Source organism: Tachypleus tridentatus, chromosome 8 (assembly GCF_004210375.1).
Source record: "Tachypleus tridentatus isolate NWPU-2018 chromosome 8, ASM421037v1, whole genome shotgun sequence".
Taxonomy (NCBI): domain Eukaryota; kingdom Metazoa; phylum Arthropoda; class Merostomata; order Xiphosura; family Limulidae; genus Tachypleus; species Tachypleus tridentatus.
The window spans coordinates 29,595,760-29,839,552 of record NC_134832.1 but is presented as its reverse complement, the minus strand read 5'-3'; the positions used below and the strand labels follow the sequence as shown (position 1 = coordinate 29,839,552).

The following is a 243,793-nucleotide window of genomic DNA, read 5'->3' as shown; positions in this document are numbered from 1 at the left end:
TATTGAAATAGTACAGCAAAAAAAGATGTATAAAAAAGATTTGCTGAAAATGTAAAAATTAATAGTAAGGAGTTATTTAAATACATTAAAAATAAACAAAATATTGGGATGGGGATAGGAATTTTGAAGGATGATGAAGGAAGGCTTGTATCTGATAGTTATATTTGTTTGCTTATTAAAAGTTAAGCACACAGCTACGTAATGGACTATGTATGCTGTGCCCGCCATGGATATCAAAAGCCGGTTTCTAGCATTGTAAGTCAGCATACTAACAGCTGTACTACTGGAGAGCCTGATGATTATGAGAGAGCTTGGTTATTAAATTCTGATTTTCTTTAGTTTTTACAAATGAAGGGCTAATCAGTATTTCTTAACTTGATCTTTTGAGAGGTGGAAATATATATCTATTTGTCTTACATCAGTTATGGGAGGAATTTTGGAAAGTCATTTAACAAAGCTAATAATTTTATTGGATAATCATTATGGTTTCACAGTGGGAAAATATTGCATTACAAATATCCTAAAATAGATTGAAAATGTTACTGCTTATGTAGATAAAGGTATGGGTATGGATTTGGTATATATGAGTTTTCAGAAAGCATTTAGCATCCTCTCACAAAAAAAAATTGTAAAATTATTATCTCCATAGAAGAGTGGTTGCATGGAAGAAAGCAGAAGTTTGCTATAAATTGGATTCAGTGAAACTGAAATAATTTCACACGAATGAAATATCTCAGTGCTAAGTCTTAGAACCTCTGCATTTTTTTATTTATGTGAATGACAAAGATGAATGGATAGGCAACAAGTTATTTAAATTTGCTGCTGATATTAATATACAGAAGTACTTTGATTTTCTGGTATATTAGGCAAATAAATGGCATACGGCTTTTAATCATAATAAATGCAAGCAAATGTATATGGATTATTATAATTTAAAATTATTTCTGTCTCAGTTGTGCTTGTAACTCAAATTGAAAAAAGTGTTATGAAAGAAAGGGATCTTGATGATATGTTTGATCAGTTTCTAAAGCCCTTCAAGCAGTACGCTGTTGCTAGTGGTAAGAAATGTAAAACGTTTGGATTGTATTTCCAAAAAATATTGAATACACGTCTAAAGAGTTTATAATTTACTTTTATAGGTCACTGGTTAGAACACATTTGAATTATTATGCCCAGTTTTGGCTTCCTTGCTTTAGAAAAGACAGAGACAGCGAATTATTGAAAGGGGTTCAGGGAAGGGCGTAGGTTGAAGTTGTCATGCCAAGAGAGGTTAAGATATCTGAAACTGTTTTCTCTTTCAAAAAGAAGAGTTAGAGAGGATCTGATTGCGGTGTTTAAAATTGTTAAAATAACCTATTGCATCATCTTTTTATATTTAATGTGCAAATGGTAGGGATAGAAGAATCAAATATAAAATTTTGCGTGGTAGGAGTAATCTTCAGGAAGGAAAGTGTTACTTTTAGAACAGTATGGTTAGCCTTTGGAACGTGTACGGGTTACCTTCCTCTGTTATGGAAGCAATAAATTTAAGCGACTTTAAGAGAACGCTTGATGACTATACGGGCTGGTTTGAGGTTTTAATTTATCTAAGAATTTTAGTTTAACTGAGAGAATGAGCCAGCCAAGATGGACCAATAAGTCCCATGTTGTCCCTAGATACTATGTTATTTTATATGTAATATGATCTTAACTTTAGTTGTCAGAGGAAGCATTTCGATTATTACATCATCAGTGTTATCAAATCCCTCTAGCAAATAACTGAATTATAACACTGGAAATATAACTTACGAAAATATATTCCAATTGTGTGAATCCCTTTATCACAGTACCATCAAGATATTACGTTACCATACCGTCTTGAACAAGTGATATATAACCAAAAAGTCAAACGAACAATCTGTTTTTTATTTGTTTTTATATCTAAGAGCATCAGCGAAATTAGTAGACTTCTTAAATAAAGTTCCACAACACCTATGCTGCTTCGTCAACACGTCGTTTCCATTTAAGTTGAGGAATGTCATAGGAACTTTTCTCAAGTGGACGTGTTATGTTTTGAATGAATATTTCAGAATGAAGTTGGTTTTCGTCAGCTTTCGCGGGCCACCGGAATTTAGAAGTGAAAATACTGTACAAACCAGCTATGATACAGATAATTATAATGTGGATCTTTAAACCATAGTTCAGTTATATTAGAGATGTAAAAAAAGGAACGGTATATCACACTTTTTTTTGCATACTTTTCATTCTTGCATCGGTACTGATCATTTGGGGTATAAAAACAGTTAATTATGCAAAATAATAGATACATATAAAATGACTTTAAAATAAAAAAGAATTTTGGAAGAAAAAATATGCAGTTTGGTTGCTTTTATCACAAATATCAGGCCTATTGGATTTAATACTAAACCAGTTTTTGCCATTAAAAGTGTAACCTTACAATTAGTATGAATCGTTTTTTGAACCCCGTCTTAAGCAAATATTTTTTGTGCTTAGTAAATGAATTGTTTGTTTGTTTTTTGGAATTTCGCACAAAGCTACTCGAGGGCTATCGGTGCTAGCCGTCCCTAATTTAGCAGTGTAAGACTAGAGGGAAGGCAGCTAGTCATCACCACCCACCGCCAACTCTTGGGCTACTCTTTTACCAACGAATAGTGGGATTGACCGCAACATTATAACGGCCCCACGGTTGGGAGGACGAGCATGTTTGGCATGACGGGGATGCGAACCCGTGACCCTCAGATTACGAGTCGCACGCCTTAACACGGTTGGCCATGCCGGGCCATAGTAAATGAAGAAATGAATATTATAACTCACTTTAATCTAGTAATAATTGATGGTAAATGGTATCTTATTGATTAAGCATGATCTACAGATTAGTAGATTGAGAAATATTAATTACATTGAGACATAACATAAATTTAGGGATAAAAAGGAACTTGTTCGCCAATCCAAGTTATTTTATCTACTATATCAAAGAGTCTGATTATAAAATATTTGTTTATTGGGGGATGGTGTTACATAAAGTAATAATTAATAATTATTTGTATCACATGCAGTTACTGTACAAATCACTAGGCGTCACGCGCGTGTTTAGTTGTTCGAGAATAAAATGGCGTAAAGCTTAATTGCCATATTTTTACCGGCAATTCAATATTTGACTGTGTAGTTAAAGGATAGTCTATAAATCGTAATTACATTTTTGTTACTCCTTGACGAAATTATAGTTAGAATTGTAATTTATTATAAATTTATAAATATTGAAGTATAATATTGTAAACGAGGAAAGTCAAGCCACTTAAGGTATGAATTGTCAAGCCTAACTACGTATTACTATTGTATTATAATGTATTGTAATATATGTATATCATACTTACAGGGCTGTTACTGTAAAAAGCGTCGGCTATTTTCTACGATAACTCAAATATTGAAGTAGGTATTCTTTTTTATCATTTCTTTATATACATTTTTAAAATTTTGTACTTCAACTGTTTATGTTGTAATCGTTATGGTTGTGTCAGATTATTAAACTTTAAAGAATCTCATACTTACTAGTTTAGGATAATTGTAAGCGTAATAATTAATTTTGTGTAAGGTGTACTGATGGTCTTTCAGATATTAATATTGAACATTTTCATTGACGTTGGGTAAACATAGAAAATTCATAAAGCATGAGCCCTTGAAAGCGTAATGAACATTCCATATTTGTGTTTGTGCCAGCTGTCAAGAAAAAACAAAATAGGCTGTGGCTGTGTATAATACATTGTTAACTGTATGTGTATGTTTTTATATATACATATACAAGTTCTTGAATTGTGGTTGGATGCGAGGAGATTGGAAGTTGATTGTTACTTCTGTTTTCAAGGGAGATGATAAAATTTGTCTCAGTAGTTATAGGCCTATTACACTTATACCACTGGTGGATAAAGGTTTTGAAAGTCTTGTCTTGGTAGTTATAGGCCTATCACATATACATCAATGGTGGATAAAGGTTTTGAAAGTATGTTGTATTTTCAGTGTAGATTCACTGGAGAAATGTCTTGCTGTGCTGATGTTTTTACAATTTTTGAAGAGGTTAGTGCTTATGTAGATGCAGAGATTCCAATCATTATGATTTGAGTGTAATCATTACGATTTTGTTGTATACATTATGACTATATGCTCATACAGACAAATATTACGACTTATTGCAACTCCCAAATTATATATTATACACGCCTATACAATAAAGTGATAAATTGTTCTCCCAGGGCATGAAAGGGGTGAAAAGAAAATTTCTAGTGAGATACAAATAAGTTTTGATAATAAATAAAAAACAGTGCAAATGGCTACATGCGATAATCATGTTTGTGCTTGAAATAATAAAAAATATTTGTATCTTCAACGTCTACCAATAGTTTGAGTGTGGTGCTTCTCCATACTAGGTACATGGGGGTATCTATAGTTACGTCATCAGATCTTGTCAGCCAATCAGTGCTAGCGTAGATGAGTATTTCTCGTTTTCTAAGTAGCATAGAAATACCAATGCGATCATTCACAAGATGGAACAAAGTGGCCTTGTTCACCAGATTGTCTTGTTTATGGCAAATCTAAAAGGACTAAAACTGTGAATCAAAAATTTAGGAAAGAGTATAGTGCAAAATATCCAGTCTTTGCATCAAAAGTCAGTGACAGTCATATGTTTTGTACAATTTGTCACATTGATTTTTCTGTGGCACATATCAGGATAAACGATTGTTCCAGACATACAAAATCGGCATCTCACCAACAAAAGGCTGAGAAGACAAAAACGATGCAGATTACGACATTTATGAGTAAGAATTCAGAATATGAAACCATAAATGCAGAAGTGATGTTAACTCAATTCATTATTGCTCATAATTTACCCCTAGCTGTAGCCGATCATGCAGGACATCTATTTAGAAAAATGGTCCCAGACTCTGATATAGCAAAAAAATATGGCTGTGCTAGAACCAAAACTACAGCCATTGTACAAATATTGGGTTGTGAAGATGACAAAATGATTTCAAACATACATACTAACAGTGTTTACAGTTTAGCCAGAGATGGATCCACAGACATGGATGACTCAAAACTGTATCTAGTGGTTGTATGATATCTGTATGGGCTTTGTTTACAATCATTATGCTCAGTCTTTGAAATAGTTGGCATCTCTGCAGATGAGGGTAGGGGTATGGATTTGGTATATATGAATTTTAATAAAGTATTTTATTAGATGCAACATAACAAATTTGTTTGAAAAGTTATATATGTAGGTGTGGGTGATAGGTTAGCCCATTGTATAGAAAAGTAACTGCATGGAAGAAAGTAGAGGGTTATCATAAATGGAGTTCAGTTAAACTGGTATCTCAGGACTTAGTCTTAGGATCTTTGCTATTTTTGATTTACACCAGTGACAAAGATGAATAATCAGTAAATTATTTAAATTTGCTTCTGATATTCAGCATTTGGATGTTGCTGTCTGAATGTGCTGCTATTGATGCTTTATAAAAGGACTTGTATTTTCTGGTGGGTTGGGCAGATAAAAGGTACATGACTTGTAATTGTAATAGATGCAAGGTTATGCATGTGGGTTAAGATAATTTGAGTTATAAGTATAATTGAGATGAGAATAAACTTAACAGGGTTGTGAAAGAAAGTGATTGTGATGGAGATGTTGATCAGTCTAGTAGTAGGTAAAATTAGTGTAGTAGTAGGATTTTAAGTTGTATAAACAGAAATACTGAATGCAAGTAAAAAGAGGTTATAATTTCCATGTATATGTTACATTTTGAGTATTGTTTGTCTTGGGCTCCTTCCATTAGAAAAGACATTAAATTTTTGAAAAGGGTTGAGAAAGGATTTAAGAATGGTGCCAGAGATGGAGGGGTTTGCATAAAAGGAGAGGTTAAGATATCAGAAATAGTCTTCTCTTGAAGAAAGAAGAGCTAGAAGGGGATCTGATTGAGATGATTAAGAGAATTGATACTGTTGATGCATCATCATTCATACATAACACTATGTAACACAAATTTTGTTCCTCGATAGCATGTGTTACTTCTTAATTGATCATGTTGTAAAAGTGCAGAAAATGGCCATTACTCCCTTCAAACTTTGCTTTTGTGATCTGGATAATGAAATTTAGAAATTAACCTATTTTCTGTATAAAAATGGACAAATTTGCATATTTTTATTTATATAAGGTCTGAATAAAACAACATATGAATCACAATTTACATGTATTTATATTAAAGTTTTATGAAAATGAACAAAAATGTTTAGAAGTGAGTAGTTTTTCAAGATTTACGACTGTAATGTAAATCGCTTTCACATATCAGCCCCAAATATATTCTCCCATCATGTTTTTGTTATACACTCCCAGCTCACAAAAGCAAAGTTTGAAGAGAAAAATAGGTCTTTTCCATTTACTTTAGGCATAAGTAATTGGGAAATAACACTTTCTGCCCAAGAACAAGAAAAGTAAAAATTTTGTTACACAGTGTAGTTAACCTTTTTGCAACAGGTCGTGGGTTAAAGACTAAGTCATCACATTTGTTGACTTGATTCTAAATTTTATTGAACTGATATTTTATATATTTATATCAGTAAGTTTGGAATTGATTTGTAGAGTATAACTCAAATTTTAATATTATATGAGTTAATTTCTTAATTTAAAAGTAAATATTAGAAGAACACATCCAAATATAGATTTTAGTGAGTAATGTGGTATGTTGAATGCAGCACTGTTTAAAATTTGATGTCAAAATACAAAGTTTGTACTTTCATACAAATTAAGAACTCAGATTACTAATATTATCAAGCTAGAATATATGATTTTTTTGTTTATTCAACTGTGTGTGTGTGTATATATATATATATATAAAACCTAAAAATATTTTTTGATATCCTGCATGTGCATACTTTTAAAAGGCTTAGCAACTGAGTACAAAAGTCATAGCTAGAAGAGATAATTGTTTGCTCCACTTCTTGATTTATTTTTCTATATTTTAAGAAAAATAAGTTGAATAATCTATTTCTAAATGGTAATCTATATGTATATATATATAATGTGTAATAATTGAAATGTGACCATATGTTACAAAATACTAGGCCACTAAAACAAAGCCAAGATAGAGAAGACTAAAAGTCATTGTTATGTTAGTAGGTATGTAACATGAGTGCATGTGCACTGTGTCAGTGCAGGTTATGTAATGTTAGCTATGTATGACTAGAAGGTCAAATAATAAACTAATAAATATACATGAAAATATATAGCATTATAAGACTCAGGCTACTTAGACTAAACATTTGTATTTTTGTGCTATAATATGTAGTCATTCTAGCAAGAAAGAAGCAGTTTATTTCCTTTTTTTATGATCTTTAAGATAGGTCAAGTGATAGGTGCCACAGTTAGAGTATAAAAAAACATAAAATAGAAAGTCTTACTAAAAACAAATGTTTGAATTGTATTTAGGATGTTTTAGACAATATTTTAGATTTTTGAGACAAATGATAGTTTTTTAATCATAACATTAAATTACTTTGCATTCAGACTAGCAATGAAACAAACTTTATTTTCGCAAACAAATCTTTAGTAAAAGTATTTCATTAAACTAATTTTTTGTATACTAAAGATCTACTACATTTTCTGAAGATATGCATGCTGTATCAAAAGTTATAGAGCAGATGTGTAGATGAATTCATATATGTTATATAGCCCCTCAGTGTGGATTCCTGTTCGTGGTGAGGGGACCTCCTAGGGAAGGTTCTGTAACTGATGCACCAGTGTGTGGTTTGTGTAACATTCAGATCACAATAAGCCACATTTTACTTGTCATCGTTATGATTCCCAACAATAGCACCATATTAAGCATATTTTGTCCCAAGGTTTGTCCATAACTTTAGACAGTGTTATTGGTGATGGTGACACTGTCCACCTTGGTAATTTTTTTAGTTTTTAAAGGCTATTAATCTTTTTAATGCCATTTAAGTTTTTTGATATATACTTTAAATCTTTTTAATGTGACTCCCTTTTAAAAATCACAGTTCATCTAGTTTAATTGAAATTAGAAACTGATCATAACATTAAGTAACTCAAAACCAGGACTGGAAAGGCCAACTTCAGGTGACTGAAGGTGGATTTTATACTTAACTGTTAGTCTTCCTGGTGAGTTATGATTATTAACAGTCACACTAAAGAAAGTCCTTTACAACTTGAATTATTGTAGTTTTTCTCTTGATGTTGTAGACTAGATGTAAACATTGGTGTTGTGCTATTTATTTATTTATTTTTTTAACTTTGTTTTGTTTTACCTTAATTTTCTTTTATGAATTTTACTGAATTTACTTTTACCTTTTTACTGGAAGTTTGGTGCAGGTAGCCTAGCTGCTTTGTGCCATAAAACAAAATCAATCAACCAACCAATCAATATGTTATATAGAGCCTGTAGTGAAAGGGTTAATAAAGACTAGGATACACAGATACAAGTTCTGCAATGTTAAGAATCATTTACAAACTTTACTAACTTGCAAATTATGTCCTTATCAATATCATTAATGTAAATAATAAAAAGAATCAAGAATGGCAGCATCAAGAATGTTATAAAATAGTGCCATTGGTCACCTTCTGGTCTTTCTTTTTGTGGAAACGAATCTAACTATTTGGTCTAATGTATCGACTCCTCCTTTGGTGGAGTTATAGTATGATATTATTTCAGGTTTTCCTGATTCATCATCGATTGAGGGCTCTCTATGCAACGTAGATAAGAATATTCTAGAATGCTCAAGAACATTTATAGAGTGTTCTAGAATGTTCTAGAACACAATATTTCATATCAATATATTATTTGATTGTTTACCAGACATGTAATTGAGTTTTTTAAACGGGGCGCAAAAATGACCCCCAATGTGGAAAACGTGAATTTCGACATTAGACAAGGGGTGTAATACCCCATTTGCATAAAATTCATGTTAAATGTATTAGTATAGTATGTTATTAGTATAGATTAAATTAGGTACAATTTTAGGCCCGAAAGTCACACCTTTGATATTTCTATAACAACTTAAACACAAGTGGGCCCATTTTTGACCCCCACCGTGTGTATGAAGGTTAAATCTACTACCTGGCTTTTTAAAGTTTCTCACACTCTCCTTGTCTTTATAACTTCAAGGAGATATATAAAAAGGATTTGCTTTAATTTGGGAAATAAATAAAATATATTACAATAGAAATCGACCGTTAATCTACCTTATCCGCTCTCTATGTCAGCTTTATGGAGGCCTCCATTGTTACCAAATCACACCTCTCCATACATTAAAGTTAATCCGCAGTAAATCTGTGAAAAAAGTGATAAATAATTAAAGTATTATTTTTAATTTGATAATCTGATATTTTTATGGAATTGTATAAATATTGGCCACAAACCCAAGAGAAATCACTTCAGTTTCTGAATTAATAGTGAGCATATCATATTGAGATGGCGGCTCGCATGTAACACGGGAAGATGAAATTTTACAGGGAAAAGTGAACCATCACAATGCATTGGTCATTTGTGTTAAAGCGGCACTTGTCAATTGTATCTGAATAGTCTATACATTAATATTATAATGATCACGCAATGGCCCGGATGAGGCTCTTTGGCGGAGCTGTTGGCGACTTTGGCTTTTCAGTCACAAAGGTTTAAGCTGCGGTTAAGCAGGTTGACCCCCCAAATACCGCTGCTTAACGGCACTCCACTGTACTGATTTACCTGGTAACCTGACACTGCATGACAACTGTGTCAAGACCAGATAAAATGTAGCCCCAGTAAAGTCCATCAGTTTCAAAAGTTGTATATGTAGATTTGTCTTATTAGGATAAATGAAATTGAAGTTGTCAGTAACCAAATGCTAGTAATGAAGTATGAGCTTACCTATGTCTTATGAAGGTATAAGAGAGACTTTGCAATCATACTGGCTGTAGTCTTGAAATATTGTGGTAGATATGTACCAGTAGTAATCTCTTAACTGTTCTTTGTCATATCATGATGTAATTGTTTATCACCTATACTACTTTTATCAGACTATTGTAGCAAATTAAACTGTGTCAAATTAAGATCTTCCTAGATTTTACTACCAGTGTATCTAGTGTTTTTTTTCTTTCTTAAACTTTCTTTCACAGTCAGTTGTCAGGACAATATATTGTCTTTTAATACCCAATGATGTAAAGCAACTTGTTACCAAGCCAAGATGTAGTCTGTTTATATTACTTTTATTGAAAATGGATAATGTTAGTGGTTGACAGCTTAATATGTTGCATTTTTCCAGAAGCTTTTAAAATACAGTGAGTACATGTACTTTAATGGCAAAAATTTATGATGATAGGTGAGAAACAATAAGAATAATCACTCTGCTTGGCTACAAACTTGTTTTGGAAGATGAAACAGGTGTCAGTGTAGAACCTAGAGTAAACTGTGGGTACATAACAAAGTTTAGAATGTGTAGTACGGCATCAGTAGTATATCAACAGTAAATCTATTCTTTCTTCAGGCAGTTTCCTGAAGTATTCTTGTTATCTGAGCTAAGTAATTATGTTTTTAATGCACCATCATGCCATTTTTTAATATCTTATTTTAAACAAGTCAGTATTTTGGTTGATTATGAGTCATGGTGTAATTTCTTCAATCTCAAATATCACGTCAATTTCTGAGAAGTACAATAGTCATTAGTATACACATCACCTAACTCCTTCTTACCACTTTTAATATTTTGATAACTTGTATCTTGCTGTTATCTTTACTGTTAGTTTTGTGCATAATATATTTTCTATGAGTCCATTTCATTATTATTTTTATTAACCCTAGAATATTAAAGTATATATAAAGTAAAAGAACAAGTTCAACATTTTCACATAACACAAATGTTGCAATATTTTGTTTTTTATTACTGGGGAAAAACTTAAAACATTTGGATAATGATTTGTAGAAGGAATGCTCAACTTCTAATTATTATAAAATGTTTATTATTAGTTATTTTGAAGCAAGATGAAATTCTGACTTTTAGTTTTTCCATCTAACATTTTTTCATAAATATGAGATTTTAATATTGTTTGAATGCTTGTAACGTAGTTTTAATCTCGTACAATTAAAATTTTATTTGATAAGAATAATTTGATGATACAGTACAGATAATATTCATTGACAATAAAAAATTTGTATCCATTCCAATGAATATATATACATCTGAAATACCCATAATAAGTATGTCTAATTGGCTTAACACAGTTTAATTCATGATTTATGAATAGTTCAGAATTAAAGAATTTCACTTTTATGTATTGATGTTGCAGTGATTTACTGCAGTAAACTAAAGCTACATTCATTAGTTTTGTAGTATAATTGAATAATTTTTGTGCTGAATACACTATCTACAGCATTCAATGTATAGCAGATTTTGCTTAAGCCTGATATTTTTGATAAACACCATATGTTTATAGATACAAAATCAATGTATTAGATGCCATGTAATGCTGTGTTGGTCTTAAAATGTATAACACTGCTGTTATGTATATAAATGTGATTAGTAATTAACAATATGCTTTTACATGTTTCTAGGCTGAGGATTAGTATTTTGTGAAAACCAAGATTATGACAACAACAAAAATGAATAGAACATCAACTGAAGCTGAGATTTCTGCTATTGACTCAACAACCAAGCTCACAGAGTTATTGGAGACATGGGAAAAAGGCATTGGAACAGGAATGGATCCTGTTCCTGTTCTTACTGAGTAGGTGAAAAGAGTTAATATTTTTTCAAGTTAGCATTATCAAGCTAGATTTGTAAAATAGAATTTTATTTAAGGAAACTTTTAACATAACTTTTTCTTTTTGTGGTGATAAATGTCAAAAATTGATGATTTGCTATTGTGTAGAAAACTAAGAAATTTTATTGATAAACAAAATTTCCAGAAAACTTTTGAAGACTATTTGGCTTGAAACTGAATGCTCATAATTGATGATAAAATTCTGAATTTTTCTTTTTTATAGAATATCAGAATTAATGGAACGAGAAACAGAAGCATACCTGAAAATGGATCCAGATCCCTTTGATGATCGACATCCAAGTAAGTTTTTATAAGATCTGTAAGTATTTATTTTAAGAATAAGATGGTGTCCTAACACTTCAAAAAAGCTGAGAAATCCACTAAGAGGACATTTTGTGCTTTTGATTGGTTATTCACATCACATACACAAGTATGTGTATATAAAGGGCCATTTCAAAAATTGTAAATGGTAAGCAGGACCATTCTGCTTGATTCAGTGTGAGTGATATTTCAACAAACAGAAATGATAAGTTCTAATTTTATTCTCTAGCTTGTTACTATTGGTAATTTTAGTTGCTAATTCATACAAAACTATATACTTTATATTTTGACATCACAAACATCTAGTTTGAACCAGATACACAAAAATCAATGTGATATACTTTTTTAATAGTTACTTTTTAATTAAGGAATTAAATAATGTATAATACTAAAATTTGAACCATAATCCATAGTTTCATACCAGGCATATTCATATAAATTCATAAAATAGTGATTCAATAAAATTTGACCCATGACCTGTATGGAGAGGGTTGAACTTTATTTTTAAAAAAATAATCTTATTTGTACTTGCTGAAACAAGATTATTTTGTACATCAACAACGTTACTTCCTCAGAATCTAAAATGTGACTGGTAGAAAGTGTGGCATCAATGATGTTGATTTAGGAATAGATAAATACAGCATGAGATTATGATGTGGTGTGATATCCTAAATAGAAAATAGTACTGTGTTTAAAAGTAACTTGTTCCTAGCTGTTATGTGAAAATTTAAATGTTGCAGATAATTATTATAAGTTTTATATCACTTTGTAAAAACTTAACTTCTTTTGCAGAATTTGAAGAATGTATATATATAATCATTCTTTTATTAATAAAAATAACTTGTAGCCACCAACAGATGGCAGCATTGTGTAGCCTCAGTGCTGACAGAAAACTTGCATCACATTAACAATTACATCTAGTGAAATTGCAGGTGATAGTAATAGAGGGAGCACCATTTTGTAACTTCTTAGGCACTAATGATACTTTGACAGCAAAAGCGATCTATGGAAAAAAAAGAAAAAATCAAATGAATTAAAAAAAATTTTGATCTGCCACTTTATTGTATGCTAACAATTAAAGAGCAAATTTACACCAAATTCTTTTTCATATAATCTCAGATTTTAATTGTTGGTATAATGCAAAAATGAGAATGGAATTTTATGCCAAGAAAAAGGTTTTCTTTATGAGATAAAGTGATAAAAAGTGCACAGGTTGCTTTACAAATTGAGGTACCTTGGGTGTACTGCAGTAGAATATAATGTCAAAAACATTTATTTTTGTTAAGTGAGGTATTTTGGCTCTGCAATTTTTCAACGACTTTTAATTTTTTTAATTATCCTCTTCACCTAGTAACTTTTTGGGTGAAATTTTTATTTTCACATGATTTTATCACAGTATACTCTTTATATTGTCTGTTTAAGGATACCCTTCCAAGGCAAAGAGACAATACAAAACAACTTGGAAATTTGTTTAAGGCTGTAAATATGTGTGTGTTAGCCCTGTAGTTGTTTTCTGTGACTGTGTTCCTAACAGTTATATTATGCTATGTAACAAGTTTTGTTCATGGATGGTATGTGTTGTTTCTTAATTGCTTATGTTGTAAAAGTGCAGAAAATAGCGATTATTCCCTTCAAACTTTGCTTTTGTGACCTGGATAATGAATTTAGAAATTAACCTATTTTCTATGTAAAAATGGACAAATTTGCATATTTTCATTTACATAAGGTCTGAATAAAACAACATATGAATCAAAATTTACATGTATTTATACTAAAGTTATACAAAAATGTTTTTTGAGATTTGCGACTGTAATGTAAATCACTTTCAAATATTGTCTCCCATCATGTTTTTTTTATACGCTCCTTGGTAGTGGCAAAGTTTAGTATATCTTGGTAGAAGCATTTGCCTTGCTTCTCTGAGTATGCTCTCATGCTCTCCTTGAATTTATCAAGATGAGCATCAAGGATATGGATTTTCAGGGACATCCTCCAGCTCATTGTATTGTAGTTCTTTACCAGAGCCTCAAGCAGTTCCACATAATTTTTGTCCTTGTGATTGCCCAAGAAGCCCCAAACCACTGTGACAAAGCTGCTCCAAGCTTTTTTATTCCCCTTCCTACTGAGCATCTTGGGGAATTCTGTGCACTCCAGGATTTTCTTTATTTGTGGTTCAGTGAAGACACCAGCTTTGACCTTTGCTTCAAACAGCTTAGGAAGAATTCTCAAAGGTACTTGAAGGCTGCAGACTTCTTATCAAGAGCTGTGACAAATTGTTTCATAAGACCCAATATTATGTGCAATGGTGGGAACAATACCTTCTGGATGTCCACTAGTGGCTCACACTTGACATTGTGCATCCCCACAGAGAACTTGGTCCATTATGGCCAGTGCTTCCTGTTGTAGTGTGCTGTGGTGTCCCTACTGTCCCAAAGGCAAAGGGATAACAGGGAAACTTGATAAAGTCTCCTTGGAGACCCATCAGGAATGGCACCATTTTGAATTATCTGATAACTTCCCAGTCATGCTCGTCATACTTCAAGGCTTCTAGCAAGATCTTGACACTGTTGTATTCCTCTTTAAGGTGCACCGAATGAGCCAGGGTAAGAGACGGATACTTATTCCCATTATGGAGCAGCACAGCTTTGAGGCTTCTGGATGAGCTATCAATGAAGAGGTGCCACTCATTTGGGTTACGGGCAATTCCAATTACCTCAGCACTGAATCTACCTGGAATGTTCTGGAAAATGGATAAATTAAAAAATTTCATTACCTAGGTCACAAAAGCAAAGTTTGAAGAGAAAATAGGTCTTTTCCATTCACTTTAGGCAAAAGCAATTGGGAAATAACACTTTCTGCTTAGGAACAAGAAAAAGTAAAAATTTTGTTACATAGTGTTATCAAATAAAATAATTGTGTTGCATGTGGTTACTATAGTGTGTGCTTCAACATGCAAATTTTTGTAGTTTCAGTAAATGTAGAGGGCCAATGAAAATTTTTTTTAGGTCGAGCTCATCCAGAATGTACCCTTGGATTGCTCCTGAAAGCTCTGCTTAAGAATGATGACTTTATGAATAAGGTGAGTACAAGTACTTGGGATTTCTAATATCAACTATAAAAAAACAAAAAACAAAACAAAAATGTTTTGATTAAAGTGGATTGTTCTCTGTTGACGTGCATAAGCTTCAGGTCATGCATATTTGTTTCCTTTCACTACTTTGAAAAAAAAGCTAAAAATGACATGGTTAATCAACTGAACTGTGAAGGTGAAGATTCATGGTTCATGTCCTCTTACAGCAAAAATATACCCTCCACTTTGAGGCAGTGGGTGATTATAAGAGTGATGGTCAGATCCATATATTTGATTAGAATATCCCAAGGTTGATAGTGAGTGTTGTTAACTAGTTATATCCCATCTATTATATCAGTTCAAAATTCAAGATGGTTAGAGCATATGGCTGTTATATTATATGCAACATTTGAAACAAATAAACCATTTTGAAAATAAAGGCATAAATACATATATTAAGTAATGTATAACTTTATGCTTGCTAATTTAATGCTAATAAACTGGTCTTCTAATGTAATTTATGATCATCTCTTTGGATCTCTTTTTAATCATACAAAAATATGTTGTATAAAATTTTTTAGTTTATTCTTTGTTAATATACATTAATTTTGTGCTTGTACATGACTTTTAGAAAAATAAAGTGATGTTCCTGAGGTACTGATCTCAAGTTTGAATAATACTTTTGTTTATAAATGAATTATCTTGGTGTTTCTCAACCTGTTTATCATCAAGACACTGTTACAAATAGTCTAATATTTCCACAGTACCTCTAACATTTTATGGTCTAGTTAAGTGTTGCAGCTAGGGAGGTCATTAGAGATACACCTCAATAAGATTCTGGATAAAAGTAAATTTAGCAGTCATAATTTTTTGTTACACATAAAACGTTTTAGATATGTGATGTAAGAATTTATTTTTTTACAGTATTTTGCTAAAATTTTGAAGTACCAAGTTGAAAAAAAGCTGTATTAGTCCATGAACATGAATTATGTATAAGATATTTTTTGTTAGATTTTTGATATGTGTATGAGTTTTAAGTGTTGACTAATGTATTTTCAAATGGTATAAAACAAAATTATTGCTTATCATGCTATAGAACTTGGCTTAGAACCTTTTCTCTGTAGACTTTGAACATCACAATATTAGTTGTAGCCAATATCAAAAACAAAAATAATTTGTCTTTTTTTTTTCTTTCTATTTAGTTGGTTAGTAACTACATACTTCACAGAGAAAACAGAGAACTAAATACAGTAGCATGTCGCTTACTGCTTGATATATTACCTGGGCTGGAAACTGCTGTCATTTTTCAAGATACTGTAAGTCACATTTTTTTTAGATAATTATTTTCAATGAATTGCTGAAATAAAATGACTAGGTTTGATATTAGTAATGTTTCTTAATATGTGAATTGTGATTATCAACAGGTTGTTATTCTGTGCAAGCATTTAGTAGCTAGATTAAGATTTAATGGTTTTTATTGTCACACAGAATGTAAATCATAAGTATAGTTGTATAGATGTATGATATATATTCAGATGCAGATGAAACCAGTTAAATCTATTAATGGAAAAGGGTCATTGTTTGCTTCAAAACATACTTAATAAAATAAATTTGATTTTTTTTTTAATTTTATAAAATTTTAAAACAAAAAAATTCCAATTGCCTGGGAAGATCATATTATTTATATAGTGATGCATATTTCTTAATTGTACATATTATTTTTTGTGTGCAGGAAGGTCTTGTGCAGAGGTTGTTTCATTGGGCTGAAAATGCTCCTATTCCTCTCCAGTCTTATGCTACTGGATTACTTGCAGCTTCTATGGAAATCCAGGAAAATGCTGCCAATTTCCGAGAACAGAATTCTCACTTGGTAAGGTTTAAGTATAATTAAAAATAAGATGTAAATATTTTGTCTGTGTGTATGTGTGTGTTTTTTACAGTTTAACACCTCTATCAAAGCACAATCAATAATAAACTGATTATAAAGTGAAAAATTGTTTACAGAGATAATATAGAGAAAGTTTTGTTGTGGTTACTTGTAATATAAAACAAAATATAATATTAACCATATTTGATTACCCAAATGCTTAATGTTTTGTTTTCCATGAGTGGTTGGGAGTTTTATAAAAATGCTTCTGATCTGTTATTGTTTTTGTATTTTTTTAATGAAAATGTAATTCTGCTAATGAAGAAAATTTTGGGTTGAATAATGTACACCATTGAATAAAGATTTATATATTTTTATATTGTGAATAAAATTTATAGACAAGTTAGATACAACAGGTGAGATTACAAAATGGGTGTAAGGCTTAAAATCATCTTGTTAAAAAGGTTCTTGTGTAACATAGTATGCATGTATTCATCAAACTTTACCTTTTTCAGAGTTCTTATGAGCACTACAGTTCTAAGAAAAAAAATTAATAAAAGAAATAATAGGTATATTAAATCATATAGTTTAAAAATGTTATCTATATTAACTTAACAAACAGTTTACCAGTATCCATGGCCTTGGAAAACAAAATAACCTGTGAATATAACTGAAGTGTTTCCTGTTTTGCCAAGTTCTGACCCAGCTTTATCTTAAGGAACTATAAGATTTTTAGAATTGTTATGATAGTTGGTAACATCAAACCAATAACCTGCAACATATCTTTAACAAATAAAATTTGTTCTTTAAAACTTCTACTTTAATAAAGGTTATATTTGGCCAGATTTTTTCCTTGATTATTGTTAATGAATGATGTTTTTTCTCAGAATCAGTGGATTCAGTATCAGAATTTAACATATTTCTTTTAATAACCATAGGAAAATAATAAAATTTTGAATTTGATTGATGTATTTGCTTTATTTTTTTTTGTTTCGTGTTGTATAATGTAACATTGGTCTTTAAGCATTTATTAATCCTCTCACTATGGGCATCCTTTTGTCTGCATGCCATGAGATTTTGCTTACTTTTTGACTATGAACCTGGTGCACAACACCCAGCCCATAACCACTAAAGTAACCATGATACTAGTTGTACTATAGAATTTTATTATGTACATGCATGAAATTTTGCAGGTTATCAGTAAATGTAACAAGGTTTTTGCATAAAATCTATCAAATTTTGAAAAATAAGATTTCTCACTAAAAAGATTTGCCCATGAATTTTCTTTTGGAATGTTGACTATCCAACATAGAAAGTAATTTACTTTAACACTGAAAATACAATGCTTCATCAGAAAATTGTCAATTATTGTTTGCATAATCTCTATGACCTTCTAAGTAACTATCAAACTTTTTTTTATAGAAAAACTATAACTTAACTCAATATAGGTTTGGTCAATTTGACAGACCTCATAACTGCCATAAATATTAAGAAATCTATATTACCCTTTTTTTTTTATACTAGATTGATTGCATATTGTAACAGGAAACCACAGATGTTGTCATTGCTAAATAGCCTAAATTTCATAACAGTGTACATCTATTTATAAATTTGTTTTATTGGCCCTTGAACTATTTCTGACTGATAATATTGCTACATTAGCTGTATAATGTGTGGTGCCTTTGCAGTGCATCTTACCATATCAAACAGCATAAAGCTGGCCTTTACAAAGTACAAATGTCTTAGTACTAGAGCACCAGTATTTTGTAAAATACAATCACATTTCATTTACCATACATTATATATATTGTTACTATCAGGTCATCCCTTAAGTAATGCTCAATTTTAGGTTCAGAAAAAGAGATAGGATTTCAAATGCTTTTAATGCTTAATCAGCAATGTGTGTTCCATTATTATTAATTACTTTGCCAATGATTCACAAGCTTCTGAATGCCACTTTAAAATTCTTGGTGTTTGGAGGAAAAGAATCTAGAGAGGGTGGTTTTGACATCTTCATGTGTTCCAAGCCCTTTTCCATCAAGATAGTTCTGCAAACTTTGGAATAGATGATAATCAGATGGGGCAAGGTCTGGAGAATAAGGAGAATGTGGAAGTTTTTTCCAGGATAATGCACAACCACATACAGTAAGGATCACATCTGCAAATATTGAAGAGCTAGACTTCTGTTGTTAGCAGTTAGAGCACTTGAATGTTCTACTAAAAGAAAAGAAGTCTAATGTAATCATTACATTGAGTGGCAGCAACTCAAAGGAGATCACACCAGCAATATCCAACCAAATGCTTAACAAGATTATCCTTGGGTGGAGGTCTATTTTGGGCTGTGCTTTAGTCAGTTTACTTTTAGTCAGTCTATGGTGCTTAAAATTTGTATAAAATATCCATTTTTCATCTCCAGTCACTAAATTGTCTAAAAAGATGAGCTACATTCATGAGAGTGCAGAGAAATACAAATGTCCACTCTTGCTCTAAGGTTGGCTTCAGTCAAATCATGGGCAACCCATTTTCCAAGTTTTGACACTTTTCCAAGCTGTTGCAGATGATGGTGAATTGTTGAATGGGTTGAATTAAGTTTCTGTGTTAGTTCTTCAATTGTTACAGAACAATCTTTATCAAGTGCAGCAAGCAGCAAGTCATCATTAAACTCAACAGGATGACCTGAACATGATACATCACTTAAGCTGTAATCGCCTGATTTGAACTTCTGAAACCACCTTTAACATTTTTTTTTCATTGAGAGACTCCACACATCTTGAATGTTTCATGTAATTTCTGCTGCACTATTGCCTTGTTTAAACTCATAAAGCATTATATGTCTAATGTGCTCCTCAGACACATCTGTCTTCTTAAGGGTTTTTTGATTAATGATCTGAAAAAGTGGAGTTGGGTTAGTTTCTTTTATTTGTCTGAACATTTTATACATGTCATATTACATATTTTAGTCATTAAAGCCTTCTACAAAAACAGAAATGATGATGCAATTTCTGTATTAAATTTGCAGACGTTACTTAGTGGATGACTTGATATTTATAACAAAATTTTGAACTTCAGTTATTTAGTTATTTTTCTTAAAACATAGAACAGTATTTCAAAAATATATAGGAAATTATGGCCTCTCCTACATACCATTTTATGAGGTTTTGTACATGCAAGTCATAGTTGCTAAATCTCAAAATTGAATATGTAGAGGACATAAAAGAAATAATTTTTGGAGGCTTTATACATGCATTTAAAAATTATATATTACTATATTAATACCACAAAATTACAAAGTAAATTACCAGACCTCCTAAGTATGTTCTGTTTGGGTTTAAAAAAATATCCTTTTTAATCACTATGTATCAGTGAAACCACTCTTCAATTTGCAGTGGTAATAGTGTATTTACTTGCATGTAATACTTTAGGAAGATTGACAGAATTAATAGTTAAAGTGGGTGCTTTTTATTGGTTATAAACATTCTTGAGATAAGTGGGAATATGCAAGATGAAAAAATGGTGGATTCACTGTTGTGGATTTGCTGGATACATATATATCTCAGAAAATATGAATAGTAAGAGGTTTTTATTTTATTTTCTCATTTGCCACTATCAGAATTTCAGTTTTTAATTTGTAAGAAACTATAGACATTGCATTGTGGGTGGCCTATAATGTAATTTCAATTGAAGCAGATAATGACATATTACATGACACAAAAATCAATATTGAATAATTTTTAAAACTATTTGTTAAAATTAAAAACTAAACAATATATAATACTAATATTTTAATTACAAACTACAATTTGATGCTAAACTTATTTACATACATTATATAATGGTTTAATAACATTTTGAATTAGTACAAATGGGATGGCATTCTCTCTAATCCTACTTTTAATGACAAGGTTAGAGTACTGTATTATTGTATATGAATAAAAGTGACATCACAGTGTAGTTAGTAATCTAAATTTTATTATTGTTCTTTTTTAAGTTCTTAGTTTTATGAGGCAATACTAAAATTTTCAATATTCCATACTATGAGAATTATGACATTTCTTCTTTTTAGGTATCCTTTCTTAATATATACTTAGTTATTACCCTTTGCTGAAGTTTAAAGTTTACCAAACAACTCACTGTAATGTTAATTATTGCATCGGCAAAGCATAATTTTCATAGCTTTCAGTATCATTTGGTTACGTAAACTAAAACATCAGACCCCTCTTGCCACACCTGCCTGTTACATCCTCTTTTTCACAAATTCCTTATAATTTTTCTGATGTGTAATACTGTATTATTTATAACCTGTAGAAAGCAAAAGTTTTAATTTGTCAAGTAACGTATCACATCACATTGTTTTCTGTACAGAGAATTGTCTGTTTTGCTTCCAGTTCAAATTATATTCCCACAGGAAACACATTGATGAGCTTAAAATTTTAACTGCTCTTGTTGTATTATTAGAATGCCAGAAAAATTGTTGTAGATATAAGATGTTGTATGCTTTTGTATTCTTATTCTGTCCTTTGTGCATTGTTTAAATAAATAAATAATGTAGTGCAGTCATACTATTACTATGAAAAGGTCGAGTTGTATTTCTTGTTTTTCGTGTGTATTCTGTATTTTCATATTTTTTATGGTGGTAACAAAGTTGGTCAGTGTGACCAAGCTTGTGTAAAGTTAAGGTAGAGTAAATAACAGATGAAATATATAACTTATACTGAAAAGAAAATGGGTGAAATTTATTGAGGATGTTTTAAAGATTATACAAATGAAAGTTGAGAGTTTTCAGGTGAAAAGTATATTTAATTTTTAATCTAAGAATCATTTTGCACTCTGTGCAATCAATATTTTAATTAACCTCACATATTCATGTGAACATTTTTAGTAAAAATAAGTAAAATTCTGGCTTTTTTGTCTACAAAAACTTGGTTACTGTAAGCTTATGAAATTTTGTGAGGATACACAAAAGGTATTAGGAGTTATAGATTAAAAACTATAAAAGTTAATTTGGGGTAAAGATTTAGGTCAAATTGACCAAGCCATTTGTGAGTTAGCTTACTTTTGAAAAATATAATGTTTCAGATAAGCTGATAAATTATTTTTCTTTATCTTAAAAATGTTATTAATGTGACTTTTTGCATATTAAATAGAAATATTTTGTATTAGTATGTTTAATAATTTGGCTCAAGAGTATGAGTGGTTCATCTGTTGGATAAAGTAATAAATCATCCACAATATAAAGTTTACAATAAACTAAAATTAGTAAAGTATACATTTAATGTATTTCTCTGTAACTTCAGTTAAACTGAAAAATCTCTAAAAAACACTGAATATTTGGAAATATGAAACTTTTGGTGGAAGAATAAAAACTTTGAAAATTAGTTTCTTATTGAAAGCATTAATTCTTTTTAAACTTTGGGGAAATGCACAAAAGGTTAGATTATTTTGGATGGACTGTTCTCTCTGATGACCATAATTTATGTGACCACTTGACACTAATTTTTGATTAGTTGTGTATTAATTATTGCTGCTATTAGATACTAATTACAAATTAATTTACATCTATATTTTGGCTACAGTTCTGCAGTCTGTTGTTAAAGCCTTAACAACATTACTCAGTAACCTCTACAAAAAAGGCTTTGAAAATAATGTCCTCTGTACAGTTTAATACCTGAAATCAGTTGAGAACATATTCATAATATAGTCACACACTGATGAGGAGATTTCAGATTCATGAATCATATTAATAGACACATAGTAATACAACTAACAATGGAAATAGAAAAGATGGCAGTCTGCTATTTTTGAATATGATGGTCATGAATAAGTATATTTCAGATATTCTAAGAGTTTGCAGAAAATCCAATATCTTGACTATAGATTAAACCACTCAAAAAAACATAAAGATGGGTATCACAGAATGTCTATTCTGAAGAATGAATAGATATCTTTAATATAGAAGATGCTTAAGAGAAATCAGAAAAAAAACACTAAATTGTTCTTCTTAACAATGTGTATCTTGAATGTTTGATTAAAAAAAAGTTAATGGAAATACAGCTATCAAATGTAAACAGGAAGAAAATAAGTGAAACACAGCCATATATCAATGTGCAAGATGTATTTGTTGAAACATTTAGTCCTCACAAACAGAATAAAGTTGGTGAAGTCTTCAGAAGTCATATCAGAGTATGATAGTAGTTAGTGTATAACAAATCACCAGTGAAGAGTTAAAAAGAAAAAGAAACTTGTAAATATATGGACTCCAATACTTTAGAGAAACAAAATGTCCAGCAAAAGACAGAATTTCAGAGTACAATAGACCTATAAAACTTGTAGATACTGAATTATCTGCAGTAATTTATGTCAGAGAAGAAAATCATGGTTGAAAGGAATAATACTAAAACAATGAGATACAAACCACACACAGTTTTGTGTGATTGCTTGTCAGAGTGTTATCAGTTGTGGGTTCAGGAGGCATATTTTTATCCTTATTTTTCTTTGTGTGTGTGGTTAATATTCTTTTTTTTTTAGTTCAGTTTACCACATAATTGTATACTCTAATAATCTACCATATTAGTTTGGTATTATAGTCTTATATATATTACGTTTCTGAATTCTGTTGGTCTTTTTGTTTTTCCTGTCATTTTAAGATGAAAACCCATAATTAAAATCTGCCTGTTCCTACTGTGTATAGTATTTCTCAGGATTTGTCTTGAGAAAGCAGCAGATTAGATGTAAGATAGATGCCAGTTAACTCTTCTACTACAGGTGGGTTGGTTATACTCAGCCTGTATCCCTGAAAGTAACCATAAAACATTACATTGTAGCTTTTTAAAATGTGCCTGTATTTTCACAAAATTTTGCATATGACCAGTAAAAATAAGTCATTCATACACATACTATTAGATTTTTTAATTAAGTTTTAACATTTTTTAAAATTATTTGCTCATGCATTTTTAAAGTTCAGATGTTGACTATCCAATATGCAAAGTAATTATGATTAAAACTACCTTTATGCATCAGAAAATTGTCAAATTTCATTTGGAAATTTCTATAACCACCTAATGAAATTCAATTAAATACCACATTTTTAAAGAAAATTTATTTTCTCTGTTATTTTCTTATCTCTGTATATGTTTGGCCAAATTGACTGACCTTGTAACCATTGTGAAAAATTGGGAAATGAGATTTGAATTATGCTCTTTTTTCATTTGAGAATTATTACAACTTATAACATGAAACCACAAGTGTTTAGTCTAAATAGCTTAAATCTCATTTTACATCTATATATATTTGTAATTTTAATTGATCTTTCAGTAGTGCCTGACTAACATTACAGAAGTTGTAGTTATGTGGTGTATGCCCATTTATGTTACTGTCTCCAACAGTATAAAGCTGGCATTTACAAAGTGACCTGTCTTGAGTTTGTTCTAGTGGATTAGTATTTTGTAAAGTACAGTCCCATTTCTGTTAAATACATTATACATGTATATATATTATTAGTGTTTAAAAAAAAATTTAATTTTAATATTTTTAAAATGTAAAACAGTAAATAAACAGTTAAACAATTTTCTCTTCAAGTTACAGGCTTTGTACTTGTTTTCTGCATGCTGTAATTTGTTAAACCTAGTGAAATTTTGTATGCAAATGGTGTTAATATACTTTTTTTAGGCTTAATATAAGTATTTTGAAATAAAAATTCATAAATTACTATTTTAGTATCATAGAATTTCACTAATTTATTAAGATTACTAAGTAAACTGTAGTTGGGTCTAAAAATATTTTTTGAGCTCCATTAATGTCTTACTTTACTGTTTGGATTCTATCATGTAAAAAAAAAGAAAGGGTTTCCCATATAAATACTTAGGCTGAGAAAACCACATGGGGAATATTCTGAACTTTTTATTGATCATACACATGTTATTGGGCAAGTAGGTGTAGGTAAGCATTTCTAAAAATAGATTGATTTGCTAAATATAATAATATTTCAGGAAACAGAAAAGACAAGAGATTTTATCTTATCGCTTTTCAGTAGAAGTAATATGAGTTTCTAGTTTATAATAAACTATAGATTTTGTATTTTGACATCACAAACACTTGAACCAAAGCTATATTCAACATACTATGTGACACACACAAGTTGATATTTAGAAATTTTGTTTTAATATTTAATTTTAAATTAAGAACTTAACTAATGTATAATACTAGAATTTTAATTATCTGTAATTTGATAGGTAACTTATTGACATACATTCAGATAGTTCAATAAAATTTTGAATGCAAGTCCACAAACATGATGACGTGGCCTTTTGTTTGTGACAACAGGAAGACTCATTAGACCTGTCTTGGTAGGGTTAATATTTTATGTGTAGTAACAACAGTCTTCAACAGTCATACTGCAAAGTTGGCATAAAAAGCTTAAATCTGGTGACAAACTTCAAAGTATGATGGTAAGAAGAATGTCATAACATATTTTCCTTTATTTTCTATAAATAACTTTAAAGATTAAGATTTTATATTAAAATATGAATGCTGATAAAAAAAACAAAAACAACCTAGAATGTTTAGTGGTATACACTTTACCTTGCATATTTTGAGTTTGAGATTTCAGTTATGACTGAATTTAATGGGTTGCTGTAATGGGTAACCCTGTAAGTCAGATATCTGATGTACTATCATCACTTTCATTTTTGTCCTTATATTTTATCATGATGTTTGTCAAATAGAAACAAAAGAATGAATAATATGTATGTGGTGTTTATGACAATCATTAATAAAATAATAAAAAACATAAAGAAAGTGATGGTGTAGTCTTCATATGCCAGGGTTTTAGTGTTATCCATATATTGGTACCTTATTAGAAAATGCACATTGAACTGAATGTACACTTCTCATTTTTATCTTCCATTCCCCTTCAGTTTTAAGTTATTATTCTTATTATTAATGTTTTAGAATCTGCAATAAATATTATTTTGAGTTGAACATTTACATTTTTATGATGTTTGACTTTATTGAAAGTTTTTTTAATTGTGTAGAAGGAATTTTGAAACAGAAGTTTCACCAGTCACATAGAACAACAGTAAAAGCTTGAACACAAGAGTAGAAGACATGTTTACCCTGAATCTTTATAGTGTAATTTATCTATTTTAAGATGGTTAATAACACAAATACCATATAAAATATAAATGAAAAATATTTTATCATTAACACAAAAAATATTAGTTTAATAAATAAAAAATATTATGCATTATCTTGATTAATCTGGTACAGTCACAATACATAAAGTCAATAGCTTAAGGATTGTCAAATAAAGTAAAAGTAATAACTTTTGCTTAAGTTTCACAAATAATGCAAGAACTTTTTTTTTACAAATGTGTTTCATAAACATGATTTTTCATTCTTTGTGTTGTGGCTCTTGCAGCTCATATTATACACTTTGTTATTCTTGATGACAAGAAACCCACTTGAAATAAAAATGTATTTCAGAATGTGTAGTATAAAAACTACATTGACAAACACAACATCTACATAATTCATAAAATACAGTGCAACAACTGTCACGACTTCTATATTGGAGGAACAAGTAGAAAAATGGAAACTAGAATAAAAAAAAACAAAAACACTTTCACATGTTTCTGAATACTGCATCTCAAATAAACACAACATAACCATAGAAAACCAAAGTTAAACCAATATAAAGAAAGACATTTATATTTATACTAATTAATAATTAACATCCAACTGCAACAATTTTGTACTTGTTTATGCTCTCATCCCTAAGATGTGTCTTGCAACGATCAGTTGCATACTCTCTTTATTAACCTGAAGATGAACTAGGATGGTCAAAATGTTCTCTGATTATCAATAAAAGTATTAATACTGTACCAGCTGTTCTGGGATACACTTGTTATTGTTTTATAGCACACTGCAAGTAAGCTTGTTTAACACCTATCAGAAGAAAAAAAAGATTTGTTTAGTAAGTGAGAAATGCATGTAACATAAGCATTCTGATGATGAAAAGTTATAATAGTGATGCAGTTTTATACATCAGGTTTAATTTGTAAAGCTACTTATAATTTTATGATTTCACCAAATATTATGTAATAATTTTAAACTTCTAAGTATTTTTTTCATTTTTATGTTGATAATGATGATTGGCTTTATTGAATTCATTTATTATTTGTGTCTGTAAGTGGTGGATTCAATAATATTATTTGGATTTATGCACTTGTGGCTATGATAAAAACTGATAAATGTCAGAACCTAACTGTAGATATTTAGGTTGTGATTATTTTAACTTAATTCACTTTTGTGGTAAATAGTTTTAGTGTAGATGAAGTTTTTTTATCATTCTGCCATATTAAATAATTGATAAATGTACTATCTATAATGATAACTGTGAGTAAGTGTAGGTTTATTTTTGGAAATGCCAGGTACCCCTCATGCTTGATCGGCTTCATGAATTAAGTGCTCAACAAAAAAAGAGGAAAGAAATGCAGGTGATTGCTGACAAACCATTTGCTCACTTAAATAAAGAATCCCAGGATGGAAAAGAATTTTCTGCTGCTCAAGAAAAATCTCAAAATTTATCTTCACAAGATATATCATCCAGTAGTAAAAAGGTTGGTTCTGATATGGTGCATTACCTCCAATTGCTGGTATATCTATTCTTGTTCAATGCTGTCTTCTATATATAAAAAGTTTTTTGCATGCTACAATCCTAAAACTTTTGCGTACCCATGATTAACGTGATTCAGCTGTCTTTCTTATAAATCATCATGTGAAAACTTTCCAGAAGTACAAGTGACATGATGCATGTAACTCCCTCTATTTGATTCTACCAAACTGTCACTTCTCAATAAGCAGTTATCGAGTGCAGACTTTTTCACTCCTGTTATTTATGTGCGTTTATTTTGTTTTTATGTGTTTCTTTATTTTTGACTTTTTTTCATTTTCAAATAATGGATGCCAAAGTTTACATTTTACAACTTCTGATATTATTACTGCTACTTCAAATGTCATTATCAGCTTTAGATCTTGACTGAAGATTTTTTGGCTATCACTTATCAGGAGATCATTATGTGATGCATACTTTTTCTCCCAACAATGATCAGATTTCACCTGCACTCTCTGAACCTTTTCAAAATGAGGAGAATTTTAACAATTTCTTTTTCTTTCTTATGACCTGTGCCATGCTTTCCAAAACTTTTCCTTTCTGAGGCACTCCACTATTCCCAGGAGGATTTCTTTGGGGCATACATTTTCTTTCTTCACTCCTGATTGTCACAATTTTCCCTTTTATCCCTATCCCTTTTTTTGGTTTTATTGCTGTTAAGGTATTATTGAAAATGATCCTGTTTTTTCACAGGTTTGTTCACTTTCTCATTATCTTTGTGACTTCCTTTTAAGGTTTCTTTTCTCCATTTTTTTATTTTTGGAGATTTTCCAGAACTTTTAGATTTATATGTGTACTCTGCAATTGGACATGTACCCAACTTTTCTTGGAGTCTCACCTCCATTGTCTATTGGAGGAGATTATTTTGTCAGACATGTGGCCTCCACCTCATATGTTCATCTCCCACTATCTTTGTTGCATAATTGTTTAGTTCTTTGTCAAAGTACAACCTTCCAACTGGTGTGGCTGTGACTAAGTTACTTTTTTTATATAATTTTTTCCTTTAGGGGCATGTCTCATTTAGGATTTAGTTCCCACTCATTGGTGAGTGTTGCCTGTCCAAGTATGCTTCCCATATCTCAAATCCATAATGTATGGCCAAAAACATACTTTGTCTTATAAAATACTATGTTGAGATGGAATTTTCAAAAAGATTGCTAGTAGGTTTATTCTTGTGATATATTTGCTTCATTAATATGCCCATTCTGTACTTCACTAAACCATGGATTTGCATGTTAAAGCAGAAGGGGATAGCTGCCTATTCTTGCTGTCCCTTTGATTGAATAAATTGGGGTTTGCCTGCTTTTCAAAACAGTGTTTTTGTGGTCACTTGCTATGCTGTCTCTGGTGTTGGTGTTCCTCCAGACTTTTCACTTTGTTTTATTCCTCTTCTTCTAATGTAGCATGGAAGTTCTTATTTTCCAGTTCCAAGCCACTGAGATGGAACCATGGAGAGAATTCTCTTAAATGCATTTACTTCCATTCAGTAGAGAGTTAAATGGTGGTGTTCTGTTGGTGGGGATGGTATGAGGTCCTTCGGTTATGTGCTCCACTTCTGCATGATGGATCTTGGAGGTTGATTATATTTGATAGATGTAATCCCTTTTTGTGTGGTGGGACCCAGAGGTTGCTGTTAAGCAGCAGCATTTGTACAGTCCTATCCAGAGGATGATGTTGCCTTGGGGTAGATCTGTCATGTTGAAGCTCACCCCATGATTAGGATCCCTCATCCTACCATCACCTCGATGCAAGTTTCCAATGAGTGGTTTTAGGTTAGAGCTGGACCCATCAGCATAAATTCTCACATGTGTTGGTTGTATTTCCTCTTCTTCACTCAGTTTGCCTTAAGGTCTTCACCTCTGTGCAGTGGATACCAGAGGTTGATGTTCCACCCAGGTTACGTGTGGTTCTGTCTAGAGGGTGCGATTCTTAGACATTTGTAAGAGCCATCTACTTCTGTGTGGTGGTACCTGGAGGATTATATTGTGCTCAAGCTTCTGCTCAGTCATATCCAGAGGATGATGTTGAGTGGGGTGATGGTTCTTACTCTTTCATACCACCTTATAGTGTTTTCACTGCATGAAGCTGAAATTGCACAATGGAGTGCCAGCCTGATTGAGTTTGAATTGGATGTGATCTGCCACATTGGCATATTTTATCCTACTGTCAATTAGATGTTTGGTTCCCAGATGTGTGGTTGGTTGTGAATTTGTGCACATACACCAGTGTTTGCTCCAATTCTACTTAACTTGAGGTGAAGATGATGGATCCTCCTCTTACCAGGGGCTGTAGGCTTTTTTTTCTCGATGCTCTTTGATTTTGGACTGGAGTTGACTGACTATGTATGGTCCATTGCACCGTAGCTTTTCTATATTTGTGGACACATACGTTTTTAGCTTTCCCCACATTCCTGTCTGGAGATAATTCTTCTACAGCCTTTTACAATATTGGAATTTTAGTATACTGTGGTTCGGTTACCAACCCAACTGTGTTTTTTACCTGTTTTGGTTGTGCTGTTTTTACTTTACACCTGTGTATGTGACGTATTTCCACACAGGGTGCAAACTATACCTGTTACAGAAGTGATGCAGTTTCCCAAGTGTATTCCTCTTTTATTGGGGTCACACTCCAAGAATGTTTTTTGGTCACTTTTGAAGGATATTTATTTCTTTTCATTGCATACATCCCTACTCCTATTCAGTGCAGGAGTTAATGGATTGTATATGAAGTTATTAGTTTCTTATACTGAAAATATATTTCTGATAGATTCTTATCTCTTACTCTCTTCTCACCCTTTCTCCCCGTTGAACTCTAATGCTTTCTTTTTTGCCTAATCTCAAAGTGATTGCCTGGTAGAATTGAATAGAGGGACTCACATGTATCAGGAGAGTGTGTTGCAGTCATATTGGTGGAGGATTATTGCATCATAAGTTACGTGAGAGATATGGTTGAACCATATTGATCATGGGTTATGTGAGAATCAAGGCTTGTGCCATGTGAAAACTTATTTTCATAAAGAAGACATCACTGAATGAGAACAGCTGCATATATGAAATAAGGTAAGTATTTGTTAGTTTCAGTGTTGGAAAATAACTATCTGTTTTTAAAATGTAAAATATTATTAACATTTGAGAAGTATAGGTAAAGTTTATGTTAATTCTTTATTAAAAAAGAAACCAGCAGTGCTAATCATGATTCATATGAATATTGAACATGATATGGGCTTTAGTGATATAAAATTTATTTAATCTGTTTGTTTTAATATGAATAATATTAACTCTTGTGTTTATGGCAAATTTGAATTTGATCTGACATTTGAAGTAATTGGAAATATTTTCTATGTTTTTTTTGACAGAATATTGGATTGTCACCCAGCAATTCTACTGTTTCATTGGCTATCAGTGACCAAACAGTTGGGCCTTCAGCATCATTGGGAGAATGTTCTAACAGTAGTTGGGCAGATCTTGAACCTTATATGATAGGTTCCTTTCAGATGTTTCCCTTGACCCTGGAAATGCAGCAGCGATTTATTTTGCAGTACCTCACACCAATAGGGGAATATCAGGATGTAAGTCTGGACTTTAGATTGTTAGACGTTTCTTGTTAGTATGTAAATTCCATGAAAAAACAAGAGCAATCAGAGGAATAGCATACCCTAACCTCACAACTCCTTAGATTGCATGCATTTATATTGCCTAAAAACTTACTTTTGAAAACTCAGAAAATCCCTCTCAGGTCCAGAATGATCCTCGTAATTTTTTGTGTAGCATGATGAGGAGTCTAAACCTTAATGTGCTAATGAAATTTTTACAAATCCAATCACACTTTACAGAGTTATTAACCAAAAACTGTAAAACTGCCTCATCTTCCCATTATAAAAAATGCTTTAAAATAATCCAAATTCCAGTTTTGTATCTCAACCAAATTTGGGGAGGACTGTTCCATGCTAACTTCCTGTCTTGTGTACATCAGTCTGTTTGGGTTTATACACACAGATCCAGTTACATATGCAAGGAGATTTTGCATATCCTTATCTTCATATAGGGTGAAGATAAGCATTGCTAGTTGTTAAGAGACTTTTTCTTTATGTAAGATTAGTATAAAATTATCTGCTCTTCCATAGAAACGTATCAGTGAGTGTGTTGAAAGTTTATTTTAATAATTATTTAGTTGGACAGTGAACTCATAAGAGCTTTGTTTGTTTGGATAATTCGTTAATGCTTAATGGTTTCATTTTTAGCTCTTAAGCTACGTGTTTGAACACAATGCCATGTCTCTTATTCTTCACTACATTAATCTCAAGGAGATCAGTGATGTAAGATTAGCCTTTGAAGCTCTCAAGGTATGTTTCATGTTGTAATATATCAATTTGTTTAGATTTACCTTTGTTGCATTTTCTGGTAATATTAGAATATCATCATCTGCAACTTGTAAAAGCTTTTTATTTTTGTCTAGCCTTTATCTTAATATGCAATTGATAGAAGCTTTTATTAATTTATGTCTAGGAATTTGTTTGTCAAATGTACAAAAATTCTTTGTTTTAATATTTGTTGCAGTTTGCAACATACTGTAACATCTATTACAATTAACAACCACACTGATTTTTTGTAAATACAAGTATATGGTTATTTCAATACTTCTTATAATTCTTAACTAACTATATTTACTATTTTGTTGATATAAAGTATATTTCAGGAGATAATGCTCTCCTACAGTTTTAATATCATAAATAAAATTCAGATTTTTTCATTAGCCTCAGGGTATAAATAGATCAACTTCAGAACTGTTTTGGAGTTGGACACCATGACTCTGGATTTTTTTTTGGGTGTATGGGTGGGGGGTTATTTCACTGTCTGTACTTTAAAATAGTGTTGATTATAAGGGATATAACATGTATACTTATAAATTGTTGTGTGTTAAAAATATCTCATGCTGTGTGAACTTATCTGCAGTACTTAGCAGCATTGCTCTGTCACAAGAAGTTTTCAATAGAATTTATTAATGTGGGAGGCCTTCAGAAGCTGCTCCAGGTTTACCGACCATCTGTCGCTGCCACTGGAGTATCTGTCTGTCTGTATTACTTGGCATACAGTGAAGATGCTATGGAAAGGGTATGTTCATATTTGTGTTAAGTTCTTTCGTAAGATTACTTAATTATAGTTGTTTGCAGCATAGGTCAGAATACATATAATTTGAAATAAAAAGAAAAATAATAATATATGTATGACAATGAAACTTTGTTTTGTAGTTGTATGGAATATACCTAATCCTTAAGATTAATGTTAGAACACTGCATTAAAATTATTCTGTCTGACTGAACTTAAAAGCTTAGCCCATAAACGGACTTTTTAAATGTTTTTAAGTATTTAGTAAAATGTACAAGTCTCCTGTACACAAAAAATGAGTTGAGTTAAAAAGGTATTTGTACTAAAGATATTCTTTAAGTTGATGATACCAGCTTTAAGCAGACTGACAAGTCAGAATGCAAAGTAATGTTCAAGTAAAGAATAAACATATTTTTGGATATTGTGTATATATAATGACTTAGAATCTCCAAATTGCATTTCTGCAGTTTTTTTGCATATCCTTGAATACTACATCTGGTTTTTACTCCACAATGAATTGTTGCTAAATCAGCAATGTAGGATGAAAGGATTGGTTGATAACTGACACGAAGTACATAATACTACAAGCTTCATTCTGTAATAGGTCATGACTTTTACCCCTACCCTTACATAAGCTAAACAAAATGAAATTTCATTGGTATTTTAGAGGTGTTGACTTCATTAATGTAAGAGTCAGCTGTAGCATTCAATAGTGATAAATTAGTATTTTCTAGATTGTATTTCTTCACATAATTCTTTAGTAAAATAACTGGCAATAATGTTTTCTTTATGAACAGAATAAATGCAGAAATTGTCTTTTTTTTTTTTACTTACAAGTTGGTTAAGGAGATTAATCAGGTCTATCAAAGGATTTTTGTTATTACAATGTTATTTGATTACCTACAAATATCTTTTTCCTATGTGCTATAAAAACAAAAGTCATACAGAATAAGCTGCCCATGCCTTGTAAAAGAAATACCAGGAACTCAGTGGGTAATAACTGAAACACTTCATGGATTGTATCATGAAGGTGTGATGAGCCAACAACAGATTGAACTTTTAAGATTAAGGACAGGGTTGGCATGTTAAAAAGGCTTGAGAAGGTTTAGCCTCCTCAAATGGCTGAAGGGAGAGAGCTTATCTCTGACTATTCAAGGGGCAAACCACTTTATTGGGGGAAAACACCAGCTCCCCATGTCTCTCACAGAGCATTATTCTCATCTCAAATATTATACAGTATATGTAAAACAATACACTACCTGAACAAAAGATTTACAAGCTGCCTATTATTAAGAGTTCGAGGTATGGACAGAGCTTGTGTATCAAAATTAAGGATATTTTCATAATGCACAAATTAAATAATCACAAAGAAAAATTACAGTAACAGAAAACAAAAGTCTGAATTTAGAAGACAAAACCAGTGAAAATCAGTTTTGAACTTGATTTATGAAGTTTATTATAAGTCTTCATTTAACTAGTAGTTCCTGAAGTTTCTTGTTGAGCTTTAATTAAGTTTAATTTTTGTCTTAAGTTTCATTATTACCTCCAACACTGAAGGTAAGCAAGGTTATGTTTTCATTCTTGTGTGTGTTTGCAACAAGATTTGTTGAAAACAACTGAATAGATTTGGATGAAAATTGGTATATAGCTGGGCTATGACCTTAGAAGTGATTTGCTTTTGGAGGTGAAAGTTGCAGCATTGTTATATATAAAACTGCTGTCTGTTAACACAGAGACTGATTTTTCAGATTATTTTTGCTCTATTATTCAGTCAAAAATGATCAGATTTTGATGAAACTTGGTGGACACGTAGAATATTATTCCTAATTATTCTGCCAAAATTGGTCCATCTTCATTGATAAAGACAGACATACAGACACAACTTTGTATTTTTCTTAAGGCAAAATATGATAAATGCTGTGTTGCAAAGGTATGAGCTGTACCAAGTAATCTTCTAGTTATTTTATGTAATGCCTTTTGATAATTTTACTTGATAATTGTCATACTTTTTAGGTTATTTTCTAATAGAAATGCTAAAGTTCTTAGGAAAAGTTTCACAGTGGTGAATAAATATTTTCGTTTCACTTAAGCATAAAGCAAACTGAATACTTTCATTAATCATATATATCAATTGTGAAACTATTATCATTCGCGATTTGTGAGGATATGCAGTTGCTGAAAATTGTGATGTGTGTGTTTTGGAAGAAATATTAATTTATTTATTAATTTTAACAGGTATGTCTCTTACCTCAACATATTCTTTCTGAATTAGTCAGGTATGTTGTTGTTTATATGAAAATGCCAAGAATATTGTATTATTCTTTAGTTTATTTTTTTTAACTTATTCTTGAGATGTAAAAGTATTTTGTGATTTTTGTGGATACATGTGTTCCAAGAAATAATTCATAATATTAAATCTATTTATAAATGTTACAGCAGTATATACTGAGTAAAAGGTATGTACTAGGTCTTCAGCATATATTTGGGAGAGAAGTTGGTATAAAGGAAATGACTCTAGACTAGCATTTAATGGCTATTATGACAAAGTTGTTTTCATTGTATATGTGTAATTCATTTTTAACACCTGAATATTTTCATTTGTTATATTGTCAAAAATGAAACTGTTTTTGAAAACTTGACAAATGGATTTATGTTAAGTAAATATTTGATACTGTTGAAAGCTATTCTGGTAAACTGTCAAATTTCGAAATTATTTTATTTGATGAGAATTTCTTTACACATTTGTATGCTTTTATGTTTCTTTCACCATGAAATTTATTGTCTATAATAAATAACATATTTGTTTAACACAGTGTTCCTTGGGACTTAATATTCTTAATATACAATTTATTGTATTGAGTAGTAAATTTTGGGTTTATTGTATCATACAACTTGACTTTCAGATATTCCCTTTGGCTCTTGGAATGTTCCCATGATTCTAGTCGGTACAATGCCACAATGTTCTTCAGTCTTAGCTTTGCATTTCGGGTTATTCTTGATTTATTTGATGCCCAGGATGGTTTAAGGAAACTTTTCAATGTGGTAAGTAGACTTGAGTAACTGCAACAAGTTCAGTAAAATTTTCAATGCGACTTCAAACGTAATTACATGTCATTTGACCCAGTCAATAGGAAAACCCATAGCAATAGGCTAAAAGCAAGATTTTAGAATATATTCTCAGATCCTTATCTTCCAATAAAGTAAAAGTATAATATGTTTAAGCTTGCAAACATTCATCATCACCAACTTATTGATATGTAATGATGAAAGGATCTGTTCACATCATTTTTATCTTGAAAGGTAATATGTAAAATGTAGTTCCTTTATTATAAAAACATTTGTTTGAAATATTTTTAGCTGTTATATATGTTTGGAATGGTTGTCTTGTCAACAGTTTTATGGTTCTTTTTTTCAGTGTACATAAAAGCTACATGTATGTGTAATAATATTAAACTTTTAAGTGCTTCGACCTTTATTTTGAAAATGGAAAGGGAAATAGACACTTGTGCATGTGGGTGTGTGCATTAAATGTGAGAGTAACAAATAATTTCTGACAAGTGAATATTATTCCATTAAACTCATTGCTTTATTATTTTGACCAACTTTCATTATACTAAATAAAGGATTTTTCATTTTGGTGTAACTATAGTTAGCATACACAGTGCTGTAAATCTGGCAATTTTGGTTTTTAAAAAACAATGTTTATATTTTTCTGGATTTTAATTATTAATTCTTGTCTTCCTATGATCTTTTGAAAGTATTATATGAAACTAAGTTTTTATAATTGTTGAGATATGAAATATGTTGTGCGTGCACACACACACACACACACAGGTTCACAGTATTTATGATCTCTTGCATATGGTAAAAATATTTTGTTTTCCAGAAGAAAATTATAGACAAAACAAAATATACTTAGATCAATAGGCAATTACTTCATGCTATTACAGCCAGGATTGTGAGTTAGTGATTGACTAAAAAACACTAAAAATACACACTTGTGTTTAAGTTATAAGTACAAATTACTACTATTTTATTCCAACCTATGATTTTCATCCTAAGAGGTGTCGTACTATGCTAACTAATATTAATGTTCAAGTGATGTATTCTGTCAGTCATTAGCTCCTCCCCTTCAAAACATTAATGTATACTCATAATTAGTTTAGTGCTTTCTCATTAAAATCAGTTTCAATATTTTAGATAATTTTTATAGATGAAAATAACTTGACATAATTTTGTAGCCAAAACATTAGAAAGTCTAGTTGCTGTTCTTTTAACTAAAATTTTGTAAAGATTTAACCATGATATGTTTTTTGTTTTACCAGTAGCTATGAATATTTGAAATACAACTTGTATGTTTCTTTTTAAAAGCTAAAATTAAAATATTGCAGAAGCACCACTCAGTTCATTATATCATTACCTAAGTGGTTTTTATGTGTAAAATCCTTAAAAATGTAATGTAATTTATTAAATTTATTTTAACAAGGCAGTATACTATGTTTTAAAATTAAATTAGTATATTAATTTGTATACTTGTATATTCAGGTATTAATTTGGAATTATCTCTTTTTATATTAACCTGTAAATTTTTTATTGCTTTACAGTGTTAATTAAGTTTTCTTGTACTTAGATGAGCACCTTAGACATATTAGTGGTTGATCCAAATGCTCAACCCCTGCTCAATGATGAACAAGTATTTGCCAGTCGACAGGCTGCAAGACATGTTTGTGTAGCCTTGAAACGTTATTATGAAGCTCACTTAGGTATTGAGGCTGAGCGTCAAAGACGTTCACATTCTCGTAGTGAAGGAGGAACGCTACAACCAACAGTTCCCCCTTACAAGGTAAGTTGGTTTGTTTGTAATTAAGCATAAAGCTACACACTAATCTCTGTCCATCACAGGTATTGAAACCAAATGTCTAGCAGTGTAAATATGTCAAAATAATGTTGGGCCACCATAAAGAGCAATTTACAACTTAAAAAGTTCTGTTGTGATAAAGTATTGTCAATACTTATATCATTAGGTGTTGTAAAATTAAGATAAACTGTTTGTTAAAAATGCACAGTATTTATGCAGGGTGAAAATGGATTGATAAAAATAAGTACTACTGAAACTCAGTTGTCAGATAATTTTGTAAAACTTAGGTTTAAAGTATTTATTCAAACTTTGAAAATATTGTTCTCTTTTCTTGCCTTTAAAATACAGGCAGCAAGATACAGCTCAGAAGCAATTCAAGAAAACATTGATACATTGATGGAGTTGATGCCATTGAGGATGAGATGGCAACCTGTAGATGAACTTCTTAGGTTAGGAGGTGTCCCCCTGTTATTGCAGCTTATTGCAATGTCTTATGAATGGAACTATTCTGGCAGGTTGGGACTATACATGTACTTTTTTATGTGCTTTAGATAATATTTTTATTCATGTATTTATATCTTTAATTACTTTATTGTAAACTACCTTTTTTATATAAACTTTATTAGGTTATTCATAATGTATATTCATAAATAGACATTTTACAGTTTTTCTACATATAGAGGTATGATTATTAGTTCATTATTTCTTTCTGATGAGACATCTTTCACACAGTTTATTGAATATTTAAAGTTTGACTATCTTGTGTTGGGAATCTGGTTGATGTAGTGATTAGCACATCTTTAGATGTAGAAGAAGTGGTTTTTTATCTTGTTTTCATTGTTCATTTTAGAATTCTTCTGTTTTAATGTTTTTGAACAAACACATTTTTTGTAAAAACATTAAATAATTTTTACTTTCAATTTTTTAAAGTGTTTGTTATAAAACGCTTTATTTATGTAGAGCAGAGACGGTTCGTAGTGCTCTAGATGTTCTCACAGTGTGTTCAGTAACCCCAAAAGCACAACTTGCTCTTTGTGAGAGTGTTCACCTTGCAGACAACCAGAATACTGTAGGAATGAGGTAGGTATAAAAGAAGTTCTTAATGTTTTGTCATTTTAGTTTCCATTCTGCTTTTTTTAAACAGGTTCATAAAAGAAAGTTACTATCATTTGCAGCTTAGTATCTTCATGTTATTTTTTTTTCAACAAAATATGTGAGAAACTCCTTGGTAAACAGACTAAGTATGGTGAGAGAGGGAAAGACACCTATATAAATACCAAAAGAAACAGTCATAAAATCACGTGACTATCACAGAATCCAAGACTGTGTGTTGTGCACAAGTAAAATGAGAGAAAATAAATGTTTTCATTATGTTTGAGACCTGAAATTCTATGAAGTTTTTTTTTCTATTACAGACTGATATTGGAAGTATAATAACAAATTTTGTTTTTAACATAGTGGTAATGAAGAAATCTAAACAACCTAAGTATTAACAATTAAAATGTATTAGCATGTTTTATTATTTTGCACTGTTCAAATATTTTAAATTCTGTGTTATTTTTTCTTTCACATATATAAAGATATAAAGAGATATTTCGTAATTAGGTTGATTACAATTATTGTTAGCACTTGTTTTACTTTATTATATTATTTGATAGAAGCATGAATTGAAAAAACATAAAGGAAAAATAATTAATCTGTATACAAGATAAAAACATTAATTTTATTATAATTAAAATTACTTAATCATAGGTATTAATTACTGTATCTCCACTTGAATTCTCTATCAGTGATTTCCATTACAGAAAAAAAACTACACCATTTTGTAACTGTGTTGCACTTATAAATAATTAGTGACAAATTAGGCAGTATGATGAAACAATGTTATTAGTAAATAATGGTATGTAGTGTACAATTTTAGCATTTTGTCTTTCAGTATTGTTCTTGCTTGTGCAAAAGGTGAAAGAATCAGTGACCCTGATGTCCAGCGCTCAGCTTTAAATGTGATAATCAACTGTGTTTGTGGTCCTGTCTCGAGGGTAAGCCATTGTGACAACTCAGAATGCTTTACAGGTGTAAAATATATGGTAGAAAGCAAAAACAAAATGGCAAAACACGAAATTAGAGTTTTTAAGTTAAACAAAAAAATTAAATTACATTATCAAAATCTAAAGAAAGAAGTAATTATAAATGTACATTATTTACAAGGTATGCAGTCTTTAGAAAATGTGATTGTACATTACAAACATTAGTGTTAGTTTGGACAATTAAGACCTCTTAATTTTATATATTTATAAAGAAAATTCATGAGTTAAGTATTTATTACACTTCTTCAAACATTATATGTATTAAATATTGTTTTGTTTGTTTTTAACTTCCCTGCAAATGTTTCAAGTTTAGAGCCTTTAATTTTCTTTTTTTTTAATTGTTTTATAGTTTTTCAATAGTTTTGTATTGAAAAATATTTTTATTGAAATTACATTTGTAACAGAAAATCATCTTGAAATACAAACTTGATTACTATGTTCTTGCAACCAGAAAATGAAAAAAATATTTTTGGCAGGAGGCTTATTTTGTTTTTAAATACATATTAAACCTTTTTCTCTTTTATTTGGAGAGGTGAGGCTAGTGGATTAATGTCAAGTATATTTTTAAAACTAAAATATGTGTTGTAGTATCAACATAAAAGTAGCTACATAGCTACTATTTCAATATTGTTTACTTGAGTTTTTAGTTGTTTCTTGTTATTATGCAACAGCTTGGAGGTACTGTCGGTCGTATAATAGGTGGAAGTACAAAAAAAAAGTCAGCTATGAGAAGCGGGGAAGATCTGCTTAGTAAAATGTGGAACTGTGTACGAGTAAACAATGGAATAATGGTAAGTTTTACTGACGAGATTGAGGGAAAATAATTTAGCTTATTAAGGTACATTATTAAGTTTTGTAAGGTATTCTTGTACTTGACTTTTTTTCTCACTGTACTATTCTTTTCAACCTGATTCCCCATGTTTAACTTGTTTTATTACAATAAAACTGATCCCAGTAAAAAAAAAATCCTATACTTCATTGTAAAAAGTGTGTTGATTAATTGCTAACATAAAGTAACAGATTTTTAATAAAATTTTTTACCTTATGAGTGCAGATAAAGATCAAAGTATGCAAGTGACAACCTTTTATGAAGTACCATTTGATGTCGTAATTATCACTTTTTTAACTTTACCTTACTCTTAGTTTTGAGGCAGTTAACTCTAATGGGTCGGGGGTCAAAGGCCATGTCATCGAGTTGGTTGGCTTGTATTCAAAATTTTATTGAACTATGTTTGAACTAGGTTTGGTGTCGAACTGTATATTACAATTTAAATTTTCATATACATTATTTAACTTCTTGATTTAAAGTAACTGTTTAGAAACACCTAAACATATATTTTTGTGTGTCACATGGTATGTCGAATGCAGCACTGGTTCAGATTAAATGTTTGTGATGTCAAAATACAAAGTCTGTAGTTTTGTATGAACTAGGAACTTGAACCAATACTTAAAAGGTGGGATATAAAATAAAAAAACAGTCTTTTCTATATGATGAAATATCACTAATGTACTAAATCAAATACAGTGGCCCTCCTGCTCACCTCCTTCAAATTTGGAAACAGTCCTTTATATGCATGTGTTTTATATATAATATGTAAATAACTAATGTAAAGCTCATAATGTCCCACAAGTTGTTTTCCTAGCTATTTTCAAATATAATGGTGGTGTCGGTTTCTTTTGAGACAAATCTTCGTGCTGATGAGTATAGCCTGTTCAAAATCTTTTTTTTTTTAGATGCAAATACTGATTAGTTGCTAAACTTCATAAATTATATAATGGAAATTTATGGTGTCAATTTACTCTTTATAACTTTTTGGTTATTCAAATGTGTATATAAAAAAACTTAAAAAATTACTTCTTAAACGTTCTCCAACTGTGAAATTTCTTAAGGCTTAGCAACCTATGACAAGCAGCAACTGAGTACAAAGGTTGTAACAAGAAGTAATTGTTAGCCTTCCATCTTTACTTTTTGTTCTGTGCTTTAATAAAAGTAAGTTTAAAACTTATTTGTACACAGTGATAATGTAGAAATGTATCTAATATACTAAAACTGAAATGTGATTGTATTTTATAAAATATTAGTCCACTAAAACATATCCAAGAAGGTGATTTTGTAAAGACTAAATGTCAGTTTTACATTCTTGGATATGGCAACATGCATGCACATGCACCTTGTCATTGTAACTTCTACCTTAGCCAGCAATGGCTGAAAGATCAATATAATAAAAATAATTATATAAATTTTTAATGGTATGACATTTAAGCAATTCAGATTAAACATTTGTGTTTGTGGGTTATAACCTGTAGTCATTCTAGAAAGAAAAAAGCACAATTTATATTTTCGAATTTTTTATGGTGGTTACAAGACTGGTCAAATCTATCAAACACGTACAGAGATTCAAGTTTAATGGTGAAAATAACAGTTTTTTTCTTAAAAGCACTTGATCATTATGTGGAGGTTATAAGGATTTCACATTTAAAATTTTAAAACTTTGTGATGCATAAAAGCACTTTTTACCTTAAAATGAAAATTACTCTGTATGCTGAATAGTCAACATTCTCAAAGAAAAAAATTTAAGAGAAAATTCTTTAATTAAAATATTTTAATATTTAATATAAAAACCTAGTTTTGTATATAAAAGCCTTGTGTTGTTTACTAATAACCTGCAAATTTTGTATGCATACATTATTAATAGTCAGTATAATTACTCTCATGGATACTTTTGTGGTTATGCGCTGGGTAGATTATACCCAACCTGTTATGAAAGAGTTAATGTTAGAGTAGAGAAAATACCAAATACAGTACATAGGGGTACTGATAATTGTTGTAGGTATGCACATATGAGGTTCTTTAGATTATGATAGTGCAAAATGTAAACTGTATGATGGGAAAAAAAAGTTTCATTTTTTACATGGACACACATTGTACTACAGTTTATTAGATTCTAGTCAGAATGGCTGTGTCAATTGACACATTACTTTTAGTACAGATACTTTATAAACACATCTGGTATTTTGTGTACAACAAACTTGTATTGTTAATTAAAGCTAAAGTCTTGCCACTGTTTGTGAAGATAAAAGTAATACATTTATCAGTATTAATTCTTACATTTCAAGAACATTTGATGTTTGACTAGTACTATGAATTAAATTTAAAACAAAACAAAACAGGCTAACATCAAAATATATTGTATATTCTAAATGTTTTCAGTAGAGGCTAGAAGGTCAGGTTACAGATTACAGACATATATGTGTACTGCAAGCTTAGTTTTTAAGGTTTTAATGACTTAAATTAAAAATTCAATGAAACTACTTTCTTCCCTTAGTATTCCAATAAATACAACATAAAAAAAACATGGCTAATAATCTGTATTTTAGTAACATATAAGTTTTAAGTTCTTAATTTTATAAGACAATACTTCAAAAAAACAACTTCTCCTAGAGTGTGAATTGTGACATTTGTTCTTGAAGTTCCTTACTACCCTTCCAAGAAGTATGAAATTTAACACAAATTTTTGATTATATCTTCATTGGTCAGGCAAAGCACAATTTTCTTAGCCTTCAGCTTTTTATATGATTACAGTGTCATAAAATATACAACCAGACTTCAGTTGTCACACCCACATTTACCATCTCCTATTTCAGAAATTACCAGTAGTTCTCTTGAACATTCAATACTGTATTATTTATAACTGATAGAAAGCTAGAGCTTTCATCCATCAAATGATGTATTCCATTGTGTTGTTTTCTGTAAAGAGGATTGTAAATTTTTTCTTTCAGTTTGAGCTTTATTCCCATGGGAAGCATATTGATGAGATTAGATGAAACTTTACAGCTCTTGTCGCATAGTTACAAAACCAGAATAATTGTTATGGTAATGAGACATTGGCTGCTTTTTGGACATTATTATTCTGTGTTTATTTAATTAAGTAAGAAACTTTAGTGCAGTACTACCATTGAAATGAAAAAAAAAATAGGGTTAATGGTTAATATCAATTGACATGAAAAAAATGAAGAACCAGGTAAGTACTTTTTCTTGTTTTTCAACTATATTCTTTACTTATTTTTATAAAAGTAATTAATGGTAGATTAGGTGAAATAAATAATGTTAATGTAATAAAAAAATTTCACAGGGAATGCTTCCAAGGTGCATGCTTGACAATTAAGTTACAATTTATAATGATGTGAATAGTAGTTACAGTGTTAAAAGATACTTAAGTGTAAACTGATGTATACCAATACAAGTTCAAAGTTATTTACAATAAACAAATAAAAGTAAAATAGTAATTTAGATTTTTTTCATAGTTACAAGCTCAGTCAGATTGACCATCCTTGTATAAAGATAGTGTAGGTAAATAACTGATAAAGTAAAGTTTTACTGAAAAAAAATCTGAAATTTATTTAATATATTTTAGAGATTACACAAATAAAATGTGAAGGTTTTAGAGAAAAAGTATTTTTTAATCCTAAAGTGAAAATCATTTAGCACTTGGACAAGTGTATAGAAATATCTATTTTCATTGACAAATTTTTAGTCAAAAATACTTTATTACAAAGTCTGGTTTTTGTGTAAAATGTTTATTAATAGTCTGCTAGGTTTTGGAAGATACACAAAATGTATTAAAAGTTATAGTATGGAAACTATAAGGAGTACAGACTGAGCTATAAATAAATTTTAAAAATTCCTTTAGGTTTTTTGACTTTCACACTTATTTAGTGAACAGGGTTAAGAGAGTCATAGTTACCTCTAACATCTGTGTGATATGTACAAACAAATTTATTTAAGGGCTAAAAAACCTAAAAAAAATATATATATATATATATATATATATATGGCTTGATTTTCTGAACTTGAGACATTTAGTTCTGTTACCCAAAGATTTATTGTCATTTTCTTATGGAAACAATGTGTGATTGTGCTCTTTGGACTCTTCACCTTTTCTAAGAAGCAGAGTAAACCTGTGATGTATTAAAAGTAATATTATAGTTCAAGCAGATGTTTCTGGGTGTGTGATATCAATATTCAGCAGAAACAGACTTGGTTTAACTTAAACAGAGGTGTATGTAAAAATTACCACAGGACAACCAGTGCAACCATCACATAACAATAAGAACTGTATACAATTATAACAAACATTATTTAGGACTGAAAATAATATATTTTATAATTATGTTTTTTGTATTTGGTAGTGTGGCACATATAGAATTGCTTAAGCAAATCAAAGTGACCTTCCATTTGCCCTTGTTTTTAAATTGTTATATTGTTCATTTTTGTTGTATCCTAGCAAATGAAGATGATTGAGCAGATCATACATTCTTCACATTTTTACATATACAGCAATGCATTAGATAAAAGTATTTTATCTGCTTCAGTATCTCACAGCTTTATAGCTAATTTGTTTGTTTCATTAAAATATATCTTGCATATTCTGTGTTTTAAAACTTGCATTTTTTTTTAACAGATCCTGTTGAATTTACTGACTGTTAAAGCTCCTATCACAGATGCAGATTCAATTCGAACATTAGCTTGTAAAGTGGGTAATTTAAACAGGATTTCTTTTGACACCTAAGCGTATAGTATAAGAATTTTTTTGTACCTACAAAACAGAATATAACTTCTATTTCTAAGTGGTTATACTTGTGATGGAACTCAATATATAATAATTTTGTTATGGCTATAGTTATTTAATAAATTCTAATTTAGGTTATTGCAAATATGATAATTTCACTGAATTTTCATATTTTAATGTACAAAGTATAAAAAAGAAACAAAAATGTGTATCAGTGAATGGTAATGATTTTTTTCTCTTTAATGGTATAAGTGCTTTCATCTATCAAGTTTCAAAAACTGTTTATAAAAGCAGTTATATCATGCTCTTTGAAACTATTATACTCTAACATAAATATTTGCAGGCCCTCTGTGGATTATCTCGCAGTGAAACATTCAAACAAATTATAGGTAAACTTCCACTTCTGACCAGTGGACAGTTACAAGGTAAATATGTGTTTGTCTGTAGTAGTTGAGTATTTATGTTAGAAGATGTTTTTGTTCTACAAATGTATGATATGATTAAAAAGTAAAATATGTGTAAACATTTCTTTCTAAAATTTAAACTAAGGTATGGACAAGATCAATTTGTTATTGGTTGAAAATTTAAATCTCTAGTTCTAAAGAGGAGTAATTTTTCCTACAATTTACAGGGAAGCTTAAAAAGTTTAATGTGTCAAACATTATTTTATTAGTTTAGTATAAATATACTAAATGTAATCAAGAAATGTGTAATAACGAAAAAGAAAAGTTGTAATAAGGATCTTAGTAAAAGTTCTGGCTTGTTTGTTTAAGTGTGGAGAATTAAGTTTTTTTCAGTATTGTATGGAAATCTTTTTGACACACAAAAAAGTGTTAATTGTGCCAGAAGTTAAAAGACTAATAAGATGCATTTAATTTAGTATTGAAGTGACAAATTTTATTCAGAGATTGTTTGACAATAATTTATTATTCCTTACATGACTAATAGCAAAAAAAAACAAAATTTTAGGAAATGCCTTGTGCCTAGTATGCTATCATTATGGCTTTATTTTGGGTTGCATTTTTCTAAGCATGAAAAGAGTGAAATATCAGAAAACAAATAGGATTAAAATGTTGGTACTGAAGAAATACTGTACTGGGCAGTGAGACATAAGATTTAAAATTCTATTTATTACACAATTTTGATTTTTAATTGCATCAAACGAATTAAGAAGAATTCAATAAAAATCGATAGGTAATTTGTTGGAAGACTGAATAGTTGTATGGCCTTTGAAAGATTGTGTTATTCACATGTTCTTAGAAAGGTCATTTTAATTTGTTTTTAGTTTATTGTTTATTTACGAATAGAAACAATCTCATCTGAGCAGTTGTATTGGCCTTGGTTAACTTGATAGTTAAGAACTCTAACCTTCAGCTGCAGGAAAAGTAAATATTTGTATGTAATGTATTTGAAAAAAACAAGAAATGTTTATCACCCATAACCATGGTAATAAGATGTTCAAGATTGGTTACAGCTGACAACACTCAACATTCTGTGCTTGACTAGTCACATTTCATTATGTGATTAAGGTAGGTAATTATGTCCCCAATTATTTTTTATTACTTTTAATCAGTTCCTACTTTTATTGGATCTTATTCATAACTTGGGAATCATGCTACAGTAATTGACTAAGAAGCTGACTGTAATTACAGAAAACAGATGGGAAATGATGGGAAAATATTGCATTTTTCATTCAGCAGAGTAGTTACTCTGAAATTTTAATACTATATAGTAGTAATGAATTAACAGTTTAAAATCATATTGATTTATCTTCTGTATTTGTATCACAGTCTCTAAGCCCTTTCGCAATGATGGATAAGGTCAGTTCAAGTGGTGTCTTAAATGACAATATAATAGTAATGTATAATAAGAAACCCAAAGTGTGAGTGCTTTTGGAAGGTAGACCTTTTTGTAGGAGTGAAAAGTGAAGGATGGTATATGTTCCAAAAGTTCTAAATTTTTTTATTTTGTGATTTTTTCTTTTATTGGTGTGAAGTAAATAACACATTATATTTTAACTGTGGTATTGTGATCTACTTTCCTTCAAAATAACACATTATTTTAACTGTGGTATTGTGATCTACTTTCCTTCAAAATAACACATTATATTTTAACTGTGGTATTGTGATCTACTTTCCTTCAAAATAACACATTATATTTTAACTGTGGTATTGTGATCTACTTTCCTTCAAAATAACACATTATATTTTATCTGTGGTATTATGGTCTGTACTACTTTCCTTCAAAATTTATTAAACCCATAAAATATTAGTAAAATAAGTCTTGATTTTGTTAATGGTCACTTATATAAGAGTGAAACAGCATTTCCAATGTAATAGTTTATTATTATTAATAGTTGCATAGCTAAGTGCTTTTTTTGTGTGAATTGCTGTGGACTTTTTTTTTAAATAAATGTACATGGACTAAATTTTTGAGTTTCAGTAAAAAGTTATTTGAATAAGAAATACGTTTGTTAATAATATGTGAGGTATAACTCTGAATAACCAATTATACAAATCAAACTGTGTAACTTGTGTTTATGTAAAGATAAACTACCATTTACTAACAAAATTAGTTCTTGTCCAATATATATTTGTTAAAGTTAAAGTCATAACCCCATCAACTTGAGTTTAATTTTGCATGACTGATATTCAAAATGAGGAGTTTGGTTATATTTCATAAATTTTGCTGACATTTGTAATAACATTCATGTATTTGGCACAGATGTAATTCAAAAAGTACATATCCAAGTATAAATGGGATAAATAAAGTGTTTTTTATTATTTTGGTTTTTCTTATCTGAAATAGTGTAAATGTAAATAAATGTTTTGTGTTTTTTTTTCCTTGTAGAAATTTTGGGAAGAAAATAATTCATAGTAATCATAATGATAAAACTAAGTTGGTTGTAAATTTATTCTTTGCAGTTTTAATGCGAGAACCTGTGCTTCAAGACAAAAGACAGGAACATGTAAAATTTTGTAAACATTGTGTGGAGCTGATAGAAAGAGTGACAGGAGCTCCACTGACGACTGGGATTGAATCATCCATTGCTAAGATCAACAAAGTAATTATTTCTTTAAAAATACTTTTTGTGTATAATTTAATATTGATCTGTACATAAGGGATGAGAAAAGTATGCTCTGATAAATTCTTTCTGTTGTGAATAAATCAGGGTAAGTATGAATGAGAAAAATTATTTGTTTTGACCAAGGTCAGAAATAGGGTAGGTGAGCAAGATTAATAGCAAAAGTTTTAAACATTATGGACAGCTTGTTGCTATGTCTGAACTGTTATTCTTTATTTTTAAAGAATACTTTGTTTTACTACATTCTGATGAATAATTATTTTCTAAATATATTTTGCAATGTAATTTGTGAACTGTTTACTGCTATTCCCCCTAAACATTATTTATAGTGAAGGATAAGAGCTGGACAATTAATGGTATTTACTGACGGGTGGTCTCATCAGTCAGTTATATTTGATCAGTTGATTTGAGTTAATCTTTTAAACATTAGTTGGATAACACAGTAACCAATTTTGCAGAAAAATTTATAAGAAAGAAGATAGACTTCTACTATAATAATTACAGTATTCAGGGCTTGATTTTTTAAATGTCATTTTTCCATGTCATCCTGTGGACATTCTGAACTGTGTCAGATGATGTATGGAAACCTGTATTAGGTGTTTAAAAAAAACAATAAAAATCATAGATCCCCCCTAAAGATCTAGTTATGACAGTATTGACCTAAACAACTTGATAACTAAAATTATCTTTTTCTCTCCTGTATATTTCTAGAAACTACAATTAATGTTTGTTTTGCAATTTTGCAACTTTATTCAATTAATTTTTGATGCCTTATTACCCAGGAAGTTTTATTACCTTTGCTAATATTATACATAATAATCACCTTAGCCAATCACTTTCAGTGTTTTCATGCTAATCAGTTTTGCTTGCTTGCCAAGTATAGTAAAGTATAGCCTGCAGTAACACTAGATTTGCATCAAAACTATCATATGTACTACTATATCAAAGTCTCCTGCTGGTACAGCAGTAAGGCTATGGATTTGCAATGCTACAATCAGTGTTTTGATTCCCCTTGGTGGACTCAGCAGATAGCCCTTTGCTATAAGAAAACACACACACACTATATCAAAATACATATACAACATTTAAGTGCTGCACCTGTACACACACACACACACACACACACAGCTGATATATGTTATTCATACTCACAGTTTACATTTACCTGGAGATAGGCAAAGCTAGCATTGTTTAATTTATTACTGATGAAAACTTAAATTTGTGGTTGCAGTTTTTACTCTTTTGTTTTGTTTAATTCATGGATTTTTTCCTACTTTTCTCATGATAGCTAGGTCTTTCCATATTTCCTAGACTTGATTACTTGTTTCTGTCTACTGTTAGCCATAGGCCTATACATGCATAATCATATTGGAGGGGAGTGGTGTTTCAACAGTGATGATGAATAATGAAAGTATTGAGCTTGATTCTGCAAAAATCAGTAAAAAGTTGATAGCCATTTTAAGTTCGTTGTCATACTAGAATTAATCTAGCTAAATATTCCCATCATTATTGTTGCCATTTGTTTTTTTTTTGTTTTTTTTAGAATTCATACCTGCTCATGTATGTGCATACAAAAATAATACAATAAAATGTGTGGTAATAGTACTAACAACTTGATTAGTATTAATAATCCAGTAATAAGTAATTACATAGGTAACATTTATCTTACAGTTCTACAGCTGTAGAATGCTTTTATGTCAAATTCTGAAGAACACTATTTACATTGAAACATTAAGATAATTATTAATTATTGTAATATTAGTATTTATGGCAAAAGAAATAATTTTATTTTCCAAATTTTTGGACTTCCCTCTCCAAACAGTATTGTTCAAACAAATATACAGGACATTATCAACTCAGTTTCTTAGGTATTGTTGAATTTGTGACAAAGTAATATTAGTAAAATTGTGAGTATTATCAGTATATTAGTGCATAAATTTATTTTCTAAGTGGGTTCAAGGAGAAAAATATAAATATTTTAAATTATTTTATAATAAATATGGAAAATATTTGCACAAAGTTGAAAATAATGATTTAAATAACATTGTAATATGCACAATGAAAAATAATTTCTAGAATTTACTGTAAGGGAAATAACTGAAATTATTGATTGGATGTTTCATATCTTGCATAGGTTGATTAATGGAGTGGTAGTTATATCTTGCATAGGTTGATTAATGGAGTGGTTGTCATATCACTTTCATTATATAAGACTTGCTACTGTGTGGATCTCTTTACAACTATTGAAGTCCAGATAATTGCATGGAAGGGTGGAAAATGGGAACTATACTTATAATATTTGTTGATTTAGTATAGTAATACCTTAATATCTTGGTATTTATGTCCAGACATCATATTGAAGGCTGGAATGTTGTCTTCCCAATTTATGTAATGTATTCTGTTATTTTTTGTTGATTTTTTTATTTATTTAATGTTCTGTTTTTTGTGATACCTTCCTATATCTGGCTGCAGGAGGCAGAAGGTGGTGAAGATTTGGGATGTTATGGGCTAGAGCACTGACACCTGCTCAATTTTTTCTTGTAAATCATATGAGACCTGTGAAGTAAAATAGAGAAAAAGTAGTGTGTATGAGTCAGAAAATTAGTTACCAAAAGAAAATGCAAAGTTATTCAGTGTGTGTGAGTGATTAGCCTTAATGGTTTATTTTAAAGTGAGTTTTGCAGTTTAATAGAAAAAAAAAAAAGTCTTGTTAGAAGATGTTCTAAAGTAATTGAACCCACCTGTGTAAACTTTGATGAAAAAGAAACATTTATTTAAAGTTTGAGATACAATGGTGGTAGCCTATGAGGTAGCATAAGTGGATTATTCAATGATACTATTGTATCAGATTCTCAGTTAGATTCTGAAGTAATTAAATCAGCCTAAAAGTGAACTTTTGAAAAGAAAATGACAATTATTTAGAGTTTGTGATACATCCATTGTCTAAAGAACTTGTGTACATAGGTTGACATTTTTTTTAATATATTATCTTAAAATAGGTGGAATGTGTTCTGTCCACTTATTTTTGAATATACTGCCAACAAGTCACAAACATGTACCATAGAAGAATCCTTAACTCACTTGTATACTAAAATCCTGACAGCCTTACTTTCACCAATACCTCTTAAAAACAAGGGCACATGATATTATGACTCATCTTATGATTTATACCCCAGTTTTGGGTATCTGTATTGTGTATGTTTGTTTTCTTTTCCTTCTCTCACTCTCATTAACTTATATCTATATATGTATTTACAGTTTATTTACAATAGTTGAATGTTGATTAAACATTTTTTACTGTTAAAACTTCTGTACATTAGAATGATTGCACCAGTTAATGTCATGGCAGTTTTAAAATTTTTTCTGTAAAGGCTGTAAACTATAAAAAAACAAAAAAAAACTGAACTGTGTACGCTTTTCTGTTTGTGCTCAGTTGAACTTCGTACAGAATTTACGAAGCTTGTCCACGAAAAAAAGTTTAGTTACTAAAACAACATTATTAGCCGATTGTTCTTACATTTTCAGCCCAATTTGATGGATTGTACCAAAATTTCTCTTGTACAAAGTACACTTTTTTTATTAAACAAAAAGATGGACAAAAAGGTCACCTTGGATGATTGTTAAAATTGACCTCCGTTTCTTGACCCTCATAAGTTCTAAAGTAACCCAAACAAGTTGAGCAAAGTTGGATTGATGTTAATATATTTTGTAAATGGTTATTTCAATTACATTAATCAAGTGATTTCAAAAGTAGTTTCTTTATTTTTAGTAATATGATTGATATGTAAACAAACATTTTAAATGTCTTACTTAAAATTAAGTACTTATAGTAACTTGTAAACATGCTTTAAAAAAAATGATAAAGTTTGCATCTTAGTTTTTACATTTGTAATATGTATAAAAGTTGCAGTCATCCTAAGGTGTACTATTTAAGACTAATTCTAACAAAGCTCTAAGGTCTAGATACATTGTTAGAGTGTCTGGAAAAAAACCAAGGTGCTGAAAATATATCATGACAGCATTTAAGACTTTCATGTTATTGTGTTACTGAGAAATAATCACTTATTGATTGAGGCTTTAACCAGGCTGCCTTGGACTATAATTATGTTGATTTCAGTAAACCTGAAAAACAAAAGCTTTTATGGTAATTAATAGGCTGGACAGTGAATTGAAAACAGTGGCATCTAATTCTTCATTTTAATAATTAGATAGTATAAAGATGTCTGACTGTTTTCTTTTTTGCTTTTAATTTTTAGAAACTTTGGAATGGGGCCTGTATCCTTCCTGTAGAATCATGCCTACTTGTTCACACTGTTTTTTTTTAAACCAGTAAATTTACACTTTATTTAACATACAAGTAGCCAAAGAGTTGGAAGTTGATACTTCCAAACAGTATGCTTCTTTTAGTCAAGAATTAAAAATTAGTGACAGTGGTAGATGCCTGTGGATAACAAAAACAGGATGAGCAAGTTTCATGGTAATGGAAATCTCCAGTGATCCTTGGATCACAAGAATAACCTGCCTGAAAACTGAAGTTTAAATTATTAAAAAGATAGCAATAAATTATACTATTATAGTGTGTGATATATCTTTATATTCTAAAATGCATATCTGAGAGCTAAGTGATTTATTTTTGGACAACCATGTGAGAAAAATAGGCTTACTAAACACATATCTGAGTGCAAAAGTACTCAAGGCTAAAATAATTGCTAAATTTTCTTGTTTTTATGTGTATTTGTTATTAACTGTTGTATACTTTTCAACCAGGAGAACTAACATATAAAAATTAGAAACTTGCTTGGTTAGATAAGAAATTTGAAAAAAAAAATTAAATAATAGTTTTCCTTGAGGAACAGACACAGGAAGCATAGAGTGATATAACTTTGTAGTTTGTTTACCCTAACTTGTTCTAAACTCTCATCATGTGACTTATTGCTTGGTTATGCTAGTTAGATATGTTTCAAAGAGCAAAAAACAGTAAAATTAAATGAGATGTGAAACTGTTAGGAACCTATAGCTGTTTAGGATAAACAATTGTATATTATAGTCTGCAGTAATTTTAAATAAAGAAATGTATTTTTGATTGTAATTCTTATTTTTCACTTTAGCTAAACTGTTAGGATAGAGAAAATAAGAGATAAAATATAAAGTTACTGAAAAAATGTTCATTTAGGAAGCTCTGATGAAAAAAGTATTTTCATTCTTAGTTCTTAGCTTGAAAATTTCATTTTAAGCAAACTGAATCTGTTTTGGCTTCATCAAATCACAGACAAATTTTTAGTAAGAATATTTTATTAAAAATAAGAGTTTATGTGTATAACAGAGTTGTCACATTTACTAAAACCTTGCTAAATTTTATGCAAATGTACTAAGTACATTCACAGTTATAGTATGTATAGTTTCATGGGTACATTGTGGTTAGAAGGTCAGTCATATTGAATTATAAAGTTATGTTCTGGCTACCATGATGAACTTGTTTTTTGTATTGAAAACAACTGCGAAATCAAAGTATTCTGTTACATATGGTAAAAGTTATAATGGAAATGTATTGACATGCTTAGTGTGAATTACATCCAGCATATTTATTATTATATACAATTAGTAAAGATCTTTAATTTGGTAGTTGTATATCTGTTTTGTTCTCTTTGGAAAAAAAATGAAACTTTATAGTTTATCTTTTCGTCAGTATATAGGTACAATAATTAAATAATTTTTATTAGTTTACACTTGTAGGAATATTAAAAAAAATTTTTTAGCCAGAAATATTTCATGTATGATTTTAATATTGAAGATAATATATTTTAGTTTAGGGCTCTTTTTTTTCTTTGTTACTGTATTGAGATGACAGTTAACATGAGTTACATTTTCTAATTACAGGCTGAAGTAGTTGCTCAGACTCGAATCATATACAATGACAAAGAACTCTTACAATTAATACATCAACACCTGCTCAGTAAAGGTTTGATATTTATATTTTGTTTATCATTGAGTTGTTTCCTTGTACTTCTTAGTTAGTATGTATGAACTTGTTTTCATACATGCATTGTAATTTACACTTTTTGGTGCAGTGTCTTATCTGTCCATGACCAAGTGGTTAAGGCACTCGACTCATAATCTGAGAGTTGTGGGTTCGAATCCTCATCACCCAAACATGCTTGCCCTTTCAGCCATGGGGGTGTTATAATGTGATGGTTAATCCCACTATTCGTTGGTAAAAGAGTTGGTGGTGGGTGGTGATGACTAGTTGCCTTCCCTCTAGTTTCACACTGCTAAATTAGGGACAACTAGTGTAGATAGCCCTCGTGTAGCTTTGCACAAAATTCCAAACAAACCAAACAAGCTTCTTATCTGTTAAGAATTAATTTTTCTAATAATATAGTTATTGATTTTTACAGAAGAATGTACAATGCTGCATGATTTATAAAATAATTTAATCTCATTTATAATTTTTACTTCAAATTATGAAAATATATTTTAATTTGTACCAACCAAAACTTTTTAAATTGATTGTAACGTGCAGTTTATGCAAGAACATAACTAGTATTATTATTGTGAAACACAGAATACTTGTAGATCTCGAAAAAAAAGAAGAGGTAAATTGCAATTAAAGAAACAGTAATTTGAACAATTTTGGAAGATAGATATTTTTTCCTCTAAGCTTACTAAGAAAAGTTTATTTTCTTTAAGTACTTAAATTATCTGGTTTATTGAACTTTGATTTAACTAATAATTCTGTAATTGTTGTTGATCATCTTGCTTGCTTTCACAAATTTATTATTTTTGAGAAGAGAAAATCTTAGAAAAAAGAGTTGTATTTCCTCTTGACCATAAATTATGTCTTTCAGGTAGAACAAAATTTAAAGTAATTTAATGTATAAAGATAGTTTGTGTCAAGATGAATTAATATTTCTTTGAATGTTACTTTTTATGCTTTTGAATTTGTATTGTAGGTCTATAAACTGTTGTGGTATTCTTTAACTTTTTTTTCAAAATTACTTTTATATTTTGAAATTACAATTGCACCAGTTTATGGACACGTAGTCTGATATTTATACAAACTAAATCTTCATATTTGTCAAAACAGAATACTTTTTTAAAAAAAAATAATCTAGAAAATAATCGTAATATAAAAATGGTAACTTATTCTCTAAAAAGACTAAACTATTATATACAATTGCTGCACTAGCAGTGCATAAACAAGGAATATGGTGGTCAAATAGAACAATATATGCTGACAGGGCCAGGAATTACTTTAAAAATAAATATCTCTTTAAATTTATTATTGTTTTTATGTTTAACAGTGATTTCTTGTACTTGCTGTTTATTCACAGGCTTACTTGAATCAGCTGCTGTCCTTCACAAAGAAGCAGGACTCCCTTCTGCCATACCTAGGCCTTTGACAACACCCTCATCTAAAATTATGAATACTCTGCCTACAACTTCCAAACTGGTGAGTAATGGCACAGGCAGAGGCAGTACTCTGTTCTGCCATGCCTGTGTTTGGTTCCATTCCTAATTTAAACTGAACACTTTTTCCTTGTACTTTTTTCATGTTAAAACTAAGTTTTCAAATTGGAAAATGAAAATGGATAGAGGATGCCAATGATTTCTCTTGTGTGAAGTAAAATTAACACTTGAATCTACAGATTTAAAATTTTAGTATGATATCAGTTTTATTATCATCTGTTTTAGAGAGTAACCACCATTCTCACTTAGTGGTTTTTGTTTGTAGAAAAACATTACATTGTAATCAAGTTGAAACATAGGAAAGCAAAATAAAAGTAAGTTAACCCTATATCTATAGGTCAAAGGCTACGTCATCTTGTTTGTTGACTCACATTCAAAATTTTATTCAATTACCATTTTGTGTACTTATGTCATTGTGTTTGGTATCAAACTGTAGATTATAATTCAGAATTTCATTTTATAAATTATTTAATTTCTAACTATTTAAAAAACACACCTAAATGCTATTTTTGTGCATTACATGGTATGTTGAATGCAGTGCTTATCCAAATACAAAGTTTGTAGTTTTGAATGAATTAGGAACTCAAAATATCAGTATTAACAAGCTAGAATATAAAATAAAAACCTTTTATCTTTTATATTTGCTGAGCTAATACTATATTTAATGGCTCAAACACAGTGGCCTCTGCTCACTTCATTGAATTTTTAGAAATGGTCCCTTGTATATATACTAATTTCTATATATGATATATGAATAACCAGTCAGAAGCCTAGAATATCCCATTAGTGATTTTCTTAGAAATTTTCAAATATAATGGAATCCTCTTTTTCAACATGAAACTATATATATGAAACTTAACAGAAATTTTGATTTAATAGTAAAACTAAAATATATATAAAGTTTTTCTTAAGGAACATTTGATAATTATTTGGAGGTTATAAAGATATCACATGTGAAACTTAGATTTTCTCATGCATAAAAACATTTTTAATCTTAAAATAAAAATTACTCTTCATGCTGCATGGTCAACATTCTCAAAGAAAAGCTTTTAAAGAGAAAAATCTTTAATTAAAATATCTTAATACTAAAACTTGATATTTTGTGTATGAGAGCCTTGTAATGTTTACTAACAACTTTGAAAATTTCTTGAAAATACATCTATTGTATAATTACTCATAGATACCTATATGGTTACGAGGTGGGTGAATTTCACCCAACCTGTGATGAAAGGGTGGACCATCTGAATGTGGGTAAATTATAGTGGACTTCAAAACTTTCAAATTTCAAATTTAATTAAATGTTTGTATTATGAATGTGTATCAATAAATTTGGATTAAAACTTAGTTATTAAATTAAATCTTAATATTATATAAAAATTGTAATTTTTTTAATTTCAAAAGACAGTATTTAAGTAAATTGCCAATCTTAACATAATTATGTATTTGAAATAAATAATTATTTTATTTATTACTGTCATTCTTACAAAAAATTAGAATTAAGTTTTACTGTGGGCCAATAGCAAACAAACAAAAAAAAAAGACCAGGTGTAAGCACAAATTTTATTTATTCTTATAAGAATAACAAAAATTAAAAATTAGAAACTTAGTTTAGATAAGAAAACATAACAAAAAAAATTTTCAGTGAGGTCTATTCATATGTTAACATAATTCAATATTGTAATGTCAGTTATATATATTCTTTTTTATAAATAGTTACTTGGATATGATTAAAAGAGCAGTAAGACATCAAAGCTGAATATGAACAAATGTAAACCATTATATGCCTTGTGCTGTTTAGGATAAATACTTATAATTTTTTGATACAATCTGCAATCATTCTAGAAAATAAAAAGGCTGATTTGATTTGGTTTTTTTTTTTTCCTTTAGCAGCTATAAGGTTGGTGAAATGGACTAAGTCTGTGTATTGTTAGGGTAGCACAAATAACAGCTAAAATATAAAACTGTCTAAAAAAATTGACATTCATTTACTAAGTCTTAGATGTTATGCAAATGCAATTTGATAACTTTAAAGTGAGAAGATGTATTTGTAATCCTCACATAGAAATCATCTTGCACTCAGGCTAGTAAGAGTCTGAGTCACATTCCTATTCCATTAATTCACAGAAAAATCTTTTAGTAAAAATATTTTATTTAACTGTCTTGCCACAAGCAGGTCAAAGAGCACATGCCATAACTTTTTAGACAGTTACATTCAGACTTTAATCAAACTACTTTATTATCATGGTGCATGAATAAACTTGACATTGAAACATAACTAAATATCAAAATGTTAATATTAAAAATATTCAAAATCTTCTGTAGTTTGTGAATTTTGACATTTGCTCTCTTGGCCTTTCTTCTTGTTATCTGTCTTCTATCCTCTTTCATTTATTTACCATCTCTTCTTGATGTATGGTGTTTAATGTAAATTACTCATCATAATATTGTTATTACTCAGGCAAAGGATAATTTTTATAGGCTTCAATCTTATTTGGTTACAGAGCCATAAACTAGAAAATTGTGCCCCTCTTATCACATCTTCTCTGCCAGAATTTGTTCTCTCTGATGCTTAATACTGTATTATTTTTAAACAATAGACATACTATATTATGTTGTTTTTTTGTACGGTTAAATGTCTATTTCACTTTCAGTTCAAACTTTATTCCCACGAGAAACACCTTGATGAGATTAGCTGAATTTTTAATGCTGTTATTGCATAGTTAGTAAACCAGAAAAACTATCATAATTATTCCTATGAACATGTGACACCTGTAGTTTACAGAACCTTGTAACCACCATATAGCCATATTGGTATACATACTATAACTTTGAAAATACTTCTTGTACCTTCCCAAAACTTGGCAAGCTTTCAGAACACTCTACAATCTTTCATAAACAAAACCTCAGAATTTTTATTTATTTATTTTTACTAATTTTTTTCTATTTACTTACATGATCTCAGAGTGTTGACTGCTGTGAGTGCAGTTGGATTTCCAATTAAGATTAAGAATACATTTCTTCACCTGAAAGATTTCAAATTTTGTTTACATAATCCATAAAACCCTTGAAATAAATAGTTTTTCTGGAGAAGAAATTGATATTTTTTATTTTCTTTACCATAATTCTATCCCATAATTATCTAAAAAATTCAAAATAAATCCAAATTACCATTTTTCTTTCTAGAATGACTTCAGATTGTAACATGATTCTACCTTTATTTATCTTAAATAACTTTAATGTAGTAATGGTATACTTCTCTTTATACTTAAATTTTCTTGTTTTATTGCTCTTTGAACTATGCCTAAACTAATATTACAGTCATGAAATTGGTAATTACTTGGCAGATGTACAGTTCACATTACTCTATCAAACTAAGTAACTCACTGCTACTCGAAAGTGTACCCTGTTAAAAAATTTGATTCTTGTTTATCTGACCTTATCTAACCCAAAAAGCTTCTAATTTTTACATTTTATTTACTTTTATAATACTAAATACATGAAAACCAAGAAATAAAGTACTTACCTGGTTTTTTGCTGTTGACTGTCAATGACACTTAACCCTACATTTTTATACTAATGGTACTATGCACTAAATATTTTTTACCTATTTAAATAATGCACCAAAGAATACAATATAATAACATGCAACAGACAGGTTATGTTCCATAACCATCACAATTATTCTAGTTGTGGAACAGAACCATTAGAAAGAAATTCAGCTGAACTCAGTGCTGCATCCTTTACCAAGATCTGTGCTTGTTTATGCAACATTAAAGAATACAGTTATTAATTTGTGTAAATAATGAATTGGGAGCAGTCTTTATATTCCACATCTGCACATTCAATATTAAAGATTATAGTTACACAGGTATAAATTATAACCATAAAATAATGCAAGACAAATCAGTATGTTTACACTTTATTCAACACTTAAGTTGCCAGAGAGTTGGCAGATAGCCTCAGTAGCTTTGCAGTAACAAAGACAAGATCTAGCAAATGTAATGGCAGTGGGAATCAAACCTGAGATCCTCAAATCATTTATTATGTAGCTTTGCATTTAACAACCAACAAACTTAATTGTAGTATTTTGATTACTTTGATAATTGGAATAATTGGAAATACTAATTTTGATTGCTTATTATTTTAATCAATTGATAATAATGTTGATTAGCCTTTTAGTTTATGAGACTAATTGGTGTAATTGCTTCCTTTAGTTAATTCTTTAAATTGCTGAGCTTCCTCTGTTTCCAATGGCTCATTTCATTAAGCATATAGATCATCATATTTTTAACTCTCTTTTGCAGAAATTATGAAGTTAAACAATGTTGTTTTTATCTTAATTTTACTTTAATAGTTCTTTAAGAACTGAAACACCAAGTTTTTGAAATTTATTTTTTATTTAAGAAGAAACTGAATTTGAACTTTTTATTGTCAATTGAATTGCTTAATCTGTTAAGTTTCACAATTGTTTTCTTGACACTAAACTTTAATATCTTGCATATTTTATAACTATTTTAACAACTCACAAGACCCATATTACCCATGATAATTAATCAGTTAGTGCGTCTACTGAACAGTCTACAACCGAATCCTTATTGTTGTTAATATTATAAATTTATAAAGACTTAAATGATACCTGTATAAAAAAAATGAATTCAAGATTGTGGGTCTTTTAGTGTAACTTGGCAGCTGTCTAGCTGAGTTGTTAAGCATAGTGCTTAGAGGGTATGATTTTTTGTTTGTTTCAGATGATATCAATAAATAAACCTTGGTCAGCAGTTGGGAAATATTATTTACTGAGACACTATTAAACTGTTTTTAAAAATAATTATAAAATGATGAATGTTCCTCTTTAGCAAGAGTTTTTTTTTCTTCTAGTCCCGTCCAATTACATCAGTCCATGAAACTTTTAACTCTCCGTCAACATGCAGTCCAACACCCCATTTAGGAGCTCACATAGACCGCCCTCCTTTAGGAAGTGGTGTTGCACATAATCATAACTCCATAGTTTCATCACCTATTCAATCTTCCTTGCCACATGCAGGACATTTACGATTCCACCTAGGACCTCATAGAAGTCAAGTAAGTTTCTAAGTTATGTCTTCTACTGTATGCAAGTGAATACTTGTATGAAAACTTTTGACAGAAATATTCTAGTTGGGTAATAACTCTTTTCTGAAGGCTGAAACCTTCCCTGCGGGTTTCAGAATGCGCGTGTTGCTCACCTGCAGAGAGAGATTCAATGCATTCAGTTTTTTGGAGATAGTACACAGGTATGTTAATTTTGACAAAATATCATTATCCAAGAAGTTTTAGCACATTCATGTTCTTCAAGATAAGAGTTCCTGTTGTAATTCAATCACATGGGACAGTACATTCCCATGGGAGAGCCATTGTGAGCTACAGTAGTACAACAAAGATGTGTGCTCAGATCCCATATCTTTGCACAGTTTTTTAAAACTTCACCTTCTGTGGCTGAGGTTTTGTAAAGTTTGCCACTTTCAACACACATTCTAGGACTAGGTTCAGTGGAGAACACAGGAGCTTTGATGCAAGTGCTTCCATGTGGATTATGCAGCGAGTTCACAGTGCATCAAGAGCTTTGTTCCGTATGGGTGCCTGCAATCCTCCATAACAGCTGGACATAAAGCAACTACCATTGGTACAGATGCCAATGCATTTAGTCCAGTCTAAGTTGTTTTTATGCATCAAAGTGTCAAGGATCTCAAACAAGTCAATAAAGGCATCTTTGAAAGCAGTCTTTCTGCAGATTCATCAACTCTAATGTTCCTCATATCCACTGCAGCCGGTAAAAACAGTTCTTCTGTGATGGTGTGAGGATTTTTACATTTCGTGACTCTATGTGCCACCTCGTAGGATGCTAGCAAAGCATTGCTTGGTATTGATGCTTGTTTCAAAAATGTACCTTTTTGTTCTTTCAATTCTTTTATCTTTCTAGTAAAATAATCAAGGGGTTTACTAGTCATCTTACGATGATTGGTCTCTAAGTGACATTTTAGATTACTTGAAAGCATGCACTCTGGAGCCAAAACGTTTAGACATAATGCACACTGTGGACACTTCATGTTTGACATCTTCTGAAGTAAAGCTAAAATTTAAATAACTATCATCATATTTCCATTTTTTCACAACTTTGCCACTGGTTTGTGGTTTGCCATCCTTTTCTTCACTCCCACACTTCTTATTAATGTTCAAGAATCTTTTTATTTTTATGCACAAGGACTAAAAGTCAACAAAATAATTCACTGAACTTCACTAGACCTTGCAGACACTTGATCTCAACACCCTTCAGTTATTTAGACTACTGATGGATCTGGAGAGTCTACAGGTATTTATATACAAAATCTAAAAAAACAAGAAAGTTTGAGAAGTTAGTGGCATAGCCAAATGTACAACTAAACAAAAACATATTTCAAACATTCAAGAATATCGTTGAAAGGAATGTTGCACAACCTGGTGTTAAAACTGTGAACTGTCTTGAACTTGTAGTTTGCACTGTGTCCAACAGGTGTCAGTATTTGTGTTTCTTTCAAATTTCAAATATACACAGCATACTGACATCTGCTGGACACCGCAGTGCACAGTTTAGGAATCACTGCTTTAGACGTATAAATGTACAACACTTTATTATATTAGTCACATGTTTAATGGGACATGTTGGGACATTATAAATAGGTAGCTAATAATACACCTTTTCCATTTCACATAGTCCTTTATTTGTGATATTGGGGATCACTTGTTTGTATAGCATTTTTATTGTCAAAACTGTTATGGGGAATGCAGGATATCCTAGGATACATTACTGAGCCTATTATAGATTTGTTTTTAAATAAAAGTGAAAAGATTATGACTAAATATATATGGATAAATGTGAATACTTGGCTTCTATGGAGCTTTACTGTTTCATGATTTTGTTAATTGTCTGGTTTATGTTACTAACTATTCTGTATTCACAGATGGTATTTCAGACTTTAGGTCAGAAAAGTGAATCAGACTTATTCTGTGGTCAAAGAGGAAAGTGAACACCCACAGTTACTAAATATTCTGTGAATGAAGTATACATCATAATGGTAGTTCTCGAGTATTGCAGAATGATACAGATATAAGACATAGCAATGCATGAACTGTAAAATCTAGAAAAAAATGACAAAATGTTTTGAATTCAGTGACTTCCTAACCTATAGCTGTACTGAGTTTAAATAAGGTAATCAAAATGTATGTTAACTACTTTATCCCAAGATTTTCTATATTTTGGTTATTAAAAAAAAAAAAGCTAGAACTTGAGACCAATATTCTGAGTTTGAACAGTCATGTAGTTTTCAGGTTTTGTCTGTACATAAATTGATGCTTTGTTTCTCCTTAGTGAACAATTTGTCATCCATGTGGAATCAACAAATCCATGTCAAGAGATTTTACTCAAGTTGAATCTGAGGGTCGCGGGTTTGAATCCCTGTCACACCAAACATGCCTGCCGTTTTAGCTGTTGGGAGCATTATAATGTGATGGTCAATCCCACTATTTGTTGGTAAAAGAGTAGCCCAAGAGTTGGCAGTGGGTGGTGATGACTAGCTGCTTTCCCTCTAGTCTTACGCTGCTAGATAAGGGATGGCTAGCACAGATAGCCCTTGTGTAGCATTGCACAAAATTCAAAACAAACAAAACAAAACAAAAGTTGATACCATAGTTATTGCTTGTTTCAGATACAACCTGATAAGTATTCTTGGCAGTGAATAAAACATTTCTGATTGCTGAGTTACATGGGTTTATACTGTTAATGTTGTTGAATTAATCTGCACTATGTTTTAATAACCTCATGGCTTTGTATTAAAACTTTCCATGTAATTTAAATTAATGAAAAGTCTTTCAAACTGTACTACATTTAATTAATATATACAAAGTTTTAGAAATGCTGTTCATAACAGTTACTGTATTATATCTACTGAGCTTCATGGTAATTGATTTTTAATTGTTTAGTTTATCTCTGTTCAGAAGTTATGCAGTGTGGGTGACTTGTGCCAGGTACTATCTGACTTTATAATTTTTGTATCCTAAAACTTTCTTCATAAACTTGTTAACTATATGATTCCTATCATAGTATGTGTTTTACAAAATTTAAATTCTTCAGAAAAGTTTTAAAGGTTTTTTCAGTAATAAATAATTAAATGTACAAATATATAGTATTAGTTCATGTCAGTATCATTCATTCTAGATACATAAATTGTTCAATGATATCCCTTGTAAGATCTTGAAGTCCTGATAAAATGTAACTTTTGCTGAATAGTTATTATTTCTCTAAAACTGTGATGTAACAAGTTTTTATTCATTCTGAATTTTACTTTTATACATAGTCACTGATAATGTAATGATTCTGTACATTGTCCTGTTTCAATGAAGTTACAAATTGTTTCTTGAACAGTGTTAATAGTGAAACTCATTTAATTTGTGAATTATTCTATCCAGTTCGATTAATGGTCAAGTATAATATATATCATATTCAGAACTGGAAATTAACTTGCTAAAAATCTATACATATTAGTATAATATTCATGGTAGTAAACAGGCCTAGCACCATGTCGTAGTATAACTCACATGGACAGTGAACATAGACACAGACAAGTAAAGTTGCCAAATTACTAATTTTTTCTGTTAACCAACAATTTAAAATAACTTTTATGAATTGAAGGATAATTATTAGCTTTGGAACAACATCTTTAGGTAAAAACTAAAAAAAACAAAACTATTCATTAAAATATTACAAATGTAATTTTCGTTAGGTTATATATATCCTTTCTTTTCTTTCAGAGCTCTGCTCCTAAAGCAGTAAAAGTTAGTGCCTTAGAAAAGTCCCAGGTGTCTCATGGTCTATATCATCTCTCTCCTGGTATTAAGAAACAGCCATTTCACAAACAGATTTCTTCGCCAGCAATTCCTCCTAGTTCTTGTTCCTCAATTACTCTAGACTCCATAGTCACTGAATATCTTAGAAAACAGCATTTTCTGTGTAAAAACCCTGTTGTGACATGTCCACCATTTGATCTATTCAGGTATACCTTTTTTAACTTAAAATTGGTTTGTAAGTCAACCAGTTATTTTTATGACAAAAATAATGAGAATAAAATAGTTCAGACTTTTTTTGGTTAAAATTTAATAAGAAGGTATGTTTAATAAATTTTGATATTTTCCTAATTACATTTTTACATTTCTAATTTAGAAAAATATAGAAGTAAAATAAAATTAACATCATTTTTAGTGGAATTCTACATTTTTTAGGATAGAATTAATTAGTTTGTTTTAATCATTGCTATTTGTTTATGTTGATCATTTGTTAGTGGTGTACTTAAAACATGCTTGTTTTAAAATCTAGTAAACACTTTATAAAGTTTTTTTTCAAGTAATTCAATAAATGGGTGTGGTAGTAATCATATGTTTTTGGTTATTTGAATTATTTTAGTTTTTACATTGAGTGCTCTACAAATTTTTTTTTCTATTTTACTCGTGCACAAAAACTAATATTCTTCAGTACATGTTAATCTTTCACTCTCTTAGGCCACATCAGTGTCCAGAACCCCAGTTCAAAAATACTGCTCCAATTAATATAGCTGCTCGATTACAGCGAAAAGAGGTTTGTGTCTCATTGATCAGCCTAAAAAGGATCACAAATCACAGTTTGTACTGATATACATAAGTTTGTTTAAAGTTTATTGTTTATTTGTGTGACCTCATTGTAAATACTGGTGTATCTAGATATATGAAAAGGAGGGGCCAAGTATTAACATCCATATTTGCAGATAATTTATTCTTATAATATTTAAACTTTATTATTTCCTTTACATTGGTTAAATGAATGTTACAGCATGCCACTTTATTGACATTACTCCATTACTGCAAATCCCAACTAGGCTGAAATTGGAATTATGGAAACCACGAAATAGAAGTTTGAGTAAGCAAGATATAAATTGAAGCCTAAGAATATAAAATTGTGAATTTACACAGCAAGGTTAGGAATAAGGAAAAACTGGTGAAAAATAAAAATACAAGCCAATAGGGGGAGCATTATTCTCACCTCCTTGGCTATGCCAGTGTTTGTGAACAATATATTAATATTATAATATAGACATATTGAATCATTTATAAAGGAAAATTTTATGGTATGATACGATGTATGGAAATATCTTGAAACCTGGGTGAGAAGTGTGGTATTAAAAAGAAGAAAAGTTGTTGATGAACTAATCAGTTAGTTAGGTTGTTAGAAAGCCAGCTTAGTGCTCTAAGTTCTTTGGATTTTGTGCCATAAATATGAGTGAAAATTCATCAACTAATGACTTTTTAGTTTCATTTGTGATTTAGATTCAACACTTTGTAAGTTGTAAAACTTTCAGATGACAAAATAAAATGCTTTTCTTTAAGTGTATTGAACATTACACTATTTTTACTGAATTAACAAAAAGAAACCCTTTTCAACTTTGATGTCAGGAGTGGAATTATTTTATTAAAAATAAAGCAGAACCATGGTGATAACATGCTTCTTGTGAGATTGAAAATTTGCTGGAAATGATGAAACAATGGTAGATGAGCAAGCAGAAATAGACAAAGCAAACCCTAAGAGAATGTCTAAAGAAGAAAGGCAAAATTAAAGGAAGAATGTGCATTGAAAATTGACTTAAGCAGAAACATGGATGTGAGGTTACACTAATTTCAAATAACTATACAGTCTGTGACCAGGACATTCCCATGCAGTGTATGACAGATACAGGACCCAGAGGTTTTACTTCAAGTTACAAGACAGACAAAAACATAGGGTAAAGAAAACAGCTGTCCTGAAGTTCACTATTGTGGGATTCAGAAAAATGGACGATCCAAACCAAAGACAATCTTTTATGAGGATGTCAACAAGAGAACAGCAATTGCTTTACCAAGGACTGTGCTAGAGATAAATTATCTTGCTCGAGAGCCCAAGTTCCTGTTGAGACTGTTTTCAGAGTATGAAAATGGATACAGCACCAGTAGATTCACTCGATCATCTAACCAAAGAGAGAACTCTCATTAGTGACAGGTAGTGAAGATAAAAGGCAAGAGGTCGTATTGTTTTTATACCATAACCCATGGAATGGAAAACAACCAAAATAATTTTAGGATAGACACTGTATATCAGTGAAGAAAGAAATACTGCCTTGTTGATCAAATTCATGGTTGTATTCGGAATGTTTTGTATTTTTCAGTATTGATTCAATAATTGTCATTTCAGGTGTATGGTTAACAATGTTAACTGTAAAGAGTGATTTTATTGCTATTTATGGAAACTTAAGTTTAATGTACCATCTTATTTGTGTACAGGACAGGACTACTTAAGGGATTTCAGAATTTGAGGAGAGAGGTTGTGTTGGCAACTGTTTTAACATTTTGTGTGTTACAGTGATGGTATATGATGGCTGGAAATTTACTGAGTGTGTAGATTTAACATGATGTCTGATCTTTTCATAAGACTTGAGTGAAATGAATATTTTATAAAACACTTATATGAGTTGATGATTAATCAGTTATTATATATGTAAAAACGGCTTGTTTGGGTTGAGAAAATATTTTACGTAGAGGAGCGAACAACGTTTCGACCTTCTTCAGTCATCGTCAAGTTCACAAAGAAAGAAAGAGGTAACTGACCGGAAGCTGACCTCATGTTTGAAAGGGGTTATGTAACTAAGTGTCGGAATGTAGAGGGTGGTGTTAGATTTTTGAATATATAAAAGTTTTTCGCTCCTCTATGTAAAATATTTTCTCAACCCAAATGAGCCAATGTGCATATATTTTTCTCTACAAATGAGTTTTCTCGACATCACTAATAATCAGTTATTATGTTAGTTCAGTGATGTAAATGTTTAAAAGTTTGTACCATAGATATAAGAGGAAATATATTTTATTCTAAAGACAGCTGGTAGGGGTATTAAAACTTTAATTCAAATAAATTACAGAGCAATGTTTTGACCATCTTAGGTTATCTTCAGGTTAACAAAAAAAAAAGAGAGAGAGAGGAAGAGGAAATATAAGAATAAATTATTTTACTTTTATTTGTGAGTTAGACCCTATCACTTGGTAAAGCTTTCATTTAAAGAAATGAAATGATTGCATTTTAATAAACAGACTGGGCTTTGCATTATTTTTGCCAAACAAGCAGAATCTGCCAAGTAAAAACATTAGGAAAACAAGGATCCCATTGGCTGATCTTGCATCTCTGGCCTTGATAAAAGAGAATCATCAGTTCACCTTTGTAGCTCTTGTAACTTGGACTCCATCATTGCTGATGGCAGTTTATTCCATAAGTCAGTTACCTTGTTAAAAAAAATAACTGTCATATCTACATGTATATAATTTTCTTAAAACTTATGTTGTTTCATAGTTTTATCATCAGAACATAGCATGAATGAATCAGAGCACTCTATCCTTTTGATCCAAAGAATAATCTTGTAAACATCAATAAGACCATCTCTAACCCCAGATGAAAATTTTCTAGTACTACTGTCAATATCTTTTCTTAGATTATAAGAGTAAAATTGAACAAGTATACCAATTAAGTCCTCACTTGGGAATTGTGTAGAGAATTAATTCTTTCTAATTATAGTATGGTCTGCAAAAACACCCTAAAGCCCTATTAACTTTACACCTAGCAATAGAACATTGCTTTGATGGATTGAGTAACTTATTGCCAAAACCCTTTTTTTCAGTAATGCTTTTTAGTGGATTGTCATCAAATTAATTTTTCATTTTCATTATGACAACTGTTTGTATATGAAGTAATTTTGAATTTTTAAATTATGGATGTTGTTTCTTAAGCATTATTTTCTTTTTAAGGTGATAAAGACAGCAAATTTGTGTAACTTGTTTTATCACTACTGTATGCAGATTTGTTCAATTGGAGAAACCAGTTTTTGCATCTTTTCATTTGTCATTTCAGTTGAAAAACAATTGTTGAGATGGTTAAAATTGAGTTTAAACAGGAATATTAACTTCCATTAACTAATTTGATCTCTATATAATTATTAGTTTTTCATTCCTGGGTATATTTGTGTATATTTTATTTTCATTCTTATGAAGAGAAGTAATAAAACTAGTTACTCATTTCATTTTTAGATTCACCCAAAGTATGGAGGATATGATGGAGTCAGACTAAATCGAAACTTTATCTATAGCAGGTATTGGTTTCATGAAATAGCTTTTGCATGCATTATGTTTCAGAAGTTTATGGTTGCTTTTTTTTTCTGTCTGGTATCTTTATAATAGTTTGATGTGAAGAACATAGTATTGCTTGGAAATATGAATACAGGTCTGCTGGTTTCATAAAACATATTCTGGTAGAATTGCTTATCTAATTCACTCCAAAATTTAACATATTTCTGAGAAAAAAACCTACATTTTGGGTGATTTTTTGTTTTGTTTAAGATGTTTTACAAATCAACCATTGCAGAAGGGAACAAAAACAAGTTTTGTACCTTTTAATTATGTATTGTTAGCTTAGGTCAAAGTTGTAGTCTTGGTGAAATACAATCCTTTAGTATGTTTTAATGTTGGAGATTGTAATGGATAATCATATTTTGTAGATGTGCCTAAAATTATAAAATGTGACTGTTGTGACATTTGTATTTATTTCAAATGGGTAGGAGATTACACTCATTGTGTTTGCACTCACTTTCAAGCCTATGTACATTCAGAATGTGACAAATGTTGATATACTTGTAGACAGGATGCTGAGAGTAGAGTACAAAATTAACTGCATCAGATGGAGTAAGATGGCTGCCAAATCTGTAGAGGGATTCTCATACCTGATAGGCTGTAAGCTTTATAACCTCTGCATTGACATTTATTTGTTGAAAAAGACCTATTCAAACATTGAACAACAAGTAGATGTAGATTAATGGGGTTTTCCTCTATAAAAAACAAACATACGTAGGGCTGTGATACAATCGAAACACATAATCTAATGTCTTCTGGTTTGAGTGTGACATTCTAATACTGTCAATTAAAGGTTGTAGACAGAGTATTGGAGATGCATGTTTCTCTTTTGGGGTGCCTTAGACATGGAAGAGACACATTAGTGAAACTGTTAGTATTGTGGAAGGTGTCAGTGATACTGTGTGTATATTTCGAGTAGTTCTGACTCTGTATAATGTTGTACCATGTATGTTAATGAATTTATATGTAAATACTTATGTGATTTCAAAGTAAAAGTAAATGTTTATTGGTTTTTGTTTGTTTAATAATAATTACTTTTATGCCATGATGTCAATCTAATAGACTACTATGTTAGTATGGTTATTTATACAGTTTGATATATCCATCTTTGACTTTCATTTTATAAGTATTTGTAAGGTGACCTTAGATAAATTCTGCAGTTGCTAATACAGACAGTTTCAGTGAAGTAAGAGGTAGGGTCAGATTCCAACCTTATAGTCACCATTCAATTTCTGTATGTGTTATTACTTACACATTTCTTAAGAACATTGTTTTTTCCTGGCTAGAATAAATAATGTTTTATCCGGTTAATACACTCAAATGAATATTTGTCAGATTGGGATATGGAACAGTTAGGTGTGAGGAAAATGTGGTAAAAATTTTCTAAGGCACTAGATAAACTGCTTCATAGTTATTAGCTTGTTAAAAAGGTTTTATTTTAATTTTAAAGTGCTTTGAATTTTAATTTTAAAATGCATCATATATATATATATATATGTGTGTGTGTATTTTAGTGAAATTAAATAATTACATCCAAATGAGGTCAAATAAGTGAACAAAATCATGAGAAAGGACTGTTAAAAACAGCATATTCCAACCTCTGATTAATTGTACCATAATCGTAAATTGTTAAGCCATAAACAAAGCACAAAATACACTGCATATTTTGTTTAATTTTAATGTGTTTTGTTTATGGCTTAAATATTTATGATTATATGTATATTTGTGTGTGTGTGTAAGTAAAGTGTGTAAATTATAACTGAAAAGTTTATATGAATTTTACATAAAGATGAAGCTACTGTATTGATTTAAAAGGAAATTGATCTTAACTTCCATGGAAACAACAAAAAAATAAGAAAGACTTTTTTCCTGAAATTATGGTACTTGTTACTGAATTTTTCCTTTCTTTCTTTGGATTTAGGTTTAGGCCTGTTCGTGCCTATAGAGATTCAGAAGGGACAAGTTACTTTACATGTTGTGCCTTTTCTGTAAGTTTGTGTGAATTTGAACTTGTATTTTTGATTCTGTAATACATTAACATTTTGTGTCAGAATTTTGTGACTTGTGCATCCTGGCCAGGCATGGGCAGGTGGTTAAGGCACTTGAATCGTAATCCAAGGATCGAGGGTTCAAATCCCCGTTGCACCAAACATGCTTGCCTTTTAAGCTGTGGGGGCATTATAATGTGACAGTCAATCCCGCTATTCGTTGGTAAAAGAGTAGCCCAAGAGTTGATGGTGGGTGGTGATGACTAGCTACCTTCCCTCTAGTCTTACACTGCAAAATTAAGGATGGCTAGTGCAGATAGCTCTCACGTAGCTTTGCACAAAATTCAAAACAAACTAACCAATCAAACTGTTTAGAATCTCTAGATTTTGTCCTTCTGTAACTGGAAAAGAATATTAATTTCGTAAGTAAGACGTTACTTTTTTTTTTTTTTTCAGGCGCTTGCAGTTAATTTACATCCTTGTGCTTGATTGCAAATAAACAAACTTATGAAGAGGATTAATGTGGTTATAGTTTTACATTAATCCTTGCCTTGGGCTAAAGTTTCCCTTAGAACAGTATTCATTCTCTAGAGCTTATGCTCGCATAGTTAACATACCCTCAAACACACGAAATTATAATTACGATTGGCATACATAAACTATAACTTTGAGATGTTTAATTTTGTGTAACAGACACGGTTTCTATCGGTGCGAGTTCGAAAATTGTGCAAAATTCAAAATAAACCAAAACTTGTGTATCCATAGTATGTGTGTTACATGCAGACTTGTAATACATAGGTATAGCATACATAAGAGTGTATGAATAATGATTTATTCTGGTTGTGATAATGATGAATACCTGATGTAAACATTGAAAATTTTAGTGCAAAAATAATTATTCTCTAATTTTTAATAAAGTAAATTCTGGAACTTTTTAAAAAAGTTTTTGTTTCAATGTTAAGGTTTTCATTTGTTGATAATTTATATATAATCAAAGATTTTTTCATTTGTATGTAATCTAGAGAAAATAATAGGTACAGGGTTTTTGTTTAATTATTTGTATGCCCTCATTTTATTAGTTTATTTCAATTAAAATTACTATTTTTATAATCACATTGTTCATCACCACTCAGAAATATCTTTAAATATTGATTTCATTTTATATCTATTTGTATTAATTAAAGTTATTTCATAAAAGTGTAGATCTTAGGGCAATGAATGTGAACAATGTTCTAGATATTGAAAAGAAAGAAAGATATTGTTCTAATGTTTTTTAAAGGGCAATATTTAAATTTCCTTTATCTTTTTTCACTTATGTTAATACTGTATTGTATTCTGTGCATAAACTTTGTGTCAAGATTATTATTTGATTTTTACATATAAATGTTTTTTTTTGCTTTTTTCCCCCTCCATCAGCCTTGTGACCAGTTTTTATTTCTAGGAACATATGCAGGAGAGTTAAAAGTATATAATATACACACTGGAACAGTAAGTTTTATATTCAGGCTATTTTTTTCAGTAACAACAATAAAAGTAATTTACAGAAGTTTTTTTCTAGATCTTCTACCTGAGATACAGATACAGTATTATTCAGATACAGTATTATTTGTTTGAATTTGTCTGTCTGTGAATTAAAATATTAGTTACTGAAGTTAGTGAGAAATGATATATAAATATATATGTAATATTGTTTCATAAATTTAAGTACAATAAGACATAAACAAATATTTTAGACATTATTAGAGAACTTTCATGAAATGTAGGGCAATTATGAGAGATTGTATGGCAAAAATGGAAGAAAATACCTGTTGATAATCTCAAAAAACTGATATCTTCCATACCTGATTGGTATAATAATATAAATAAAGTTAGAGGATATGTAAAAATATTAGTTGTTCAGTTTATTTTCCAAATGGTATGTCTTCAGACTCACAGTGCTAGAAACTGTACAGAGAGCCCATAGTGTATCTTTGTGCTTAAGTAAAAAGAGCAAACAGTAATACTACTGTAAATGTAAACCTAGAGCAACACTTTTCCTTTTCTGCAACCTTTTGTGAAGAGACTTTGATATTATAGGCTTAAACGTTTGACTTGTACTGTATTTATATATTACTTCACAAATACATATTGAAAAAGGCTGGACATTAAATTGGAATGTATGCAAATGTGATTATGACGTTTGTTTACTCAAACACTTTCTTAAACCATCTGTTAGAAGTTTTAAAATGTACATGTTTAGATACATGTGTATTGATGAATGTTGTAACAAACACTGTGTAATTATTATAAATTCCATCCTTTACTTTTATAGACATGTGACAGTCAAATACTGCTCAACTTACTATTAAACCTTTTATGCCATAAACTTTGAAATAGTAGCTGCAACTTGGCAGATGGAAGCAGAGATGCATATGTGTATAAGTGTAAGATTCCAGACCAATGCTTAAAAGTTTTTTATTGGTCAAGAATATTAAAATGTATAACCTAGCACCTATCAGTTGTGACAGGATTAGCACATTGTGTTAAACCAGTTTTTGTGAATACTCTGCCAGTACTTTCTGTTTAAAAATACAAAATTACATCAAAGATAAAATGTATGTTAATATTATGTTTGAAGTCTCAAATATAATTGTTGTGTGTTACATTCTTCATAGGAGGAAGCTACATATATTTGTCACGAGTCAGAAGTTATTCACTGTGAACCATCAAAGGTAAAAGTGTTAAAGAGAATTTCTCTATTTTTTTAATTAGTGCATGCAAATTAATGGAATTTTAGAACAAAAGAAAATTATTTTTTGTTTCAGTCATTTTCATTACTAATGTTATCCTTAGAATGAAAAAGTATTGTTTGAACAATGAGTAAGGAAAAGTCCATAAAACCTAGTACAAATGAAATACTATATAATGCTTAAGCTGGCAAGACATTTAAAATGCTTTATAAAACACCATGCTGGCGAGTATTGTTTGAACTAAAGATTTTGGGTATAACTAACATTTTGTAATGTAAAAATTGATTATATCTTAATTCAGGTAAATTCTTTAAAATTTCACCACAGGCATCTGTGGTTATTTAATTGATGCATATAAAACAAAATTAAAAACCTTGAGCTGAACTAACCTTGTACTTCAATAGTTACGTGTATGGTTGAGAGAACCAGCTCAAGTGTGGTTTTAGTTAAATGCAATAAACTTTTAGCAGCTCTGTTATATTTTAATCATATATGAAAATTGAGGCATTGGAAATACTAATTTTACTTTTCTGTTAATGAGAAGTTAATTCCTGATAAAGCATGTGATTTGCTTCCACATGAAGTCAGTTCTTGCACAGAATTTACCTTTTTACCTTGGAAAGTAATTGTCTTTTGTCTTGGAACTTGTCTGATTTCTGAAAACATATTTGCTGTAAAGACTGAAAGCCAGCCATGTTGTGAGGAAGGTCTGGATACTTAAAATCTTCTTAACTTTTGCTGTTGTTGTCATCATTATCAAATAAAGATGTTTGATTTTCACACATTGCACGTGTAAACTTTAATTTTTCCTTTATTGTGATCTCATGAATTACCTGCTGATTTCAAGTGTTGTAGAATAATGCAAGTGTAGGCCAGTAAACCTGATGAGCTCTGTTGGTGCCTTAAAACAGAGAAATCTTATTTAAAACATAAAAATCTTATATAAAGTATAGATTTACCAAGATATGTAAAATACATTTCAAAGTATAACATACATTTAATACACAGTTCATAACTATATGAAGTCTAGTCTTATTATTTCACTTTATGCTGAGCCACCCATATTGGATTTGTTAAAGGGACACATTAAAAATCTTGTCAGCCATATTATATCATGCTTCCCTTGTTTAAATTACTTCTAATTTATTTTGTAATTATAGCATGTGTTTCACTCATCATTATAAACATATAGTAAATTTTGTTAAACAATAAAGTGGCTAGGAGTAATGTTCAAGACTTCATCAAACTGTTCTTTACAAGATGGTGGTAAGGAGGAGACTGAGAGGTTACTGAGGTGATTAAAAAAGTGTACCAATGCAGCATGTACTGTAAATATTTTGCAACAGTCCAGAATATATTTTTGAAATAATATTTTTTCTGCTTTTGCTGCATAATAATCATTTTAGAAACTTACAAAATGAAAAGTTATCCCTGGAAATAAACTTCAGGTTGTTTCATTCAATATGCTCAGCATTATTACTAAATTTATCTTCAAACAAAATAGCAAAGAGGATTAATGCATTCTTTGGTATATTGGAAATACAAACTTTCTATTCCTGTTCACTCAATTATTAATCAATTCTAAAAAAGACAGTATTTATGCATACTCTGTATTTTAACTAAGTTTTTCTTTGATCAGTAACAACTAGAAATTTTGCTCACCATTACTTTAACATGATGCACACCCACTTACCATCATATTCTGACATTGTGAATTATTAGTCCAAAATTAATACAAAATGTACTGATATTGACTGTATAAAGCTTTGTGAAAAACATTTTTATCTTGTATATTTCCAGTAATATGTGATACAAATTCTTTCTTGGTTCAGAATGTTTGTATAATCATCAAAGTTTTGTATTAACTTTTTTATTCATGGTTGGTTTTTGTATTTTGTTGATACTCAGGATGGAAAACTTCTTTTAACATCATCGTTCTGGCGACCACCTCTTTCTGCTCTTTGGACTTTCACTGACGTCTTTGAAATAAAGTATGTAACGATTCTTATTAACCTGCTAATTATTTGTTTTTGTTTTTATTAACTTGTGATAACAGAATGTAGAGTGTATGGATCAAAAACAGGAAAAATATTGATGTAATTTAGCAAATATTTTTGAAAGAAATTGAAGTTTTATAGGAATAATTATTGTTACCATATTGTAAGTTGCAGGCTCATAATGCCAGAATGTATTGAATTATTTCATATATACCTATTTAATATTGTATAGCAAGTATCTCCAGAAGGCAATGAAATGTTTAGAATCTGTAAAAAAACAAAACAAAAAAAAACTTTAAATTTGCAGATAGGTAGTTTTTATTGAAAACCTTTGCAAAATTTTCTGTACTGCAGTCATGATATTTATCATCATGCAATACAGAATTCTTTTGTAGCATTTCTGATGTGAGGGAGTAATTTAGACATTATTACTGGAACCTATGTGGTAACTCTTTACCATTATATACATAGTGGATATCTTAATATACGTTTTACAGACGAGTATAGAAATTCACATAATTAGCCAAATATAAACTACACAGGCCTATAAATTCAAACTTTATCAAGGGTGCATTAATAATGGATTTTTTGTAATTCAGCTGTGTTGATTTAAAAATCATTTATTTTCTATCATGCAAGAATTTTTTACAAACTGGAAAGAAAAACTTATTTAGGTCAAATTTTCAACAAATTTATCACAAATATAATCAGATGTGTTTGTCATTTACACAACCTTTTATTGTCATAGTGACAAATTAATAATATTGAAAAGAAAAAAATAATGTTGTAAAGTGCATGCACAAACAAATACTATCCAGTAATGACACATCATGTGGCCCATTAATTGTGTATATACTGGTGTTGTGTTTGTTATCGATTCTGGAACAATTGATAAGACTTGCATTGCAATTGGTGTAAAGACGTCTAGCCAGTGGTTAACATTATAAGAATAACAAAACATGACCCAATTTCGATGCAAATGATTCACTTATGTAAAAGTATATATGTTACATATGGCGATTTGTGAAAAATCTGTATATAGTGGAGAAAAAAATGTATATTTTTGAATTAAGGCTACAGGAATTATTATTGAAGTTAAACATTTAGAGAAAATAAAACCATTGTAGGTCAGCATTATTTATATCCATTTCCTCTTTATTTTTGTTTGTGAAACCACAATTAAGTCAACATTTTGTAGAAAAAGAAACCTTTATATTTTGAAGTGGCCCACTGAGCAGCCTGCAGCATTTTTTCTCCAGAAATAACTTAAATTTTTACAACAGACTTGTGCTTTAAAGTAATTATTTTAAAACCTCTTTGCCGTAATAAGGTTGAAAATATCGTCCCAAGCCATCAGCATCTTACTAGACAGAGAACTGATATACAAGATTAAATTATTTTTTTCATAGTGCTTTACTTTATCCATGTTAGAGAGTGAGTGAAAGTGTTGTGGATTTTCTAGACATTCATTTGAGGAAGACTGCTATGTTGAATTCAGTAAACAATCACAAGACAGAATAATTGGTACAAAATATGAAAGAGCAAACGTAAGTAGTTATAGGTTTTTAATGTTTGTAAACTTTATTATATAAAGTGAATTTTTTGGGCAAATACATTTTTTGTATTGTTGTATCAGTGTCAAACTTATTTTTATATTAACAAGGAAATTTGTGTTAAGTGACTATTGTTAAATTGATATTGTTAGGATAAAATAAGCTCAAATGTTTTGAGTAAATTTGGTTGTAAAATTGTTAATAGGATAAAGAATGTTGGTATTTGGGATTTTACTGATTAGAACCTTTTATGTCAATGTTCTGTATCACCTTTTGTCTAAAATTTGATAATAAGAAAAAAAAATATATAGAGAGATGCAAATACCTGTGGTTAAAAAAAAAAATTAAGTGCTTTAGACCTAAGTATTGTGAATGAAATAGTCAAATATTTGCCATTAAAAACAGCCCATCTTTATTTATACAGTAAGTGATCTAGTACTGGGTATTTTGAGCAAAATTTTAAACTCGTTTACTTTCATTCATAATATCTTGATTACTGATATGCATAACAGCATCCATGACAACAAATATAATTGTTCAAAACAGTTGTTGTTTTAAATGTTGTTTAAATGTGATAATGTATTACCATACAGTAATATAAAGGTTTTATTGACCTACAAGATTTCCAGTTCTATGTTGAATGTCATTAGAAAAGTAAATTATTAAAACATTAAAAGTAATGGAATACAATTGTGTTAAAAAAAATCACATGAGGCATATAACATTGCTAATTGCTAATATACATAAAAATATGAAAGGTTTTAGTAACAGTATGAGTGTGAATCTTTGCTTTGTTGGTTTGATAATACATTTTGATGTGTATTCAGTAATAAATCAGGTACAATTTATTTTTCTTCTAATGGCAGTTTGATTCTTGTATTTAATAAGTATTACTTAGTTTTGGTTACAGGATTTTTAGGGCCAGAATATAGTATTTGTCAGAAAAATGCAAGATTTTTATTATTAAAATGGAAGTTTTGAAGTGTACTTGTGGAACTGTATGATAAATTAGCTAATATTTTGTTTGGTAACATAGGGCTATTCAGAATATCCCTTGATGACTTGTTTCATATATTTTCTTCCTTGAATAAGTTCTTACTCTGTCTCAAGAGTTTAGTATGCTAGATGAGTGCTATTTCAATCCAGTACCCCTCGGTGTGGATACCTGTACGTGGTGAGGTGACCTCCCAAGGAAGGTTCTGTTATTTCAGTTTACCTCCTCTAGGATCTAAGCATCCACCCACGTGTTTGCCGTGCATGGTGACCTGGTGACCAAGAATCCTGGTGGTTGAGAGGTCCAACCCTAACACACCACTTTGGCCTTGAATTCCTGTAGACGGGCATCTTTTGGGTGCCCCCCCCCCTTTGGGTCAATCGGCTGGTCAACTTGGGCTAGAGTCAACCAAGTACCAGTGTTGGAAGATCTCAATGGGTGTTGTGGACATTGTGTCTGATGCTGGTGTTTGGGTATAGTGCTCATGAAACCTTGGCGTTGCTGCAATGTCCTTGCATGACATTGTAGTGCATCCCCTTGTGGGGCTCCATGGTGGGTGGGGTCAATGGGTACCGAAATTTTCCTTTTTTCCTATGGATCCTTCTACAAAAAATTTAAATAAAATAGTGAAAAAACAGTCAATAGGTAAACGACCACGTCTCGAAGACTTTGAGCAGCAATCTTCAACATCTGTAACACACATCTCATTTTCTTATATTACATTCTCTTTCAGAAAAATCTTTAGGGCAAATCTCCTCTTTTTTTATTCAGAAGGGACTAGAGGGTCTTGCTGGCTCTCCAAAGTCCGTAAAGGAGCTTTGATCTGGAGACATATTGGTTGAAACATCCACATCCCAACACAGTGAACTCCTCTTGAATTCAAATGCTACCTTGAATTCATCACGAGGAGTTATAGTTGAGAGGGATTTGAAGAACGTCCCCGAGTCAGAGATTCTTGCTGGTTTCTCCACCCAAAGAGTTTCTGCAGTGAGGCGTATCTCCAATCACAAAGATGGAGCTACACTGTTGACAGATATCCTCATTTTGACATTTGCATCACCACGTGCACCTGCCACCATCAAGGCAGGTTATTTAATTTGCAGGGTACAGCCTTACATTCCAAACCCTCTCCGATGTTTCCAATGTCAGTGGTTTGGCCACTCAAAGACATCATGTTGTGGTTCCCTGACATGTGCTCGTTGTGGTGGCAAGGACCACGATGCCTATGAGTGTGACACGGACCCACGTTGTGTAAACTGCAATGGTTCTCACCCTTCCTACTTCCGTTCTTGCCCAAAATGGTTAGAGGAAAGAGAGGTGCAGCGTTTGAAAACGACTCATAACATTACTTATCCTGAGGCTAGAAATTTGATGTCCACCACTTCTACTCAGACATGTGCTGCTGCACTTCGTTCCACAACTCCAGTGGGAATGCAAACAAATCTTTCTGTGCCTCCAAGAGAATCGTTCTCAAGACAAATGAAAAGCCTTTTGACCTCCATTGTTAAAAAGTTGATGAATCAACTTCTACACCCATTCTGTTCCTCCCACACATTCCAACAAACCTCAAGATTCACATCCTTCGGTTTCAAATACAGGCATTTCGTCTGGTACATTTTTTTCTCCCACCCCAAGATACAAAACAATCATTTGTTCGCATCCTCAGTCACTCGAATCCCCTTCCAACAACAAAGACCTGCACAATCAACCCAGGGCAGGATCCATGGAGGTCGATAGACCTCCTCCGAATACGGACAGTAAAGAAAAAAGACGTGGTTGTAAACAGAAGGGTTCTCCAGCCATTTCGCCTACCCATCATTAAAAATGGCCACCTTGATACAATGGAACTGTCAAGGTTTACGTTCTAATCTGAATGATATTAAAACACTGATTGCTTCCTATTATCCTGTATGTCTTTCCTTACAAGAAACATTTCTAAAACCTACTGATAGTCACCATTCGGCAGTTTTCTCTGTACAGAAATGTCAGGCTGTGTGATGGACGAGTACATGGAGGGGTGGCACTATTGGTTGATCAGCATGTGCCCACTCTGTCTTTGTCACTTAGCACACCCTTGGAGGCCATAGCCATCCATATTTCCTTGGGTCATACCATCACTGTTTGTTCTCTCTACCTGTCCCCTGTAGAAACATATGATCAATCAGACCTTGATGCTCTTGTTGAACAGTTGCCGTCTTCCTTTCTAATCCTGGGGGACTTTAATGGACATCATCCCCTCTGGGGAAGTGCTGTTATTGATAGGAGGGGTCACTCTGTAGAGCATATGCTCTCTGATCACAATCTTTCTCTTTTCAATGCTGGTTCTTCCACTTATTTTCACATATCTAGTCAGTCCTTTGCTGCTATTGATCTCTCGGTTTGCTCCCCTTCATTATTCTCCCATTTTTCATGGAGGGTTGACAGTTATCCACTAAGCAGTGATAATTTTTTTATACTTCTGAGAGAGACTGGCCGTGGTCGATGCCACACTACCTGCGTGCCCTGGTGGAAGGTGGATCATGCAGTCTGGTCCACTTTCACTGCTCTCGCAGAACTTGATACTGCCATCGTGAATCAGCCATCAACAGACAACTGTGTGGTAGCAGTAACTGACTGTATTATACAAGCAGCTGCTCAGTGTATTCCTAAAACCTCGACACGTTTTCCACGATATCCTCATCCATGGTGGAATCCTGCTTGCCACTTGGCACAGAAGGCTCAAAAACAGGCCTGGGATACTTTCCGTAGATATCCCACACTTCCGAACCACATCGCTTTTCAATGGGTCCGTGCACATGCTAGGTGGGTAAGACGTCAAAGCCAGAAGGAATCTTGGATTAAGTTCACAACTAGCATATCTTCTACCAACAGTTCCAAGGTCATATGGGACAAGATTTGACAGGTCAGTGGACACTACAATTCTGTCCCCTTTGATCTTACTCTCTGATGGCCAAGAGGTAGCTGATGTTTGGAGCATTGCCGATATTCTAGGTGAAAGCTTTTGCCGGGTATCTAGCACTTCTGCTTGTTCTTCCACCTTCTTGGCCATCAAGACTCGGGCAGAGCATTCACCTCTTTCCTTTCGAACTGACTGTCTCTTTGACTATAATTGTCGCTTTACACTGGTGGAACTGAAAATGGCCCGTCATTGGTCTGGCTCTATGTTGACGACTTTCACATCTTGTGTCAGTCATCAAACATGAGATATATTGAGCGGCAACTACAAACTGCCCTCAGTTGTGTACTGAAGTAGACTACGGGGAACAGCTTTAATTTTTCTCTCTCTAAAACCGTTTGCATGCACTTCTGCTGCCAACGGGGTATTCACCCTGATTCTGAACTCTGTATTGGTGAAGTTTTGCTGCCAGTGATCCCTGAGACCAAGTTCTTGGGGCTTATCTTTGATCGTAAGGTGACCTTTATACCACACTTAAAGCATCTACGGGTCAAATGCACGAGGGCACTGAACATCCTCCGTATACTCTCTACCTCCAGTTGGGGAGCGGATCGATGTTCTATGTTAAAGATATATCGTGCTCTTATTCGATCGAAACTTGATTATGGATCACTGGTCTATGACTCTGCCAGGACCACGGCCTTAAAGAGATGCTGGACCCCATTCATCATCAAGGACTTCGACTCTGCACTGGGGCTTTCCGCACCTCCCCAGTTTAAAGCTTATACTTAGAATCTGATGAACCTTTTCTGCACCTTTGCCGTTTGCAACTGTCTTTACTATATTCATCAAAACTTTGTTCCTTACCAAAGCATCCCACCTGGCGATGCATTTTCCTTCCTCAGTGGGCCATACTTTTTCAGAACAGAAGATCTGCCATTGCTCCTTTTGGCCTTCTCATCCAGGCGCAATTGGATGAATTGGGTCTATCCTTGGATAACATTGCAGTATGCACTGGTCAGCCCATCCCACCATGGCTTATTACAGTCCCCAAATGTGACCTTTCTTTGAGTCATCTGAAAAAGGCAGATACTCCCAATTGAAAGTACTGTCTTTTATTTACTGAACATCTTTCAAACAATCATTGCATTCCAATTTATACAGATGGTTCCAAATCAGGTGACTCTGTGGGCTCTGCCATGGTTTGTTGCAGTTCAGTGGTTGAGCGTAGAATTCTGTGTCCACTGCTGAACTGTATGCCATATCTCTTGCCCTGGATCATATTGAAGCTGAGCAGTACTGCAACTGCACTATTTATACTAACTCGCTTAGTTCTCTACTGGCTCTGGAATCATTTCACGTTGGCTCACACCCTGTTCTCGCTGATATTCAAAATCGATTGGCCCATTTCTTATTAACATTTGCTTCTATCCAGTTTTTCTGGATACCAGGCCATGTTGGTATTCGCGGGAACGAGCTTGCAGACACGGCAGCTAAATCTATTTGCTCTGGCACTATCACCACTGTGCCTATTTCGTACATGGACTATGGTCCTGTATTCAAGGCTCGGCTCCATGCTAGCTGACAGTCCATTTGGAGTGTGCAATGTGACAACAAGCATTTTCAAATAAAACGCTATATTGGGCTTTGGCCGTCTAGCGTCAGTAAGGTTCAGAAGGAGGAAGTTGTTCTAACTAGACTACGCACTGGTCACAGTTTTTTAACTCATCATTTTCTTTTATCTGGAACTGTTCCACCAGTGTGTAGTTTGTGTAACGCTCAAATCACTGTAAGCCACATTTTATTTTCTTGCCATCATTACGACTTTCAACGACGGCACTATTTTAAACATGTTTTGTCCCAGGGTTTGTCCAAAACATTGGACAGTGTTATTAGTGATGGTGACACTGTCCACCTTGATAAAGTTTTTAATTTTTTTAATGGCCATTAATCTTTTTAATCTCATTTAAATGTTGGATATTTATTCATTACACCTTTTTAATTGTGGTTCCCTTTTCAGAGTTTCAATCTCTCTAGTTCAATTTGAAATTGGAAAATGGCCAGAACATTAAATAACTTAACACCAGGGCTGGAAAGGCCAACTTCAGGTGACTAACGTTGCTGTTTGAACTATCCGTTTGAAATACCCGTTAGTCGTCCTGGCAAGTTATTATTACAGTTTTTCTGCATGTCTTTTAACACTTTTATTTACTTTACCTTTTGGTACTGGCCATAATGACACATAACTCAGAACCAGGACTGGAAAGACCAACTTCAGGTGACTGACGGTTGTTCTTGTACTTACCTGTTAGTCTTCCTGGTGGGTTATGATCATTACCATTCTGCTACAGGAAGTCCTTTACAACTTTGTAGACTGGACGTCAACATTGGTTTTATGCCATTTTATGTTTTTAATTGCTGTTTTGTTTTTACCTTCATTTCCTTTTGCGAATTTTACTACATTTAGTTTATTTTTACTTTTTTACCAGACATTTGACTAATTATTATTATGATTTTGCTATATGTCTTTTAAAACTTTTATTATTTTACCTTTTGATAATGGTTGTCATGACACATAACCCAGAACCAGGACTGGAAAGGCCAACTTCAGGTGACTGACGGTAGTTCTTGTACTTACCTGTTAGTCTTCCTAGCGGGTTATGATCATTACCATTATGCTAGAGAAAGTCCTTTACAACTTCTCTTACTCTGCTTTCTCTGTTAACATTGTAGACTAGATGTCAACATTGGTTTTATGCTTTTTCTGTTTTTTAATGATGTTTTGTTTTACATTCATTTCCTTTTATGTATTTTACTACATTTAATTTATTTTTACCGGACGTTTGGCGCAGATAGCCTGGCTGCTTTGTGCCATAAAACACTAAATCAATCAATCAGTCAATCCAGTATGGCTAGACATCAAGCCATATTGCTAATTAGTTGGCTGCTGGCACAAGTAAAGAATATTTGACCATCCTAGAAACACTTAGGTCAACTTCATGATAAGATCTTTCATATATTTCAAAATAAGAATCATATTCTTGTAATTTGCAGATGAGCCAAATGCCTAATTGTAAATGACTTAGTGAAATCATTGCATTAAGCTTAATGTTTTATGGCTTTACATCATTAATACTCTATATAGAAGATACCTATGTTGGGTTAATTCCAAAAATCTCCAAACTTATCTCCACTTTGCTTGCTATTTTTATTGGAGATTGTTATTCACACAAAACCAATGGCTCATCTTGTTTTCTAAATTTCTGATGACAAATAACTTATTCTTGCAAAAGATTAGACCTCAAAAGTTTGGGTGTTGGTAAGGAACAGTTATCAGGCTATGACATACAGGAAATATTTATCATTTAATTTTATCACCATAAATCATACCTTAAAATATTTCAGAGTTACAAAAGTACTCTGAACAGCTTATTATGATACTAATAATAAAGCTCCCCCAATATTAAAGAAAGAAAAAAGACAATTCCAACTATGTAACTGTTTGTTTTTTAGAGATCATGAAAGTAGAATAGTTTAATTACCAACTTGACATTCATATTTGCCCAATATTTATTTTGGTTTTCAGATATATGACTTAGCAACTGGACAGCTTCTTCAGACATTACGAGATCCTGACCTTTCCAACAACTACACCAAAAACAGAGCAACATTTGACCCTACGGATGAATTGGTTCTTTCAGATGGTGTGTTGTGGGACGTAAGAGGCGGCAGTGTGATTCACAAGTTTGACAAATTTAACTCTCATATTAATGGTGTCTTCCATCCTAATGGACTAGAAATTATTTCTAACTCTGAGATTGTATCCTTTTTTGAAAATGTTTTTCTGCTCTTTTTTTTTGTGTTTTGATATTATTTGACACTTTATAGTTTGGTAATTTATTGTAGTTATGAAGTCACGTGTTATCTGAGACGTAATATCTTCTAAATACTGGAAGAATGTTATTAGACATCTTAAAATAGTATAATACAGATATTGAGAATATTTTATATGAAAACAGTTTTGGAGCCTTACTATATTGTTTACAATCCATGTTACCACATCCAGTAATGTTCTGTTTGACAACTGTGCATCTTAACAGTAGCCCTGAAGCTTAAATTCTGTTGAGAAAAATGTCATCATAAGGCTGTCATGACATTTCTCCATAAAAGTATTTCCATAATCTTTAGTTCATCAAACATTTCAAGATAATGTACCCTTCTCCAGGTGGATTCCGTACTTGGTTGGGGGACTTCCCAGAGAAGGTTGTGCACTTTCAGTTTACCTCCTCTGGGATCTAAACATCCACCCACATGTGATAACCTGTGAAATGGAGGAGAGGATCCTGGTGGTTGAAAGGTCCAACTCCAACACACCACTTTGGCCTTGTTCTTGTAGATGAGCAACCATGGGGTGGCCCCATGATCAATTGGCTGGTCCACTTAGGCAAGGGCCAACCAAAGCACCAGTGTTGGACATCCTTAACAGATGTTATGGACATGGTATCTGATGCTGGTGTTTAAGTATAGTGCTCAGGTAACCCTGGCATTGCTGCAGTGTCCTTTTTTGGCATTGTAGTGGACTGCCTTGTCGGGCTCCATAGTGGGTGGGTTAGTGGGCACTGAAATATAGCACCTTTAATGCAGATGCCCTAATTTATGAAAAAATAAATAAAAATGAAAAACAAATTACTGGAAAACAACCACGCATGGAAGACTCTGTACCTCGATTTCTAATTATCCATTCCTTATGCAAGAAATCCTTAGAGCAGATGTTCCCTTTTTCTGTTCAAAAGGGATTGGAGGGGCTTGCTGGCTCATCTGAGTCAGTAAAGAAGTTGTGCTCTGGAGATATTTTAATGGAAACTTCTTCATCACAACATACCAAGCTCCTCTTGAAGGCTATTGTGGATTTACCAATCGAGGTTACACCCTATGTAATTTTGAATTCTTCAAGAGGAGTTATAATTGAGAGGGATTTGAAGGACATTCCTGAGTCAGAGATCTTTGCTGGTTTCTCCAGTCAAGGCGTTTCTGCAGTGTACCAAATATCCACTTGCAAAGACAGAATTAAGTTGCCTGCTAATATTCTGTTATTGATGTTTACATCACCATGTTTTCCTGCCACAGTCAAAGCAGGTTATTTGAACTGTAAGGTACAGCCTTACTCTGTTTCTTGCCTTAAATGAGTGGAGGAGAAAGAGGAGCAAAGCTTGAAGACTGTAAATAATATTTCCTACCCAGAGGCTTGGAAATTATTATCCCTCCCAAATCCATTTCAGACATGCTGCTGCACTTTGTTCCACTGCCACAGTGGGAGTGCAGACAGACCTCTCTGTTCCTCCAGCAGAGTACTTTGTAACACATATGAAGAATCTTTTGTCCTACATGATTAAAAGAGTTGACAAATTTACTTCTACTTCCATCTACAGTTATGACAGAAAGTGTTCGTACCCCTGCGTCTCGAGTATTCTTTTGCTTGTAACTTAAAAAAGTAGTATGATTAGGCTAATAGAAGTATAATATATTATAAATATTATACTAACACACATCTACATAAATTTTTATGTAAATTGAACGACAATTAAACTGTTTATAAACAAATAACCAAACATAGGAGGGGCAGAAAATGTTCATGGGTCTGTAGCCTTTCAGGTGAATTACTTGGCGCAATCTCTCCTCATAGCCCTCCATGATCGTTTCACAGTACTCGACTGGTATTTTCTTCCATTCTTCTTTACAGAAGGCCTCCAACTCTTTGGAAGTTTTTCAGATGACGCTGATGAACCCTGGTCTTCAAACTCATGCCAAACGATTTCAATCGGGTGAATGGCCACTCCAGAGCGCTTATATGGTTCCTCTGCAGAACGCTTATATGGTTCCTCTGCAACCAGAATTGCACATATTTTGATATGTGTTTAGGGTCATTGTCGTGCTGGAAGATCCAACGATGCCCAAGTCGCAAGTTCCAAGCATCATTCTTGATATTAGTGCCTAGGATATCAACGTAGTCTACTATTTCCAAGATTTTGTTGATGCGGTGAAGGCTGCCTTTGCCAGAAGAGGTGAAGGAACCTCATAGCATGATCAAGCCACCTTCGTGTTTAACTGTAGGGATGGTGTTCTTTGGAAGATTTCATTCCCCCTTCTTATGGAAAATATAGCGAACATCATTGTGGCCAAAAAAATCGATTTTAGTCTCTTCTGACCAAAGAATACTCTTCCAATAGGTAAAGGGTTTATCTACATGCTTTCTTGCATACCTCAATCGTGCTTCTAAATGAACAGGCTTTAAATATAGACTTCTACGATGCCGGCATGCTTTAAACCCAGAAGAGTGTAACATGTGCGTAACTGTAGAGGTGCTTACTTGAACCTCAGTATCCCTTACCAGTTCTTGTATGTCTTTACGTGTTAAACGAGGGCTCCTATTAACTTCTCTGAGAACCTTTTTCTTGGTTCTCTCTGGAATTTTGGTGGGGCATCTGGAACGAGGGAGGTTAGCAGTTGATCCTGTAAGCTTAAACTTGGCAATTATGCTTTGAACAGTAGATTTTGGCACATTAAGTTGTGTAGCAATACTGGAAAGAGACACACAAGACTTGTATTTTACAATGATTCGTTTTTTTTAATTCACTGGACAGTTTCCTGTTCGCCATGATGACCAAGCAGATAATGACAGATGCAGTGCTAAATTGCCAGAAGTACATTTTTTGCTGGCTAAATTCCAATAATTATGAACCCAGTGTCTAGTTCTGGAATGGTATAATGTAGTTTATAAGCCAAACTAAACAAATTTTTTATGGGAATATCAGTTTTTTCACATGTTCTGAAATGTACAAACACTTTCTGCTCCTATTTTTGGTTATTTGTTTATAAAAAGTTTATTTGTCTTTTAATTTACATAAAAATTTATGTAGATGTGTACTAGTATAATATTTATAATATATTTTACTTATATTATCCTAATGTTGATACTTTTTAAGTTATGAGCAAAACGCTACTCGGGACGCAGGGGTATGAACACTTTCTGTTGTAACTGTATGTCCCTGCTGCTCCTTCCAGTGACTACCTCATTCCACTTTCTCTGGCTTCTAGTTTGGGTGTTTCTTCAGTTCTCTCCTCTTTTGTAGACCTGAGAAGTAAAACAACCATTCATTTATGTCTTCAGTTGCTCAGAGACCTACTCCACCCAAGGCAGGATCCATGGAGGTTGATAGACCTTCATCCAATAAAGAAAAAAAACATGGCTGAAAACAGAAGGGTCCCCTGCCATGTTCCCATCTATATAAATAAAAGTGGCCATTCTTATCTATTGGAACTGTTAGGGTTTTCATTCAAATATAGATGACATTAAGGATTTGATTGATTCTTACCCTCTTGGGTGTGTCTCCTTATGCGAAACATTTCTGTAACTGCTAGTACAAGTGCCTTTCAGCAATTTTCTTTGTACAGAAATGATAGGTTGTGTGATGGAAGACTGCTTAGTGGGGAGGCACTGCTGGTTCATCAGCATGTACCCACCCTGTCTTTGCCTCTTGGAGGTTATAAACATCTGTGCTTCCTTGGATTGTACCATCACTATTTGCTCTTTCCACCTGACTTCTGAAGTGACCTTGATGCCCTCTTGGAGGAGTTACAATCTCACTTTTTAACCCTGGGGGATTTTAATGGACATAATCCCCTCTGGGATGGGGCTGATATTGATGGGAGGAGTAATTTCATAGAACATACAATCTTGGATCATAACCTGTATCTGTTCAGTACTGGTTATTATACTTTTTTTTGTGCAACTGGTTAGTCTTTTACTGTTATTAATCTCTCTATTTGCATTCCTTCAGTTTTCTCTTACTTTTCTTGAAGGGTTCACAGTAACCTGCAGGGCAGTGATAATTTTTCTATCATTTTGCGAGAGACTGGCCATTGTTGATGCTGCCTGATCCATGTGCTTTCATGGAAGTTGGACCAGGCCAACTGGTTTTCTTTCACTGCTCTGTCAAAACTTGATCTGTAAGCCATTAATAGATGACTGCATGTCAGCAGTGACTGACTGTATTATCTAGGCAGTTGCTCAGTGTATTTCTAAAACCTTGACACATTTCCCACAGTATCCTTGTCTTTTGTGGAATTCTGCCTTCCTGCCAGATGGCAAGGATAGCTTAAATATGGGTTTGAGATACTTTTTGTAGGTATTCCACACATTTATACTGCATTGCATTTCAGCAGGCCCATGCACATACTTGGCAAGTCAGATGTCAAAGCCAGAAGGAATCTTGGATTAAGTATGCCTTTAGCATCTCTTTTAACACCAGTTTCAAAGTCATATAGGATGAGATTCGAAAGGTTAGTGGACAGTATATTTTCACCCACCTTTCAGTCTTGCTCTTTGATGGTCAGGAAGTTGTTGGTGCCCAGAGCATTGCCAATACTCTCAATGAAAGCTTTTGTTGTGCATCTAGCACTTCTATATATATGTAAAAATGCTGATATGGATTGAGAAAATTCTATGTAAAGGAGCGAAGAACATTGTTCACTCCTCTACACACAGAATTTTCTCAACCCATACCAGCCGTTTTTACATATATTTTTTCTCTACAAGTGGGTTTTCTCGTCATCATAGATCTAGCACTTCTGTTTCATCTGCCACCTTCTTAGCCATCAAGACAGAGGCAGAGCTATCACCCCCTGATCAGCCCTATGGCTATTATCACACCTTTATGCTGGTGGAACTCAAGCTTGCTGTTCATCTGTCTGGCATTTCATCTGTCAGATCTGATAATATTCATTATGAGATGCTGCACCACCTCTTTTTCTTCTTCTTTTGCTATTCTTCTGGTTGTTTTTAACCAGAGCTGGTAGGAGGATGTTTTTCCTGTTGCTTGGCACCATGCTATTGTACTCCCTTTTCTGAAGCCTGGGAAGGATCCCAAGATTCCTTCAAACTACCATCCAGTTGCTTTGATGAGCTGTCTCTGTGAGATCTTAGAGAGGATGGTTAATGCTTGCCTTGTTTGGTTCCTTGAGTCAAACAACTTCCTCTCACCCACTCCGTGTGGGTTCTGATGATAGAGCTCCACCATGGATCGCCTGATTCGACTTGAAATATTTTTTTGACCCTGAGAAAGCTTATGGTACAACATGAAGGTTTGGCATCTTGAAAGACCTTTACTCATACGGGTTGTATGACCATTTACCCCTTTATATTAAAACATTTTTTTTAATGAACCGATGATTTTAAGTCTGTGTGTGTTCAACACTTTTCTGCTTATTCCTACAGGAACTTAGAATCTCTCAGGGCTGTGTCTTGAGTGTTACACTTTTCATTATAAAGATTAATGCCATCAGTGGACAATTCTTCCCTACAGTTGCAAATGGTCTCTATGTCAATGACTTCCACATTTCGTGCCATTCATCAAGCATAATGTTTATTGAACGGCAACTAGAGATTGCCTTCAATTGGTTTCTGAAATGGACCATAACAAATGGTTTTACCTTTTCTTGCTCCAAAACTGTTTGCATACACTTTTGCTGCCAATGGGGTATCCACCCAGATTCTAAGCCCCCTCTCAGAGAAATTGTGCTTTCCATGGTCCCTGAGGCAAAATTCTTGAGGCTTATTTTTAACCGTAAGCTGGCCTTTATTTCACTCATCTCTCAGATGTCCTCTCTTTCATCTTTTCAGGAGCAGATTGATGTTTTATGCTAAAAATCTGTCTTGCCCTTATCGATCAGTATTGGACTATGGCTCTGCACAGAGCCCTTCTGCATTTTTTCAGTCCTGAGTTCGTGCACTCAGTCTCATGAACCTCCTTTATACCTTTGCTGTTTGCAACTGTCTTAACTTTATGCCTTAAAACTTCAATCCTTACCACAGCATCACACCTGGGTTGTGTTTTCCTTCCTCAGTGGTCCTTACTTTTTTTCAGAATAGTTGGTCTGCCATTGTTCGTTTTGAGCTTCATATCCAAGTGCAGTTGTATGAATTGGGTCTGCCCTTGGATAACATATCTGTATCCACTGATCAGCCCATCCCATCATGGCTAATTACCATCCCCACCAGATGTGACCTTTTTTTGAGTCATCTGAAGAAAACATATACACTTGATTGGAAGTATCGCCTTCTGTTTGCTGAACAGTTGTGCAAATAAACACTAAACAACCAATCAATAAACCACTTTAGGTTTAACTTTTTAAAAAATTACAAACCCAGCTCTAACATTTAAAAAAAAAAGATAAAAATTTCTTATTTTTGAAAGTTATGCATTAATGTGAAGGATGTTTTTTTTTTCTGGCATAATTGAATAATATGTGATACCAATTTTGTCAGTTTTAAGTGAAAAAAAACAAACTGGCAAGTCTGTGCTAGTAGAAGCAAGGCTGTAAGTGAGTACATACGTATGTGATATATGGAAAGCTACGATAGGGCGTATTACAAATCTTATGATTATTTTATGTACCACTGACATTATTTTCACTTGTGCTACCAGTGGTACATGTAAAACAGTTTGAGAATCCTTTCACTAGTTTATGATGGTGATGGTTTCTCAGCATCTGACTCAAAAGTCCGATTGTACTGAAATTTATAGGTACTGCATCTTGTGACTTGAGTGTTATGTTTTTTTATGAAGTAGCATGAATACCCATTTCATTCTTCGGGTGCTTGATGTATGTGATGGTTGAATGGACATATCATGGAAGCAACTTGTGTATACATAGCTTGTCTTACTCTTGCTGTTGAAGATTCTTCTTGATTATGTTGCATACTATCATATGATATATGTGTACATTTTTTTCTGCTGATCATTGTGGACATATGGATTTTTCACTTGTTATAAGAAGCCACACTTTGCTTAACATGGCTGGGGTATGACTTGTTTACAGGTTTTTTCCTGGATGGTCCTAATAAACAAGGTTGATCCATATTACTTTTTTCCTATTCCATTAAGTATATGAGATATTCCTATCTTTGAAATTCTAATCCCTGATTTTAATACATTATGAACTAAGTGTAAGAATATTTTTTGTTAGAACAGGCTCTTGTCTATCATTACCCAAAACAGTAATTTCCTGATGGCATAACATTATGAACAAATTGCCAAACAATATTAAATTATAGTTTTGATACTTTCTGTACCATCATAACTTAATATGGGATGTGGATGTTGTGTGACTTATTGATTTGTATATTCAAAATTGTTTTAATACAGCAAAGTCAACACTGTTGGACATTTGTTTTATTGTCATTTTCAGACATTTTATTTTTTCATTAAGTAAATCTTAAGAAGTGTAAATATCATATTCTATAGAAAATTGTTTTTTTTAGACTTAAATCCCCTTACTAAATGTGCTTGCTCTTTCAGGTATGAGAGCATTATAATATTATGGTCAATTTCACTATTAATTTGTAAAGAGTAGCTCAAAAGATGGTTGTGGATGGTGTTAACTGGCTTCCTTCCTTCTGGTTTCTTACTTCTAATTTAGAGATGACTTATGCAGATAGCCCTCAAGTAGCTTTTCATTAAATTCAACAAACAAAAGTGAATGAGAAATTTATCTTGTACTTTTGTTCTAAGAATAACATTATTGAAGAATTTAGTTTAAACTTACAGAAGAATCTTAAACTCTTGAATTTCATATCAATAACTGTGATGTTCAATGTTATTTTATGGATTTAAATCATAGAAGTAAATATAGTCAGTGTGCACCTTGTACAATATAAACATCTTAAAAATAGGTCAGAGCACTATTATTATTTTATGTAACCATGAAATTTATAATTCTCTGATTACTTCTGATTTGACATATTTCTAGCAAAATTATGGAAATGGAAAATAATGTTTCATCACCTTCTGTAAAGAGTCAAAGAAAACGTTTGTTTTGAAACTGTGTTTAGACTGTTTGGTCTTTAGGTAGCCTTAATATAGTTTTAACAGGTATTGATTACATCACTTGTAACTTAAATATCTAAGTGATTTGTTTACCAAGAATAAATTATTTATTGACAGGTTTCAGGTTGAATTGTCACAGTGGTTCAGGCCATTTGGAATACTGATATAAAATATTTTAATTGTTTCTGTTTTTTAGAATTAAACTGATTTAGTTAAATGTTAAATAAGTGCACTTTTATTGCTGTTATAGAATACAAATCACTTATTCCATAAGCAGCATTTCCTTGACTTAACTGTCATCCAGTGGGATTTAAGGACATTCCATTTGCTACATACAGTGCCAGCCTTAGACCAGTGTCAAATAACTTTTAACCATACAGGTGATGTAATATATGGAGGTAAGACTTCTACATTCAACATTTGTTTGCCCTGTAAAGCAAATCCAAATTTAGTTGTCTTTGACTTTTCACATGAACAAATGGAACTTTTTGATACCATGATGTTTGTTGGTGATTTTCACTGATCAAGTTTAAGGATAAATTAGGTTATAATTAATCTACAGGCTGCCTGGAAATTAAATAATGAGTCTGGTCTGCTCTTTCCATTTATGTTGATTACAGGAGGGTTAGTGTCTAAAACATACTGATCAAATTTGCTAAAACAATTCTATACCTGGTTGAAATATCATTTATTAATATACTTATAGTAAATAATGTAATTTCTCCCAAAATGACCATGAACAGAATGATTTATATTATTGAATGTTCTAGATGTACATCAATAACCAAATAAGCTTTTTCTTTTAAGGTGACTTGCTTTTCTTTTAGTCTGTTTTTCCATTTGAAATATTTAAATGGAAACACTTACAACATGATGATTTGGTATGACCAGAACTTTGTCATCTTTTTGAGTTGTAATATGTCATTTTTGTTGTTTTTTCATCATTTTTAAAAACAAGGTTAATGTAGTGTGTCATTCTTCAGAAGATGTGTCCTTTCCCCTGTAGTGTTATTGTTGTAGATATTCCTCAATGGTGATGTTTTAAACAGACTTCATATTAGTGTGGCAGTGCATGGATAGTATTAATCACACTAACATCAATTTAAATGTGCATAGGCTTAATAAGATTTAAACAAACATGGCATATGAAGGAACTTGGAGTAGTTAGGGTTCAACTAAACATGACATTAATATGAAGATGCCTGGAATTGGATAGGGTTCAAACAAATGTGTAAGTAATATGAGAATGCCTTGACTAAATAAGGTTTAAACAAATGTGTGAAGATACTTGGGCTGAACAGTGTTTAAACAACACAATGTTAATGTAAAGATGTCTGGACTGGATATGGTTTAAACAAACAGGATATATGAATACCTATACTGATTATGTTTTAAACAAAATGCAACATTAGTATAAAGATGCTTTATTTGGATAAGGATTCAAATAAATGTAATACAAATGTGAGGATTGTTGAAAAGTGAAATAATAAGTCTAGTCAGAATAAGAATATTACTTTAACCCATTGGCTGCCAATTCTCCGTATAGGGTACAGCCTACTTCCAGCAGTTGAATGCGAGTGTACCATACACTGAGTACAACTTGTAAAATTCCATGTGCATTTAAAGTGGCTGCAGTCAATGGGTTAATGCTGTGAAACACAGGATTGAAACGTAGGTTAAGTTAATGTTTGGTTTTTTTTTGTATTTTTTGTCTGTAATAATTGGTAGGTTTTGTATTGAACTATAACTCACTTTAATAACTTGTTTTGAATTTAAAAAACTTTTAGCTTTTTAGTATGTGTATAATGCTATTGAAATTTGTACTTACTGTGAAATGAATTACTTTATTTTACCATGAGCATGCAGTGTTTGTTTTTGTTATTAAATATATCTGTAACTGTTAGCAATTCCGTATATATGTTTCTGTAATTCAAACAACAGCCATGTTAGAAGAAGAATCGGATATTGACGAGGACCAGATGAAAAGCTCTTTTGGTTCATCTTTTCGAACTTTCAATGGAACAGACTACTCAAGTATTGGTATGTAGAGCAAGTTTGTCTAGAATTACAGATCCTGATTTAATGTAAAGGACAAAAATTAAGTTTTTTTAAATCCATATACCATAAGTAGTACTCCAAACATATAATGGCACTGTGTTACTATAATACAATGAAACATGTTTGAAGTTTTAACCCTTTCAATTTGGATCATGGATGAAAGGCCATGCCATCATGTTCGTTGATTTGCATTCAAATTTTTGTTGAACTGCTATTTCAGGAATTTATATGTGGTGGATGAAAAAGTGCTGCCCCTGTTGAAAATGTTGTTAATTTGTAATAGCTTTTATTAGATAATAGAAAAATATGTAAAACTATACATTTTTAGAATGCACTTGACGAGATCAGTTTAAACACAATCTCAAATCTTAATTTTAACATTGGCTTTCATAAATACCTGAACTTTTCATGATTTTAGTAACATTTTGTCATAAATAGTATTGTGCACCTGCTGTAGTTTCTTGGACCTTATTTCAGTTAGTCTATGATTGACTGTTTAGGATGGATTTGTAATATATTTGACTTCACATTAAGAGAGTGTAAGCTTGTTCCATTAGGATAAAGTATTTTGCCACTGAGGGGGTTAACTTAACCACAAAAAAATCAGCATGAACCTATTCAATTTATTTTAAGGAATTCAGTTTAGAGAACGAAAAACAGCTTACAGCTTCAAACCAAAGAGAATACAGAGGGAGTAAACCTAGCATGATGACAAAACCTTAAGACTTTGTGTGTTGAAACAGTCACAGCAAACCTAGCATGATGACAAAACCTTAAGACTTTGTGTGTTGAAACAGTCACAGCAAACCTAGCATGATGACAAAACCTTAATACTTTGTGTGTTGAAACAGTCACAGCAAACCTAGCATGATGACAAAACCTTAATACTTTGTGTGTTGAAACAGTCACAGCAAACCTAGCATGATGACAAAACCTTTAATACTTTGTGTGTTGAAACAGTCACAGCAAACCTAGCATGATGACAAAACCTTTAATACTTTGTGTGTTGAAACAGTCACAGCAAACCTAGCATGATGACAAAACCTTAATACTTTGTAAACAGTCACAGCAAACCTTGATGACAAACAGTCACAGCAAACCTAGCATGATGACAAAACCTTAATACTTTGTGTGTTGAAACAGTCACAGTAAACCTAGCATGATGACAAAACCTTAATACTTTGTGTGTTGAAACAGTCACAGCAAACCTAGCATGATGACAAAACCTTAATACTTTGTGTGTTGAAACAGTCACAGCAAACCTAGCATGATGACAAAACCTTTAATACTTTGTGTGTTGAAACAGTCACAGCAAACCTAGCATGATGACAAAACCTTTAATACTTTGTGTGTTGAAACAGTCACAGCAAACCTAGCATGATGACAAAACCTTAAGACTTTGTGTGCTGAAACAGTCACTGCCATGCTGACAGTGTTTTGTAAACAAACATATCAGATTAGAAGTGAAGTGAAATTTAGTATTATTCATGTCAATTTCACTTTGATTTATGATGTGAAATTGAAACAATAATACTTGATGTATTTATAAAAATAATCATATTGAAGAGGTGCTTTAAATTAAGATCCAAGTGCTTATGTTTTAAGTTACCAACACAAATACATTAATATACTACTTTAGTAAGTTTAATATTATGAAAATCAATATTTGAAGTGTTAAAAAACTGATGGCCTTCATAGAATAGTGTATAGACATTATGTAAACAAATACTGAGCATCACACTGTCATATGTGACAGTGTGTAAAAATATTGGTGTACATTATTATTATTATATGAAAAACACACTGAACATTACACTGTCCAATGGAACAGTAAGTAGAAATATTGGTATGCATTATTATTGTATAAAAGTACACCGAACATTACAATGTTTTGGTTATAGTAAGAAAAATGTCAGGGTGCTCAACTCCAACAGTGCTCTATCAGTAATGTTGAGAAAACCCACTTGTAGAGAAAAATATATATGTAAAAATGGCTTGTTTGGGTTGAGAAAATATTTTACGTAGAGGAGCGAACAACATTTTGACCTTCTTCAGTCATCGTCAGGTTCCCTGGTTACAATCCCAAACAGGAATAACTAAATTCTGAAACAGTACAGAAGATGGAGTAATCAGGGTTAGTCAACCATAAGTGGGGTGGAAACAGAACCTGAGCTGCCAAAGCTAACCACGCAAAACTGAAAACAGGGAAATATGTATCAAGGTTTTCCTTTAATTGAAGAACTCAAAACTCAAGATCTGAAAATAATCTTACAACTTAACCCTGTTCATTGTGGCTGGGACATGTATTTCCCAGTGCTCCCACTTTCCCACACTGCAACTGAGACAAATGTTTCTCATTGTTGATGTTTTTTACATTTTTCTTTGCTGGGTTCAGGTTCATCATCTTGACTGTCATCACTATATGGAGAGCTAACATCCTCTTGTCTTATTGCCTGTTCCTCATTATGTATTTTAACACCATTTGACTCACTTTTACTATCATAAACTGAGTCAAGCACATCAAGCTTATATGCATAGTAATTTGAGTTACTACTTGCTGCTTTAGCAATGAGTCTATGGTTGATATGCAGTTGTCGTGCATCAGGCTTGAGCATATTGTTGGTTACTGAAGGGCTGAGTTGAAAACATTGAGGAACACCATATGTCAGCATTAAATGGAATTGTAATAAATGTGTTCCAGCTTATTTTACTTCTGTATGTCATGAGTGCCAATTTTGAATGGCAATTTTGTTCTAGTTGCAGTGTGAGGTGGGGGGTGATAGAACTGAGAAAGATATATATGAATTTATTCTGCAAAAACATGGATTTTTCATGTGTAGGCTTAACAATACAAAAAGAAAACTCAGAAGTTGGCAAATCAGACATATTGGTTTTCAACAGAGGAGCAATACATTAGATAAACAAACTGGGATATCATTTAGTCTTTAAAAAATGGCTGGTCCTTTGAAAGGTTTGACTTGTAATGTTGGCAAGAAGAAAAAAAGTTCTGAAAGTCATGAAATATCAAAATGTAAATATTATAAAAGAATGGATGTCACAGCAGTTTGTATTTGCCACCCATTGTAATGACAGATTGTATATTTTTGAAATATTAAGTTTTAAACATTCTGTGCAATTATGTGAAATACATAAATTAAGGTTGGTTTTGTAAATATTTGATTGCTAAATTCATGAAACTTTTTTTCTTTCAGCAACAATTGATATCAAAAAGAATATTTTTGATTTGGCAACGGATCAGTCTGATTGTTATCTTGCTGTTGTTGAAGTAAGGAATCGTTTTTATTTACTTATTTTATATGAGCAAATCTTTGTAAACTTAGGTATAGAAAGTAAGTTTATTCATACTATATACCAGTTATAAAAAGAATATCAGTACTATATAACAAAACCAGTAAAAACTTGTGAATTTAGGAAACTTTAGAAAAAGTATTGTTGATAAGATTTTAAAAAGTCATCAGGTATTTCTTTTAAGATTTTTTGACAAGTAAACCCTTGGTGTGAGCTAACACACATGTTTGTACTATAATGCTACTCACGAAACTTACCATTGTCTAACAATAAACAATTTTCTTAAAAACTGTGTATTTTTAACTTTGACATTTGTGCAGCTTTGTCAACATCTTTCAGCAAATTCAGGAAACAACTGTGGTTGGTTATTTAACCCACACATTACAAATTTATGTTGTAAATTTCTTCGGTTTTTAATTTCCATACTTAATAAATATCAGTAAGAAATACTATGATAAAGTTTTGCACAATAGTCGTGCCTGTACATATATTCTTAAACCTAAATTTCAAGGTTCTCTGGACCAGGGGCGTAGATGTTTTACACCCTGTGGGGGGGATGATTTTTGCAACCACTTATGTAGACTCTTCAATTTGCAAATTGGTAATCTCTGATTACGTGAACCTGAAAGCTGTAAACATGCAGTCACAGAGTAATCTTGTTGCCACGATACTTGCATGTATACTTAGGCCTACTGATTGATACTTACGAACTATCACTTAGATCGAAAAGCTTAGAAGCACACCTATATAAAAGATATACATTTCGGCTACTGAAAAAGCCTACATCTAGGCCTAATTATGTAATTCGATTGGTAAGAACATGAGAATCACAAGAACAAAAAGGGGGGATTATACTCCTTCCCCCCCCCCTTCCCCAGGATCTATGCCACTGCTCTGGACACAGCCAAATATGTCCAGTATAACTTATTCTAGCAAAAAGCCTTTTTGTTATTTTCCACATATACTGATTCTCCTTCTGAATTTATGTTCAGGATGTTCTGACATTTTCAAACTATTGTGTCCTTGATTTCTTAACTGATTGTTTTACCATTTTTGTTAGTTCTTAAAGATTAACTTTATTACTTCTGGTTGCATGATTGACTAATTTTAGCAAGTTATTTTCCTTCTTGTTACTCTTAATTGGGTTATTTTAATTAGAGTAAAAGAATTATTTTATATTTTTGTTATTCTTGTAGTTCATTTTATGCATACTTAATTTTTTGTTGTAACATCTTAACATCTTTACAATCCCACTAAACCAGACTGGAAATTAACATGTATTGAGAATCTATCTCAGATTTTAATATAATCATAACTTACTCTATCAGAGCTGTAGGGGCATTATAATGTGATGGTCAGTCATTCTATTTGTTGGTAAAATAGTAGCCCAAGAGTTGGCAGTGAGGGTGGCAAGTACAAATAGCTTTCATGTAGCTTTGTGCAAAATTCAAAAACAAAAAATCTGAACCAACTGGCTTTTATATGATGTGTATGAAATAATTACTTTTAATATATTGAAAAGATCAGAACTATTTCTGAAGTGGTTCAGCTTGATTTTACGATAATAAGTTAGAACAATGTGAAGAAAAGAACAGATATATATATTTTTGGATGCATAATTTCATAAGTTTTTTTATTTTATTTTAAACTAGAATCAACGGGGTAGGGATGACTTCAGTACCTCTGAAAACATTTGCCGTCTCTATGAAGTGGGTAGGCGGCGTGAAGAGGATGATGAGGTAAAGTAGGTTTTTAAGTGTGTTAAACAAGTGCTTGACTTGCATCTAATGAGTGACTACAAAAAGCAACTTCTGTCCTGTATAAATCATTAGAGAAATGAATAATTTAATGTTTGAAAAATTTAATAATATATTACTTAAAGTATTGCATAGTTTCAACTAAATGTAGGAAATCATTAATATATACATACATATTTTGGTAACTTCTTCTATTTTAAAAAGTTCAGAACATTTTTTATATTTCACATGTAAAAAAGTTATTGCATTCAGTCTTGTTTTTCAGCAAGTCAGTGGAGGTTTATGGACTTTCCTGCAGTGGACAAAACACAGATGGCTAATTGTGTAACTTCTTTTGCACTAAAAACAGTAACAACATCATAAGAGACTTGATATGTCATTTATTATATACCTAAAAATCTTTTGAATTTATACAAGAAAAAATTTACTTTCAGAAAGGTGCAACTTTTAGGTCTCTTTTTGCTTAATAGAAAAGTAGCACTATATGATTGTGTGCATGCATGTGCTACAAAAGTAGGTAACGGTTAAATGGTATAAAAATAATCGTATATAAGCGGACATTTTAAATTTGCTTTATATACGTTTTGACATTTTATTTTGTCTACTGAAGTAGTCCAGTAGCAGCTGATTAGTTTTAATTATGAGAACAATGGTTTTTTAACTGTAATTTTACATAGAAGTACTTATTTATATATTTTCAGCTTATGAAATTCAAATAATTTGGTCACAATATTTTCCAGTAAAAAAAGGAAATTCTGTTGATTTTTTTAAACTTTTGTTTAAGAAGTAAGTGTCAATGATTTGAGGAAATTTACACATTTCACTTTCAAAATATGAGCAAAAACCTACAATAGCATAGATATTGCAGTTTGCTCTCCGTACTATGTAACTAAATATATCATTGATATTTTTACTAGTCTAATTGGTTTCTTTGATTAACTTGACTTTTCTTCTTGACCTCACTGTGGCATTTCAATGTACACACTTCACTGAAATAGTACCATGTTATGTTAAAAAATCAAATCCTGAAGCTAATAATGGTTTGGGTGTAATTTACGAGACTTCCACCTAACAGAAATTTTTACTTCATGAAATCCTTTAGCATTTATTCATTAAATTTTTTTCAAAATAAGATGTGGAAGATGTGGAAAAATAATTTTAATTTCCAGATTTTGCACAACAGAGACTAAGAATTTTAACCTCTCCACAACGTTAAAGAAACTTAGATCATGGGGACTGTCTATAAAATAAAATAAAGGCTGTTACACTGTTCTGAAAAAGCAACAACAATAAATGTTAGTATATTATGAGTATATACTAAATACATAAACATGGATGTGTTTTTCCTTATACACAAGTAAAATATTGTAGTAAATATGCCATAGTAGTAATAGTCAACAGCCATCTAATGTTCATACTGATCTGAGCAATAAGGATCAATATGTTAAACAGAGGTGAACATATTTGCAGTGCATTTGATAGATGAAACAATCATTTGTTTGGATTGTAAATAATATATATTTTACTTTTTTCTAAATTAATTTTTCATGCTAGATAAACGTACCAGTTAATTAGCTTCTTTGCAGTGAACAAATCAATATGCTGACAATTCTTTTAGGAAGAAGAGGATGAGGAAGATTCTGATGAACTTGATGAGGATGATAGTGATGATGATGACGATGACGACGACGAGGATGATGATGCTGAAGATGAAGACCTTGAAAATGAAGGTATGTTTAACTAAGTTTAATGCCAGAAACATTCCTTTTAGAAGTCTTAATTCTCAAACATAAAATGGCACTCAATACGAGACAAGGGGATTGTTGTTGATGTAATATAATTCACAACTATATGTAAAGTAACTAAAATGCTCGTGATAGTTAAAGCACAGTTTTGATGACTTTATATATTTATTTATGTATTATTATTAATGGCCATTTTTATTGTTGGTGCAATATGAATGGAAGTGATAATCACTTTCATTTTTAAGTTGTATGAAAATGATATGTCTAACTAGTTATAAAGAGGTGTATTGTATCCTTATCAGATCTTTCCAGATCAGCATATACCAATGACCTCAAATTTCAAACAGTTACTCAAAACTTTTGTATCTCTTTTCTTCCGTTTTGTTGAGTTTTATCATCTCATAAATATTTGAAGAAAAATTTTACCTTGTAATAACTCATCTATTCTTGTGGAAGCAAGATGAAGTGTGTATTTAAAAGAATGATAAGTTATAATAACTGATGGTTTAAATAGTTTAATAAATATATAATTGAACTGAAAGCTTGCAAAAAAGAAAAGGACTTTTAATATTACAGAAGTCTAGAGAAAAGACTTTTTTTTTTTTTACCAATAATACCAAGTTTCAATCTAATGTCTTGATTGATTAAACTTGCAAGTTATTTGTTGAAAAACAACAACCATTAACCTGTGCATTCTCACTGAGGTCAGAAAACTTGTACACCCTTACAAATAAAAACATGTGAATATGTACTGTTTGTGCAAATAGTATTGTATATAGTTGAAAATAATTACGTTCACTATTACATTGAATGAGGGTTAATTTATGTTCACATTTTCTATATGAGGTGACCAAGAACATGGAAATGGTAATAACGAAAGTGATAGAGAAAACAGGGACGATGACGAAATGGCAGTTCTCAGCTTATCGGAAGATGATTCAGATGATAATGATGAAACAGATGTCTTGTTTTCTTTAAGGACAATTTGACCACTGTGTAATAACTATAGTATTGTCTGTGACAGTTTGTACAGCTAAATGTCTTATATAATTATCATTTTATCAGGCAAAATATTAAACAACCATGTTTATAGCACTTGTCTCGTGTGTTTTTGTTCGTTTGTTGATATAGCTTTATATAAAAAAAAAAATTCACAGTGTAAATATCTAATGCATCTGGCTTTATTTTATTCAACTTTTATGTCTTCATTTATTTAGGTTTTATTGTCAGAGATAATGATGATGTATTTTTTTCTATATTTTTGGTGTAAACAAAATCAGAAGGTATATTTGGTTTATAATTTAATCATAAATAATATACACACCCCTCCCCAGTGAAGTACTCATTCGGGTTAATCTTTATGACGTCAAAGGTATATCTGGATCAAAATAAATTCACTTATTACATTATAAACATGGAACCAAAATAAAACAAAGACGTATAGATGAAAACACTTTCTAATAGACCAAATCCGTAACTTGTATTCACAATATGTTATTTTGCATGATTTTGCTCATATTATCCCGGCATGGTCAGGTGGATAAAGCACTCGACTCGTAATCCGAGGGTCACGGGTTCAAATCCCATTCGCACCAAACATGCTTGTCCTTTCAGCAGTGGGGATTTTATAACGTGACGATCAATCCCACTATTCGTTGGTAAAGGAGTAGCCCAAGAGTTGGCAGTGAGTGGTGATGACTAGGTGCCTTCCCTCTAGTCTTACACTGCAAAATTAGGGACGGCTAGCGCAGGTAACCCTCGTGTAACTTTGCGCGAACTTCAAAAAACAAATTAGTTTTCTTAACCTTTGACCCCTTCTCATTTCCACAACTACTTCTCAAATGCTATTACGTAGACCCATTATGTGATAAGGTATTGTATGAAGTTATGTTAAAAAGTTGTTCTAACACTTACGTTTAGGATAACGACACTACAGCATGTTTTGTTTCGGGTGTAATTTGTTTTTTTTTCGTAAGAATAATACCATAAAAGAGCAAAATACTGAATTCGACCAGTAATTTACTTGATAACAGGCAAACATCTGCCATTTTTAGTTGTTATCCTTATTTCCCAACAGATGAGGCCAGTTTGTGTGTGTGTGTATTTCAGTGTTTAAATATTATGTACAGATGTTTACTTGTGGTCACATATCGTGACGAATCTACTCTTTATCTTTTTTGGTATGTATGATTCTGCTTTTTGCAATTTAATAGTAACTATACAAGTTTTAAAATTAAGTATTAATGGTTCTCTCTATGCTTTCCTTATGGCAACGTTACAACTTGAACATGGAGAAATAATCCTTATTCTTTACGACTAAAAACTATGTACAAGAACCCATTTCATTGTGGCTGTTGTGATAGTGGCCATATGTTTGATATGTAAATGTCTAATAGCAGCGGCTGAGTAATTACAATCTAAGCAAATTCCGTAGATATTTCACAACGTGCTGTAAGGTACAAATTCGTACTGACTCCAGACAAGTTAGCTGACGAAGCTATGATGTAGATTTTCATTTTCTATTTCAAGCTGTTTATTTTTAGTCCACTTTTTTTTCCTCCCAAACCTAGAAATGACAGTCAGAAACTTTGGGTTCCTTACAGCCACAACAGCGTGCAGTGACCTGAAGCCATTGATGTTAACCGCCGAAGGTTAGGCGTAGCTTCGCCTCTCGTATTAGATGAGGCTGCTCTAACGTTTTAAACACGCGTGACTTTGTTTGCGTAGTTGTAATTACCATATAATTAAGTTAGTGATTTAAATATTGCTTTTCTCCTATCGAAACAGAAGTTTCTTTTGTTTTGTTTTTGTGCGTTGTAACCACAAAGAAAAACGCATAATAGCAAAAATAATGAATCGTATAATAGAACGTGACAGTATTGATAAGTGGAGAGTAGAAGCCTGTTAAACGATACAAACAATGTTTATACACATTTGTATATATGACTACAGAAAGCACATTAAAAGTGATTCAGCCTGTTAAGCGTGTCTAGATACGATGTGGACTGGCTGGTTCAATGATGTGAGCCCTTTTTCGAAGATGGCTAACCGAGCCGGAATCCTTGCGATAATTCAAATTATTGCCCTTTCAATAAGTGGTGGGTGCGTTGTAAGTTACAATCAATCTTTTAGTGTAGGTGCTGCTGACTGGTTGTCTACCTCTGGTCAGTGGGCCAAAATGACATAAAGCAATAGATATGCACAAAGTGTACTTTAAATACGTATAGTCTAGACGAAAAAAAAAATTGAATTATATTTATTGTTACGGTTTTTATAGGTGGTGTGTTGTTGATTATGGATAATGAATTAATGGTTGATATAATTTACGTACAAAGTTCATTAAATGTAACAATGAAGTTCCTCCGATCGGTCAGCGGTAAGTGAATGGGCGTATAACGCTAAGATCCTGGATTCGAGTCCCTGAATGCAGATAGTCCATTACGTAGAATTGCCCCAAGAAAACATTTTAGGTAGTTCACTAATTTGTTACATTTTAATTCTGATCAAACTAACGTTTGATGAAAAATTACTAATAATTAATTAACAGTTTCTTATAACAACAAAGTCCAACGAACATCGGGAGACGTAAAAGAGATTAATTTACAAGCTAAAACATTTTATTAACCTCTTGTGGGAGCCTAAATGTGAGACACAGAATGTTCGAAAATTAGTAATCTTGACCATCCTTCACCTAAATAGAATCGATGTCACCTGCGGCCGAAAGAATACGCTGGACACACTTCTGAAATGATAGTTTAGTAATTTTTCATCTTTTGTAGCTCTAACTTGGGAATTCAAATTATATCACATATTTTCAGTGGATGTATTCTACTTTACCTCACCAGATTTCTAGGCAATCCATTAACATGATATAAATTCTCGAGTATTTCCATTTGTTTTAATATTCGCACTGAAAGTAGGGAAATTTAATTTGATAGATAAATGTGCGTTCGTTTATTTTTTATTTTTTTCCAAATCTGGTACACTGATAGATTTCTACAAGTGTAGAATTTCGTCTAAATATGACTGGTGTAAGCTATTGGTTTGAAATTCTTACCACGGTTTCACCTAAGAATAAAAATAGACCGTTTTCAGATTTTTGTCATTCGGATTAAAGACGACCGATATAGAGGCAATAGAATTTGTGGATGAAAGGAAATGCAGATACACAGGTATTGGTTAGGCCAAGCAAACCAACTTAGCAGTTTTTTTAGCTCAAGTTTGTAAAGAATCATATGGATGGATGGTTATTATTTATAGCTAACTTTCAAGAACAAATTTTATTAAATTATCATAAAGAGCGTTTAGAATCATGTGATATTAGCTAAAGCAATTAGCGTAAGTAATGATGCTTGACACGGCTATATCGAGTGCGTGAAGAGATAAGAAATTGTTCATCTAAATTCCATAGTGTTACTATAAAGGAAACGATTAACTGTTTTACAGAGGAAAAACTTCCTTATATTTTAAAGAATCTAACTGGTTCTGTAAAGATTTGTTCTGAGTAATAGGGTGGCGATCTTAAAGCTAATGTTGGTTACTTTCTCGCTGTGGTTTGTTGGTGTGTATTCACTAAGCGCCGTAATATCTAATCAGAAACACTGTGTGTGTGTGTGTGTGTGTGTGTGTATATATATATATATATAAAAGTGTGGCCAAAAAAGAATTGAGTGTGCGACTTAAAAGAATGAAATAAAAATCGGCTACCAAACTGGTAGTTATATTTATAGCATTGATAGTACTTTACAGCAAATATTCATTCATGATTTAGCCAGGCCACGTTTTTAATTCAACTTACAGCATGATGGTTGATAAAACAAAATACGCGGCCTTTCAATTTGACCGCGTATTTTGATTTCAATTCATTAAGTCGCACACTCGGTCCTTTTTTTGACCGCACCTTTTTTCAAAACTGAGTGTTTTTTTTATTAGATGTATGTACCATTGAAGTAATTTTAACTGTAAAATTTGTCCACCAACCTCTTTTTTTTTTTTTTTTTTATACGTACTTGAAATGCCTGTCGCAGCTATTTGGCTAAACTTTATTTTGTTAGTCGGCGAATAAAGAAATTGGTTGGTGTTGGTGAAGCCGTGCGATACCATAAAATATTCTTCACACTTTAAGCTGTGAATGCGTTTTAAGAGTGACTGTCAATCCATTAGCGTAGGTGGTGGGGTACTGTCTTTGTTTCAGTTAGTAATTCAAAATTAGGGATAGCGGTAGGTAATCTTTATCTTTTTAGCTAGCTTATTTGTCATAAATACAGAAAGGTATAGAAGATTTATGCAAAATTTGAAGTCGATTCACAGTTTTTAGCGTGCAATAACTTTATTAATAAAAGTAAGAAAAATACTTGCAAAAACGTTTTATTTCACAACTTACACAGATTTTCATCACATTCAAAAGTTTTTAAATATATATCTAAAAAGAACAATCAAATAATTCGTTAATAAACAACAAAATCTCATAAAATACCTCTGGTTTGGAAACTTGTATATATCAGAAAAGTCGACTATCCAACGATTTTTTTCATGCAAAATTCACCTACTCAGATTTTTTTGGATAATTTTTCAAGGACCTTGATTTAACAACAAAAAAGATTTAAATTCATAGCTAATGGTTTTGTCGGTTTGAAAATATTAAGTAAACAAAATAGACAGCACACCATTTGTTCTTCTAAGCTATTCACAACGTTCAGTGCAATCCTTTGACCCAAGAGCATACACATACACACACATGAAAAACGGCGTCATGTAGTGGTCATTATGAGATTTTATGAAGATCATCACAAAGTCTCGGGGCACATAACCATCACAGATAACCAGAAAAAAGCGGTCCAGCCCTCTTAATTCTTGGTTTTTATAGTTAGTGACACCCATGTTCAATCGCAGAAATCGTTGAGGTTTTCCAAGTTCACTTAGCAATGACATTACTTAGTTGTTTAGTTAGTCTTCGAAATCTTCCATTTCTTCTACTAATGAAAACGTAGAATTCGCTAACGAAGATCTTCTAGGAATTTCATCGTAGTCAAGATAATTTGCATCATACAAAAGATTTTGATAACTAGAGCTCATTGTACCGTGGAGGTAAGAGGCATGAATCGAGGATGGTCTATTTCCAAGTAACGATCTCTGCCTCTCAAGAAAGCTAACATTTCCACTTCCTGGAGGATACAACACGCTTGGTTCATAAAGGGAAAATCGACCATGATCTGACCTTTTCCTTCTTACATTTTCAGGTCTTCTTGTTGATATAAAGTCCTTTTTTTCGTCATTAAATACACTATCAATATCATCAGATGACTGCAGCGTCATCGTCCACTGATGTTGAGATAAATAATCTTTCTTCTGGATCCTTCTTGATGGAGTTTGGGGATCTGGTAAATCAGTGTAGTCTTCCAGTCTAGCAGACAATCTTTTTGTTCTTTCTCTGCTATGATCTCGACTAAAGTTATCTTCCCTTTGGAAATTTCTTAAGGATCCTCTTCTAGAAGATGGGAGCCATAAACTATCTGTATCCGAAGTCTCGTCAGTGTAGGACAGACTGCACATACTTCCTGAGAGACCAGCATTTTTTAAATCTTGTAGAATTTCATTACCTCGATAGCTAGATCGACGCCTCCTACTTTGACGGTCATCATTAAATCTGGGGTAAAAGCTCTTTCGTAGTATCCTTTCGCTTACAGACTCTTCTTCTCTTGGAAACTCTTTCTCTTTTTGTTCCACTTGGCAGTCCTCATTTGTGTAAGCTTTATCCATATTCTCTAGGGTGGATGGGCCTTCGGACACATCTGCCTTACCTTTTACCTTCGTTTTTACTGGTATACTAGATTTAGATTTGTTCTGAGAAATATTTTTCTTACATTCATTAACATCATTTTCACTCATACTCTGTTCGTTATTGTTATTAGTGTGGGGGATATTGTTAGTACTAGATTCATTCTTATCTTTCTGAATGCTGTCGAAACTGTTTTGTTTCACCTCTCCTTCGTCACACTTTTCTTCGTATTTGATCCCCTTTTTATTGTCATCATCTTTTCCAGGACAGTGGTCTTGTGTTAGTTCATTGCTTTGAAACTGGCGTTCTTTATCAAGTTCATCACTAAGTGTTCTATTTGTGGTGTTACTGGAATCAACAGGATTCTCTTCGTTAACTGCTAAATAACTTGAGGGCCCCATAGAACACAGTCTTTGTGACATGACGTGGCGATATCCACGATTCATCAGTGCATCGAGCAAAGAACTTTTAGGAGAAGTAGAATTAATTACCGATTCTTTACTCCGTTGATTGTAATTAATCATTGATTCTTCATTACACTGTTTTTTGAATGGCTCTGGCTGCCTGTGAAATTCTGACGTATCACTCTGCATATTTAAATTACTCTTACTAAATGGAAGGTTAATGCGGAACACTGGTCTTCCTTGACTGCTAACTGGGAACATTCTTTTCTTATGGCACCCTTCATTGTATGATACGGCATCTTTGATAACGTTGCCTGAGAGTGACTGTGAACATGGAATACATTGCATCTTTTCCTGGGTTGGATTTTTTTCAAAACTAGGAGAAGTCTCATAATGTCGTTCTGAAGTGTTTTCCAAAACTGGCGAGTTGAAGAATTGCTCGTAATTTCTATAACTATGAGTAAATGGACTGGGTTGGTCGTTAGTTAGTATTCCTTTGTCTACAGGTGTCTTCAGAGGCAGCTGATCCTTTGTTGTGTCTAACATGGAAGATTTGCGTGTCGAATCCATCCCCATTCGATTTCCATGGTAATTATATTCTGTTTTGTGTTGAACAGTTTGTAGAAATGCAGGGTCAGACTGGCACCTGTCTTTGCTGGAAAATAATTTACATTTATCTATTCTACTTGAGTCGGAAATGTAAGCATCTTCTTGTCCTAACTCAGATTTAAGAAGCCATTCTTCCACATTCTGGCGTCTATTTTCCGTTACTTCTCGCGGATAAACTACCTGAGAATTAAGTGTCTGTACTGATCTTTGAACATAACTATCATTTATTATGCTGGTTACTCCTTCACACCGCAAAGTATCCTTAACCGAATTATTTTGTGCTATCCGAGATCCTTTGGGTCTGATAAATCCAGAATAGGATTCTCTTTTACCATTATCATCTTCTGGAATTTTATTTTTATCATTAGAATACACTGAACAAGATTGGGAATCATTGTTAATCGAGCTTTTACTGCTACCATCTTTTCTGTGGATACTATGTTTTGCTGAACTATCTCTATGAAGGCTTTCTGTTGATTTTGAATCTACATGAGAGCGGGTCTGTAAGCGAGGACTGGTCAAATACGATTCCAATCCAGTAATATTACCCATATGAGGAATATTGTCTTGCTTATCATTCTTTCTAGAAGTAACTTTTTCGGGTCTTTCTTGACTAACAGAACGTGTTATTGACAACAGCTTACTTTTGCTCTGTTGATTTGAAGGCATTCTTAACGAATGCTGCCTAATGGGCCTAGAAGTCGGAGTACGGTTTCTAAAGGACTGTAATCTAGCTATCAAATCCTGGTTCACTGTTTGTAGAAACCGCCAAAGACCTTGTGAATCACATGTAACAGTGTCAGTGTCCTCAAAATGAATATCAAAGTAGTCCTCGTTGTCAGATGACTCTTTGTCTGTTGACTGACTACCTAAAGTTTCACCATGAAGCCATTCCTTTGCCCTCTGTTTACGAGTCTTATTCATACGCGCAAAACTGTCTTCCTTTCTGTCCCAAAATGTTTCATATGATTTTTTGAAAAAAGATCCATCCAGAATGTCATTAGAACCAGAGGAACTGTGGCTGTCCGATCTGTGTACATCGCTTGATATGTCTTTGTATTGCACGTGCCGCACTTTTTTAAAATCATCATCGTTTTGATTTGGTTTCTTTGTGATTTTCGTTTTTCTTTCTACTTTAGTCCACGTTCTCCCTCCAGCTGGGGTTGAATATATTTTGCCTGTCTCTGTAACACAAGAACCATCTCTGTTGAAGGTAAACTTTCGGTAGCTGCGTGTTATTTGTGGGTGTGTGTTAGATTCATCTTTCTCACTTCCACTGTTTATCTGAATATTGCTGTTTCCATAACACTGTTTCTCAGAAGCGCCTTCTGGTGACAGTCTCCTAAAATTAAACCTGTTGTTTTCCGTCTCAGTATTCGTATCTGACTCACTACTAGAACTTGTTTGCCTTTCCATTATCGACAATTCTTTGGTGTTCAAATTATTCATTTGTTCATTAGATTCAGTACCAACATTTCCCAACACTTCTTGTTTACTTCCCACGCAAGTTAAGTTAGTGTCATAAACCTTGTGTGACAATTGAGGTGTTATAGGAGTTGAATAAGAAATTGGCTTTGACGAGACTTTTGTCTTATTTTTGAAAAACAGTGCTGTTTCTTCCTGTGAAGTTTCAGAAGTTCTCTTGGTAGATACAGTATATTTGTTTTCAAATGGAACCGATAAGCCACTGTCAGTAACAGAATCCTCATTTTTGGAAATAAAAGTTTCTTTTATATTTATAAAGTCTTCTTTGAAGGGATCTTTTACTAAATGGTTCTCTGCAGTAGGTTGTCTCTTGGTGCTGATTTCAGTTGGAATCTGCAATGAACGATTTATGCTAAGATCAGACCAACTGTTTATTGATTGATCTTTTGTTACATTTTTCATCTTTCTAGATGGTTCTTTCTGTTCAATTACTTGCATATCATCAACGACAGAGCTTTCAGACGATGAATACTGTACATGTTCTTGTCTTTTATGTGTGTTTTTACTTGTTTTCGTGATAGCTTCGATTTTCCCTGATGGTTCTTTTTGTTTAATAAGATGAATAGCATCAGTATCAGAATTCGCAGTCGACGTTTGCTCCTGTTCTTGGCTTTCTTGTGTGTTTTGATCTCCTTTTGTTAGGTTCTCAGTCATTGTAGATGGCTCTTTTTGTTTAATTATTTGTGTGCCATCAATGGAAGAACTTTCAGTCGACAAGAACTGTTCAAGCTCTTGTCTTTCTTGTGTGTTTTGATCTGCTTTTGTTAAGTTCTCTGCCATTTTGCACGATTCTTTTTGTTTAAATAGTTGTATGTCATCAGTGGAAGAACTTTCAGTCAACAAGGATTGCTCAGGTTCTTGTCTTTTCTGTGTGTTCTTACCTCCTTTTGTTAAATCCTCAGCTTTACTGAGTGATTCGTTTTGTTTAATTTCTTGCATATCATGAGTGGTAAAACTTTCAGTCAACAAGGATTGCTCAGGTTCTTGTCTTTCCTGTGTGTTTTTACCTCCCTTTGTTAAATCCTCACCTTTTCTGGGTGGCTCATTTTGTTTAATCACTTGCAAGTCTTCACCAGTAAAACTTTTAGTCAACAATGGTTCCTCAGATTCTTGTCTTTCCTGTGTGTTCTTACCTCCTTTTGTTAAATCCTCAACCTTTCTGGGTGGCTCTTTTTGTTTAACCATTTGCATGCCATCAGTGGTGGAACTTTTAGTTAACAATGGTTCCTCAGGTTTTTTTCTTTCCTTACCTCCTTTTGTTAAATCCTCACCTTTTCTGGGTGGCTCATTTTGTTTAATCACTTGCAAGCCATCACCAGTAGAACTTTTAGTCGACAATGGTTCATCAGGTTTTTGTTTCTCCTGTGTGTTTTTACCTCCTTTTGTTAAATCCTCAGCTTTTCTGAGTGGCTCGTCTTGTTTAATCATTTGTATGCCATCAGTGGTAGAACTGAACAGTGGTTCCTCAGGTTCTTGTCTTTCCTGTAAGTTTTTATCTGCTATTGCTAGATTCTCAGTTTTTCTGGTCAGTTCTTTTTGTTTAGTCACTTTAATGCCAGTAACAACAGGACTTTTAGTCGACAAGGTTTGCTCACGTTCTTGTCTTTCCTGCGTGGTTTTATTTCCTTTTGTCTTTTCTTCTACTTTCAAGTATATTGCTTCATTTTCTTTCTGTTCTAAAACCTCAGAGGACTTAAAATTTTCTATTTTTTTCTTGGTGTCTACTGTTTTCAAGGAATCCGAATTTCCATTTGGAATGTTCTGGTTATTTTCAAATGCCAAACTATTTTGATTTTCAGTTAAATCTGTTGATTTGTGATCATTTTGCATCAACATTTTATTTGGTTCTTTATTTTTCTTGATAGTTTTTATTTTTGTTATAACGCTATTAACTTCATCAGTATTATATGCTATGTTATTTTGACACTGTAGTTCAATTTGACCTCCTTCCATTTGTTCATTTGCTGAAAATGAATATTGCTTCTTCAAAGTAGTGCTTATGTTCATTGTATCACCGTATTGCTTTTCTTCAGCCAATATCTCAGATTTTATTTCTTGTTTTAACGACTCCTCTTTCAAAACTTTATTTTTGGGAACTGTTATGATTTGTTCATCTTTACAAATAGTCGAATTGTGACTTAAGGGCAGAGCATTGTTATTTGTATGTCGCCTACATTTTTTGTCTTCTGGTGACTTGGAATGAGCTTGACTAGAATTCTTATTTTCAGGAGAGCGAGATTTTCGAGTGCAACTTCCCCTCCGAGAAACGCTAACGGGTACAGAAGATGATGGTTTTGAAACTTTACATGAAGACGGTGTTTCTTGAGAAGTAGGTAGTCCTTTTATTACCTTTGAGATTGGGGGTGATGGGCTGTTACCTGATTTTATGGGTGGTAATTGTATCAAATCTGAAGACATGGGGGATTTGATTGGAGAAGGACTTTTCCTTTTTGAGAATTCATCAGCTGAGCCAGTTATTCGTGGCGTACTTGATGGAGACTTGGGTGACGTCTTTACAGGAGTGTTTGATGACTTGGTGAAATTTTCACTAGAAGGAGCAGTTTTTGAAACATTTATTTTTCTTGATATTTTGCTTGTATCGGGTTCATTATCTGGAGAATTCATTTTATTTTCAAAGGCCTTCCTTGCATCAGAAACAGATTTGAGCGAAAATATTTTTCTGACTTCCGTTCCCTGTGGTGATGAACAGGGTTTTGGAGATTCGAAGAAAGTGGGAATTGCAATTTTTCCCGGCTTTCGAACGCCAGATTTGTTTGTTTGAGTAAGATTTGGTTGTCCTATTTCAACAGATGTTTTGCTTTTAGTTGTAGTTTTTTGAACAGATGTTTCAACTTTTTGAACAACTGGTAATTTACTTGGACATTTCTTCTTATTTTGGACATTTTTGTTAGAAGACTTAGCTTTTTCAGTAGAATCATTCGTTCCAGCTGAGGTCTGAATGAGTAAACTGTCTACTTCAACTGTTTCTATGTCTGACGTTTTGCCTTCATGTGAAGTACTTTGGTCAAATGATATGTTTTCGTGTAGTTTATCTTGACAAAATGAGACATTAGGTTCTTTTATTGTCTTATCGTATGACTTGTTATTTAGAAGGTCACCAGTCAGAGTAAGTGACTTATTTTGTTTAGAATTAGGATCAAATTCAGATACCTTATTTTTAAAATTCTGGTCAGATGACCTATCGTCTTGTTCCGTGTTTTGATCTAAAGATTTGGCTTCATTTCGCATAATCTGCCCAAATGTATTGCTTTCCTGTGATACTGTCAGGGATAGAACAGAATGTGCTGTTATCTGGCTGGAAGAAACGTTGTCCTTGTGATTATTGGCTGATTTTCCCACTTTTAAAGTATCTTCAATGGGTAAACTGTTTGTCTGTGGGTTTGTTTTTGAAGAAGAGATATCTTGCTTTGGAACAGTTTTAGTTGGAGAACTATTCATTTTAAAAGTATTTTCAATGGGCAAAGTATTCTCACATAATGGTTTATCAGATGAGATTTCTGTCTGTGCAGTTGAACTATCTTTTCTCTCCTCACTCAAAGAAACGATTTCATCAGGATTAGCAGGAGTGGTAGTGATGAGTACATTATCTGTTGGTACACCCGAAGAAGAAGAGATTCCAATTCTTGACGAATTGCATATTTCTAGTACAGTCTTACAGGAGGCGCTTTCTCCTAAACATCGAGAGACATCTAGTGAACTGTCTTTTTGTGGTGGCATTACTGTATGGAGTTCGTTTTGAAGAACCGTGAAAGAATTAGCACCACTTTGATGTTCTGTAGTAATGGTGGGAGTATTAGGGCTAGTTTCTTCACAGTTACGAGATAGGATTTCTTCTGTTAAAGGATTGTTGTTCTGTTTATTCATAGTTGTTGTTTCTTTGTCACTCGTAACTGTAACGTCCTTTTCTTGGTCAGAAAAAGTTTTAGACTGTGGTTCACTTTTATACTCGTTTTTAATATCTAATAAATAATTATCAAGTTTATCAATACTTTGTTTTTTATCAGCAAGTTTATGATTGGTTTCAGTTTCTCTGATGTATTCGTAATTACCTTTTTGTTGTCGAGACATAACAGGTATTTTCGTCACGTGTTCCTTATATAATGAATCATATTCTTTATTTTCCTCATTATTCACTGGTGTTTTCACAACTTTTTTCTCATTGCCTTCTGAATTCTCTGGTGAAGTATGACTATTTTTACCTGAATCTTCGAGCATGTCTTGCAGTACGTGGTGATGTATCTCAAGGGCACTCTGAGAAATAGTTGGTATATTCAGTTGAGGATCTCCATTGTCAGATTCCTTCCCTTCTGTCTTCACTTCACTCTGTTTACCATGACCTGTAATTACCGGTTTTCTGTTATGAAGTGCTTCTTCTGTTTCAAAGGTACATCCAGAGTTTTGGTCCCCTTGATCGTCAGCTACCACTGTTTTTGGCGATGTTTTGATGGATTCATCTTCCATGTCTGTATGTAAAGAATATGACTTATTACCTTGATTGAAACTGTGCAGTAACAAATTTGACTTTCGAATGTTTGGGGATTCATTAATCATATCAAACGATTTATCCATATTTGTATTGACCAGTTCTTGTGTTACACATTTCGATCCTCCAATATTTGATGTTCCAAAAGGCAGAATATTCTCATCTCCGTTATTAGAGTCGGGTAATTTCGGATACTTTTCAGCACTTGTAATCAGATACTCGGCGGTTTCTCCTTCGACAAAATCAAAGCTATCAGTTGTAGTGTCACCGTCTTCTCCTTCAAATAACTCCTCTGGGATCCCGTTTTCACAAACAGCAGTGAGGCTAGAAGAGTTACGATCATCTGATACAGTAAATTTTGCTGTCCGAATAGGAACAATAGAAAAATCTTCCTTTTGAAAATAATTTAACGTTATGGAAGAAGAAGGCATTAGAGCAAGTAGAAGTTCGAGGCGAACGGGAGTCAGATTAGACAGATCTTCTGCAACCTGAAGCAAAGAATTGTTGTAGCCCAGATTAACCCACCAGTCCATACAGATGTCTACAATGGTGGCTCGTTTAGCAGGACTCACTGTCAACAAGCGTCGAATTAACCCAGATGCCTCTGTCAAGAAACGTCACAAGAAGTTATCTAAAATACGTAAATTAAGCTAAACAGTGCAAATAAATTAAACTTGTAACGTAAAGACAAAATATAGAGCTGCTTAGTCAAGAAAACAGAACAAAATTTCTCATTCGCGATTTTATCAACCTACAAAACAGGATTACATAAATAAAACATATACCAAACTTCAATGCAAAAATACCAAAATAATTAGAATAATTGGCCAATAAAGCAGAACAAATTTTTAAGTCTATTTTGTTGTGATTTTCTCAAATTACAGTATTAATTAAAAAACGAAAGAAATATGATTGCGTTATATATATAAAAAACACACAGCTTACATCAGATTTAATGATTCATATGCTTATTGTTTTAAATACAAAGTTACCTTTACGTAATAACCTTAGATATTAAGGGCTTGATTCAAAGGATTTGTTGATAAAAAGATCAAAAATAAAAAGATATTCTTATTAAAATCCAGCTTCAAGCCAGAAAGATCATTCTTCGCAAAACTAGTCTGAAACTAAAAAACATTTTCCGTATAAATAAGTAAATAATCTGAGAACCAAGAACATTCTTAGTAAACTTATCTTGACACTATAGAACTTTGTGCACAAGGCTGGATTAAAGGTCTACGAGACCTGGAACTGAAGTCTTCACATGGCCCGGCATTGCCAGGTGGTTAAAGCACTCGACTGTAATCCGAGAGTCGTGGGTTCGAGCTGTGCGAGCATTATAATGTGACGATAAGTCCCACTATTCGTTGGTAAAATAGTAGCCCAAGAGTTGGCGATGGGTGGTTAGCTCTACCTCTAGTTTACACTGCTAAATTACGAACGGCTACCGCAGATAGCCTTCGTGTAACTTGACGCGAAATTCAAAACAAACAAACAACAAACAAGTTTTCATCACAGTTAGGCGAGGGTATAGAATTTTCTGAAGGACACACATATAATGAAAATGATAAGAAAAATGAGATTATGAAATTTATATAACGAGTTGTTTTTAAATGTTTATAATATTTGTTTTCTCACATTTTAGAAAATACAAAAACAATGAAAAATGTGTTGCATATTGAGGGCACTTCGCATCGGAAGAGGCGGGTTCGAATCCCCCAAAACCTCACTCCTGTATTTACTACTGACAGAAACATGTTCAAACAGATTTTGTCGTTTTCACGTCACGCGCAGTTCTCAGTCGCTCAATAATATTATATTTGAGGAATCATTTAAAATTGTGTATATGTCTCAGTAACATTTTTCTGTAATAAATCTAGGCCTATCACAGATGGCTAAGATCGCATATTTTTCTTTTTCTTTTTTTCATGCTGAGCCCATTACCGCTGCGGGAATGTGTATATTTTCTAATGCATGTCAATGTTTGTAGCGTTGGGGGCCTGGAGGTGGTTTCATTATCCCCCTCCTCATTCTGGCTTTGGGTACGCAAGGAGATGAGTTTCATACCGAAAAAGTATTTATGATGTTACAAAAAACACGTAGGTTCAAGTAGTCTTGATAGAAATGAAATGTAAACTTATAACCCTAATTTTTTCCAGCGAATGGTTGTACAGGGTTATTGGGTGCCTATTTCATATAAAAAAATTATTTATTAAATACAGTGGTTAACGTTTCGATCTTCACAGGTGGTCATACATATTATAGGTAGTTGGAAAAAGTTCACAAGCAAATTCCAACTTCCAAAATCAACTCGCTATAGAAACGCATGAAAATGGAACAGTAATTCATGAGAATTGTCGGTAGCACCTAAATTACATAAGTGAAAACATTTGCAAAATGGATAGATAAGTATTTTGTGTCTATCAGTAAGTAACTAATTTGAAAAACATACAAAATAAAAACTTTACAACTAAATATTACTATTATTATTACAACCTGAAGAAAGTGTATTTAAGCAAAAAATTAAACTTCGCTCTTATAATTTAGACGTATTGTTTGTTTTGAATTTCGCGCAAAGCTACACGAGGGCTATCTGCGCTAGCCGTCCCTAACTTAGCAGTGTAACACTAGAGGGAAGGCAGCTTGTCATCACCACCCACTGTCAACTCTTGTGCTACTCTTTCACCAACAAATAGTTGGATTGACCGTCACTATATAACGCCCCAAGGTTGAAAGGGCGAGCATGTTTGGTACGACGGGGATTCGAACCCGCGACCCTCCGATTACGAGACGAGCGCCTTAACCACCTGGCCATGCCGGGCTAATTTAGAAGTAGCTATAAATTATGCAGCCTATCAGGAGAAGAAAAAGAAAACTCATAATTTAAATGAAGTCAGCAGTTCATAAGGTCACGGAATATAAACACCACCTTATTAGTCAAGGGGACACAGGAATGAATTAAGGATGACTCGGGTGGCCTTTGGCAGTGGCTCAACCATGGGTCCCCTACTTGCACTGAGATCCTGCAGTACATCTTATTTGTGGGATAAGCGAAAGAACACTATGCACTCATATCATTCGAAAGTTAAATAAAAGGGAGTCCTCAATAACTGCGGCACTTGAAATTATTTTAGGTAGGATTAGAGTAAATTAATCTATAGACATTTTTTGTCTTTATTAACTATATTTTTTGTCCCAGCAATACCAAGCGTGGAACGCGCGTATACCCAATTCGATTTTATTACACATCAGGAACTCTTCCAGGCCACCTTCAGATTGAATTTATTTTAGGCAGGATTAGAGAAAGTTAATCAGTGAGACCTTGAGCGTGGTCAAATACATCAGTCCTGAGTCTAGAACTGTTAATTAGATCTCAAATCGGTCAAGAGATGACGTAGTTATGAGTTACATTTTTTGTACCTGGAAAAAAACAAAAAAAAAACTCGATGCCATTCTATGAGCGGTCATGCCACAGTTAATAGCACAAAATGTTATTTCTGTAGTGGTAAGCCATAGGTCCCATTCGCCCACCTTTTTTCAGCCCTGAATGGATAAAGCAGCATACTTCCCTCAAAGTCCCCCGTTGGGACAGCGATAAGTCTACGGATTTACAATGCTAAAATCAGGGGTTCGATTCCCATCGGTGGACACAGCAGATAGCCCAATATGGCCTTGCTATAAAAAAACACTAACACATAAAAACTTCCCTCAAGAGCATCTACTAAAACAGAAATGGTTCCATTCAGGACTTCTCTGAAGATAACAACAGATCAACAGCGAAATCTTGGGTAAAACTAATTAGTGTGTAGGTATTAGACAGAAAACGTTAATACTTAAACTCAAAGGGCCCTATAAGCTAGTAACCGTGATAAGTGATTACTTACCGGATTTTATTTTGGGTTCGTGGTAATCTCCTTCACAAATCTGACGCACAAGGCGTTTAAAGTTGCCACCATCAAAGGGCATAGCGCCGTATACCAAGGTGTACAGTAGGACACCCAAGCTCCAGCAGTCCACCTTAAAAAACAACAATAAAATTCTGTGTCAAAAGTAAAGATAACATAACTGAAAGTTTCCATACTTTACGTATTGAGCAACTTATGAGATTCTTTTGAAATATTTTCACATCGACAACCTTTTCACATTAGTTAAAATGTTGATGGCTTATTGGTAGGTTCGAGGGCTTTCATCCTTAAAATTCGAATTTGAGCCCTGCTCAAATAAACCGTTATGCAGCTCTGGGTTTAAAAAAATACAAAAGTATGGTTAAGTGTAAGGTCTGCCAGCCAAAACATTAAAATTGTGGTAACTGTCTCGCTTCGACGTAAAAATAAACTAAGAGCTTTCGAAAAGTTGCTTAACACGAGAGGCCTGGCATGGCCTAGCGCGTTAAGGCGTGCGCTTCGTAATCTGAGGGTCGCGGGTTCGCGCCCGAATCGCGCCAAACATGGTCGCCCTCCCAGCCGTGGGGGCGTTATAATGTGACGGTCAATCCCACTTTTCGTTGGTAAAAGAGTAGCTCAAGAGTTGGCGGTGGGTGGTGATGACTAGCTGCCTTCCCTCTAGTCTTACACTGCTAAATTAGGGACGGCTAGCACAGATAGCCCTCGAGTAGCTTTGTGCGAAATTCCAAAACAAACAAACAAAATGCTTAACACGAATATTTTTACAATTATCAAAAACAATTATGGAAAGCAAAACATCGTAACGATCTGATTAAATAAATATATTTTAACTTTGTAAAGTAGCGATGTTTTTTTACCTTTAACCAATAATGTTTTAAAGAATTTCATGCGATCGATAATGTGGATTAATTTAGAGATAACGTTTTTTCGTCACTTGCCGAATAGGAAGATAATGCAGGTTTGTTTTGTTTTTTATGAAAGCTGCTGGACACGAGAGGGAGTGAATGCTACCTAAAATAATGTGTTTAAGGTGGACGATAAATGTCATTGGATGAAACATTTGCTAGATATAAACGATGAGTACAATAAGCTTGAAAATCTTATCAGTTTTAAATTATTGTTGTATATTAATGACATTGGTGATCACACTAAGAACTACTGATTAGAAAGTACAGTGATGATTTTTTGTTTAAACAACAGAATACTGGCGATCACCTTAAACAATTCTGGAACATAAGGGATAGTAGAGATTGTCTTAAACAGCTGTTGATCATTGGAAGTGTGATGGCCAACTTAATCTTGTAACGAATGTTAACAATAGTCTTAAACAGTTCTGGAACGTGGGCGGTACCAGCGTTTGTCTTCAACCAACCTGGTCATTGGAAATTAACATAGCAGTCTTGAATATCAATGCCGATGTTTTAAAGATTTATTGAATACAAGCGAGGGGTGTTAATATTTTTAAATTATTAAATACTGATAGTGTTATTAGATGCTGTTAAAATGTTTAATGATGATGAATGAGAAAGACATTGTAAAGAACAAATCATGATATATAAATATATATACTGTTCTACCAATATCAAAGGCCTGGCATGGCCAAGCGTGTTAAGGTGTACGACTCGTAATCAGAGGATCGCGGGTTCGCATCCCTGTCGCGACAAACATGCTCGCCCTTTCAGCCGTGGGGGCGTTATAATATGACGGTCAATTCCACTATTCGTCGGTAAAAGAGTGGCCCAAGAGTTGACAGTGGGTGGTGATGACTAGCTGCCTTCCCTCTAGTCTTACACTGCTAAATTAGGGACGGCTAGCACAGATAACCCTCGAGGAGCTTTGTGCGAAATTCAAAAACAAACAAACAAATACCAATATCAAGGTGAAAACAAAACTGTTATAAGGTAATGTCAACTAAGCCACAGTTCATGTTTACAGAAATCTGGAATTTGTTTATTTGTTTAGTGAACTGAAATGCAAATAATTATTCATTGATTCATCCCACGCTTCCAGAAGATCCTTAGTAGAGGTGGCATTACATCTGGCATGTTTTAAAATATAAGATCTTGAAGTATGTTTAAAGTTAATATTACACTAACTAAATCATGTTTAAAGCTAGAGTAACATAAGATCCTGAAGCATCCTCAACAGTTTATCGGAAACAACTACTTCTAAGTTATCTTTAGCGCCTGAAATCATTAAGCTGGATGCTCTCAAGAGCATTCTAGGTGAATCACTGAGAAGTCCATCGGTCAACCCCCTCTTCTGCGATGAATGTGCTGATGATAAAGGCGGACGTCATCACTAGCATACGGCAGCACAGAGAGAAGTGGGCTGTAGAATTTAAAATGTAGGGCATTAATAGAGCCATCACGTACAATATAAAGGTCGGTACGTCACCATGTTTCCGCCACCGCTACACGCTTCATGTTCTTTGTGAAATTGGGTTTGGTTATTTTTTATTTTTTTCTAAATGATAATATACTTATCATCTGGCTGTATGGGGAGCCTCAACTCATCTTTAGTCCACTGAACATGTTTCTAGTAACAAAGTTTGAATCCACACTAACGGAACCAAACCAAATATAAATGGAAACTAGTTTCGACATGTCTCATGTCCTCTTCAGACCAATGTTTGTTTGTGGAAGAAACACAAAACGGAAGTTTCAATTCCTTGAATGGTATATGACGTCAGAAAAAGTTTCAATTTAGATGTGTTGAAATTTGGCAACCTTGGATTAACGAACTTTCCAGAATTATTCTTTAGACATAACTTCTAATTCTATGCTTCCAGCTTATTTTATGGTAAAATTCTCTTATGTGTGTGTAGAAAAATAACCGTTTGTCCGACCATTTTTATCATTCATTTTCTGTTCTATTCGTTTTATCAACATAAACCTTTTTCTCAGACTTGACAGAGGACTATATAGAGTGCCGACTTTTTTATGGCAGGAAAGTTTTAATGCTTTTGGGATATTTATGAACAACTCTCAATTTGTTTTTAGTACTTTTGCGCACTGATTGTTTTATAGATGAATTTGTTAAAAGGCACCTTAGTTGACGACTAGTATATTAGTCAGCATGCTTTATGAAGTCTATTTGTAAATATGCGTATAATGAGGGCGTCCTGTTGCGACTGCGAACATTTGATTCAGTCTCATATACTATACCTTACGATTGCAGCTAGCTGAATCGACAAATGGATATCGTCTGGATGGTAGAATGCTCTTGTCTAAATGTTTAAACAAGCATACCGTGGCTTGGAAGCAGTTCCACATTCTGCTAAGTACACAATAAAATACCTGCAACCAACTCGCAACATCCTATAGAGGCTAGCCAGCTTTCAGTTACTCGATGGTTCTCCACATGATTGAAACAACCATATGTTTTCCTTGATGTTTAATTATGGCTCATGACCAACGTGGACCACTTCAAACAGTATGATTCATTTCAAGGTAACGAATGATACAATATTTTGTAAGACAATTATAAAGGGCTCATGCTGAATGACCAGATATTTACATCCCAGATTACCTTACCCTTCATCACATGTCTAGTTTGTAATCAATGAACTGAGAGGGTGATCGAGATTGTGTTGCAGTAATAACGTAGGCGTGTTTTTCCCCTGTCACGCCTACGTTATTACAAATTACGATCATATTTCAATTGTTTTCTGTGATGTAGAAATTCTAATCTGTTTGAAAAATACATTTGGTGACTACCTCTATGAAACCAATAACTATTCTCTAATTTTACCTCTGGACCATGGTACGGAACTCCTTTAACGATTTCTGGCGAAGCATAAAGAGGACTACCACAGAAAGTACTTAATAAACGTCGATCGTTGAAAACGTTCGATAAGCCAAAGTCTCCAATCTGGAAGATAAGGTTTGAATAACACTATCGAAGTTAAAAACAGATAACGTTAAAGTGATTTTGATTGATATAATAAATTCATAAGAAGTAAACACTTTCCTACGGATACACAACCAAAATCGTAAAATAAATTAAAAAGAATTTGAAAGGCTACAAATTTTTTGAGTTACACATAAAAGATAGATACAAAACGAAATGCGATTTGAAGATTCCTCGAAACATTTTTAGACATTCAGACCATTTTTTTTATTTCTTGGCTTATAGATATTTTTATAGAAATTTTGAGTTAGAGGTCAAAAATAAGTTTTTATTTCCAAATATCAGATGCCATTGAAAGAATATTTCTTAGTAACTGGTATAATGCACCACATCATGAGAAAATGTAATATAAAGCCTCTGTGACTAGTGTAGACCAATCTGAACAGTCATAAAGTCAGCTCAGAATCTATCCTTGTTTGGAATACATTAAAGTTCAAAAACTGTTTGTGGACGAGCGAAATTCTTGATCACATTAAGTGAATTGGTTTGAATCTGCGCTGGTCACAGGGGCTTCAAAATAACTTCTCGTGTGGTGCAGTTCTTATGTACATGCAATGATTATGATAATATAGAACTAATTAACGTCAGATTTTCTCTTCTTTTCTTTTCAATTTTATATTAATCTCATTTGAATAATGTTTTACTCTAATTTTAACGGCTTGTTGCATGCCACATTTCATGGAGGAGATTGATTTCGAAGCTACGTCCAATATCACACTTCATCAGCTTAGGTGTCTGTTTATTCTGTATTGACATGAGAGACATTTTTTGTAATCAAACCACCTTGATTTCAAAATGTTGTTTACAACTGAAGCGTATTAAAAATATGTTTCCAAACAAATGTGGATCGTATTATTTTTATGTATGTGTGTGTGTATATATAACTTCATATACATATAAATATGCCCCCCAGTGGCTCAGCGGTTGTCTTTGGACTTACAACGCTAAAAATCGGGTTTCGATACCCGTGATGGGCAGAGCACAGATACTCCGTGGCGTAGCTTTGTGCTTAATTCAAAACAACAACAACATATAAATATATAGGTAGATGGATAAAATTAGATACATATATAGATAGCAAAGTTTTGGCTTTACTGTCTCTAAAACGCACGTCGCCCCAAATATTTACATTAATTTTAATTAAAATCTTTGGCGCTGTACTTGACGAGTCTCTGACGATGTACATACTGGTTTGGTTTATCCTTGACATTCGACTTTATAATATTTTTAATCGAAACGTCCATTTTGACCATAACGCTAAAAAGTTTCTCCAATTGTTTCTTTGTGTTTGCCACGTACGAATAAGCTGTGATTCATAAAATTGTTTTTAAAATACAAAAAAACAAAGAAAAAAGAAAAGACGCCTACATCTTCCAACGTGTTTTTCCAACACGTAATTTAAACGTTTGCAAACTTCTATGCATGGGTAAGTCTCACTGCAGAGATTATTCAGTTTTCACCCTTAAAATATCTGTCTATTAATATCCGTGTGGTTGGGAATGAAATCATCTGAACAAGTTAAGGTTTCCTAAGATGAATAGTACATATGTTTTATTTTATCATGTTCGGCACCATTATAGTCCGCCGATAGCAAATTACAATAAAAGAAATTTCTTTCATGTCAAAAAAATTACGGTTGACGAATCTTCAAGGAAATAAACAAAATGGCCTAATCTCTAATGCAGTTTAAAAAATTTGCATTTTGCCCCCAAATATATATATTTTATGAATAACACTTGAATATTATGCTGTTTAATATTCACGACCGTAAAAGGTTTGTAATATATTTAAAATTCATAAATATGTTAAAACAGTTTTTAAGATATATATGCAGTATTAATATCCATTTGATACATGGACAAAAAACGCGTCTTAATTACATTTAATTCAATAAATTAAACAAGATCTAAATAACACCTTCTTTAAGAAACTATGAATCAGACTTTTGAGCCCACTTCATCTATTCAATCCAGTTACTCCCTCTTACCTCTGTGACCACAAAAATCTATTTCTGATATGTGAAAACGACAGTAGTTTCTAGTTTAAGGTCTAAAAATAAAATCGTTTCTTACTTTCGCGTTTCCTTTCTCGTCCAATAGGATGTTTTCTAGCTTCAGATCTCTGTGACAAATTTTATTCTGAAACAGAAATTAAACAGACAATAATTATGATGTAAATTACTTTTACAAGTTGGTAAGGCATGATTATAATTATACTTGTAAGAAAATGGTGTTAGGCCTAGTATACTTTTAAACACTACGTTCTTATCTTTAAGGATTTAGATTATTTGAAGAATGTATAATAATAATAATAATACTACGTTATTCATTGCCGACGACGCATTTAGCTCCATCCAAAGCTCAACGGGACTGCTGGAATACAAGAAACACAGTAGTGGTCGGAACACCGTATACTTAAGCCATTTGTTACAACAAAAGTTATTATGGTATGAACATATTTCACAAGCTAACGAAGTATGTCATAAGATTCAAGTATCTGTGTGTCACGTGACTCTCCCTAACCGTTGATCGCACCGACTTCTAACTGAATCGTCTCGGTCTCAAGGTTTGTACAGCGTGCATGTTTTCTTATAATAAAGCCACATCGGGCTGAGCTCACCGAGTGGAATCGAACCCCTGATTTTAACGTTGTAAATCTGTAGACTTACCACTGTACTAGCGGAGGGGAGGTTTGTACAGAGATAAACATTTTTACCCAACCCCTTGAAGAATCCTGGTATTTTGCGAAAACACTTTTGTCGGAATTCCCCAAAATCGGGCCTCATATTTGGCATTGATTGTCATTAAAGGAAGTAAATAAATTGGATTACTAATTAACTATCGTAACGTAGTTAAAGAAATTAAATTTTCTATACAACAGCCATGATCATTAAACTGCAATTAAATCTGCATTATAGCGACCGTCTAATGTGGGTCATAGGCCCATGAGTTCGTTAGTATTTATCATAAGACAGTAGTGCTAGGCTTATTATATTCTAAACATTATGTTCTTTATCTAGTTCCTAAAGATAAATAATAAAGTGTTTAGATATATAATAGACCTAACACTAACGTTTTATGATGAGTATTATCACAAATAAATTGCGAGTTTAATATTTGTTGTTTATTCAATTAATTTGTTTGTTTGTTTTTTGCGCAAAGCTACACTAGGGTTATCTGCGCTGGTAGTCCCTAATTTAGCGGTGTAATACCAGAAAAAAGGCAGCTAGTCATCACCATCCATCACCAACTCCGAGGCTACTGTTTTATCAACGAATAGTAGAATTGACCGTCACATTATAACGCCCCCATGACTGAAAGCAAGTTTGGTGTAACGAGGATTACGAGTCGAGCGCCCTAACCACCTGGCCATGCCAAACATACTCAATTAAATAAAACTGTAATGCAAGGTGGAATCAGAGAGTCTGGTAATTTGAATCTGTTGATCAGTCTTTATAACTTAGGTTTGTTTATCACTTTACTTATTATCTTTACAATAAGAGTCACATATAGTTACAATCAACTGATAGACAATGTACTGGTCTTACTAATGCAGAGCAAAAATAGTCTAAAGACCAAATACTTCTATTGTAAAATTAACACAAAGCTGTAACAATCTTTAATATTCTAGTTGTAGGACTAAGAAAAAGCTATATCAATATGTAATATTCTACTTGTAACGTTAAGCTACAATAATCTGTAATATCATAGCTGTAACATGAATAAAAAAGTTATAGCATCAACACAAAGATAAAGAAGTCTTTAATTTCACATTTGTTATATTAAGAGTAAGCTATATAAACCTGTAATATACTTGTAGTATTAATAGAAAGATACAGTAGTTTGTAATATTATATTACAACAAAGCTATAGCGATGTCTAAAAGAATAGTTGTAACAATAAAATAAAATTATAGTACATACTTCATAATATTATATTTTATTTATAACATTAACACACAGCTGTAGCAAAATGTAAAATATCATAGTTTTAAAATTAAAATTAAAATTATAGCACTTTATAGCAGTAGTGAGTTGAGAAAATACATGAAAGTAAAACATATACGTTAAGAGATTATACACAGTACTTACATTCTGAATATAATACATATTATACACAGTACTTACATTTTGAATATAATGCATACCTGTAGTAAGCTGATAAAATACTTAAACAACACAGAGTTACAATGAACTTATGGAATTTGAGACAATAATACACACAGGCAATAAACTGACGTAACATTTACCTTATGATAATAATACACAGCTGTAGTAAACTGACGTAATATTTACCTTATGATAATAATACACAGCTATAGTAAACTGACGTAATATTTACCTTATGACAATAATACACAGCTGTAGTAAACTGACGTAATATTTACCTTATGACAATAATACACAGCTGTAGTAAACTGACGCAGCATTTACCTTATGGCAATAATACACAGCTGTAGTAAATTGAGTGTGTTTTCTTATAGCAAAGCCACATCGGGCTATCTGCTGAGCCCACCGAGGGGAATCGAACCTCTCATTATAGCGTTGTAAATCCGAAGACTTACTGCTGTACTAGCAGAGGGCGTAGTGAATTGAAGTAACATTTACCTTATAACAATAATACATAGCTGTAGTAAACTGATTTAACATTTGCCTTATAACAATAATACACACAGACACTAAAATGGTGTAACATTTACCTTATGACAGTAATACACAGCTGCAGTAATCTGACGGAATAGTCTTCGAGCATCTGTTTCAATAAACACTTTCCTTTCATTAAGAAGATCATAGAGTTCTCCTCCACTAGCATACTGCATAACAAGTACAATCTTTTCCTTGTTCTCGAATACTACAAGGAATTATATTTAAGATGTATTTATATACGTATACAGAGAGAAGAAACATTTAATCTTCAGTATAAAATTCTAGTATATTCTTAGATAATTAACATATATTTGGGAACTCGAACTAAGAAGCAATAACAAAGCAATCAATCAGTACAACTAGAAAACTTAAGTTGTACTTAAGTTTATAATTCATTTCAAGCTATACAAGGTAAAATAGCTAAAGATTGTTTACAAAATTGTACTATAGTATACACAATTTGTTTTCACTATTTCAGAAACTACTTTTTTTTTGCAATTGAAATACATGTCGTAACACTGTGTAGCATTATAACAAACGTAATAAAAATTCAAGAACAAGTTCTGTATTTTCACATACAAATGAAGATATTTTAAAACAGTGGCATAACTAATAAACAAGTTGTTTAAAAACAATGTTTGTGTTTTGATGAGTTCAAGTAGTTGGCTGTTTGTGTACTAATGATATTTCGATCTATTTCAGGAAATATAACATATATGTATGTTATTGAGAAAATCGTAATTGTTTATTATTTATTCTTGTGCATTTTTATATTCTTCATATTTCATGTTTTTATTTTTTTAACGAATGTTATTTGTTAAGCCTAATCACTGACTCATAATGAGTTTGTTACCAAAATGACTGATAAATACTATAAAAGAGATATTTTTGTTAAGAATGTGTTTGTTTGTTTTATTTTGGGCAAGTTTTAACATATTGAGTAAATAGCACGTACATCTGTTGTAAGTTTTAAACGCCATACACGCGTTAACATCACTTGTTTGAGCAGTGGTGTCTAAACTATCAAATTAAAGTATGTTTTACAACGTACCTAAAGAACACGTTTACTTTTTTTTCATAAGAGGTAAAACAGTTTAGTTGTCGCTATGAAAATGAGCAATCGTGTTCGCGTGTCTTACTCACATTAGGTTAGATATTATCTTAAACAGAGATACACAGTACCCGGGTCTAATCTTTTATATATGTAGCGGTGAGTTGCACAAATTCATTGTAATGCGTCAAATTAATTTACATGAGTTTTCAAAATATATTATTTTATATTATCTCGTAGTAATGCTATTTTTTACAAATTTCAGTATCCCAAAATTATCAATTGTAAAAGGGTTTGATCACTTATAAAATAACATCTAAATCAGGAACAAACAAACTGCTATTCATCACAATAACTTCTTCACTCGCAAACTAATGAAATGAATTCAAAATTATTTTAAAGCATCACATGATTCTTGGTTCCTCATCTCTGGTACTTAATTGGCTGCGAAATTAGAAGAAACACAAGAACAATAATTCTTTGTTCTTTAGTCATGAGAAAGATACGATACGATCATCTGATACATTGTCTGAAAACAATAAATTTTCAGCACAGGTACCAAAAGCAATCGAACTTTTTTTTAGAAGTAAAAATGAACCTGTATATAATTTAGTGTATGTTCAAATAACAGGTGTGAGTCTTAAAATTATATTTATGAAAATAGTTTGGGTATTTTTCGTATGTGTGTCTGCATTTAGTTTTAAATGGAAAAGTGCCAGGACATTTTTTGTAACGTGTGGCAGATATTTTAATAGTTATTTCTTGTGTGTCTCCTTTTGGAATATCAGTTCTTCAATGGATTTTTTTGGTGACTTATAGGAGTTATTGTAATAGTAATTTTTGTATATCTACTTCTACAATGTCAGTTTGTGAATAGTGGTTGTAACAACTTGTAGCAGGTATTTTAATAGGAGTTTCTGGTGTGTCTACCTCTAATGTAACTTTTTGAATAACTTGTAGGAGATACCTTGACATTAGTTTATTGCATGTCTTCTATAACATCAGTTTATGAAGAGTAAGTTCTTTAACTTGTAAAATATGTTTAAATAGCAGTTTCTTGTATGCTTACTTAAGAATATTAGATTTTTTGAATGCTGGTTTCTGTAAATTATAGCAGGTATAATTTGTTGTATGTCTGCACTCAGAATATCAGTCTTTGAGTGACGGCTTCTACAACTAGTATCAGATATGATAATGGTTATTTCTTGTGGTTTTGCTCTTTTTTTTAAATTTCACGCAAAGCTACACGAGGGATATCTGTAGGGCTGCCTAGAGGGAAGGCAGCTAGTCATTATCACCAACCGCCAACTTTTGGGCTATTCTTTTACCAACGAATAGCGGGATTGACTGTCACATTATAACGCCCTTACGAAAGGAGGCGAACATGTTTGGAATGACGGAAATTCGAACCCGCGACACTCAACTTATGCGTCAAGCGCCCTAACCACCTGACCATACCCGGCCGTATTTCTTAGTGTATTAGTTTTTGAATAGTGGTTTTCTGCAACTTGTAGCAGATTTTTTAATAGTAGTTTCTTGTGTGTCTACCTATTAGTGTTTGAATGGCGTTTTTTTTTTTTATTTGTAGCACACATTTTAATAGTAATTTCTGTCGACTTTCAGGTCGCTTTAAAAGGTTAGAAGTATGTATACTTTATGATGTGTAACACGTTTAAAACCTGAAAAATGTACAAATGACACTTAACTCCTTCTTTTAAAGTATATTTCGACAGTGCGTTCAACATGTGGAATGCGATTAGGTTGGTTCACAGACAACGCGTTAGGCTCTTCGTCGAGTCCTTGATCGAATTAGTCCTCTCGGATCATCATATAGAAAAGTTTAAAGCTTCCAGCGTTAAAAGTCAAGTCTCTTAAAGCAATGAAGACATATGAACATAGATTTAACCTAAAAATAAAACATGAGTTCACAGTGATAGCCTTACATCTGGCATCACAAGAGTGAGGTACAATTCACGGGAAAACCGGAAGTCAAGCGCTCGTAAAGATTCAGTTGCATCCAGTATGTGAAGCTATTTCAGGATTCTCTCCTTGCACAGGATACTTGTTTTGTTCATCCTTTTTTTTTTAAGTGTTCTATTTGTGACGACATTACAAAGATTGTTTTGTTTCTCTGTAGGCTATCTATCTGAAAGTAAACCCTCAGCTCTAGGGGTTTAAAGAGCTTGAACCAGAAACTTATAAACATCATTCGAAAATACTTTTTAACTTCGAGAGTAGACGTATTTGTTTTTCCTTGAAATGAAATCATAATGATAAGGAGCTATAAAACGTTCCTTAAAATAATTTGAAAAAAACGTGATACCTCAATACTGTACGAAAGGCATGAAAGCATGGACTTCTAAATAGGTTACACTGATCACGTGCTTTCTTTCTATTGTTTTTATGTTTGAGATATTCTTATTTTCTATATACATAATAGTGCATGTAAATGCTATGGAACATGTGTTGTTTCTCCAGTTATGTGTTATTTTGGATGTAAATAACATGTCAATGTAGACGTCAGATGTAATTAAACACAAGATGTACGTCAGAAGATGTGATCCGTATCTTTCGTATGCAATACCTCTGAAGTAATTAACACCTTTTTTTAAAAGAACACGTGGTTTGTGTCTTCTGAAATAAGTGTGATATAAATAACACATAGCTGGAAAAAAGCACACACGTGGTTTTTTGTGTTTTCTGTAAAATTTTCGATATAAATAATGTGTTTTGAGGACAAAGCAAATAATTTTGTGTCTTCTGTGATAACTATGATGTAAATAACATGACTTGAGAAAAGAGCAGGTAGTTCGTAAATATTCTGTAATTACTTTGATGTAAAGAAAATGTGGTTTGGGGACAAAACCAGAGATTTACGTGTTCTGTAATAGTTGAACGTAGACGGCATGTGGCTTGAGGACAAAACATGCGATCTTTATGAAGCGTGCATTATCCCTAATGTAAATAGGCGGTTAAAGTATGGGATTTCTATCTCATATGTGTTCCAAGTTTAATGTAAATAGCTTTTTTACTTGCAACACATGATCGTATATACGTAACGTGTAGCATGTAACCTATTATTGTTTTTAAAATAAACAGTTCGATAGAACATATTTCTCTCTTATGTGTTTTTGAAAATAACCTGTATATAGTATAATTCATATATGGTCTACATTGTCTGAATGATACCACAACAGCAAATAATATAAATAACAAAATACTTTGTTTCTAATTTTATGTTACGTAATTTTGAAATATCACTTAAATTGAGAACAAGATGTGAATAGATGATAGAAATCAATGTCTGTAATTTTTATTGGATACTTCGTAAACATATGTCTTACCCTCGTAGATATGAATGATATGTGGATGTTGAATAGAAGACATAATTTGGATCTCTCGACGGATTCGGATCAGATCCTTTTCACTCTCGATCTTAGACTTTTTAATTGTTTTAATAGCAACCTGTAATATAAATAAACCAAATCAAACAAAAATGTTATGTAAATCAAAGAAATCACTTGTATATTTCCCTCTACTGTACTCTTTTACACGCAACACCGGCATTTTGTGTTTGATGAATTCCAATATTGTAGTTTTTAATGGTACGATATTTTAGAGTGTTAAATTATATATACATATATCAAACCTTGTACACTGAAAAATAAATTACTTTGGTAGGTTATACCATATCGTTAAATAGGAGGACTAATCTAGCAATTATTGCAGCAAACAGAGCAACGTACATACTTAAACAACACTCACTGTTTATTCTAAGCACTAGAACACGCGTATGTCCTGTAATATATTCACTGTTATGTATTGATTTTAATCTCGATGTTTCTTCCAGTTACATATATATTTAGAAATGCATGTAACTTATACTGTTAAATCGGTATTTCGAAATTCATACCTAGTCACTAAAGTTGTAGGAGATCCTCGAGGGTAACAATCAACAATGTATACTTTATGAAAGCACTAGCGCATTTTCAGCATTGTTGGGCCAACTAAAATTTTTAGAAACTTGCCTGAACGCTTATAAACCGACGCACTACAGTTGGTGTATTATAAACCTCGTAAGTTATAACTGTGTTTAACGCTTATTAATCGGGAAACTATGGAAATTTGACCAGAAACGTTTATAGATTTCAAACATTACAAACCGTTTAACTTCAGAAGATTAATTTTGGACGGAGACATTAAATAACTTCGGTTGTGAAAAACTCATGTGTGATTAGTTAAGTTAGCTAGCTCCCCGTTAAGTAAATTGTACCTGTACCAACTTCGATAAGTTATCAAGGAGTTTCCAGATCGGAAAGAAGACTCAGTATTGTTTGTACGTTTGTAAAAGTTTTGTATATAAATCATTGTTTATAATAGCTATTTGTATTAACCGTTATTATGAATTGTATTATTGTTTGTATATTAAGATATATTTGTATTAAGAAAAAAATTGTGTGGAACAATCTTATTGGCAAACACCATAAATTTGATAAATTTCTACATTTAATTAACTTGTAAACTTAAATTATCATTTAACTCGGTTTCAGGCTACTTGAAATCGTAATACGTAATGTGGAAAACTGGAAGATCGCCTGAAATAAATTATAAAACGTAACCGTACGTACACAAAACATGGAAATAAATAAGTATATCAGCAACCTATAGAAAACGATATGAATTTATAATAGATTATGATTTTCTATAGGAAAAAAAATCCTTATAAATTATTTAAAGTAGAACCATTACTACAGTTTTTTGTACTAAATGTTTCTCTTAAGGCTTTCTTTTGCAAATTAAACTAAATTGTAGCCATTTGTGAAATAAGGATAAAAACCTATTGTATAGGTTAATCATTTTCGTAGCAAATGTATCTTTTATTGTTTTTGCTTGGATAAAACCTAGTGTTAAATTATATATTTTAGTACAAATTATATTTTAAGATTTTGACTTATAAATTAATTTGAAATAAAGCCATTGACGCAGAAAAGATAAAACATTGTATAAATAAATCACGTTAGTACTAAATGTGTCTTTCAAGGCTTTCGTTTCCTGTTTAACGAGAACTTTTGCAATAAAGTAGTGTGTGTGTGTTTTTCTTATAGTGAAGCCACACCGGGCTATCTGCTGAGGTTACCGAGGGGAAGCTAACGTTGCAAATCCGTGGACATACCGCTGTACTAGCGGGGAACAATGCAATAAGTAGATCAGATCATGAGAATGAAAAAAAAAAAAATGTTTGTTGACAATACTTGTGATATTAATTTACTATAAAACTTCATAATAAGGTAAATTATATCATGTCTTACTAGTATAATAAAGGCTGAGAAAAGTAGCACTTCAACATTGTTTTTGTGTACTGTAACCTAATTTCCCTGATGGATTATGTTACTAAAGGAAAAGCGTCAGTGTCAGCAGTATATAATAAAGTGTAATTGGACGGTTGTTATACACTCACCCTTTCCACTGGAAATCCATACCGGACCAATAAAGAATGATGTAAGTTTAATTCTTACATACCTTACTTGAGTGTAATATTACATGTTTTACTTACTAATGAATGGAGCTTCCTCAGCTTATGTGTTATACACCAATTACTTGAACACAGTAGGTCTAAATCAAATGATGTGGTTTAAATACTTATCAACCTTATATTTCTAGATGTTATTACATATAATTCGCTAATGTATCAAGATTTTTGAGAAGATTTCACCTCACTGTATGTTTCATGCCCACTCCATATACACACACACAGTTAAGAAAAACAATTTAGAAAATATTAGAGTATTTTATCAGTTTCGAAAGAAACGGAAGTGATACTATTTCATTTACACTAAACGCCATACTCTCTATTACAGGTTAAAACGTAGTATTAAGAGTTGTATTTACACTAACCGAATATACAGTAATACACGTGAAAGTTTTATATATTTATATATATTATACAACATGCAAGTACATCTATAATGCAGTGGTGTTACTCACCAATGTTAGCAAACTGTATTTAATATTATGATAGATTAAATAGCTTATTTTAGATGAAAAAATCGTAGTAATACAATATAGTCAAGATCTGGGTTCGTGAATATTTCACAGAAAAAACTATGAATATCGTGATTTGTGTTCACTCATATATTACGCCCGGAATAGCCAGGTTGTTACGGCGCTCTACTCGTAACCCGAGGGTCATGGTTTCGACTCACCGTGACACCAAATATGTTCGCCCTTTCTAACCCTTAGTTAGAAAAATTAAAACCACAGACTGTTTGATGAGTAAGTGTATTTTCATTTATTCACCCTCTAGTGGCACAACTGCAGGCCTGCAGACTTACAACGCTAGAAACCGTATTTCGATACCTATGCCCCGGCATGGCCAGGTGGTTATGGCGTTGGATTCGTAAAATGAAGGTCACGGGTTCAAATCCCCATCACACCAAACATGCTCGCCCTTTCAACCGTGGGGGCGTTATAATGTGACGGTCAACCCCACTATTCGTTGGTAAAAGAGTAGCCCAATAGTTGGCGGTAAGTGGTGATAACTAGCCGCTTTCCTTCTAGTCTTACACTGCTAAATTAGGGACAGCTAGCACAGATAGCCTTCGTGAAGTTTTGCGCGAAATTCAAAAACAAAACAAACTCATATATTTTGGAAAATGACGATAAACTTTGTTCGTTGTTGTAGAACTGACGATACTGGGCGTAGTATTAACGGACTCTAGTTGTCTGGCACTTTTTCAAAGGTTGACTTATCTCGTTTAAACTCACCAACGTCATTACGTTTAATGTTAACTTTATGTAATTTGTTCGTACGGAAGAAGGCAATAAAACTCAATTGTTAAATATAGTTTAACTAGTTTGTTTGTGCAGACATCAGCAATAAGACATAAAAAACAAAAAATAAATAACTTAGTGACAGTCTTTTGTGTTCCCTAACATAGAATGTCTTTCTGCACGTTTATATATGTTGTTCAGCTCAGCAGAATCGAACTATAGACTCAGCAAATGTATGTAACATGGGCCGTATTAAAAGAAACCAAACTGTGGCGCCTCAGAGCCTGGGGACCTCTGTTGTCTTCACAGAAGGGAATGATTTACGCAACTAAATACATTCCAGACATCAAGATAAAACAATAAAACCACACACGAGCGAAAAACACTATTCCCAATTGTTCACCGTTGTCGTTAGTGGTTATTTTTAGTGTCAATCTGCCAGAGTGAAGTAGAATGCACGTGTACACAAACGTGTTTAAATAGATGCCAATCCTTTCATCACATTCCACAACTGTGTACGTTTCGGTATTTTTCGCTAGTCTAAACCATTCATTACGTTAGGCCCAACCTAAATTTATGAACTTTTCCTTGAATTAAAACGATATAGAAAAATCTAAGGCTTCCCTCACAGTTACCTGCTAACAAATCGGTATATACATATAAGCAGGAATAACACAATAAAAGTTTCTGTTAAAACATAGGCCAATAAAACGTTTCTTGCTTGTTTATTTCTTCTATAAAAGCTCAATTCCAATAACGCAGCAGCCAAGAAGAAAATACAATTTAAAATGATACTTGATGTAAATACGAAACCGTTTTTGGCATTTTTTTTTTGTTTTAAGTGACTTAAAACATCTGTCTCTATCGTTCAGTACAGCAGTAAGTAAAAGGAAGCAAAATAATGTGATTTAATGTTAACAAAATCCGTGTATTTTAACATCTTTAGCAAAATAATACCTATTAAACTTAACCACTACGTAAGATACAACGAGTGGGTAACCAAAATATTAAATGCATAAGCCAATAAAAATGGTTCAATTAAGAAATAATTAGCTTTTTATATTTGACAAAAGCTTTAAGATATAAATTATATTAAATTCATTAATAGTATGCGCGCATTTTGTATTCCAGAAACCGTAAAACATGTTCACAGACCGCTGTATTAACACTTGATTTAACTACCAATACAGTATACGATGCAATTAAGCAACCACGTAAGATTTTAACATTAAATTCACTTCAAATTTTCGAAAGTTTTGTTACAAATTCATTCTAAGTTCAAGCACAAAATAAATAAGGGGAAAAAATACCTATAATTTAGTTTCATGTATTTTTATTTGTATTTCAGATACTTCTCGCAACTAGAATGTTTCAAAACAATGTGAACGACAAAGTACATTTCACTCTTTCAGTCATGATAGAATGTGAAACTCAATGCAATAGTATTTCAGAGTCTCAAGAATAACGATAAATAATCTATAGTATGTATGCATAATTCACTGCAACAATCTTACAATAACCAAATAATTGTAGAATATAGACTCACTGTCGCAGATTCTTACGAAGTCCCAGCAATAACCAACTAACAGTAAAATCCTTACAATATAGAATCCACTGTATAAGAGTCTTCTTAAGTCCCAACAGTTAAAACTCCCGTAAAACGTGGAATACAGTATTTGTATTATAGCAAACCCTCTAAAACCTCAACAATAATCATCGAATTATAAACCCCATAAGAAGTAATTTACAGCATCCTTTACTATAGAAGAAACCCCAAAGTCTCAACAATAATCATTTAGTTATAGGTCCCATAAAACTCGGACTATAACATGTTTTTTGTAAAACCCATAAAGATTAGGCTATAATATACAACGTAATAATGAAGACCACATATTCTCAACAATAACAAAATTTTTATGGAAATGTTATTTTATCGTTAACTATAACACACAGTCCTCTTTTCAACACAAACTACAGTCGTTTAACAGCGAAAGGTTTGTTTGTTTGTTGTTGAATCTCGCGTAAGGCATTACGAGAGCTATCTGCGCTAGCCGTCCCTAATTTAGCAGTATACGACTAGAGGGAAGGCAGTTAGTTATCACCACTCACCGCCAACTCTTGGGCTACTCTTTTACCAATGAATAGTGGTATTAACCGTAACATTAAAACGTCCCCAGAGATGAAAGCGCAAGGACGTTTGGTGTAGCGGGGACTGGAATTCGAGACCCTCAGATTACGAGTTGAGCGCCCTGACCATGTAGTCATGCCAAATGCATACTCTCAGTTTGCTAATTGGTACTTCTTTTGGTAACATAGTACTACATTAGCCTAATTGGAGGATTGGACAAGGAACAAATAACAACAAGGCTTAATTTATTTATGGAATCACGAATTTAAATTTGAATCATAAGAAGAAGCATTCCAAGAAAGAAGTTTATTGGAATTAAAACAACAACCCCAATTCTTTATAAGCAGAAGACTTACTCATACACGTAATTATAATTTAAATATGTAATTATTGTTTTATTTCTGTCGGTAGGATAGTGAATAACTATTGAATCTGCTTGTTGTAATTGATCGGTTAAGTTTGTTTGTTTTTGAATTTTGCACAAAGCTACTCGAGGGCTATCTGTGCTAGCCGTCCCTAATTTAGTAGTGTAAGACTAGAGGGAAGGCAGCTAGTCATCACCACCCACCGCCAACTCTTGGGCTACTCTTTTACCAACGAATAGTGGGATTGACCGTCACATTATAACGCCCCCACGGCTGTAAGGTCGAGCATGTTTGGTACAACGGGGATTCGAACCCGCAACCCTCAGATTACGAGTCGCACGCCTTAACACGCGATCGGTTAATTATGGTTAGTTTTTATGTCTCTAAAAGGTCATTAACATTCTTATTCCTGAAAAGAATACCACAGTATTATTATGACAAGTTCCGTGACTTACAGTTAGAAAAACGAACTTTATGTCTGTCTTCAGGATTTCAGCTGGTCTAATCATGTGTTCTAGAACTTATTATTTTGTTAGTTAACGCTAGGTGGCTTCGTCACAGATTGAAGAAACTTTAAGAACATGGCGCTGCACATGCGCATGAAATTTTTGTCTCCCGTTGAAGTGTTAATAGAAGTAGAAAAATTGCTAGTTTATCCGATTGGAGGAAAACACACAAAAACAACAACAAAAAACAGTATATTTCGATTTTAACTAATAATGAAAAAGTTATCTGTGTCCACCCAGCTCGATTTCCAAAAAATTAGAGAGCAATCTTTGAAACAAGACCACAAGCACTGATGTTGAAAGAGTAGTTCAGATTGCAAGGATAAATAGAAGAAGCATATAACAAGAAAACAAACAACAACAATAAAACTTTAAGAATTATGTAACATACAAGAGAAGAAACGGAACCTGGGTTGCAAAACTGGGAAACGAAGACTTCAACTCTGAAATTTGTATATGCTGTTCTTCCACTCAGATTGTATTTAAGTCTGACATTTGTGCACGACTGTTTCTAGAGGAGGTCAAAGGCCTCTATTGAAGTCAGAGGGCGTAGAAGTGAAATATCAGCAAGACCGCTTACCTTCAGGCACCAAAATAGCAACAAACGCGCAGTTAAACATTAGACTGTTTACTAAGCTGGAGTCGAGACACTAAAGTTTGCTAAATTTTGTTTTAAAAATGGAATCTGTATGTAATAAACATCTCAATGTTTACACACTGGAGCGTGATTGTTTTGGTAATGTATCAATATGGAGTATTAGTTTTTTGTTTGTTTTTTCTCGTAGAAGCTCTTAATGCTATCCGCTAAAAAGATACGAAAATTCGAGCAGCTAGTAATAAAAAACATGACTTATAAGCGTTTAATAATTCCAAGAATAAATGAAAATTTCACCTCCCTATCGATAATGCATATCGACAGTCCGCAAATATGTAGTATACCTTTTCAGAATTACAGTTCACAAGTAAAATAAGTCCACCTACGTTCGCAACAATTTTTTGCTGCAGATAAAGTGGTTCATTGAACTGCTCTGAGAGTTTTGTTTTTTTGTTCAAGTACAAACTTTTAGCTCATAGCTCCGTCATCTCTTGATCGATTTGAGATCTAATTACAGTTTTGGACATAAGAGGTGAACCCCTTCGATTGATGTATTTGACCATGTTCAATGTCTCGTAAATTAATTTACTCTAATTCTGCCTAAATGAATTTCAGTGTAAGGGTAGGCTGGTAGAACTCCTTATGAGTAATAAAATCAAATCAGGTATACATATGTCCCACGCTTAGTATTGCTGACACAAAAATATAGCTAATAAAAAGGATTTGGTTTGTTTGTTTTGAATTTCGCGTAAAGCTACACGAGGGCTATCTCTGCCAGCCATCCCTAATTTAGCAGTGTAAGGCTAGAAGGAAGGCAGCTGGTCATCACCATCCACGGCCAACTCTTGAGCTACTCCTTTACCAACGAATAGTGGGATTGACCCTCTAATTATAACGCTCCCATGGCTGAAAGGGTGAGCATGTTTGGTGTGACAGGAATTCGAACCCGCAACCCTCGGATTACGAGTCGAGTGTCTTAACCACCTGGTTATGCCTGGCCAATAAAAAGGAAAGGTAGATCTCCTAGATTAATTTACTAAATTCCTATCTAAAAGGATTTGAAGTGCCGCGTCTATAGAGGATTACCTCTTGTTTTTTAAAATAATTCTAATTATATAATTTTGTAGTTTTATTTCAGTTGACTACAGTAGTAATGCAATAACGTTTGGCTGTAAAAAGTGTCTCATGATGTAATTACACATCCTATTGTAAAAATATACATATACAAAATTTTGTTTTTTTTACATAAATATATTGAACAATAAATTTATTCCAGAAAAAATATACGCTATTTTAAATCTTTTGATACAAAAAGAATAGATTAAACATAATATTGTTTCTTTGTAGTTATACACAACAATACAAGATGAGCTATCTGTGCTGTACTCACAACTGGCATGGAAGCCCGGTTATAAGCCTTGAATTTTAAAGAAATATAAAGCACCGACTTAGAATTACGGAAGAAAGTTGATACTAGTACATAATTGCAGTGTTCACCTGGTCTTATGAGTTTTGTATGTTTCTATTTTAAAAGCATAGTGTGAAAATAAAATCTTAAGTATCAGTTTTTTAAATACACTTTTTGCGTAACAGTATATCAGTTTACATTATGTTTTGGCCCAGCATGGCCAGGTGGGTTAAGGCGTTCGACTCGAAATCTGAGGGGCGAGGGTTCGAATCCCGGTCGCACCAAACATGCTCGCCCTTTCAGCCGTGGAAGCTTTATAATGTGATGGTCAATCCCACTATTCATTGGTAAAAGAGTAGCCCAAGAGTTGGCGGTGGGTGGTGATGACTAGCTGCCTTCCCTCTAGTCTTACACTGCTAAATTAGGGACGGCTAGCATAGCTATCCTTCGAGAAGCTTTGTGCGAAATTCAAAATAGAAACAAACATTATGTTTTAGAGTGAATTTTTCTGAGATAATGAAAACTACAGTTATAAGTTGCTTAATATAACTTTACAGTTGTATGTGGTAAAATATTGTTAAACTAACCCAAAAAAAGGTTCTACTCGGTTCTTAATAAACCAAAGAGTAAAATATAGATGCATTTACAACTGATTTTAGAAAGCAACTGCTCTAACAACAAAGGTGTGATTAGGATGTCAACAAACACATAAAGTTGAGAATTCACACTTTTAACGAGTGAGTTTAAAACAAATGTCTGTGAAGGTTACATTTTTACAAACAGAATAGAAATTTGTGTACGCAGTATGAAAATATAATGGCAAGAAAAACTGTTTCGAAATTTCGCGTAGAGCTACAGGAGGGATATTAACCATTCCTAATTTAGAAGTGTAACATTTTCTGTCATTACCACCCACTGCTAACCTTTGAGGTACTCTTTTATCAACGAATAATGGGATTGATTGAAATATATAATGCCATCATGGCTGAAGGGAAATGTTTGGTATGACAGGGATTTGAACCCGCGACCTTCAGATGATAACGCGAGCGCCCTAACCACCTAGCCATTCCAGACGGAAAAAAAAAAAGTTGACAAAATCATTTACATTAAGATAGTTTTCTTACAACTATAAAACTTTGTGAATAAGAGGTTTTTAGAAGACAGAAACTATCCAAAATGTACACATATACTATTTAACGTTTCGTAATTTTATTAAGGGTGTAAATCACTTATTCTGCGAATGGTGCGAATTCACACTTCTTGTCAGAATAATTCCTGTATTCAAAAGAATCACTTCTTTTTTCAGAAAGGAAGCATATTAAGTCTTTATTAAATCTATGATAATATTACTAAACACCAAACTTGCAGAATGTTAACAGTAAAATCTCAATAAAATTATTATTAAAGTATTTTATATACTACAGTTGTCCTACCCCTAACATAATTAGTCCTCAAAATACGACTGTCACATACCAGTATGCTTATATAAAAGTTAGGACACCCTATGAAAGCCTGTGCAATTTTGTAACATTTTTGGATATAAAGATATTTAATCTTAATTTTAACAATACTGAGTGATTATAGGAATATAACTGAACACTTAAAACTGAAGAAAAGACTTTTCAAGATCTTCTGTAAATGTAATTCTACAAAAATGCATATTCTAACTGAGGAATAAGTTAGGACACCCTACCCCCTAATAGCTAGTGTTACCCCCTTTGGCTGAAATAACTGCAGTGAGACGCTTCTTGTAGCCATCTACCAGTCTCTGACATAGGTCTGAAGAAAGTTTGTCCCACTCCTCAATGCATAATTCTTTCAGCTGTGAGATGTTTGAGGGGTTTCTTGCATGTACAGCCCGTTGCAAGTCACCCCACAGCATCTCAATCGGATTAAGATCTGAGCTTTGACTCAGTCATTCCAGGACTCTCAATTTCTTAGTTTTCAACCAGTCCTTGGTAGATTTACTGGTATGTTTTCGGTCATTGTCGTGTTGCAGGGTCCAGTTCCTTTTCAGCTTTAATTTTCGTACAGATGGTCTCGCATGATACTCAAGCACCCTCTGATACACAGTATAATACATGGTAGATTCTATGATTGTGAGCTGTCCAGGTCCTGCTGCAGCAAAGCAGCCCAAAGCCATGACACTTCCACCCCCATGCTTCACATTTGGTATGGGGTTCTTTTCCTGAAATGCTGTATTTGGTTTACGTCAAACATGTCCTCTGTTCTGGTGTCCAAATAATTCAATTTTGGACTCATCTGTCCAAAGAACATTATTGCAGAAGTCCTAGTCTTTGTCTACATTCTCTCTGGCAAACTTCAGTCTGTCCTTGATGTTTCTCTCAGAGAGCAAAGGTTTCTTCCTTGCACACCTCCCATGCAAATTAAAACTTGTGCAGTCTCTTTCTGATTGTAGAGGCATGCACTTTCACATCAACACTAGCCAGAGCCTGCTGTAACTCCCGTGCTGACATGTTAGGGTGTTTGGAGACCTCTTTTAGCATCTTGTGGCCTGTTCTCGGGGTGAACTTTCTTGGACGATCAGAGCTGGGCATGTTGGCAGTTGTTTTGAAAGCCCTCTACTTGTTGACTATTTTCCGGACAGTGGAATGGCTGATTTCAAAATCTTTGGGATCATTTTAAATCCCTTACCAGACTTATAAGCTGCTACAATTTTCTTTCTGAAGGCCTCAGACAGCTCTTTTGCTCTCACCATAGTGCTCACTCTCACTTCAACAGTCAGGAGCACACCAAACTAAATGTCTGAGGTTTAAATAGGGTAAGCCTCATTCAAAATGCTGAGTAACGATCTTCTAATCATGTGCACCTGGTGTGATACACCTGTGTGTGAGTTGAGCCATTTTAAGTGGGAATAAATATGCGGGGTGTCCTAACTTCTTCCTCAGTTAGAATATGCATTTTTGTAGAATTACATTTACAGAATATCTTGAAAAGTCTTTTCTTCAGTTTTAATTGTTTAGTTATATTCCTATAATCTCTCAGTATTGTTAAAATTGAGATTAAATATCTATATATCCAAAAATGTTACAAAAATACACAGGCTTTCATAGGGTGTCCTAACTTTTTCATATGACTATGTATTACGTGTGTGTGTGAGATGCGTGTCTCACTCGTAGTCTTGAGAAATGATTTGGAAATAGCATACACTTGTGCCGACATTTTGATATTCCTAATGGCCACAGAAAAACCTACAAACCTCTAGTTTGTTTAACTCCAGCAATAAAGTAACAGTAAAAAAAACATTTGCCTATCGCTGCACAACAAAGGTCTACAGAAACCTTTAGGCCTATCGTATATTTGGTAGACGTTTATCAATGCTCAGATGTTTTTGCTTTCTGGAGAACTGAAAAAAAAAAGATATTCCTCTTTATTCGTTAAACTATATAAATAGGAAGGTTTGTGCTACATCACGAACGAATAAAAGACCATTTACATGAAGTCTAATTAAGATTAAGTTTGTTTTCAAGAAATTCGATCTTTATCGATGACGTAAACGACTACGTTTATAGTAACTATACACCTTCTTACTTCATCTGGAAGAAGTGAGAGTATTGAAAAGCTAGCCCATGGTACTGTGCAAAAGTGTTACACTAAAGTCGAAAATTAGATTTCAGGCTACTTTCAAAGAAAAATGGAAGGTAAAACACAGGAGAAACATCAAAAGTTGATTAATCTTCACATTTAGTACAACAGAAACTCAGTTGAAGTGCTTGAGTTCAACAAACAGTTAATATTTTGTGTGTATCCCTTTTGTTTTAATAACTGCAGACAGTCTTTCTGGCATTGTTGTAACATATTTAATCAAAGTGCCCTTTGGAATTTTTTTCTAAATGTCTCTAATGCACCCCCATAATGTTTCTTTGGAAGTAACTTTAGATTTGCCAAGATTTTGATCTATCAAATCCCAGATATACCCAATTAGGTTGAGATCGGGGTGCTGTGGGAACCATTGCATTATTTTAATGACTCCAGCAGCTTCTTTCTTAACTGAGTAATTTTTGCATAGTTTGGATGAGTAAGAGAATCCTTAACCAATAATACACAAACTACTATATATACCATGATAGATGATACTTGCGGTGATCAATTATGCTATCTATTTTGCAAACATCCCTTATCGTCTCAGCAAAAAAACGCATCAAAACCATCACACTGTCTCCTCATGCTTCATGGTAGGTGCTATGCACCGAGGGTAAGTATCTTTCACCTTTCTTCCGCCATATATTGAACCATATATTTCAAACTTCGACTCATCCATCCATAACACCCGTTTCCAACCATCAACAGTCCATTGTTTTGTTTTTTGTAGCAAATTTCAGTCTCTTGACAATAGTTGGAGACCCAAATAGAGGTTTTTTAACTGCTACACGACCAAATATTCCATTCTTGTTGAGTCTTCTTGATACTGTAGATCTGGACACTTTTCTGTCATTTAGTGCATGGTCCTTTATCTCATGCTTGAGATCAGTGGCAGTCTTCCTTCTGTCCTGAAGGCTACATAAACGAAGATACTTAACATCAGTATCATTGAGTTAAGGTGTTCTGACTCTTCCTTTTCCATTTTCAAATTCATCTGTCTAGGTCTCACGATCTAAGATGTATTTGACTGTATTTGGGGAATATTTCATGTGTGCTGCATTTTGTTGAAGAGTCCAACCATCATCACGTAAAGTTTTTATGCAAACTTTCTGCTCTACTGGGTCGTGGTATGAAAACAAAACGTGATATATAGCATTGAACTCTATTTTTTTTTATCAACGTCTATTTGTGGAATACTATTAAATTAATTTATTCTAGCATATACCAGAACCACCTGCTAACTTCTTTGCATATAGTTAAAACACTACACGGGGTACCACGACAGTTATTTCAGATCCTATCTTTGATCAGTATGTTCACTGAAGTAGAACCCTTATGACATGCCTTTGTTACAAGTATATGGGAATTCTAAAGAATGATAAGTATTCTTATCCTAGTTCATTCAATTTTCAACAGAGATTAGTGAAACATTACTATAGTGTTGAAATGTACATTCAGTAATGATATGGAAGAATCAGTCCAATAAAATAGTAATAATGACAAAACATTCTCTTGTTCTGACACTTTTGCTCAGTATTGTATATACTGCTTTGTGAATCATTATTAAATATGAAAATACAGTTAGAAATGAACTAACTAATGCGTTATATACATAATGTTTTGATACTTTCAGGCAACACTGCAACAAAAAGATTAGATCTTAAAAGAGCAGTAACAGTAAGCTCTAAGAAATTGTATGAAAAGTGTAAATAATTCAAATTTGAACAACATAATAGACACTATACATACAGAGATTGAGAACGATTTTGGAGCATCACTGTGTTACCTTCGCTAACAAGGTTTAAATTATATGATACACCGTTCTCAGTGTCTTTCGACTTTCTTATCCTCTTATTCCCAGATTTCGTGTCCACTCAGTTTTAACATATCTTACCCTTTCATAAATTGAGCTATCAAAGTAGAAAATAGGAACAGCCCAAACCGAATTTTTTCTATTTTAAGGTCATTTTGTTTTTGTTTTTCTAGTTGAGCACAACGCTACACAATGGGTTATCTATAATCTTTCCACCAGGGATATTGAAAACTGGTTTCTAGCGTTGTAAGCCTGCAGACATATCGCTGTTCTACTCGAGGCTAAGATCCATTATTAGCTTGCCACAGTTCGTTTTGGCATATAGCTGGTGTGCCCATTTACACTAAGAGGTAGACATACATCATATGCAGTAAGAGGTGCTCTTATTTGTAGTTAAGCACAATGGGATATCTGTGCTTTGCCCACGATGGGTATCGAAAACCAGTTTTCTGGGTTATAAGCCTTCAGATTTACCACTGTGCCACTGGAAACCGAGATGCGCCTTACCTCCAAACATCAAAAGATTTTAATAAATAGTCGACTGTTTAGTTAAAAATTTATCTTCCAAGAATATGTTAAGAGTATGAGTAACCTATTCATCCAAACTACCAGACAGTGGAAATTATGGTGACGTTTGCATCTTCATTGTACGTACATAATCTGAAAATAAATGTTTGCTCTTTTATTCACATTAATTTTTCTAAATATTCAATGTCCAGTAAGTTATTCGCCATACTGTGCTTGAACTTTCAAAAAATGTATAAACTTTAGATCATATAATTAAAATAATAACAATCAGCATACGTCCATTGCCATTATCGATCTCTGGAAACTAACTAACTATATCCTGGGCTATTTTCTGTACAGTATACCTTATAACTTTCTAGTGGAGTTTTTCTTGATGTTGTTGAATTTTTCTTTGAGAAGCCCACATCATATCTCAATGTCTCAATGAGAATGCAACTTTTACATTTAGGTTCAGCATTTTAACAAAAATGTCACTGTCAATCTTAAATGGAAGAGTAACATTTTGTAGCCGCACACACATTATTTGTTTTTTTCTGCTCCATTGTGAACCTTTAGATTAATTTTAGTGATTCCAGCAGCTCACCTTCACTTCATGGAAAATTCTTGGTCTTGACAGTGGCCCTAATTATCCTGGTAAAACGGTTTTTCGTCCATCAGTAAAACAACTCCTTTTGGTTTTATTATCCAAGAATATCTCAAGTTTCCTTCTGGTCACTGTCATCTTCTCCCAGCAACAAAGTTTGGTATTACTGGTTTGTAACCTTGATAGAATCGCATAAAGACTGTTCATTCAGTTTTAGAACATCAATGTGGTTTATATTTAAGGCAAACATTACCAAAATCAGTCTCTGGACAGGCTAATAGTTCACGAAACTGAAAATTTCCTGAGAAGATAAAAGCTAGTTTAGAAAACTTCTGACAGCAATTAAACTTCCTAGCTTTGAGGACATAGTTTTTAACTCTTTAGACAAATGTAAGTTAATCTCTACTGTATTGATCATATTGATATGCCTTTTGTGTATTTTACAATATCTATCTTCCTAGATAGATGTAGTTCATTGACAACGGCTTTGAAATATATATAGATATTGTAAAATATACAAAACCTGTGTGATTTACTTCAAAAACATTTTCACGGACTTTATGAATATTGTCATGATATAAAATAATGTTTGGTGTCGATATTATTAATTAGTTTATTTTGTGATTGAATATTTTATGATTGTTTGGTATTTTGTTTTAAGACAGTTAAAAGCAAACGATTATTTCAAATTGTATTTATAACTCATACTATGAGATGAGCAGGAAAATACAGAGACAACAAAAGAAGGGAGAAAAGTCACGATCAAGGAAACGTTCGGCGTGAATGTAACTGCTATAGAAATGATAAGCATAACAGTTAATATGGTAGAGGAAATCTAATAGTTTTAAAATAGATAGAAAGTATAGTTTATTCGTTAAAACGAGTTCTAAAGTAATTGAATTAGTCTGAGTGTACTTTGACAAAAGGAGCAGACGGTATATGTAAGTACGAGAACCGAACGATTACTGGAAGGGTAGTATACTCAATGACAGTGTAAATGAATAACACATGGATTACTAATGCTATAGGAATAAAGAAAGGTAGTTTGGTTAGCCAACTGAAATTCTAAAGCAGTTGAATAGGCCTAAGTAGACTTGACTACAAGAAGAGAACCATATATAGTATTTATGATATGCCTTTGATCTCTGTAAATTAAATAATTTGTTGTACATATGTTTAACTAGTTCGAATATATATATTATTTTGAAAACAACAGTGGAGATCGTGCTGTCCGTTTATTGAATTTATCGACAAGTCAGACATCTACTGTAGAAGAATCCTAAACCCAACAACAAGACAATATATATATTTATACTGTAAATAAGTAAAAGTAAACAGTTTCAACTGATAATTATCGAACATAATATACCTTAACTTCTGATAAAAATCTGTGTTAGCAGCTCACCACTTCGCTCATAATTTTCTAGACAGATGCAGTTCAGCAATGACATATTTTGAATACACTGTTATCTAAGCCTTCCCTCAAACATTGTTTACATACATATGTAATTTTTACTGATTTATTTCATCTTCTAATTCTGTCTCAACTGTAAAACCATCAGAATTTTCATGAATGTGAACAGTTCAGTATCATCGAAACAAAATATATTATAATTCTCTACTTTCCGACATGACTATTGTTTTGGTCATGATGTTCATAGCTAGCTCAATAATTCATCAACACAGATGCTATAAGAGAAGGTCCATTGTCACTTGACTGATTTCTTGATGTACACAACAAATTTAAAACCTAGATATACTTCCGCAAGGTCCCCAAAAGTGTCCTGTTTTAAGAGTGTATAAAACCAAAGTTAAGAGCAACAAATATTTCTATTTCTTACTTTTTAAGTTTATATGTCTTATTGTATTGTAGTCTTCGAATATTGTTGAACATTTGAGAATTTAGCCTTAAAGTGTATAAACCGAAGCGCCTAGAGACGGAACAGAATATTTTTTGGTCGCTACAGTATGTATACAATAAGCCTCGGAAGCTATAATTGTGATAAACGCTTACTAATCAGAAAACTGCAAATATCTGACTAGGAATGTTTATGGATTTTGAACATTACAAACCGTTCAACTTCAGTAAATTAATCTCGAACGTTAGTATTTCTACGAGGACATTAAATATCTTCGTCAGTAAAAAGTCAACTTTTGTAAGCAGTGTGAGGCTAGCCAAGAAAAGACAGCGTTAGCTTAGGCGAAGTGTCACAATATCAAGTCAGAATTAATTTACTTGTCATGGACATGGACCGTCGATAAATATTCAGTTCTGTTCTTGGCCAGATAGAAGACTCAGTACAGTTTATAATTTTGTAAAGCTCTTGTATATAAACCATTATTTGTAATCATTATTGCTAATAACCGTTTTTATAAATTACATTGTTGTTTGTATATTAAACTATATTCGTGTTGTAAAGAAAACTGTGTATCAATCTTGTTGGCAAATATCATAAACGTAATACATATTAACAACTAATTGCCTGCTAAATTAAAATTAAAATTTCTGACTATTTAAAATCGTGTGTGTGTGTGTGTTTTTCTTTAAGCAAAGCCACAAAGGCTATCTGCTCAGCCCACCGAGGGGAATCGAACCCCTGATTTTAGCGTTGTAAATCCGGAGACTTACCGCTATACTAGCGGGGGGCATTTAAAATCGTAATATATAACTTGGGTAAAATAATAACTCGGAGACTCCTCCTGGATTCATTATATGTAAGATATGTAGAGTGTGTATGTGTGTGTGTGTGTGTGTGTGTGTGTTTTATTATAGCAAAGCCACATCGGGCTATTTGCTGAGTCTACCAACGGGAATCGAACCCTTAATTTTAAAGTTGTAAATCCGTAGACTTACCACTGTACTCGTACGTAGAAAAGAATGCAATAAGCATTTCACATTTAAAAGCAAAGATAACAAGCCCGTTTGTTACTTTTAGTGTCGTTTAATTACACAAGATAAATAACGTGTTACTCAAGTTCGCTTAATTTTTCTTCTCTGTATATATCTTTCTATGTATTTGTGACATATTTACAAAATATCTTATCAACTTTAGCCTAAAGGTTAAAATCATGAATGTAATACAAAGTAACAGTTCTTTAAAACACATTTCTTACACATAATGTACTTTCAAATGATGAAACATACGCTGAAAGCATACTTCATTAATATTTTATCCACGACATAGTGGTTCATAGTGTTTTTGTTTCAAGTACAAACTTTTATAGGGGGACCGGCATGGCCTAGCGCGTTAAGGCGTGCGCTTCGTTATCTGAAAGTCGCGAGTTCGCGCCCGAGTCGCGCCAAACATGCTCGCCCTTCCAGCTGTGGGGCGTTATAATGTGACGGTCAATCCCACTTTTCGTTGGTAAAAGAGTAGCCCAAGAGTTGGCGGTGGGTGGTGATGACTAGCTGCCTTCCCTCTAGTCTTACACTGCTAAATTAGGGAGGCTAGCGCAGATAGCCCTCGCGTAACTTTGTGCGAAATTCAAAAACAAACAAACAAACTTTTATCTCATATCTCTGTCATAAGTTGACTGATTGAGATGAAATTACAGTTTTGGATTTAGGAGGCCACATCCTTTCGATGGATGTATTTGACTACGCTCAAGGTCTTATAGATCAATTTTCTCAAATCGTGTTTAAAAAAAATTCAAACTGATGGTAGACCGATAAAGATCCTGTTAGGTAATAAAATCAAATCGGGTATACGCTTGATATTTCTGGCGCACAAAACTATAATTAAAAAGGGGTGTGGGGGGAAGATCTCATATATTAACTTACTCTAATTCTGCCTAAAATATTTTCAAATGCTGCGGACATTCAGGATTTCCTCTTATTTCTTAAACCATTCTAATTACTAATATTATTATTCTCATTTACTTATCTCATTTAACAACAGTAGTAATACAATAACGTAAGGATGTAAAAGTGTCTCAGTTAATTATACACACTATTGTAAAAACATACATATAAAAAAATTTAAATTTGCATTTCTTGTTACATAGATATAATAAAGTTATTCAAGAAAATAGAGGTAATTTTAAAACTATGTCATAAAAAGAATACATTAAACATAATATTGTTTGTAGTTAAACATAAAGGTACACAATAGGCTATTTGTGCTCTGCCCACCTAAGTATTGATTTTGTTTGTTTGTTGAATTTCGTGCAAAGCTACACGAGGGCTATCTTTGCTAACCGTCCCTAATTTATCAGTGTAAGACTAGAGGGAAGGCAGCTTGTCATCACCACCCATCGCCAACTTTTGGGTTACCCTTTTACCAACGAATAGTGGGATTGACCGTCAAATTATAACGCCCCCACGGTTGAAAGGGCGAGCATGTTTGGTGTGATGGGGATTTGAACCCGTGACCTTCATTTTACGAATCCAACGCCATAACCTGGCCATGCCGGGGCATAGGTATCGAAATACGGTTTCTAGCGTTGTATGTCTGCAGGCCTGCAGTTGTGCCACTAGAGGGTGAATAAATGAAAATACACTTACTCATAAAACAGTCTGTGGTTTTAATTTTTCTAACTAACCATAGATTTTTATAAGGAAATAAGAATCAGGGTATCAGTAGTCTTAAAACTATAATATTACAAATCTAATTTTACGCTCATTAAGTGAAATTAATTACATATTAAGAAACTCTAAGACATGTTCCCCACTGGCATAATTTTATTGTATTTCCATAAATATTCCGCTGTCTTGCCGAGAGCTTCAAGGCCTCTAATATTTCACCTTCTAAAGGCTCCAGTAAAGGAGGTAAAACATTACTGAAATACATTAAAATTATGTTCGTGAAGAAATGTCTTACAGTATCTCAATAGGCCAGAAGCGCATTACGAAGGATGCATCTTATTAAAATGCAAGAAATATCATGATATTTTGTGTCTAATACAAACTCAAAATAAACGATAAGCAAAATATAACTGTAACGAAAAAATAATTTAGATAAAAATATTCCTTCTCAGAACCGTATATAACTTTCCTTATAATATTCATAAATGGTTATCACCACGAACTGATATTAAGTAATAACAATAGGTTTTCAACTGCCAAAATAATTTTAGACAGCAACTCGTAGAACCCGTTTATCTATGAACCCAGCTAATTTCGCTCATTTAGAAGTAATATAAATAGTAAAATATATTTGGGAGTTTTACTTTCTTTACAGTTTTATTCTCCAGTTGCTCAGCAATAAGTTTTACATCCTGCAACACTAAAGCGCGGGGTTCGATCCCTGTGTTGGACACAGCTCATATGACCTCTGTGTAGCTTTACGTTTAAACAAATTTGCGATTTTATGAATTTCTTATACTGCAGAATCTATAGTTCTTTTCTTTACGAATGATTCAAATAATAACCATATCTAGAACAGTGGTAAAAAACAGAAAAAAACAACAATAAAAACACAATTAATAAATGTGTTGTAAACTAGGTGTCCCAAGATTCTGGAACCATAGGTGATTTGCAGTTTTTCTTAATTTTATATGTATGACTGATTATGGCACTGTCTCACCATGAGAGGGTAGAGTTAATTCTACTGTTAATCCAAACTTATTTTGAATTACAAGGACAACGCATGGAACACATTCTGTAAAATTCGTTGAAGTGCCTATGGTTCTAGACTTTTTGGACACCCTATAAATATGAAGATAGTTTAGTCCTCCAGTGGTTCAAAAGTAAGTCAGCAGACTTATAACGCTAACAACCGGGTTTCGATAACAGTGGTAGCAACAATACAGAAAATCCTTGGCGTGACTTTGTGTTTAACAAAAAAACAACCAAATACAAAATTTTAACCAATGAGAACTGTCTCTGTATAAACAATCGTTATTTTAGTATCAAGAACTGCTAAAACCCGGCTCTTTTAAACAACTATACGAAACTTTCTCTTCGAAGAACATATAGAAAGGTTAAAGGCTTTCTACTTTGGTAGCAGTAAACATTAAATATTTATATCAAACCTAAAGGGCTGAGGCGGCATGTTAAGTGTCTTGAAAAATCAACTGTCTTTAAATACTTTACTTGACTCTCTGCTGGGTTTTAAGGAAAGCATTAAATCTGACTGAAGCTGTTTTTCTAGATGGTTCTCAAGCTACAAACAAATGTCAATCCAATAAAGTTACGTACCTCGTCACGTTTTATTTATGTGACTTACAGAACTAAAGACGAGAGGCCTAATATTTTTATAAAACATCACTTAGGCAGTTGATGGTTTCTTTTTAAATTGTATGCACACTTACGCTTATTTTTTTTTATAAATATTTGATAAATAAATAAAATATTTTCAGAATATTTGCATATATTTCGCCCCTTACTGTGTCAGCAGCAAGTTTGAAGTTTTTTAACGCTAAAAAAATCGAGATTCGAGATTATGATGGGCACAGCGTAGATAGTGCATTTCTGCACTTAACAACAACAAAGAAAACTGATTATTCTATGAAACTATGAAGTAGTCTGATACACTTAAACATTATTAATAAGATATAACGAAAAAGAGATTTTTCTATGTACTTTTAATATTACTTCGTTTTGACATTATTTGTCACTTTATCTTGTACATGCGTTTTTAAAACTATATATATTTTAAATATATTAGTAAAAAACAAAACATATGTTTTGTCTCTCCTACAAGTAGCCACTGTAATACAAAATATGGATAATTTCTTCTTGGAGGTCGTGGTATTAAGCCTAAATATAAATAGATAAACAGATGTGTTAAATATAACTTATGATACGTATTGCTCGAAACGATGTAAAGAGTTAAATTTTGAAATTACTAACGGCAAACAATTGTATCACATAATTGTAAATAGTATACATACAGATAAATATACGAACTAGATTCGTATATATTAAGAATACTACAGCCCTCAGAATTAACGGTGGTCTGCAATACCAGTGAAGAATCGGTGAAACATTTAACTTTCACGTAAAATGGCAGAAAAGGCGTCTAAGGTAAAAACAGTTAGCTACTCCACTACTCACTCGTTCGATGTTTTGGTGGAAACATGTGAAGGTTGTTTATTACATATTTTATTATCAGAACATTGAACGTAGGTAGTAAACATTGAAACGACTTGTCATAATAAATCATGTCAAAAACTGAATATTTTAGATTTGAAAAATATATTTTTTAGTGAAGACTACCGTGGCCAGGTGGTTAGGGCGCCTGACTCGTAATCTGAGGATCGCGGGTTCAAATCTACGTCACAGCAAACATGCTCGCCCTTTCAGCCGTGGGGTCATTATAATGTTACGATCAATCTTACTATTTGTTAGTAAAAGAGTAGCTGAAGAGTTGGCGGTGGGTGGTGATGACTAGCTGCCTTCCCTCTAGCTTTACACTGCAAAATTATGGAGGGCTAGCACAGAGAGCCCTCGTGTAACATTGTGTAAAATTAAAAAAACAAGCAAACATACCTAAGAAACAATATTATGAAAGTAATTTTATTGCTAGAATATCGATAATGTATTTTATTTTTTGATATTATTTCTTTGATTAATTAAATATAATTTGTGCACAGATATAGGCCGTGTGATAACATACAGTATTGTTATAGATTTTACAGAATAGAAAACGTTTGTTTTTTAGTGGTTTATACGGCCAACGAAACTGTTAAAAGCTTGTTAAACTTAATATTACATTACCTCATTATCCCTTGGTTGGACAGTTAGGAGCTGCAGTTTCAAGTAACTGTTGTAATAAATATTACTAATGGTACTATCATTAATGCAAATCAGTTTAACGTACAATTAGTTACGTATTTCGATTTCAAGTATCCTGAAACCGAGTTAAATTGTAATTTGAGTCTTTTATCTTTTCCAGGTCCGGCATGCCCAGATAGTTAAGGCACTGAGAATCTATGCTAGCACATGCATATAAATTTATTTATTTGTTTGTGTGTGCATGTACAGCATTTTAGAACATTTTCTGATTTCTGCGAAATAAAATATTGAAAAAAGTTTGAACAACGAGGGAAATCATAATTATCAACATTCCGCTATTTATTAAAATCAGTTTTTCGCTAGGTTATTAAAAGCATAGAACTGTTGAACCAGTTCAATCACAGGGGTGGCCGGAGATAAAACTCTGCCAGCGAAGACAGATATCAAACATGTATTCAACAGGGTTCCTTTAGTGGAACGGTGCACTCCACCGCGAAGTTCATTTTGTTTCTCTCGGCACTGTGAAAAAGTAAACAACTTTATCCATCTAATACTGCAGAATTTTTAAAATGACTAATGGGTTTAAAAGAAATACAAGTCTTTTCGCAAGAAGCATGAACATTGTTTGTATGGTTCTAGGATATTTTAAGTTAGTTGCGTGTTTCTTATTTTCATTCTAGGCTCAGACATAAACTATTTTGTCTCGCTCATGCTGAAGAGTCAAGAGAAAACAGCTTTAACAAAAGCGCTTTTCTTTAGCGTCGAAGATTTGGGGTATTCAATAATAGGGCCCCGGTATGGCCAGGTGGTTAAGGAACTCGACTCGTAATCTGAAGGTTGCGGGTTCGAATCCCCATTGCACCAAACATGTTTGCCCTCTCAGCTGTGGGGCATTATAATGTGACGGTCAATCCCAATATTCATTGGCAAAAGAGTAGCCCAAGAGTTCGTGGTAAGTGGTGATTACTAGCTGCTTTCCCTCTAGTCTTACACTGCTAAATTAGAGAGGGCTAGTGCAGATAGCCCTCGTGTAGCTTTGCGCGAAATTCAAAACAAAATATTCAATAATAAAAAGTATTATTATAAATTAGAATATAATAAATATCCGTTTGAAAGTTACAAGTGAAATCAAAAGATCAAATATTTGAGAACTGTAATAGTTCTTTTATGGTCTTATATAATAAACAAAACTTTAAATACTGCCATAAGTATTACTATTCTCACTGTGTGAGAAATTAAATGCAAAAACCAAACAAGCGAGAGAGCACAATGCTTGATTTTTAATTTTTTTTTATAGACGTCGCGATCTAATACTCAAAGTCACCAACAAATGCCATTGCCGCGGTAACTGTCTGTTATTAAATAGTGAACAGCTGTAAAAAGTAGGTTGCTTATCGCTTTGTGCTTAAATAAAATTATTTAAATAGCATAAAGCTTTATACAGTGTATACAGTTACGACAGAAAGTGTTCGTACCCCTGTGTCCCGTGTGGTTTTTTGCTCGTAACGTAAAAAGTATCACGATTAGGATAATGAAGGTATGGTATATTTTAGATATTATATTAACACACATCTAAATAAATTTTTATATGTATTAAACGACAAATAAACTGTTTATAAACAAATACCCAAACATAGGAGGGGCAGAAAGTGTTCGTGCGTCTATTTTAATGGTCAGTTGTGTAGTCTTTTAGGTGAATTACTTGGCACAATCTCTCCTCATAGCCCTCCATGATCGTTTGACAGTACTCGACTGGTGTTTTCTTCCATTTTTCTTTAAAGAAGGCCTTCAACTGTTGCAAGTTTTTCGAATGACGCTACTGAACCATGGTCTTAACTCATGACAAATGTTTTCAATTGGGTTGAGATCGGGTGACTGCGATGGCCACTCCAGAACGCTTATATGGTTCCTCTGCAACCAGGATGGGACATATTTCAATGTGTGCTTAGGGTCGTTGTCGTGCTGGAAGATCCAACGACGCCCAAGCTGCAAGTTCCGAGCATCATTCTTGATATAAGTGCCTAATATATCAACGTGCTCTTCTTTTTTCATGATTCCATTGACACGATGAAGGCTGCCAACACCCGAAGAGCTGAAGGAACTCCATAACATGATCGAGCCACCTCTGTATGTAACTGTATGGATGGTGTTCTTTGGAAGATTTCGTTTCCCCTTCTTACGGAAAATATAGCGAACATCATTGTGGCCGTAAAGCTCGATTTTAGTCTCGTCTGACCAAATAATACTCTTCCAACAGGTAAATGATTTATCTACATGCTTTCTTGCATACCTCGATCGTGCTTCTAAATGAACAGGCTTTAAATATGGAGTTCTACGAAGACGGTACGCTTTGAACCCAAAAGAGCGTAACATATTCGTAACTGCAGAGTTGCTTACTTCAATCCCAGTTTCCTTTACAAGTTTCTGTATGTCATTACGCGTTAAACGAGGGTTCCTACTAACTTCTCTGAAAACCTTCCTCTTGGTTCTCTCTGGAATTTTGGTGGGGTGTCCGGAACGAGGGAAGTTAGCAGTTGATCCTGTAAGCTCAAACTTGGCAATTATGCTTTGAACAGTAGATTTCGGCACATTAAATTGTGTTGCAATACCGGAAAGAGACACACGAGACTTGTATTTTACAATAATTCGGTTTTTTTAAATCTCTGGACAGTTGTTTCCTGTTCGCCATGATGACCAATCAGATAATGACGGACGCGGCGCTAAATTGCCGGAAGTAAATTTTTTGCTGGCTAAATTCCAATAATTATGAACCAAGTGTCTAGTTCTGAAATGGTATAATGTAGTTTATTCGCTAAACTAAACAAAATGTTTACAAAAATATCAGTTTTTTCACACGTTCTGAACTGTACGAACACTTTCTGCTCCTCCTATTTTTGGTTATTTGTTTATAAACAGTTTATTTGTCGTTTAATTTACATAAAAATATATGTAGATGTGTGCTAGTATAATATTTATAACATACTGTACTTCTATTAGCCTAATCGTGATACTTTTTAAGTTATGAGCAAAGACCACTCAGGACGCAGGGGTACGAACACTTTCTGTCGTAACTGTGCATATATATGAGCTGTGCCTGGCGTTAGAGCCCTCATCTGAAGGGTCGAGGGTTCAAATATTCGTCCCCCAAACATGTTCGCTCTTACAGCCGTGGGGGGATCTATAATTTGGCAGTCAATCATCTTACTCGTTGGTAAAATCGTAGCCAAAGAGTTGGTGGTAGATGGTAATGACTAGCTACCTTCCCTTTCACTGCTACATCACGGACGACTAGAGCCTATAGTCCTTGTGTAGCTTCGCACGAAATTCAAGACAAACAGAATATATTGTCCGTGAATAACAGTGTGTGTTGATTCTTTTTGTTTTCATTCTATTTTTCAAACACAAATAATCATTTCAAGAGAATTATTTGATGCTCCTTACAGCTGATTTACCTGTTGTCACAAATTTTTGTGAGGAACTATTTGAATAAATTCGATAAACTTTGGCAGAGGAAGTCGTGTGTACTCCACCCCTTCCCAACGGACGAGTTTCAGTTGACACAAATCAAACGAACTAGCTGAGTTGGATACTTTAACGCCAAACGAATGATGATGTTTAATGTAAAGGGTACCTCATTTCTTGTATACGTTTTTAGTAACTATGTTTGTTCTTCATATTTTAATATTTGAATCCCAATTCCTGTTACAAAAATAATCTTTTAAGAGTGTCGTTGTTATTGTTTGTTAAATTTCGCGCAAAGCTACTCGAGGGTTATCTGCGCTAGCCGTCTCTAATTTAGCAGTGTAAGACTAGAAGGAAGACAGTCAGTCATCACCACCCACCGCCAACTCTTGGGCTCCTCTTTTACCAACGATTAGTGGGATTGAACGTCACATTATAACGCCCCCACGGCTGCGAGGGCTAGCATGTTTGGTGCGACCGGGATTCGAACGTAGGATTCTCGGATTACGAGTCGAACGCTTTAACACACTTGGCTATGCCGGGCCACTTTTAAGAGTGAATACTTTTATGTGGTTTATAAAATATTGTAAAACTTATAATTTAATAGATAATCATTTAACATAAATGGTTTTAAAGTGTTTGTTTGTTTGAATTAAGCACGAAGCTACACAATGGGTTACCTGTGCTCTGCCTTCCACGGGTATCGAAAAACGGTTTTTAGCGCTGTAAGTCCACAGACAAACCGCTGAGCCACTGGGGGGCGTTTTGAAGCGAGTATAAAATTAAAACCTTTCACCGCAATCTAACACGTAAAAAACCCCAAAAAAAACAGTGTGTGTAACGTCACGTCACGCATGAACACTCGAAATAGGAGTAATAAAATATAATTTATCTATATAGAAAAGCTCGATTACTGTCTGCTTATTACGAATTTAGTGATGGAGGTGCAAGAGAGCCATAAGGAGAAAACATGAAACCTTATAAATGTAGTGAATGTTGGTATAATAAGCCTAAAGTAAAAATATCGATTCAATTTTAAAGTTAAATCGTTTCTAAATTGAACTAATTTCTGTTATATCACCAGCGTTTTCAATAAAAAACCCAACTAACCTCTTTCATTACCGAATACCCTAAATTAAGAAAGAAACAAATATTTCTCCATTAATTTTTTTTTTTGTTTATACATTTCAATTTCTACTTTCAGTAAACAGACTGACAATAATAGTAGATTATACTTGGCCTGGCATGGCCAGGTGGATATGGTACTCGCCTCGTAATTCGAGGGTCTCGGGCTCGAATCCCAGTTATACCAATCATGCTCGCCCTTTCAGCCGTTCGGACGTAATAAAGTGATGGTCAGTATCACTATTCGTTGGTAAAAGAATAGCTTAAGAGATGGCGGTGGGTAGTAATTACTAGCTGCCTTCCATCTAGTCTTACACTAGCGCAGATAGTCTTCGTGTAACTTTGCAGGAAATTCAAAAGAAAGAAACAGATTATACTTTTGTTGCTAAGCGACATAACATAAAAGGCATTGCTGAAACGTATTGTTACCAAAACGCACTGGCTTTTCTCTATATTAGAATTTGTTAATATAACTGATTTTCACCAATAATTGTTTTAATGAATATGCCATCGATTTATTTCATGAATGACCTTAATTTTGATTGACTGCACTTTTCTGCTTCTTTGTGGTGAAGTTTGACTTGATTTTTGATGGGCTTTAGGCTAGTCTAATTTATAAACCTTAGCTGGATTTTTAAACTATTTCTTATAACTTGATACAGTGGAGCGCCGTTAAGCTGTGGTATTTGGGGAGTCAACCTGCTTAACCGCGGCTTAAACCTTTGTGACTGAAAAGCCGAAGTCGACAGCAGCTCCGCCGAGGAGCCTCATCCGGGCCATTGCATGATCATTATATCGGATTATCGAAGTAAAAATAATACTTTAATTATTGATCACTTTTTTCACGGATTTACCGCGGATTAACTTTAATGTATGGAGAGGTGTGATTTGGTAACAATGGCGGCCTCCATAAAGCTGACATAGAGAGCGGATAAGGTAGATTAACGGTCGATTTCTATTGTAATATATTTTATTTATTTCCTAAATTAAAGCAAATCCTTTTTAAATATCCCCTTGAAGTTATAAAGCCAAGATTAAATTCGTAAGCCGCGTTTTTACACGTTCTTAAATTAGCGGTGAGCCGCGATAATTCTCGCTCACAAGACTTGCTACAGCGGCTTAAGCGATTTCGCGGTTTACTGGTCCGCGGCTTAATGGCGCTCCACTGTAATATACAATTATATGTTCGCAATGCCAAAAAATATGTTTGCTCGAATATAAAAATGAGAATGCCCCATAAAAAATGTTTCGTAAGGTACTAAAGTTTCACTGAACTACGTGTTTGGTAAGCAAAGTCAACAAAAGTGACACTTTAATACAGTTTTGAGAAACTTGCGTTATTTAATTACTTAAGTTTACTTTACTGGAGAGCTTCGCGCCTATCAATACATTGTTGTTTTTAGTGAAACAAATAAACTATATATGCGTAGAACCTGAAAAATGGTTAAACGTTTTTTAGTTTCATTTTTTTGTTCAAGATAAAAATATTAAGAATGTTTTTGTTTTCCCGCAAAATACTTCTTTTTAAAAGAAATTTATTGATAGGTGTGTTGAGTAAGATATAATCAAACAATTTTGTAATCGAACTACATTGTTTTTGTGCGCGATGCCGCACAGGTTGTACTCTTCCTGATGATCGTGCATTTTGAAAATAACTTTACAGTGCTACTTCCTTTGCAAGAGCGCAGATAGCCCTCGTGTAGCTGTACGCGATATTCAAAACAATCCTTTTCAAGAGGCTTTGTTGTAAGGCTGTCGTGTCCAAAGCATACTCTTCACACCCTATGTCTTTCCACAATCCATATAATGTACGAGAATGGCCGCTTTTCCGTGCCATTATTAGTAGTTCGATCACACAGAATCCTATAGGAGACATTAGAGGTATGTCGTCGTATAGAATAACACGAATATTCGTTTCATTCTCCAGCTGCTTAAAGTATACGACAGTTGAAGGGATATGTCGTGAAAGCAACTTGAGCGCACGTGACACGTATCGCTTTTTCGGGTGGAGATCCTTCATGATTATATTGTCTTTTACTGTCTGTAGCATGTGGATAAGCTTGTATTATTGACCCGTGTCTTCATGGATCCTCTTCTGTTAAATACCTCGCACTTTGTTTACGACGGTTGGGGTACGTCTTATTGTTAATTCTTTTTTTCTGTATTATCCTGGTGTCCAAGTTGATTTATATTCTTTTGGCTTCTAATATCATGATAAACAATGAATATTCCCATTTTGGAGATTTTAAATTAAAGATAGAATAACGTAAATTAATTTGGGTATGTGAATATTATTATGACATTTCGCCAAATTCGTTATTCGATATTATACACCAGACCAACTGTTTAATGATTGCATATCTATGTTAAAGTGTTCTGTTACAGGCGAAATACGGAAGGGTACGGCCAATCAAAGAATACACTGCTGGCCAAAATCTTAAGGCCAAGGAACATAAAGAAAAAATATGCATTTTGCATTGTTAAACTCAACCACTTATTTGAGTAGAGGAATGGACGTCAATTCCAAACACTGAATCCATCTTCACCACTTAGAATAACATTCCAGCCAGCCTTCTTCAAATGCTTATATCGACCATGCCAAAGCGAATGATTGCAGTTATTCGCAATGACGGCCGTGCAACTCACGACTGAGACCTCTTGTTGGGCATTTCCTACCCTGTTTAGGACTTCTTTTTGGTATAATCTTAAACTTTAGACCAGCTAGTATTTAGACTAATTTCATAGTGTTTACATTTTCCCTATTAAATGCTAAAAAAGGTTTTATTTTTATTTTCCTTTTTCTTATTTTCATCTTTCGAAGCTCTACTCAAGTATGAGTCTAACAACGCAAAAAACATATTTTTTCTTTATGTTCATTGATCTTAAGATTTTGGCCAGTAGTGTATATTAGGCCTCTCCATCATACATTCTCTTTCCAATATCACTTGTGGTGAAAAATAAAATCTTTAACATATATAACTATACAGCAGCCTGTTACCTCACTTTATGGCACAAGCATTTTATGCATTGAAGGGCATTTAACTACAACCTCCCAATGGTACAGCGGTATGTCTGTGGACTTATACTGCTAGAAACCGGGTTTTGATACCCGTGATTGGCAGAGCACAGATAGCCTTTTTTGCTTAAATACAAAACAAACAAACAACTTAACTACATTCCATTTGATCGTTTAGGAAATGTCCTAAACAGCATGACGAAAACTGCAATAAAGTTCAGCCGGCTTGTTTGTGTGTTTTTAATTTGACGCACAGGCCATCTGCAAAAACCATTTCCAATTTTGCAGTGTAAGACGAGAGGGAAGGCAGCTTATCATCACCATTAACCGCCAACTGGTGGGCTGCTATTTTACTAACGAATAGTGGAATTGACCATCACGGCTAAAAGAACAAATATGTTTGATGTGACAGGGATTCGAACCCTCGACTCTTCGAGTACGAGTCGAGTGCCTTAATCACCTGGCCATGGCAGGCCGTTCAGGAAGCATACACACCAAACTTCGTTTATGAGAAACTTAAAACCAAATATGTGTTTTTAATATTATTGTTTATAATCGATAAGAAAGAATTATGATGTGTACCTGAGTAATAATTTCAAGATCAACTTTGGGGTACAGTAGTTTGGTAGCTCTTAAAAGTTTAGTAGATAAAATACATATTTTGGTCAATTTTGAGAGCTTTTTGCAATTCCTTTTAATTGTCAAAGACGAATGATACCAAATAACTACAGCTGGATCATTTTATTATCTTCTATTATTACTATTATTTTCAGACTAAAGGTCGTACAATTTTCATTATTCCTTTTTCTATTATTAATTTCAAACAATGTCGTTAACTTTTACCACAAACACTTGTGGTCTTCTTTTTCTGTTATCTCTATAGAAGGATATGATAGCGTAAGTTTAATTCCAAGAATTTATTATAATTTATTTACCTATTACATTTTAAGCAAGAAGTGAAATAACAGGTTTTATTCTTTTTCATTTCTCATAATTTTCAGTTTGTTGTAAGCAATTTGGCCCTGGCTGTTTTCTTAAGACGATTTGCACACATCTGAGGCATAACGCGCAGTCATATCAAATTAATACAGGGAAAATTAGGGAGATAAATATTTTATATGTCTAAATTATACATAAAAGAGGTGTAAAAGTTGTTTATCATGAATTTCATCAAGTACGGTTTTTATGGTAATCCAATAATGTTGAATAAAACAAATATTGTAGTACGAATAAACTTTTTCAAAAATAAATTGAAGTCTGTTAGGTAGTTACAAAAAAGATCAAATAATTATTACACAGTTTTGTAACGTGTTATTTTATTTGTTGACGGGTTATTTTAGATTATTTGGTTAACATAATTCCACATAATGACAACAAATTGCTTTATTTCTTCAGTAATGTTTTTTACAGGCGATGTTCACTTTAACGCAAGTTGTAAGCCTAAGTTTACAAACACTATTTCAAAAACTGCGATATTAATTTTGCATACACCTAACGTACAAAAACGGATTTAAAATATTCCGTGGTAGTAAAGGAATAATTCTCATTTCTAATACTAAACTGGCTCATTTATTGAATATTCATTAACTCATCAAGTGTCTGATTCACCGCGTTTCACTCTCTGCAATTATTTCTTAAGCAAATTTTTAATTTTCACAAACTTTCCAGATACTGTGTAGTGCGCATTTTACTAAGTAAACAACTAAGTCAAAACATTAAAATATAGTTTATAACAACAGGAAAAAAATAACATAATAATAAATAATAATCCAAACAAATTATAAAGAAATTTTACTGTCAAAAACTCCGTGTCAAATAAATAATTTCAAAAAAATACTGTATAATATTTTAAATAAACTATACTTGTGAGAAAACGTGAATTTATTTATTCATGAAATTTTCAAGTGAAAATACTTGTGGTATAGAAATACCTTAGCTCATAATTTATAGCGATATATCTGCTCACTTACAACGCTAGAAAACGCGTTTCAATACTGGTGGGCAGGGCACAAATAGATCGTTGTGTAGTTTTGTGCTAAGCTTCGAACAAATCAAATAATTTATTTCGTAAGTAATTGACTGGATTACGTATTATTAAGTACAAACGTACAGAAGTACTTCAAGACAAAATTGTAAGATATAAATAGTATCAAATTTTTCCAAAAGGCATTTACAAGCATTAATTCTACTTATCAAATCTTTTATACAGATATATATATATACACTGCTGGCCAAAATCTTAAGGCCAAGAAACATAAAGAAAAAATGTGCATTTTGCGTTGTTAGACTCAACCACTTATTTGAGTAGAGCTTCGAAAGATGAAGATAAGAAAAGGGAAAAAAAAAAAAACTTTTTTTTTAGCATTTAATAGGAAAAATGTGAATAGTGTGAACTTAGCCTAAATACTAGCTGGTCAAAAGTTTAAGATTATACCTGCTGAACTTTATTTATTGCAGTTTCCATCACGTTGTTTAGGACATTCCCTATACGATCAAAGGGAATGTAGTTAAGATGTTTGTTTGTTTTATATTTAAGCAAAAAAGGCTATCTGTGCTCTGCCAATCACGGGTATCAAAACCCGGTTTCTAGCAGTATAAGTCCACAGACATACCGCTGTACCACTGGGAGGTTGTAGTTAAATGCCCTTCAATGCATAAAATGCTTGTGCCATAAAGTGAGGTAACAGGCTGCTGTATAGTTATATATGTTAAAGATTTTATTTTTCACCACAAGTGATATTGGAAAGAGAATGTATGATGGAGAGGCCTAATATACACTACTGGCCAAAATCTTAAGATCAATGAACATAAAGAGAAAATATGCATTTTGCCTTGTTAGACTCAACCACTTATTTGAGTAGAGCTTCAAAAGATAAAATAAGATGAGTAAAAATAAAAAAAACTTTTTTAGCATTTAATAGGGAAAATGTGAAATTAGCCTAAGTACTAGCTGGTCAAAAGTTTAAGACCATACTGAAACGAAGCGTTAATCGGTAAACATGTAACGAATTATAGTCATTTGTGTTCAAGCATTAGCGTTGTCAACATTTCTTTCTGACATATCCTGTGTTACATTGGATAAAAACATGGCAAAGGCTAAAAAGTTGACACAGTTTGAACGTGGCAGAATTGTCGAGCTGCAAAAGCAAATCTCTCTCAACGTGTCATCGCTGGTGAGATTGAGCGTAGTAAAAATTGCTGTTGCAAATATCTTAAAAGACCCTGAGAGATACGGAACGAGAATTTCAAGTAGTCGGCTCAAGAAAATTTCACCGGCGTTGAGCAGGAGGATTCGACAGGTTGTCCGGCAAGACACCAGCTCAACACCAATAAGACGGAATCTACGAGAGAAAGGCTTTAAAAACAGTAAACGTCTTCAAAGGCCACGCCTTCTTTCACACCACGAAACAGCTCGGTTAAACTTTGCTTAGAAGCACCAAACATGGGATATAGAAAAGTGGACGAAAGTTTTGTTCTCTGATGAGAAAGAATTAACCTTGATGGTCCAGATGGCTTCCAACGTTACTGGCACAATAAAGATATCCCACCGGAGACATTTTCTACACGACACAGTGGAAGAGGTTCTATCATGATCTGGGGTGCTTTCTCCTTCCACGGAACAATGGAGCTTCAGGTTATACAGGGGCGTCAAACAGCAGCTGGCAACATTGGCATGTTGAAGAGAGCATCCTTATTGACTGAAGGCCCTCGCTTGTGTGAAAATAACTGGATATTTCAACAGGACAACGCTACAACTCACAAAGCCAGTAGGACAGAAGACTTTTTCATGGCGAATAGCGTGATTCTTTTGGACCATCCAGCGTGTTCGCCCGAACTGAACCCCATTGAAAATATTTGGGGGTGGATGGCAAAGGAAGTCTATAGAAATGGACGTCAATTCCAAACAGTACATGATCTTCGTGAAGCCATCTTAACCACTTGGAATAACAATCCAGCCAGCCTTCTGCAAAAGCTTATATCGACCATGCCAAAGCGAATGATTGCAGTTATTCGTAATGACGGCCGTGATTACTGAGACCTCTTGTTGGGGATTTCATACCCTGTTTAGGACTTTTTTTTTGTATGGTCTTAAATTTTTGACCAGCTAGTATTTAGGCTAATATCACAGTATTCACATTTTCCCTGTTAAATGCTAAAAACGTCTTTTATTTTTATTTTCATCTTTCGAAGCTCTACTCAAATAAGTGGTTGACTCTAACAATGCAAAATGCATATTTTTTCTTTATGTTTATTGACTTACGATTTTGGCCAGCAGTGTATTTATATATATATATTTTTCTCCATAGCTTAGAAATTTCACATGAATTGTTTTTTTATAATGTATGCCAAACCTTGAATTATTTTTCAGTATGATTAATTATTCTGTTTTTTTTTAATTTGGTGATAAATAATGCATGATGATTTCAGTTTGTTCGTTTAGAATATTCATGAAAAGTTGCACGAGGTAATTAGGGGTTAGTCGCTTCTAATTTTGAATTGAATATATAGCGATGGTAGCTAGTGAACTATTGGGCTAGTATAATCAATTGGTGGAATTTGAATGTCACTTTTAAAACGCACCCAAGATCTCAATGTGTGCAGTGAAATTTGTGCAAGCATGGAACACGAATCATGGAACCTGACTTTCACAGTTCGACACGCTAACCACAAACCATGCTTGTCTAGTTACGGGCCCGACATGGTCAGGTGGTTAGGGCACTCGATTCGTAATCTGAGGGCCGCGGTTTCGAATCCCCATCATAACAAACATGCTCGCCCTTTCAGCCGTAGGGGCGTTATAATATTATGATCAATCTCACTATTCTTTGGTAAAGATTAGTCTAAGAGTTGGCGGTGGGTAGTGATAACTAGCTTCCGTACCTCTAGTCTTACACTGCTAAATTAGGGAAGGCTAGTGCAGATAGCCCTCGTGTAGCTTTGCGCGAAATTCAAAACAAACCAATCGCCTAGTTGCCAAAAAGTGAGTAATAAAAATATACATATACATATTAGGGTGAAACAAAGAGTTTTAAATTTATCTTTTAAATTAAAAATTACTAAATTATTTACTTAGTGGCGTCCTCTTAGCTACAGTTCGATATTTGATCTTCCAATAAGCACAACACAGATCGCCCAATGTGCAGCTTTATTTTTAACAGTAAAGAGTTTATGGATTTTAATTCTTTTTTTTTTGCTGAAATATTGAAGTTGAATTTTTATTTTGGTCACTACGTAAAGATAAATGTTTTGTTTTAATTGTAAAAGAATGAAAATTGTTGAGTAAGATGTTTTTTTTTTATTTTAATTACAGATACATTTATTCGTTCATATTGGTTTATCCACTTTATAAACGAAATTCGCCAGAATTGCATATACATACATGAATTACAGATATTAACAGAATATTTCCGTTTCATTTTCGGCATTTCAGTTTTTAAAATAAAAGGAATAATCACTTTTAGATATTCAATAAATCATTTATAGTAAATTAAACCTTAAATAAATTATAAATGTTTATTACTTAGCTACGAAATGAAGTAACGGAAATTGTTAAATGTTCAAATATCTGTGCCACGCTTTCTCTTCAAATCCTAGATAATATCAATATGCATACACATAAATCGTAAGACACATCCAACTTCACTGCGTTATCGCTACCACAGCTGAAAAGCAAAAATATCAGCAAAAATTATCTGGATAAAAATAGACCATCGTCATCGGTTCCGCTCTAAATAAAGCACCGTTTCTGGCTACGAGATATAGTTTAAACACAATGATCACTAGAGCATCAGTTTTTCTATACATTTTCCCCCAAGTTAGATTTTCAGCATATGTTGAATGTGTTATGCTGATCGCAACAATATGCATATATTCCTGCTTAAAATAAGCAGTTATATATTTAATAAAATAGAAACAATTACATACTAGAATTGAAAAAAGTTACACCATTTAATAAAATGAGGATTTATCAAAGCAAGTGAGATTTTAGGTGGAATTGGCATCGAAGATTTGAAACAAACATTTTAAATGTGTCTGCCCTGAGAATAAAATATTCCATACAAATTCAAGTCAGTTTTCTAGTCCTCGAACGTTTAGTCAATATCAGTTTTCAGCTATGAAGGCCCACGTTTGTTGAAATAAAAAGAAAATAAACGAAATTTTTGTTCTATTTTAAAAAATTGCTTTCGCTTCCTAGTGACAAATATAATCAGTGATCAGTCTGTTATTATATTACAAATCTCTAACTGCAAGACTACAAAAAATAAACAAATATAAATTTAATAAATGAGATTTAGTATTTTAATATATATTTATGCACAGTACACTTTTTATTAATAATTTTGCTTTTTTAACAGAATTATCAGAAATTATAGTATGTAGACCTTCTCTGTTTCAAGTAATCTTGTCTGTTAGTTTTGAATTTCGAGCAAAGGTAAGCGACGGCTATCAGTAATTTTATGCAAAAACGCGACTCTCAAACTGGTTAAAAAACCACCGTGAACTTTAGGATCAATAGTAATAAATCATATGCTTAACAATAAATTATATATTAATTCTGACCTTGTATTTGTTCATCAGTCTTTGTTGGAGGGATTTGTTTTTTTAATTTTGTATGGTTGAAAACAATAAATACGGTTCTGTATTTTACCTTCCATTTTGTATCTTTAAAATGGGAAGTAAAATAAAACAAACACAAGTTATTTCCAATAGCTATCGAAGATGTTTACTACAATACAACAAAATCTGTACAACTGAGAAACCCTCATTATGTTTTCGCATATGCTCACGCCTGTTTGATTCCGTTTTGAAGTTGGAGTGATTGATTCTTATTCGCTGTTCTTGGTAAGTGTGCTAGAAATCATGTAGCTCGATGCCAGCCAAGATACAAATTCTAATGACGTCCAAGTATAGAGAACGTATACTTAGAGAACAAAACAAAGTATTTTAATGCTAGATGCACTTCCGAAAGGTCCCCGAAAGTGTTTTGTTTAAAGAGTAAATAAAATAAAAATTACGAGCAACTAATATTTTTTATTTCTTGCTTTTGATTGGTTTGATTTCAACTTCGCCCAAAACTTTAGTTACAGACGGCACTTTATTAGCTCAGCTCACAGCAGCTTCTTTAATTGTATGTTTGTCCATGTTGCAGTCTTCATTAGTGTTCTGCAGTTATAGGTTTTTTGCAAAGATTTTGATTCGACTACTTGGGTTATAATTTTTTGTATTCCTGTGATTTTAATTTGCTTGTTTTTATGTATTTTTCTTAGTTTATGTTTAAAAGATATTTTAATATTGTAAGTAATAGCATAAGACTTTCGTTATTCTATTTTATTTATAAATTAGGTTGTTTCTTTTTTAACAAAAAGGAAGAATGAAACGCATTATAACAGTTTGAGCTTCATAATAATTTAAATACTACATTGGAGTCACGATGGCTCCAGGCGACAACATATGATCCATTTTACCACGCGACCAACTGAGGATTAATTTAATTATTTCAGTTTAATTTACATCACGTTCATAATAATCGCGCTATTAAAAAAATAAACTCGCGATTACATAATAAATGCAAAGAAAATTTATAATATCTACACACGAAAATGTTTTCTAGTTTTAGCTTTTTAAGAACGTTTACCACAACCTAACCAAAAAACTTCGCCTGTTTGTTTTTTCAAAGGAAGGCTACTCAGTGTGCAATTTGCGCTGTTTGCGCCGGTAATAAACGAAAATCAATGTACATAAATGATGAAATAGTTCATTCCTGCTTTAGGACTTAAGATTTTAGAAATGTAGTATTAAATCCAATGAATAAACCCAAGAGAATAAATGCTCCACCATGAAGAGCATGTGAAAAACTGCTTCATAAACATAGTTTTGGTTTAGCCCATGTGTTTTTAGTCTGCCTCCTTAGTTGAAAGATGGAGTACAGTTCAGGATTACGCAAAACATTGAACTTTCACTCAACCCTTATAACTGTAACGCAATGCACTTGGTTTTTTATCATCGTAGGAATTTACTGTAGTTCTGTTTATAAACTATCATACTTTAGAATTTAATGTAATAATGCTCATAGTTTTGAAAGTTGTGCTTTCAAAGATGTCTGTGCGTTATTCCAAGCAATGTACTACTTTAATGCACCAGGTTAAAGGACCAAATAACTCGTAATCTGTACTTCGTGTATGATTTTTTCTACACAGTAATATATGTACTGTGATAAAGACAAATTTACAGGGGTCTATCTGTCTGTTTGCAGTTTAAATAAGCATCCAGTATTCGTATCAATGGTGGGTTGTGTAAAACGACTCAACGTAACAAGCGAGTAGATTGATCGTTTACATGTTTGTAAAAGCCGATCTACATGTGAAATTAAACACGGGTTTTATAATTAGGTAGGAAGCTGAAACCATATACGTAGCTGCGCAAGTGTATTTCGCAAGATTTAATAATTTTCTATTTAAAAATACTAGTTTATTGACACAAAAAGTGGAAAGAAAAGGGGCTGACTTTGAGATCATTTGATGGACAGAACGATACTAATTATAATTTCAGTTATCTGATGGACAATAACTCAAACACTTATTCTATCGCCTAAAATCTTACTCGATTCTAAGATCCGAGAGTAATGGGTATTTTATTTTTAAGTTTTGGATGGAGATCAGCATAATTGGACGAATTCCAATATACAGCAGACTTGTTACATATTCCAGGCTAATTTTTTAACCACAAATAAATCAAACCTTCGCAACTTTTATATATAATAAATTTCGCCACATTACTTTTCGGGTTTTACTGCCTCTTGCTGTCAGCCTACAAATCTGATATTGCCACATAAAATGTAATAGTTTCAGATTCCACGAAAACTAAAATGCGTGTTTTAAATAATAGCATTAACTATACGACAACCTCTTTCGTGTCTCACATAATATACTGGCTTTTCGTCATGTTATGTGTTTCGCAAATAGAGAAGAGATTTACATATCACGTGAAGTAAAATTAAACCAAACTACATACATATATGTGATTGTAGCGGACATGACAAATATGTCCAGTACTTCATTGTATCGTAAAATTAAATTTTTAAGCTTTAAATTGTAATGTACGTTATTCGAAATACTTATGGAAATTGTGAGGGAAACATATATACTACAGGAATACCATCTTTTTATCGTTTGAAAAATGAGCTGCACCAGGTTTGTATCACGTGCTGATAGCTTGCAAAATGATTGGTCGTTATCAAACGAATCAGAAAGGGCCATATCTGAACATAAATCCTTTAGAAGTACAGGCAGCCATATCATGCCGATTTACACTGAACCTGATCTTCCCTGGTCCAAATCATGGACCGAATCGCCATGAAAAAGAAGTTATATTATACCAAAAAATATTAGGAGTGTAATTAGATGAGTATAGAACTATTCCGTTAGATGACTCTGATGTAGCCCTTGGTTATTCTACACTTATACTTTGTTACAGTGATACTAAAAATGTCAGCATCACTCAACTTGAGAACAAAAAATATCAAAATACGAGAAATAGAGGTTATCTAAACTAAGAGAACAATTACGGAGTTAAGGAGCAAAATTATGTAGGAAGAAAATACACTTGTAAAACAGTATGATTAACTTATAATTTTCTACAAAGCAAGGCAAATCGTGATAAACGAGAAAGCTTTGACATTGATGACTTTATAAAATTATGTTATTGTTATTTTTATTAGTAGTGTATTAACTTTTAAGATGTTATTTTGATACTGGAAAATAATATACTAAAGACAGGAACTGATACGAGAGCAAGATACTTCTTAGCTTTGGCCAGTGACCAGGTCCTAGAAGTCAACTTCTAAGAGCATTTGCTGAATTGTGAAAATGACCTCCTGCAAGTATGTGCATAGTTTTGCAAAGAGGCTAACAAATGCAACAACACCAAGACCCCCAAATTTACAGTATGGTCGAATGTAAAAAGGTGTACCAATAGAAAAATATGTCAAAGACATTGGAATAAAAAACAAACACAACATCATCAAGACTCCCCAGCTGTCCAGTGTGGTCAAATGTATATATATGTATCAACAGAAAAATATGTCAAAGACACTGGAATAAAAAACAAACACAACATCATCAAGACCCCAACTGTCCAGTATGGTCAAATGTATAAATATGTATCAACAGAAAAATATGTCAAAGACACTGGAATAAAAAACAAACACAACATCATCAAGACCCCAACTGTCCAGTATGGTCAAATGTATAAAGATGTATCAACAGAAAAATATGTCAAAGACACTGGAATAAATACAAAAAACAAAATATACAGACATGTGTAAGTATGCCCGTAATTATCAACGGACATGAACGATTTTTTATGGGAAGAACAGGAATAACATTCTACACATATCTACCAAGTATAATCAAAATCCTATTATATTTGACTGAATCATAGAGTAATACAGTGTGAAAAATCCCCAAATTAACAGATAGAGATTGTTTTCGTGACATTCACCTTTAACATTATCTCTCCAAAAAATTAATTTTTAAGTTTAATAATAGTAGAAATGTGTATCAATTTTCCTCCTAATCCATTTAGTCGTTTTCGGGAAATCTTGATTACAAGCATACACACACAAGGGTGAAAACATAACCTCTGTCAACTTTCGATGGCAGATGTAAAAAAGAGGAAACATTGTATACACAATGTACCCATATGTAGTTGCCACACCTAACCAAATCACTGATGACAACAATGTTAGAAGTGAAGACGTCTTTACGGTGCAAAGGCATAAAGATATCACAACATCAATTTTTCTGGTATTTTAAATTAGATGAGAATATCATGTTGAAACTATATCAGAACCATCAGTTGTACTTCCATGTTCAAGGTCAAATTTGGGTTCAAAGAGAATAATGTGCAATGTTTATTGGTATACCAAAACGACTTATATATATATATATATATACATATATATATAACGACTAAATTATAAATAAAGCGTTAAAACAAGACCCATCTCTATAAAAACTGTTTTATATTTGTTGTTTAAGTTGAACAGTTCTGTAAAAGAAATAAATATAATTTGATTAGAAGTATTTTATTAAAGAAAAACAACCTATTTATTGTACCGTAATACAATATCACAGCTCAAAAAAACGCGTGAAAATTACACCCATTATTTGTTTTATAAAGTTCCTTATCGATCATATTTTTATGCCCGTTTACTGGTGTAATACATTGGCTGATATATCACATTATTTAGCATACTGTAGTTACCGCCTCACAGTTATTAATTGGTTCAAATGTTCAGACGTATTTTTTTATTTTATTATTTGATCTTGGAAAAGCATTTCAGCCACCATTATTACACCCTGGTACACAACACTCAGAAGATAGTCTTTAATAGTTAAAACTAATACAACGCTTAGACAAATTAATATTTCCTGAAATTGTGAAATTTTGTTCTATACTATAATTACTAGTACTTCAGTACAGTACTAGTACAGCAAAAACATTAACAACTCAGTTGACTGCCAGCGCCCCTCTTGGATAACTATGTAAAGGTCGACTTCATTCCAGTTATGGCTCTCGAGACTGAAATACTTTATGACCAGCGAGTACAAATCAAAGTTTAAGCTGTTCAAGGGTACAAGAAAGGAAAAATGTGTTTCAAGACTCAATGTTTTAAAAGGAGGGTACGTGAAATTAAGACTGTTAACAATTGAAGTGGTCGATAAAGAAAACCGAAAGTGGCGTTACGAACTTCAGATTATATTCCTTACGAGACAGACGATAGTCAAATAGAGATCTTACCGATACATGTATGTAAATATTACCTTGATGTCATTGAGATAGCACATTAGATGAAATGGTGTTAATGTACATATAGCCACTAGAAAGTCGAACTAAAATGGACATCAGACTATAAACAGTGAAGTGAACGAAACTAAAGATCTATGTTCTTATCCAATGAATTTTCCTTCCAAATGTTCAACAAAATCCAATGGCAGTTTGTTCAATGAGAGAAAAGAATGGTACCGTAGTCAGTGTAAAACGTCTGTTATGAAGCATGGTGTTGAGGACCTACACAAATGGGATGGCACACTAACTGTTTACACGTTCAAATACTTTTTACTTATTCCTTAGGCTAGTTTATCAGCAACATGTCTCATCTGATAGCAGGGATTCATCTTCTAGCGAGACAATGATTTTAAGCATACAAAAATGTGATGAATATATATATTGATAATAAGAGGCCGATCAAAAATTCAAAACCATGGTTTAGCTTTCACAAAATCTTAGTATGTATTAGCACTTTTAAAAAAAGAGAGAAGGTAAAAGGCGAACAAACAATATGGTTGAATAAGAGCAGAGTAAGGAAAATGAATTCTGTGTTACATAAACTTAATAGACGTGAGAGTTGGTACTCATAGCCATTATGTAGTTTTGGTTGTCTGTTTTTGAAATTCGCGCAAAGCTACATGAGGGCTATTTGCGTTAGCCCCCCCTAATTTAGCAGTGTAAGACTAGAGGGAAGGCAGCTAATCATCACCATCCACGGCCAACTCGTGAGCTACTCTTTTACAAACGAATAGTGGAATTGACCGTCACATTATAACGCCCCCACGGCTGAAAGGGCAAGCATATTTGGTGTGACAGGGATTCGAACCCGCGACCCTCGGATTACGAGTGTTGCTTGTTATTAAGCACAAAGCTGCATAATGAACTATATTTGCTGTGGCCATTGTTGGTATCGAAACGTGAGTTTTAGCGTCATAAACACTCAGCCGCATGAATAAGTTCTCATTTTTCAACTTTAAAAAATTCTCATATAAGTAAAATAAAGTACTGTTGGCGAAAACAATAGCATAAAGCTCTAAGTATTTTGCAACATGGCATCTTTCCAAAGTCAAGATAAAAAATGGCATAATGAACCTATGAATGCTGTTAGAATCTGTCATCATAAAGTTGACTTAGTGCCATCAGCTTTTCAAACTGACATTTGAAGAATCGACTATTTGCAAACGTCCTTTATTGTACGTGACATATAGCATGTAATTCAGCAGGACATCCGAAACAGAAATTCCGCTTTACATTCTACTGCACATTATTGGATACATCATGCAAATGGTCGACGAACAAATAAAAACTAGTTATTTCAGTCTCTAAATTAGACTGATTGGACTAAAATGCTCAGAATGCGCTTGTAATAACTGTGTATTAAAGGACAAACGCTTTATAAATAATCAGTTAATATCACATTTTTTAACTTTTGCCTTTTTTGATGCTGGGTGTTCACTAGCAATGGAAACATTCGATCCTTATGTCTTTTTGATCATAAGTTTTTACTTACAGTGGCGAGGGTTAATAAGTGCTTTAAATTTGGTTGGCATTTTGTTATAAAGAGAACACATCAATAAATTAAACAATGCTTACTTCTTCTGGTACTTTCTGCATGTGTTTAGCATAGCCAGATTAAGAGAGTGAAATAACTATTCATTCCAATTATCCGTGTATAACTAATTTATAATATATATCTATAGTGAGCTATGTTCAGGTAATTTTTTTCTAAATTTCTATACAAGTTTTGTATGATGGTAATCTGTATTTAAGAAAGACGTAAAACTGTGATAATCCTTTTACTTGAATAATTTTTACAAATGATAACAATTATCTCATAGAAGCTTGTACCAATTTGACCTGTGTCTGTGTTCACTTCCCGAGGTAGGGCTAAGCTTTATTAAAGAGTGGTATTGTTATTTGTAAGAGTTGATATTTACTGGAGGTTCTTTCCATCTTTAAAAAAGAAGTGTTATAAAATAATTTATTAAGACATGATATGATAACAGAAAGGTAACATGGATTCACTAACGAGAAATCTTGCTAATCTGTTATATTTTTTGACGATATTACTTGCTATCTAGTGGGTGTGAACTTGGTGCACCTCAAGAAAACCTGATGATGAGTCAAAGAAATTCGAATTATGTTACATAGCTTTGAAGACCAGGTTAGATGAAGGAAGGATTATTCTTGTCCAACAAATAAACATACAGTTACACTTGAACTACGGATAGAAGTATTGAATGAAAATTATATTAACCAAAATAATGTAGAGCGGAAACGTTTTTTCACTCTGTCTCCACACATACACACGTTCGTTGGAGTGAAAAAAGTGGTGAATATTAGCTCATTTGATACTGTTCCAGAGTTTATAATTTGCAAATATTTACGTGGATGTATTTATAAACCTATATATTTCTGAGTAATGAATGATTTGTGCATGGGTGTTACACTGTTGTCTCCAGACAGTTAAGGTGAACTCACATCGCAGTTTATGTGACCTAATATAACATTCTAAGCGTATTTAGTTTGTTGTTTGTACCTCTGTCACATTTCACAGTAAGATTCAATGTGATACAATCACCAGAACACAAAATGGTATTCTTGCAGTTTTTTGTTTCAGCCCTTGAGACTTTATCAGTTGACCTTGGCAGACTCTTCTATATTTTTCTCTGTAACTTTGAGCACTGCTGAACTTGCTAGGCGGACCCCAACTAATATACTTTTTTTTCTAACTCTTTTAATTTTTTACCGGAAGTTATGATTCTTGAAAATGAAGCATTAAAGGGATGGTGAGACTATAACTACAAACATACTCTAGAAACCTAGGAGTAATTTGACATACAATTGAATAGTTCAGTGTGCAGATGTATATACTTACATAAAAAGGGTTAAAATTTCATTTGAAATAAGCAGGAGTTTATTTTTTTTTTCTAAACTGTTATGTACTCTTTATCTAACGCAATATAGTAGTGGTCAGACTAAAATTTATAAAGGTAAAGAAATTTTGGGCATTTGTGTACTTTACAAGAAGATTTCAAATGAACCATAAACAATTAGTAATAACAACTTAATACATGACGAGTACGCCCTCTATAGAAAAGTGATGAGATGACATTATATTGGACAAAGAATTTATAACAGGGAAAAATTTCACACACGTTTTACATGTGTCTTTGCCCATTTTAAGGATATATGTTTCTTCTTATTATAATCTCTGTGCATTGAAACTTAAAGAAAAATACATAGCCGAGTAGAACGCCCTACAAAGTACCATTGACAAACAGAGAAGAGGTATGTTATAGTATAGAGGTCGGCATGACCAAATGTTTCCTCTCTGTTTAACTGCTATTCGCTGAAGATTATAGACGAAAGTACAGCTAAAAAGAAAACACTAAAAACGAAAACAAGAAAAACCAGAGAAAAAAAGAATAACGACAGGAAGATGAAAATAAAGGTAAACTTGGCTAGATGCTATGGGTCTTCTCGTTATAATAATGTACTACAAAGTAAGGTGAAAAGAGTAGCTGATGAGAAAACTATCTGTGCTCTGCCTACCAAGGATAGCAAACTCGCTTTCTAACAGTGTGAGTCCGCAGACATTCCGCTGTGCCACTGGGGAGAAACTACAAAATTCCAGAAAATGAGAGAACAGGTATATTGTTGTACAAGATAAAGGCTAGCCTAGAGAAATATCGCATTTCTTCTCTCTATTATTTACGAAAAGTTGTGCGGATCAAAGTTGGGCTGAAGAGAGAACTCTGCAAAATATGAGAAACTAGAAAAAATATTGTATTAAGGCGGAACAGACCATACGCAAATGCGTATGTCGCCTTCAGGTAGACAAAAAAACAAATGTAGTTTTATCATGTAGCAAGTTCACCTTAGTGATTGTGTGGTAACTATAACAATGGACATTTTAATTCAAAATACCTCTGTTACCAATACACAAGTTTTAGTTAACATGTATGGAAATGAATGTTTCTTGTAATATATTTCTGAAAAATGCCTGAAAATCCTTAAAATGCTACCCAAATAGCTTTAACGTTTAGGCTATTGCTAAAAGCATTCATCGTGTGACAATTGTGTGTCACTGTAAATTAATAGCTTTAGGACATAAATTTTCATTTATTTATGATTATGATTATAAACATCCAAGACCCACCCTTTCATTAAACTTTATCAACTGAAAGCGCTAAAAAGAGGAAATAATGGTTTTAAAAAAAATTAAAAAAACAAAAAAGTATCTAATTATATACTCGAGATTGAGCAGTAAAATGAATAGCCATACCAGGGCTACTTTAATTATGATAAAACCTGGAACATAATACAGGGTGGATCATAAATGCAATCAGCACTTAAATTAAGGATTAATGGACTTCCAACTTAATATAACTTAAAGACTGTCTTCCATTTTTTTAAATATTACTGAAAAACTTTCTAGTGGGCCCCTTGTTACAAATATTTCAGGCTGTGGCACTCCACCCCCCCCCCACACACACACACAAAGTGATAGCAAATTACTGTACATACACTAAAATATGTTATCGCAATGGTTTTATGAAGCAGGCTTTTACAAAGAAGGTATTATTAGTATACAAATTAACAGCCTAGCTTGGCAAAACAATCTAATATTTGTTTTAGTTAAATTTTTATTGAAATGTTTAAGTAAATTTTATATGCCAAGGCAATAAATTAAGTGTTTTTATAATATTTGACTTATATCTTGTTTTAATTAATATTATTCACTACATTCAATAGTCAGCGTTAAAAAGCATGTCATAGAAAAGTATTTTCTATGCCGTTTTCTCTAACGAGATATTTCATTTATATCAAAACTTCTTGAACCTACGTGTTTTTAGAACATCATGAGATATTTTATTACATATCTGTTAATTCTGCACTGTACGCAGTGAAAATATACATTATGGTAATTGTTTTTTACTATTGCATAATTTCTTTCATTTGTGCAAGAGATTCTCAATATGAAAAATAATAATTTTTTTCCTGCTACTAATAATATGACACAATATACAATTCAAAGTTACGAATACTTGCAGTGTTACTAATACCAGTCAAAACACAGTTATTTAACTAGTTTCAGTAATGTTGCTGTAAAGGATAATTGTGTGGTACCCTTCTTGTCCCAATAAACTTACTTACACTGGCTTTATTATTACGATCGCGACGCTGCCAGTGGAACTTGGGACGGCCTTAGTTGAAAACTTAAGCACACCTGGTTTGTTTGTTTCGAATTTCGCGCAAAGCTACACAAGGGCTATCTGCGCTAAGTACACCTAGAAAAACATTAAAAACCAAAATGTCCAACACTTGGAATATAGGACCGCATTTGATTGTGATTTTTTTATTTGTTTTATTTTACATTTATGATGACTTGTCCATTAACTAACAGTATTCGTTAGAAAAATCACGCTAGAAATTTCGTATTTCATCTATAAATTACAGGTTGAATCAAATACAAGATCAAAGCTGTAGTTATGGTAATGGATTTTAATGAGTGATCTTTGACACGTCATTTCAGAACATAAAGTGTTTACAACCAGTAGATGTTACACGGTCTCTGAATGATTATTCAATATATTTCCAACAGAAAAAGATTTTTCCGTGGATTATCTCTTGAAACGTGAATCATAGAGTGGAAAAATATAAAACGTTGCGAGTAAAAACTACAACAATTCTAAAATATAAACATTTGACCGATCTTATTATCAAAAGATAAAAAAGCAATCTTTATTATATTTAATAAATAAACTCAACTGCTGGTATTGTTGAACGACGGTTACTGAGTACTAATATAAAAAAGAAAACGGAATGAGACGATATTATCGAAATAAACGATAACCGTTTATTCCGTTATTAATATGTTATTAACCTACCTCTTGACCAGTAGCTTTATTGATAGCCAGTTGTACTTTGCCATAGGTTCCTTGTCCTAACCGTTTGATTATTTCAAAACGATGTTTCAGTCGATGTTTGCGCTCGTTCTTCGTTGAAGCACGCGCATCTTCCCGCAGTAGTTTACTAGCATCTTCTTGAACTACCATTTTTGAACGTTGATAACGAGGTTGATTACTTTCTTTTTAACTTAATAATACGAAAAACAAGGAAAATTTAAATAAATTCAAGAGCGTTATTGTTGTCGTAAGAAACTTAGAAACTTGACATAATGTATCACAAAAGCCTGTTATGGATCAACTGGACTAGTTATATAACAATGCTTTCTTTCACAAGATTTTGCGTTAACTCAGCGTGAACACATTTTCTCAGAAATCATTTAAAATAATAACTTAATTTTAAGAGTTAAATATAAACGCATCCAACAGAGACATGACAAGCTTTCAATAAATAAGATCATAATCGCAAACAGTTATTTTCTAACATACAAAAGCCAAGCAGAATTTTGCATGATAAACCTAGTTCGGTGTAGATCACACCATATGGCTGCGGTACCGGATGTTCGACCGATCCGGCTTCTCATGCAGCGTCTGCTGAGGGGGGGTAGGGTTTACCGACTTCTACCCTTGTTCATTCCCACTTGCACTCTAGGGTTCTTTTTCTAGCGACAACTTCGTCCCAGACTATACAGTGCTCGCTACATAACCCCACGTACTATTTACGGTAACATCATGCTCCCTAACCAAGCCCCTCCCCCTTATCCAATTCAAAGGCTAACTTGGCATAAGCTTGACGGCAATAGAAAACTTTGCTAAGACCATGCTAGTCGCAAATGTAAATCAGATAAATAAATCAATAGCACGCTGAGAGTTGATATTATAGTATCTTCATCTATGAATGTCAAAATTAGTATAACTGTTTTGTTATTCACGAAATATATATTTACAGACCCGTGAGTCACGCAGAACCAGGTTTATACAGGATACAGTCACCACGGGGTCTTGTTTATACCTGAAACAGTCTACTTAAAGAAATAAAAATATATTAAAAATGTCGATTATTCATTGTATATATAACTGTGTTATCAAGGCCAAATAATTTTGTACCAACTGCATGCAAATCTACCCAGTTATTATATAGGTCAGCAGTTAATTTTTTGACGTCAGCGAAACTGATATGTATAAAAATAATTGTAGGTTTCATTTTTCTTTTGTGTATTTTGATGGTGGAACTCAACGAATATGTTTTGGGTTTCTCTTTTAACATAAAATACCGATCAACAAAAACATTTTAGAAAACAAGAAGGACAACGTAGCCTTTTCCTTCCTCCCGAGTTATCTGAACTAACGTGAAAAAAGACAAAAAAAAGACACGAATTAATACTTTTAAGTTTTGTTTTTATTTCAGTTAGTTCCCACCCCCATCTCAGTGTGTTAACGGTAAATTTCTGGATCTACAGCTCTATAATCGGGCGTTCAATTTCCCGTGGTTTAGAAATTTCTGCGTTGATTTGACATGGCAATAGATTTTTCACAAATGGATTTTCAATATGCGTATGCTAATATATAGCGATTGGTTATTACAATGAGTAATTAACTATTTACTTTGCAGTATCATTAATAAAGTTCAAAAGTTGTGGATATCAGGAATGTACAAACTCAGTTGATAAAATTGAGTGTTTGTAACATCTATGATGTTATTTAATATGGTATTTATATAGATCAGAATTAAACAAACCATAAACTCTTTCATCATATGAAAAAATGCAATGCAAATATTTCGCTGTGTCACAGCGTGAACTAAAAGGGCCACCTCCACTAAAATTAAATTTAAAATTTGGAGGAACGAAGAATTAGACGCCATCTTTTGACCACAAAAATAAACATATAAAATTAGGATTAACGTATTACATTATAGCAAATCGGCCCGGCATAGCCAAGCGTGTTAAGGCATGCGACTCGTAATCTGAGGGTCGCGGGTTCGCATCCCCTTCGCGCCAAACATGCTCGCCCTTTCAGCCGTGGAGACGTTATAATGTTACGGTCAATCCCACTATTCGTTGGTAAAAGAGTAGCTCAAGAGTTGGCGGTGGGTGGTGAGGACTAGCTGCCTTCCCTCTAGTTTTACACTGCTAAATTAGGGGCGGCTAGCACAGATAGCCCTCGAGTAGATTTGTGCAAAATTCAAAAACAAACAAACAATTATAGCAAAATTACAAAAGTTCAATGTAGCCTGGAATGCAAAATATTCTTGCATTACGTAAACAGTTTTAACATCAATAAACAGTTTAACACTTGTAATGCAAGCTTAAGCACAAAGCTCCAATATAACCGTAGCAAACCAACAATATTCGGAAAACTGTATCTTGGCGCGTCAATTTATAAACTTCAGGCGAGATTCTCGAAAGTTCAATTGTCAACAGTGCAAAACATGTATTGTTGATTCTTATGCTCGTGACCCTCCTACAAACGTAGAGAACAGGCGGGACTTTCGCAATACACATTTAACAATATAAGCTACATGCATTTCTAAATATATATTAAACTGAGACAATCACCGATATTAAAATAAATATATAATATACTATCCAAAACAAGAAACGCAAAAGGGATATTTTTGTTATTTTAAAAAGAAATGTATGTAATAACGTTACAAGCTCAGAGTATGTGATGTTACACGTGTTAAGGCATTGATTGTCAGACCAAAATGACAATAAAAGTTGTGCACTTTGAAAACGGAGGAAAACATCGGATTTTTTGCCAAAACGCATGCGTGTCCAATAAATTTGTTTGAGAGATCTGCATGTTCTGCAAGTGCAACATGTGCAAAATCCCTAAAAAAGTGACGGGTTCTCGGTTTCCATAGCTCAGTGTTAAGCCACCGACACGCAATACAGTTACGCCAAGACTGACTGAAGCACAACGCAAGAACGCCATTGGTCGTTGGAAGCAGACGAATTTCGATCAGATGTTGCCAGAGCTGTGAATGTCCACCCAAGCACCATCACAAGGCTATGGAATCGTCACCAACAGCATGGATCAACTCGTGACCGTCCACGATCTGGCAGACCTCGTGTGACCACGCCCGCACAAGATCGCAACATCCAGTTACGTCACCTTCGGGATAGGACCACCACTGCGACGTTTACTACCTCAACCATAACAGGGCTGCGTAGGATTTCCGATCAGACCATACGCAACCGTCTACGAGATTCTTAGGCCCCATGTGCAACCCATCATGGTGAACGTCAACGACGTTTTTCAACACGACAACGCCCGTCCTCACACAGCCCGACTCACCACTGTCTTCTTGAGACACCACAACATCAACGTTCTTCCCTGGCCCTCCAGGTCACCATATTTAAACCCCATCGAACATCTTTGGGACGAGTTGGACCGACGTCTGCGACAACCTCAACCGCAGACTCTACCTCAGCTTTCAGCAGCTTTGCAGGCTGAGTGGACAGCCATTCCACAGGATGTGATTCGTCATCTCATCGCTTCCATGGGCAGGAGGTGCCAAGCAGTTATTGATGCTCATGGGGGGCATACTCGTTATTGACGTTGAGTGACGTTAAACTTCACCTAGTGAGCTTGGACTTCGCCTTTGCAGACTTTGGATGTTCAGCAGTGAATGTGCAAAGTTTCACACATGTCATACAGAACTACCCGGAATAAACTTGTTAACAATTTGTTTCATATTTTGCCTTTTGCGTTTCTTTTTTTGCAGAGTATATTAAATCCCTTATAGTATCATAATTAGGAATTTTATAAGCACATGAAGGAAAGAAGGAATTTATTTCAAAAAACTGATGTCCGAGAGAAATCAGTTATTAGAGGTCAAAATGTAATACAAACATTTTTTTTAAAATTCAATCAGTAAAGTACTTAAGCTACACAGAATACCATTAGAAACATTAGTTCTGAAAGTTTCGATACACCTCTAGTGTAATAAAAATTTACTAATAAACACGTGAGATTTTAACACAGTAATTAGTGTAACAGTTTTGTGTACACGAAAAACGTTTATCTTGAGGATTTCATTGTTTCTATAGGAAAGTTACACAACAGACTATCTACCCTCTATCTACTGTGAGGAATCTAACTACAAAATTTAGTATTTCTAATCTATATATTTATAGCTGACCCACAATCTCAAGAAAAATAGCAGAATTCAAGAAGTTACAAGTGTACTTACACCATTCAGTTTTAAAATACAATATTATTATTAGCATGTAGATATACTGATACAAAGCTGAAATGAAGATAAAATTACAGTTTCGTAATTTAAAATTATGGGTTAAAATAGTTTTTGAAACTTTTTGGACAAAAATGAAAGTGATTGGATTTCAAACCAAAGTGTTTTAATATAAATATCTAGAGCTTAATCATGAAAATAAACTATGAACTATTAAAATTCATTGTTTCAAACCTACTGGTAATTCAAGGGTAAGTCTAGGAGCTTATAGAGATAAAATCAGGTTTTCGATACCCGCAATAAGCAAACCAAAGATGGTCCATAGTGGAGCTCAGAAATTAACAACAAATACATACACTTTTCAATACTTTTTTAAAAATGAATTTAATTTCAAACTTACGTATTTTTACCAAAAGTAAGTTATTGAGTTACTTACACTCTGTTTGAACAATTTAGGTATGACACACTAAAATAAGAAATGCTGGTCTTGTGGTTTATTGAGTTAGTGCATTAAAGATCCAAGGTGTAAACCACAATATACAGAAGTAAATATATTCCATACCTTTTTGCTTTTGGAGTCGTAAAACCATGTACTCCTTTTTGTCCAGCGATAAGTTTGAGGGTTGGAATGTTAAAAATCGGGTTTGGAAACCCGTGGTTACATATCTAAAAATAACGTTTTATTTTTATACTCTATCTAGCCTTGACTTGAAATGCTGCAAGCTATATCCTTCTCTGAATGTGACAGAAACACTTTACTTTTCTATTTAAGTCCATAGATTATACATTTTCTAAATCAAAGCCAGTAAAGTGACTTAATTCTTTCTCCTTCTTTAAAAAGAAATCGAAGAACTGTAGGAAAAGAGTAAGCGTAAAAATTATTATAAAAATCAAATTCACTGTAGTTTTATGTTTCCACATTTTTCTAAGTTTATTCTTTGTGGCTCAAAATCACGGTTGTATATAAATAATATTTAAGATCTACATTTTGTTTCTCATAAGTCTCTTTTCTATAAAGAAACATAGTAATAAATAAATTTGAAATAAAGTTCACAAATGAAAGACCAGAAATTGAATTACTTATTTTGCTAAAGTGACTGAGCATTTTCAAATCTCAAACGGTGACTTTAACTAGTGATAATACTAAGTATGAGATTTATATATTATCTTTTTTAACTAAAAAGAAAAAAGAACAGAATTAGTTAACATAACAATATTGATGTTTCAGGTAAATTTGGTATTTTTAGTCTGAAATACACGAAATACGACACTTTGTTCAAACGGCCCTTTCAAAGACTATTATTGTAGAGACATAGTCATTTGTAAATTAGAACTACTGAAAAAAAGAAGGACAACCATTCTTAAGCACTTGCTATCTAGACGTCCACTTTCAAACAGTTACGTGATTGACCCTCACAGGTTTAACGTTGCAGTAACTGAAGATTATGGCTTCAAACTAGATTTACTGATGTACTAAGCTGATGGTTCCTGTATTGCATTTGCTATTTCAGTGTACCGAATGCTTGTTTGTTTGTTTTGGAATTTCGCACAAAGCTACTCGAGGGCTATCTGTGCTAACTGACCCTAATTTGGCAGTGTAAGACTAGAGGGAAGGCAGCTAGTCATCATCACCCACCGCCAACTCTTGGGCTACTCTTTTACCAACGAATAGTGGGATTGACCGTCACTTTGTAACGCACCCACGGCTGAAAGGGCGAGCATTTTGGCGCGACTAGGATGCGAACCCGCGACCCTCAGATTACGAGTCGCACGCCTTAACGTGCTTGGCCATGCCGGGCCGTACCGAATGCATCCTGTTCATGTCAACCATAGTAGCTTTATTTATGATTTAAAGTCGTTCTGCAAAGAAGTATCTTTTTTTTTTTGCTTTGCTTTTTAAGTATAAATTTACACAAATTCGAACTTCTGGCATTGAAATACAATTTTTAGGGCAATAACTTTATTAAATGTTTTATTTTAATGATTAAGAAAAAGTTTGTGTTATAAACATTTGGTGTAAAACCTGCAAAAATGTTTCTTCTCGCATTCTGGAAGCAATGAATGTTTTGAAAAAGTTATTTTAATGTCATATTGTAAAATAATGGACTTTGCATATGGCCAGAGACATCATTACTGCTTTATACGTGAATGTTTTATTTTCTCGTGGTTTTTCTATTAAGATGGGTTACTTCAATAAAAATTAACAGAAATTAAACAGTTGAACATTGTTTTTTTTTGTGAAATCATTGAACGTTACTACCAAACTCTCAGATTTTCCAAGGTAGAATAAAATTTGTGGTATTTGCTAAAGATCTGAACACAGGTAATCTCCACGAATTCTTAAACCACACAGATGAAACTTTTTTTTAATGAAATGTGAACGATTTATTTTATTTATATGGTGATGTTAGTCAAGTTATTAATTAAATTTTGATTTATTTATTCAAGTAACTCGCTCTCTCTCAGCATTTACGCTTCACAGAAAGAAATACAGTATAGAACTGATGTAATGAAAGAAATACAGTACAGAACTAATGTAATGAACGAAATACAGTATAGAACTGATGTAATGCAAAAATACTTTAAGAAACAAAGAATGATTAGTTTATAAATTACCACAAAACATGGAATTTAACAAAGTTTAAAATAGCAGTTTCTTTACGAAAGCATTGATGGCCAAATGTTAAAAGATATTTTCAGTGTTAAATATTTTAAAAGTATTAATTATATCGAAGTTATTGTATTCGTTAAAGTCTTAGATAAGTAGTATTTTAAAAAGCCAATAAAACGTAGTTTTTGCTAATTTAATCATTTTTTTCAAAAGAAAATTCTCATTTTTTTCACGAACTTGAAGCATTGTCAATTTTCAGTTCTTCCTTCTTCGGGTTTGATTAAAGTTTTTCATAAGTCAGTTTGGAGATAAAAACTATGTAGCTATACCTTTTATATATATATATATATACACACTGTTTCTTTGCCATTGTTTGTAAACAAAAATTGTCTTTATTTCATTGTTAAACGTTTCTCGTCTTCTTATTTTCTTGATAGGCTTATATTTCAGTCACACTTTCAAACCTAGCTATTCTAGAAATATCCTGTTTGGCCTTGTTGTTATCAGATTGACCTGTCTTGTACTTCCACAGAATACAAGAATAAATGAGGTAATGACTACGTTGTTCCGTATCAGAAAACTTACTCAGTGACTCACAATACAAGGATTGACACATTCTTTTTATTTGACACTTTGAACTTTGAGTTATCATCTTCATTTGTACAAACTACTTAAAACAATGGTTCGAAATTTTATTTTTGTGTGTATTCACGCTGGCTATTTCATCTCTAAGTAACTGAGTAGTAATCATACAATGTCCATTGCTATACAGCCTGTCGGGCTCAGAATGTAAGGAAGCCTCTTTCATTCAGTCAGTGATTGTGTTAAAAAGTGACTGTCCTAATTGGTTTTCATCATTCCCACCATAGTTGACCAGAAGTTCAATATCGGTGGCACAACCAACTTCACTATTTCTTTATCTGGCGTGTCATGGACAGCTAGGTAAGTACATTCAGCAGTTTTTATCTCTTTAGGTGAATTAGGATGACATTCCCCCCATCTCCTTTCACTGATTGGTTTCAACCTTAAACCTTCATTCGAGCCAGTATATGAAATATTCACATACTTTCAAGCACCATACATTTACTGCAAACACATATGCTAATTGTCCATTCTGCCATAGTAAAAGACATGGAATAGTCGGAAAAAGATGCAATCTGTTTTCGTACTCCTATCACATACCAGAAACAGACCCAATCATCACACTTGTGTATCTGTTCCCTTGTTATTTTTTATAGTAATTCTTCCGTTATTAAGTGGCTTTTGTTAGATGATGCTGAGCAAATCAGAGTTCATCCAATAATATAGATCTTAATTACTCTGTTATTATTGTGGAGAGTGTGAAGTGTTTGCCCGTGTAAGAATACCATGTATCATGTCGATAAACAGTAGCATTTTCCGCCCATATAAGGGAAAGACACGTGTCCATCCTAGATGAAATCAGCAAACATGAGAAGCATATGATTGAAATAGTCTCCCTGATCCATAACGTATTTCTTCTAGTACTCTTGATATATCAGAGATATCTTCTTAAGGAAGAAAAATGACAACATTCTTTTGAACTTTATAATCTCTCAACTGGTTCTTTCTCTGGGAATCTCACAATATACAGAAGTTACACTAGGATAGGCCTCTTGACTCTAATGAGCCAAAAGAACCACTGGTGCATGTTAACACTAGTTTGGGCAATACTCTGATGCCTTATAGTCTTTGTGATGTATCAAGTCTGAAGAATCTCTTTCCTTAGAGCTCTGGATATCATTTGGTGCAGGATAACTGGGGAACCACCGCAACTCAGCTTCCACAACTGACCATACAAGTTCTGCAGGTTACATTTGTTTGTGATGATGTAGCTTTACCTTGTGTGTAGTAGGTAAAACCTTTATTAAATTCTGGTGCCTAAGTATAAATTATTTTTTCCACATCTCCATATCTGTTAGTTGTGATATCCGTCCAGTAGTGAAATCACATATGGTAAAAATGTCTTCAAATCCCACACAGTACTCAGGTCTCACCATGCTGTCCATTGTGATATTACTTTATGGATTTTTAAAATTCATCATTTACTTCAATAATGCATGATCCACTAAATGGTAAACTTTATGCCAAGTATTGTCAGTAGTGTTTTACATCAGCTATAACTACAAAGTCGCGCCAAACATGCTCGCCCTTTCAGCCGTGGGGGCGTTATAATGTGACGGTCAATCCCACTATTCGTTGGTAAAAGAGTAGCCCAAGAGTTGGCGGTGGGTGGTGATGACTAGCTGCCTTCCCTCTAGTCTTACACTGCTAAATTAGGGACGGCTAGCACAGATAGCCCTCGAGTAGCTTTGTAAAAATTCAAAAACAAACAAACAAATTACAAACAGTTCTTTCTTTTTCATACAGTAATATAACTATTCCGATACTAGTATCAGAAATTGAATTCAACAAGAACTCAAGACAGTATCTTTGATACGTCATGTATGGGATGGCATGCAACTAGAGTGCTTGACTCGCAATCTGAGTGTCACGAGTCCATATCTCCCTCATCGAACATGCTTGCTGTTTTAATCGCGGAGGCGTTATAATGTGATGGTGAATTACCATATTTCTTGGTAAAAGAGTAACTCAAGAGTTGGTGGGTGATGTTGATTAATTGTCTTCCCTCTAACCTGTCACTGTTGAATTAAAGATGGACAGTGTAGATAATCTAATAGCTTTGAATGAAGTTTAAAACAATCCACATCAAATTTAGACACAGTACCATTAGTACTTCTACTAAAATATACTTTAGAGATCAGGATACTTGCTCACTTTCCTCACTTGAAGTTAAATTTTTTCTAGTCATTTTGTTTCCTGGAGTTGTAATAAAAGTATTTCCTTTTTGTAACATATTTTCCTCTAAGTTCTAAGGTATTTGAATAAAACAGTTCTTTTTTCTGACTTACTCTGTGGGGAAGATATGGGCAGGTCTCTTTGTAGTGAATTAATAAACCACATCCAAATTATGTGCTTTGCCCCTTCCATAGTCATATCAAATGGGAATATCATCAACAGAGGGTGTGAAGTGAGCACCAGAAGAGGATAAATATAGTTCTGCCGAATCCCTGGAAACCAAGGTTGTACTGCAGCATGAGAATATGTAGGTGGTTAGTCAACCTTTATCATAACTCAAGCTCGAAAAGATGGTTGTTTTTGAACTGGACTATCTGTTTAAAGTGTTGCCATAGCAGCAACCACTGGATGCATTTTATTCTTTGGTGACTAGTTTTGAGTAAAACCATGCACTGTATCAAGACAGACACTACTTCTGTAAGAGAGAAAATATTTATCTCACCCATTCTGCTGATTTGTCGACAAGGATAACTTCACCATCCGGTATATACCTTTCTGTACAATTGATGCACATCATCCCTATAAGTGAATGATTATAAATTCCAGTTGAATATTAAAATGGTGGGTCCTTCCTCGGTCTGTGGCCATAGTACTAAAGATGTCATGGACCTATGTAGCATGGACAGAAGTCAATCTATAGAGCATCTAATAAATTTAATATCTCTTTTAATATACTTTCACTGGCAAATTTTACTCTTTGTACTTGCTTTTCTTTTAGAAATAATATTTTTTGGAACTCGAAACCGAGATTAGAGCTCAACCTGTTGGACACCGATATCAAGTGGTGGTATAAAATACTGGGTGTACCAATACTATCCGGCCCGGCATGGCCAGGTGGATTAAGGTGTTCGACTCGTAATCTGAGGGTTGCGGGTTCAAATACCCATCCCACCAAACATGCTCGCCCTTTCAGCCGTGGAGGTGTTATAATATGACGGTCAATCCCACTATTCATTGGTAAAAGAGTAGCCCAAGAATTGGCGGTGGGTGGTGATGACTAGCTGCATGCCCTCTAGTCTTACACTACTAAATTAGGGACGGCTAGCGCAGATAGCCTCGAGTAGCTTTGCGCGAAATTCAAAAACAAACAAAACAAACCAATACTATCCTAAAAGTTACATAAGGTTTAACTTTAAGCGACCTTAAACTAAACAGTTACCTAGAATATCAAACACTTCAAGATTACCAATTGTTCATGATTTTAGCTTGATTTGTTTTTAAAATTTAGCACTAAATATTTTTTCTGTGATATTTTTTCTTCTTGCTGACAATAAAATCATTGTTATTGAAAATCGTTTACTAAACATTCTTTGTGCCATACTATATTTAATGAGCTACGTTTGTAACTTTATTGTAACTAAATTTTGAAGTAATTTTGTTGGATTAGAGGGATAATGACTTTTATGCAAATATTTATGGTACTAAAGATTGTCTTTAAAAATTTTCACTTATATGGATTTAATATTTTAGCTTCTATAATTCATATTGGTTTAATTGTTTATTGAATATTTTACTCTTTATAATAACATGAAGAAGTAAGTTATGATAACATTTCGAAAAATTATAACGTATGCCTTATGTTTAATGATGATGCTTTATATAATTAATTAAGATATGTCCTGTAGAAGGCATTTCAAACATCCAATTTTTACTCACTTTTGTAGAAACAAACATGTATAGCTCAATCTAAATGTGATTTTAAACCTGAAGGACACCTTAAGCAATACGTTGACTAAACAGTAAGATTTTGTTCATATGTGTTTGTCTTTAAACGCAAAGCCACAAAAAATCCTATCTGTGATATGTACAGCTCGAGCATCCACATCTGATTTTTACCATGGTAAGCCTATAGACTTAAAATACTGAACAACTGGTGAGGGAGTGCAAGCTTTTAAAAATACTTATTTTAAATTACGACCCAGTTGGAGGACGGTCTTTCAGAAAGTTTGGCCTTTGTCCTGTTATTTCAACCAAGTAAGGAAATTGGTAGTCACTTTTATAATGCTGCCACAGCTAAAATGCAAATTTTTTGAACGCGTAATTGCTATAGAATGGATCCTCTTCACTACCAACTTGAAACACTAATTGCAACGTTACAACTGGCTCAGTTCACCAGGGACACAATTATTTCTGAGACAATTTCTTATTGAATTGAAAATTTACAAACTACTGTGACATATATATATATATATATCTGAGTAAAAACATCTTTGGTGTTAAGAAAAGATGCAGCTAATACAAGTTGTTGGTTGTTATTAAACTACACAAAGGTCTGTCAGTGCTCTGCCCACCATGGATATCGAACCCTAGTTTCTCGCAGTATGACTTGGCAGAAATACCACTGTGTCACTGGGGACGCTACCTAAAGGAATGAAATTAAAATTGGTGGCCAGACGGTGTGTGTTTTATAGCAAAGCCACATCTTGCTATCTGCTGAGACTACCGAGGGTAATAGAACCCCTGATTTTTACAGCGTTGTAAATACCACTGTACTAGCGAGGAACGGACAAACTGGTATCTACACTATAGCACCGATGAGAATTTTACAGCAAATATTCATTCATTAGTTAGTTAGGCTGTTGTGTTTTTCATTCAGCTTGGGTCATGACGACGGGTAAAATAAAATATGTGACTTAGTTGACTAATGAATAAATACGTTTTGTAAAATTCTTATCAATGCTATTAGTGTAGCTACTAGTTTGACCGTAAATTTTGATTTCTTTAATTTAGATCGCATGCTCAATCCTTTTTAAATTGTACCTTTTTTATACCTATGTTGTACTTGGTCATATATCATGACTTTTTTAAATATATACCAAAAACTACAGAATGTAAGAAAATGATACTCGATAGTGACTAACATTAGCTTTACCAGACATGTTGATATAGAGAACTCCAGAAGAGAGCTGCTGAAAAGAAGTTAACGGCATATACATATAAATATAAAGCAAGTTATACAAGTAAATAAATCTAGCTTTAATTAAGAGCCTAGACAAGTTCATCCCATTATAGAAAGGTTTAGGTTTCATCCAAAATTTATCTGGGTAATTGGAGAATTCGTGGAGTTAAGTAACACTCAAGTGTAAGTATGGTATTTTAACACAACACAGGCGAGGTTGGATCTATTGATTCAGCTCATCACAATATTCTAGGTTTGAGTGCTGGTGGACACGTTCCATTCTTTTAGTTACGAGAACTATAAAGCAATGACAACCTTTGGTGGCTCATTTATAAGTTTGAGAGCTTATAACACCAAAAATCTGGTTTAGCTACCCAGGGTAAACAAAATATAAAAGCTTATTGCTCAGAAGTTTAGTGCTTAAAAACAAACAAACGAACAAAACCCGAGACAGTTAACACATAATATCTTTAAAGAGTGACTGTCTTAGCAACAGGTGTAGCTGATTAGTTGCCTTTCCTTCTATTTTGATTTAGTATTAGCGGATCGTAGAATATATGTATAGAATATATATATATATTTGTATTTAATGTGTAAAGTGTAAATTCCTATTAGCTAAGAGATTTTTACGTTATGCAATTTTTTTTTAGAATTATTCAGATTATCAAAGCAAGGAAATTATTTACCAACCAGAATCTTATTTGTAAAAGGCTAATTATGTAAAAGGTAATTATGAGGCTGATCACATTAAGTGAAGTTTCATAATGGATGTGTCGAAGAAAAGACAAATGAATATTAAGTAACTATTAAAAAATTAGCTGCAGTAGATCACAGTTAAAAACTTCTGCATCGGTATCGGTTTCTATCTAGCTTGTTTAGATATTCTTTTATATACTTTTAAACAGTAAAGGATTAATCAGAGGTCTCTGTATTCTAGCTACGAAAAGACAGCTACTGTGATCATGTAAAGTTAATGGAACTTTATTGAAAATGTGTGAGTAATAGGTTTTGTGGTCTGGTATTGTAGTTCATTTAAATAGGTGGTCTTGGTCCTACAGAGTTATAAGTACAATAATTCATTAGAAAATATTTTCTAGTAAACCGTATGCCCTTTCCTTAACTAATGTAAGCCCTAAATCAATATGGTGTGATTAAGTAAGTAAATAAAAAAGCTGCTAGGATAATGTGACCAATCTCTTCGTAAATCTAATTTCAGTTAATCAACCAGTTTGAAGGTGAAATAGTTATTGTCATTAATCTGCTAATGCTACCTGATCCCAGTTTGATGACACTTTTGACAAGTCCATTTATTTGATATCCTCTTCGTTAGTAAACCTCCTACCTAGTAAAGCATGTTGAGGTTGTGTATTATTATCCAATTAAAGAAACTTCGTACTCATTACTCCTATGCCATTCATAGTGCAATGTCATATATGTAAAATTCACTTTAGGGCTATGGATGCTCTGTAAGTGAAGAATAGTCATTCCATCAAATAATTTGATCACTTAGAAGCTGTCTTAGTTTCTTACATATTCAAAGAGAATGGAGACATAAATGAAAAGTAGTTTTGCTGATTTGTTTTAGTTTTAATATTTCTCCAGAGTAATGTGTATAAGAAACATTAGTTCCTTCTATCATGTTTGATAAAGAGGAACAAAACTTTGATGTGAGAAACATTGAGTTGTGATGAGTGGATCCTTAATATGTACATGTAATTGTCTTTCATAGTATCACATTCAATATTTAATTATTCAATTTTATTACCAGTTTATATTAGTAAATCACACATTAAATTGTAGTATATTATTTGATTTATATTTTTTCTAATATTTATTCTCATACACTTGAAAATTTCAGTCTTTGTTTTTTTCTTTCTCATGTAAAATGTATGAGCTTCAATTCTTCTGCTTCATTCTAACTCATAATGTAGGTTACTTCAGTATCAAACCACTTAGAAACACAGACCATATATAACAGGAAGTAAACAAAATTAAAATTTTACTTTTCTACCTTCATAGTTTGTTGTGTTGTGGTATCACTAAATTTGTCAAATCTCCTGGAGAAACTTCCAATCTCTGACTTTTGAGACTGTTTATTAATCAACTTTTAGGGGAGTCTTTATTTTTTAAATTTTTATTTGCCACATTCATCAAATCCATTTTGTTCCATTATATAAAGAAGTAATTGACACAATTTTATCCACATTGAATAACATTTGTGGGTTGCTCAAGGTAGTTAAAATTTTACCTTGTAGCTTATATCTGCATATTCTAGAATGCTCAAGAATACTGTAAACATTTCTGAAATGTTCTTGCATATTTACTTAGTTTATAGGTACGTTTCTCTGCAGTAAGCTGACAGATAACAAGAACTGCTCAGATTTAGTGATACAAATTATAATATAATTTTTCCTATTTACAGTTAATTGGCTTTGGTACATTTCTTTGTTGTGACTGACAGGTTTTAGTTTTGTAAAATGCATATTTGAAAGCTATGTGAATTAATTTTTAGAAATTCAAATTAGTGATACTAAATGAGGTTTAAAAAATGTCTTCAATTTTTATTCATTTGAAATGAGTTTGTTTTTTGTATTTAGTTATTAGTACATATTATTATAGAAAGTAACTAAATGTAAATATTAGAAACATTTAGCTCATCCTAGTAAGTGTTAAATAATCTATTTAAAATTTCATAAGCACGAGTAAAAAAATGTCATACTAACCTACTCTTTGTGTTAATCCTACTGATAATGGCTAAGGGACTTGCATTGTGTTTTAAATGTTTTGACATGAGGATTATTATTCTTGTGGGTACAAAGTACAGCAGTAAAAACCTTAAAATTAAAATGAAACAGATATGAAGTGTTGAATGGTTGAATCTTTCAAGATATCTCTATATACATATATTATGAAACTTTTTGCTTCATATGTTTTAACTTTTGTTCTGCCGTAAACTGACAATTGTACTACAATAAATTTAAGGGTAGGGGACATAAGTGATAAATTGTAGAGCTTTACCAGAAACATCTTTTTATATTCATTTAGGGTGGTTTTAGACTTGGGCATATAAAATATAAAAACTGCAAAATCACATACATTATTTTTATTCTAAGTATGAAAATCCCTTTTCCTACAAACTGATTCCATAAACATTGAGGAAATATACAGACAAATCTTTAATAAAAATTCTTTATCAAATATACATTGTAGTGTTTACTAAAAGTTTCTCAAATGTTGTAAAGATATAGTTAGTATATTTAGAGTTATAATATGTATTATAGTTTCATAGTTTTGAGATTCATCAAGGTTTGTACTTTTGTTATTATGCTCGTAAATAAAGGATAGTAGGACTAAGTTTGATAGGAATGTTATAATAGGAGAAATAAGGGATAAACATAACCACAGTTTGTGAGCTTATGGGAAAATCATATCTATAGATGGAACAAATTTTTTTTAATTGAATAGCAATATGTTATAAATATATATACTTCAACAAAATTAGTGTAATAAGAATAATTGATGCTATACATAATATTAATTAATATAATTAAATTTTATAATTATGATTTCTCTTCCTGAGACTAATGTTTTAGTAGTATTTGTTATTTACTACCTTTGGCCCTGACTATATGTAATAAAAACATCTCATTGAAACTTTGAAAAAAACAAAAGGAAGCAACTTTTTGTATTATTGTATTGAAGCACAAGCCAAGACACTGCCCAAATGCAATATATGAAACAACATAGAATGAATTATAATTAATAGTGAATTTCACTCACCTTAAAAGTAAATAACAGTGCATTAAAAGTTTGGAATCTGTACACTGGTTGTATGTATATTTTGATATACATACCTGAAATTATTAAGACAATAATCTATTTTTTATGTGTAATGTATAAATCAAATAACCTTAACCCTATTATTTCTAATAATAGACACTTCTTTAACAAAGATATTTCACAACTGATATTTTAACATTAAAGTATATTTACTGAATTATGTAGTAAATAAAAATGGAAAAAATGCCCCAAATTTCTTTTTTTCTGAGTAGTTCCAAGTAATTTCATATGTAAACAAAGATAACATTCATTAGTATTTCTTAGATTTTTTGTGCTCATCTCAATGATTAAGTTTACTAAAAAACTTATTCCTTGGATATATTATGAACCAAACATTTTTTTCTACTTAATGTACTTTCTCTGTTGAATATTTCATAATTAGAAGTGTGATATTTTCAGTTTTTTCTTCTTCAGGATAATTATTCATACAAGTAAAACACAATTTTATTAAAACAATGTTTGACATGACAACCTACTAGTTGAAACTAGATCAAGAAATTTGTATTCTACAGGTAATCCTGCTTTCTTTGTTTAATCGACAGCATAGCTTGTGAATTTTGTTTCCTTGGAGCACTGTTATGTTGCTACATTTAGTCATTGTCATAGTCAGCCGTTAATGGATTTTACATTGCCAATCCTTTTAGTTTAAAGTTCATATTAATGCATTGTTAATGAACAGTATATTCTGAAATTAAAAACGAAAAATTGTCATGTTTCTTGTCAAATTTATAATTATATTATGCATGTAGCTTTAGGCTTACTGATGATTTTTTTTTTACCTAATGGATTAAGTAGGATTGAAAATTGAAGATAATTAAAAAGTATTATTCTAAATGTAATAAAATATCTTCAAATGAATTAATTTTTAAGTTAAAAGTTATAAATAGGATAATCTGCAACTGAACTGAATTTAGTCTCCACTAATAAATTAAAAGAAACATGGTTATCTTGGTTTGCAAGATGTGTCACAGTAATTTCCAAAAATAGATTATTGTTTATATTAACTGCTATGTGCATAGAAAAGAGATAACAAAGTTTGAAATATACATGAAATTTGTTTTTACATGATTGTATTACAACTTACGTGACTAAAATCATAATTCTTCAATTTGAATTTAATAATAAAATGAAAGTAGAAAATTGTTCATAACTTATATGTGGTGCCTCAATCATTATGGCATCTAATATTGTTATTTTTTGGCTTGTGAAAAAGAAGTGACTAAAAATTACAATACCAATTTAGTATGTATATAATTAAATACATTTTAATATTAGGTACCAAATAATTGAATTAGCGTACATAATGTAGTTTATCTGTGTCTAATATTGGAATGAACATAACCACATAGAATAACATAATCAAAAGGAAAGCATTGAAATATCAGTGCTAATGCAGAAAGATCTTTAAATGTGTGACAATGAAATGTAAATTTATCACGTATTAATTTTCATACTTTAAATTGTAGATCAATGAAAATTAATTTTAATAATAAATTAATTTGATTATTCATAAATGGTTAGTAACTGTAATTTGATGTACATAAAAGTATTAAACAAGTGCCCCCAGTAGCACAGTGCTATGTATGCAGACTTGTACCACTAAAAACTGGGTTTTGATACCCATGGTGGGCAAAGCACAGATAGTCCATTGTGTAGCTTTGTGCTTTATTTTAAACAAACAAATTTTAAAAAAAGTATAAAATTTTATTTATCGAAAAAAAAACTTCTGTCTGTATTTTATGATGTGATTATATTTACATTATTATGATTTATTTGTTTTTTACTTTCAGTGTATGTGAAATATTTTGAGAAATAAATGTACAAAAACAGTTGCAAAATTGATGTGATTTTAATGGGTTCAAGTGGAAATAAACAAACTTCTGAGAATACAGAGGAACACTATGGTTACTATCCCTACTGTTTATGATCTTCATAATGTTGAAAAATATACCTCAATAAATAAACAGCAAATGTAAATTGATGTATTGTGTTGCAAATTAAAGAAAGCTTTAAGCAATACTATTAATAATGATTCAGCATCTAGCATGAATGTAGTATTGGTGCTTGGGATAAAACACGATTCTTTAGAATCTGTGTCAGATATGGCATAATAAGATATCTGCTGGAAATAGCCACTATTGTTATCTCAAATGTGACTACCAGATCAAGATATAGGAAATTACTCAATTCAACAATAACAAAACTCTTTCTCTATTTCAGATCATTGGTAGGTATTTTGTTATTTTCTTCTACATTTGTTATGAAGTAGTTTGATTGATATAGTAAACGAAATCTTATTGGGTTTGCTCTAAATGATGGCCTGGCATGGCCAAGTGGGTTAAGGCATTTGACTTGTAACCTAAGGGTTGCGGGTTTGAATCTGTCACACCAAACATGCTCGCCCTTTCAGCCATGGAGGCATAATAATGTGACTGTCAATCTCACCATTTATTGGTAAAAAAGAGTAGCCCAAGAGTTGGTGGTGGGTGGTGATGACCAGCTGCCTTCCCTCTAGTTATACACTGATAAATTAGGGATGGCTAGCGCAGATAGCCCTTGAGTAGCTTTGCGCGAAATTCAAAACAAACAAACCTTTGTTCTAAATGAATTTACATTAATATTTAATTATTTTAATGTAATTGATATTTACAGCCTCAACGGACCAGTAATAGCTGATGAAGACCAGTCTACATATTAACTATAATATAATAATATTAACATGTCGTAGTTTCAGTTTTTTGGGTACTATGTTTAACCCTCATATATCTTTTTTATCACAAAAATAAAACTTTCATGAAGCAACATAATTCTTGAGTTTATAATGATTTATTTATGTGGTTCTCAAGCTGTGGCAGAACTAAGGGTACAGTTTTATTTTGATCATCTACTTAAATATACGTTGTTGCTTTTTCAGTACCTGGTTTAAAGGGGAGACAAATACAGTCCTTTTTTCATATGACAAAAAAGTATCCTAAATTAATTTTCCACAAAATATTTCATTGAAAAAACATACATCAAATGTTTAAATAATGACTTTTTCTAAATTACACAGTTACATGGAGTTGGTACTTCGTACATAGAACTCGTACATTAGTGTGTTTCAGAAACTTTCTTCACATCAAAATGAACTACAACTATAATGGCTACATGTTATTAACTAAATTGCTTATTTATTGTTAAGAGCAAAGCTAAAGAATGAAGCATCTGCGATTTGATCACCACAGGTATTAATGGTAATGGTAATAACAGGTGTTTATGGTGCGGAGTTTTTCAATGAAAGAAAGTGTCGAAGGTGGTTGTAGAAGTTCAGATCAGGTGATTACAGCTTAAGTGATGTATCACGTTCAGGTCGTCCTGTTGAGTTTAATGATGACATGCTGCTAGCTGCACTTGATGAAGCTAGTGCTGTAACAGTTGAAGAACTAACACAGAAACTTAATTCAACCCATTCAACAGTTCATCGTCATTTGCAACAGCTTGGAAGGTTGTCAAAACTTGGAAAATGAGTCCCTCATGATATTACAGAAGTCAACCTTAGTACAAGAGTAGACATTTGCACTATCGTGAACGTAACTCGCCTTTCATGGACAAGTTAGTGACTGGAGACGAAAAATGGATATTTTATAAAAATGTTAAGTGCTGAAAGCGCTCAGTGCAGGTAAACTGGCTAAAGCGTAGCCCAAAGTGGACTTACACCTTAGGAAAATCTTGTTAAGCGTTTGGTGGGATATTGTTGGTGTGATCCACTATTAGTTGCTGCCGCTCAATGTAATGATTACATCAAACTTCTGTTTTCAACACTTAGAGCAATTGAATGTGACACTAAAAGAAAAGAGGCTTACTTTGATCAGTCATAAAAGTGTGTTACACCAGGATATTGCACTGCCCCATACAGCAGGGATCACATCTGCAAAGGTTGTAGAGTTAGATTGGGAAAACTTCCACATTCTTCTTATTCTCTAGACCTTGCTCTATCTGATTATCAACTATTCCGAAGTTGGCAGAACTATCTTGATGGAAAAGAGCTTGGAACACAATGAAGATAACAAAATTACCCTCTCTACAATCTTTTCCTCCAAACCCCAAGAATTTTATAGAAGTGGCATTCAGAATTGTTTGCAGGAAGTAATAAATAGTAATGGGACATACATTATTGATTAAATAACATTAAAAGTTTTTGAAATCCTTTTTCTTTTTCCGAACCTAAAATCGGATATTACATAAGGGATGACCTGATACTTTATAAAGTCAATAAAGGTAATTTGTGCTAATTTATTCCACTGATTAAGAACTTCGTTGTGCCCTACAGACGTTATTGGTCAACTGCAAACAACCTTTCTTCAACATACGAAGACTTAGATGTACAATTTGTTTCTTTTGTTTATATTAATAGACACTTTGATCTTCAATGTTTGAAACAATTTGAATTTCTCCTCTCAAGTGTCGCTTGCCAGACTCCTGGTAGAAAGCGTCATGCGCTAAACTTTTGCAATAACAGTTTCTTCCTGTAAGATGTTAAGGTTTCCAATTATTATTTTTCTTTAATTTCCATGTTCATACAGTTTTTAATTGACTATTATATGTATTTATTTAACTCTTTATCATAATTGAAAACAAATTTACTTCTTACACTTTGAGCCATAACTTTCCATTATCAATAAAAAAAATCAGCATTAAGCAGTTTATATTCGCTATGTTATCAACCATGACCTGGTGGGTGGCCCTCCAGTGGCTCAGTGGTATGTCTGCGGACTTACAACGCTAAAAACCGGGTTTCAATACCCGTGGTGGGCAGAGCACAGATAGCCTATTGTGTAGCTTTGTGCTTAATTCAAAACAACAACAATGATCTGGTGGTTTGGGAATTCGATTTGCAATTTATTGGTCGAAAGGTTCAAATCCAGTTATCTAACATGTTTGCACTTTCAATCGTGGAGATATTACAGAGTGATTGTTAATATCACTATTCGTGGATAAAGGATAGTTCAAGAGTAAACCATGGATGTATTGACAAGTTATCTTCTCTCTCCTATTTCAATTTAATAATTTGCATGGGTTATTGAAATATCACCTTTGAGTAACAGAAAAATAAACCCTTTCATCACTTACATTTGAAGTTCAATATTTCATACTTTGAATTGTGTCTTTTCTTCACCAAAGCCACATCGGGCTATCTATTACATCTACAAACTGGAATCGAACTCCTGATTTCATTATTGTAAGTCAGTAGACCTAACGCTGCCTCAGTGGTGTAACTCTTCGTTTGAAATTAATTACGAAACCGAATATTGCAAAATCGGTTGTTTATATTATTATCGTAAATAATAGACGTTAATATATTTTATTAAAGGAAAGTAAAGTTTTTGTTGTGTTTTTTTTTTCCGAGAAAGATTTCAAATGATCTTAATTTGTTATCTATTTCAATAAAATCGGTCTAAATATATTTCTGAAAACAACAGATTATTTAATAAAATCCTCAAGAAAGTGCTTATTTGTAATAACTTTTAGCTATAAGTTTGGATTAGTTTAATATGTTGAAGCTGTACAACATGAAGATTTCTTAAACATCATAAAGAAAAATACAACAACGAAATTATCACCTATTTTAAATGTGTATAATTTTCAAATAACTATATTAACTACTTAACAGCTGAAAGTGTTGATAGTTTTCCTCATTCGTTGTTTGTTTTTGTTAAAACAAAGCTATACAGTGGACTATCTGAGCTGTGCTTACCATAGGAATTGAAATTCAATTTTTAGGCGCCTTAATTTCAGAGACTTACTTGTGTTGAGCAATGGGATAGAAGGCTTTTTCATAAAAATGTTTATCGGAATTTGTAAATATATATATATATATATTTTAATTTATAAAGAAAAGACCAAATTCTTCTTTTAAGCGAGGTTCTTAAAACAAAATATATTTAAGTAGATAATCAAAATTACATTGCACTATTTACTCTGTCATAACTGAAGAACCACATTGAATAAACTGCAAGTTCAAAACTTTTGTTGTTTGATCAAAGTTTTATTTTCGAGATAGAGGTGTTAAACATATCTAACAAAAATGTGACGTCGTATTCAAATTATTGATTTATCGGTAATACGTAAATGCTCTTCATCAGCTGTTAAGTGATCTGTTGAGGGTGTGAACAGTAAATGCATTAAAATAATTAAATATTGGTTTCAATTAACTTGGAACAGAATAGATAATGTTTAATACAATAGGTAAATAATGAGATAACAAACTAGCGTTTGTTTGTTTGGAAATTTCGCACAAAGCTACTCGAGGGCTATCTGTGCTAGCCGTCCCTAATTTAGCAGTGTAAGACTAGAGGGAAGGCAGCTAGTCATCACCACCCACCGCCAACTCTTGGGCTACTCTTTACCAACGAATAGTGGGATTGACCGTAACATTATACACCCCCACGGCTGGGAGGGCGAGCATGTTTAGCGCGACGCGGGCGCGAACCCGCGACCTTCGGATTACGAGTCGCACGCCTTACGCGCTAGGCCATGCCGGGCCGTACAAACTAGCGAATAAATAAATAAACTAGTGAACAAACTGATAAAATAGGGACAAAACTTTGTTATCTTTAGATTGAATAAGCTTCAATATGTTAGCCTAATAGTTGCGGAAGTATCATACATAACATCTATAAGCCAGTTCCATGTTGGATCAGATAAAGTTTATTATACCTTTTCAAAAATTTGAGTTTTATTGTATTGTTGGTCAACAATTCTTCAATGATGTATTTCGTCCAATCGTACAAAGGGTTGGTATATATAATTATAAATGTATGGGACGTAAACAGGATACATTTGTTTTCAGTGTCCGGTATGTGTATAACATATATTGTCTCATAATTATTATTCTAAAGTATAGTGTACTTACAGGATTATTACAAAGGTTACTTGTGTCGTTCTGTACAAAATAATTATTCTGAATGGTTGCTTTGGCAAGTATTAGTTTATAAGGCCTAATAGAGTAGATACAATATGGTTTAATGCAGTTCTGTTTCTTGATATTAAATTATTTAAAATACACTTTTAAAAGAAAAATAATAATTTTGAAATACGTCAAATCACACCAATAAAGGAAATTAGCATCTTAGTCCTAGGGATATATTAACTCTGTTACATTCCAGCTTTAGGGAGCTATTCTATCAATCTATGTAAGAAAGTGTCGATTTCAGGTGAAAAGAAATATAATATTTCTGGGCATCCCAGGTTGTCTCTTTCGGTTTATATTTCTGTTTTTAGAGATTTCAAATTAAAATAACTGCCTTGGTTGATTGTATATTACATGTCTTTTTAGCCTTATTTTAAAAATAACATGCTAAACGTAAGATCTAAGACGCAACCTTAATAAATAACCACATACTTTCATAAAATTAATAAATTTCGAAATCAAGACAATCATTTAAACATATGACTAATATACTACGAAAGCAAAAGAAATATTAAAACAAAGTTAAACAGTTAATTAGTAGTAATATTTATAATACTTTTTTTTTACTTAAAACTTAATTTTGTGACAAATGAACAGTTACTACAAAGTTTAACCGTTAAGCAACACGTTGGAAACTATAAAGATTTTTAAATATTCTTGTTGATAAATGTTTACACACTTATTAACACATAAATTTCTAAAGCACACATATAGTTGTTTAATATATTGGCAATACAGTTGCATGTTTAGCATTATTAACTTACATCTTCAAAAACAGTTGTCAATCATTTCAGTGAGTGTATATTCTGGATCCACTTTAGCTGCTACAAATTTCTTATCAATGCATTCTTTGACTTCCTGCATGCATAAATAAGGACACTTTCTACTGTTTCATGGTTTTAGTATTTATGTTCAATTTACCTATTTTATAATTGTTACTTCTAATGAATAAACTATAGCTGTTAAGCTTTACTGTTTAGCTTCACATTCAACCTGTCAGTCAATTGGTGTCTGAGCAATTTATAATCCTAAACTCAAGAGAATGATTCGTTACAAAGAGCACAACGCAAGAATTACCTTTACGTAGTATTAAGTTTAACAATAAACCAGCTTCATACGTTCTTTCACATATTAAACTCTTTATGTCCTTTCATTCCACATGTTAGAAATCATTGTTCTTTTCCTTCCATAATAAACCCCAAAGATTAGTGTGAAGATGAGGTAACTGTGTGTTATGTTTATCTTTGTAATACCACACATCTATATTATTGTATTTACCTTTAATTATATTAATAGTTAAGTATAATTGATAATTACTTTTAAATAGGAACTTTCAAACATTATTGTTACCAAATCTAAAAACCACAAGTTACTACGAAGATCAGTTTTGATTGTAAAGATACCAGTAATTGCATTTTACATGTGCTACAAACGGATCTTCAGATAAACAAATTTTAAAAAAGAATTTGAGATTTAGAAAATAAGATACTTATTGCAAAACGCAGTCCTAATAGTTTAGACAGCATCACACAGGATATCGAGTTGCTGTTTTTCTTATTATTAGGAGGACTTTAGAGGATAAGACATGAACCCGAACCCAGAGTTGAAGTTATCTTACACCTAATCGAGCAAAGTCAACCTCACTTTCATTAGAAGAGCTTTAGTTAGGTTGGATGAAACTAGTATACTATAAGCAACTCTGTTGGATTAAGTCTTCGTCGTCAAATAAACAAAACACCTAGGAAGTGCTGGGGTTTAGTTTCTGTAGAGTACTGAAACCTGGTTTCTTCGAGTTGTTGTCAACTGTATAACGTTTTGTTGATCATACTTGTATGTTTATGTATAAGAACATCCTAGTACAAAGATTTATAATAAATATCAAATGGCATTACCTGCGCATCCACTTCTCTTTCATCCTTGCACATTTCTTTGAAGAAATTGGTCAACTTCCCGTTGGGAATTTTTGCCTTTTCACAATCTTGAATTGCACCTAAAAGTTTGAGATGAAAACATATTCTCTGATCAGACAAATTTGATGTCACATTCTACAACTATGTTTTCATGATATTTAATTGTATGCTTAAATTCTTGAGTCAAGAACAATATAACTTTCCTAAACCATTTTTCAACTTCTTTCAAATGTTTCTCTTTCGTTTGTTTACAATAAACTACTGTTCATAAGCCGAAGGTATGTAATATTCTTGAAACAAAAACAGGAAATGAAAAATATAAATTAAAAAATAAAAATCATATTAAATCAAAATCACATCGCGTGATTTGTTTGTTTGAAGTTAGGCACAAAAGTACACAACGGGCATAACCTGGTTTCTAGCTTTGTAAGTCGAGTGAATGAGTGGAGGCACATAGTTTGAAATCTGCCAATTATGCTGAAATGTAAAAATATGATGAAATATTTATCAATACTTTGGTGGTTTAATGGAACCGAATATTTGTTATTTATGACAGGACTCCAATCTTAAACTTTAAATTTTTTTCAAAATATCAGTTTCAAAGCGTTTTGTTTTCAACGTTCCATGAATAATTTCCTGTTGTAAAAGTACTGAATAGGAAAAATTGTTTAAATCCTTGTGTATCATGTTGAATGTTTTCTCTTTTAAACACCTTTAGTTAATTTATTATATTAATCCTTAATAAAAATGAAACTTTAAATAAAATTTGAATATCAAGAAAGTTTTCTTTGAAGAGAAGATTGATTGAAGTTAACAAATTCACATTAACAACACAGTATTTCTAATATTATAAAGAATTATTGAAAAATAATCAATTATAACACCAAAAACACCTACCAATTCTGACTTTCCACTCAAAATCTGTTTGAAGCATTTTCTCACTTCGCTCATTTTTGCAGGATTCTCTACATTAATTTCTACATGAAAGGAAAAGCATGTTTGATTTACCCAGATAAATTATTTATTTATATATTATGAACTAAGGTTCGTAAAAATACTTGATTAAGTAAAATGAAGAAATTACCCGAGTTTCCCCTTATAATATATTATACACTATTGTTTGGCATAAAAGTGTATAATTTCTGTCGGCTCATTTCAGAGTTCGTGTACAACCCAGGCGAAAGATGTCTGTTGAGTTTAGAGGCATTGAAAATTATTTTGGCAGTAATGAGACAATTTCAATACTTTTCTTTCATATATAGTAATGTTATTGGATATTGCATGAAGCGTTGTTTTAATAATGCCTACAGTATGAATCTTTGATTTAATAATAGTCATTGTAGTTTTCTGTCAACTTACTGCTCTACTTAACACGTTGTTTGATTTCTTAACGTCAACTACAAATATCATAAAAAACTTATTTCAGAAATAGGATAACTTGATATTTTATATATTAATGATGTTTTAAAACAAACTTACTGCACAACAGTTGCCAAGCTGTATCTATAACGTTGTTTGTCGTCATCGTCAGGCCTAAGAGCAAAACAAGAGCTAAGAAAAGAACTTTCATGTTGAGAATGTCGCTGTTTTTATCAATATTTCAGCTTAGAAATACATTTTTATATTTTTCATCCAACATTTTCTAGCAAATAACCTAATTTTTTTAAACTAACATTAAATTGAGAGTTTTGTTACTACATATGTCAATCGTTGCATGCTTATTTTCGGACTGGACAAACCGCATATGGTAACAAATATAATTGAAATAAAGTACAGAACAACGTTTCGATCTTCTGAGGTCGTCGTCAGGTTTGTTAACTTTGTTCTGTACATTATTTTAATTAGGATTTTAATACCCATACCCACCATCTTGAGAATAGATTTTTAGTTCAAATGTGTTTCTCGTTATCACGAATGTCACATGACCAAACAAAGAAGAATTCCTTTCATATGGTCTGATCATGTGACCATTTTCTCTTCGTACATAGTTTCCTTATTTGTTGTCATTATGTTACAGAAGTTTACATATTACAGGTTGGATGAGTTGTTTGAAGATACATCCACTAGAAGAAAATATAATACAGGTTAAAACTACGTATTTTGAAGCTCATTGGTTATATAAAAGTTTTAAAATAGAACATTACTAAAGTGTTTACTGATCGATTAGTAGCTTAAACTCCTAAACAACACTGACTTAAATCAGTTGTATCTAGCTGATAAGGCTGTTGTTGTTTTTGTTGTTTGGAATTTCGCACAAAGCTACTCGAGGGCTATCTGTGCTAGCCGTCCCTAATTTAGCAGTGTAAGACTAGAGGGAAGGCAGCTAGTCATCACCACCCGCCGCCAACTCTTGGGCTACTCTTTTACCAACGAATAGTGGGATTGACCGTCACATTATAACGCCCCCACGGCTGGGAGGGCGAGCATGTTTGGCGCGACTCGGGCGCGAACCCGCGACCCTCAGATTACGAAGCGCACGCCTTAACGCGCTAGGCCTGATAAGGCATTTGTGAAAGTATTCACGTGACTTAGATTTAATAATTCTTTGTGTATCATCTTGTTTTTTATTTCTTGTATTTTCGTTAAAACACTAACTTGCCTGCATTATGTGTGTGTATATATATATATATACATACACGAAAGCGCGCAAAAGCGTTCTTAGCTACTACATCGAACCAATCTAGATGTACGGTTGCGATTCTGGGACAGTTAAACAAACAAATGGATAATAATCACTTAAAAACTGATCGAGATATAGTATATACGTAGGATGCTAATGGTTTATTAGAAAGATTGAAGAAAATGAAGAGATTTTACATCAAAAAGAATATTTGATAGTAAAAGATCCCGTTAGTTGTGTAAGTATAATTCTATCCCTGAAATGACAGAGTCCTAGGTTAATCTAGGTGTCACTTAGTGGTTGGTCGAAAATTAGAGCAGTGACAAAACATAATAAAAGTGAAAGTCAATTCCTTAACCCAATTCAAACAGTAGGGTAAAGTCCAAAACTGAAATCAAAATTGGAGAACCTACTTTGAGACGATAAAGCTTCATGGTGGTTTGAATGGGCAGTAAAGAATTTTTTTTACAAGATTAACATAACAAATGTACAAAGTTGTGATAAAGTTTTGTCATCATCAAGTACAAAAGGTTTATACAGATACCGGAATATACGTACAATAGAAGGAATAAAGAGATCTCATGAACGGAAATTGCTTAACAGATTTGTAAAGGTATCTTGGCACCCTGAGGTTATTGGTTTACAGTTTTGTTCAGTTCGTATTGCTTCCTCGATTATCCATGTTCATAATTGGTTCTTTATCTAACTTACAGTGGCTTTAATAGATGTAATATGTTTTTATTTGTAATGTCGATGGTGGTGAATTCTCATTAGTTATTACACGTGACTCTACATATTTTTTTAGGATTGGTTATAATTTAGAGCCAGATTTCTGAGTAAGGTGGAGTCGAAAGAAATTTTAATGGCAACTTTTGTCCATGTGTGAATTGTTTAAAATCTGAGTTCAGAAATAGGTGGTAAACTGCAGCGGAGTATTGTGTTGGTTCATTAGTATTAATCATGTTCTAGGGTTGGGTTTTGAACTGACAGAAGTTTACTGGTTTGAGTATCAAATATATTTTTAGCTCCATTGGGTGACGGTGTCCTCATGTTGTGAGGCTTGTGTTTGAGGGAGAGTTGGGAAGTTTACATCATGCACAAACACTTTGTAAAGAGCTTAAAACAGAACCCTGCGGATCGATTGCTTACAGTGAGAATGAAGGTAAAAAGCTGTAATTTATTTTTGCTTCTGTGGTCTTGACAGTTAGGAAGCTTCATATCCACCTGATAAGTGGAGTAAGTGTATTGTGATTGCATAGTTTATATCTAAGGCCATTGTGCTATGTAGAAAGCTTTTTTTTTTTGTCGTGTGTATATTTGGATACATGTATCTTTGACGTTATTAAGTCATTAATATACATTTTCTTTAACCCTTACATTCCTACTAATGGACACTTCAGTGCCCAGTGCACATATGCATATTAATTTTCAAAATGTAACTAAAAATAATACTTTTAACCCTACTTCTACGAATTAACTAAAATATATTTCACAACTGATACTTTAATATTAACGAACATTTAATGAGTGTATTTAATATATGACAATGAAAAAATGCCCCAAATTTCTATTTCTTTTCTGATTAGTTCCAAGAAATCTCCACAAGTTTACAAACAAGACATTTCTTGATGACGAGAAACCCATTTGAAATAAAAATGTATCTCAGAACGACTGGTATGGATATTAACGCTTTTATTGATAAGGAGAGGACAACGTTTCGACTTTTCTAGGTCATCTTCAGGTTAAGAAAGTGAGAGTTTGAATGTGACTGTTGGCGGACATCTGTCTTAGGGACGAGAGTTTAAATGGGTACGGGATTGTAGGGTCGTTGCAGGTGAATGTTAGGTTATTAATTAGTATAGGTATAAAGGTGTTCCTTTATATTGGTTAAATTTTGATTTTAGTTTTTTGCGTTTGTTTATATTTGTTTCCCTACTTAATATTTGGGTGTTTTCTATGGTTGTGTTGTGTTTATTTGATTTGCAGTGTTCACAAACGTGTGAAGGTGTTTTTTGGATGTCGTCATCATCATTAATTCTGGTGGTTATTGTGATGATAAATAAGTTCAAGAGAAATAATTAATTATCATGGGTGCTTGAAGTTTAAGGAATCTTCCTTCGCTCCAGTCGAGACTGGTGAATATGGTGAATTAGATTTTTATACGTTGACCTAAATTTCTGGGCCAATGGAGAATTTAAAACAAAAATTAAATGCGTCATTAGGATGTTAGAAATGAAGGCAGGCGCTTTTGAGGTATGTAGTAGTGATGGAAGTCGATTTAGACAAACTACGTCAACAGAAGGCTTCGTTAGGGATTAGTAAACCAAAGTGCTGTGACTGGGAACTATGGATCCAATGCTGAAACATTTTTGGTGAGGGGCAACAGAAATACCCTAAGAAAACCCAATTTCACTAGTTTTGACCGAATGAAGCCTGAAGATGAAAGGCTAATGAAGATTGAAGATTTGAGAACTTGAATGATACTAACCTAAACAAAGTTATACATACAAAAGATGAGATGTGTTTATTGGGGTATGGTGCAAGGTTGTTTTGATGAAAAAAGTTGTATGCGGATAGGTATTTAGCTAAAATTGGGAGTAGCAACAATTATATGAAAGCGAGACGTTAGAAGGTTACGATTAACAGTTGTTTTTGTTTGTTTGTTTTTTGTAGAGAGCTTTATTATACGTTCTTATTGTACCTTTTGTAGTGTGGTATGTTTTTCATCGTAACATGCTGGTGTATAATGTGAGAAGTAATTGACTGAGGATTTCATAGCTTTTGTAGTTTAAAAAGGTGGGATGGTTTCATGTTATCATGAAGCCGAAGTCGATTATAGATCTAATAAATGTTTTATAGATTCATGTTATTATTTTTGGTCTGCACCCGTGAGTGTGATGGTTTGTTTTTCAAAGTAAGTTATTCTGGTTTTAAGTTTTTTAAATTATTTCTATAATACGTGGGTGCCAAGTTCATGGGCAGGTCCTAATTACCTCAATTTAAGTACCTTGGTGTAGCGTCCTTCTTCAACATCCTCTAGACATTTTGAAAACTGACTAATGGAAGTTAAAAAATGAAAATGAGAGAATGACTATCTAGAGCTTGGCGTGTCATACTGCAACTGTAGATTTAAGTATAAAGGTTGACCCAGTTCTAATTGGTCAAGGGTTTAGCCAAGTGCGTAAGATGAAATGATGTCTTAACACTCAGTTACTGGTTAAATCACTCATCTACAGGATTAGTGTTTCTAAGATACATTTTATGAAAATTTTCTCATTTAATTATGTGTTTATTTTGAAGCACAAAATTACACAAAATCCATCTTTGCACACTACAGATTTCAAATTCTGATTTTGGAACAATAAGTTACTGTTAAGCTGTCTTGCACACTACAGATTTCAAATTCTGATTTTGGAACAATAAGTTACTGTTAAGCTGTCTTGCACACTACAGATTTCAAATTCTGATTTTGGAACAATAAGTTACTGTTAAGCTGTCGAAAGGCTTCTCATTAAAAACTAATCTTGAAAGTTTGTGAGTAGAAATAAAAATTTTAAAAAGTATGTGATACTTCATCATGTTATGTTGGCAAAACTATTTCAAAAACATGTTATAAATGTGTGATTTCTGTTAACTTGATAAAGTGATTGTATTTAATTTTAGCCTGTTAATATATTTTTCTATCAATATCATTAACCTCTGAAAGGTTATCATTGTTATTAAATGCATTTTTTAAGACTTCAAGGTTATCAGTTGGCTTCTCCATTATAAATATTTTTACAATCTTCATAGTGAACTTCAAAGTGAGTATCGAATTTGTTTTCTCTGAAAATGTTTAATAAAAAGAAATATATATATAAAGTTTTTATATGTATTTCTGAACTTTACTTAATATAACCATACTTAATTTTTTGAGAAACTCTTGAAGCGGTGGTATAACTATTAAACGTTGAATATATATTATGTAGATTATTATTATTATAGTTTTTTCCAAAAAGAACAGTTAATAAAAATAGTTCAAACTTCACATTTTTCAACCTTGTGTTTAATATCTGGATTTACTGGGTAAAGGTAAACTAAAAAGTGTCGACAATTTTCATCTTTAAAAATCTGTTATATAAAACACATTCACGAATAAGATATATATTGCGTCCATAGTTCTGTCAGATATCTAAACAGTTTTATTCCGTTGAAAACCTTATACATTTTATTGTGTGTCCTATAGAAACACTTTCCGTGTATTAAAGTTTCAGCCACTGGTTCTCTCTTACAACTCCTCCTTCATCTCTTCCTCTTTTGAAAACATAAGTTTCAGCATTACATCGAATAATAAAACCTAGATAGTGGATAAATGTCATATTTTGAAATATAATATAAAAAAAGCTAGTCAGAAATTTTTATAATTGCGAAACAATGATATTTTTAAGCTGATATTATTGTGCTTATCCACAATTCTTTGTTTTCAACAGTAGCTCTTATTATACGTGAATAAAATTTACATTTCAATAAAGTACTGAATATTCAAATACATTATTTGATCCTCTGATATCAAGATCATAGTGCCTATCAGTATACATAGAAGTAAGATCTTAATTATTACTGTTTTTGTAGTGAAAAAAGACAGTTTGCAGATAAATTATTCTTTCTCCTGGATACAATGGTATTATTACTTAATATGTTATCTCAAAATTGAAATAAGGATTTAAAAATATATTAATAAAGAATGTGAAAGTTATATATATTCTCATTTTTAAAATTTGAAATAGAATTCTACAATAACATTAAATAACATGTCAGCCTTCTCACCCCTGGATGGCAGTATATGTCTGTGCTTTAGATAAATCTGGTATTTTCAATATGAAAGACATCTTTAGGGTTGTGTACTACACTGGATAAATGACCACGTAAGAGATCACAATAAGAGATCATATTAAATGTTTAAATAAGAAAGACTGATCCTCACGTTTTTTCTTCTTTGTTTTTAGGCTTGATTGATTGTTTGGAATTAAGCACAAAGCTCTACAGGTCTGCCCAGCACAGGTATCGAAAACCGGTTTTTAGCGGTGTGTCTACAGACATACTGTCGTACCATTGGAGGTTGTTGCTAGTTATTAAGCTACATAATGGGCTATTTATTTGTTCTCTGCTTACACGGGCTTCCAAACATAATTTTTAATGTTACAACCCTCAAATTCCTGCTGGGCAAAGAGGGGTACATGGCTTTACGACTCACAAAGCAGAAAGGTACAGAATGTATTTATTTCTGTATACTGTGGTTTCAACCTTGGATCTTTATCGCAATAAATCAATAAGCCAAAAGACCAGTATTTCGTATTTTAGTGTATCATACTTAAACTGTTCGAAAGACTTAAATTACTCAGTAACTTACTTTTGATTAAAATATGTAAGTTTGAATGTAAACTCGTTTGTTTTTTTTTAAAGTATTAAAACATAGTACGTATTTATTGCTAATTTCTGAGCTACATAATGATCTTTCTTTGCTTTGCACTTTGCGGGTGTCGAAAACCCGATTTTATCTCAATAAGTTCCTAGACTACCGTTGAAGTACCAGTAGATTTAAAACAAAGTAAGTTAATATTTCATAGTTTATTTTAATGATTAAACACCAGAAATTTATATCAAAACACTTCGGTTTGAAATCCAATAATTTTTATTTTTGTCAAGAATGTTTCAATAATACTTTAATTCAATGTTTTCAAGCAAAGAAATCTTGCATCTTCCCAGAATGATAAGTCGATACACTTTGGATACTTTCTTATTGTGTATAATGAAGAAATAATTAAGTTATTGTGAAAGAAATCTTAGTTAAACTGAATGCAGTCCATTTGTTATTTGAATTATTTCCCATTTGTATACATTAAAGAGAAAAATTCATTTGTCGTTTGCAAAATGCAAAGAGTATAGATTTTGATAAAATGATTTGTTATTTTGAAACATGCAAATAGCTACAGTTTGCAAACAATAATGCAAGTAGTTTTTTTTAAATATGACAGTCTGATCTTATCGCTATCTGGTGTGCACTTTATTATTTCTCTCTTTTTTCTTTTTGTTGGTATAACCTAAACACTCTAAGTAAGATTTTACTTTTTGGAATTAATGGCAAAGCTACATAATGGGTTGTCTGCGCTCGAAATCCGGTTTCTAGTGTTGTTTGTCCACAAACATACAGCTGTGCCACTAGGGGCACTCTAAGTAAGAAATAATTATTCTGATATTCCGTATTTGTCATATTTTATGGACATAAAAGTTTACATTATGTCATTTTATTTACCAAAATAAGAACGTCTAGAAAATAATGTTTTAACGAAATTAACATTTCTATAGAAACAAAGAAATCCTGAAGATAAACCTCGCCAAAGTTTATAAATGGAAGCGCCAAGATACAGTTTTCAGAATCTTGTTGGTTTGCTGCATTTAGTGTATTATATTCTTTTGAAGCTATAATTGCGATATACACTTATTAATGGGAAATTTATGATATTTGACTAGGAACATTTGTATACTTTGAGCATTACAAACCATCCAACTTCAGAGAATTAACTTCAGACGTTACTCTTTCTACGAGAACATTAGATATCTTCCTTAATGAAAGCTCAGCTTATAAACCGTGTAAGACCAGCCAAGACTAGAGATAGCTAGCTTCGTGTTAAGTGAATTGTACCTGTGTATCAACGTAAAACATATTCATTGATCGTGAACGATCGATGAAATATTCAGTTCCAGGCCAGATATAAGACTCAGTATTGTTTATAAGTTTGTGAAACTTTTGTATATAAATCATTATTTCGAATAACCATTATTATAAATTGTATTATTGTTTTAATATTAAAATATATTTGTGTTAAGAAATAAAATTGTGTGTTTTAATCTTGTTGACAAATATTATGACGTTGGTACATATCGATATCCAAATGAGGTCCAAATACAAATTTCAGACTATTCGAAATCGTAATACGTAACGTAATAAGTAGGAGACTAGTCCGGAATCTGTACCATAGACAAAATGTTTTCTAAATTAAAATTCAAATCTTAATTCCAGTTGCCGCCCAGTGGACTTACAACGCTAGAATTCGGGTTTCGATACTCGTGGTGGATATATCACGGATAGTCCATTGTACAGCTTTGTGCTTAATTAGAAACAAACAAATATCAAACAATAATTCAATTTATATTTATCAGTGTGAACAAGATTTGATCATGTCTGATTATCAAAATTTTTCTTAAATCACCCTCTCTCGAACAACTAGAAAGGTATAATAAAAGTAAATTGCTTAAAATTGCCAAAGTTCTAGAATTAAAGGTGAAGAAATCAGTAACACAAAATGAACTAAAAAAGCGTATTAATGATATATTAGTCAATGATGATTTATTGTCTGAGGAAGCATTAAGGGATTACATTAATGTATTCATTAGCAAATCAGAGTTGAGTGATAATAATAAGTAAGAAATCCTATTAAAACTCAAAGAAATCGAGCTTGAACAAACCCGTATCAAAGTTGAAAGAGAAATAAACGTCTCGAGGCCGAACAAGCTCGAGAAAAATGTTAGGTTGAAAGAAAAGAAAATTAGAATTAACTCCAATCGACCAAGACAAAACGACAACTTGGACAACTCAATCTATTTATGAAAGTACCACCATTTAATGAAAATAAAATGATAAAAATAAAAAAGAAACCCGAGCGCTTTCGAAAGTTTGCTTTTGGCGACAGCAGTAGCGCATGGAGAAGATGATGTAAAATAAATTTTTCACAATTCGACAAATGTCAATGAGTTTATGAGAATTCTTTACTTAAAGCGGATATTATGTAAATCAGAAACCGTTAGTATATACATATATATATTACTTCAAAATTGTCTAATGCCAATTTTCAATTTTCTAAGGAGGAAGGAAGGTGTAACGGATTCAATATTATATATTTATTTTAATATCTATGCTATTCTACTTTAATATATATTTAGAAGTATATACATCTTATATTATTAAACGTACTAAAATCATAACTTATAGATCAAAATCACACTATATGCCCTCAGCGCACAGATAGCCCTCTTGTTACTTTGCGCAAAATTCAAAACTAACAAACAACTTAAAAACTATATCAAGAAATCACTACAAATTCAAAGATTTTGTAACTTCATCAAAGTTTTATTTTCTAAATAAAGATATTTCAAAGTTAGACATATCCCAAAAGAAAGAAAGCAAAACAGATTCAAATCATTATATTATAGGTAATACGTAGACTGGTCTTCATCAGCTGTTGAGTGACCTGTCAAAGCTGGAAATATGAATTATATTATACTAATTGAATGCTAGTATAAATTCACTTAGAACAAACCTAATAACTATTAATTCTATATATATGTGTCAATGATTTAATATAATTATGATAGAAAATATTTGTATTTAATACCTTCATATACTGTATATTAGCTTGATAGTCATGAAAACGAAATATTTTAAAGTATTTATTTTATATAAAAATATATATTAGTTTATCTCCACATAGATATATATTTGATATTTGTGTTTTATTAGTTCGTTGACTTCTGATTGTATATATGAACTGGTTAATATCTCTTCAGTAATGTAGCATCTCATTAAATAGTACAAAATGTTGCTATATATATAGTTATAAAAGATAAATAGGACACAATTGTCTTTGGTGTACAGTAACTGTATAACACTATTTACCACAGCATTATTGTTTTGAAGTATACTGTAGTAGAAACTTTATAAGGAGGGTTCTCTGAGACATTCTATATCAAATACCCACATAATTACCACTCTGGCTGGCTGCTTTAAGGTCTTCTTTGCTGGGATTGTGGTAAATGTATGTGGAATTTTACTCATAATATTTCTATGGTAGGAAGTTTTACCAATTTCTATTTAAAAAATCTTGATTTCTATTAAATGTGTTTTCAACACATAAGATGTTCAAAATCAGGACAAGTTTACTTTATCGATAACATACTGGTTTATTTAACCTTTTACACTTTGTAACGAATCTAAAATTGTTTTAATATTTGTGTTCGTTCCGTTTAATATATATTTAGAAGTGTATGCATTTCATACTGTCAAATGTGTATGTGTATTGTGCAAGTCCTGCTGTTCTGTAAGTATGTAAAAGATTCTCGAGAGTAAGAATCAACAATATATGTTTTAAGATGTCTTCGAATATTATTGCCAAGTGATCTTTTGAGAATATTGCCTTAAAGTTTATAAACCAACTCAACGAGAGACAGTTTTATAATATTGTTGGTTCATAACGGTCAGTATACTATAAATCTCAGAAGCTATAATTAAAAACAAAACAAAAAACGCTAATTAATCGGAAAAGTAAAGACATTTGTCCAGGAACGTTTATACATTTCGAACAATACAAGTCGTTTCACTACAGTGAATTAACTTCAGGCGTTAATATTTCCACGAGCATGCTACATATTGTCGTAGGTGAAAAGGTACGAGTAGTTCAAGCTAGCTAGCCATCAGGAGAAGTGTATTGTGTAACAACTCAGAATTAATTCGCTCTTCATGGATCAGGACTGTCGATAAAGTATTCAGTTCCAGACCAGATAGAAGAATGAATATTGTTTGTGAGTTTGTAAAATTGTTATCTATAAATATTGTTTATAATAACCGTTATTATAAATTGTGTTATTATTTGCATATTAAAATATATTTGTGTTAAGAAATGAAACCGTGTGTATTCAATCTTGTTGGCAAATATCATAAATTTGATACATATCGACATTCAATTAACTTTTAAATTCAAATTTCCGGTTATTTGAAATCGTATTACGTAACGTATGTAACATAATAAATCTGAAGCTTGTCCAGTATAACAACTTACGTCTTCAGAAACAGATGTTAACCATTTCAGTGACTGCAATCTCTGGATCCACTTGAGCTGCTGCAAATTTCTCACCGATACATTTTTCGAGATCCTGCATTCATAGATAAAAGTACTTAATGATATTTAAGATATTATAAGATTGGAAGGTTGGAAAAAACATAAGATGTATTTATTTAAAACTTTACATTAAATATAGTTCTGAGGTGGCGTATATTACACATCTCATTCTTCTATAATTTAACAAGTGGCTATAAAGTCACGTAATTCATTTGATTGCCTATGTTACACAAGACATGGAGCTGAATTCAGTGTTGAAACCGAGTCTTATAGTCTTATTAAATAAAATAATTAATGTGTAAACAATTCACTTGTTGGTTAAAATCATCTCATTGTCAAAGAATAAAGTTTTATTGTGTAAACAGATATCAAGCATAAAATAATAAAATAGTCAATCATCACCTCTAAATCTGCTTCTCTTTCTTCAGTGCACATTTCATTCACGAATTCTTTGAAACTGTTAGCATTAAATTTTGCTTCTTCACACTCTCGAATTGCTTGTGGAAGCTTAAAATGAAAAATACTTTGTTATATTAGCTTTTATATTGCATTTTAAAGCTTTCTGGCTGTCATATAATTTAATTATAAACTTAAGGTTTAACCTTTCAATAATAAATTAATATAATGGGAACGATTTACTTGAGGTAATTTGTGTTAGACATAAACTAGTGTTTATAAGCTGAAAGTATGCAATATTTTTGAGACAGACAAAGAACAAAAACACAAAACAAACGATTGAAGTTAAAATCATATCGTTCTAGATCTGTGAGCTATGTTTAAATATGACAATACGAAGAAATATTCATTAATAAATATTTTATGTTTATCATAACACTTCTTTTCGCCGCCTTAAAGTTTTGTTAAATATCAGTTACAAAAATCAAGAGTTTATATTTCTGTACGTAACACATTCAAAGTTTAACGTTTCATGATTAGCTTTCCCGATGTAGAAGTAACAAAATGTTATAAGGTACTTTTATACCGCAGTTGAATATTGTCGTTTTAAGACACTGCCATCCTATCTTAGTTTATAAAACTAACCCTCAGTATATGTGAAATTGTAAATACAATTTTTATATCAAGACGGTTTTTAGGTTGAAATTAATAGATTGGCGTTATCAACACATTGTTTCGAAAATTACAGTGAATTAACAAAAAATAACTAATCATAAGATTACAAACACCTACCTCTTTCAATTTTCCACCCAAAACGTTTCGGTTGCACACTTTTATGTCATTCAATTTTTCAGGATTACTCTTATTAATTTCTGCATAAAAAAGTTTGATTTACTTTAAAAGGATATTTTCTCATGTTTCATTAAAATACTTTATTAGATGTAAGGAAGTGTTTATCATATTAGCTTTTTTCTACTGATCAAATACAGATATAAAACAATAAAACCTATTTTACTAATACCGTTGCTTAATATTTTATACATCAATGAAGTTTGAAAATTAACTTACCACACAGCTGTTCCCAAGCTTTTCTATCGCATCGCCTTTCGTTAAAGTCAGGCTCACGAGGACAACAAAAACTGCAAGAAGAACTTTCATGTTGAGAATGTTGCTGCTATTTTCATGAAAAATTCAGATTAGTAAACGCTTTATATATTATTCATCCAACATCTTTCAGCCAATAATTTTTCCTAAATCTAATCTATCCTAAATTTAATTGCTTTATCAGAATATGTTGCAATCATTGCACGCCTTTTTTTTTAGATTGGTTCATGTGCGTTTAATGACAACCAATGACAAAGTGATGATATGAAACATGGGACCCTCCCCTTCACAGTATAAGATCACATGACTTAAATACTTTTACCTTCAGTTTCATTCCTTGTGGAAACTTCACTCTGTTATAGTACGTTATACACATAATAAGTTAGAAAGTTTGTTTATAGACACAACTACTAGAAGAAAGTGAATACAGATTAATATTACATACATTTGAAGCACACGAATTGTATAAAGTTATTAAATGATAACTCTACTAAAGTGTTTAGTCATTCATAACTTCAGATGTTATACAACGCTGAATTACATCGAAAATGTGTAACCGGTAAGGTGTTTGGGAAAATATTCATTCGTTTTTTTCGTGTTTCATATATTCCCGTGAAAACAATAACATATCAGACATTAGTATCTATTAATAATTTATACGGTAATATAATATACATATATATATATATATATATATATTATTCATTTATCATAGTTATCTTTAAACTTATGATTGAACACTATATTGTCTCAGAAATCACTACGCCTTTACTGAGTTGAGCCGCATGTTCCCAAGTAATTAGTGTGTCAACGTAATAAGTGACGTGATTTCATCCATGGAACATTATGTGTGACAATCGGTCTTTCCTTTTTCTCGGTTAAAAGAGCGGGACAAACTTACTGCTGTCATTCTGTTTAGTTATACAACGCTGAATTAAATCGAAATGTGTAACCGGTAAGATGTTTAGGAAAATATTCATTCGTTTTTGCTCATCTTCTTTTCGTTGTTTATATATTCCCGTGAAAACATTAACATATCAGACATAAGTATTTATTAATAATTTATATGGTAATACAAAAACATATATGTATATTATTCATTTATCATAGTTATCTTTAAACTGATGATTCAACACTGTATTTTCTCAGAAATCACAACATCTTTAGTGAGTTAGGTAAGGTGATCCCGAGCGATTATTGTGCCAAACTAATAATTGAGGTTATTTCATTTATGGAGCATTATAAGTGTGACTGTCAGTCATTTCTTTTTCTCGTTTGAAGTAACCGGACAAACTTACTGCTGTCATTCTGTTTAGTAATTCAAAGTTAAAGTTATTTATGTTTGAACTGTTGAACCTGATGGATTTATAACATCGCTGTTTGTCATACAGGTAGCACATAAGATGATTTGTAGATTTAAAATTCTGAATATTTAGTGAACTGTTCATCTTAGTCGCGCAAACAAATTGATGAAAGCACGATGCTTGAAATGTGTTCCATAGGATATACCTCAAATTGTCTGACTTTAGTTTCCCTAAACGAATAACTTACACATTAACATTATTTACATATATTCCCCATTACGACCTTAATCAGAACTGGTGTGGAGCCGACCGATACGTTTTAAGCCATTAATCTTTACACCTGGATGGCTAACCTAGTCAGCAACTTTATATAACATGCATGATGAAAGACGAGAATTCGAACTTGGATATTCAAATTGCGGGTAGAGTGCGTTAACCACCAGGTTCGTTTAACACACTTTTCTCTCTCTCTCTCTCTCTATATATATATATATATTGATAATTATGTATGTCACAGTAATATTTAAACTTATGATACAACATCTTAATGTACCAGAAATTAGTGCGTTCTTGCTGAGTTGACCAGGTCGAAAGGTCCAAGATTAGAGTATTGAGGATACTTAATAAGTTATGCACTTTCTGTTGTAGTGGTGTTATAAAAGTGACAGTCGACTTCCTTACTCATTCAAAAGCAAGGCAATAAAAACATTGCTTCTGACTGGATGTTTTCCTTCTGGTTTGTAATTCAGATTTAGTATTATCTAATTTTTAAATATTTAGCAACAGGATAGGTATTTGGAGGTTGTAAGTAAAACTACTGACTAACCTGACGACTTTTATTAGAAATAAAAATTAAGTTTAATAAGTAGTGTGAAATTATGTAAATGAATAAGTAACTTGTCAATTCATATACATATCCTGAATGAATAAATTAATAATTGTGTTTTTAATTTTTTGAGGGGGGAGTATTCCTTGTTCTCTATGGGGATGCCCATGTTTGTGGATGTAATATGATGTTTATATGGCAGGCATGATAAATGTACCTAGGTTTTATTAACTTGTTGTTGCAACTATACTGATGTCTTGTATCATTTGTTTGCAGTGTCCTGCAAAAGTATTTACCCCCTTGTGATAACGAGGAACCTATTTGAAGTAAAAATGTTTTCTCAATACTGTTTTTTGTTAACCTGAAGATGACATAAGAAGTAAACGTTATTCTGTACTTAATATTTAATTAAAGGCTTAATACTAATACCAGCAATCTTGCGAATATATATTTACTCCTCCTTCATGTAAAGGTTCGTTATTTTGTTGCCATCTAAGATTGCAATCATGGTTTTATATTCAGAATCTGTTCAATCGTCCAGAAAGATACAAAACACCGATATTATGTAAGTAAGTTAGATTTTCAAAGAAAATTAGAATATTCACAATTACGCAATTACTAAATCCCTTTGCTACAGCAAATCTTAATCTGTTTAGATGCAAAGATTCATTCCTAAGGTGGCAGCCAGTGCTCTTGCATTAACAGTATCCCAGTCTCTACAGAAACTGGCCTAGATAGGCGAGTAGCAAGAAACAAGCCACTACTAAAAATCATCTTAAAAATGGTATAGAATTCGCGACAAAGCATATAAATGATACTGGAAAGATGTGAAAGAACGTTTTGTGGTAAGGAAGACAAAAATAGAACTTTTTGGTCTACTTCAAGTGTTATGTCTCCTGCAAGACCAGTCCAGTCAAAACCATCCCATCTGTCAAGTAAGATGGCGGCAGCATCATGTTATGAGGAAACATCTCACCAGCAGGGACTGAAAATCTTCTCCAAATTAGGTAGACAATGGATGGTGCAAAGTACAAATGAATCCTAGAGGTAAACAAGATTGAGTCACTCAAGTCTTTAAAATAGAATCGAAAATTCACATTTCAGCAGGACAATGACAAAAGTGAAGCATAAGTTTCGTAGCTATATATTATATTTAGAAAATATTTTATTTCAGATAAAGTATGTTGAGGCTACAGCCCACCACAGTTTAGGTCGTCACAGTGGAAGAAGGTCGTAGAATTGTCATGACCCAAACTCCGTCGATATGGAGGAAGGACACATTAGTACAAGCAATTAATAATTGTTAATTTATACGTTGCAGTTCTTGTAGAGTGTCCAGAACGCCACTCTCAGAGCCAACCTGACTAGCTGCAACAAAACCACAACCGGTCTTACTATATGGCCAGCTGAGAGGAGGAAGGCGAAGGTATAAATATAACAATTATAAAACGTATTTAAAATAAATATTTTTCTTTAGATATGAGTATTATATTATGACATATTCTGTTATATTTCAATTGAATATATATGCATGAATTTATAGAGCTTTACAACTTAAAAATACCATAAAGCCTGGTATAAATACTCGTCAATATTCGTTGGATGTTTAAACGTCACACAATTACAATCTAGTGTTGAGACTCCACATACAGCTCCAAGGTGTAAATATACATGCTATGTACATGTTACAAGCATATGATGTATATTTATCATGATGCATAAGAGTAATCATACATGCAGTACCATTATCAATGATAACGTGTGGTATGATATCAGGAGTAATTGTTTGTTTGTATATATTTTTTTTAATTTCTCGCTAGCCATTTGTAATTTTGTAGTGTAAGACTTGAGCTACTATTATATCAACAAATAATAGTGTTGACCGTCATATAATAACACCCCTTTCAGTTGAAAGGGCGAGGATGTTTGGTGTGACAGAGATATGAATCCACGACACTCAGATTATGAGTCGAGCGCCCTGACCATGGCCATTCTGGGCAGAGCAATAGTCATCCATATTGCATGAAGCCAATCTGCAAGTTGCCATTACGTCCTGAAACGATATAATACACCAACTACGTATTTTATAAAACTGTTTCAAGTAGGACAGTATTGGTATTATACAGATTTATGTCCACAATATTTTGAGCAACTGTTAACTTGAAAAAAAGATGGAATAGAGGTCTTCAAACGAATACAGTAGAGGTAGCTTTAAGAGAAACTGTAACCAGAAATAAAGTAATAAAATAAGATTAGGATTTAACAATAGTGTTGACATTATGTTCTCCATATGTAAAAGCTGTAATAGTTAGGAGTGTCAAAATAGGGTTTTGTAGCTTGAGGAAATAATATAAACAGTATGTCTTGAAACAAAATATTCTACCTATTTTGAATTCAGAACTTTCCAAACAACACACGTTTCATGAGTCAGTACACCATTTGTTGTTTCAACATAATAATATATGACAGATATTCCAATTACTTAGCTCGTAGTGTTTATTCTGCCGAATGTGGAATGCAGGTGTTTGTGTTATTTATGTATAAACACAATGCTGTTTAATTAACTACAATTTGAAAGACAGAATAAGCAGCTACGCGCTGGTTGTTTTTTTTTCCAATTCTTTTTCAAAACTGTACTTGTGGTTTCTGTTTTAATAAATATTTTGCTTTTATTTTTCAAACTGTGTCCAGTCTCTTTACTTTGTTCTAATAAGTAAGATACTCCGAGGAACTTCATGTTACCCTGTGATACATACACTATTACAGTTCCTGTTATTCAGCAGACATTTCAATACAATAGGAATAACCAGTTTTACAACAACATGATATTGCATAAATTGAACCTGTACTTTTAAAAGTAAGATACTCAGAGGAACTTCATGTTACCCTGTGATACATACACTATTACAGTTCCTGTAATTCAACAGACAACTCAATACAATAGGAATAACCAGTTTTACAACAACATGATATTGCATAAATTGAACCTGTACTTTTAAAAGTATCTATTGTTAATGTAAAATGACTGATTCAAGTTCCTAAGAAAGTTGGCAAAACCTTGCCAAAAGTTACCAGTATAATATTCTCAGATGTATTGCCTTAGTGTACAAGAAATATATGCACAAGTAATAGGAGCGTAACGGATTTATCTTTGTACATTAATTTTAATGCCTACGCTTGTTTCTGTACAGTTTGCTTTTTTTTTTTTTTTTTTTTTTGCATGTGACAAATATTCCTGACTGTGAGAGAAAGAGAATATTATTATTGCGCAAGTCCCGCCTGTTCTCCATATTTGTAAAAGTTTCTTGAGCATAAAAATCAACAATGTACTAGGGGAGTATATAATACTAATAATTGATAGTATTGTTACCACACACTCTCTCTCTCTAGGTGTTTGGGTATATAAATTTTGTATACCCGGGAGGGTCAGGTACACTAGACCTCTTCCTCCTTCCTTTTCATTGTTAGGGTAGACTGCTTAATATATTTAAAGTCAATACATGAGGGCCAGAGTGAACATTACTCATGCCCTATTCAGGGCAATGTCCACGTATATTATACTTTTAGATTATCTAAGTCTAGATCATAGGTGGCCTGTTTTATTTTAGCACTAGTATATATATAAATATATATATATTGTTACTTTTTTATTAAGTTAATTTTAACTAAATGATCTAATGTATAAATTAATCGGGAAGAGGTGTTTAGGTCTCTCTTCATCATATATACAATACCTGTCTAGTTCGCATAACAACTCATTTTTCGCCAATTTTTATCAAAATATTTTATTGTACTCTTTAGGAGTCTATCTGGTATTGTTTGTGTATTTGAGTGATTGTGCATGAACTTTGATGAAGTGGTTTTAGGTACTCTGTATGCTGATGTAATTAGTGTATTCTGTAATGTTTGGAGTTTGGTTTGTATTTGTTTTTCACTTACATTGATCCATGCAGGAGCTGCATAGTGTATTACAGGTCTAATGTATGTCTTGTATATTTTAATGATGGTTTCTGACGTTGTTCCGTAGTTTTTATCAGTTAGACTTCTAGCATAGTTTATTCTTCGCCAAATTTTTGTTTTTATGTTATTTACATAATTTATCCATGTAAGTTTCGAATCATACGTTAACCCTAAAAATTTTGCACATGTAGCAGTTTGGAGAAGCTTTCCGTTCATGTAGATCTGAGGTTGAACTTTTTTGATGTTTCGTTGACTTTGAAAATATTACTATTTGTGTCTTCGCTGTGTTTATTTTGATTCTATATTTTTGGTAGTATTCACTTATTCTGTTTAGTTGTGGTTGTATGTTAGTGGCTGCTATTTCTGGTGTTTGGGCACTTTTCCAAATTGCTACATCATCGGCGAACTGTGACGAGTATCCATGATTTGGGTCTTCAAGTGGCATATTATTTACATACACGATAAAGAGAATAGGACTAACCACCCCTCCTTGAGGGACTCCAGCTTCTGGAGTGAAGAACTTGGAGAAAGTTCCCTCTACGTTTACTCTGCATTATCTATTTTCCAAAAAGTTAAATAACCAGCGAATAATTCTACGCGGTAGCGAAATTTCGTACATACCTAACCGAAGACCATTGTGCCATACAGTGTCGAATGCTTTGTCGACATCGAGGAAGCAAGTGACAGCGCATTCTTTTTTATTAAAGCTATTTATTATCGTTTCAGTTAATCTAATTAAATAATCTGTCGTTTGTCTAAATTTTCTAAATCTGTTTTTTTTTCTCAGGTAATTTTGAAGAAATCTCCAAAAATGTGGAGAGTCTATTACTTATTATTCGTTCAAGAATTTTACCTACACAGCTGGTCAGGCTGATTGGTCGATGATTATTTGGCTTATTGGCTGATTTACTTTCTTTGTGGAACATTAATATATTAGCTTGCTTCCAGGTGGGATGTATCCAGAGTAGAAAGATAAATTAAAGATAGCTAATCGGTGGTCAAATAATTTTGGAGTGCCTTTTTTGAGGAGAATTGTTTGTATGCCGTCATTTCCTGATGATTTGTTTTTTAATTCTTGATTGCTTGTTTGAGTTTAGTTAGTGTGATTTTTTTGGTGAGCAATGGAGTTTTATAGTCACAAGAGTTATTAATGTTATTGTTAATAATATTGATTGGAAAATATGGTTTGTATAATTCTGTTATTTATTACATGGTTGTTGAAATAGTTGTTTATGTCTGGATCATTATACATTTTGAATGTGTTTTGTATAGTTAATGTCTGAAGGCTTCTGCTTTTTCTTTGTTGGTGCTCGCTAGGGTGTTGTTATGTTCCAGTGTTGGGTATTTTCTTGTAGCTGCTTGTTACTACGTGAGCTTTCAAGAACGTCTATAAATCGACTCGCCAAGCGACAAGAGAGAAAGAGAATATTATTAGCAAGCGATAGTAGGTGTGCTATAGGCCTAGTAAGCTATAATTGTGATTAACGTCTATTAATCGAAAAACTACAGAATGTGATCAGGAGCGTTTATAGATATCGAACATTACAAACTGATCAACGACAGTGAAATGCTTCGGAAGTAGAAATTTCTATGACATTAAACATTATCATCTGCAATAGTCAGCAGTGTGAGGCCACTCAAGCTAGCTAGCTTAAGCGAGATGTGACAATATCAACTCAGCATTAATTTGCTCGTCGTGGTCCTGAATCGTCGATAAAATATTCAGTTCTAGACCGATATAAGAATCAGTATTGTATGCAAGTTTGTAAACTCTTGTATATAAAACAGCATTTGTAATAACTATTGGTAATAACCATTATTATAAATTGTATTGTTTTTGTCTGTATATTAATTTTTACGTTTATTCTTTTTTAACTTCGCGCAAAGCTACACGAGGGCTATCAACGCTAGCTATTCCTAATTTAGCAGTGTAAGACTAGAGGGCAGCAGCAAGTTATTGCTACTCACCGCCAACTCTGAGGCTACTCTTTTACCAACGAATAGTGGGATTGTCCGACACTTTATAACGCGAGCATAGCTGAAAGGGCTAACATGTTTGATGTGACGGGGATTCGAACCCGTGACCTTTAGATGAGGAATCGAACGCCTTAAGTACCTGGCCTTGTCGGGCCATTTGTATATTAAAATATATTTGTACTAAGAAAACTGTGTGTATCAATCTTGTTGGCAAATATCATAAATTTAAAACGTATTAACATTTAATTAACTTCTAAATTCAATTTCAACTTTCCGGTTATTTGAAATAATAATACATAACATAATAAATCAGAGACTTGACCGAGAAAAATTATAATATGTAACAGGAGTGAAAGAAAATTTATTTCTCAGCAAAACTTCTGACTCTGACCAAGATGAAGAAAAATTCCAAACATTCTGTAAGAAAAAAGTGAAAGTAATAAACGTCCTCTTGCAACACACCTACAAACAAGCGTATGGATAGCGAAAGTAACAAATGTTCAAGTGCAACATGTCAAAGGGAAGAGTATAAAGACAATGAACAGCATGTCTCTTGAGACCTTACTGTTGAAATGTCTTAGAAGAAAATCCAATTAACGAATGACTATATTCTTTCAAAGTAATGTAAGTTTTATACCTCGATCCATTAAATCTGCCTCATATAATCTCTATAACTAAGGGATGATCCACATTGAATCCTGCATTACCTTCCTTCCATTGTAAATTATAGTTGAACAACAAAAATAAAAACATTTGAAATTAAATTTGTAATGAACAATAACTTTGAGCACACCATTAAAATTTTACCTCGTAACTTACATTATGGTATTCAGATGGGTATCAAGCATGTATAATGCACTGGGCTCATTTTCTTTCTTAACACAATTATACTTTAACAAACAAATAGTAACACCATTGATAATACGGGTAAATCACAAATAATATTGATATATAAAAAATTAACAAACTCACAAGCAACATCTACTCTTGTATCTGGTTTGCAACTGAATATTTTATCGACGGTTTACGTCCACAAGGCGCAAGTTACCTGTATGTTGATACACAGATACACTTCACATTACAGTGATGCCAGATAATCAGTTTTACAAACGTGATTTTTTTTTCTTCTGAAGTTATGCGATGGCTTCGGAGAAACACTAACGTCCGAAGTTAATCGGTTTATAGTGTTTAAAATCTGTAAAAGTTCCTATTCAGATTCTTCAGTTTTTCTATTAATAACTGTTTACCGCATTTATGGCTTTCGAGGCTTATAGTATACTGGCTGTAGCGACCAAACAATATTATAAAACCCTCTTGACGTCTTGTGATGGCTAGCTTTTATATACACATACAGTGATTTTACAGGACCTGCAGATTGTGTACTATCTACTTTTACTTGTGGAATGATTATAACTTGGATAACACGTATTCTTATAAATATGACACTATATGCTTTATATAAAGTGGTAAGTCCACTCATTCTTGGAATGAATATAGTTAGTCTATAGCCAATTTTCCTCTGTCGAGATCTTCCAACAGTAACAAATAACTGCTGACCAATAACTTTATCCACTGGTTTTTCTGACGTGTACTACAAGTAGACATATGTTACTTTTAATTTTGTTCTTATATGTTTGGCAGTTTTCTTCCAATCACTCGGATTCAGAAATTCAGTTTTTCTTAAGAAATGCATTTTCTCACATTCACTCTTACTATTCATTTCTGTAAGCTAAAACAGTGCACTTGAGAATGGCATACTGCCAACAAACCTTTCCACATAGTATTTATCATGTGATTTCAAAAGGTAATAAGAACCTTGTTTTATACTTTAATTTTTATAAGAAATTTACTAAAATGAGATGTTATTGTTTTTTACAAAATCTGTGTTGAATTTAAACCACACACTGTGTTGCTTTGTCCTTTTTTGTTATATTCTTTACTTTGATTCAGTCTTTAACATTTTTGGCAAAACGGCATGAAATATTTTCATCCTGCAATTGATATCCATCATCTGGTAATTATAATCTTATCAACAACCTTACTGTATATTTTTATGAAAATCAAATTCATCAGAATGTATTTTCCTTTGTTTGGTATTTTTTGCAAACCAAAACTTGAGATTTCACAACAGTTACTTCAATGGTTAAATGGTTCAAAACTACAAACAATTTTATATGTTACTGAAAATAATAGTTTATATACATGGCATTATGTACGGAAGATATTCAGATACAGAAAGTCATTTAGCTTACTGCTTACATTCTAACATATTTTGAACAAGTTAACTTCAATTTCAAATACCGTTTCCCATCATTTCACAGAGTAAAAAGTGTGAATTCAAATCTCTCATCAATACATTTTATAACATTCATATCATACATATCATATCGTATACAATTTCTTAATAAAATTTGTATTGAAGAATACCTATATAGAGAGAAAATTAAGTACTCAATTTAACAAAACATTTCAAACATTAACATAAAAAGACATAAACTATCACGGGTTACAATTAACATTTCTGTGTTTGGAAGGGCTATGGTTGTAGTTCTTTTGCCATCTTACATACATCTCTTCTGTCTAATATATATATATTTAATGTGTTTTTGATATGTTTATAATGTAACTTTACAGGAGACATCAAAATAGAAATGATCTCTTTTAAAGTAGCTAACAACAAAATATAGAAGATTAATCAGTTGATTGGCTTTAGAGTATAGAGTGGTGGGGGGCACGACATGGCTCAAGCGTGCTAAGGCGTTCGACTCATAATCGAGAGGGTCGCGGGTTCGAATCGCGCTCGCACCAAACATGCTCGCCATTTCAGTCGTGGGGGCGTTATAATGTTACGGTCAATCCCACTATTCGTTGGTAAAAAAGTAGCCCAAGAGTTGGCGGTGGGTGGTGATGACTAGCTGCCTTCCCTCTAGTCTTACACTGCTAAATTAAGGATGACTGGCAGAGATAGCCCTCGTGTAGCTTTGCGCGAAATTCAAAACAAACAAACAAACAGTGGTGGGATTCAAAATTTTAACAACCGGTTCTATCTCGCTTTACACACACCCATTCTTTTCCATGAAAAATAATAACAAAAATATCTTACTGAAATGATTTATTTAGTATACTTTAAATACTTCAAAATTTCCAAATCGTCACTTGATTATCATCAAAATATTTATTCCTTCCACGTTTGACCCTGTTGCTATTAGCTACGTGGTTTTTCCTTAGCCACATTTGAACTGAAGAAGTGCGATCCCAGAATCCATTGGGAGGCCAATAAATTAATTGTTACCAGGTTTGCCACATTTCCAACTGTAAGGCGGCGTCTTTTATCTGAATATATGATATTCATTCTTGAAAACCCTCTTTTTGCCTTTGTGGAACTTAGAGCAACATTATTGATGATATTTTTAGCCTTCAGCACAGTATTTGGAATTTCATGATTGTCGCGATTTTGTAGGACATCTTCCACATAATCACGGAAATCATTAATGCTGATTTCGTGATGAAAGAACTTACTGGATTCATATAATTTTTCTTCAGCGGCTTTCCAAGGAACAAAACTTCATCAATATTCCAAGAACCTGGCTCAGGTATGTTTACCAGTTCATGAATTTTATTGTCATTTTCTTGTACATTATTTCTTGATTTTAAGTGATCACAATCCATCAATCTGACTTTCATATTTTTTATTGCTGCTTCAAGTAGTTTTTGATGAGGACAGCCTTTATATCTTTGGTTTTCAACAAACTCAATATTCCTAAAGGCGTCTAAAGCAATGGTTTATTCAATTTTCTTTTCAAACATTCCCCTACTTTCTTTGAGCATTTCAAATGCCTTAATGGCCTTTTTTATTAGTTTTTCAGCTATTGCTAAATTTAAATTTCTGGCTTGAAGGGCATTAGAAAGTAAAAAAAAAATTCTTGTAGTATATTTATCATTATTGCTAAATCCTCCAGAAAGGATCTGTTGCAAATACAGCTAGCTATTCCCGAATATTTTTTCTCAGTAAAAAAATATTTGTATAATGCTGGATAAGCACGCCATACAGCAAGTGTTGATCTTAGACTGCAGACAGCCCATCTTGGCCCCAAAACTCTACCAATCTTCAGAATTTCTAGTCCAATTTCTTCCGAAATGTTGAAAGTTCCATTTGGTTTTTGTGTGATTGGTGGAAGATCGTGTAGGTTTAATCTATGAATAAACACTTTGAAGTGACTCACCTGCTTTATATCAGAGATATAATCATCTAAAATTGGTTTAAAGCGCTGATTTAAGCAGTGCTAAATTATGATGTCAGGAAGATCATTTCTAAGTTTACTTCTCACCCCTGACTTGCGCTCAACTATTGCCATCTGAACAGAATGCCACCAAATTAGTTTTCAAATATCTGCTACCAAATCCTGCAAACTGTTTAATAGAGATGTCTATATATACATAGTAGCTTCAGCATCCTATCCTTTCAACTCAACCAACTCAAGAAAAATTATTTTGCACAGATCACAATCTTCAACATTTACAAAAATTATGATCACTGGTTTATAAAATACGATTCAAGCTTCATCAATGATGACACAGAGTTTTAAATATTGTACAATCGTTTTAGTAAATACTTCATTTTTAATTTTCTTTGCAATGTGATCAACTATTTTAACAGCAGTTTTCCGAGAATGGAGTTCTACTCCTATGTCCAAACCATTTTTTATTTGTAGCTCAATCTCATCTTCAACGTCAGAAAATGGCCTGCTTCGTTTTGTTACACTGCAAATTGTATTAAAAACTTTACATGTAGAGCTTATATATTTTTTCTTGCTGCGTACAACCAAACCATCATATTTTTTCTTGAACTCCTCGTCCTGCTTCATACACTAGAAATCCGGAAGAACAGTTGCTCAATCTTTGTCATCTCTCGTTTACATAGCATTAAGAGCGGAAGTTCATCGCCTTTTGAAGTTGCTGGCGTTAGATGTTCAATTGGATCTTGCTTTGAAGTTTCAGGTCTTGGGGTTTTTCTTAAACACTTCAGCATATCATGTTGCCGCTTCATTTTAGGAGCTGAAGCCTGAAATGCCAAAATTCCTTTATTTAAAATAAATGTATTAATATAAATTCTTATTAAACTTTCACTACAAGCGCTAAAATATATACTTGTTTTCTAATTATTTTTATAAATTTTCACATGAAAACTATTTTTATAATAATATTTTAATATTTTTGGCAACATGTAAACAAAGAAAATTATTTTAACATTTTACTGTTCTTGCAAATATTGTTCTTAGGTATAAATATTGTTCTGTAGCGCTTTCATAAGGAATTATATATGCTAAGCATATATCAACAATCATAAATACAGTGAAATATAGTTTTACCAAGCCATACAGTTATAACACAAATGAGGTACTATGGTGTCATGGTTCATGTTTATATCTATTATTGAAATATTATTTTCTACGTGAGTACTAGCCTACTAAGCCTAGTATCCAAATTTCGTATCCTGTCAGTATGAAAATACAAGCAAAGAGATATTCAGTATAAACACATGACATGTATTTTATTCCCTGAGACGGTCAGACGCCATCACATATTACGTTTAACATTTTGGTAATATGCATATTAAAAAAACTTGTCCATGTATGAATAAATTAAATGTTTAACTGCCACAATTTGGCTTTAAAAAGGTGAGGGACAGCAATATTAACCAATCCGTACTGAAAAGATCGACAACAAAAACACCAATCCAGGCTAAATGTTCTATCCAGGAACTTTTAATTTTGCTCTAGAATAGTAAAACCTACAAAATAACATTAATCTTCACAGTTTAACTTTAATAGCATAGAAGTCTACATAGACTACATCATTTTTCAAACTCAACTTCTTTTCTCTGTTTGCTCCAAATATTATAGATGACTGATACCAAATGTTTATCCAGGAAAATGTAGGCCTGCACTAGTCTACAGCAATGCTCTGCTACCTTCGTCTAATGTTTGAGGTTTGTGCAAATCCGGCCTCAAAGGTTATTGTACTAATTTAACATTGTGCTATTGCGCGTGACTTTAGGTAGAAAGAATCCTTATAGTGACAGCGGATTACATAGCATGAATTACCAAAGTAACAGTCGATAAATTGTACATCTAGCATTAGAGGGCTAAGATCCGCTAAGAACCGCTTCAACGAACTCGTGAAACTTTAAGAACAGGTTCTTAAGAACCGGCTGAATCCCACCACTGTAAGTATATATGTACATATAATCATCATGTGTTTTAATATTGATCTGAGACTAACAAAGATCTTACCACGAGTTAAAAGTGACTGAATCTGTAAACCATTCTTTCCATTTTATTTCAAAATGTACATCAGTAGTAAACTTTTTCATCAGAATAAAGTCTTAATATGGACCAAGGACTAGCATAGTTTTATTGAAAGTATTCTAACATCACCCTCACTGCAGAGAAAATAATAAAACTAAAGAAAAATATTTTTGTTACACCTGAAGAAAATTAAAATGTCTTAAAGTACCTATTTATATAAAATAAAAAAATTGAAATTCATGCTTATATAGGTTATTATAACTAGTTTCAAAATGCGCCTTTCTTTTACTTGTTTAGAAAAAAATGTCGTGTATTTACCTGAAAATGAACTACTATATACAAGCTGAAATTATACGTTATTTTTTTATCAAGGTCAACGTCAAACGTAAAGGTTTTGTAAATGTTTAAATGTCGGATGTGTGTTTCCATATGTACAAATACTTAAAAATATATTTGCTGGAATTCGCCTAATGCTGTAAGATGCATATCACATAATGTCAGGTTCAAAGTCCAAATAGTTTGCTAGATTAGGAATATTTTATACTCAATCCAAAAAATAATTGAAACTAGAAATCTGTAAAATGTCTCCACCTATTAACAATTTTTTATATTTAGTTGAAAAATGTACAAGACCAAGCCCTAAAGTTCTGGCTTGCAAAGTATATGAAGTAGAGAGAAGTTTAATGATATATAAAACAAAAAGTCGTTTTATGACTTAAATATTACGCATTTAGAGGGTATTGATGCTGTTAAATCCCAGCAGCGTGTCATTTATATAAATTCTCTGAATAAATTGAAATAAAGGTACCTAAAAAAAATAGGAAAAGGAATCTCATAATTTAATGTGACACTATTTCTTTATAAAATAATAAAGAGAGTTTTCTTTGTTCTTATTTTATCCAGTTTCATTATTTCACAAGCAACAGAAACACTTGAGTTCTCAGATTCAGAATTACATTATTTTTCTCTAGATAAATATGTTATTATTAGTAGATCTTGCAATTCAATACTTGAAAGTATCACATAAATATAAGTTGAAGTAACATAAGTGAATCTATGCTTTGTGGTGTTGATATTTATGTATAATCTAACTTAGTATCTTAATTAGCCAATACAGTTAATTCCAACTGCAATATTTATTGTCTATCTATTATATCCTGGTAACTTCTGTTCCACCCGTTACTTAGACTTTAGGTTATTAAAAGAACACCAACGTATCTGGGAAGTCGACTATTTAGCTCATTCCTACCAACTGTGGTTTTCTTGGATTACTCCTGTTTTTACAACATCAAATATCGTTGGAGTTAATGTTTCAGACCTCTGCCTTAATTATTCTAAGTGAAAAAGATAATTAGTTTACTTTTTGAATTATTTACTTAATCATATTACTAACAATATTTCAATTAAATCTTAATTCATTAACTCTAACAACGTAATAACTTAGTCCCATGACATCTCCTTTTCTCTTTTGTCCAAATTACAGAAACTTAGTCTGAAATATTTTTATATTCACATTCATTCTGTTAATAAAACAACAACAACAATTCAGCAGTTTTCATTAAAGCTATCTGTGATTTATTTTCTTGGAATCCTGGATACTGTGACCATTGTCGTCACCATCTTAATACTGAACTTCTTTGCCTGATATAAAAAAAACAAGTATGGAGAACGAAGTTTCGAAAGTCTTCCATCCTCGTGCTCAAATATATTTTCTCAGCGAAGCTATTGAATTAACATAGAGTATTATAAACTTGCTTTCTTTAGTAAGCAGGTAATAGAAGGTAGCACAGCCTTAAGTGAATGGTAGAATGCAAACTTTGAGATACTAGATGACGAGGAATCCCTTAAGGTTCTTTGCAACATATTTTATGTGCAACGATTGATTTAAGTCAACATTAATCCCGTAGATGAGTCATTTGACCAGTACTACTTCACTGTTGTAACCAAGTTTTAAGATCCCAATTTCATTTTCACATTTGGCTGAACCTTTGGCCGCTTACAACTCCATCAACTTTTCCATTTTAATCTGGAACTGCAGTATTTCACAAGCTTCAAAACAGCCATTGTCTTGTTTTCACCTTTTGCCCTGCACCTCCTTTGCTGCACGTTTCCGTACACCTTTAGTAGGCTTAACAATTTAGTTCGGGTCATGCAGCCGACAAAAACTTTTGATTCATCAGTTTTCAAAATGTCCAGAGAACGCTGAAGAAGGATAATATAGAAAACCATTTAAGATAAGGTAATTATTATCTGCCCATATTAAAATAACTTCGAGGTCGACTGGTTTGCCACCTTGGTTAAAATACCTTAGTGACGGTCTTGGTATAATATACACAAGTTCGGATACACATTTGCACACATCAATTATTTATACTACACTTTATATTGTAGTCTGTGAATATTGTCAAAAATTGTATTAGACTTTTAGTAAAGAGTGCATATGTTTTTACACAAAAAAATCGAATTATTTAATGAATTATTTTTGCTAAACATTTCTTGTGAAAATATGGAGTCCGTTTTAACATTTTTAGAAAGAAATTATATTTTTTTCTCTATTCTAACTATGTGTGGTCTGTCAATTTGACCGACGTCGTAACCACCATTGACAAAAATGGAAGTAAATATACATTATGCCTTTTCTTTCATTACACAAAAATACAAACGTTTAGTGCAATTAACTTAAGTCTCATAATGTTATATATTTACATATATTTATTACTTTTATTATACTTTTATTTTTACTTTATACTTATATAATAATTTATACTTATTATATTTTACTGGGTAAAATTACATAATTTGCTTTGACGTGGCGCATGTGCACTCATGTTACTTATACGTAATATACAGTTACATTTAATTATTATACATTTTATGTGCATATAGATTATTACTATTTAGAAATAAAGTTATTAACATATTGTTCTTAAAATTTAGAAGCGTAAATAAAAAGTAACGCAAACAATTATCTCTTCTAGCTAAAAACTATTAATTTGGTCGCTGTTGGACGTAGGTTGTTAAGCCTTTTAAAATTTCGAACATGGAGGGTATGAAACGAAATAATTTTAAAGGTTTCATATATACATTTGAATAAAGAAAATCATAAATTACTATTACGATACTAGAGAATTCTACTATAATTTATAAATTTAATTAACTAAGCTATATTTAGGTCTACAAAATATGAAATATTGACCAGGCTTGAGACATAACCTATTTCTCTGAAATATTGGTTCCACAAATGAGAGAGCCTTTTAAGAGATTGAAATAGGCTAAAAACCCACTAGGGGAATATTCTAAGCCGTCGATTAGTTAATCACACGTCATATATTGAAGTAAGTGTATATGAGAGACTGGTTCCAAAAATTGAAAGTGAGGAACAGGTCCGCAATGCTTGATCGGTACATAAACCATATCAAGGCAAAATAAAAAAAAAAGTCAATTTCATATTTTAGCTTGTCAATATTGGTAATTTGAGGCCCTAATTTGTATGAAATCATAGGCTTAGTATTTTTACATCACAAACGTTTGATTTGAACCAATGCTGCATTCAGCATACCACGGGACTCGCATAAATCAATATTTAGGTGTGTTATTTTAATATTTACTTTTAAATTAAGGAATTAACTAATGTATAACGGTAAAATGTGAATTATAATCTACAATTTAATATCAGACATATTGACATAAGTTCATAAAATAGTAGTTCAATAAAATTTTAAATGCGAGTCAACAAATGCAATGACAGCCATGGCCTGTCACCTGTCGCAACAGAGTAATAAGGTATTGGGAGATACGAGTATAAAAGTTTTATTTTCAAATTTAACAATTTTTTTAATATTTATTCTTGTAATTTAATAAGTTGAGGGTGCTTTCTGTCTTCACTGTTCACGAGAGTATGCTGGTGATAGTGGCCTAACAATTTTAAAATATTTTTTACAGTGTGTTTATTTCTATTTTAGTATTTGTCAGTTTGACTGTATTGTTATATTTCAATTTAGTAATACTTTATATTTCTACGATCTCAAGTATGTGCGAAACGCACAAGGTCTAACACAGGGTATAATAAAGGCACATTTTCGTGTATTATAGGCGGTACTCTCGCTCTTTCACACATGCGAATGTGAGTGAAAGAGAACGGAAAAGGAATGAAATGATTTTGTAATAGATACATATTTTATGTCTATTTTTGCATATTTATATTTGAGGTGCTTTACTCCACTCCCTTGGATGAGTATGTGAGAACTAAAACAGTAGTAGGTATAGCAGTAAGGGTATTTATGTATTTATTGATAAAGGTTTGGCTTTTGATTATATTTAAACGACTTTTAACCAATATTTTGTATTTTGTGCGTGTGTTTTGATGTCTTTGCTGTGCTACCATTTTCGTTTGCGTGAGCAGCACAGAATTAACTCTGTGAAAATTTAATTTGTGTGTTCTATTAAAAAATGAGAGAGAGTTCTTATTTGCATTCTGTTTATCTGTTGTTTTATTGTCATTTTCTGATTTGTTGTTTTAGTTTATACATTATTAAAACGGAGAGTGTGTCTGTACATATTTTTCTTTTATATTTATTTAATTTAAATTTGTGTGATCATGAGTACCTGCTTTTACTTAATTATAGAATATTTCATGTATTGTTCCTAATGGCAAAGCGCATTCACACCGCTAGAAATGGGTTGCGATAGCCGTGGTTGGGAGAACATAGGTAACCTATTGTATAGCTTTAACATTAATTTGAAAAAACAAAATCTAGGTAATAGTAACAAAGAGAGAGAGAGAGAAATAATAAATTGCGCATTAGATGGCGATATTGTCAGAATGTCTTATTTACATGAACTACTTATATTACTGTGTGCAAACTATTTTTATGTCTGCAAATAAGAAAACATTTTATCAAAATCCACACTCTTTGCATTTTGCAAACAGCAAATGATTTTCTTTCTCTTTAATAACTACGTTTATGTATACGAATCGAAAATAAAGCATCATAATTTAAATAACAAATGGAATGCATGCAATTTAACTAAAATTTGTCAAACAGTAACTAATTATTTCTTCATTATATATAATGAAACAAGCCTCCAAAGTGTATCGACTGATCTTTCCAGCAAGATGCATGATTTCTCTTCTTGAAAATATTGGGTTAAAATAATTTTTGAAACATTCTCGACCAAAATAAAAATGATTGAATTTCAACCGAAAGTGTTTTAATGTAAATTTCTAGAGTTTAGTCATTAAAATAAACTATGAAATACTAAAATACATTGTTTTAAATCCACTGGCACATCAACGGTAAGTCTAGGAGCTCATAGAGATAAAATCGGGTTTGCGATATCCACAATGAGGAAAGCAAATATAAACTATTGTATAGCTCAGCGATTAACAATAAATACATACTATTTTTAATACTTTTGTTTATAAAATCAACGAGTTTAAATTCAAACTTACATATTTTTATCAAAAGTAAGTTACTGAGTAATTTACAATACGTTTGAACAATTTAAGTATGATACACTAAAATAAGAAATGAGGGTCTTATGGCTTATTGATTTATTATCTTAAAGATCCAAGGTTTAAACCACAATATACAGAAGTAAATATATTTCATACCTTTCTGCTTTTGGTGTTGTAAAACCATGTACACCTTTTTGTCCAGAGATAAATTTGAATGTTATTACTCTAAAAATGGATTTCGAATCCCGTGGTAAGCAGAAAATAAAATAAATAGCATATTATGTAGATTAATGTCTAACAACAGCGCCGAAAATTACAGCGGTGATTCTATACCCGTGGTGAACTACGGCCTCTTTATAGCTTTGTGCTTAATTCCAAACTATCAGTCAAGCCTAAATATAAACAAGCAATAACTGTGAGAGTCAGTTTTTGTTATTTATACATTTGATATGATTATGTCTATATATATTGTGGTATCTTACGTGGTCGTTTTTTCAGACACAAGCGATGTCTTTCAGATTGAAAATACCAGATTTATCTGAAGCACCAATATATACTGCCATCTTGGGGTTAGAAGGTTGAGATGTTATTTAATGTTGTTATACAATTCTATTTCGAAATTTAAAAATGAGAATATATACATATATATAATTTTCATATTCTTTATTAATATTTTAAATCCTCATTTAAATTTTAAGAAAGTATATTTAAAATTCCGATCTTTCGTTTATCAACCTTATAAAAAACTTAGACTTTTTGGTTTCAATAGATCGTCGACTTTCGATTTCTTAACTATTAAATTTAAAAAAGTAAAAACGTACATTTAAGGTACTGCAAGTGATATTGATTTTGATTTATAAAATATATAGTTTATGAACTTCGATATAAAAGTAAATTATTTTTACCGTTTTCGATAAAGGGTGTAGTTTGGAACAGTTGAAGTGCATGTTAATCTGAAAAACAATTTCTACTGTACATAAACATTTACAAAAATCATCATCCAGCCAGACAGTTCCTTATTGTACGAATTTCATTGTCAGAAGTGTACGTTCCTTGGCATCTCTCTGGCAAAGTGTTTAATGATTATTCTATTATACCCTTATACTCACCAACCATATTAGGCCCATTGTTATGTCTTTGGACTCTGCAATTCATTATTGGTGCTTCCTCATCAGCTAAGCAACCAGGTGTTATATTACAAGTATTAAAGTCTTCTAATTTCAATCATTAACTCTTACAAACCGCTCTTGAATGACAAAGTAAGAACATTCTGATGATATAAATATATATATATATCAGAAGAAACATTTTCTGTGTTTGATGATATGAATAACATGTTGCGTCACTGTAATAGCAAAGTATTTTGCTGCAGATCTTTCCTCTAGAATAATGTAACGTACTTGCTGAGCACAGATTACTATAGATTTATTCTGAAACTCATCTGACAAGTAGTGGGTCTGAAGACCGTAACGTTAGACTCAACCACTTATTTGAGTAGAGCTTTGAAAGATGAAAATAATAAAAGGAAAATAAAAATAAAAAACTTTTTTAGCATTTAGTAGGGAAAATGTGAACACTATGAAATTAGCCTAAATACTAGCTGGCCAAAAGTTTAAGACCATACTGAAACGAAGCGTTAATTGGTAAAAACGTAACGAAATGTAGTCATTTGTGTTCAAGCATTAGCGTTGTCAACATCTTCCACTGACATCTCCTGTGTTACATTGGGTAAAAACATGGCAAAGGCGAAAACGTTGACAGAGTTTGAACGTGGCAGAATTGTCGAGCTGCAAAAGCAAGGTCTCTCTCAACGTGCCATCGCTGGTGAGATTGTGCGTAGTAAAATGGCTGTTGCAAATTTCTTAAAAGACCCTGAGGGATACGGAACGAGAATTTCAAGTGGTCGGCCCAAGAAAATTTCGCCGGCGTTGAACAGGAGGATTAGAAGGGTTGTCCAGCAACACACCAGCCGATCGTCGAATCAGATTAAGACCCTTGCGGACGCAGAATGTAGCTCAAGAAGGATTGGTTGAGTTTAACAACGCAAAATGCATATTTTTTCTTTATGTTCATTGGCCTTAAGATTTTGGCCAGCAGTGTATACTAGCGAAAGTACACTGCTTTGCTCGGGTTAGTACGTTGGTGTATTCTAGTTTACTATACCAGTATGTGTATTCTGAATGAGTTTTATCATAAAAGTGCAACCTATATATATGAGATATATGTATGACATGAGAGCCATTGTTGTAATGCACTGTTATCAAAACGCACTGGCTTTTCTATATATTAGAAGTTATATATGTTGTTTATCGCTAATTTGCCTCATAAAAAGACGCACGCACGCATAAGGATAAGTAATAATACGCAGTTGTTCACCCTCAGTGACCATTTAGAATGGGTGTAAAATTTCAGATTTATAGGTTCTTTTCTTTTAGAGTTATGGCAGTCACACACACAGAGAGGCACGCCCTTTTATTATTAAATATTTCTTACTATACGTATTTTCTCATATATAATAAGATTTGCCATTCTAGCTATTTTAACAAGAACATTGCAAACAAAACAGTGAAGAGGAAGTCCATTTTATGCACATTTCAACCACTTCCTACTGTTCAAGTGACAGTCGATCTGTTGTTGGTAATGTTGTGTCTAGAAAGATGTTTAACTCTTACCTGTTTTCATCAGTGTATAAAATACTATATAAATAAGCTACATAGAAAGCTATTTTACTGTTAGTATTTCTATCTGTGATGTACCTTTAATCTCTTAATCGTTACTTCATTTCACATTATGTTTCCAAGATAAATATATATTTAAAATTGATTTAATGTCAGCAACTCTCATTTTGCCGTTCATAAGATTACGTTCTGATTGGTAAACGAGTTAATTGCCATAGTAGCTTGAATGATTCTACTCAAAATCGTCTAATCACTATGTTACTATGTGCTACTTAACAGAGATTAAAAAATTCTTAAAATTTATACTTTAAAAAACGTAAATATACCTATTTATAAAATATAAGTTTTCAATATGTTACACTAGATGGCAACCCGTGAACATGTAAAAACGGTATTCTGGAAACTTACTGAAACAAAGTCTAATTGCAAAGATATATGCCATATTTTTTAAACAGTCTGTTCAAAGACTCCAATTGTAGAGACATAGTCATCTACAATTTGAAACTGACCAAAAGAAGGAAAACCATTCATAAACACTTGCTGTCTAGACGTCTACTTTTAAGCAGTTGCATTATTGACTCTCACAGTTTTAAAGATTCAGTTTACCGTGTGCATACTATTAAAGTCAACTATAACTAAATAAGTAGCTTTATTTAAGATTTAAATTCGTTCTGCAAAGAAGTATCGAAACTATTTTTTGTTTTGTTTTGAAAGCACAAATTTACACAAATTCTAACCACTTGTATTAAAATAAGATTTTTAGGGCACGAATTTTATGAATTGTTTTATTTTAATGATTAAGAAAATAGTTTGGTTTAAGACCTGAAGAAAGTTTCTTCTCACATTTGGAAGCAATGAATGTTTTTGGAAAAAAAAGTTACTTTAAATGTCATATTTTAAAGTAATGGTGGCCCGGCATGGCCAAGCGTGTTAAGGCGTTCGACTCGCAATCTGAGGGTCGCAGTTTCGATTCCCTGTCACAGTAAACATGCTCGCCCTTTCAGCCGTGGGGACATTATAATGTGACGGTCAATCCTACTATTTGTTGGTAAAAGAGTAGCCCAAGAGTTGGCGGTGGGCGGTGATGACTAGCTACCTTCCCTCTAGTCTTACACTGCTAAATTAGTGACGGCTAGTGCAGATAGCCCTCGAGTAGCTTTGCGCGAAATTAAAAAAAACAGACAAACAAACTTTAAAGTAATGGATTTTGCATGTGACTAGAGAAATTAATACTGCTCTACACGTGAATTTTATCTTCTATTGGTTTTTTATTAAGATAGAT

General features: G+C 32.6%; 2 protein-coding genes and 2 long non-coding RNA genes across 12 annotated transcripts; 2 read left to right on the top strand and 2 right to left on the bottom strand.

Annotated features, from left to right (window-relative positions):
* Positions 1 to 3,061: 3,061 nt before the first annotated feature.
* On the top strand, positions 3,062 to 103,141 carry mahj (LisH and WD40 domain-containing protein mahjong). Of its 6 annotated transcripts, none has more exons than XM_076447945.1 (38): positions 3,062 to 3,300; positions 11,589 to 11,761; positions 12,021 to 12,097; positions 15,121 to 15,194; positions 16,388 to 16,501; positions 16,918 to 17,055; positions 27,480 to 27,668; positions 31,077 to 31,289; positions 31,962 to 32,063; positions 32,674 to 32,832; positions 35,062 to 35,102; positions 35,730 to 35,868; positions 37,457 to 37,669; positions 38,033 to 38,199; positions 38,645 to 38,764; positions 39,621 to 39,723; positions 40,443 to 40,562; positions 45,234 to 45,305; positions 45,685 to 45,766; positions 48,266 to 48,405; positions 54,304 to 54,385; positions 55,758 to 55,876; positions 60,772 to 60,975; positions 64,717 to 64,958; positions 65,461 to 65,536; positions 69,037 to 69,098; positions 71,057 to 71,123; positions 72,540 to 72,611; positions 73,778 to 73,834; positions 75,761 to 75,843; positions 77,312 to 77,396; positions 84,879 to 85,112; positions 93,482 to 93,575; positions 95,119 to 95,217; positions 98,448 to 98,521; positions 100,197 to 100,283; positions 101,920 to 102,031; positions 102,893 to 103,141. In XM_076447945.1, exons 2-38 carry the CDS (start codon positions 11,622 to 11,624, stop codon positions 103,033 to 103,035), a joined length of 4,395 nt encoding a protein of 1,464 aa, XP_076304060.1. In that variant the 5' UTR covers positions 3,062 to 3,300; positions 11,589 to 11,621; the 3' UTR covers positions 103,036 to 103,141. The 6 variants fall into 6 exon arrangements, 4 of the variants coding, with proteins under 4 accessions (XP_076304060.1, XP_076304063.1, XP_076304062.1 ...); XM_076447948.1 differs by having other exon boundaries at positions 3,082 to 3,300; positions 11,589 to 11,765; XM_076447947.1 differs by lacking the exon at positions 3,062 to 3,300 and adding an exon at positions 3,411 to 3,429.
* A 4,256-nt stretch (positions 103,142 to 107,397) lies between these two features.
* On the bottom strand, positions 107,398 to 181,370 carry LOC143222072 (uncharacterized). Of its 3 annotated transcripts, XM_076447942.1 has the most exons (7): positions 180,647 to 181,370; positions 132,684 to 132,804; positions 128,342 to 128,493; positions 125,716 to 125,781; positions 123,485 to 123,604; positions 119,711 to 119,843; positions 107,398 to 116,430 (listed from the first exon to the last, which is right to left on the bottom strand). In XM_076447942.1, exons 1-7 carry the CDS (start codon positions 180,812 to 180,814, stop codon positions 107,993 to 107,995), a joined length of 9,198 nt encoding a protein of 3,065 aa, XP_076304057.1. In that variant the 5' UTR covers positions 180,815 to 181,370; the 3' UTR covers positions 107,398 to 107,992. The 3 variants fall into 3 exon arrangements, with proteins under 3 accessions (XP_076304057.1, XP_076304058.1, XP_076304059.1); XM_076447943.1 differs by lacking the exon at positions 132,684 to 132,804; XM_076447944.1 differs by lacking the exons at positions 128,342 to 128,493; positions 132,684 to 132,804; positions 180,647 to 181,370 and adding an exon at positions 125,964 to 126,166.
* LOC143222073 (uncharacterized) lies at positions 126,781 to 134,683 on the top strand. Its single transcript, XR_013011989.1, has 2 exons — positions 126,781 to 127,070; positions 134,445 to 134,683. It is a non-coding gene; the product is annotated as an uncharacterized LOC143222073 (long non-coding RNA).
* A 31,225-nt stretch (positions 181,371 to 212,595) lies between the features above and the next one.
* LOC143222071 (uncharacterized) lies at positions 212,596 to 220,119 on the bottom strand. Of its 2 annotated transcripts, none has more exons than XR_013011988.1 (5): positions 219,965 to 220,119; positions 219,689 to 219,768; positions 218,903 to 219,007; positions 218,441 to 218,534; positions 212,596 to 212,904 (listed from the first exon to the last, which is right to left on the bottom strand). It is a non-coding gene; the product is annotated as an uncharacterized LOC143222071 (long non-coding RNA). The 2 variants fall into 2 exon arrangements; XR_013011987.1 differs by lacking the exon at positions 212,596 to 212,904 and adding an exon at positions 216,715 to 216,865 and having other exon boundaries at positions 219,965 to 220,118.
* Between the last annotated feature and the right edge of the window lie 23,674 nt (positions 220,120 to 243,793).

What these genes read in the sequence shown, in the direction of transcription:
- LOC143222072 (XM_076447942.1), bottom strand. Translation starts at nt 180,814, where the DNA reads ATGGTAGTTCAAGAAGATGCTAGTAAACTACTGCGGGAAGATGCGCGT. An exon ending in CTGTGTATTACTGTCATAAG is followed by an intron (nt 125,782 to 128,341) that starts GTAAATGTTACA and finishes TTTCTGTTTCAG; the next exon opens with AATAAAATTTGTCACAGAGA. An exon ending in ACGAGAAAGGAAACGCGAAA is followed by an intron (nt 123,605 to 125,715) that starts GTAAGAAACGAT and finishes CTTATCTTCCAG; the next exon opens with ATTGGAGACTTTGGCTTATC.
- mahj (XM_076447945.1), top strand. Translation starts at nt 11,622, where the DNA reads ATGACAACAACAAAAATGAATAGAACATCAACTGAAGCTGAGATTTCT. An exon ending in CCTGTTCCTGTTCTTACTGA is followed by an intron (nt 11,762 to 12,020) that starts GTAGGTGAAAAG and finishes TCTTTTTTATAG; the next exon opens with AATATCAGAATTAATGGAAC. An exon ending in AGGTGATGTAATATATGGAG is followed by an intron (nt 93,576 to 95,118) that starts GTAAGACTTCTA and finishes TTCAAACAACAG; the next exon opens with CCATGTTAGAAGAAGAATCG.